The 288358-nt window shown below is 41.0% G+C and overlaps 1 protein-coding gene and 2 long non-coding RNA genes across 4 annotated transcripts; 1 reads left to right on the forward strand and 2 right to left on the reverse strand.

The window, feature by feature from the left end:
- Nucleotides 1–30321: 30321 nt before the first annotated feature.
- Nucleotides 30322–220326, reverse strand: LYST (lysosomal trafficking regulator). Of its 2 annotated transcripts, XM_036277375.1 has the most exons (52): nt 220241–220326; nt 215128–215332; nt 200290–200380; nt 195957–198033; nt 193066–194095; nt 191287–191448; nt 188923–189079; nt 186401–186627; nt 185862–185928; nt 182363–182472; nt 180246–180672; nt 177830–177974; nt 176401–176574; nt 172655–172815; nt 171674–171864; nt 160204–160449; nt 157811–157984; nt 156755–156904; nt 153911–154048; nt 148152–148350; nt 145746–145877; nt 142733–143357; nt 141389–141566; nt 139651–139820; nt 138181–138411; nt 135888–136054; nt 135169–135321; nt 129328–129519; nt 123199–123377; nt 117285–117491; nt 97788–97964; nt 97200–97276; nt 96870–97058; nt 93214–93359; nt 93030–93126; nt 91703–91764; nt 90255–90310; nt 87614–87766; nt 84314–84558; nt 76803–76869; nt 75369–75525; nt 71776–71916; nt 68260–68477; nt 61332–61562; nt 59285–59474; nt 57183–57319; nt 47845–47943; nt 41283–41422; nt 40697–40794; nt 33704–33860; nt 33237–33308; nt 30322–32355 (listed from the first exon to the last, which is right to left on the reverse strand). In XM_036277375.1, exons 1-52 carry the CDS (start codon nt 220285–220287, stop codon nt 32217–32219), a joined length of 11460 nt encoding a protein of 3819 aa, XP_036133268.1. In that variant the 5' UTR covers nt 220288–220326; the 3' UTR covers nt 30322–32216. The 2 variants fall into 2 exon arrangements, with proteins under 2 accessions (XP_036133268.1, XP_036133267.1); XM_036277374.1 differs by lacking the exons at nt 30322–32355; nt 33237–33308; nt 33704–33860; ... (8 more) ...; nt 75369–75525; nt 76803–76869 and having other exon boundaries at nt 84183–84558; nt 180246–180450; nt 180577–180672.
- On the forward strand, nt 76137–90186 carry LOC118640510. Its single transcript, XR_004961402.1, has 3 exons — nt 76137–76350; nt 76850–76950; nt 89916–90186. It is a non-coding gene; the product is annotated as an uncharacterized LOC118640510 (long non-coding RNA).
- Nucleotides 220327–236600: 16274 nt separating the features above from the next.
- LOC118640511 lies at nt 236601–239585 on the reverse strand. Its single transcript, XR_004961403.1, has 3 exons — nt 239460–239585; nt 237186–237400; nt 236601–236650 (listed from the first exon to the last, which is right to left on the reverse strand). It is a non-coding gene; the product is annotated as an uncharacterized LOC118640511 (long non-coding RNA).
- Between the last annotated feature and the right edge of the window lie 48773 nt (nt 239586–288358).

Below are 288358 nucleotides of genomic sequence, written 5' to 3' on the forward strand. Positions count from 1 at the left end.
CTTTTGTGGTTCCATGTATATTTTTTTGATTACTTGTTCTAATTTTGTGAAACATGTCATTGGTATTTTGATAGGAATTGCATTGAATCTATAGATTGCTTTGTGTAGCGTGGACATTTTAATGACGTTCCTTCTTCCTATCCATGAGCATGGTACATATTTCCATTTCTGGCTCTCTGCATTTAATTCTAACCCCTTCTAACAGCCTGTCATCTTTTTGCCCAAAAAAGATTATATCAAGTAAAAAGCCTCAGGGGGAACAAAACCAGTAAAACAGCTTAGCAAATTCAGAGAATATTAGTCCCTGTCACCTAACTTTTTTGAGATTAGGTGACAACTTAATGACTTGATATTGAAAAAAACACCACCCAGTAATGTAGTTCTCATTCTAGATTAGAAGAATTTATGACCAATGACTCAAAGACAGTGAGTTGTCTTCAAAAGGGGAAGGAAGGCTGACTCCGAGGGCTGTCGCTCCCTGACAGTCGATACTCTGCTCCCTAGTTAACAGGATTTCTCCACGGTGACTGTTCACGCTGCAGACAGCCCGCAGCCCGACTGATCTGCGTTGCTCAAGTGAGCCCTGCCCAGGGGAGAATGTTTCAGCAGCAGTGCAGAAAAAACAACAACCCCACATTAAATGAGCCTGGAAATAATCGGGATATTTTCCAGGAAAATCGATGCAGAGTCGGACACACAAGTTTTCCTTAATGTGTGGACAGCCCACTGATGATCCCAGCAAAGTCGTTTTGGGGGTGAACAGTGGCGGTGACGAATGGCAGGCCTGGGCTGCAGGCAAGCAAAGAGAAAGTCCCCCTCTCCCCAGCAGCCAAAGAAGGCACAGACCACAGCCTGTGCTGCTGGCCTGACCCGCGCCCGCGCCCCATGGGAGCACCGGAAATGACACAAGGACTCTTGCGCCATGTGGCTGGACCAGGGGACATCTCTGAGTAAGACAGTGTGCCAGGGCCACTGGCTGTGGCTATTTCTTCTTTTGACCAGATGTCAGCTAGCTGTTGTGAAGAGCACCTGAGGTGGGAACGTTGTGGGTGAAGAGGCACAAGACAAGGCTGTGACAAGCAAGAAAACGGAAAAATGGGCATGTGGTCGGCATGTACACAGTCTCTGTCAGTGGATGGGAAAGATGCACAGGCCAGCATCCACATCTGAAAGCAGGTGAAATAAAGCTCTGGTCCAAGGAAAGGCTCACCTGGGACTGGGGGGAGATTCAGAGGCTGAGGCCGGGCCTGTGATGGTGCACTTGGTCCCCCTGCTCACTAACTAGTCCCACTTTGGCAGGGAGGATGGCGGCCAACAGCCAGTCCCAGAACTGCCCTGTACACCTGCATGGGGAGCCCCAGCCTCCACTCACCACCCTGTGCAGGAGCAGGGCTGCTGGAGATCCTTCTGTGTGGCAGTGGTAGTGAACGCAGGGAACTAGAAGAGGAAGGGGTTCTGCAGGCCACGGTGCCCACGGGCTTAAAGCTACAGGTTCTAAAACTTAAGCACAGCAGAGCTTCTAGCATCTGTTGATTGAGAAAGGAGATAAAGAATTCAGCACACGTGCAAGCCAGCTGTTTACAGCCGCATGGCATCTACTCAGTGTGGACATGGTCCGAGTGTAGACTGGATTCCCAGACCTGGGGGAATTCTGGGCACCACTGTGAGGAAGCCGAGGGCTGGAAGGAGGGGTCACTTACTCTCCTTGAACAGCCAGCCGGTGGCTGAGAAGCAGTGTCACCACACTGCGAGGGACACTCCTCTGACCGCATTTCACTGGACAGCTGAGCCCAGACCAGGGTGGGGGAAACTGGCTCTCCGTGTGTACAGAGGAGACCCCGACGGACTGCTGCGCTTCCCCTCCGCGCTCCCCTGCGCCCTCTTCCCCTCCGCGCTCCCCTGCGCCCTCCCCGCTTCCCCTCCGCGCTCCCCTGCGCCCTCCCCGCTTCCCCTCCGCGCTCCCCTGCGCCCTCCCCGCTTCCCCTCCGCGCTCCCCTGCGCCCTCCCTGCTTCCCCTCCGGGCTCCCCTGCGCCCTCCCAGCTTCCCCTCCGCGCTCCCCTACACCCCCCTTCCCCTCCGCGCTCCCCTGCACCCCCCAGCTTCCCCTCCGCGCTCCCCTGCGCCCTCTTCCCCTCCGGGCTCCCCTGCGCCCTCCCAGCTTCCCCTCCGCGCTCCCCTACACCCCCTTCCCCTCCGCGCTCCCCTGCGCCCCCCAGCTTCCCCTCCGCGCTCCCCTGCACCCCCCTTCCCCTCCGCGCTCCCCTGCGCCCTTCTTGCTTCCCCTCCGCGCTCCGGTGCGCGAGCCCTCGCCCAGCCAGTGGGGCGCCACGCCGGTCCCACCTCCGCCTCGCCTCGGGGAACCAGGAGGATTAAAGCTGGCAGAGAAAGACAAAGGTATTCATCCTGCTCTCCTTGCACAGCAGGTTCTGAAAGCCTGCCTCAGGGACAAGTTTTGACATCAAAGCTTTTATCTGAGGAAGGCTCTCAGAAAGGGAACCCCCAAAGCACCTAGCAGAGAGCAGAGAAAGGCCAGGACGGACCCTCAAACCACTGAGGGTCCTCCACTGGACACCTGCCTGCACTCGGAACAGGGGTGTCTCGTCCAAACCATCTCATGTGACACTCTCATGTCAGAGGCCCAGGGGTCACAGGCATTCCTCTGCAGGGTGGGGTCCCCAACATGCTGCGAGGTGCTGGTGTGTGGGTACTCTGAGACCTGCTTCTGTACCGGGAGGGCCACCTCTGACCTGGAGTCTGGCGCTCTATTTCCTTGTAGGGGTGTTTGAGTCCATTTTTTTGTACCTTCAGAGACAAAATAATGCAGAAGAAAGCAGGGCAGTCAGTTTCCGCCCGCACTCTGCTGTGCCCTCAGCCAAACTGTCCTTTTCTGACCTTTGTCTCTCAGGAATGGAGATAAAGGCTCCTGTCGCCTACACTTCTGCGAAGATCAAGTGGACAGGGGCACCAACGCTCTGTCAACTACAAAATACTCATTAAATGTTGGCCTTTGCGCCTCTGAAAATCTCAGCACGACCTGTAAAACACTTGAAATACAAAATAAGGAAACGTATCTGGAGTAGTGGGTCCAGCTGATGTTTACTGTGCGTAATAAAAAACACACTTAAAATCCTGCCTCCGAATTCCTCTGACCACTCCTTTCAGGCAAAGGCTGAGAGTTGGCAGATGCTCCGTGTGAAAGAGCAAGGGAATTAGAAGGACTGTGAGGTAGGAACAGGTGTCCAAAGATAGGGGGTGGCAGGTGCAGACGGGGACTCTGCTTAGCCTGGGCCTCTCCTTCACTACGGGGGTGGGGGTGGGGGTGGGGGTGGGGTGGGGGGGATTTGAAAGGACCTACAATGGAGACAAGCAAAGAGCTCCATCTGCACCTGGCACCAGATGGAGTTGGGTGAGTGGGGCCTAGGGAGCCGACCTCTACCCTCAACCTCTGCCCTCTGGGGCACTTACAGTTGGACATGGACTTGAGCAGATTTGCAAAAAGAAGCAAAGGCAATCAGGCTGCAGGGCCCCCTCTGCTGCCTGCCTGCCTGTGGGGTTCATCTCCTGATGTTCCTGCAGCCCTGACTGCCTGCTTCTCAGTCCCAGCCAGGCTGGGGGGGGGGGGGGGTGAGATGGGCCAGCGCAGGACTGGGAGCCAGAAGGCTGGATTTTGAATCCTGGATCTGCTCCTCACTCACTATACAACGTTGGCCCAATTACCTAACCTCCCACTTTCTTCAACTGCAAAATGGGAAGAGAAATCATTGTATTAGTTTCCTATTCCTGCTGCAACAAATTGCCACAGACTCATTCCATAGACCGGTGTTTGGAGGACCGCAGCTACTGGGGGCTCTGGGGAGAACCTGGACTTTTCCAGCTTCTGGCGCCACCGTCATTGCCTGTGCCCCCGCCCCTCCCCCAGCCAGCAGCCCAGCATCTCATGGTTTCTCTGGCCCTCCTGTTCCCCTCTTCTAAGAACATTAGGCCCACCAGATAACCCAGGATAATCTCCCCATCTCCAAGTTCTTTTTTTTTTTTTTTTTATCCTCACCAGAGGACATTTTTCCATTTTTTTATTCAGATAGAGCAGGAGGGAGGGAGAGAGAAACATCGATGTGAAAAGGACACATCGAGTGGCTGCCACCCGCAGGACCCCAGCCAGGGCCCGGGACAAACTGCAGCCGAGGTACATGCCCTTAGCGGGAATCGAACCCGGGTCTTTGTCAACTGCAGGCCAACACTCTAACCACCGAGCCAAACTGGCCAGGGCTCCAAGTTCTGGAAGTAGTAGTCACCTCTGCAAACTCCTTTCTGCTCTGTAAGGTGACATATTCACAGGGTCTAGGGTGCGGTCATCTTTTATTGGGGTGGGGCATTATTTTTCCTACCACAGTAGTTGTTAAGGAGTAAAGAGCTCATGCACTCTAAGACACGGCCCGTGGGCTCTTACGATTCCTAACGCTGTGCTCAAGCGGAAAATCAGCCTGGAAAGCCCTCACCACGCACTGGCCCTGCCCCAGCCTCTTCTCTGGCCAAATCCTGGAGTTTCCGGAAGCCTTCCCTGAGCTGGGCGGGGTTCGGTGTCCGCTGTGCTCAGGTGGGACCTGTGTTGTCAGAATCATCTGCTTCCCTCACTAGGCCGTCCTTCCCCAGGAGCCCTGCCCGGCTCACAGCAGGCCGCAGCCTCCTCCGGAGGGGCGCAGGTTCGCCCAGACCGTGGAGCTGCTGCTACCTGGGCAGGGAGGTGAGGAGGGGAGTCTGGATTTGGGGTCACCAGCTCACCAGGCTGTCCTTTGGGATGCGTAGCTGGTTTCCCCACGGAGGAGGAAAGCCACGCTCGGCCCAGGAAGGAGACCGGGCCCCGCGGGATTCAGCGCCGGGTGTGGACAGTCACTGCCCCACGGCCCCCAGAGGGCAAGGAGTCCGGCGCAGGAGACCAGGCCAGGGACACCTCACAGTTTGGGGTTATCGGACACAAGGAAGGACACACCGAAATCGCCTGGCTCAGTGGGCTGTAGAACACAGATTCCCAGGCGCTAGCCCAGGCCTGCTGAATCAGAAGTCCGGGGCTGAGGCGAGAAGTGGTCATTGTGAAAATACCACCCAGTGATTCTGCCACGTGGCCAGGTTTGGGGGCACCGGGCCCACACTGCATTTCAGACAGACTGTGAAGCAAATAAATGGTTCACAAAACAGGTGTGCGAAATGGAAGGGCAGCTGGCAGAGCCCGTCACTCAGCACACTTCCAGGTCCTTCCCCAGGCCACACGCCAAGAACACAGTGGTCCCCTTACCTGCGGGAACACATTCCTAGACCCTCAGTGGAAGCCTGAAATCAGGGACATACCAAAGCCGCACCTTTGCACACACCTCTCACTTAAATGAAGGACTTTGCACACCACTGTCTGTGGTGTGTCCGAATTGCCAGCATCACTACTCTGTTGGGGACTTGGACACAAGCACTGCGGTCCGGCTGGCGAGGTGATCACCCAGACGGCTACTATGTGCCCATCAGGCAGGGAGCGACCACAGTGTAAAGGTGGGACCGAGGGATGGCTCATGTCATCATGCTACTCAGAACGGCTCACGATTTGTTTTTTGTTTTGTTTTTTTTATCCTCACCCGAGGACACCTTTCCATTTTTTTTTGTTCAGATAGAGTGGGAGGGAGAGAGAGGAAGAGAGAGAGAGAAACATCGATGGGAAAGGGACACATCGAGTGGCTGCGGCCGGGGACAAACTGCAACCGAGGCACACACCCTTAGCGGGAACCGAACCCGGGTCTCTCTGGACCGCAGGCTGACGCTCTAACCGCTGAGCCAAACCGGCCAGGGCAGAACGGCTCACAATTTGAAACATAAATTGCTAGCATCTGGAATTTTCCATTTTTAATACTTTTGGACCTCAGTTGGCCGTGAGTAATGGAAACTATGGAAAGCAAAACCGTGGGTGAGGAGACCCCTGTATACGAAACCATTCTTACCAAGCTGTCTCCTAACCCATCCAGGTCACAGGAGAGGGGACCAGCGCATGGCCTCTCTACTTTAGTTATTCCAGATCTTCAAGACATGGGGGTCTGTGACCCCACCTCCCAGGGCCCTCTGCGTCATGGGGAGCCTGGCCCCATGGGTTGCTGTGGCGCCCACAAAATGAGATCTCTGTGCTGTGTTATTTCGCTCAGCCTCATCCTCTGCCTGGAGTCAGGCTACCAAATGCTGCTCCTGGGAACCTGACCGCAGCTGTCCTGTGTGCGGGGGGTGGTGGCAGGGTCCTGAGGGGAACAGACACCCGGTCCTGCCAGGAGGGCAGCTGAGTAGAAACAACCTGCAGGCCCACCTGCTCCCCGTCTCTCCGCAGCCTCAGGAGTCAGGCAGCTCCCCAGTCTGGGTCGGCAGCGAGTCCTCCTGTGAGCGGCCGGAGTGGACCTGCACCCTCTCCCTGTATCTCTGTCTCCCTCCTGGTTTCAGTTTCTCTCAAGTACCAACTGGATTCATAAATGCTTATTTATTAATTGACTTATCTAAGTCACTTTTGACTTTCTGATTTCTTCTTTTTTTAAAATCCTCACCCAATGATACTTTTTCCATTGATTTTTAGATAGAGTGGAAGGAGGGAGGGAGGGAGGAAGAAACATGGATGTGAGAGAGACACACTGCTTAGTTGCCTCCTGCATGACCCCAACTGGGGCTGAGATGGAAGCTGCAACCCACGCATGTGCTGACCAGAATCGAACCCGCAACCCTTTGGTCCTTGGGCTGACACTAACCACTGAGCACATCGGCTAGGGCACATTCTGACTTTTGTTACTGGTCTGATTCCTCCAGGGAAATGTGAACCCGAGGAGGCAGGGTCTGCTGTCCCCCGCTGCCTGCGGGCTGAGGCCGAGTCCCCAGCGCTCAGGAGGAGCCGGGAGGAAGTGAGAGGAGAGGAAACCGGCCAGGGGCCCAGGGGCCATCACACAGCCAGGGCAGGGACGGCAGGGCAGGGAGGGCAGGAGTTGCCATGGTTACCATGAAGCAGGGTCCCGGGAGCTTGGGGGCAGGGAGAGGGGGACCCAGAGGTTTGGGAAGAACATAAAACAAAAAGTCCCCTTGCGGAAGGCAAATGACTGAGGCACCAAGGCAAGAGCCGCACCAGCCTAGATGGGCAAGTGTCGGGGACACAGAAACACAAACATGAGGCCGAATGGATGAGTCATCAAGCTGGTGGCGGCTCAGCAGCCTCACGGACTGTGGGGCAGGGAGTCCCCTTCTGAGGACCTCGACACATGACACTGCATTTGGAGGACTATGTATCTTACAGAATAATTTTTGGTTTGTCCCACAATTCATGTCTGCTCTTTGGAACCTCCCTACAGTGTTTACTACTCCTCAGGGTCCCCAGGAGATCAGTCACCTATGGCAGCACCAGCGACCTCCCTGTCTGTCTCTAGCCAGCCCTGCTCCAGGAGCTCCGCTCCCCTCCCCCCGCCCCCCCACTTCCGCGGCGGCCACACATGCTCTCCCGAACGCTCACTGAGCCAGGGCGTGTTACCTTGCTGTCTAGGCCCACACTGAGCACCCTGGGCCCCCAGACATTGCCCCCCCCTTCCCTCCCCTCCTAGTCAGACAGCGATGCTGAGCCAAGGGGAGGGCCAGAGGGTCTAGGGACCGGCTGCAGTCCACCCACGGCTAGGCCTGCCCTCCCCTCTCTCTGCTCTGACCCCCCACAGCACCCAGGGCCAAGGCGGCACCTGCCAAAGCCTGCACCTGCCTAACCGCAGCCTGGATCCCCCCTCACAGCACAAACTTCCACCTTCCCGCACGTCCACAGCCCTGAGCTCTGCACATGCTGGTCCCTCTGCTTGGAAGGCTTCTCATCTGTCTGGACTGAAAAATCCTACTCAACTCCCAGGGCCCCTGAACACATTGCCCCCAGCGCCAGGCCCTCCCCGAGCCCCCCCCCCCCCCCCCCACAGCATCCCACACGCGGCCACAGCGTCGCCGCGGCTCCCGGGTTCTGAGACGCACGGCTGTGTCTCACGCGTCTGGAAGGCGTCAGGGCCTCGGTGGCAGGTGCCCGTCGTGCGCCGTAGGCGGATGTCTCCGACACAAACGGCTCACGCGCACTTCTAGGACCTCTTGCTTTCAGCAGGACACGCGCAGAAAGGCCCTTCCGTGGCGTCCGGGGGTTAAGGGCGTCGTCAGCAGCAGTGATGCGCAGGAGAAGCAGAGAAAGGCCGGCCGCCCGGAGCGCTGAGGGCAGGGGGCTTGGGATGCACAGCCCATGACAACTAGAACTGCTGTTTAATAAAACTGTGCTGGGGTCCAGCCCGACGACGGACTCCTTTCAAACACTCTGCACGACAACTTCTAGCACAGGGAGAGGGCTGGAAAGACACCGGGGGTTCAGAGGAGGCGGCCTGTCAGACAGCACAGGGAGCCCGGGCGGCAGGGGCTGGCCCCCACGCAGGACGCACGGTGCTTGTGCCCAGCGTCTTCCCGACAGTCCCAAGAATGGGGGGCAGGACAGAACAGGCTCCCTGTGTGCAGACAGAGCAGCGCGGATGAGCCAGGCAGAGGCTGAGGACAGGGACAGGAGGTCCAGGCAGGCAGAGGCTGCAGTGACCTTGTCCCTGTTAGAGAAGCTCACCTAAGGAAGAGAGTAGTAGCCCTGGCCGGTTGGGCTCAGCAGTGGAGCGTCAGCCCGTGGACCAATGGGTCGTGGGTTCGATTCCGGCCAAGGGCATGTGCCTCTGTTTTGGTTCGTCCCCAGCCCTGGTTGGGTCATGACGGAGGCAGCCACTCGATGTGTCTCTCTCACGTCGATGTTTCTCTCTCTCCCGTCGATGTTTCTCTCTCTCCCTCCCACTCTGCCTGAAGATGGGTGGACAAACATCCTCGGGTGAGGATTAAAAAAAAAAAGAAGAGAGTAGTAAAGCTCATGAAGGCCAATGAACAGTCGTCACTCACTGTATTCCAGACAGAGGTCGGCTGTGGCGTGACTGTTCGTCCCGTGCTGTTTCCCTGGGGGGCCCACATGTCTGGACCTGCACTCTGCCTGGGCGCATCCAGACCCCCGCCGCCCTGAAGGGCCGAGGAGCCTGACGGCCTCTCCCTCCGCACCCTTGCTCCCGTCCAACGCTCCCTGGTATACTTGTGCCATCTGTCCCAACCAGGACGCCCCTGGTCCACCTGCCCCCACCCCCACCCCCGCACACAGCTGTGGGGGGTAAACAAGCAGCTACAGAGGTTGGAGCCCCTCGGTAATACGAGCAGTTATCTGGGGCACAGAGGAAACAGCATTGTCCCAGGACTGGGAACAGAAGCTAAACTGAAGGGGATCACTATGCTGCTGAGCACCCACAGGCCTTGGGCTCCCGCCCTCGCTGAGGGAAGGTCCTGCTGGGAGCTGCGGGGACAGGAGTCCACCGCCCACGACATGCCACTCGGCACAGAGGCAAGTCGGAGCTGAAGCAACGAAGAACAGCAGACACAGGAGGAGCTGTGGCCTCCCCGTCCCTTCGTGAAGGCGCCCCTCCCACCTCCCACTCCAGGAGGAGCGACAGACCCCACTAAAATCACCCTTGTCTGCCCTCAGTTCCCCCAGAGCTAGTTCCCTGCCCAGCGTCCTGCCCCCGGAGGCTCAAGCCCCCGTCTCGTCGCTCCCCCACAACCCCTGTCCCTTTGTCACAAAGGTGTCCAAGCCCGGAACCTCCCCCTCTCCCGTTTCTCTTCCTTCCTCGATGCTCCTGGGCCTGGACAAACACCGTCTCCCCTGTTCATATCTCCTGTCGTCGGCTCAGTTCTCAGGCTCAGACACTACACCTCCGAGGGCAGAGAAGAGGCTTTTCTCCTCGCCCACCGTTTCTGTCGAGGTACGCAGAGCAGGTGCCTGAGCGACAGGACAGACTGCCCCATGCCAGGCTGGACAGACACTGCAGGGGCCCGTTCTTGGGCTGGCCTGGACCCTCACACAGATGAAGAAAGAGGGGGTGTGGGTGTCATTGTGACAGTGTTCACAGACAAGGGGTCCTCAGCAGCAGAGATTCAGCCTCTAAGACACCTGGGCTGCCAGAACCTCCCAAGGAGAGTGGGTACTGGGGGAGAAAACAGCTCTTTCCAAGGCGTATTAATGATTTGATCTGGGCATAGAAAATCGGGCTCTGTTGCTTGACCTGGAAGGGGACCTCGCTGGAAGGGGAGCGGGCAGTGGGTGGTGGGCGAATGCAGGCCACCCCAGCCCGTGTTGCTGCCAGACCTCTGTCCCCTCCTTCAGGAGCCAGACCCTGGGAAGACAGAGTTCCAGCATGAGCCACCCCCACACTGTCTGCCATCCCTGTCTCTGCCCCTCCAACAGTGTCAGGACCTGACCACAGAGCCCGCTGGCCATCGTGGAGAACCACCTGCTGGGCCCAGGTGACCTTCAGCTCCCCTCCCCCAATTATTCTGCTGCCCCCCCCCATCAGAACCCCCCTGTTCTTTCCTTCCTGTTCTCTAATTTCATTTCTTCCACTTGGACCTTCATACCTGCACACTGTTTTATGTGTATGTTTTTTTTTATCCTCACCCGAGGACATTTTTTCATTTATCTTCAGATAGAATGGGAGGGAGAGAGGGAGGAAGAGAGAGACACACCGAGTGGCTGCCACCACACAACTCCAACCGGGGCCAGGGATGAACTGCAACCAAGGTACGTGCCCTTAGCGGGAACCAAACCCGGGACTCTCTGATGCTCTAACCGCTGAGCCAAACCGGCCAGGGCCCTGCACACTGTTTTGGTAAAAGTCTCTTGATTTGGCATATTTGTGTGGTGAGACACAGGAAGAAGTCGATACAGTTTAATCTGAGTGTGGGACGGTGGGAGCACATTTATTTTTCATGGTAACACCTGCTGTAGTTGTGAAGGTGTTTTAATAAGAGTTCTTAAAACAATGAACAATGTGTCCCTTCTCCCCATTGCTGTGGCCCTGCCTTCCTCCTTCGGTGGTGACAGACGGGTGACGGGGAGGGTGGAAGAGAAGCACCAGGGGACTCACAGGGACGACAGGAAAAGCAGAGGGTGCACGGAGGGGGGAGGGCTGCCTCCAGCTGTGCACGTGGCCATGAGGGAGTGAGGACTTGGGCCCATGGGTGCTAAAGCGTGTCCTCCACCTCCTCCATCTTCTTCTCAGCCTCACAGCACCAGCCCCACCGGAGAGCGCCACCCAGCGCCAGGGAGCATATCTGAGAGGGGAAGGAGCTGGCAAAGCCCCTGGCCGAGTCTCGCACGGTTCACTTTCCCCACGCTCACGGCTCTCACTTCCCTGTGCATATGCTCTTCCTTGGCTAATGAAAAAGTCACCATCGCCCTGGCCGGTTTGGCTCAGCGGGTAGAGCGTCGGCCCGCAGACCGAAGAGTCACAGGTTCAATTCCGGCCAAGTGCATGTACCTCGGTTGCAGTTTATCCTCGGCCCTGGTCAGGGTCCTGCGGGAGGCAGCCAGTTGATGTGTCTCTCTCACGTCAATGTTTCTCTCCCTCGTTCTCCCTCCCTCCTCCCCCCGTGTCTCCCTCCCTTCTACTTTATCTAAAGAGAAAGGGGAAAAAAATATACTCAGGTGAGGATTTAAAAAAAAAAAGCCACCACCACCCACCAAACACCCTCCCAGAACATTCCTGGACAGAAAGGACACCAGAGGTCACCTTGTTTCGCTAGAGAAACCTCTCCACAGGTACTAAGACCTCCTCCCTTCCTGGACACCTGGGACCACTGCACAGGCACCATACCTTACGCACATGCACACTCCCACCTGTGCCAGGACTGCCACCCCAGGACAGCCTGCTGCATGCCAGCTGCCACCTCCCCCACAAAGCCCCTGATGAAGTCCAGCTCCATGCTGAACTGATCAGCTCTTTAGGTCCCCACTGTTTTCTCTGCAGGCATTTTTTTCTTCAGCAGTATTTCTTGTCTCCATTTCCTTTCCCAAATGGAAATTTCATTTGCATTTGTTTTCATTTCTGATCATTGAAGATATCTGCTTTATTCTTCACATGGTCTTAATCAGTTAGTTAAGACTTTTCAGTAGTATTATGCTAACTTTTATATACTATAATTGACCTCCAGTTTTCCTTTTTCTGACACTCATTAAAAGACCTCGCTGGTTACTGTTGAAAGGATATTTTATAGTATTTTTGGTGTATTAAAGAAGTTAAGTTTCAGTTTCTGGTTTACAAAAACTGAAAAAATAATCTCTCTACCTGAATAAGAAGTCTCTTTATGCCTGAGTATGTCTGGAATGAATAAAAATACCAAATAAAAAAGGAAATCTGTAAGATTAGACAGTAGCATATGCTCAAAAGGTGTTCTGAGAACAAATCAGATGATATCTTAAAAACGCTATTTCAAGGTCTCATGAAGGAAAAGGGCAATCTACGGACTTGCATTGCATTTTAGGCATTCCCCCCTCTTCAAGTAGAACAAAAACGAGACAAGGCAAGACAAATGTGCTAGTGAGACATGGTTATAAATAAATAAGACTGATTTTTCTAGTAAACATCAGTCTTTTCTTAGCCATTTGGCCACCTTCCTCAATAAGCTGTAGGTGTGTGTGCATGTGCGACAGGTGGCATTACACACAATCACTCCTAAAGCCCCACCCTGTCCCCCAGACACAGCTGCCTGGTATGTGCTCTCCCAGGGACCAGGGGATGACAGTGCCTGAGTTCCCACCTGATATTCCACCATTTCCAAGAGAGCAAAGAGATTTGGGGGCACCAGGGACTGTCATTTTGGCTTTAAAAACTGTAAAATGAATATGTGAAAGCTTTTTCCTGTTTTGTTTTTTTCCCCACCATCGACAAAGGTGCTGGCCTAGCCAATCGTAGGACTAGTGGGAATGACCCTTCTGCTGTGCTGTTTCTCAGCTGGCTTCCTTTGGGCATTTTATTACAAGGAGGGTGAGGATTGGAGCCACGTGTGGGCGGAGGTGCAGCCGGGAAGGCCATTGTCCTGAATAGTCATTTCAGCCTGATAACCCACAGTGAGGCTACACCTTAAACCAGCAAAGCATCGCCACACTCCTGTGTTTACACCGACACGGGCTATTTATTAAGGGCTATTTCCACCTTTTCTTATGACAAATAAGTGAGCCAACCCCACACCTTGGAAATGATCCACCGTTTACAGGTGCAGGGTCTCCTGCCCAGGACTGAAAGGGCCTTTCCACTCATCACCTCTGCAGCCTCTGCAGGGAACAGGGCCAGATCCATGCAGGTGCCTCCTTCCTTGCAGCAAGCAAATGTCTGGAAAAGGAGGTCCCCAAAGAACCAAGAGGCCAACACAGAGTTCAGGTCCGCTCTCTGCCACTTTGAGGCATTTGCCACTGGATTCTCTGGCCCCACTGGAGGACGGAGGAGCAGATGGCGGGACTGACACGTTTTCATGGGAACAGCAGTGCAGCCTGGTAGGCCTTTGGCTGCGACCAGCCTTTTACAGCCCTGGAAGGGAACAGCAAGCCAGGAGAACCCGGGGTGGGGAGGGGGAACCAGGTGGCCTCCATCCACTTTACCACTTGATCAAACTGACGTTTTTGGACTCCTAAAACCCTAATCCAAGATACACAAAACAAGCAAATCCTAAACTAAGACGCCTTGTCCAGCCGCACCTCTGCCCTCCGGCTGCTGTTTCTAAGGCAATTAGAAAGTCGAACCACCGCCACCCAAAGCCACCGGGCGCGCGGCTAGAGCAGGGAATTTCAGCACCAGCCCCGGGGACAGATGCCACAGGGACGGGGGAACACCTCGCCTGGGCGTCCCCGGAACCACTTTGAGGCAGGTGCTAGGAATCAGAACTTTTGCTGGCGCTCACCAAAAGCATTTTCCCCAATAAAATGACCAGCTGGCCAGTCCGCCCCTTCCAGGACGGTCCTGTTCGACGGGGACGCCCCTGCCGAGAGGAACGCGGGTCCCCGGGAGCCTCGCCAGCGCAGCCGCGGACCCCCACGAGCGGTCCGTACGCACCTGAGTTCGGCGGAGGGTCCGGGTCGAGCAGCCGCGCACCTGCCGCCCACCTGTGCCGGCCGCGGCGGGGGGGCGCGAGCTTCGCCAGCGCGGCGGCTCCACGGGCACCGGCACCGCCCCCCAGCCCAGCCCAGCTCCGGGACGTTCCCACCGGCGCTCCCCCCTTTCGTGTCTGCCCTCCCGAGCCCACGAAGCCCGGGCTGCGCCGCCGGTCCCCACAGTCCCGCCGCCACTCACCGGGCGCCGCTCACGCGCGGGCTTTGTCTCCGGCGCGGCGCGCGCGGGGAGCCAGGCCTCGCGGCATCGTCCCCGTGGGCGCGGGGGGGGCCCGTCAGCAGCCCGCCGGCTCGGGGACCGGCGGCGGGGGCCCAGCCTGTGTCTGCGAGCAAGGGGCCTGCGGGGCGCCAGTACCTGTCGGCTCAGCCCTGCGCGCGGCTCCGGTGGCGCGACCCCGGCCCCGCCTCCTGCGTCCGCAGTGGTCGCGCCCGCTCCGCAGCGGGGTCTCCCCGGGCGCCCGGGAGGGGCAGGGAAATCCCGCCCGCCGTTGACGTCACTGGTGCGTCACCGGGGCTCCCTCACCGGGGTTCCCGCTCCCGCTCCGCGCCGCCCACCCGCGTCCCCCCCCAGTTCCCACCCCTCCCGGCGCCCCCAGTGCCGCGTCCAGCTCCCCGCCTCCCCTTCCCGTCCGGCTTCCGCACCCCGCCAGCCCCTCGCGTCCCCCCCAGTACCCACCCCTCCCGGCGCCCCCCGTGCCGCGTCCAGCTCCCCGCCTCCCCTTCCCGTCCGGCTTCCGCACCCCGCCAGCCCCTCGCGTCCCCCCCAGTACCCACCCCTCCCGGCGCCCCCCGTGCCGCGTCCAGCTCCCCGCCTCCCCTTCCCGTCCGGCTTCCGCACCCCGCCAGCCCCTCGCGTCCCCTGCCAGCTCAGCTCTCCGTCCAGGGCGGGGGGCGGCAGGGTGGAGGTGGGGTCCCGGTGCGCGCGGTTGGAGACCAGAGCCTGCCGCGGCCCCTTCTTTACCTGGGGGTTCGTTCCAGGGACACGCTGGGCTGGGCGCGGCAGTTCGCACCCATCACCCCGGAGTAGTACTATCCCCCGCCCGGCAGTAACGCCTGTGCTGATTGACACGTACCCCGAAGGCCCACGCCCCCGGGGCTTGGGACGCGAGGTGCGGGGCTTCCGAGCGGCCCGCAGGCAGGAGTGCAGGCCTGGTATTCTTGGGGACCAGAGGCGGTGCACACAGAGCTAGGTCTGTTTTTTATTCAGTCTGAGATATATCTCTGGGCTGTTGAAGACCTTGACTTTTACCTGATTATGATATGGTTGGGTTTAATTTATGTTTATTGGGGCGACATTGGTTAATAAAATTGTGTAGGTTTCAAGTGTACAGTTCTACAATATTATCTGTGTGTTGTATTGTGTGTTCACCACTCCAGGTCAAGTCTCCTTGCATCATCATTTATTTGTCTCCCCTTTACTCTCTTCTACTCCCCCGGCCCCTTTCCCTGTGGTAAGCACCATATTGTAGTCTATGAGTCCGTTTCTATTTTGTTTGTTAGCTTATTTTGTTCATTAGATTCCACATATAAGTGCAATCTTATGGTGCTTGTCCCCTGACTGGCTTATTTCAGTTAGCATAATGCGGTCCAGGTCCATCCATGCTGCTGCAAAAGGGTAAGATTTCCTTCCTTTTATGGCCAATTGAATGTACCACAGCTTTTTTATCCACACATCTACTGAAGGGCACTTGAGCTGTTTCCAAATCTTGGTTATTGCTTCGATGAACATAGGAGTGCATATATTCTTTCAAATTAGTGTTTCAGGTTTCTTCAGATGAATTGCCAGAAGTGGAATCACTGGGTCATAAAGCAGTTAGTTCCATTTTTAATTTTTTGAGGAAACTCCACACTGCTTTCCACAGTGGCTGCACCAACCTGCATTCCCACCAACAGTGCCCAAGGCTTCCCTTCTCTCCACATTCCTGCCAACACTTGTATGTTGATTTTTTTTTTTAAATTAGGGAAAGTGGTCCTCCACTGTGTTTTGTTTTTTGTTTTTTATTTATACTTTTTTATTAATTTATTTTTGTTACAGATGTTTCTCCCTTTTTCCCCATTGACACCCTCCTCTTCATCCCCCCACCCTCTTCCCTGCTTTGTTGTCTATGTCCATTGGTTATGTGTACATGCATATAAGTTCTGAGCTTTATCTCTTCCCTCTTCAGAGGGTTGTCAGTTTGTACCTTACTTCCATGTCTCTGGGTCTACCCTGTTCCTCAGACTGTTATGTTCATTATATTCCACAAATAAGTGAGATCATGTGATATTTGTCTTTCTCTGCTTGGCTTGTTTCACTTAGGATAATACCCTCCAGGTCCCTCCAGGTCATCTCAAAGGATAAGAGATCTTTATTTCTTACAGCTGCATAGTACTCCATTGTGTATATGTACCACAGCATTTTTATCCATTTGTCTACTGATGGACACTTGGGCTGTTTCCAGATCTTAGATATTGTAAATAGTGCTGCTATAAAAATGGGGGTACATATTTTCTTTCTGATTGGTGTTTCAGGCTTCTTAGGGTATATTCCTAAAAGTGGGATCACTGGGTCAAATGGCAGTTCAATTTGTAATTTTTTGAGGTAACACCATGGTGTTTTCCATAGTGGATGCACCAGTCTGCATTCCCACCAGCAGTGTACTAGAGTCCCCTTTTCTCCACACCCTCGCCAGCACTTGTTGTTTGATGATTTGTTGATGGCGGCCATTCTGACAGGTGTGAGGTGATACCTCATTGTTGTTTTAATTTGCATCTCTCTGATGATTAGTGATGTTGAGCATTTCTTCATATTTCTCTTGGCCATTTGTATGTCCTCTTTGGAGAGGTGTCTAGCTCCTCTGCCCATTTTTTTAAATTGGGTTCTTTGTCTTTCTTTTGTGGAGTTGTATGAGCACTCTATATAGTTTGGAAATTAACCCCTTATCTGATATATCATTGGCGATTGTGCTCTCCCATACAGTGGGTTCCCTTTCCATTTTGATGGTTGTTTCTTTTGCTGTGCAGAAGCTTTTTAGTTTGATGTAGTCCCATGTGTTCATTTTTTCCTTTGTTTCTGTTGCCTTAGGTGATGTATCAGTGAAAATTCTGCTGCATAAGATGTCCAAAATTTTTTTTTATCCTCACCTGAGGACATTTTTTTCCATTTTTTGTTCAGATAGAGTAGGAGGGAGAGAGGAAGAGAGAGAGAGATTGACGTGAAAGGGACACATCGAGTGACTGCCATCCACACGACCAACCAGGGCTGGGGACAAACTGCAACTGAGGTACGCGCCCTTAACAGGAACCAAACTTGGGTCTCTCTGGACTGCAGGACGATGCTCTAATCGCTGAGCCAAACCAGCCAGGGCCTGAAATTTTGTTGCCTACATTTTCTTCTAGGATTTTTATGGATTCACGGGTCACATTTAAGTCTTTTATCCATTTTGAGTTTATTTTTGTGTATGGTGTAAGTTGATGGCCTAGCTTCAGTTTTTTCTTTTTCTTTTTTCTTTTGCATGTAGCTGTCCAATTTTCCCAACATCATTTATTAAAGAGGCTGTGTTTACTCCATTGTATGCTCTTGCCTCCTTTGTCAAATATTAATTGAGCATAATGTCTTTGGTCAATTTCTGGGCTCTCTGTTCCGTTCCACTGGTCTATATGCCTGTTCTTGTGTCAGTACCAGGCTGTTTTGATTACAGTAGCTTTGTAGTATAACCTGTAGTATTGTGATCCCACTTACTTTGTCCTTTTTAAGATTGCTGTGGCTATTTGGGATCTTTTTTGGTTCCCTATGAACATTTGAAATATTTGTTCTAGTTCTGTGAAATATGTCATTGGTATTTTGATGGACATTTTAATGATGTTAATCTTCCAATCCATGAACAAGGTATGTGCTTCCACTTTTTTATATCTTCCTCTATTTCTTTTTTCAATGTCCTGTAGTTTTCTGCAAACAGGTCCTTTACTTCTTTGGTTAAGTTTATTCCTAGGTATCTTAATTTTTTTGCCGCAATGGTAAATTTTGTTTTTTTAGTTTCTCTTTCTGTGAGTTCATCATTGGTGTATTAGAATGCCATCAATTTCTTGACATTAATTTTGTATCCCGCTACTTTGCCAAATTTATTTATTAAGTCTAATAGATTTTTCATGGAGTCTTTAGGGTTTTCTGTGTATAATATCATGTCATTTACGAATAATGACAGTTTCACTTCCTCCTTTCCAATTTAAATCTCTTTTATTTTTTCTTCATGTCTGATGGCTGGGGCTAAGACTTTCAGTACTATGTTAAATGGCGATAGTGGGCATCCCTCTCTTGTTCCTGTTCTTAAGGGAAATGCTTTTAGTTTTTGCTCATTGAGTATGATGTTGGCTGTAGGTCTTTCATATATGACCTTTATTATGTCGAGATATGATCCCTCTATTCCCACATTGCTGAGTGTTATCAGAAATGGGTGCTGGATTTTGTTAAATGCTTTTTCAGTGTCTATTGGTATGATCATGTGGTTTTTATTCTTTATTTTGTTTCTGTGGTGTATCACATTTATTGATTTGAAAATATTGTACCAGCCTTGCATCCTTGGGATGAATCCCACTTGGTCATGGTGAATAATTTTTTTTATGTATTACTGGATCCGATTTGCTTGTATTTTGTTCAGGATTTTGGCATCTATTTTCATCAGAGATATTGGCCTGTAGTTTCCTTTCTTTGTAGTGTCTTTTTCTGGTTTTGGAATTAGAATTATGCTAGCCTCATAAAACAAGTTTGGAAGTCTTCCTTCTTCTTGAATTTTTTGAAGTAGTTTGAGGAGAATGGGTGTTAGTTCTTCTTTGAATGTTCGGTAAAACACCCCCGTGAAGCCATCCGGGCCTGAGCTTTTTTTTTTTTTTTTTAATTTTTAATTTTTTATCCTCACCCGAGGATATTTTTCCATTTTTTGTACAGATAGAGTGGGAGGGAGAGAGAGGAAGGGAGAGAGAGAGGGAAACATTGACGTGAAGGGACACATCGAGTGGCTGCCACCCACATGACCAACCAGGGCCGGGAACAAACTGCAACCGAAGTACGTGCCCTTAGCGGGAACCGAACCCGGGTCTCTCGGGACCGCAGGCCGACGCTGTAACCGCTGAGCCAAACTGGCCAGGGCTGGGCCTGAGCTTTTGTTTGCTGGGAGAGTCTTGATTACATGTTCAATTTCCTTAGTTGTTATTGGTCTGTTCAAATTTTGTATCTCTTCCTGGTCCAGTTTTGGGAGAGTATGTGTTTCTAGAAATTTGTCCATTTTGCTTAGATTGTCGAATTTGTTGCCATATAATTGTTCATAGTATTTGTTAACGATCCTTTGTATTTCTGTGGTGTCAGTTGTTACTTCTCCTCTTTTATTTCTGATTTTGTGTATTTGCGTTCTCTCTGTTTCTGGTCCATCAATCTTGTTTGTCTTTTCGAAAAACCAGCTCTTTGTTTCATTGATCCTTTGAATTATTTTTTTGGTCTCTATGTCATTTATTTCTGCTCTGATCTTTACTATTTCCTTCCTTCTACTAGCTCTGGGGTTTTCTTTTTGTTTGCTTCCTAATTCTTTAAGTTGTGAGGTTAGATAGTCTATTAGAGATTTTTCTTGTTTCTTGAGGTAGGCCTGTAGTGCTATGAACTTCCCTCTCAGAACTGTTTTTGCTGTGTCCCATGGATTTTGTGTTGTTGTATGTTCATTTTCATTGGTTTCCAGGAAGTTTTACATTTCTTCCTTGATCTCCTTGGTAACCCATTCATTGTTTAATAACATGCTATTTAGCCTCCATGTGTTCAAATGTCTTTGCATGTTCTTGTTGCAATTGATTTCTAGTTTCATGCCATGTGATCTGAGAAGATGCTTGATATGATTTCAGTCTTCTTGTAGAGACTTAGTTTGTGTACTAACATGTGGTTTATCTTTGAGAATGTCCCATGTGCACTTGAATAGAATGTGAATTTTGTAGTTTTGGGGTGTAATTCTCTGTAGATATCTATTAAATCCATTTGGTCTAGTACTTCATTTAAAGTCTCTGTTTCCTTGTTATTTTTTTGTCTAGAGGATCTATCCAGTGATGTCAGTGGGGTGTTGAAGTCCCCTGTTTTGATTGTATTGCTGTCGATTTCTTCTTTGAAGTCCTCCAGAAGATTTTACATATATTTTGGTGCTCCTATATTGGGGGCATATATGTTTACCAAGGTTATAGCTTCTTATTGGATTGATCCTTTCAATATTATGTAGTGGCCTTCTTTGTCTCTAGTTATGGCCTTCATTTTGAAATCTCTTATCAGATATGAGTATTGCTGCCTCAGCTTTTTTTTTTCCTTTCCGTTTGCTTGGAAGATTTTTTTTCCATCCCTTCACTTTCAACCTATGTGAGGCTTTTGTTGTGAGGCGGGTCTCTTGTAAACAACATATAGATGAGTCATGCTTTCTTATCCAATCAGCTACTCTGTGTCTTTTTATGGGAGCATTCGATCCATTTACATTTAAGGTGATTATTGATATGTACTTATTTATTGCCTTTTTTTTTTTTTTTTTTTTTTTATTATGGTTATATTTCTCTTTCTATTTCTTCTACTAATTACAGCAATCCTTTTAACATTTCTTGCAGTGCTGGTTTGGTGCTAATGTATTCCTTTAGCTTTTTTTTTTGTCTGGGAAGCTCTTTGTTTGACCTTCTATTTTGAATGATAGCCTTGCTGGGTAGAGTAGTCGTGGATTCAGATCCTTGTTTTTCATGATCTTGATTACTTCATGCCATTCCCTTCTGGCCTATAGTGTTTCTGTTGAGAAGTCAGCTGAAAGCCTTATGGGGGTTCCTTTGTAGGTAACTTGTTGCTTATCTCTTGCTGCCTTTAGGATTCTCTTTGTCTTTAATTTTTGGCATTTTAATTACTATGTGTCTTGGTGTGTGGGCCTGTTTGGGTTCTTCTTACTTGGGGCTCTCTGTGCTTCTTGAACTTGAATGCCTTCTTCCTTCACCAAATTAGGGAAGTTTTCTGTCACTATTTCTTCAAATATATTCTCTAACCCTTGCTCATTTTCTTCTTCTTCAGGGACTCCTATGATGCAAATATTATTACATTTCCAGTTGTCCCACAGTTCTCTTAAGCTGTCTTCCTGTTTTTTTTTTTATCCTCACCTGAGGACATTTTTGCAATTTTTGTACAGATAGAGTGGGAGGGAGAGAGAGAGAGAAACATCGACGTGAAAGGGACACATTGAGTGGCTGCCACCCACACGACCGACCAGGGCCGGGGACAAACTGCAACCGAAGTACGTGCCCTTAGCGGGAACCGAACCCGGGTCTGTCTGGACCGCAGGCCAATGCTCTAACCGCTGAGCCAAACCAGCTAGGGCTGTCTCCCTGTTTTTTAATTGTTTTTTTTTTCTTTTGGTTCTCTGATTGGTTGATTTTTTCTACTCTGTCTTCTAATTCACTGAGCCGATCCTCAGCTTCTTCTACTCTGCTGTTTAGTCCTTCCAATGTGTTCTTTATTTCTGCTATGTCATTCTTCATTTCTTCTTGGTGATTTTTAATTTCCAATTGGTTGATTTTGAATGTTTCTATGTCTTTACTCATGGTGCTCATGTCCTTACACATGCTGTTGAGCTTCCTCAAGATCATGACTGAATTCTAGCTCTGTTAACTTGCTTAACTGCGTTTCATTTATCTCATCTTTGGTAGAGTTCTCTTGTTCTTTCATTTAGGATTTGTTTCTTTGTTTCACCATTTGGGCTATCTCAGTGAGTTTTGGAGCCTGCCAAATTTTCCCTGTGGTTGTTGGTGTTCTACTGTTTGTGGCTCCCTCTGCTGGGTTTGGATGAGCCTGTGTGGGCCCACATTAAACACCACTGTCAAGTCTAACTTTCCTGGGTAGAGTTGCAAGCCCAGGAAAGGTTCAGTTATCCTCTAGCTTTTTGCCTGGAGGCTATCAGTAGCAGTTACTTGAAGAGCTGTGGTTCCTCAGTTGAATGAAAAACTCCCTTGTGTTCAGAGTAAGGGGATTTCCTGAGGGTGGGGCAGATGCTAGTTGTTAATTGATCTCAATTTGCATTTCAGTGGCCCACAGGGTGGGGTTGAATCTCCGAGGGAGGGTCTGCCGCCTCTCCCCAGAGCCCTGGAAATGAGTAAGATGGCCACAGTCCTGTGTGACCAAAACTCAGCAAAAGCTCTGAGCACCCTCCAAATCTCGAGTGTCCCCACATAGTTCCCATCTAGTCTGCCCTCCCTCTGCTGGACCCCAAAGTGAGTGGCTGTGGCTATTTTAGCTTCTGTCCCAACTCTGCACTGTGGAGCGGGCTTCGGAGTTTAACCCTGAAGGTGCTGCTCACAGCTAAAACCACTGCTGTCTGTGGGCTCCCAGTCCCCCTCTCTCACCTCTGCAATCCTACCAGGATCGATTCAGTGTCCCTGGTTATATGGTCCTCGCAAGCTGCTTTTCTGTTGCTTTTTTTCCGATGATTTGTCTTTATTTTAGTTGTAATTCCAGTTTGGTCCTGGAAGATGGTCTGTGTAGCTTCCATTTACTCTGCCACCATTTTGGAATTCTAATGTTATTTTAATAGGGATTGCATTGAATCTATAGATTGCTTTGGGTAGTGTGGACATATTAATGATGTTGATTATTCTAATCCATGAACATGGTATATACTTCCACTTGTTTGTATCTTCTATTTCTTTTTTCAATGTTCTATAGTTTTCTGAGTACAGGTCTTTTATCTCCTTGTTTAAATTTATTCCTGGATATCTTATTTTTATGTTGTTGCAATGATAAATGGAATTTTATCATTATTATTTTTTTAGTTTCTTTTTCTATGAGTTCATTATTGGTGTATAAAAATGCCATCAACAGCCAAAATGAGGAGACAAAGAAACAGGTCCCAAATGAAAGAACAGAACAAAACCCCAAGAAAAGAACTAAGCGAAATGGAGATAAGCAACCTAACAGATGCTGAGTTCAAAATACTGCTTATAAGGATGCTCAATGAACTCAGTGAGGGCCTCAAGAGCATAAAAAAGTACCAGTCAGAAGTGATCGCTGCACAGTTAGAAACGAAGGAGGCTTTAACTGAAATAAAGAATAATTTACATAGCTTCAATAATAGAGTACGTAAATCCAAGGAGCAAAACATCGATTTGGAATACAAGAACAGCAAAAAGAAAAAAGAATCCAAAAAAATGAGGATAGTGTAAGGAGCCTCTGGGACAACTTCAAGCGTGCCAACATTCGCATCTTGGGGGTGCCGGAAGGAGAAGAGAGAGAACAAGAAATCGAAAACCTGTTTGAAACAATAATGGCAGAAAACTTGCCTAACTTGGTGAAGGAAACAGACATACAAGTCCAGGAAGCACAGAGAGTCCCAAACAAGATGAACCCCAAGAGGCCCACACCAAGACACATCATCATCAAAATGCAAAAGGTTCAAGACAAAGAGAGAATCCTAAAAGCAGCAAGAGAAAGGCAGCTAGTTACCTACAAGGGAGTTCCCATTAGGCTGTCAGCTGATTTCTCAAAAGAAACTTTGCAGGCCAGAAGGGAGTGGCAAGAAATATTCAGAGTGATGAAAACCAAGAACCTACAACCAAAATTACTCTATCCTGCAAAGCTGTCATTTAGAATCGATGGACATATAAAAACTTTCCCAGACAAGAAAAAGTTAAAGGAGTTCATCACTACCAAACCGTTATTATATGAAATGATGAAGGGTCTTTTTAAAGAAAAAGATAAAATGTATGAACAAACAAAATGGCAATGAATACATATCTATCAACAATGGAATCTACAAACAAAATGAACAGGAAGAACAGGAACATTCTCATAGATACAGAGAACATTTTGTTGGTTGCCAGTTGGGAAAGGGGTTGGGGGAATGGATGAAAAAGGTGAAGGGATTAAGAAGCACAAATTCATTGCTAGACTGACAAACCTCAAAGGGAAAGGGGTTGGGGGGGTGGGAAGAAATAAACCAAAGAACTTATATGCATAACCAATGGACACGGACAATAGTTTGGGAAAAGGTGGGAGGGGGGCGGGAGTGGGGAGGAGGGGGTCAATGGGGGAAAAATGTGGAACATCTGTAATACATTTTACATCCAACAATAAAGATGTGGAAAAATAAAAATAAAAAAAATAAAAATAAATAAAAAAGATGGAAAAGAAAAAAAATAAATAAATAAAAATGCCATCAATTTCTGGCTGTTAATTTTGTATCCTGTTACTTTGCTGAATTCATTTTTTAAATCTAGTAGTTTTTTGGTGGAGTCTCTAGGGTTTTATATGTATAATATGTCATCTGTGAATAATGACAGTTTTACTTCTTCCATTCCTATTTGGACGCCTTTTTGTTCTTCTTGTCTTATTGCTGTGGCTAGGACTTCTGGTACTATGTTGAATAAGAGTGGTGAAAATGGAGATGCTTGTCTTATTCCTGTTCTTAAGGGATGCACTTTTAGATTTTGCCCATTGAGTACAATGTTGCCTGTAGGTTTGTCATATCTGTCCTTTTTATGTTGAGATATGATTCCTGTATTCTCACTTTGCTGAGAGGTTTTATAAAAAATGGGTGCTGGATATTGTCAATTCATTTTTTCTGTGTCTATTTATATGATCATGTGATTTCCACCCTTCATTTTGTTTATGTGACGTATCCCATTTATTGATTTGCAAATATTGTACCAGCCTTGCATCCCTGGACGAACTCCCACTTGGTCATGGTATATGATTTTCTTAATGTATTGCTGGATCCAATTTCCTAATATTTTGTAGCAGATTTTAGCATATGTTGGTATATAGTTGTTCACAGTGTTTTCTTACAATCCTTTGTATTTCTGTGATGTCAGTTGTTACTTCAGCTTTTTCATTTCTAGTTTCACTTATTTGGGTCTTTTCCCTTTGTTTCTTCAAGAGTCTGGCTAAAGGTTCATCAATCTTGTTTATCTTTTCAAAGGACAGGCTCTTCATTTTATTTATCTTTTTAAATTTTTTTAAGTCTCCATTTCATTTATTTCCACTCTGATATTTATTAATTCCTGTCTTTCTACTTATGCCAGGCTTTTCTTGTTGTTCTCTTTTTAGATTTTTTTTGTTTCTTGAGGTAGGCCTGCAATGCTGTGAACTTCTCTCTCAGGACCGCTTTTGCTGTATCCCATAGATTTTAGATTATTGTGTGTTCATTTTCATTTATTATTTCTTCTTTGATCTCATTGGCAATCCATTCATTGTTTATTAACATGCTATTTAGCCTCCATGTGTTTGAATGCTTTTGAGTGGTTTTATGATCGTTAATATCTAGTTTCATGCCACTGTGATTTGAGAAGATGCTTGATATAAATTCAATCTTCTTGAACTTATAAAGACTTATTTTGTGTCCTAACATGTGGTCTATATTTGAGAATGTTCCATTTGCACTTTCCATGAGAAGAATGTATATTCTGCAGCTTTGGAATAAAATATTCTGTAAATTTCGATTAAACCCACCTGATCTTGTGTATCATTTAAGGTGGCTGTTTCCTTGTTGATTTTTTTTGTTTGTTTGTTTTTTTGGTCTGGAAGATCTAGCCAGTGATGTCAGTGGGGTGTTAAAGTTCCCTACTGTGACTGTATTGCTGTCAGTCTCTCCCTTAAAGTCCACCAATATATTTTTAAAAATATATTCAGTTGCTCCTTTATGTTTACCAGGGTTATACCCTCTTGTTGGATTGTTCCTTTTAGTATTATGTAGTGACTTTCTTCGTCTTTTGTTATGGCCATTGTTTTGAAGTACATTTTGTCAGATATAAGTATTGTTACCCCAGCTTTATTTTCCCTTTCCATTTGCTTGAAATAGTTTTTTTTTTTTTAATTTCTTTACTTTTACTCTGTGTGTATCTTTCATTCTGAGTTAGGTCTCTTGTAGATAGCATATTTTGAGGTCTATTTTCTTATCCATTCAACTATTGTAGCTTTTGATTGGAGCATTTAAGCCATTTAAAGTGATTACTGAGCCTGGCTGGTGTGGCTCAGTGGTTGAGCACTGACCCATGTGCCAAGAGGTCGCTGGTTTGATTCCTGGTCAGGGCACATGCCCAGGTTGTGGGCCAAAATCCCAGTGGTGGGCATGCAGGAGGTGGCCAATCGATATTCTGTCTCATCGACATTTCTGGAATCTGCCCAGCCCTCAGCAGGGTGGAGCCACCAGGAATTGGGAGGGTGAGGCCATCAGGACCCCAGAGAGTGGGGCTAGTGGATCTTCTGTAAGAGTGAGGCACCAGTCTGGTTCATGGGAAAGTGGGGGAATGGCCCTCATCCCAAAGCCACACAACTCAGTCACTGACACCCCCTGAGTCTGCCCAGATCTGTACCTCTGGCCCAGGCAGCTGACCCCTAAGCAGGGCATGAACTCCACAGGGCGAGTGACAGGGAGTCTGGAGAGTGGGGCTATTGCCTTCCACCATGCTGATGCCACATGGAGGGGAGTGCTCCACCCAAGAAAGATGGTGTCTGCAGGATGGAAGAATGACTCAGCACAGGGATCCTGGCAGCTATCTCTTTAGCTTTCTTCCCAGAGGCAGAAACCCCAGTCGCTCCTCATGAGACTCTAGTCTGCTTTGCCATCTCTCGGCCAAAGCCCAGGGAGTGGCTGTGAATGAGATTTTGTACATTGGCCCTTTAAGAGAGCATCTGGGTTCTATCAGATTCCAGCCTTTCCCTGGTGAACAGAATCTCTATTGATTTTCACAGCCAGATGTTCTGTGGGTGCCTCTTCCTGGCTCTGTAGCTCTGGACTGGGGAGCCTGGCATGGGGTTGAGATCCCAGATTCTCAGGGGAACCAGCTGCAGCTGAGATATCCCTCTGAATCTCAGCCACCGCCTGTGGGAGCAGGGCCAGCTTTTTTTGTGTGTCTGCTGTTCTTACCAGTCTTGATGTGGCTTCTTCTGTAAATCCTTGGTTATAAGATTTCTGTGCAGCTGGTCTTCAGTTGGTTATTCAGGTTGATTGCTCTATAATTTAGTTGTAATTCTAATTTGATCCTTGGAGGAGGTGAGGGTACCTTCCACCTACTCTGCTGCTATCTTGGATCCCATGTTCATGATGTGGTTGGGTTTAAATCTGCACTTGCTGTTTGTCTTATTATTATTCATTCTTTTATTCCTGCCTCCTTTTGAACTAATTGAGAATACTTTAGTCCATTCTGTCTCAACTGCTGGTCCATATCCTCCCTCTTTCTCCTGTTCAAGGGTTTTATAATTTGCACCTTTAAGTTACCACAGCCTATCTTCAAATAACGTGATACCATTTTCTGTAAGATCTTTACAGCAGAAAGCTTCTATTCCCCTCTTCCACACTTTGTTATTTTCGTATTTTTCTTTTACATATATAATGAATGCCACAACACATTATTTTGCTTTAAGCTGTCAATTTTCTTTTGAAGAAATTTTGGATTTTTAAAAAGGTTATTTTTATTTTAAAATTTTTAATTTTATTGTGGTAACTACTTAATAACATTATATAAATTTCAGGTATACAACATTATAATTCAATATCTGCATAGTCTATTACATGCTTACCACCAAAAGTCTAATTTCTATCCATTACCATATATTTCATCTCTTTTACCAATTTTTCCCTCCATCCATCCCCCCCCCCCCCACTCTGGCAACCACCTTTCAGTTACCTGTATCCAGGATATTATTTGTGTTTTGTTAGTTCATTACTTTTTAAAAATATTCCACGAGTTAAATCATACAGTAGGTCTTTGTGCTTTTCTCTCTTATTTCACTTAGTATAATACTTTCAAGCTCCATCCATGTTGTCATAAATGGCAAAATTTACTCTTTTTATGGAACTGAGTTGTATTCCATTGTGTATACCTACCACATCTTCTTTATCCAATCATCTGTCTCTGGATACTTAGGTTATTTCCATATCTCAACCATTGTAACTAATATGGTAGTGAACATAGGGGTGCATATCTTTTCAAATTAGTGTTTTCATATTCCTCAGACAAATACCTGGAAAAGGAATTTCTGGATCACATGGTAGTTCTATCTTCATTTTTTAAGGAACCTACATACTGTTTTTCACAGTGGCTGCTCCAGTCTACAATCCCACCAACAGTGTCTGAGGGGATCCCCCTCTCCACATCCTCTCCAACACTTGCTATTTCCTGTCTCTTTGATAACAGCAACTCTAACAGGTGGGAGGCGATAACTCACTGTGGTTTTGATTTGTACTTCCTTAATAATCAGTGATGTTGAACATCTTTTCATATGCCTGTTGGCTATCTGCATGTCCTTTTTTAAAAAAAATATCTATGCAGATCCTCTGCCTAACCTCCCATCAAATTGTTTGTTGTTGTTGAGTTTTATGAGTTCTTTATATATTTTGGATATTAACTCCTTATAAATATCATTTGCAAATATCTTCTCCCATTCCGTTGGTTGTCTGTTGATGATTTACTTCACTGTGCAGAGATTTTCAGTTTGATGTCATCCCATTTGTTAATTTTTGTTGTTTCCCTTGCTTTTGGAGTCAAATTCATAAAAACACTACTGAGACCAATGTTCAGAAGCTTAGTGTCTGTGTTTTCATCTATGTATTTTAGTGTTTCAGGTCTTGTGTTCAAGTCTTTAACCCATTTTGAGTTAATTTTGTGGTTGGTGTCAAATAGTGGTCTAGTTTTATTCTTTTGCATGTGGCTTTCCAGTTTCCCCAGCACCATTTATTAAAGAGACTTTCCTTTCTCACATCTCTTTTTCTGTGTGCTTAAAAGATTTTCTCTTTATCACTGGTTTTCCGGTATGATTATGAGGTGACTTGGTGTGGTTTTCTTGATATCTATTCTGCTTGATAAGACCAGTTTAATTCACACTGGAAATGAACCAAACTTTGCTATAAAAAATCTTTTCTAAACTCATCTCTCATTAACTTTGTTCACGAGAAAAGAAATAAGCTCAGCACTTGAGCAAGTATATTGCAGCCCAGTCTCAAATGATCTGGTCATTTTGGCCTCAAAAGACACACTGTATTATTTAATTTCTCTCAAATAGCTGAGTTGCAACCCAGTGTCCCCAATGTCAGGATATATTTTTCTATTCAGGACATATGACACAATAAAATTATTGGCACTTCCTTCCCAACTCAGTGTACATTCAAATATACATATATATTGTATTGGCAAATGTAGCTCCCTCCCTCCCTCCCTCCCTCCCTCCCTCCCTCCCTCCCTCCCTTCATTGGTTTTAGAGAGAGAGGAAGGGAGAGGGAGAGACAGATAGAAACATCTATGAGAGAATATTGATTGGCCGCCTCCTGCGTGTCCCCCACTGGGGATCGGGCCCACAACCTGGGCATGTGTCCTGACCAGGAATTGAACTGGTGACCTCTTGGTGCATGGTCCGATGCTCAACCACTGAGCCACACCGGCCGGACTGTAGATGCTTTTTTTTTTAAATCCTCACCCGAGGGCATTTTTCGATATTTTGTTCAGATAGAGTGAGAGGGAGAGTGAGAGAGAGAAACATCCATGTGAAAGGGACACATTGAGTGGCTGCCACCTGCACGACCCAACCAGGGCCGGGGACAAACTGCAACTGAGATATGTGCCCTTAGCGGGAACCGAACCCAGGTCTCTCCAGACTGCAGGCCGATGCTCTAACCGCTGAGCCAAACCAGCCAGGGCTGTAGATGCTTTTTAATTGTGGCATTTACAATGGGATCCCCTTGATCTAAACTGAGTTCTTCCTGTTCTGTTGTGTCACAGAACCCTGTACTCCCCTTCACAGCCCACAGCCTTTGGGAGTGCAGGGGACACGTGTACCTTCAGCACACAGTAGGGGGCTCTGTACAGATCTGCTATGGGGTGGGGGGTCTTTTCTTTAAAATGAGTGTGTTTCATCATGGGGCTGACTAAAGTCCATTTAAGGGTAGTAAAGGCTGATATATAAAATTTCTCACAAAGACCAAAATTAAGAAATGAAAGTTATTGTCTCCTGGTGACACACATTTGTAGAAGAGCTAAAGGGAAAACCTATGTGGGTTATAAAAAAAGAGCCATCAATCTGTGATCTGGCCATATGTTTATTTTTTTAATTTTTTTTTTTATCCTCACCCGAGGACATTTTTCCATTTTTTGTTCAGGTAGAGTGGGAGGGAGAGAGAGGAACAGATATATAGAGAGAAACATCGATGTGAAAGGAACACACCGAGTGGCTGCCACCCGCACGAGGCCGGGGACAAACTGCAACCGAGGTACGTGCCCTTAGCGGGAACCGAACCCGGGTCTCAGGACCACAGGCTGACGCTCTAACCGCTGAGCCAAACTGGCCAGGGCCTGGCCATATGTTTAAACTGTATAAAGAATAAGTCTTCAAATCCGTTCCTGTGACTTTATTCCGTCGGAAGTGGCCATGCACACAGAGGAGGAGCTGCGGTCATCCCAGGAACGTCTCTGCGACATGCACGGCAGAGGCGCCTCAGACACGTACAGAGGAAGTTTCATGCTGAATAAATAATCCCCCCATATTCAATTGTATTTTTACATAAAAATATAATATTGCACTCTTAATAAGACCAGTTATTTTGCATATTTCCTCGAGATAACTGATGAAATTCAGCCTTAAAAAAAGAGACTGAGTAGCAACCCTATTCTAATGGGACTAATTTAAGGTTTTCAGTAGAAAAATGAATGCTAGACAATAGCTGCAATTTTTTTTTTAAACAAAGCAAATCACTTCAACGTGAACAGGAATAATGTCATGTCTGCACCTGTCTGGACCTCAGAACTCCCGGCAGTCTGTGCGCACAGGATCGGGCGCAGCCTGGCGCTGTGGTGACACTGGTGCGGCCTCAGGTCACCCGCGCACGTGGCCACTCGCGGCCTCCTGTATTGATCTTGACGCAGAGACTTGGGAATTATATTTTAAACAGTTTCTAAGCAGACTGTTTTAGAAAGTCTGGAAGTTACAAAAGTAGTTCTGTAAACACCATATGAGTCAAATTTTCATCACAAACACGCCAGTTATTTTCAGGCAGGAATACATATTTTTATCCCGTGTAACATTACTCAGATATTTTAGTGTCTCCAAAGCCAATCCAGCAGCACCCAAGTAGAAACACAGCCGTGATACATGGCAGAGAGACTGTTCCAAGAGTTTCAGGATTCTGTCCCTGCAGCGAGTGAGTTCGCTGTGGTGCAGTGAGATGTGTCTCCTGTTCCTCAGATTCTCAGGTACAGGTCAGTGGAACCAGAGCAGAAACTTTCCTACAGGAATCGTTCAGCCTCATGTTTAAGGTAAAGTAAGCCATCACCTTCTCTTCTGGGGAAGAAACCTCTTCCTGCACATTAAACGTCTCACCCCCAGTGGATTATTAATATCCGTGCAAACTCTCTGCACAGTGAAGGCTTTCTAATGCAAACTGTTAAGTTTTCAATACTCTATACATGGCAGATATGAAGAGACTTATTGTGTTAAACCTTAGTGACTCAGCTAAGGGTAGTCAATATCTAGTGTTATGGATTTTCAGTGGGACGTTTATGGAGACACAGAATGTGTCTGAAATCAGATACCCCTGTTCTTATTAGAGGCTGTCAAAACATTCTGGTTCTACTTTGAATTAAGAAGGCAACTGGCAGAAACTGCCTTTTAATATTGAGATTCATTAGTAGTCTGTTTTTAGTATTCAGATGTTCCATAAAATGTTTGGTGCAGAGGCACCTACCAAACAATTTACTTATTAAAGAAAGCAGTGATCAAATCCTGAATTCTTTATCCTTTTCTTTCCTTTTTCTGGGGGGTGGAGGGCAGTTGAAAGTTATCTCAGCATAAAATTTTAAATATAATTTTTAGAGTATTTTATAAACAATTAGCCAACCAATTTAAATTCTGTTGGCCCTCTTAGAATAATAGAAAAAGGAGCGACCCTAATCTTTTCTTTAGAATATTTTTGTAGGAAAAAACTTGAAGAATACGATTTTCATTTACTGTCCCAGGCTTCAGTCCTGTTGGTCAGGGCACGCGGTCACACCCTGCAGATGATCACTAACAGAACAAACCTTCTCAGGACCCGTGAGGCTGCAGAGTTCAGTGCAGATGAATAGACTTGATATTATTCGGAAGGGTTGTTTGGTCACCGTTTCTGCAGGTCACCCTCCGGCGATGGAGAAGTTATGGACAGAGTGTGGAGTCCGAGCGCTGGAGAGCCCAGTTCTTCATCCAGCCGCGTAGCTGCTGAGGAAGGAGCAGAACATGGGCTGCTTCAGGCGCTGCTGGTCCTTCCGACACCAGGCGATCACCGTCCCGTCGCTGTTCGCTGTGTACAGATGGTGGCCATCGCAGGAAAACGTGAGGCTGTGAAAAAGAAAAAACTCCGTTCGTACAGTGCGTCTCTTAAGATTGTATTAGCACACTGGTGATCACATAGGAGTCTGTGTCAAGCAGTTACGCTGTCTTCCCTGGAGCAGAGACAAGTTCAACAGCCACCTCCAGCCCGTAGTTTCCGGCTGTGACTCTCACACAGTTTAGTGGCTCTGCTGGCGTGTTTGCAAAGCTCCTTCTAACAAGGTGACACAGAGTGCCGTCAGGGCCCAGAGCTGGGCACATGCCATTCCTTCCTTCCATATTCTCTGGTTCCTTCTTGTTTAGCCTTTATTACTTAAACAATGAATACTTGGGTATAGGAAACTTTAAAAAATATAACAGTACTACATTTTCTCTTTATAGAAATAAATGATTATTTATGGAGATATTTTATTTCCCTGAGAGAAAAAAGGGTAAAGGTAAAAATATAACAATAAATTATTAATTTAGGGTCATTAAACTTTAAATTTAGTATATTGAAAAGAAATTTATTAATAGAGTAGAATTTGAATCACTTATGGAGGAGAGGAGGGCGGTGTGCTCATCAGCCCGTTAGGACCCTGCAGCCGTCCATCACCATCGCGGTGTTTTCCATAAGGAAGGAAAAAAATATCTCTTCCCAATGCGAGAGGCCTTCCTGGACCTACTTCAGCGTGCCAGCCTGTTAGACTCGGCTCCTGGCTCAGGTGACAAGCTCCAGGAAGACAAGGACTAGGCCTCCTTTGGCCACGGGGTCCTGGGCCACCTGGTGTCTGATAAATGTCGCCTGTTTATGAGACTCTCATCATGTATTCCCTTAGGTCTGTGTGCTTTATTCTCTAACAAAACACAGCCACAAAGTCTATTATGAAGAATGGGAGGGGAGGTCCTACCTGACAATGGGCTTATTGGATTTAGGAAACGTGATCTCCCGCACCGGCTTCAGGTCCCACGTGCTCCATAACCTAGAGGGAAAAGTCGCATCTGATTATGCAACTAAATTCCTTCACTGAGAAAACCCACCTATTTGTTAATTAATTAAAAACCATCTAAAAGGAAACACAATAAACTATTAACAGTAGTTATTTCTGGGAAGTTTGCAGGGGGGAGTATGGAGTAAAAACCTAACTGGGTATATTTTTGTATTGTTCATCTTTAACAGTTAACAAACAATATAAAATTTCAAAGCTGCACTAAAGCTATCTTTATTATTTAGAAATAAAACAGGAATAACGGAAGAACCTATATCTGAAGGTGGTTTTAAATTTCTGACGGTTAAACATTAATATGCCTAGATATTAAGACTTATTTTTGAAACTCCTCGTAGACGAGAGCAGACAGGGGACCGGGCGCATCTCACCTCACGATTCCGTTTTCCAGGCCCCCCGCGATCACATTGATGGACACCCCCTCAGGCTGGTTAGAGAAAGCGACGGAACAGATGATCTCTCTGCAGTGCACATGTCCCACGAGGTCCCCGTTCACTGTCCAGAGTCTCAGGTCGCTGCCTCCACCCGCTGAAACACCAAAACCACTGCCGGTCACCAGAGTGCAGCATCTCCCAGCCCAGCACTCTGGGGCCTGGAGGGTGCCCCTGGGGCCAAGCTTGTTTCAATGATGACATTTATAGGCAGCTCCTGAATGCAGAATGAACAAGTAAGTCACGTGAACACTGTAAGTCCCATGAAGCTTTGCATGATTATTCAGACAACAACCAGTAAAAGATAAATAAATCTGCAACAGACAGCAACAAGGCAATTGACCGTGAATCATGCTTCACCACGTGAACTACCAAATCTGAACCTAAAAGTGCCCAGGAAGCTAAACAGTCGTCAAGAGAAAATATCCTCTGAACTCACCTATTAAGAAGTGACTAACTTGTGTGACTTCTGAAGAAAAAAAGAGTCACAGTAAAAGTTACCAAAGTTAAAAACTAATTCTTAAAAAAGAATAAGAAATCTGCCTGGCTGGTGTGGCTCAGGGACTGAGAGGCCCAGGCTTGAGTCCCCGTCAGGGAACATGCCGGGTTGCAGGCTTGAGCCCCAGCAGGGGGTGTGCAGGAGGCAGCCGATCCATGTTTCTCTCTCACATCGATGTTTCTATCTCTCTCACCCTTCCCCTCTCTCTAAAAAAAAAATCACTGATAAAAAAAAAAAAAAGAAATCTAATGTCTAAGATAGAATGTTTTGTTGTTGTTGTTGTTAATACTTACCCAAGGATATTTTTCATATTGATTTTCAGAGAGTGGAAGGGAGTGGGGGGGGGGGGGGAGAGAGAGAGAGAGAGAAACACTGATGTGAGGGACACATCGATTGGTTGCCTCCCTCACGTACCTTGACTTGGGCTGGGGATTGAACCTGCAACCCAGGTAAGTGACCTTGACTGGGAATCAAACCCACAACACTTCATTGCACAGGCTGACGCTCTAACCACTAACACCAGCCAGAGCTAAGACTGAGTCTTATAAATCAATGTCTTATTAAACTAATGTTTTCTTTTCAAAGATGCCGACTAACCAAATTTTTTATAGTTTTCCAGGGGGTGGAGGAGGCAGTAATTGCTGGCCAGTCTCTGTGAACAGGCTAGTGGTCGGGGCCTCATGATGCTGTGTTTGCCTTCTTTGAAGAAATGTTCTCATGCTGATAGAGAGGGTAAGAGGCATGAACAAGTTTGGATGACACAGTGTTATTACACTTTATATTATATCTCCATTAGAACTAACAGGAAAGTAGAGAATTTTATGTCTCTCCTTTATTAAGGTAATGAAAATATATTTTATAGCGAAGAAACAAATATTGGAAACACTTCTTTATAGATATGCTGAACATGTTCAAATATCACAAACCAGAATATATAATGTGCTGCAGCAGTATTTACAAAAGCCAAAATGTGGAAACAACCCAATGTTTATCAACAAATACCCGGATAAACAAATGTGGTCGATCTGTGCGACGCAGTATCATCCGACCACGGAAAGTGATGGAGCTCTGACACTGGCCACCGCGTGGCGGACCTTGGAAATACTGTGCTAGGTAAGACAAGCCAGTATTATCCGACCACGGAAAGTGATGGAGCTCTGACACTGGCCACCGCGTGGCGGACCTTGGAAATACTGTGCTAGGTAAGACAAGCCAGTATTATCCGACCACGGAAAGTGATGGAGCTCTGACACCAGCCACCGCGTGGCGGACCTTGGAAATACTGTGCTAGGTAGGACAAGCCAGACATGGAAAGACAAACAGTGTATGATTCCACTGCCATAAAATATCTAGAACAGGCAAATTCGTAGAGACAGAAAGGAGAAGAAAGGTTATCAGAAGCTGTGGGGGAGGGGAGGGGAATGGGAATCACAGGGTTTCTGATTGAAATGATGAAAACGCTTTGATCCGTGCAGCACTGCACAGCATGATGTACCGATGCCACTGAATCGTGTGCTTCTGCATGGTGCAACTTCGATGTAACTATGTTTTAACACACACACACACACACACACGCACACACACAGATCTTAAAATGCCTGATGTTCCACTCAGACTTCCCATTGTAGAATATTGATTAGGAGAGATTATCTAAATAAAGTATCAAGATGTAGAAGATGATAAACTCATCTTTTCCATAAGTAGACTACATTTCACTCTCTCTTTTGAATTTAATACCTGATAAGAGATTTTTAAAGATTATAAAGTAATCCAACATGTACCAGTGAGGTTAGAGGGTTTACTGAAGCTACTGGACACACGTCCATAAAAACTGATGTAGGGCTTGGCCACTGTAATCCCCAGTTACTGCACGGTTCAGTCCTTCAGAATGAGTGTGCACATGGCCCTGGACGCTGAGCACAGTATGGAACTTAACAAGTGAAGAATTACCTAGCAGGTCACCCAAAAACATGGGCCACAAAATGAACTAACTACTCATTTGCTTAGGATTGCAAATATCAAAAATATCAAGGCCCTACCCAATACTGGATTGCTTTCAGGTATAATTTAGCATATCAACTAAAAGAAAGTTGGGCTTTCCTGGAAAGAACTTTATTCTTCTTATACATCATCACTGAAATTAAAATAAACTGGAGAACCATCCCCACCTGAATCTTAGACTGACATTAACTTCATTATACCAGTAAACACATGACCAGGCTATGAGCCCTCATTAAAAGGCATATATTTTGATCCAGTGATGTAATGATTTTAAAAAATACAGAAACCATCTAGAATAGTACTTGCATAGTTTAATAAATTTCACATCTTATCACTATAAAAACTACATCTCATAATAAGCACTAGGGAATTACGATCAGGAGGAATGAGCCACTGTAACTTCAGCCCCAAGACAGACATTTTTGAGAAGACAATATATGTGTGTGTGTACATGTAGGTATGTACACATGCATGTATACATATACACAATACAACATACACATGTATACCACACACATAACACACACACATTTGTAATTTATTTTTTTTAATCCTCACTCAAGGATATTTTTCTATTTATTTTCAGACAGAGTGGAAGGAGGAGAGAGAGAGAGAGAAACATTGATGCGAAAGAGCCACATCAACTCATTGCCTCCCGCACAACTCCGACCAGGGCCAGGGACCGAACCGCAACTGAGGTACGTGCCCTTGACCAGAATCGAACCCGAGACTCTTTGGTCTGTGAGCTGATGCTCTAACTGCTGAGCCAAACCAGCCAGGGCATATATTTATACTTTTGGTTTTAAACTTACTTGGATGGTACTCACTAAAGGGTCAAGACTTTTGGTAGACTAAATCTAGTAACTTGCTTCCCTTCTTGGACTATAAGAATAGGAGGATGAACTGTAGTCCAAGTCACCAAACATAAATTTGGCCTCTCTTTCAAAAAATTGTTATTTTATTATGTTCTGTATATACCAAATATTCTTCATGACTTCTTTCATATATGTATCAAAAACCCTTGAAAAAGTTGAGAAGGACTTTCCGTTCAAACTAGAGAACAAGGTCTAGCCATGACCACATTGTGTGCTGCCTGGGGACACCTGCAAGCCCGGTGTGTGCTGGTAACTGCAGCAGAAGTAATTTTGCTTCTTGTCCCATATGACTAGGTGATAGAACAGCACAGAAATAAATCACTACTGGCAGCAGGAAAGTAATTAACTTTACAAAATTCAGCTCCTTCAAAATCAGTCCCAACTTCCAAACGTTGCCAAAACAAGAAAGTAGAGACCTCTTTATAAATAATCATAATATTATTCTCCCAGATTCCCTCTTGATGTGATATACTGAAAGCTGCAAATGTACAAATCGAGGAAGAACAATTAGCAGAGTCATCAATCATCTGCCCACATTGTGCTACTGAAGTCAGCTGTTTGAAATCTTTCCCCTTGGCTATGCTGCTTAGGAAATAAACTGTTTTCGTGACATTATTTGATGACTGGGGCTATGATGGGAAGACTTCTAAAATCGTTAAGCATGACTAAAGACATTTCTTGAATATAAGAATAAATGAATATTTTGTAAAAACAAAACTCCAAAAGGTATCTGTGGTATAATTAAAAAAAGAATTGTTGCCCTGGCTGGTTTGGCTCAGTGGTTAGAGCGTCGGCCTGTGGACCAGAGAGTCCCAGGTTTGGTTCCCACTAAGGGCATGTACCTCAGTTGCAGTTTGTCCCTGGCCCCGGTTGGGGTTGTGTGGGTGGCAGCCAGTCGATGTGTCCCTTTCACATTGATGTTTGTCTCTCTCTCTTCCCCCCTCTCTCCCTCCCGCTCTATCTGAAGACAGATGCAAAAAATGTCCTCGGGTGAGGATAAAAAAAAATTGTTTTTTATCCCAGGCCCCTGGCACAGAGCTCCTAAAACCCTTGTAATTTACCATCTTTTATATGCTACCTGGGGGGAGGAGGGGTGCTTGACAGCTTCAGGAAGGGCTGGTCCCCAGAAAAAACAATCACGTGATTAGAGGGTTAGGACACAGCACTCCCACCTCCTGGGAGGGGACAGGGCCTGGAGACTGAGCTCAGTCACCAGGGCTGGTGATCTGTGAATGATGTGCACCTAGAGCAACCTCAGAAGAACCCTAAGCAGCAGGGCTCGGAGAGGTTCCGGCTGTGACACGCTCCCCTGCCAGGAGGCGCTGCACTCTGACTCCACGTGGACACATCGTCTGCCTCTCACTCCAGGTCCCTCTTCATCTGGCTGCTCAGTTCTGTCCTTTGTAATAGGCTGTGGTGGCAAGTACAGTGTTCTTGTGATTTCCTTGAGCCCTTCTAGAGCAGTGGTTCTCAACCCTCCTAATGCCACGACCTTTTAATATAGCTCCTCAGGTTGTCTGTGGACGCATCTGCATGTGGGCAGACCCGCCAGGGGACGGATACAGGAGCGGTGTCTTGGTTCCTAAGGCCATCGAAAATATGTGTTTTCCGATGGTGTTAGGCGACCCCTGTGAAAGGGTCATGACCCACAGGTTGAGAACTGCTGTTCTAGAGAATCACTGAACCTGGTGGGGGTGTCTTGGGAACGCCCCAGTTTGCTAACTTCAAGTAGTTGGTGTCCGAACTGAACTGCATTGTTGGACACGTAGTTTGTGTTGTAGAACTGAGAACTGTTTGGTATCTGGAAAGACACTGCACATTTGATGTAAATGCAAACAGCTTAGAGGACCGCCCACTATAGATGTGTCAAAGATGTTCTATATGAGTGGACAGAAAGAAATGATGTTTCAAAGGATGCTTTCAATTTTAAGATCCTAAAGAACAGAAATGCAAACAGAAAATTTATAAATTTTCCAATTGTTCTTTCCTATTCAATGCGTTGTTTTTAATATGTAAACATAAAAAACAAAAACCTGCCCTGGCTGGTGTGGCTCATTCAGTTGGTTGGCCATTGTCCAGTGTACTGAAAGGTTGCCAGTTTGATTCCAGGTCAAAGTACATGCCCAGGTTTCGGGTTCAATCCCTGGTAGGGGGCATGCAGGAGGCAACTGACAGATGTTGTTCTCACATCGATGTTCTCTCTCTCTCTCCCTCTTCCTCTTTCTCTAAAAATCAATTTTAAAAAATCTTTAAAACAACCCAAAAAACAAAAACTAAAACCCCAAATAAGAATTTTGATTAGGAGATATATCTTTCTCATATAAGTTTTTTGTTTTTGTTTTTATCTTCACCCAAGAACATTTTCCCATTTTTTGTTCAGATAGAGTGGGAGGGAGAGAGAGGAAGAGAGAAACATCGACGTGAAAGGGACACATCGAATGGCTGTCACCCACACGACCAACCAGGGCCGGGGACAAACTGCAACCAATGTACGCGCCCTTAGCGGGAACCGAACCTGGGTCTCTCTGGACTGCAGGCTGGTGCTCTAACCACTGAGCAAAACTGTCCAGGGCTTAAGGGATATTATACCTCCATTTATCATTCTACGGAACTGGAAGACATATATTCAAAATTGCCTTGGCTAGGTTTGCTAAGTGGTTAGAGCGTCAGCCCACAGACCAATGAGTCATGGGTTTGATTCTGGTCAAGGGCTCGTACCTTGGTTGTAGTTTGTCCTCAGCCCTGGTTGGGTTATATGGGAGGTAACTAGTTGATGTGTCTCTTGTTCCCTCTCTCTTTCTCTCTCCCTCCCTCGCTTCCTTCCACTTTGTCTGATGATAAATAGAAAAATATCCTCAGGTGAGAATTTTTAAAAAAAACTTGATCACCTGCTGATGCTTTTCACTTCAGGGGGAAAGTAGCAGTTAGTAGTTAAAAAGCAGAAGAAAAAACAAGGAAAAAAAAAAAAAACAAGAACAAAAAGCAAGAAAATCCAGATACTTTTATAACAATAATTTGCTTAACTTACATGTGCTCACATACAATCTTAGCTGTATCAGAAAAAGAGTTAAATTATGACAATACTAACTTTGCATTAGTTGATGCCTAAACTGACAACTCAATCTTGGACCTTATTGTACTTTATTTATTTTAATCCTCATCCAAGGATATTTTTCCATTGATTTTCAGATAGAGTGGGAGGATGGTAGGGAGGGAGGGAGGGAGAGAGAGAGAGAGAGAAACACTGATGTGAGAGACACACTGATTGGTTGCCTCCTGCAAGACCCCAACCAGGGCAGGGGATCGAACTGCAACTGAGGTTAATGCCCTTGACCAGGATGGAACTTGTGACTCTTTGGTCAACGGGCCATTGCTCTAACCACTAAGCAAAACTGGTGAGGGCAAACCTTATTGTACTTTAATACATATACATGCTATTAACAAAGTATCTAGGTCTGGAGGGGCCAGAGAATTGTATCCAGCAGTTCAAATGTGATATAACCAGCAGGCCAAATGCACTGTTAGCAATGGCTCTGCTTGATTTTGGGGCTAGCTCACCTGAATCACACACAGTGGCAATGTCACCTGTTGTTTCGCTGGCAGAGACGGCTGTGACAGGGCTTTTGTGTCCTGCCAGAGTTTGTACGTAGCACAACCTGAAAGACCAAAAACATGAATTTGCATATGATCACTAAATATAATCATATTCTCTTTAAAAAATATTTTTTTCTTCATTGATTTTTAGAGAGGAAGGGAGAGGGAGAAAGAGACAGAAACATCAATGAGAGAGAACATCGAATGTCTGCCTCCTGCATGCCCCCCACTGGGATTGGGCCCACAACCTGGGCATGTGCCCTGACCGGGAATTGAATGGGTGACCCCTTGGTGCATGGGTCGATGCTCAACCCGAGCCACACTGGCCGGGCTAATCATATTCTCTTATTTGTTTCCTCAGTATATGCACCTGTTATTCATAAGGCATTCCTAACTGTATTCTTAACTAATCTTTTGATTTCAATAAGATTATAAAGTTTGCATTTTATGTTGAAATTAGGATGCAGTGTAAAACCATTTGTGCATCTGGTTCCTACAGTGAGCAGTGGCATGTCAGACCCGCTGTGCCGGAGCTGCAGACCCACTGTACCTGTTCAAGTCCCAGATGATGCAGGTCCCGTCTCTGCTCACACTTATCAGGACACTGTATGGTTTGCAGACAAACAAGCTGGTGACCTCTTCTGTGTGCCCATAGAGATGTACCTGAGATTCCATCTCTATCTCTGAAGGCTGAAATTAAAAATTAAGTAAAGCATAAAATAAAAGCAATGACAAAAGGTATCCTAGTATTTATCTCAAAAATAAAAACATCTGAAGTGACTCAAATATTTGCAAACATTTCCTTTTTCTTTTTTTAAAAAAATATTTTTACTGATTTTTAGAGAGAGAGTAAGGCAGAGGGGGAGCGCGCGAGAGAAACATTGATGTGAGAGTAAAACATTGATTGGCTGCCTCCTGCACACCCCTCACTGGGGATGGGGAGGAAGCCTGCAACTGGGGCGTGTGCCCTGACTGAGGATCAAACCAGCAACCTTTTGGTGCACAGTACGAAGCCCAAGCAACTAAGCCACACTGGCCAGGGCAAATATTTCATTTTTCAAACGAATTCAATCAAATTATTTCTAAAGAATAAAAGTAAACAAAAAATTTTTTCATTACTGTAATTTCATCAATATGCTTTTTCTTTTTGTCTATTCTTGTTCAGTCTTTGTCCGAATACATATGTATTTTTATAGTTGTAACATTTGCCATATAAAAAAATTCTCTATCTTATATTTTACACATTCTCCAATAAGCATTTTCTATTTTTGACATTGTCTTCAAAATAATTTTTAAGTGTTATAATATTCTATGCAGTTAGTATACCATAACTTACATGAGCATCCTTTATTGACAGATATTTACAACTGTTTCTAATTTTATTTTTATTTATTTTGTTAAACCTTACCTGAGGATATTTTCCCATTGATTTTTAGATAGAGTGGGAGGGAAGGAGGGAGAGAGATAGAAACATTGATGTGCGACACACTGACTGGTTGCCTTCTGCACAATCCCAACTGGGGCTGGGGATCGAACCCACAACCCAGGTACATGTCCTTGACAGGGAATTGAACCCAAGACCCTTCAGTCTGCAGGCTGATGCTCCAACTGCTGAGCCAAACCAGCCAAGGCTAATTGTTTCTAATTTTAAAAAAATTATAGAAGTTATAATTAAATACTTCATGTATAAAAGTTTTATTTCTCTGTTAAATTATTTCTTCAGAATAAATTTCCAGAGTATTAATTTGATAGTTCTTGAGTGTTGCACCAATTCATGTCACCAATGGTGATGCCACTAATACCACCATTGCTTGTCAATGGTTATGGACTATTTTCTAAATCAAAGGCTGCAACCGATGTTCCAAGATCCATGCTGGCTCACAGACGTGATGTCCGCAACCGATGTTCCAAGATCCATGCTGGCTCACAGACTTGATGTCCGTACTGGCTTTCATAGGCCAGCTGTTTATTGTCATAAAGTAATTCAATGCTTCCACTTCAAAGAATATAGAAAACTAGAAATAAGTGTTATAAAAAGCTACATAATGACCACTCTGCTAACCCAATCCTAACATTTTATATGACTGTTCATTTTTAGATAAAGAAAGACTAGCCGTCACTTAATGCACTGTTCTGCATTCTCTGTCCTCTCCTGTTGGAAGTTACCACCACTCTGAGTTTTTTGTGTATTTGTTTCCCATGCATGTAGAACATGTGTTGTACTGTACGTTGCTATAACCATAACAATACATTGTACTGTCTGTCATGTTGATACTTTGTATGCGTATTATTCTTTAGGTGTCTTCCGCATCTGGCCTTTTTGCTCACCATCGTTTCTGAGCATATCTGTGCTGATGTATCAGTGCAGCTCATCTATTTTAACTGCTACATAGTCCAGTGTGCTAGTCACATAAAAATACATTTTTATACTCAAAGAATCAAATGAGGAGGCAATACCAGCTCACGTTCTTCCTTGGAACAACTGGTTGAGCTGTGTAGCAGTTGCTTCTGCTTATGAGGACAAGTGACCTTTAACTGAACACAGTCATAGTGATCAGATGAGCTTTTAATGGGCAGGAGTCCTGGGCCCCTCTGGCTCTCCTCTGACTGGGACCCTCCCTACAGGGCCAGGGGTCGCAGGGCCATGGGGATGTGCCCAGAACCCTTTTAGATGGAGCTTCAGGGTACCCTGGACCAGGGCATTTCCTGCCCAAAAGGCCCGAGTCCCTTCCTTCTCTGCTTGAGCTCTGAAGCACTGGACTTTGGACTCACCTCTCTCATTGTAAGTCTTAAAAAATTTTCCAAGGTTCAAATGGTAATCAAATTTGCTTTAAATTATATTTTTCGTATTATAACCATTTTTTCTTATCTGTAAATATGTGTGCCTTCTTTTGTGTATTTGCTACTACTTTAAATGATTATTTGTAGGAAGTCCCCTGTCTGTGGAACAGAATGCCACTATCTAGTTTCTGCTGGATGGTCGGGACCACCTTGGTCTGGGCACACCTCACCCAGGGTCCTGTACTGAGGCTCCTGGAATTCCAGGGAATTCCAGCTCAGGCTGAATTCCACGCAAGAGCTGGTCTCAGCGGACTCAGGCTTGTCCTCACTCTCAGGTGCTGTGGCCCTCCAGGGAGCAGCCTTTGGAAAAGGGCCTCCTTGGGGACACAGCAGCTCACTCGGTCCCTGGTGGTGTTTCTGTTCCTCTCACAAGAGGCTGTCAAGGACAGTGTCCTTTTCCAGGACTGACAAGTGCCTTCAAGGTAAAAGCTTCCACCTTCTTATTTACCCCACTAGCTTGAGAGTTCCTTACTGGCCTGTCAGCTATTTAAGACTTAAAACATTTAAAGAATATTTATATTTATTTATATATGTGTACAGATACACACATATGTATATACGTGTGTGTGTGTGTTTTTACTCTCTGACCATGAATATTTATGGGGTAACCACGGCATAGGGCCTCTACAGTGGTTTTTGGTAATTTCATAGATTTTTCACTTTAAAATGATAAGGAGAGTTAGTGTTACTAAACTCCCTGGTGGATCAGAAGATAATTTCTATGGGTAGAATATGAATCTTGCACTGGCTACTTCTTTTTAAAATTGTTCTCGAATGGTGTAACGCTACCTTGTATAAACTGTACATACATTCTTCTCTCACCTCCAGCTTAGACCACAGAAACACAGGTGATCACATACATGAAGATGACGAGGTCACACTATTTAATTAGTAAAAAGATACTCGAGAGCAACTGTTTTAAAATCAGTTGTCACTTTAGAAGACATTCTTCTCTAATATATGAAGGGCTCATAGCTAATGATTCCTGTAATGCGCCAGCTTGCTCATCACCACCTGGAATACGTCTCCAGCCTGCCCTGGGAGAGTCAACGCTCCAGCTGGTGTGCTGCATGAGCTCAGGAGGGTGCTTTGTAAGATCCCCTTGAAAACATCGTTACGTGACACTTACTTGGGTCAAATCCCACATGGCACGTGGGGAGTCTGTCTCTGTCCGTGTTAAAGCCAACATAAAAGGGGACAAAACACTCCGAAGCCCTGGCTTTCAGCAAGTTGGGAGAAAGGAGCAGTGAGCACAAGGGGCCTCCTCCTAACCTCACAGGCATAGGGTCACGACCGCAGCATTAGGGATATCAAGATGTTGAGATGGTCCCTGGGAAAATGCAACAATAACATCTGCGAAAACCCATGTTATGTCCCATGAAGTCCAACAATGACAAAAACCATACAGCTAAGGTGCATTTTTGGACAGGGTTAAATAGTAACTGTCAATCTTATGACTTTATTACTTAATACTATTGATACTCAGGAGAAAAAGAAAACTCTCATAAATAAGCTGAAAACCCCACTTTCAGGCAAATATATTACTGAGGAAAAGTAAGCATGAGACTTCACAAGCCTACAGTAACTTTAAAACTAAAAGAAGTGCCTGTCTTGTTTGTTCAAATTATAACTGGCGCCTTGACCTGCTGCAGCCAAAGCTCTGCTGTGCAGTCACTCTGATACTGACAACTTAGTCTTTTTTTAACTGTACTACACACTGTTTAGTGTACAACTAAAATTTTATATTATAGGAAGAATGGAAGTAGGAAAAACGAAGAACAAGGCTGTGTAAGTGCTGGGAAAAGCAGGCGGAAATTAGAAACAGAGAGGAAGCTAGTTTTAAGTTGGCGTCTGTGGCATGGGCAAGGGGTCCGAGTCCTGAAGCGGACAGCTGCCCTGCAGCTGTGATCAGAGTGCATTAATGAAAACAGGAAAGAAGGTGAGCTCAGAAGGGGAAAGGCGATGGCAGCAGGGAACAGCGGAGATGTTAGAAAATGAACATCTGTTTTAGGCCTTTGGAGTAAAAAGGAATAAAAAGGAGACACCCAACAGTGAAGACACTTCCCTGCCCAGATTCCTCAACATTCTTTTTTTTCACCTTTCTAGCTTTATTGAGATGTAATTTACATATAATGTTGTGTAAGTTTAAGGTATACAATGTGTTTATTTGATATACCTATATATTGCAAAAGGATTCTGACTATAGGGTTAGTTAACACCTTTCTCATGTTACATAATTACCATTTATTTATTTATTTTTATTTAATTAATTTATTTTTGTTACAGATGTTTCTCCTTTTCCCCCCATTGACACCCTCCTCTGGTTCCTGCTTCCCCCCAGCATTGTTGTCTATGTCCATTGGTTATGCTTATGCTAAGCAAAATAAGCCAGTCAGAGAAAGCAAGTATCACATGATCTCACTTATTTGTGGAATATAATGAACAAAACAGACCCAGAGCCACAGAAGTAGGGTTCAGACTGACAGACTTCAGGAGGGGTGGGAGGGAGGGGAGGGAGAAACCACAGGACTTAGGCACATAAGCGTTCTCTTCTTACGGCATAATGACCTGCCTCAGCCCACTCTTCCCGCCCTGCGCTGGCCGCCATCTCAGCATGTTATGTCCAAATGACAGGCAGAAGTCTCCGCCACCCCGACCACATGCCTTTGCGTCCATGTTGCTGGCTGCCTGTGTCTGAACTCCTTCCTCTTTCTCCTCTTAGTGAAATGATCCTTTAAGCTCCAGTTCAAGTGTAACTTTTCAGGCTCTTCCTAAAATGCCAACAGGACCATATCACTCCTGCTTAAAACACTGTAGTGGCTCTGTAGGCTTTGAGACAGAAACAATATTATGGTCTCATTTATACTTCAAGGATCATGGCAAAGAACCTTAACAAGGGTTCAAAAGGGAACAGACTTGTACAGAAAAAAGGAACCTAGTGTTACCTTATGCTAGGAATAAAGGTTTCACCTAGTAAAACATAATAATATAATGGAGAGAGAGCCCTGGCCAGTCTGGGTCAGCGGTTAGCACATCAGCCCGCAGACCAGAGAGTGCCGGGTTCGGTTCCCCCTAAGGGCACATACCTTGGTTGCAGTTTGTCCCCGGCCCCGGTTGGGGTCATGTGGGTGGCAGCCACTCAATGTGTTTCTCTTACATCAATCTTTCTCTCTCTTCCTCCCTCTCTCCCTCCTGCTCTGTCTGAAGATAAATGAAAACAAAACATGTCCTCAGGTGAGGATAAAAAATATATATATATATATATATATAATGGAGAAAATTGTAATGGAAAAAAAGAGCGCAGAGAAGGTTCTAAATCAGAACAGAATCACCGAGCTGCCACCTGAACCTGCCATGTACCCCACAGCGCACAGAGTTGATTCAGGAAAGGAACAGCAGTGAAAGTAGAAGCATCAAATCATGTCTCTTTTTTCTTCACTAGACTGTTTTAGAATTTAACTCTTAAATCCTGGAGATTCAATGAATGGCTAAAAAAATTCCTTCCAGTAAGTGGTAGACACCAAGATGGGTGACATGGGTTTTGCTGCTGTTAATTTACCCAGAGAGTACAGCAGAGTTCACCATGAGGGTCCGAAGCTTCAAATGTCACAGAATCTGGAGGTATACGCCTGAGCATTCAGGTTGACACCGAGAAAATGGCAAGTAAGCATCAGAATGTGGAAAAGCCAAAATTCAAAACAAATCATAACTCAAAATACTGTCTGTGACATCAGAAAATAAGACCTTCATAATTACTTTTAAAATTGTTTGTGATTCTGATAAGCCCAAAACAAAAAGAGTTAGACCTGAGACATTTTACATTTTAAGAGCTTATATGAAGAAAAGATTAAGCTATAAAAGATTAAAGTACAGCCCTGGCTGGTTTGGCTCAGCGATTAGAGTGTCGGCCTGCAGACAAGGGAGTCACAGGTTCGATTCCGGCCCAGGGCATGTACCTCGGTTGCAGTTCTTCCTGGCCCTGGTTGGGGTCATGCGGGTGGCAGCAAGTTGGTATGTCTCTCTCATGTCAATGTTTCTCTCTCTCTCCCTCCCACTCTGTCTCAAGATGAATGTAAAAAAAAAAAAAAAAAAATCCTTGAGTGAGGATTTAAAAAAAATAATAAAATAGGTGACTTTCTTTATTAAAAAAAAAATTAAAGTACAAAATTTTTATGTTGATTTTATATTAAGTGAGTTATGCTTCATAAAGGTTTTCTTCCCCTCACTGACTCAAGAATCCCAAACTCCCCACCAAGCAAGCAGGGACCCACCGTGCTGCCCGTCATCCTGTTTGCATAGGCTGTGATGACTCCACACCGGCTCCCAGTGAACAGCTGGCAGCTGTCGGGCACCCACGCACAACTGGTCACCTTTGGAAAAGGACAAATCACAGAAGATCATGTTTAAAAAGCATCAGAAATGCTTCTACTTTTCTGATGACTATTTAAAAAATGTATATTCATAAAATTTGAGGTAAACATTTTACTTGAAATGATTAGACGGTGCAAAGATCTAAAAAGAGAGTATTCTGTAACTTCAATCAGATGCCTAAAAGCTGTTTCCAAATTAAAATGTCTGTGCATCATTTATGACTTTACATTTTTCTGTATACACACACACATGCACGTGCACACACACATGGTCCTTTTGTTGTAGCTCACTGTCCTTAGAATCCAACTTGTCTTTAAGCTGCCCTAATTAACAACCTCAGAGACAGCAAGATGAACAATGGGGAATGTTATAGAGGGCTTTAGCCCCATAAAAATTAACTAGAGTTTGACCTTCACTGGGAATTTGAAAAGCAACATCCTTCAAGAAAAGGGAGGACAGAAACGGCCCCAAGGCCAGAGTGTCCTGCATACTCTGTAAAGAAACTGATAGGGAGAAACTGAAGCTCCCTTTACCCCATAAAACTGTTACTGTTCAACATGTGTGTATTGCACCTGACTGACCGCTGATATCTGTCTCGAATTTGTTAGTTTTTAAACTTTGGATAATGGAATGAATAGCAGGACAGATGTATGCTGACCCAGTTTACCCAGTTCCCTTTCGCCCCAGCTCCCTCCCCCCTCCGTTCCCTCCTGCTTATCGCTAACTGCCTCCGCTTCTGTACAAGCAGCTTGCTTGCTCTGCTAAACTCTTGAATGACCCCTGCCCTATATAAGCAACCCTCCCCCTGAGCTCGGGGCTGCAGTTCTCCTCTGTGTAGGTTGGCTGCAGTCCCTGCGCAGGTAATAAAACATCCCCAAAAACTGAAAAATGGAGTCTGAGTGTGGTCGATCTCCTGGGTTACAACATTTGGAGGCCCCAGCGAGATCAGCCGCGAGGTCCCCCTTTTCCGTGGGGTCGACCTCCTCAGACTACGCGGAGGGCTGCCTCCTCGCCCTCCGCACCTACATTCGTTCTGGCTTTGATTCGGCTAATTCGGACTAAGACTTCAGCCTCGAGGATCTGGGTAAGGGATTTCCCTTTCAGTAGCTCCGGAGCGTTCTGGGATTGTTGCGGGCGGGACGCCGCTGAACCGCACTTCCCCCTCAGGGTCGGGACGCCGACTCCTGACCTGGGAAACCCGGTGGGTTTCCATCTGTTCTGAAATTGGTACCAATCTGTTTTAATCTGGCACTTTCGGGTGCATCTGGCACTTTCGAGTGCATCTGGCACCTTCGGGTGCATCTGGCACTTTCGGGTGCGTCTGCAGGAGACCCGGTGGGTTTCCATCTGGCACTTTCGAGTGCATCTGGCACTTTCGGGTGCAGGAAACCCGGTGGGTTTCCATCTGGCACTTTCGGGTGCATCTGGCACCTTCGGGTGCATCTGGCACTTTCGGGTGCGTCTGCAGGAGACCCGGTGGGTTTCCATCTGGCACTTTCGAGTGCATCTGGCACCTTCGGGTGCATCTGGCACTTTCGGGTGCATCTGGCACTTTCGAGTGCATCTGGCACTTTCGGGTGCGTCTGCAGGAAACCCGGTGGGTTTCCATCTGGCACTTTCGAGTGCATCTGGCACCTTCGGGTGCATCTGGCACTTTCGAGTGCATCTGGCACCTTCGGGTGCATCTGGCACTTTCGAGTGCATCTGGCACTTTCGGGTGCGTCTGCAGGAAACCCGGTGGGTTTCCATCTGGCACTTTCGAGTGCATCTGGCACCTTCGGGTGCATCTGGCACTTTCGAGTGCATCTGGCACCTTCGGGTGCATCTGGCACTTTCGAGTGCATCTGGCACCTTCGGGTGCATCTGGCACTTTCGAGTGCATCTGGCACTTTCGGGTGCGTCTGCAGGAAACCCGGTGGGTTTCCATCTGGCACTTTCGAGTGCATCTGGCACCTTCGGGTGCGTCTGGCACTTTCGGGTGCGTCTGGCACTTTCGGGTGCATCTGGCACTTTCGGGTGCGTCTGGCACTTTCGGGTGCAGGAGACCCGGTGGGTTTCCATCTGGCACTTTCGGGTGCGTCTGTTCTGAAATTAGTATTTTGTGTTTTGACCGCGGTTGTCTGTCTGTCTGTGTTCCGTGTTCTCTGCTGCTCTAACTGTTTTGCTTTCCGTAGGATGAGACAGGACCGTCAACGCCCCGTACCCCCCTTGAATGCATTCTTGCTAACTTTTCTGACTTTTCCAGGAGATCCCAAGGCTACAGAACACCAGCCGATCCTGGGGTCCTCCAGACCCTCTGTGAGTTGGAGTGGCCAACATTCCGAGTTAATTAGCCATCCGAAGGGTCTTTTGACTTGAATCTTTTGTTTGCTGTGAGGTCCGTTATGTACGAGGTTCCCCACCCTGATCAAAGGTATACATTAATATTTGGATTAGAAATGTCAGTGTCCGGAGGTTCAAATGAAAGGAAAAAAGTTTTGTTAACAATGCCTCCGCCTGTCCTGAAGGACAGTTAACTCCTCCCAGCCCCCCCGAGGAAATTCTATCCCATCCTTCAGGACCCCCTTGAGGTATACTAAAATGTCAATTAAACTGAGTTTGCCTACTTTGGGTTCTTATTACAGAAAAGCTAAAAGATGAATTTAGATCTGTTAATGATCTATTGATTAAAAAAATGTCTATTGAAAATATGAATATATTTGCTAATCAGAGGAATGTTAATTACTTGTACTTGTTAAAAAAAAAAGAAATTATATAATTTTAATAAAGGAAAATATAAGATATAGAAATATATATATATTTAAAATTGTTCTAAAACTGGTTATTTCTGACTAGATAAAAAGGTTTATAAAAGTTAAAAGATTTGTTAAGAGAAATCTTAGAAAGAAATTATAAATAAAATAAATTAATATAGAATTTATTTGGTTCTTTTTCAGCCTGTTAAAAGGGGAAAACATTTTTTTTCCCAATATTTGCCTGGAAAGCAAAAGTTATATATATGTTATTGAAATGGTTTTATGTTATGTTAATCAAGTACTTGATTCCTTAAAGAGCCATTTTTAAATCATAAGAACTGAAGTTTCACTGACCTATGTTTATGTTTAACATTTGTCATTGTCACTTTAAATAAATAATTGAATACTATTTAATTATATATATAATATTATATAATCTTTTGGTCAAATATGTTTGACAACTTTCCAGGATTCGAATTTTAAGAAACTTTTTCTTGACCTGGAATTAGTTTTGAGTCATTCCAATAAGACCTGGAATTCCTCAAAGATTTATGTTCTCTCCTTATAAAAGGAAATCAAATCAGTGCAGATGGCTTAACACAGTCTGTTTCCTCACTGAAATATAAATAAGAGGACAACACATTCCAAATGCAAGAGCATACACACTACTAAGAGTGATTATTTGTTCACTTAGCAGATGCACAGATGCCTCTTATACGGGGGTCTCTACTAATGCTGTGGGTTATGCAAACAGTCCTCACTTTAAAGGGGCTTATAATATATTTTGTAAAGTCATGCTTGAATTATTTAAAGAAAGAGCATAATTGAGCCCCAGAGGCCTAAAGATCAGGCTCTTTTTAGTTTAACTAAAAAAGTTTTTTCTTTCATGGTACGATAATGTACTCACATATAAATAAATAAATAAATCTGAGCTATAGTTACTATAGCATGAATAAAATAATATCTCTAATGTACTTGGGTCTCCACCTGAGAAGGGCTTTATGAAAAGAAAAAATTAATTAATTATAAAAATAATAAAAATTAAAGATTTATGAATGATGAAAAATAAAAATTGACATAAAGGAAAAAAAGATGATGATTCTTTGCCGCTTTCCCCTGCCTTGTCGGCAGGGCAGGCTTCTCTCAGAGCCTCAGTTGCTGTGTCCCCTGTGTATAGGGGGACCCAATGTCTGAATAGATATAGATGTGTTCAGATATACTAGCTTCTTTATGATGAGGTCTGAATGCCTCTCTGCAAGGCTTAATAATATTCTCACGGGCAAACTGTTTAACCATTGAAATGCCAGCCCGGGCTGCTCGTCCACAGCGGGTTTGACGGCAACTAATTTCCAACAGGCTTCTCTGAACTTCAGGGATCCCAGGCATGGATACGAAATTCTCTTCGAGAGTTAAAAAACACTCTGCCCCATGTAAACAATGTTAAGACATTGCTCCCCTTTCCTGTGTCCTTTTGTAAACCTGGGGTCAGAGGAAATGTTCCCATTCCTCTGCCCACGGTAGGACCCAAATACTGTCGGGGGAAGGGCTTCCTTAGAACACTTTTCACCGTGTTCCCCCGTTAGGCCTATTGGCCCAATTGGCTGAATTAACAAAGGTAGTAATAGCAGCCTTAAGAGAAACAGGGCACATAGAATAGGGTCACCCTAGGAAGGGAAATATAAGGAAGGGTGAGGACCACAGGCCTAGGTCCCAATTAGGAATAGAAAAGACAAAGACAAAGTCATGTATAGAAAAACAAAATAAAATGCTGTACTTAATTTAGGAAAATGACAGGGCTAGGGCTCCTTCCAACTGAGCCCTCTGAAACCCAGAATAATACTAAATAATAGGGGATAAACTAGTTAGTTTCCTAATAGACACTGGTGCAGCAGACTCAGTCTTGACCGAGCCAATGGGGCCCTAACCTACCCCTGGACTTCAAAGAGGACTATAGACCTTGGGAAAATACTGTAACTCATTTGTTTCTGTTCCTGCCGGAGTGCCCATACCCCCTACTCGGACGTGATCTCCTCCAGAGATCATTTAATTGCTGGCCACAGCCACTCCAAGCCAGACCCCGCATCAAGTTCCACAAGACGTTGGCCATCAATCCTGCCAGCCTGCCTCCAGATGATGACCCGGAATAACCTCTGCAGGACGGCCTGGAGGCAATTGACACTGCAGACGGCCGCCCAGACCTCAGGGATGACCCACTGCCATCATCAGATGAGGTATTGCTCATAGACGGGAGCAACTATGTCCAGGAAGATATCAGGTATGCCGGGGCAACAGTAGTAACTCTGGACCATGTCATTAAGTAGGGGAACTTCAGCCCGATGGGCTGAACTCAGAGCCCTAATCCAGGCTCTCTGATGAGACAAGGGGAAACCATGCTGCAAATAAGGAAGATCAACATGTGGCCCTAAAACTAGTGGGGACCTCTCCAGATATCAGTTACCACACCAAACCCAAGTTCACCTCTGACTCCTACTTACACTGGGTCAGAAAATGACTTAACTGAGCAGAAACAAGTCATAAAGAAAATCAACAACTAATAGACACTGCCTGCTGGGAGATTGTTGGTCCCAGAGGCTCTAGGTCGAACTTTAGTCAACCAGCTGCACCAGCCTACCCTCTTAGGTTACACCAAGCTTACTGAACTCCTGGGATGCAGATAATGTCCAATAAGGTCACAGGGAAAAGGAAAAGATAGAAGAAAGCAGGAATATATAGGTCTAAATAGGGAGGAAAAGAAAAAGGCTAGGGGATATGCAGACAGCAGATAGATTGAGCAAGCTCTCAGGTTCATGTCAGGGGAGGGACTAGAAAAGTCGCAGAGAGTCTATGTAAGTTGAAGAAGGATTATGCAGAAAAATAAAAAGATAGGAAGAAGAAAGAGAGGGGCATACATATTACAGGAAGACAGGACAATAGAGGATTACTCAGGAAGGGAAGAAGATAAGACACTGAGAGGGGAGAACTTGCCCCTACTAATATTATAATAGTCTAGGATGCAATAAAGGGAGTAACAGGTTTAGGCTACTCCTAACCCTTAGATCAGACAATGACCCCGCCTTGATAGCAAAGATATCACAGGATATCTCTAAGGGATTAAATATAAATTAGAAGCTCCATTGTGCTTACTGCCCACAGAGTTCCAGGCAGGTAAAGCGCATGAACAGGACCTTAAAGGAAACCTTAACCAAATTTACTTTAGAAACCGGTGAAAACTGGACCACTCTGCTCCCCTCGCCCTCTTACAATTCTTACAGGCCCTGCAGTCTGCCCAGAAGGCCATCCATAAACACATCTGCGATGCCCTGCCTGTGCCCACCTCAGACTCTGTGCACCCTTTCCAGCCAGGGACTCGATGCAAATAAAAAATTCACCATCCAAGGACTAACTCTGGCCTGGAAGGGACCACACACTGTCATCCTGCCTTCACCAACGGCTATCAAGGTCAACGGCATCCCGGTCTAGCTGCATCATTCCTGGTTGAAGGCAGAAAAAGCAGAATGAACGGTGCAGACCTCTCCAGATCCCTTAAAATGAGACTCTTACGTTTATCGGGACTCTAATTTTTCTAATTATAACTGTACAGGGGAATCTTTATAGATCTAGACCCCAGTAGAACTGGGTACTTAGAAATAAAACATTTAAAAAAAAAATCTTTAAGAAATGTCAACCAGAAGAGGGTCTATATGCAGCCTTAGGTGAAACCTGCTATTTCTATGCCAACCATTCAGGTATAATCAGACAGAGCATCCAAATTCTAAGACAAAGAAACTAAGAGAAGGAGAACAGGTCTCCCATAATTAATATGAAAACTTATTTAATTAGTCACCATAGCTAACATCCCTGATTTCAGCTATAGCAGGGCCCCTACTGTTATTATTAATCGGAATAACTTGTAAACCCATCCAAATTTAATAGACTCCTAGCCTTCATCAGAGAGAGAGTCTAATCAGTAAAACTTAGGGTCTTAGCACAATCCAACTAGAGATTGTCTCCCCATGACAATTGTGGATCAATGGTTTGATCCACTATCAAGAAAAAGGGGGGAATGTTGTAGCTCACTGTCCTTAGAATCCAACTTGTCTTTAAGCTGCCCTAATTAACAACCTCAGAGACAGCAAGATGAACAATGGGGAATGTTATAGAGGGCTTTAGCCCCATAAAAATTAACTAGAGTTTGACCTTCACTGGGAATTTGAAAAGCAACATCCTTCAAGAAAAGGGAGGACAGAAACGGCCCCAAGGCCAGAGTGTCCTGCATACTCTGTAAAGAAACTGATAGGGAGAAACTGAAGCTCCCTTTACCCCATAAAACTGTTACTGTTCAACATGTGTGTATTGCACCTGACTGACCGCTGATATCTGTCTCGAATTTGTTAGTTTTTAAACTTTGGATAATGGAATGAATAGCAGGACAGATGTATGCTGACCCAGTTTACCCAGTTCCCTTTCGCCCCAGCTCCCTCCCCCCTCCGTTCCCTCCTGCTTATCGCTAACTGCCTCCGCTTCTGTACAAGCAGCTTGCTTGCTCTGCTAAACTCTTGAATGACCCCTGCCCTATATAAGCAACCCTCCCCCTGAGCTCGGGGCTGCAGTTCTCCTCTGTGTAGGTTGGCTGCAGTCCCTGCGCAGGTAATAAAACATCCCCAAAAACTGAAAAATGGAGTCTGAGTGTGGTCGATCTCCTGGGTTACAACACTTTGTTCCTCAGAAATGCAAACAAGATCCCCTATATCCAAATTGTGTGTATGTGCATGTGTGTTGTGTATGTGTGTGTGTTCTACATATTTATTTGATTTTCACTTTTATTTTCTTCTGTTATTGGTGGGGATATGGTACATATTAATGGAGGTATTGCTTCTAACAGTTCTAAAGATAGTTAAACAGGAGAAGGGAAGATAAAGGTGGAGACAGAAGTCTGGGATTATTCCTTTGGGGTTATAATCCCTTCAGTCTTAATCACTGAGGCCCTATTCAAAGTGAGAAGTCTTCCTCTGGTCACTAGATAACTCCAGTGGCAGGTCCCCAGCTGCTCTGCTCCCAGCTGCCCCTCCCTTCTCCCACCGCTGGCAAGACCCTCACACTTCATTGAGAAGACAGAGGTCATCAACCATAGACTGCATCCTCTTCCTGCGTGCCTCACATTTTCCCTGTGTACTCTCCTGATTCAGTGGAGGAAGCCCCCCTGCCCTCAGTGTTCCTCAGAACACTTGCCCTCTCTTAGAATCCCCCCTCCCCTTTATTAATTTGAGAGAGAGAGAGGAAGGGAGAGGGAGAGAGAGACAGAAACATCGATGAAAGAGAACACCGACTGGCTGCCTCCTGCATGCCCCCCACTGGGGGTTGGGCCCACAACCTGGGCATGTGTCCTGACCAAGAATCGAACTGACGACCTCTTAGTACATAGGTCGACGCTCAACCACTGAGCCACACCGGCCAGACTATCACACAGTATTTTACTAAGGGAGTCTGGACCATCCCGTTTTGCTAAAAGGACTAATGAGAATATTCTTTCATCTTTAATAATGTTTGTGTACAAACTTTATATGATAGAAATAATTTTGTAATGCTTAAATTCTTATTACAAATTTGAATAAACTTGTTTTTCACTGATCTATCGGTAAGCGAGATAACAAAAGGCGATGGCATTTTTTTTCAGGTATATTAAGGGCTAAGTAAACAAGTCACTGCTCTCCTTCTTTCACTGTCCCAGACTCTACAAAAGTAGCTCACTCCATTTCAGAGCGCTCAGGGAATGGAGGTAATTGTTAGACACATGAACAGGTAGTGGCTGTTTTGTAGACAATGGTCTGGAAACAATAAAAGAACTTCCCATGGAAAGGGTCAAAGAAAGAAGGTTCAACACACACACACACACACACACACACACACACACACACACTATAGTTCTATAGCTTACAAAGTAACTTTTACAAATGTTGGAAACATTTTTACAAAAGCTTTATGAGACCCAAGGGGGGAATACATCATCCCAGCTTTAAAGAGGAAGAAAGAAATGCAAGTTGGGGCAGATGAAGTTACTTGACAAAGGCAACACAGAACAAGGCCAGGACACTAACTCATATCACAGGGCTTCAGTTAGACCCAATGCTCCTTCTGCCGCATCCTGCTGCCCAAGTACCTGGTCCATTCAGGAAATCCAGGTACCGACAATGACATAGTGGCAGAAGGCCGGTGAACACTGAGAAGAAAGCAATGCTGATTTTGTTCAAACACTGTGCCATTGGCTGACGGCCTAGGTTATTATACTGTCTCAACGAGACATGGGGTTGAGAACTTTGAGGACACAGGCAGAAGAGCGGCTGTCAGGACATCTGTAAGCACTGCAGACAAGGCACATGCCCAGCATCACCAGCTTCTTGATTGGACGATTCACCAGATCTTAAAGATTGGCTGCTATCAGTCTGATTCCTATTTAAAACATTATATTTAATTATTATTACAAAGTAGTGTGTAAAAAAGTTTACCTGATACTGTTGTGAACTTTGTATAAAGTTTATTGGAGGCTCGCTTTGTTTACTCTTCAACCTTAAAATGTTGTCGGCATAGCCCCAGCTCAGGATGGCGGACCACTGGATGTCTGTGCTGTTCATGCTCCTCACGCCTCAGGAGAGGGAAGGGAGAGGGTCAGACTGCCGCCCCCACCCCAGGCAGGGGACGGCTGAGGTGTGCATCACAGAACAGTATTCCAAAGCGAAATCATTTTTATATCCAAAGATGAACCGATTGATGTTAGTTTTATTCCTTTAATATTAATGGGATTTTTTTCATTCATGCTAAAAATTTTTTTATGAGACATTAACAGTCAAGCTCACTCTATTCATGTTCTGCAACAATTTATCTTAGAAAATCCATATGAACCAGATGCTGTTTGGATAACTCCCCAGATAACCCTGTAGAGGCAGCGCTGCCCCGGGAAGGGACGGCAGCCCCGCCAACCACGAGGACCTGCAGTTAGCGAGGCTCTTCTCTCCTTCTTGCCATCTTTCTGCACAACTTAGTTTTGTATCCTTCGAGATAAAGATGTGGACATTTTCATGTACTACTCGTAATCCACGCCGAATGTAGCTACGGCAGCATGAGTGCTACAGCCGACACTGCCCCTGAGGCGGGCAGTGCTTCGGGGTCCTTAGGGGAGAGAACGTGCTTCCTCTACTCCAGTGCCCAGCAAAATGCCCAGCATAGAAAGGAATAAAACACACATTTGTACATGAATCAACAGTACACTGAAAATGTAATTCACAGATTTCTTTTTGCTTTGTTAAGTACAACACCAAATGTTGACATCAGTTCTGTAATAAAGGAAGTGGGAAACATTCATTACATGTAAGCTCCTCTAAGTATAAGCTTCAGGGAAAGGGACCACATCTATGGGTCTCAGGACCTCTTACCTTCTACCAGAATCGAGCATATTTAATACCTGTTCCCAGTTTCTCATTCCAGTAATACAAGATGTACCATCTTTTTCTTTCAAGAAAAATAAACTTCTCCTTTACCTGTTAGAACTGTGGATCGTAAATAGGAGTTTGCTAAAAAACTGCTTTTTCAGCACGCATAGGCTTGGACTCAAGCCCCAGAGATTCTGATGCAGCATGTTTCAAATGGGATCCAAACAAATATATTTTGAAAAAAACACCTCAGGCAATTCTGAGGCATATCATCACATATACAGAGTAAGTCTGAAAGAGCTGTGGCCCAGCTGGTCTAAACATTTCATTTAAGTGATGGATGTCCAGCAGGGGTCCCAGCACCCTCGTGTTGCAGGGCTATCTGCGGTGGAGGCTGTGGGCCCAGACAAGGTGATGCAAACACAACATTAAATGCTGAAGTGGGACTTCAGGCATCCAATCCAGTCCACGCACTGGCGTCCAGGCAAACCTGCATACAGCTGGTCTGAACGGATAAATGCCCTTTGCCATTCATAAGTGCCCAAAGCCCAAGCCTTGTAAGTAGGGTGCGTTCTCTTGCACTTAGTGAAGTGGCTAATTTGGAAGGGCTGAGGAATGACTTGAATGGCTAATGTCCCTAGTTTCCCAGAGTCTAGGTGACACTCAGGAATGTGAAGAGGACCTCCAGGGCACACACTTCCAAGTTGCTTTTAGTGCTGGTGCCTAGACAGTGAGAAAGGGTTGCTTTCCAGGTATATGTGTTTTTAAAACCCATTGTCAAGGCTCTCATGACTTCCTTCCTCTGTTTTGTTTATTTGACGGTGAAGACTGTATCTTCTGAGGACTAAATTTGCTAGTCAAGTGAAGTCTGTCTATTTCAGGGTTCCAGAGCCTCGAAGGGAACGTTTCCACCCAATCATCAGCGGGCAGTGTTCCCACCTTGCAGAACCATGTGTTCCTGTCCCCGTAAACTCCTCCTCTCACTCCCAGTGGCACTGCATTTCACTCCCACTTTTTAAATGTAGTATGTTTTAGTTCCTATTTTGTACTAAATAACCACAGATTTGAGCAGTTTTCACCAAGGACTCAGAAAACTTAAGCAATGAAACAAAGTAGCAGCATGCATGATCTGGGAACACAAATCTCATGAAAGATAGTGGATTGATTTTCATTTATTTTACCTTGTTCTTTGCTGTATGTCATCAGAAGACAGAAATTTTGGGACAAACCACAAATTGCTCTGGTGGGCAGAGCCTGGAGGGAACCCAGCCTTTCTCCGTGGGGCTGGCTGAAGCAGACCACAGGCACCGCAGCACTTGGGGAACCCACGTACTCCCCCCACTTCAAGCCTTTTATCCACGACAAAGGACTCTGAAACCAAAGAAGTAAAAAGTATGTTTTTTAAAAAAGGTGGTAAATATAGAATTACTTCTAATTTAAATTCTAAACAAAGTAAGAGAAAGCAACCTGATTATAAGCCTACTGTGGGTAAGAACTCGTTTATACTTTTTTACTTCCCCCATGATTAGCACACAGAAACGTGTGTTCCTTGTGGCCAGACAGTGATGAAGACCAAGCCCCATCCCTGTGGAGTTGCATTCTAGTGAGACAGGGCCGACATATATGTTGGGTGTTGAAAGTGCTGTGAAGAAAAACAGATGTGACGAGAGCTGAGGATGACGGGGCTGCTACTTCACATGTGGTGGTCAGGGAAGACTCTCTAAGGAGGTGACGTCTGAGCAGAGACCCAAATTAAAGTGAGGGAGCAAACTGAGGCTGTATCTGAGGACAGGTCATTCCCCGTAGAGGGGGCAGTCTGTGTGAAGGTCTTATGGTGGGAGTGAGGCATGTTGGGACCACATTCCCACTGCAAGCAAAAATATTGCTTGGAGCCTTTATATACACCAACTTAAAACAGGTAATCAGCAATATGTATACTAGTCAATTACATGGCATTTCTTTTCAGGGATGTACTAAATGATAGGTTGTAGCTTAAAAGAATAACCTTGGCAATGACAAGGACTAAAATTATTTGTAAGGCTTCAAAATCTTCTGAGTTAAACTGAAAAGTAAACACAAAACATAAACTACAGCTCTCAACTATGAAACACAATATTGGTGTTAGCAAAAGAGCATCATTTGTCCTGATATTTCAAATGTGAATTTTACTGTTGTGTTTGCATTTAACATGCAAATTAGATATATGTGAGCTTTGAGCATAACGAATTTACATTTAGTGCGCTTTTTGTGTTCTATATTTAGTATATATATATATATTTTTTTTATCCTCACCAGAGGACATTTCTGCATTTATCTTCAGATAGAGCGGGAAGGAGAGAGGGAGGAAGAAAGAGAGAAACATCGATGTGAGAGATACACATCAACTGGCTGCCATCCACACAACCCCATGGGGCTGGGGACAAACTGCAACCAAGGTATGTGCCCTTCACAGGAACTGAACCCGGGACTCTCTGGTCCGCTGGCCCATGCTCTAACTGTTGAGCCAAACCGGCTAGAGCTACATTTAGTGTATTTAAATGACATTAAGAAACGATGGTTAAAACAAAGTCTGTGGAAACCGTTTTAAAATAGATCACAGCTGAGATGCACTGCTGTTTTACTCTGAGGTCCTTTTCGACTTCTCTCTTTTCATTTTCTGCGATGCCCTTTGGCAAACCTCTGTGGCACTTTACATCCACGGCCTCCCATCTGATGCTGCTTTTATAATGAAGAATTTAGTGGAGGATTAGAATTTATTTTATTTTTAAGGTTTTCTTGCTTTATTTTTCTATTTCAAATAAAAATGATACCTACTTCCTATTTTAAGAATCAATACTTTTTATCAATACAATCTGGGAAGGCCAAAGAATATGTAAGGTTTCTGTTAACTGGAAACCAGAACCTTCACACAAACTGTCTCTAGTCCTGGACGGTGCCTCTCGTCTCTTTGCAAACTCCTGTCAATGTCACTGCCTTAGGAGGCTTTCCCTGGTGGTCACCCTCGGAGATACCTCTGACATGACCTCCCAGGAGCATTCTCTACACATCACTAACCCAGCATCTGCTGCACACAGAACATCGCCGGCAGCTGCGTGTGTTCACTGGCAGGCACACACCTCAGGCTGGGACCATGCTGTTCACTTGGGGACCCTAGAGCCTGTGTCAGGGCCTGACTTCTCAGGAGGTGAATCGATTTTGCTGAATTCTGTTGCACTCCAAATGACATACCGGATAGGTAATTTCCTTGACCTGCTCTCGGGTTTCTCTGAAAGCGAACTGCACCAACAGCCCCACGGCCGCAGGAAGCTCTCCTTCAAGGCTGAGCTTGGAACCAGGTCTGCTCACGTGGGCTGACTGAAACAGCTGACGAGGGGTCTGGCCGTAGGTTTTGATCATGGTTTCCAGAGCTCGTCTCTGAACTGGATCTTCAACTGCAGAGACATCCATTCCAAAATATGTCTGAAAGGTGAAGGATGAAAGAGAACCAGAGGTTTGTATAAAGTAAGATCAGCAAAAACACCAAAGGGGAAACAACAAATTTACTGTTTCAAATGGAAATGACTCTGAAATCCTTTTGATCAGGTTCATAATCATTAATGGCCTCGCTGAGATTAGAAATCGATGTTTCTCAGACATACAAGTCCAGGAAGCACAGAGAGTCCCAAACAAGAGGAACCCCAAGAGGCCCACTCCAAGACACATCATCATCAAAATGCAAAAGGTTCAAGACAAACAGAGAATCTTAAAAGCAGCAAGAGAAAGGCAGCTAGTTACCTACAAGGGAGTTCCCATAAGGCTGTCAGCTGATTTCTCAAAAGAAACTTTGCAGGCCAGAAGGGAGTGGCAAGAAATATTCAGAGTGATGGAAAGCAAGAACCTACAACCAAGATTACTCTATCCTGCAAAGCTGTCATTTAGAATCGATGGCCATATAAAGACTTTCCCAGACAAGAAAAAGTTAAAGGAGTTCATCACCACTAAACCGTTATTATATGAAATGATGAAGGGTCTTTTTGAAGAAAAAGATAAAATATATGAACAAACAAAATGGCAATGAATACATATCTATCAACAATGGAATCTACAAACAAAATGAACAAGCAGAACAGAAACATTGTCATAGATACAGAGAACATTTTGTTGGTTGCCAGTTGGGAGGGGGGTTGGGGGAATGGGTGAAAAAGGTGAAGGGATTAAGAAGTACAAATTGGTTGCTAAACTGACAAACCTCAAAGGGAAAGGGGCTGGGGGTGGGTGGGAAGAAATAAACCAAAGAACTTATATGCATAACCAGTGGACACAGACAATAGTGTGGGAAAAAGTGGGAGGGAGGCGGGAGTGGGGAGGAGGGAGTCAATGGGGGAAAAAATGTGGAACATCTGTAATACATTCTACATTCAACAATAAAGATTAAAAAAAAAGAAAAGAAATCAATGTTTCTGTTGGGGAGAGATAAACCAAAGAACTAATATGCATATATGCGTAACCAATGGACATATACAATAGTTTTGGGAAAGCAGGAAGAAGATGGAGTCAGAAGGAGGAGGTCAATGGGGGGAAAAAGTATCAATGTTTCTGAAGAGATGAGCGAAAATACTGAATCCTGATTGATGCTGATCAGGTATGTTTATAAACTGATCTTTACTTTAAGACCAGAGAATAGCATACAAGACTTCATGTCTAATACTAAATTATTGAAAAAGTCATTTGTCCTAAGTGATATATAGGGAAACGCAAAAATGAAACTAACAGACATTATTGGTAGGTTCAAGAGAGTGTTATTTAGGTTCTCACGAACATTGTAAGAGAATCTGAAACAGCAAAGTGCAAATTCCAAAGTCTTCAGTGTGGAGGGGTCAGAGCGCTTTCTCCGCAGTGCTGTCAGAAGGCGGCGGGCAGCGACCTCTTAACTTCCAAAGCTGGTGGGCAGCAGCTAGGGACAGGTCTGTCATGTGCTGTGCAAACCCACTTGTCCAACTTATCTTTAGCACTGAGTCAGTCATAGCAAGTTTCACTTACATATTTAGATAAAATGTTTCTATATGTACCGAAATGAAACCTCAAACATGCTTCAGAAATTAAATAAACTCCAGCACCCTTCCCTCCCAGTACTATTCCTAGTCAAATAATTGTTATAAACGCTTATCTGAGCAGGCTCATTCTTCATGGCCGCCTGACATAATACACTAAAAAATTCATATCATGATTGGAATCACCCTCTATACAGAACTCTTCTTTGTTGATCTTAAAACAGTGGTTCTTCATATTCTGTGGCATCAGTTGCTAAGTGCTCCCACAGATTAGTGAAGAATGAACGGATGCATTTCTAGCACACAGACTTACTCGGACTTGCTCCCTCTAAGCTCAGAGGGGAGGCAGCTTGAAAGGCACCAGAGATATACAGAAAGAACTGAGTTTGGCATCAGGAGAGAGCTGGAGAGGCAGCTTTCTCTCAGACAGATGTGATGGTAGAGGTCGTTGTTCCTTTGGTGAGCCCCTCCCCAAGGGGCCAGCAGACAGTGGCCATGGCCAGCCACTGTTATCTGGGACTCTAGCAACCTGGCTCACACTGTTTGCACCACCCTGGTGATTCCCTGAGGCCCCGCCCCACCCAACTTTGGGGCCCACCCAAGCTGTCTCCAAAGGCTTTACCATAGGATTGGCGTGTCTTGGATCCTGCTTCAGAGTTTCCTAAAATCTCTCAAACAAGCAGCATCTGGTCTCAGTGAGCCCCATACCTCTCGTTAAGTAGCCCCAGGCCTGGCACTAGAAGCAGCCAGCCTTGGTGCACAGTTTGGCTTTGCCTGGGCACCTCCAAGCCCAGCACAAGAAGCAGCCATCACTTTGTAGCTCATGCTGGGTGGCCCTGCAGAGAACACAGGCAGTGGCTGACCTTGCCCCAGCGCCAGCACACCCAGTGGACAGCTTCAGACCACATTGAACCACCACTCAACCACTCCCATAAGTGACACACTCAATGAATGGACTCAGTGGGTACCAGAGCCCTGATGAAGTTTTGCTCTGTGTGGTGGGCCCCTGCACAGCTGATCCTCCAAGGCAGTCAAAAGCCAGTGGTCAGTGGGCATAGCCAGACCTTTCAGCTGACCAGTCTGAGTAAATCCCTCCCACTGACATGCCAACAGCACTCAAGACTCAATTACAACAGAAGGGTGTACAGTCCACACAAAGGGTTCACCTCGAAGGCCCAGCTGGGGTGATCAGGGAGGCTGTGCCACTGGATCCTACAGGACACCTACAGCAATAGGCCACCCTACGAAGCCTAGGAGACATAGCAACTCTACCTAATGCATAGAAATAATCACAGGGAAGCCTTGGTCGGTTTGGCTCAGCGGTTAAAGCGTTGGCCTGAGGTCCAGAGAGACCCAGGTTCAGTTCCCACTAAGGGCGTGTACCTGGGTTGCAGTTTGTCCCCGGTCCTGGTTGGTCGTGAGGGTGGAAGCCACTCGATGTGTCTCTTTCACATCGATGTTTCTCTCTTTCTTTCTCTCTCTCTCTCTCTCTCTCTCTCTCTCTCTTCCTCTCTCTCCCTCCCATTCTATCTGAACAACAAATGGAAAAATGTCCTTGGGTGAGGATTAAAATCATCATCATCATCATCATCATCATCATCATCACAGGGAAGTAGCCAAAATGAGGAGACAAAGAAACATATTCCATATGAAAGAAAAGAACAAAACTCCAGGAAAAGAACTAAACAAAATGGAGATAAGCAATCAATCAAATGCAGAGTTCAAAACACTGGTTATAAGGTTGCTCAAGGAACTTAGTGAGAACATCAACAAAAAAATGACCAGTCAGAAATAAAGGATGCACTAACTGAAATAAAGAATAATTTACAGGGAAAGCCAAGAAGCAAACCATTGATTTGGAATATAAGGAAGCAAAAAACATCCATCAGAACAGCAAAAAGAAAAAAAATCCAAAAAAATGGGGTCAGTGTAAGGAGCCTCTGGGACAACTTCAAGCATGCCAACATTCACATCATAGGGGTGCCAGAAGGAGAAGAGAGAGAGCAAGAAATTGAAAACCTATTTGAAAAAATAATGACAGAAGACTTCCATAACTTGGCGAAAGAAACAGACATACAAGTCCAGGAAGCACAGAGAGTCCAAAACAAGATAAACCCCAACAGGTCTACACCAAGACACATCATCATCAAAATGTCAAAGGTTAAAGACGAAGAGAGAATCTTAAAAGCAGCAAGAGAAAAGCAGTTAGTTACCTACAAGGGAACTCCCATAAGACTGTCAGCTGATTTCTCAAAAGCAACTTTACAGGCCAGAAAGGAGTGGCAAGAGATATTCAAGGTGATGAAAAGCAATGACCTACAACCAAGATTACTCTATCATGCAAAGCTGTCATTTAGAATCAATGGACATATGAAGAGTTTCCCAGACAAGAAAAAGCTAAAGGAGTTCGTCACCACCAAATCAGTATTATATGAAATGTTGAAGGGTTTCCTTGAAGGAGAAGAACAAAAATATGAACAATAAAATGGCAGTTAATACATATCTACCAACAACTGAATCTACAAACAAAATGAGCAAGCAGAACAGAAACAGACTCATAGATACAGAGAACTTTCTGTTTGTTGCCAGATGAGTGGGGGCTGGAGGGATGGGTGAAAAAGATGAAGGAATTAAGAAGTACAAATTGGTTGTTAGACTGATGAACCTCAAAGGGAAGAGAGGAGGGAGGGCGGGATGAGGTAAATCAAAGAACTTCTATACATATATACTAGTCAATAGACACTAACAATAGTGTGGGGAAGGCAGGAGGGAGGTGAGATTGGAGAGAAGGTGGTCAATGGGAAAAACAAGGAGGGACATCTGTAATACATTCAACAATAAATATGAATTTTAAAAAAAAGGCATTTCTACCTCCTTTTAAAAGTTCAAATAAACTTGTACTTAATTATATGGCAGACATTATCCTATATGAATTTCCTTCCTTATTTATGAGGTTGGTATTATTGTTCACATTTTACAAATCTGTCCATTTAGGCACAGAGAAGTCGAGCTATTTGCCCAAGGTCACATAGCAAGTATCAGAGTAACAAAGTGAGGGTTTGAAGTCAATTCTGAATTCAGAGACTGTGCACTTAATCACTATACTGTTTTGCCCCATTAATTGAATATAATTCCCAGAACAATGGCATAAATTGTCCTTTTTAAAGTTCTAAAGTCCTAAAAAATTAGTGAAAAAAAACCTTAGGAAGATGAGAATTATGTGGTGTATTTCAGTGTGCAGATACTTTTGCTGTTGCTGTTAATCCTCACCCATTGCTTTTTTAGATAGAGAGGAAGGGAGGGGAGAGAGAGAGAGAAACATTGATGTGAGAGAGAGAGAGACAGGAATTGGTTGCCTCCTGCACAACCCCGACTGGGGTCAGGGATCAAACCTGCAACCCAGGCACATGCCCTTGACTGGAAATTGAACCCAAGACCCTTTGGTTCATGGGCCCATGCTCTAACCGCTGAGCCAAACCAGTCAGGGACCAGCATGCAGATACTCTGAATGTGAAGTTTATACTATAATTGAAAATATGGGACAGGATTATAGGCACAGAGTATACTGAGGTTAATGTCAAAATTCCTAATTGCTTTCAAAATAACATTTTAGATCAAATATGAATGAACTTCAAAAACTGCAATTAAAGCCTTGCCTTTATTTTATACTACTCTTAATTATAAAATTACAGTTCACCTATCAAGCTGTGCTAGTCCCAGACCTTTCAGAACTCACTGTTATAGCGTTTATCTTCTCTTAGGGTCATCAGGAAACCTCTTATTCTACAAGACCTCAGGTCTCTTAGGAATTTCATTTTCTATTACTTTAGAAGTATTTAAAATAAGTACTGAGCCAAATGGACTAAACAGTTTTAAAACCAATTCTGGCTTAGATAAGCCCAGACACAGAGTATGTTACTGAAGGCTCTAGGTGTGCAACTCAGCGGTATTTGTTATAGACACTGATGGATCTACACAGAAAACCACAATTAGAGAGGAAGTGCAAGATGCATCTAATTCCACCAGCTAATTGTAAAGTTAGGAAAACAGAGGCCAAATGGTGGATAAATCTGTGGTACTTGCGTTTGAGTGGCCAGTAGGCAGCGCCAGGAAACAGCTTTCTCCTTGGAGAGGCCTCATCTGGACTCCATTCCCCTCTCCCTGCTGGAGTCTTAGACACCTTTCCATTCCCCGAGTGAGCAAAAGAAATGTTTCCTGAATAGAAAAGCTTTTGGTAGCCTATGTGAAAGTGTAACAATTCTACTTCTAGGAATTTATTTTAAGGAAATAAAGATGTACAGAAAGAACCTCAGGAATATAAGTTTTAATAGCAAACAAATACTAACTGAATATTCAACATAAATTAGCATAGTTCCATACTTGGGAACAGTAAGTAGTATCAATGTAATATCATATCATATCATATGTTTTCAATGTTATATAAATGGAATTATATATAGAAAAAAGCCTAGAGGGTGGTTTTACTATTTATCTCTGTATGATATTAACATGGTTTTAAAATTTCTTCCTTTTGCAGTCTGTATCTTATACATTTTTCTAACAAGGCATAAATACTGTTTTTGTAGTAAGAAAAAATAATGTCATTTAAAACAGAATGTGTACATAGGGCAGTGTGCAGACAGGACTTCACAGGCCTGAGCTGCTCTCCTTGGAGAGGCCTGTTTGCAAAGTTGGCCCTTGACTGGGTCTGGGAACATGGATTTCAAAAAATACCCACCTTTCCCTAAGTGACAAGAGTGGCCCCCCCATGCCAAAACTGCACCCCTTGGGAGGAGAGTCCTGGAAGTCTGCCCCAGGCATCTTTTCTTTTGTCTGATTCTGCTTTGTATTTGTCGCTGTAATAAATCTTAGTTGTTAATCCAACTATTTGTTGAGTCCCTAAATCCTTATCCGACCTGAGGGTGGTCTTGGGAAACACCAACAGCCAGTATCTTATTCTTTTTTAAGGAGGAGAAATATAAAACCTGAAAAACCTTGGCCAACAGTATAGTGTTATTGCCAATTCTCTTTGATAACTTAGGTATTTTAAAGCAACCAGCGAACCTTTAAACATTCAGGTTCTACCTTATTGTATATAAATGCAGATTATCTTAAAAGTCTCTTACAGCAGGATGGAAGACATTGATGGCATGCACGGAAGCCTTCCCTTTTTGCTTGTACCCGAACACCAAGTCAATCCACTGACAGATGTTCTGGGACACGTGGTCAGACTCCAGAGCCTGTCGATGGATGAGGATAAAAAGACGAGGGTCGTTACGTGCCCACGGCGGGAGGTTGACATGATTAACCCGTTCACCGTTCTGACGCACACCAAAATCAAAGCCTAGAAAACAAGACTAGTATTAATGTTTATCCCCCAAAGCATGCTTCATTTGACCCACTGAGCAGGTCTTGAGCGTTCACAGAAGTATCTGTTGAACACTATAACCAGGAAAAGGAGCAGCAAAGAGGACATATGGGTCAGTTCTATTCTACTGACTTGGATCTTTCAACTCCATCTTTCTGTCACTTTATATCACATTGAAGAAAAAGCAGAAAAATCATTGTTCACTGATTCCAATATCCAGCAATCAAATCTCCAAATGCAGTAAGTGCTTAAATACATATTCAACTGTCACCTTGATTAAAACTAAACTAAGGCTTGTATAAGCATTTCTGAATTAGTGGTGCTAACAATATATTTAAGACTCCTTACACGTAGTAAACATTAGCATTGTGTAGTTTAAAAACCCAACTAATGCAAAGCATACACACTTCCAGAATGCACGTCTTAGTCTGCAAACCCTGGGGAAAGTCCACAGGTGTGCTCTGACTTCACTTCTACTAAGTATTCTGTGGACAGATGACAAAATCATCCAACACACCAAATAAGAGACTCTCCTGTGATGTCAAGGAGTGGTTATCTAACGGTCTCTTTACTCTCCTGGTAAAAAGTTTCAGAAGTGATCATTTTAAAAAACTGTCCTAAAAGAAACGCTACCTTTAAGCAGAAATGTTTGTGTGCTACCTTTTATGAATAGAACATCTGAACATCATAACAGAATAAAAATGAAAAAGGACTTCTTAAAAGCAAGTTGCACTCCATATAAAATTAAGTTGCTGTCTGCTTACTTGTTGATCTTGTAAGAGTTAGGAGGACCCTCACTAATTCTGGAAGTATTTTGAAATGCTATGATGTAAAATACAAACCACAGTGTATATAAAAAGGACACCGGTAGGGGTGGGATCGTGCTGCAGACAGTGGCCGCTGAGCACCTAGAACTCTATGTGGTCGCCTCCAGAGATGTAGCAGGATTTATTAGTTTAACCATGAGCATCTAAGGGCTGAGCTGGGAGGGGCTGAGCAGCAGGGCCTCTCTTTTTTTTCTTCAAATAGAGCAGGAGGGAGAGAGGGAGGAAGAGAGAGAAACATCGATGTGAGAGAGACACATGGAGTGGTTGCCACCCACATGACCCCAACTGGGGCCAAGGACAAACTGCAACAGAGGTAAGTGCCCTTAGAGGGAACCGAACCCGGGACTCTCTGGTCCACGGGCTGATGCTCTAACCGCTGAGCCAAACTGGCCAGGGCAGGACCTCTCTTTAAATTCACACCACTCTCAACTTTCAGGTGCTCTGGGGACACAGCACAGAGGTAGATACTCTTCCCCCAGAAATGATTGGAGGCACAATGACAGACCTATAGAAATGCTGTTGGAGTGACATGATATACATTTATAGCAAACTGTATTGTCTAAAAATGGCAATAACATTTGCTGTTTTGCACGCTTTCCAGAATCTTGCTACACTTACACCAAGTGGCAAAGTACACGCTCCTTCCTTTTGAATGTGGGCAGGCATTCTGAGTGCCCTAACACATCCAGTGCAGTGGAAATGATGCTGCGTGACCTCTATGGCTAGACTGGAAAAGGCCGTGTGGATTCTGCTCACCTCTCTCAGAAGCTCCCCTTTGGCACACGACTTGCCAAGTAGGCCATCTGAGGCCGCCATGCTGTGAGGAAGCCTTCACTAGTCCACGTGGAGAGACCACATGGAGAAGCAGTGGCGCTCCATGAGAGAGATGCCCGCTTGCCCCCCGCTGCTCTGCTCCCCTGGCTGTTCGAGCTCTGGTCAATCTGAATGCAACTGCATGAGAAACCCTGAGCCGAACCAGAAAACCACCTGGCTGAGCTGTTCCTGAGTTTCTCACCTGCAAAGACTGTGAGAGATAATAAATGTATTGTTGTTCTGAGCCATTAAGTGTTGGGGTTATTTGTCATGCAGCCATAGAAACTGGAACTTACGCATGAGAAATGATGGAGAGGACAGGCAGTAGGTTTAAGTAGGAGCCCCAGACTGAAAGCTACAGGCAGGACCCAAACTGCTGGTTTCACTGAGGCATTTGTCATGTGGGCAACACCAGGAAACAAGCCCCAGAGAATCAGAGTGTGGATTTATTAATAATTCTCCAAACAACTCCAGACAGGCCGGCAGGTATAGAATGAAATTCTTTAGTAATCTGCCCAACACTAACTTCTCTAAAGATATAATTCTCAATTTCATATATTCCTAAAGGTCACATAAAAATATGAAATTAAGTAATGTAGAAAACAACCCAAAAAACTCAACGGGTTAACTGACCTTCTATTAAAGAATAAGTAGGATTGGCCAAGATTGTTGGTCACTGGCCACACAAAATTTAATTTGATACTCCAGTGTTCCTTTTCATTATCAGATATTTCTGGTTATAGTGTTTTATTGATAACTCTTATCATTCCTCATAAAATTACTGAGATTTTGGTTAGTTTGCATTGTGTTCTCAATAAACTCATGACTCATTTTTTAAAAAATGAGCATACTATAACCTTTGTAATTAGAAAAAAAATAAAGCAATTTCTGGAACAAAACTAAAATGCATGTTTACAAATACTTTTTTTTTTTTTCATTTATCTTCAGATAGAGCGGGAGGAAGAGAGAGAGAGAAACATCGATGTGAGAGAGACACATCGAGTGGCTGCCACCCACACAACCCCAACAGGGGCCGGGGACAAACTGCAACCGAGGTACATGCCCTTAGCAGGAACCAAAGGCATGTGGTTCGTGGGCCGGCGCTCTAACTGCTGAGCCAAACCGGCCAGGGCTACAAATACTTTTAATAGTTTAAGGTTACAGTTTTACAGATATATTTGGTCCTATAAAATACTTAAAATCCTTATGCTCACTTGGAAATAAAATTACTTACTAAAGGTATTTCTCTTATTTATAGACTCAAATTTTAGGATTTAAAAGAGCTATTTTTGCCCTGGCCGGTTTGGCTCAGCGGTTAGAGCATCGGCCTGCGGTCCAGAGAGACCCGGGTTCGGTTCCCGCTAAGGGCACGTACTTCGGTTGCAGTTTGTCCCCGGCCCTGGTTGGTCGTGCGGGTGGCAGCCACTCGATGTGTCCCTTTCACGTCGATGTTTCTCTCTCTCTCTCTCTTCCTCTCTCCCTCCCACTCTATCTGTACAGAAAATGGAAAAATGTCCTCAGATGAGGATAAAAAAATAAATAAAAAAAATAAAAGAGCTACTTTTATTTTTGGGAAATTATAAAATAAGTACACACACTCATAAATATAAACTAGAAATGATTGACTGTTATACCTTCTCGGTTAACTAAAAACTCTGGAAGATAGAAAAACTCTGGGATAAGTTCTTTCACGTCGGTCATGGATTCAAAAGATGAGAGACGCCAGGTTGTGTTCATGGAATGGAAGGTTCTGTCTGGAATGTCAAAACTTTGATCTATAAAGAAATACAAATAATAATTAAGACACAAAGACCTGATTCCATTTGAAGATGTCATAATTTATTTTTGCTACTTCAAAAAGATTAAAATGATGTTCATTTTGTTTATCCATAGTTTAAAAGAGGCTATTTACTTATTATTGAAAATAACTATTTCTATATATAATTTGAGACCATATTATAATATTTAAAATCTGTATTGTTTTCATAATATATAAAACAAGATGAATTTCTAGCATTTGTTTAATTGATGACCGTCTACCCAAGTAGAATAAAATTCCCATAAAAGCAGGGACCTGGGGTATCACCCCACCTAGCACATACTAGGTGAACAGTAACAGTTTATTCATTGAATGAATGAATAATAAGGAAGTAAAATTAAAGTTCAAGTGGATAAAATAGCTTCTTCCCCATCAGGAAGCAAAATTATTCCTTACTTCTAATTGTTAAGACTAATTTTTCTTCTTTTTTGGGGAGAGGGGAACATTGCTTTTTAGATGTTCTAACTCACTCCTTTGCTCATTTTTCTGGTGCAGACTATTAATAATCAGGAACTGAATTTTGACCTGCCTTTCTATTATCAGCTATCAGACTCCCTGGCCGAGGGGCACGTGGAGAATAGGAAGTGCACCCAAGGCAGCCCCTGCAAACAGCAGTGTGGTCGCTTCTTAGGAATCATGTTCCATCTAAAGCTGCTCCAAACCTGCTGAAGTGTGAACACATTTTTCATTTGGAACTGTCAGGGACTAATCTCAGCATCCAGCAAGGCCGATATTAACAAAATGTGCTAATTTCTTCCCCAGGCCTGAGCCACCAGGCCGCTCTGCTGAGCACATTCCTATTTTACTTTCTTATCTAGTCTGTCGAATCAGTCAGCACTGCCTGGCCACTAAATAAAATCTTTGAAGAAATGAGGTTTACAGATATTTCCTTTTTCTTAGAAAGCAGGAGGGTCACTTAAAGAAATATTTACTAACTCAGGAAAAAAAGTTATCAACCTGAATGGATTGCAGAAAACTTAAAGGCAATTCTGCGAGGCTAGGGTGGAGTCCCAGCATTCAGGGTGGGCCTTACAGAACGCAGGGACTAGACACAAGACACTGAGGGTCTGTTCGGCTTTTTTAATTCTCTGTGGTTTCTTGCCTGGGCCAGTTTGGCTCAGCGGTTAGAACGTCGGCCTGCGTAACAAAGGGTCATGGGTTTGGGAGGCAACCAATCCACGCGTCTCTCTCACATCAGTGCTTTTCTCTCTCCCTCCCTCCCACTCTATCTAAAAAAGCAATGGAAAAACATCCTCGGGTGAGGATTAAAAAAAAATTCTCTGTAGTTTCTTGATTTAAAAATGTAAGACCACAAATTCCTATAATCTAGAACATGCATGCACTAAACTAGTGTTTTGTAACCAGTAACACTTTTGCCCCCCAGGGCACATTTGTTGTTTTGGTTCTCATGGTGGGTGGAGGCCAGGGATGCTGCTAAACATCCTACAATGCAGTTCCCACAGCAACAAATGATATAGCTCAAATAACTACAGTGCCAAGGTGAGAAACTGGACTAAACCAGAAGTCTAGAAATAAATTCAAAAGCCAACAAAAATCATTTTAAACCAATCAGCTGAAACAGAATGGGAACTCAGGTAGTCCCTGTGATTTTTTAAAAAACCACTTTTAAATACACAATAAAGAAAATCTAGCATAACAGCAACATGTATAAAAATAAGTAAGACATTTTTATTGCTTGGGAGTTCATATGACATGAAGAGAAATGGAGGGCATAATGGTTCTGTTATATATGGGAGTGGTCTTAACCATATCTGAAAAATTCTTTTCCTTTGACTACCACTTTTTTAAAAATATTTTTTTTTCTTTATTGATTTTAGAGAGGGGAAGGGAGAGGTAGAAACATCGATGAGAGAGAATATCGACTGGCTGCCTCCTGCGTGCGCCCCACCGGGGATCACAACCTGGGCATGTGCCCTGACTGGGAATCGAACCAATGACCTCTTCTTGGTGCATGGGTCGACGCTCAACCACTGAGCCACACCGGCCGGGCTGACTGCCACTTTTTAAAACGGGCATTCACAAATCAAAACATGTTCAGAAAGCTTAGAATAGTGACAGGCTTAGAAAACAGAGCCAAAAAAGATGGCTTGTTTTTAATTATTTTTGTAATTTAAGCACATTTTATTTTATTATATTCAATTTATTGGGATTACATTTAATAAAATTATTCAGGTTTCAAGTGTACAATTCTACAATACATCATCTATGTATTGGACTGTGTGTTCACCACCCCAAGTCAAGTCTCCTTCCATCACCATTTCCCCCTTTTACCTTTGTCTATACCCCCACTCCACTTCCCTCTGGCAATCACCATACTGTTGTCTGTGTCCATGAGTCCTTCTTCTGTTTTCTCTGCTCAGACACATAGATTCAGAGAACTGACTGATGCTGTCAGGGGGTGGGGGTTAGGGCTGGGTGAGAAGGGTGAAGGAATTAAACCTGGTTTTGAAGACTCTTTGCTAAGTACAGAACAGTCCTGTTTATTTGTGTGTCCCTAGCAGTAGCTGGGATAAAACCTTGAATATAGGAGCCTCTTGACTTGATGTCAAATTAACTAAGGATAATTAGTCTGGGAGGAGACAACACTGAGAAGCAGAAAAGGGTCAGGGCAACAATCTTCCAATATCTGAACAGCGGTGATGTGGAACATTTGTGCTGTGTACTTACAGAGGGACAGACATAAGAAAGCCCTTTTATAGACCAAGGAGAGTCATTCCTCCATGAAGGTGCATATGAGTAAAAATATATAAAGACGTAAATGAATGGGTAATGATTCTACAAAGGGCTGTGGGTGCCACAAAGACCAATTACCAACCTAACACCATGGTTCTCATTAGAAACTGACTGGCGAATGTGTCCCAGTTTGCACACAGATCAATTCACCTCTATCTAATCATCTTCAGGCCTGCACGTTGCCACTTAAAACACTGAGGAGAGGGTCACACTAGCTAGAAAGTTACTGTGGTGAAGGTGGCAGTGTGGGTCTCCTGTTATTAACTTAGGAGTTATTTATAATTACAAAAGCATATTCCCCTTTAGGGTTCGAAGATAACTGTGATCTGAAATAATTAAGTTGAACATCTTTAAAAAGTGGATTGCACACATTTTTAAAGGGTAAAGGGGGTCAATTTCATGGTATGTGAATTACATCTTAATTTTTAAAGTGAATTACATTTTATAAACTTAGACGTGTTTAATTTGAAGCTAAAATTTGAGACATTAGCAAGATTATTTGGCTGCTGCAGGTGTTTTGGAGAGAATTTTATGGAAGGAATAAATAGAATTCTTTGCCGTGGTTTGACTGGTCACGAGACAATCTCAGTAAGTCAGCCAAGTTTTGTCTCTGCTGAGCAACCAGCTTTTGAGTCAGTTCTGACACAACCTTACCTTGGTAGGCCAGGAACATCCTGGTGAAGGGTGGCATCCTGACCAGGAAGTGCAGCACCGTGCCGCTGTTGGAGTAGTGGGAGCCGTAGTGGTAGGGCTGCACGGGGGGCAGCGGGTCGTCCTCTCTGACCCCTTTGCGGTACTCTTCCTCCAAGTACTGACGGACACAGGGAACCCAGACAATTCATGGCAACACTAGAAAAGCCTCCCTGCTTGGCTTTACCATTCTTCCCTACCAGCCCTGTGTTGTTCTCCATGGCTGCCTTCCCCTTGTGTTTGGACCTCAGCCACCCTGACTGTATGAGGGTGTCCTCTTGGGTGCCCCTCTGATGCCTGAGCACCTGGAGGCATCTCTCAGTCTGTACCTCCCTCCCAGCTCCAGCCCCAGCTAAGGGCTCCTCCTATCTAAGCTGATCAAGCAGCTTCCACTACCAGGGACATCCGTGTCCTGACAGAAGGGTTCCAGGGGGAAGGTGTTCTTTAGGGCAGTGCTCCTTTAGCAATGGAAATGCAACGGAAATGGAAAAACTGTATCACAATATTGGAATTCTAGCTATAACATCTTATGGCTGTTTTTGCAGGGCAGTTACACAGAGATAAGAAATGTGGTGACTTTTCACAACTCCTATCTTCCCATCACAGAGTAGGAGGCCCAAACACATATTTAATATCTGTCACTATTCTCATCTCCCACAGCGCCTGCCTGGCTCTGATAACAAAGTCAGGTGACAGTGAATTTCTCGAGTCACTTCTTGATCCCCACAGTACCGCCCCATTTTCACTGCAGAGGATCAGCAAGCAGCGCCAGCTATGAGATGCTTGGAGGGAACTTTCTGGAACTGTGACATGATAATGTGGTGAATGTAAGAAAACTGCTTCAGCTGCTCCTATCTCGATGCTATTGTGAAGAATGCAACGTGTGACTAATGAGTTTACTTGAATTTCAAACAGAATTTCGTTAATATTAATTTCACAGAAATAGGTAATTCCTTTCTATTTAAAAATTTTAAAATCTGGTGAATTTCTATTAATAAAGCAATGCATGACTGACTGACAATGAATAACAAGGGATTATGGTGCATCGTAAGTACACTAATATTGTTATAGAAATAACCCTAGGGGATAGCATGATCCTGGAAATCTTTGTGACTTTTATAAGGAATGTAGTTACTTATATACTTCAATATAACAATGGGTTACTCGTTTCCAATTTATGCTCCTGTAAGTGTACTTCTTTTTCTGGGCAAAATGTTTTCAGAGAATCGAGACAGAGTAATATTTAAAATCATGTAATGATTTCTAGTTGCCTGCCAATCAAACTGCAAGGAAGTGAAAATCAGAAAAATCAATACTATAAATTTAAAATTTATAAACACAACTCTATAAAACAAAGCTCCAGTTTTCATTTATCAAAAACGAAAAAACTGACCCTACCTTATATGTGTCCACATACCGATCTTCCTTTTCTTTATACTGCACAGCTATGGGCTTGGAGAGATTTCTACAAAGGAAGAGATGATGGGAAACAGGAAGTATTCCGATGCTGTCAGGATTAAGCTGCCTAGATGTCTACATCTTCCAAGTAAATAAATGACCAACAGAATACTCAGCCCTTAGTTTAGTGCTTACACATGTTGCTTTGCAGCTAATGGTAACCATTCAAAGTTATAATTTCATAATCTGTTCGGGTAGACTTTTTTTTTTTTCCTCACTCGAGAACATTTTTTCATTTTTTGTTCAGATACAGTGCGAGGGAGGGAGAAACATCAAGTGGCGCCACCCACACGACCAACCAGGGCCGGGGACAAACTGCAACTGAGGCATGCTCCCTTAACAGGAACCAAACCCGGGTCTCTCTGGACCGCAGGCCGACGCTCTAACTGCTGAGCCAAACCAGCCAGGGCAGGGTAGACTTTTCTAAACAGACCCATGCAGTGTTAGGAATTCCTGACTTACGAGTACCTACTACAAGAACAGCACTGCCATCCCCCCTTTCCCTGCTTCGTCCTCTTCCTCCAGAACTGTGACGAATGCTGCCCATGGCAGCTGAGTCCTACCAAGCTCCGGGGGCTCCTGTCCCCATGGCCCAGACTCTATGCTCAGTTAGGCAGTGAAGAGTGAAGGATAGGAAACATGATCACAAGGAAATGTTACATAATTATTAGGTTAGTTAGTGAAAACTGAAGAAACTACACATGCTTAAAATGACCACGTTGAGATTTGGAGTGTGAGTACTGAACTAAATGCTCTGCTATCTAATTCACAACCCTGAGGACACCCCTTGTGCACACGAGTGGGCATCTGTGCTGCTGTGCACACTGCGTCAGGGAAGCACAAGCACTCAGGGAAGAGCCTCACTTGTAAGAGAAAGAGCAAGAGAAGTCCCTGAGGAAGGGAAGTTCCCACCCTGAGGAGCGGCTGGTCTGGGAACAGGATGGGGCCACCTGCAGCTTCAGCTTCTGGCACTATAATTACAGCAACATCAGATTTGCCCCAATTTCAGAAAGTCAAGCCAGTTCTGTTTAGCCAGATGTTGATAATCTATTTTTTTTGATAATTATTTCCTAGGGATTTGCAATTAGTTACAGTAAATGCACTAATTCTGTTTTTGAGACTTTTCTAATCCTAAAAACTTAATTAAAAAAGTAAAAAGTTTTATAAAAGAAATACAAATTCACATATCAAAATAGGAGAAATCATGTTCTAAATTGCATAAATAGGTTTCTCTCTTTTTAAAAAAAATCCTCATCTGAGGATATTTTTTCATTGATTTTTTTCTTCTTTTCTTTTCTTTTTAGCTAAAGGGGGAGAGAGGGAGAGAGAGAAAAACATTGATGTGAGAGAGACACACTGATTGGTTGCTTCCTACATGACCCCAACTGGGACTGGGGATTCAACCCTCAACAGAGGTAAGTGCCCTTGACTAGGAATCAAACCCAAGACTCTTTGGTCCACAGGCCAATGCTCTAACCACTGAGCCAAATCAGTCAGGGCATAAATAGATTTTTTTTAACACAACTAATACTTACTGTGCTGAAAATCAGAAATTACTGATCAGCAAATAGAATGAACCAAAAACCAGACACACTGCTATTACCCACAGGTACAACATTTTGGTATACACTCTTCGAGATGTTTTCCTGCTTATCTGTGTGCGTATATTCACTTTTTGAATAAAAAGAACAGCTTCCCCCACCTATAACGTACATTTCTATGATATACTTTTAAATGGCTGCAACACATAACAATTTACTCAAAACTAGAGTTGGGCATTTAGGTTTCAAAATATAGCTATTTTTAAACATGATGTGCCCAAGCATAGCTCAGTTGGTTAGAGCGTTGTCCTAATGCGCCAAGGTTTTGGATTCAATCCCCAGTCACAGCACATACAAGAATTAACCAATGAGTGTATAAATAAGTGACGCAACAAATATCTCTCTCTCCCCCACCTCCTTTTTTCTCTCTCTCTCAAAAATTAAACAATAAGAAAAAAATAAAACTGGCCCTGGCCAGTTTTGCTCAGTGCTTAGAGTATCAGTCTGTGGACCAAAGAGTCATGGGTTTGATTCCGGTCAGGGGCAAATACCGCGGTTGTGGTTTGGTCCCCGACCCTAGTTGGGGTTGTGCAGGGGACAACCAGTCGATGTGTCCCTCTAACATCAACGTTTCTCTCTCTCCCCCACTCCCTCCCACTCTGTCTGAAGATAAGTGGAATAAAACAAAGTAAAACAAGATGTGAGGCCTGTACTGATAGTTCAGTCTTTGGTTGCAGGGCCAGACCCGTGACCTGTGAGCCAGCGGACGGACTCCCTGCCTCACGAGGCTGACTCCCAGTGGCTACCCTTTGGGCAGAGAGCTCATCCTTAACCTTACGTACTTCCTGAGACAAAGTCCTAGAAATTAAATTGCAAAAACAGAGTGTGCACATTTGAAGAGTTCTTTATATTATCAAATTGCTTTCCAGAAAGATTATATCTATTTATATCAGTAGGGTATAATTTAAATGTCTATCAGCAGTATATAAAAATGTTCACAAGATAATGTACCATTTGCTTTTTTTATAACTTGACAAATACATTAAACTGAATCTGATTTCCTTTTTTTTTTTTTTAACCCTCACCCAAGGATATTTTTCCATTTTTGTTCAGATAGAGTGGGAGGGAGAGAGAGAGAGAGAAACATCGATGGGAGAGGGACACACTGAGTGATTGCCTCCTCCACGACCCCAAATAGGGCCAGGGACAAATCCCAACTGAGGTAGGTGCCCTTAACTGGAATTGAACCCGAGACTCATTGGTCCATGGGCTGATGCTCTAACCGCTGAGCCAAACTAGCTAGGGCACTGAATCTGATTTCTTAAAAACTGTCTGAACTACGCCTACTTTTCAACAGTGATAATTAAAATACCCTAATATATCAAGTAAAATATTTGCAGTCCATTTGTCTTCAAACCAAATAAGAGATTTTTAAAAAATTGAGGTAAAATTGATATACAACATTCTATTAGTTTCAGGTGTATAACATAATGATTTGACATTTGTATATATTGCAAAATGATCACCACAATAAGTTAACATCCAGCACCACACATAGTTATAGAATTTTTCTCTTGTGATGAGAACTTTTAAGATGTACTCGTTTAGCAACTTTCAAATATGTAATACCATACTATTAACTGTAGTCACTATGTTGTAAATTATATCCCCAAGACTTATTTTATAATTGTAAGTTTTAACCCTTTGACCCTTTCACCCGCCCCTCATTTCCTGCCTCTAGCAACTACCCATATATTCTATCTATGAGCTTATTTTTTTGTTTGTTTGTTTAGATTTCATATATAAGTGAAATTATATAGCATTTGTCTTTCTTTATCTGACATATTTCACTTAGCATAATGCCCTCTAGGTCCATCAATGTTGTCATAAATGGCAAGATGCCATTCTTTTTTGACTGAATAAGATTCCATTGTTTGGATATACCACATTTTCTTTGTTTTTAAATTCTCACCCAAGAATATTTTTTCCATTGACTCTTACAAAGAGTGGAAAGAAAGGAGGGAATAAGGAAGGGAAGGAGAGAGAGAGAAACGAAACATCAATGTGAGAGAGAGACGCAATGATTGGTTGCCTTCCACACGACCCCAAATGGGTCTGGGTATTGAACCCAAGACCCTTCAGTCCATGGGCCAATGTTAGAATTGCTGAGGCAAATCAGCTAGTGCTATACCACATATTCTTCATCCATCAATGGACACTTAGATTGTTTCCATATCTTGAAAACTGAACTAGGCCTAGATCGCTATTGTAAATAATGCTGCAGCCTGACCAATGTGGTTCAATGGTTGGGTGTCGACCCATGCACCAAGAGATCGCTGGTTTGATTACTGGTCAGGGCACATACCCAGGTTGTGGGCCCAATCCCGAATTGGGGGCATGCTGGAGGCGGCCAATCAATGTTCTCTCTCATGGATGTTTTTATGTCTCTCTCCCTCTCCCTTCCTCTCTCTCTCAAAATAAATTTAAAAAAATTTTTAAAAAATGCTGCAATGAGCCTTGGCCAGTTTGGCTTGGTGGTTAGTGTGGACCAGAGAGTCCTGGGTTCTGTTCCCGCTAAGGGTACGTACCTCGGTTGTAGTTTGTCCCCGCCCCAGATGAGGTTGTGTGGGTGGCAACCAGTCAATGTGTCTTTCTCACATCAATGTTCCTCTCTCTCTTCCCTCCTCTCTCCTTCCCGCTCTATCTGAAGATAAATGCAAAAAAAAAAAAAAAAAGTGCTGCAATGAACACAGGGGTGCATATATCTTTTCTAACTAGAGTTTTCATTTTCTTTTTATTAGTTTGTTTTTGGTACAGATGTTTCTCCTTTTTCCCCCATTGACACCCTCCTCTCCATCCCCCCACCCCATCCCTAGCTTTGTTGTCTACGTCCATTGGTTATGCATACATGCATATAAGTTCTGTGGTATATCTCCCCCCAACCCCATTTTCATGTTCTTTGGATAAATATCCAGAAGTGGAATTGCTGGATCCTACAGTTTTATTTTTAATTTTTTGAGGAATCTCCATATTGCTTTTCATTGTGGTTGCATCAATTTACAGTCCCACCAACAATGCACGAGGGTCCCCTTTTCTCCACATCCTCACAACACTTGTGATTTCTTGAGTCTTTTTGTTAATTACCAGAGAATATTTTTTAAACTAAATAAACAGAATATTCTCTCATCATGTAGGACTATTTGGTTATTTTAAAATGCAACTTGCCCTGGCCAGTTTGGCTCAGCGGTTAGAGCATCAGCCTGCAGACCAATGAGTCACGGGCATGATTCCGGTCAAGGGCACGTACCTCAGTTGTGGGTTGCGGTTTGTCCCCTGCCTGGTCAGGGTCGTGCAGGAAGCAACCAGTCGATGTGTCTTTTTAACATCAATGTTTCTCTCTCTCTCTCCCTTTCTTCTTTCCTCCCTCCCTTCCACTCTATCTGACGGTAAATAGAAAAAATATATATCCTTGGTGATATATATATATATTTTTTTTATCCTCATCCGAGGACATTTTTCCATTTTTTGTACAGACAGAGTGGGAGGAAGAGAGAGGAAGAGAGAGAGAGGGGAACATCGATGTGAAAGGGACACATCGAGTGGCTGCCACCCGCACGACCAACCAGGGCTGGGGACAAACTGCAACCAAGGTACATGCCCTTAGCAGGAACCGAACCCGGGTCTCTCCGGACCGCAGGTGGACACTCTAACCGCTGAGCCAAACCGGCCAGGGCGGTGATATTTTTTTTAAAAAAGCAACTCATTCAAGAAAGGCAGGATAAAAGCTTAATTATTTGCCCCAGCCAGTTTAGCTCAGTGGTTAGAGCATTGGCTTGTGAACCAGAGTCATGAGTTCAACTCTGCTCAAGGGCATGTACCTTGGTTGCAATTTGGTCCCCAGCCCTGACTGGGGTTGTGCAGGAGGCAACCAACCAATGTGTCTCTTTCACATCAGTGTTTTTTTTTTTTCCTCTCTCTGAAGATAAATCCTCAGGTGAGGACAAAAAAAAAAAGCTAATTCTTTTTCTTTAATTGCTAAATTTCAGAAGCAACAAACTAGTGTCCTAGTTATATCCAATAGCAACCAATGAGTTTAGTTTTGCTTTATTTTTTGGGCCTTTAAAAACATATCATGATTAACTTAAGTATTTTTTAAAATTTAAATTGTGTTTCAATCAGTTGTAGTCACTATTCTTTTTTATTTAATCCTCACCTGAGGACATTTTCCCATTTTTTGTTCATATAGAGTGGGAGGAAAAGAGAGGAAGAGAGAGACAAACATCGATGTGAAAGGGACACATTGAGTGGCTGCCTTCTGCACGACACAACCAGGGCTGGGGATAAACTGCAACCAAGGTACGTGCCTTTAGTGGGAACAGAACCTGGGTCTCTCTGGACCGTAGGCCGATGCTCTCTAACTGCTGACCCAAACCGGCCAGGGCATCACTATTCTTTTTGACGCTCAGATTGTCCTATCTCTGGCAGTGAAAGCCACTTCTAGTTGGTTCCTGAGTCCTTTATTTTTTTTTTAATTGCAGTAAAAACACACAACATACAATTTACCATCCTAACCGCCCTCTAGTACACAGTGTAGTAGTGATAACTATGCTCACATTGCTGTTTAGCAGGTCTCTAGAAGTTTTTCATCTTGTGAAACCAAAACTCTATACCCACTAAGCTACAACTCCCCACCCACCCTTACCATCTCTTAGCAACCACTACTCCACTCTCTGTCTCTACGAGTTTGACTACCCTAGACAACTCACGTAAGTGAATCACAGTATTTGACTCTTTGTGGTTGGCTTATTCTGTTTAATACAATGTCCCCAGTACAATCCAAAATTGTAGCATGTGACCAGCCTTCCCTCTGTCTTAGGCCAATTAATATTCCACTGTATGGGTCTACCACATTTTCCCATCCTTCATCCACGGATAATCACCTGGGCTGCCTACACCTCTTGCCTACTATGAACAATATTGTAATGGATGCTGGTGTGCAAATATGGCTTTTTGATAAGACTATATTAGTCACCTTGCTGACACAACAACATATCTCAGGCTCACCCTATATGGTTTCTTCTAATAAATGTGGAAGCAATGAGAGAATAGGAAATCACCATTTTATAACCTATAGGGATATAACTGACTCAAACAATAATTATCTATGAAAGAAACAAGTTCAATCAGAGCCTGAACCTACATGTCAACCTGAGCACCCTTGAACAGGGGGTCCTATGCCTTCCGACCCGAGGCAACATGAAGTCCACATCTCCACCTATCGGAATTCTTGCCAGAAAAAAAAAAGCTGAACCTGAATCTAAGCAAGTCTTTAGAATGAATTTCCAGACTCTAAGAAATACAGAGGCTAGAGGAAAAGCTAAATACTAACATGAAATGAGGGACATCCTACAAGATAAATGTCCTGTTGTTTTCAACATGTCATATTCAGAAGGCTGTTCTAGATGTTTGTCTGTAGAGACATTGCGACCAAAAGTGACAATGGTCACTGATTCAAGTAAATCAACTATAAAAAGACATCTTTGATATCATCAGGGGACATCTAAAAATGAACTGGATATTAGATGATACCATGAAATCACTGTTCATTTTCTTAGATAATGGCACCGAGGTTATGTAAGACAATATTCTATCTTTTTCCTAAGAGATATGTACAGAAGAACATAAGAGTGACATAACAAGATGTTTGTCATTTCTCTTAAATAAAAAGAAAAAAAAAAGATGATGCAAGTTTGGCAAATGTCTTCAAATTGTTGAGTTGGGTGATGGACATATGGTGATTCATTCCATTTTCATTCAATTTTGTGCATGTTTGAAAATTTCCATGATAAAAACTTTAATGAAATAAATACAGCATATTGACAAAGCCGAAAGGTGATGATATTTTGTTACCTGTAGACAGATGGATCACTGAGGTCGAGGGTCTCACTAATGTAGTCAGCCAGTATGAATGGGAACACCGGATACTGCATGAGATCATTGAACGATCGGCCGGCATGTTTGTTTAAGTGCGTCAAATATTCAAAATTAGTAATTTGCCCAGTATACCACAAGTTTGTCAGAGCAGTGATGTTGCCGTACTCCAGAAGGTTAGGAAGGTCACTGGTCAGTATACTGTGGTACACGTCATCACGCACCTACGGGGCAGGAGAAGGAAACAACCAGATTTAACTTTTAAGCTTTTTGACACTTTTCTCCAAAGAATCCATGATATTACAGGCATGTTACTAATCTTGTCCTCCAAGAAAATACTTTCTGTCCAGTAACATGAACTGGTAGAGAACTGAGACGCAAATGCAGGTTTCCCCAAAGCTTGGGCTCTTAACTGCTGTACTGTGCTTCCGGAGAAGCTGTTAATAAGAAACTAAGAAAAAGTCTGTATAGGAAAATCACTATTATATAGATCCTTAGAAAAAAAATGTCAATAAAGGAAAAAGAAGAGCCTTCATCTAAGCAGAAACAATGTGATCCAGTAGCAAGAGCGTGGTTTTCTGAATCAGACAGACCTAGTCTACTTTCCTGCTTAAACCTTCGGTGCCGCAGTCACCACATCTTAGTATTTACTTCATAAGATGAAATAAAATATCCTATGCAAAAGAGAATATTTGATTTTCACTACTGATTGAAAACTAATATATAAACTCTTTCTTTAGAGATTCACAAAAGTACTGTCACAGAAAAATGCTATTCTGATTTTTTTCTAAAGTAATTACATGATGATGATTAATCAATAAAAAATTAATAAATTTTCTAAAAAACAACTTTGAAATACCCATCTTAATGTGTGTGCGCTTCAGGCTTAGGAAGCAGAGACACAGATGTGGACTCAGAGATAGTTCTAAAAGTAAATGAGAAAAATGAGCTAAAGTTGTGGGATATGTTTAAGAGCCTAGCTTGAAGATCTGTTTCACAAAAAAATGTGAATCTAACAATACTAAACTGTATGCTTAAAAATAGCTAGGACTGTAAATTTTATGTTATCTATTTCTTTTTTACCATAATTAAAAAAAAAAAAAAAAAAAAGAATAGGTTCAAGGCAATAAAAAACTAAGCAAACCTGAAAACAAAACCAAGAGCAAAATTTAAACATGTAGTCTAAATCTGAAGGTTGCCCACTGCTGAAGCTAAGGTCGATGGAAGGGAATTTATGACAGTTTGCACACCAAACTTGGCAAGAAAAAGGAAGCATTCACTCATTTGACAAATGTTTACTGAGCACTGTATGCCAACATGTTCAAGGTGCTGAAGCTATAGCACTGAGCCAAACAACGTCCTTACATTCTTTGGGGAGACAATGTTGCACACTATTAAGTCCTACAGAGAAAAAAAGAGCAAAGTAAAGGAGCTAAAGAAGGGTTAGGGGCAGGGGTGAGACAGGGGTTGCTATTTTACTTAGAGTAGTCAGGGAAGGTCTCTCTGAGAAGGAGACATTTGGTCAAGAAACCTGATAAAAATAAGGGAGTAAGCCCTGTGGATTTTTAAGAGGAAATCATTCCAGACAGCATTGTAGGGAGTAGTAAGTGCAAAAGGCCCTGTAGTGTCATCAGTGTGCCTGCTATATTCAAGGAAAAGACAGTTAGCATGGATAAAAAAGAGAGAGTGAGCCCTGGCTGGTTTGGCTCAGCGGTTAGAGCGTCGGCCTGCGGTCCAGAGAAACCTGGGTTCGGTTCCCGCTAAGGGTACGTACGTCAGCTGCAGTTTGTCCCTGGCCCTGGCTGGTCGTGCGGGTGGCAGCCACTCGATGTGTCCCTTTCACATCGATGTTTCTCTCTCTCTCTCTTTCTCTCTGTTCCTCTCTCTCCCTCCCACTCTACCTAAACAAAAAATGAAAAAATATCCTTGGGTAAGGATAAAAAAAAAAAAAAAAAAAGAAAAGAAAAGAGTGAGGGATAGAAGGGCAGAAAGTAAGGTCAGAGAGTTAATGAGGTGCCAGATTACTGAAACCCTTGTTAGTCTATGAAAAAACTTTGGCTTTAACCAAGTGACACAGGGGTGATTAAAGGTCTTGAGCAGAGGAATAGCATGCTCCGACCTACCTTAGGTACGTGCTGAGAATGGGCTTAAAGAAGGGGGAGTATGGAAGCAGGGAGGCCAGTGAGGAGGCCAGTGTGATAGTTTAGGCAAGAGATAATGCGGGCTTGGACCAGGATGGCAGCAGTGGAAGTGGTCGGATTCTGGACGTAATTTGAAAACTGACTGATGGAGTAGATGTGGGGCATGAAGAATAGGAGCACTCTGGGACAGTCCCAAGGTTTTTGGCAATCAGAAAGATTGGAGTTGTCATTTATTGAGATGAGGAAACCTGCAGAGATTTGGGGGGAGATCAGAGGTTCACATTTATACATGTTAAATTTGAGAAGCTAATTAGCCTTCTGAGTGGAGATTCCAAGTATGAAGCTAGATATTTGTGCAGTGTTCAGGGGAGAGGTTTGGATAGAGAGATCAATTGTGAACTGCCTGACTACAGATAATATTCACGACTGTATGAGAAGAGAAGAGGCCTGAAGAACGTGCCCCGAGACACACAGAGGCAGCATCTGTGGGCAAGACTGAGTGGGTATGGCTGGTGAGGTAAAAGGGGAAAGAAGACAGTACTAACCCAGAAGCCCGGTGAAGAAGGTGCTTCTTTTTAAGAAAGAGACTAATCAGCTATGTCAAATATTGGTGATGGGTCCAGTCAACTGAGGGCCATGAACAAGAGAGCAGGGCCAGTAACATGAGGTCTAGGGAGCTGACCAGAGCTCCAGGTGGAGGGTGAGAAGGAAATGTGCCGGGAATACTTCTGCAGAGAACCAGAGGAGGACCTGGAGGTGGCAAGCACACACAGCTTTTTCCACAAGGTTTCTATACAGGAGAGCAGACAAATAGTAGCTGAAGGGATGTGGGGTCAAGAGAGGGTTTGTCAAAAGTGGAATCTACTATCAAGTTTCAGGTTGGTTATGCAGTCATTCATTCATTCACTTTTTACATATACAATCCCTTCGGGAAATCAGAATTTAATATTTTGGAGGACAAAAAATAATCCTAGTATAAGCAAAGGTTTGCTTTAATTGGGACTGAGAAGGCAATTTTTATTTGATTCCAGAAACAGTGGATGAGTTTCAATCCGTTAAAGCTTTGTTTGAGCAGTACAAGTAGTTACACTGGTGCCACGGCTGCGAAAAGCATCTCTGATACTCAAGACAAGCGCACCTTGGTGTTATCCAGTGCTAACAGCAGTGTCCTGCCATTGGTTAAGAAGATTTCCACAGCGTTGTCTCTCAGCTGCCACCAGCGCTTGTGAACTTCTTTGATTTCTTCATATGTCCAGGAAAATGATGCTGGTTCCAATTCTCCCTGAAGGCTCTGGGACAAAGAAAATAGACGAAAGTACTTGCTTTGCATGAAACAGTAATAATCATTTTAATTTTATATTTTTAAAAAGCATCAAAAAGCAACAAAAAAACTTCCTTTTGTGGCAAAATGGCAGATGAGAGTCTCTGAAAATCCTCCACTACTACATACTTCAAAATGCTGAATAAAACTTAGGAGTGTTTTTTAGTTAATAGACTTAATTTTTATTTTTTAATAGACTTTATTTTTCAGAGCAGTTTTAGGTTTAAGACAATTGAGCAGATAGCAAGATTTCCCATGTATCTTCTCTCCCCACTCAGTTTATTATTAACATCTCCTGTCAGTGTGGTGCATTTGTTACAAATGACCAGTCACTATTGATACATTATTCCTGACTAAAGTCCACAGTTTACATTAGGGTTCAGTCTTGGTGACGTACGTCCTATGGGTTTAGACAAATGCATAATGGCATGTGTCCATCATGACAGTACCATGGAGTATTTTCACTGTCCTAAAGATCCTTTGTGCTCCACCTGCTCCTCCCTCCTCCCCCTGAAATCTTGGCAACACTGATCACTTTATTCGCTCCACAGTTTTCCCTTTTCTAGAAGCTCACAGACTTGGAATCATACAAGATGTAGCCTGTTCAGAATGATTTCTTCTGCTAAGAAAATACTCTTTTAAAGAGATATGTGAGCTTGCAAGAAAGTAAGAAAACTGAGATTTCCAGGAGTCAAAAGTGAAGAGAAATTTGAAAAGCAGGAGGAAGTGACCCTTTGGCTGCTCTATGTATGTTTCACTATTGGATTGGGTCCCAACTAATTCTTAAAGTGTTTTAATGAAAATGTAGTATTCTCATACTTAAAACCAAATTCTTCCTGTTTAGCTCCAACATCCGACATACAGATAATTCAACAAGCGTTCACTGTGCATCTTACAGGGAGGTGCTCTACTAAGTGCTCTGCATGAACTAGATCCATGTAGATCAAAGGGCATGGATACTTGGACACACATCTATATGTGAGATACCAAGTGTCACATAAGTAAGAACCAATGTTACAAAAGTACAGAGGAAGGAAGGAGTCTTCAATCTATTAAAAGGAGAGGGTATTTTTAGGAGAGTTTTTTTATTTTTATTTTTATTTTTTATCCTCACCCGAGGACATTTTTCCATTTTTGTTCAGATAGAGTGGGAGGGGGGAGAGAGAGAGAGAGAGAGAGAAACATCGATGTGAAAGGGACACATCGAGTGGTCGCCACCCACACGACCCAATCAGGGCCGGGGACAAACTGCAACCGAGGTACGTGCCCTTAGCGGGAACCGAACCCGGGTCTCTCTAGACCGCAGGCCAACGCTCTAACCGCTGAGCCAAACCGGCCAGGGCTAGGAGAGTTTTAAAGGGGGAAAATGTTGATCCAGAAAAATGTTGGCTATATATCAACTAATAAATTCCTTGGTAGCTAAAAAGACTTCTTGAAAAATAACATAACTATACTTTTACTAACTGGTATAAATGCTGTGGTAATTGCTATTAAATCATGAAAAAATGCCTACTCATTTTGGGGGAGGGCTATATTCAATATTCTTATGAAAACTAATATGCTATTAGTTTTACAACTAAATTTTATATTCTCATTCATTAATTATTTTGAATGAAATGTGTATTCAATGGCCCTGGCCGGGTAGCTCAATTGGTTAGACGGTTGTCCCAATATGCCAAGGTTGCAGGTTCGATCCCCAGTGAGGGCACATATAAGCAGCAACCAATGAATGTATAAATAAGTGGAACAAATCAATGTTTTTCTCTCTCTTGCTCTCTCCGTTTCTCTCTCTCCAAAATCAATCAATAAAAGAATATGAATTCAACATTAAACCACATGTAATCTTATTTAGTATATCCTTAGGAATTTCTGGCTTTAGAACTTTTCAGAAACAAAAAGCCTTATTTATCCTATTACAAGGATTTCAAAACAACATTTTAATGACATACAAGCTAATTCAAATGAATAAAAAGTTTACTATATAAAAATGTGAATTAAGAGTCTTTTTGTTATTTTCTGAATATCAGTATTTCAAGAAGAATGAAAACTATGATTACTAATCCATGTGATTATTGGGATAACTTATTCAATTATGTAATATTTTTCTTTCTTTTTCAAGGCAAATGTACTGGATAGCAAACGGAGTGAATGGCAGGAGTAGTTCTTTATTGCTACTGAGGACAGTGATGAGGTACAATGGACATCACTGGAATGACAGGAGCAACTGGGAACTTGACTTGGAAACTAACTGCTGAGACACAGACCATGAGCCAGCAGAGATGGCATGGCCTTCTTTTTAGAAATGTCTTTTAAAAAATGTTTGAAATTCAGATAATTCTACACATAAAGTCAAAATAAATAAGCTCTAATACTTCTACCTGCTTTTTGGTGATACTGAATTTATACATTTTAGAAATTTGTGTAAATTTAATTAGTGCAAATTTAAGTTTCTACTCACCGAGTTTTCAACTGTATCAGAAGCATTATCTTCCACAAAATACATTCCACATTTACCTGCAGAATAAACTGTACATGAGTTTAACAATGCAGGTGCACTATTACCTTATATAGTTAAAAGTATGACCTTTGGAGTTAGTGGTCTGAATTTGAATGTCATCACCCAGAAACAGTTCCTGACACTCAATACCTAGTTTTGAACAGCATTGTGAGATCTTGGGCAAGTTGCTCAACCCCTTTGTGTCTTGGTTCCCTTATCAAAAGAAGAGGGTAGGAAAAGGACTTTATTTCACAGGGTTCCTGTGGGAATTAGATTATATATAAAATGCTTCTTAATAGTGCCTAGCACTAGTGCTAAAAATGTTGCCTGTTTATTATTGTCAGTACTCTTATATTACCTACATATTATCTTGCTGTATTTTGTCACACATTAACTGAAGTCAAGTTGTAAACCAAACTTTCTATCAAAACAGGAATTCTTAATAGTTAAACACTCAATAATGTAGAACTGCCTGAAAAGGTCCCCCAATTTTTCCTGCTTCATAGGCTGTTGTTAACACATGTCCCTACGTCATGTGACAGGGGTAGGAACTGTCTGGGCTCTGTACCGTGTGCTGGTCACCTCTGAGCACTGGCATGCTGGCTCAGAGAAGGGCGCTGTCTCCATGCTGTGACTGTGGGGCTCAGTCCTCAGCGAGCTCAGAGCTCTACACACTGGGCCCTGGGGGCATGGCTTCAGCTTGTAGCCGTGATGCTCACATTTGAGGACTCTTCGGAATGCAGATGGCTGGGACCCACCCCAGAGTTTCAGATGAGGTGGTCAGGGCTGGGGCCCAAGAAAGTGCATTTCTAAGAAGTCCCATGTGATGATGATGCTCCTGATTTGGGGACCACACTTTGAGGACAACTGGCCTACAGCATACAAGCTGGTTCTTTAAGGGAACAGAGACCAAGTGATGTAACTTAATTCTTTCATATCTTAAGGACAGCATTTCTCACCTAATGTAACTACATAGGTATCCATGCACTGACAATGTTGTCTTTCTCTCAGAAGTACAATAGAGAATACAAATTATAAATCGCAAGGTAGGTATATTTCTTACGCATAGGTATATCTGTTAAAACAGTAGGCATATAATTATACTAATAATTCTTCACTTTAAATTCAAAATTGATATATAATAAAAGAAATGATTAAATATAAAAACGTATACTCATGAAGAAAAGTCAACTTTATAAAAACTAAAATGCTATTCATACACTTTTCAGGGATAAGATAGTCATTTCTTCACATTCATGAGTCCAAACATTATGTTAAGGCAAAATAGCCTATGTGATATTAGAGAAAGTTTAACTCATTTAATGGCAGTGTGTCAAAACAATGCTTCAAATGCTCAATAACGAAACAAGGCAGGGTGAATACGAGTAAAACTTCAAAAAGTGTCTTACCTAATAACAATTCACCAGCTGTCTCTCTAGACGGGGCAACGCTGATGCATCTGCGATTCACTCTGTCAAGATATATTTAAAATTACTATGATTAAATATTTTGACCAATTTTAGAAAGTATAAGCTTTATTTTAGCTAGTAAAATATTTCAGGAAAGCAGGTGAATTTCAAGCACAAGATGTCTTGTCAAAACCCACATAAAAATATTATCTCATTCTATTTTTTTATCCTTACCCGAGGACATTTTTACATTTATCTTAAGATAGAGAGGGAGAGAGGGAGGAAGAGAGAGAGAGAAACATCAACGTGAGAGAGACACATCGATTGGTGCCACCCATATGACCCCAACCAGGGCCAGGGACGAACTTCAACAGAGGTATGTGCCCTTAGCGGGCCATACGCTCTGGTCCACGGGCCAACGCTCTAACTGCTGAGCCAAAAGGGCCAGGGCTCGTTCTTTAACATTCTAGTAGAGGAGAAAAATGACTAAGACTTTTAGAAAAGACTGATAATCCCTATACCCTGCATGCAGAATACAGGATTCAATTATTGAAAAGAGACTTGAATATTTTATATTTTCCAGTAATTAAGCAAACATTAGTTCATGCCTCTGATACTTCAAACACATAAAAGAAGCCTCGTTCCTAGGAAAAACAGAGGATTTAGAATCAGAAAAGTTCCTCTATTCTTTAGTCAAGTCACTTACGTTCTTTGAGTCTCAGTTTTTTATCTATAAAGTGGGCATGATAATAACTAATTACTACTCAGCAATACAAGATACCTTGGGTGTTACCATCTTCCTTGTGTAATAAGAGACAAGGAAACTGACACAGAGAGGTAAGTGGCTTACCCAAAATCAGAAAGCTAGAAAGATCAGGCCTGGAATCTGAATGGTTAATCACCACACTGACTCCCTGTTGATGCCACCAGCAAGCAGCACTGTCTATTCCACAGAGCTGCTGGGACAGTTAACTACAGAAACAAGTGTGCAAACAAGGGCCAGAGCACTGGGCAAAGTCCAAGGACTTCGTCAGGGTGCATGCCTGGGTTGGGGGCCTGATCCCCAGGGAGGGGCGTGCAGGAGGCAGCCAATTGATGTTTCTATCTCTCCCTACCTCTTCCTCCCTTTCTCTCTAAAATCAATAAAGAAAAAAAAGTCTTTTCCTTTTGCATCTGGCCATTCAACCTTGCCCTCTTTAGAGTCATATTTAGGACCTTTCCTAAAACCACAGCATTGTCTAAAATAAGTACTTAAGTACTACAACAGACTATAAAAATCCTTAACTCTTTTAACAAAAGAGAAAACATCTTATGGGTTCAAAGTTACCTTATAGACTCACTTGCAGCTTTGTCTTTTACAGTAGAAGAGAAAGAAGAATGAGTTTTGTCTTCAAAGAGGTAAGAGAGTGGTGGTTTGACCACATCTGTTGAGGAGAAGAGTACACATTATCTTACCTAACATCCACAGTTATCTGCTCTACTTATATGTTGAGTCAAAAAGCCACTATTACCTTCTGATTTCTGTCTATCCCTAAGCAGATACTTGTTTGGAATAGTTAAGTAACATCTCTGTAAACGCCTCCTCTCTCGGTTTGGCCCTTCTGTTGGATCCAACTGCCAGGAAGTTGGATAGTAGATGGGGTCATACCAGACTGCTCTGCAAGTCAAAAGAAAATAATGTCTTAAGTGGAAATCTGAAGTACTTGTAGCTTTTTAAAAAAAATCATTGCACAAATTGAATAAAAAAAAAAACTGATCTAGTCAATTAAAAGCCAAATTATTAAAAACAGAAAAAAAAACCTATTTATATAATTAGACTAGGGAATACAGATACATCGTACAAAAGAATAACATAAAAAAAATAAGTCTCCCAGTCTCCCAGTCTAAATACAAGACCAGTTTCCTGTATCTATTAAAATTTTTTAAATATACGGAAGACTACTATGGATGCTTTAGCAACATGTATGCTTCAGCAATACAGTGGGCTTATTGTGGTTAATTAAAGAAAAAAAATTAAATTTTCAAATTAATTTTTTATATATCCCATTTTGCCTAATATCTAATGTAACAAACAGAATTAGTTCATTTTTATAGTATAAATCACATGTCTTAAAATATTTTAAAAGAAATTAATATTTTAAATGAAAAAAAAGTAGGATACATTTTTAGAAATAAGTAAGAGAAAAAAAAAATCACCCTTAATCTGCTACCCTAAACATAGCAAAATACTGGTAGTGGTTATTTTCTTTCATTTTTAAAAAATAGCAGTTATACTTATTATATATACACATTTCTATATCCTACCTTCTTTTACTAAATACATTATAATCTTAATTATCAGTTTAAATGGCTGACTAATATTGCATTGAGTGGATGTATCATAATGTATTTAACTCTATTACTATTATTATATATTTGTTTCCAATTCATTCATGAGCATAAATAATGCAATAAACAAAAACCTTTATATTTACTTCCTTCCCACATTTTAAATATTTTCCTTAGGATAGAATCCCTTAAACAGGGTAAATGGAGCTAGAAATCAAATGTTTGTAGGGTTCCTAACATATACAAAATATACAAAAATCACCAAACTCTGGTCAAGGATTAAGACATGTTTTGCAGATATTAATACCTAAAAAAATTTTTGTACCATAAAAGGTAAAATATAGTATCTAAAGTTTTTATAAAACCAAATTAGCCTCTAGCAATATTGAATATTTTACCATTTGTTTATTAATTCTGTTTGTCTTATGTGAAGAGTGTATTCATGTCTTTTGCTCCTTCAGACTTTTGGGATCTTAATACTTTATTTTCAAATCTTTATGAATTTTTAAAATTATAAAAATATTACCTAATATTTTTGCTGAAAATAAATTTTCACATTTTGTTGTTCTTGTTATAATTGTCAATTACACTGGAAACAAAGTTCAAATACATTAATTTCTTCTTTGTAGTTTCTTCTGTTGTGTTTGATATTAAAAAGTTATCCCTCCATCAAAGAGTTGATAAATATCCTATTTTCTCCCACCTTATAAATTTTCTTCTACTTTATAAAATTTTCTTTTACTCTAACATTCTTTCATTCACCTGGAATTTGCTTTAGAGTATAATTCTTAGTGTGTTTTAACACCCCAAATACATACTAATCACTTATCTTATGGTCAACAGACACATGAAAAGATGCTTAACATCACTAATCATCAGGGAAATGCAAACCAAAACCACAATGAGATATCTATCACCTCACACCTGTCAGAATGGCTATTAACAGTAAGTCAACAACCACCAAGTATTGGCCCTGAGGATGAGGATAAAGGGAACCTTTGTGCACTGTTGGTGAGATTGTAAATTGGTGCATCCACTATGGAAAATAGTATGGAGGTTCCAAAAAAAATTAAACCAGAACTACCTTATGATCCAGCAATTCCACATCCGAAACACTAATCTGAAAAGATATATGAACCCCTATATTCACTGCAGTTATATATAACAGCCACCTATATGTCCATCGATAGATGAATAAAAAAAGATGTGGTATATATACAATAAAATATTACTCAGCCATTAGAGAAGATGAAACATTGCCATTTGCAACAACAGAGATGGACCTAGAGGGTATTATGCTAAATAAATAAAATAAGTCAGACAGAGAAAGACAAATACTGTATAATTTCACTTATATGTGGAATCTAAGAAACAAAACAGAATCAAACTCATAGATACACGGAACAAACTGATAGCTGCCATTTGAGAAGGGGGTTTGGAGGGATGAGACAAAAGATGAAAGGGACTAAGAAGTACAAAATGGCAGTTATAAAATACTTACAGGGATGAAAAGTACATCACAGGGAATACCGTCAATGATACTGTAATAATGACGTATAGTGCCAGGTGGGTACTAGACTTATGAAGATGATCACTTTGTAAGTTATATAAATGTCTAATCACTAGGTTGTACACTTAAAACCAATATCATATTGTATGTCAACCATAATTTAAAAAAGTAATCTAATCAGTTATCTTATCTAAATTTACAGAATAGTACTTTCATTTCCCTATTCATTATTTGTGAAGCTTCTTTTAAATTTTATTGTTAGTCTTAGCTAGAAAAAGATCTACTTCCCAACTATTCGGTTTCAGTGATTTTTCTATTTTTTTGTGAAGATTATGTTTTATTTTATTTTTATTTTTTATTTATTTATTATTATTATTTTTTTTTATCCTCACCCGAGGATATTTTTCCATTTTTTGTACAGATAGAATGGGAGGGAGAGAGAGGAAGGGAGAGAGAGAGAAACATCGACGTGAAGGGACACATCGAGTGGCTGCCACCCGCACGACCAACCAGGGCCGGGGACAAACTGCAACCGAAGTACGTACCCTTAGAGGGAACCGAACCCGGGTCTCTCCGGACCGCAGGCCGACGCTCTAACCGCTGAGCCAAACTGGCCAGGGCTTATTTTTATTTTTTTAAATCCTCACCTGAGGATATGTTTTTATTGATTTTAGACAGAGAGGAAGGGACAGAGACAGAGAAACATTGATGTGAGAGAGAAACATCAATTGTTTGCCTCCTGTATGTGCCTTGACTGGGAATCGAACCCACAACCGTTTGGTGTACAGGACGATGCTCCAACCAACTCAGCTACCTGGCCGGGGCACAAAGACAATATTTAATTTTTTTTTTTATTGATTTTAGAGAGAGAGGAAGGGGGAGAGAGAGAGACAGAAACATTGATGAGAGAGAACATGGATTGGCCGCCTCCTGCATGCCCCTCACTGGAGATCTGGCCCACAACCTGGGCATGTGCCCTGATTGGAAATTGAACAAGTGACTTCTTGGTTTGTGGGTCGACACTCAACCACTGATCCACATTGTCTGGGCACAAAGATCATATTTTAAAATTAAAGCCAATTATGTATAGATTTTATTGCCTGGAAGAGCTAGTGCCTCTCTCTACTTTTATTCTCCCCAAGAAATTAAAAAACAAAAACAAACTCTCATAGGATTATTCTTCAAGATGAAATAAATCACAAATGATTTAAAAAATGTAAACTAATGAAATAATGTTATAAATCTTTATTGTGGAATGAAATTAGTATTTAACATGGACATATAAAATATTTATGCAAGACGACCTGAACGCCCTCCCACTCTGCTTACCTATCATGGGTCAGCTGTTGACTAAGCTCCTGCCAGTGTCGGCTGGCGCTCAGATCTACTTTGTACATCCCTCTGATATGCTGGATCACCTTTTTTCTCTCAATTCCTTGGGAGAGAGACACTGCCTGGGTGATATCTGCAGCTATTTTAGATATATCCTTTGATTTTGAATCGAGACGCTGAAAAAGACTAAACAGACAAGGTGGTCCATAAGTTAAGCATATGTGGAACATGAAATGTGTATCAAAAGGTGATCCTTTAAAACTAAAAGTATATGTGAGATCTAATGGATTCCTAAAAGACATGATTTTACAACACATACAATCCTACCTTTGTTGATTATTTTTAACTGTTTTCTGCCAGGTAATTTTGTTCACACCTTCTTCAGTTTCATATTTCTTTTGTTCCTAAAAGATTTAAGTAATATTGTACTATATAAAACTTATTATTTATCATTTAACACTGGCACAGAACTCAATAAACTAATTATAAAACCAAGTTGACAAAGGAAAAATACTGTCCCGGGAGACCAGAATATTAAAATACATCAACCACTTTAAAAATGCTGTAATTTCCATTTCCATAGAGTTTGGGTCACAGGAATTAGGGTAGGATAGTTAACCAGAGCTGCCAAACCTGATGGGTTTGCATTGGTGCTTGCTTCCTTAATTTGCTTTTTCATAAAGAACCCATAACTCAAGGTTTGTTCTTCAACTTGTTTGTAACTAAAAATCTTTCCTTCCCTGAAAGCTACTGATAATGAATAACGATGACCACAGAAAAGCAATATACAGAAAAAAAAGTATTTCAAATTAATCATTAACGATACTCTATAATAAAAATCAAGGCTTCAATCTTTCTTTCATTATAGTCAATGGGATCTTCTAAGAAAGTTGTTTCTATGTTTCACTGACTTACCTCTTTGATGATTTGAAGAAGCTCTGGTTTTGTTGCTGCACTGGGAGGGATGCACTTATGGCCACATAACTTTAACGCATTCATAAGCAGTTCTGCTGTGTCTAGTTCTTCCTGAGTCAAGTCATCTTGGTGATTATGTATCAGCTCTGCCAAATACAAAACTAACTTGGCTCCATGCTTTAAAACAAAGTAACAATTTTTTTTTCAGTCATAAAGAATTTTTATTTCTTACCTTTAAATTATTTAACAGTAATTAAATTATATTGCTAGATTTATCTGGTTAGATCTGGTTTGAATCAATGAGCTAAAAAAAAAAAGACATTTTGAGGACAATAGAAAAAATGCAATTCTTTATTGGATATATGATGACATTAGGGAGTATGCTAATTTGTTAGGTATAAGTTATGGTTTTATAAGAAAATGTCTTTTGAAAAATGTCATGATTTCTATGCTTTACTTTAAAATGTTTCAGAAAAAAAAAATGATGCCCATATGATAAACATATTAACAATTGTTAAATCTATGTGATGGTAATATGGTATTCATTATATTATTCTATTTTTCATTGTAAAAGACAGGAAAGAAAGGGAGAGAAGGAGGCAGGGAGAAAAAGAAGGAAAAGCCAGCAAGCAGGCTTTGGGGGAAAGGATTCTGGAGAGGGTTAGCTAAAGAAATATAGGAAATAAGCTTGAGATAAGGGAAAATTATTCTTAGTATTTCTCACGGCAAAATTTAACTGGAAGGGGAACTTTCCTTTAAACCTTGAGATAAGGGAGTTATGCTTATTCTTTCCCCTTTTACTTCTGCTGAGTAGAATAGAAGTTGGTGAAAATTCTAGAACAAAAAGCTACATGGATGAGCTTATAAGCATTCACGACTCTGTAGGGAGAACTCCAAAACCACTGAGACCTCAGCACTTTTGAACTGAATGTCCAGAGAAAGGTTGGTTTAGGCCAGTCTTTTATGAACAGACCCTATAACTAAAATTAGAGTTTTGTAACTTAAGGCAACAACAACATCCTTCATAGCTTTGATGCACGAGTTTTTATGTGGCCCTTCCATCCTCTAGCAGTTACACCCAATTGTTGTGTGTACACTATGTGTCACTTAGACATTAATTCTGCCAACAGGTTAAATATGCATGATTTTACTTTTTAAGAATTTGCATTAATACAAATACCACTATGTTGGATTTATGACATTTTAAATTGTGAATAGTATTAAATGTCAACAAATGTATTTGGAAACTATCACATTTTGGGTGATATTTACATTAACATGCTGAATCACATCATGTTATTTCCTAAAAGCATAAGATGAACATATGCATGATGGAAATAGCAAAGCTCATTTTAATGCAACATTTTAAATGAGTCAGGAGACAGCTGCTACGGGACCAAAAGAGAAAATGAGCAGATGCTCTGTGAGTAAAAGGCCTTCAGGGTTGGCAAATAAAGAGAAATGGTAAATGACTGGAATAGTTTCATGTGTGTCTTAAAGGCAAGGTTCTTAAATATAACTCAAAATATATTTCTGTTTAGCACTGGCTGCTATGCTCAGTGGTTAGAGCATCAGCCTGTGCACTGAAGGGTTGCAGGTTCAATTCCTGGCTCTGGTCGGGGCACATATGACAGGCAACCAATCAATGTGTCTCTCTCATATTGATTTCTCTCTCTCCCCTCCCCCCTTCTGCTCTCTCTAAAACTATCCTCAGGTGAGGATTAACAACAAAAATAAATAAAAACATTTCCATTTAGTATTCAATAACATTCTAAAATCATCTTTAAAAACTATCAGAAATGTTTTTATTCACTCGGAATATCCACATAACAGATGATTTACTTAGATACTGAATTTGTTTCTAATATTTCATTTTAACATCCTCTGATCAATCATTTAATGACTGTAGTTCTGGGACTAGAAAAGACGTGACTGGGGGAGCAATGCAAAAAAAAAGTCTTTTTTTCAGCTCTCAAAAGACTAAGGAACCGAATCTATTAAACACAAATCCTGAGAAAATAATAGAATGCTAAAATGTGTAAAAATACAATTTTCTATTAAAGTTTCTAAGAAGAAAGTTCTGAGCGGACTAGATAAAGGGGGGAAGATTTCAAAGGTGGTACAAAGTGAGCTGGGTAAATGGATGAATGGATGGAAGGGCAGTTAGACAGGAGGAGAGGTGTTTCAGGGCATGGACACGTGACTAAAGCAGCGTGTCAGCAGGAGCACACAGCTGCAAAAAAGGTGTAGCACAGGTAAAATGCTCTTGGAAAGAGGAGGACTGTACACTGGAGTTAACTAGACTCAAGTTGTACCAAAAGACACCTGGGTTTTTTGTTTGTTAATCCTCACCCAAAGATATTTTTCCCATTATTTTTTTTTATTTTTTAGAGAGACAGGAAGGGAGGGAGGGAGTGGGGAGAGAAAGAGAGACATTGATGTGAGAAACACACATTGATTGGCTACCTCCTGAACGTGCCCAACCAAGGCTGGGGATTGAATCTGCAATCCAGGTATGTGTCCTTGACCAGGAATCAAACCTGTGACACTTTGGTCCATAGGCTGATGCTCTAACTACTGAGCAACACTGGCAAAGGTGAAACCTGGGGCTTTAAACGTCAGGCAGATTATAAATGGATTCAGCTTGTAGGCAGCTATAAAAAGGCACGAGCAGATCTCCACAAACTGCTGTGGAAGGAGCTTTAGGATATAGTGTTAGCTGAAGAAAGTAGTTTGGAAGAGTGTGTACAGTTTACTATCTCTTTGTTTTGAAAAGAGGAGGAGACCTGGCCACTTTGGCTCAGCGGTTAGAGCGTCAGTGGACCTGAGGGTCCCAGGTTCGGTTCCCGCTAAGGACATGCAACCTTGGTTGCAGTTTGAGCCTGGCCCTGGTTGGGGTCGTGTGGGTGGCAACCAGTTGATGTGTCTCTCTCACATTGATGTTTCTCTCTCTCTCTTCCTCCCTCTCTCTCTCCCACTCTATCTGAAAATAAATTCCAAAAAGAAAAAAGGAGGAGATAACATATGTGTATGTGTGTCTGTGTGCACACAGATTTGCTTACATGTCCAAAAGAAGTAAAAAACAAATAAAGATGGGTATCTACAGGAAAGGGAAGAAGGAGGGGAGGGTCTAGAGATAAAAGCAAGCAGCTCTCTGAATGTGCTATTTTCACAATTTTGATTTTGAATCCATGTACACATTTTACGTACTTAAAAATAAAAGCCCTGGCCAGTTTGGCTCAGCGGTTAGAGCGTCAGCCTGCGGTCCAGAGAGACCCGGGTTCGGTTCCCGCTAAGGGCACATACCTTGGTTGCAGTTTGTCCCCGGCCCTGGCTGGTCGTGCGGGTGGCAGCCACTCGATGTGTCCATTTCACATCGATGTTTCTCTCTCTCTCTCTCTCTTCCTCTTTCTCCCTCCCACTCTGTCTTAAAAAAAAAGTGGAAAAATGTCCTCGGGTGAGGATAAAAAAAAAAAAAGAAATTAAATAAACAAAATCCAATGAAATTTCTAAAAACAGAAAGCAAATAGGAAAAAAAACCCTTCTAACTAGATAGTTGAAATTGGTGGCATGACCAAGCAGAGAACATTACTTTAAGTGCTTTTACAATAACATAGTATATCCATAATACTATGCTAAGAACAAAATAACCACAAGAAATCTCAAACTGCATTCAGTGGGCCTATCCTTAGTGATAAGGTTGGTCATCTTATTTTGAAAATGTTACATATAGATATAGAAAGATAAAGCAAGTTAGTATTTAATATAATCAGAAATCAAGATTTTCAACCTTAATAAAAAGAAATACAAATATAAAATCCAAGAAAAAGTGAATTATCAGTATTAACTCATGACTTATTTTATCTTCTAAAAAGATTCATATTTCCTAGCTTTTCCCATTAAAAATGCTGAGAAGAAAGGATAACCTAATAGAAATAAATGTACCCAGTACCTGTATTTGTGGTCTCTAAGTACTATTATCTCATTAAAAGAAAATAGGAGCTTTTGGGGGGAAAGTTTGGTTCCAGGTTGGGAAGAAAATATATAGGATGAACCTGGAACATTCTTCTGTTCCAGAAAACAAGGAATTTAATCAAACTAACATGTTAAAAATTAAATGGCTGTGTTAAAAGAACACAAGGTGTTAATTTGAATGTCAAATAGAATAATAACCACAACAGTTTGAAACTAGTTATAAAATTTTTAAAAACTACCTGAGTTCATAATGATACCTCAAAAATAAAAACAAATACAAAAATTAAAGGTTGCTAGGGCACCAATTCCATTCTAAAAATTACTAAATTGGGGAAATAAGCAAGCATTTATCTTGCCTTTTCCACACAGACTATATTTTAATGTAGCCAAATAGTTGATAAGGGAATATTCCTTCCTATAGATGAATCAGAGCTGATAGATGCTGGTGGAACGAGAAACCTAAGAGAAATCACAATTTTGCAACTCCAAATGAAAAAGTGCATCTTGGCAACTATCCTCAATGGCTGCTAAAACTATTAGGTTAAAGACTGAGGGTGAACTTTATAATGGATGGATCAGGCTGATACCATCTTGAAAAGCAGGGAAACCAGATATGGTTGCCTTCTGACAGGATGTAACAGAAAAAAAGCACTCCTAGCAAAGCATTAAAAAAAAAAAGAAATAAATAAAATAAAATAAAACAGAACATATACAAAAATATGAAACCAAGACTGGAATCTAGTCAAGGCTCTAGATGTAGAGCCACAAGGATACAGTCAGTCAAATCCAGAATGTGGGAAACTCTACTGAATAAATGATCCAGTTTCATCAATAATTAAATGACATTAAAAAAAATGGTTGGAGAGAGATTCCCAAATGGTAGCGGAGTGAATGAAAGCTACACAGACCATCTCCCAGGACCAAACTGGAATTACAACTAAAATAAAGACAAATCATCTGGAAAAAAGCAACAAAAATGAGCTGGAGAGGACCCATATAACCAGTGACAGGAAAAAGGACACTGAATCAAGTCTGATAGGAACTGTAAAGGTACAAGAGGGAGGGCTGGGAGCCCACAGTCAGCAGCTATTTTAGCTGTGAGGAGCTCCCTCAGGGTTAAAATCCCAAGCCTGCTCCACAGTGCCGAGGGCCAGGACAGAGCACTAAATTAGCTACAGCCACTCACCTTGGGCTTTGGCAGAGGGAGCGTGGACTGGACTGCAACTGTCTGGAGACTTAGGAGGTTGGAGAGGTGAGATGGCAATGGAAGTTTTTTGCTGAATCAATCCCTCACAGGACAGCAGTCATCTTACTCAAAGTGCCCCTTCCCAGAGCCCCAGGAAAAAGCAACAGCCCCTCCCTCAGAAATTTAGCACCACCCAGCCAGGACAGAGAAGTGCAAATTGAGGCTCATTAACAGCCAACATTTGCCCCAAACTCTGTAGATCCTCTTACCCTGAACACCTGAGGGAGTTTTTCATTCAGTTGAGGGATACAACCCAAGTAACGGAGACTAATAGCCTCCGGGCAAAAAGCCAGAGGATAACTGAACCTCTTCTGGGCTTGCAAATCTACCCAGGAAAGTAAGACTTGACACTGGTGTTTAATGTGGGTCCTCCCATACTCATCCAAACCCAGTAGAGGGAGCCACAATCAACAGAATACCAACACCCACAGGGAAATTTGGCAGGCTCCAAAATCCACTGAGATAGCCAAAATGGTGAAACAAAGAAACAAGTCCCAAATGAAAGAACAAGAGCACTCTACAGAAGATGAGATAAATGAAATGCAGTTAAGCAAGTTATCAGAGGTAGAGTTCAGAGTGATGATAATGAGAGAGCTCAACAGCATGAGTAAAGATATGTAGACATTGAAAACCAACTAACTGGAAATGAAGGATGACATAGCATAAATAAAGAACACAAGCAGAGTAGAGGAAGCTGAGGACCAGATAAGTGAATTAGAAGACAGGCTAGAAAAAATCACCCAATTAGAAAACCAAACAGAAAAAACAATTAAAGAACAGGAAGACAACTTAAGAGAACTGTGAGACAACTGGAAACATAACAATGTCTACATCATAGGAGTTCCAGAAGAAGAAGAAGAAAATGAGCAAGGGTTAGAGAATATACTTGAAGAAATAGTGACTGAAAACTTCCCTAACTTGGTGAAGGAAGAAGGCATTCAAGTTCAAGAAGCACAGAGAGCCCCAAGTAAGAAGAACCCAAAAAGGCCCATACTAAGACACAGAATAATTAAAATCCCAAAAATTAAAGACAAAGAAAGAATCCTAAAGGCAGCAAGAGATAAGCAACAGATTACACACAAAGTCAGCTATCAGCTGACTTCTCAACAGAAAAATGAGAGGCCAGAAGGGAATGGCATGAAGTAATCAAGGTAATGAAAAACAAGGATCTAAATACAACACTACTCTATCCAGCAAGGCTATTATTCAAAATAGAAGGTGAAATAGAGAGCTTCTCAGACAAAAAAGGCTAAGGGAATATATTAGCACCAAACCAGCACTGCAAGAAATGCTAAAAGGACTGCTGTAATTAGTAGAAGAAATAGGAAGAAAAATATAACCACAATAAACAAAAAGGGCAAGAAATAAATACATATCAATAATCACCTTAAATGTAAATGGACTGAATGCTCCAATCAAAAGACACAGAGCAGCTGACTGGATAAGAAAGCATGACTCATATATATGTTGTTTCCAAGAGACCCACCTCACAACAAAAGACCCACATAGGTTGAAAGTGAAGGAATAAAAAAAAATCTTCCAAACAAACAGAAAGGGAAAAAAAACTGGGGTAGCAATGCTCATATCTGATAAAACAGTTTTCAAAATGAAGGTCATAACTAGAGACAAAGAAGGCCACTACATAATATTGAAAGGATCTATCAGCAGGATGATATAACCTTGGTAAACATATATGCACCCAACATAGGAACATCAAAATATATTTAAAAACTTCTGGAGGACTTCAAAGGAGAAATCAACAGCAATACAATCATAGCAGGGTACTTTAACACCCTGCTGACATTACTGGATAGATCCTCTAGACAAAAAATTAACAAGGTCGAGGAAAAAATGGCGGCGGAGTGAACGGAAGCTACACAGACCGTCTCCCAGAACCAAACTGGAATTACAACTATAACACAGACAAATTGACGGGAAAAAGCAACAGAAAAGCACCTTACGAGGACCATATAACGAGGGACACTGACTCCATCCCAGTAGGCTTGCGAAGGCGCGAGACGGGGGCTGGGAGCCCACGGTCAGCAGGCAGCGGCCTCAGCTGGGAGCAGCGCCCTTGGGTTACACTCCCAGGCAGCCACACAGCGCAGAGCCGGGACAGAGGCTGAAACAGCCACAGCCACTCACCTTGGGCTCCGGCAGAGGGAGGGCAGACTGAACTGGAACTGTGTGGGGACACTCGGGATCTGGAGGGCGCTCAGAGCTTTGGCTGAGTGCAGCCACTCAGGACGGTGGCCACATTGCTCCTTCCCAGGGCTCTGAGAGAGGCAGCGGCCCCTCCCTCGGAGATCCAACCCCACCCTGTGGGCCATTGAAGTGCTAATTAAGGCTCACTAACGACCAGCATCTGCTCCACCCTCGGGAAATCCCCTTGTGCTAAGCACCTGAGGGAGCTTTTCAATCAACTGACAACCCAAAACTCATCAAGTAACCTAGATTGCTAGCCTCCAGGCAAAAAGCTAGAGGATAACAGTACCTTTCCTGGGCTGGCAACTTTAACCAGGAAAGTAAGACATGACAGTGGTGTTCAACGTGGGTCCTCCCTCGCTCATCTAAACGCAGGAGAGGGAGCCACAAACAGCAGAACACCAACACCCACAGGGAAAACTTGACAGGCTCCAAAGCCCACAGTGATAGCCCAAATGGTGAAACACAGAAACAGAAGCCAAATGAAAGAGCAAGAGACCTTCACCGAAGATGAGATCAATGTGGAGCAATTAGGCATGTTAACAGAGCTAGAATTCAGAGCCATGATCTTGAGGAAGCTGAACAGCATGAGTAAGGACATAGAGACACTGAAAATAAGCCAATTGGAAATTAAAAACCAACAAGAAGAGATAAAAAATGATATATCAGAAATGAAAAACACATTGGAAGGTTTAAAAAGCAGAGTAGAGGAAGCTGAGGACTGGATCAGTGAATTAGAAGACAGGGTAGAAAAAATCAACCTATCAGAAAAACAAAAGGAAAAAACTATTAAAAAACAGGAAGACAGATTAAGAGAACTATGGGACAACTGGAAACGTAATAATATTCGCATCATAGGAGTCCCCGAAGAAGAAGAAAATGAGCAAGGGATAGAGAATATATTAAAAAAAATAGTGAGAGAAAACTTCCCTAATTTGGTGAAGGAAGAAGGCATTCAAGTTCAAGAAGCACAGAGAGTCCCAAGTAAGAAGAACCCAAACAGGCCCACACCAAGACACATAGTAATTAAAATGCCACAAAGTTAAGACAAAGAGAGAATCCTAAAAGCAGCAAGAGATAAGCAACAGGTTACCTACAAAGGGAACCCCATAAGGCTCTCAGCGGACTTCTCACAAGAAACACTACAGGCCAGAAGAGAATGGCATGAAGTAAACAAAATGTCATGAAAAACAAGAATCTGAATCCAAGACTACTCTACCCAGCAAGGCTACCATTCAAAACAGAAGATCAAATAACGAGCTTCCCAGACAAAAAAAGGCTAAGGGAATACATTAGCACCAAACCAGCACTGCAAGAAATGTTAAAAGGACTGCTGTAATTAGCAGTAGAAATGGGAAGAAAAATAGAACCACACTAAACAAAAATGGCAATAAATAAGTACATATCAATAATCACCTTAAATGTAAATGGATTGAATGCTCCCATAAAAAGACACAGAGTAGCTGATTGGATAAGAAAGCATGACTCATCTATATGTTGTTTACAAGAGACCCACCTCTCAACAAAAGTCTCACATAGGTTGAAAGTGAAGGGATGGAAAAAAATTTTCCAAGCAAATGGAAAGCAAAAAAAAAGCTGGGGTAGCAATTCTCATATCTGATAAAATAGATTTCAAAATGAAGACCACAACTAGAGACAAAGACGGCCACTACATAATATTGAAAGGATCTATCCAACAGGAAGATATAACCTTGATAAACATATATGCACCCAATATAGGAGCACCAAAATATATTAAAAATCTTCTGGAGGACTTCCAAGGAGAAATCGACAACAATACAATCATAGCAGGGGACTTCAACACCCCATTGACAGCACTGGATAGATCCTCTAGGCAAAAAATTAGCAAGGAAACAGAGACTCTAAATGAAGCACTAGACCAAATGGATTTAATAGATATCTACAGAGAATTACACCACAAAACTACAGAATACACATTCTTCTCAAGTGTACATGGGACATTCTCAAAGATAGACCACATGATAGGACACAAACTAAATCTCTACAAGTTCAAGAAGATTGAAGTCATATCAAGCATCTTCTCAGATCACAATGGCATGAAACTAGAAATCAATTGCAACAAGAACATGCAAAGACATTTCAACACATGGAGGCTAAATAGCATGTTATTAAACAATGAATGGGTCACCGAGGAGATCAAGGAAGAAATTAAAAACTTCCTGGAAACCAATGAAAATGAACACACAACAACACAAAATCTATGGGATGCAGCGAAAGCAGTTCTGAGAGGGAAGTTCATAGCACTACAGGCCTACCTCAAAAAACAAGAAAAATTTCTAACTGACTGTCTAACCTCACAACTTAAAGAATTAGAAAGCAAACAAAAAGAAAACCCCAGAGCAAGTAGAAGGAAGGAAATAGTAAAAATCAGAGCAGAAATAAATGACATAGAGACCAAAAAAACAATTCAAAGGATCAATGAAACAAAGAGCTGGTTTTCCGGAAAGATAAACAAGATTGATGGACCCTTAGCTAGACTCACCAAGAAACAAAGAGAGAGAACCCAAATACACAAAATCAGAAATGAAAGAGGAGAAGTAACAACCAACACCACGGAAATACAAAAGATCGTTAACAACTACTATGAACAACTATTTGGCAACAAATTCGACAATCTAAGCGACATGGACAAATTTCTAGAAACACACAGTCTCCCAAAACTATTCCCGGAAGAGATAGAAAACTTGAACAGACCAATAACAACTAAGGAAATTGAAGAGGTAATCAAGACTCTCCCAGCAAACAAAAGCCCAGGCCCAGATGGCCTCACGGGGGAGTTTTACGGAACATTCAAAAAAGAACTAACACCCATTCTCCTCAAACTATTTCAAAAAATTCAAGAAGAAGGAAGACTTCCAAACACGTTCTATGAGGCCAGCATAATTCTAATTCCAAAACCAGAAAAAACACTACAAAGAAAGAAAACTACAGGCCAATATCCCTGATGAACATAGACGTCAAAATCCTGAACAAAATATTAGCAAATCGGATCCAGAAATACATCAAAAAAATTATTCACCATGACCAAGTGGGATTCATTCCAGGGATGCAAGGCTGGTACAATATTCGCAAATCAATAAACGTGATACACCACATAAACAAAATGAAGAATAAAAACCACATGATCATATCAATAGATGCTGAAAAAGCATTCGACAAAATCCAGCATCCATTTCTGATAAAAACGCTCAGCAATGTAGGAATAGAGGGATCATATCTCGACATAATAAAGGCCATATATGAAAGACCTACAGCCAACATCATACTCAATGGACAGAAACTAAAAACATTTCCATTAAGAACAGGAACAAGACAGGGATGTCCACTTTCACCACTCTTATTTAACATTGTACTGGAAGTCTTAGCCACAGCAATCAGACATGAAGAAAAAATCAAAGGGATCCAAATTGGAAAGGAGGAAGTGAAACTGTCATTATTTGCAGATGACATGATATTATACATAGAAAACCCTAAAGACTCCATCAAAAATCTACTAGACTTAATAAATAAATTTGGCAAAGTAGCAGGATACAAAATTAACGTCAAGAAATCGACGGCATTCTTGTACACCAATGATGAATTCACAGAAAGAGAAACTGAAAAAACAATCCCATTTACCATCACGCCAAAAAAATTACGATACCTAGGAATAAACTTAACCAAAGAAGTAAAGGACCTATTTGCAGAAAACTACAGGTCATTGAAAAAAGAAATAGAGGAAGATATAAAAAAGTGGAAGCACATACCCTGTTCATGGATTGGAAGAATTAACATCATTAAAATGTCCATACTACCCAAAGCAATCTATAGATTCAATGCAATCCCCATCAAAATACCAACGACATATTTCATAGAACTAGAACAAATACTTTAAAAGTTCATATGGAACCAAAAAAGACCCCGAATAACCACAGCAATCTTGAAAAAGAAGAACAAAGTAGGTGGGATCACAATACCAGATATCAGGTTATACTACAAAGCGACTGTAACCAAAACAGCCTGGTACTGGCACAAGAACAGGCATATAGACCAGTGGAACAGAACTGAAAACCCAGAAATGGACCCAAGGCAATACGCTCAATTAATATTTGACAAAGGTGGCAAAAGCATACAGTGGAGTAAAGACAGCCTCTTCAATAAATGGTGTTGGGAAAATTGGACAGCTACATGCAAAAAAATGAAACTAGACCATCAACTTACACCATACACAAAAATAAACTCAAAATGGATAAAAGACTTAAATGTGACCTGTGAAACCATAAAAATTTTAGAAGAAAATGTAGGCAACAAAATTTCGGACATCATACGGAGCAGAGTTTTCACTGATACATCACCTAAGGCAACAGAAATAAAGGAGAAAATGAACACATGGAACTACATTAAACTAAAAAGCTTCTGCACAGCAAAAGAAACAATCATCAAAATGGAAAGGCAACACACTGTATGGGAGAACATCATTGCCAATGATATATCAGATAAGGGGTTAATTTCCAATATATATAGAGTGCTCCTACAACTCAACAAAAGGAAGACAAAGAACCCAATTTAAAAATGGGCAGAGGAGCTGAATAGACACCTCTCCAAACAGGACATACAAATGGCCAAAAGACATATGAAGAAATGCTCAACATCACTAATCATCAGAGAGATGCAAATTAAAACAACAATGAGGTATCACCTCACACCTGCCAGAATGGCCGCCATCAACAAATCATCAAACAACAAGTGTTGGCGAGGGTGTGGAGAAAAGGGGACTCTAATACACTGCTGGTGGGAATGCAGACTGGTGCAGCCGCTATGAAAAACAATATGGTGCTACCTCAAAAAATTAAAAATTGAACTTCCATTTGACCCAGTGATCCCACTGCTGGGAATATACCCTAAGAAGCCTGAAACACCAATCAGAAAGAATATATGTACCCCCATGTTCATAGCAGCACTATTTACAATAGCTAAGATCTGGAAACAGCCCAAGTGTCCACCAGTAGACAAATGGATAAAAAAGCTGTGGTACATATACACAATGGAGTGCTATGCAGCGGTAAGAAAGAAAGATCTCTTATCCTTTGAGACAACATGGAGGGACCTGGAAAGTATTATCCTAAGTGAAAGAAGCCAAGCAGAAAAAGACAAATACCACATGATCTCACTTATATACGGAATATAATGAACATAACAATCTGAGGAATACGGTAGACCCAGAAACATGGAAGTAGGGCACAGACTGACATCCCTCAGAAGAGGGGGTGGGGGGTGGGGGTGGGAAGAGATAAACCACAGAACTTATATGCATGTATGCATGACCAATGGACATGGACAACTAAGCCGGGGACGGGGCGGAGGTGGGGTGGGGTGGGGGGTGCCAATGGGGTAAAAAGATAAAATATCTGTAACAAAAAAATAAATAAATAATTCATAAAAAAAAATTAACAAGGAAACAGACTCTAAATGACGCACTAGACTAAAGGGATTTAGTAGATATCTACAGAGAATTATACCCCAAAACTGTAGAATTCACATTCTTCTCAAGTGCACATGGGACATTTTCAAAAACCAAATGTTAGGACACAGTCTAAGCCTACAAGTTCATGAAGACTGAAATCATATCAAGCATCTTCTCAGATCACAATGGCATGAAACTAGAAATCAACGACAAGTAAAACATGCAAAGACATTTGAACACATGGAGGCTAAATAGCATGTTATTAAACAATGAATGGGTTACCAAGGAGATCAAGGAAGAAATCAAAAACTTCCTGGAAACCGATGAAATGAACACACAACAACGCAAAATTTATTGGTGTAGCACAAGCAGTCCTGAGAGGGAAGTTCACAGCACTGCGGGTCTATTTCAAGAAACAAGAAAAATTTTAACCGACTATCTAACCTCACAACTTAAAAAACTAGAAAGCAAACAAACAAACAAACAAAACCCAGAGCAAGTAGGAGGAAAGAAATAGTAAAGATCAGAGCAGAAATAAACGACATAGAGACCAAAAAAACAATTCAAAAGATCAGTGAAACAAAGAGCTGGTTCTTTGAAAAGATAAACAAGATTGATGGACCCTTAGCTAGACTCACCAGGAACCAAAGAGAGAGTATCCAAAAATACAAAATCAGAAATGAAAGAGGAGATGTGACAACTGACACCAGAGAAATACAAAGGATCGCTAACATTTACTATGAACAATTATACGGCAACAAATTGTACAATCTAAGCGAAATGGACAAATTTCTAGAAACACATAGTCTCCCAAAAGTACACTGGGAAGAGAGAGAAAACTTGAACAGACCAATAACAACTAAGTAAATTGAAGATGTAATCAAGACTCTCCCAGCATACAAAAGCCCAGGCCTGGACGGCTTCATAGGAGAGTTTTACCAAACACTCAAAGAAGAACTAACACCCATTCTCCTCAAACTATTCCAAAAAATTCAAGAAGAAGAAAGACTTCTAAACTCGTTTTATGAGGCCAGGATAATTCTAATTCGAAAACCAGATAAAGGCAGTACAAAGAAAGAAAACTGCAGGCCAATATCCCTGATGAACACAGATGCCAAAATCCTTAACAAAATATTAGCTAATTGGATCCAGCAATAATTATTCACCATGACCAAGTGGGATTCATTCAAGGGATGCAAGGTTGGTACACTATTCACAAATCAATAAATGTGATACACCACATAAACAAAATAAAAGATAAAAACCATATGATCCTATCAATAGACACTGAAAAAGCATTTGACAAAATCCAGCACCCATTTCTGATAAAAATCCTCAGCACTGTGGGAATAGAGGGATCATATCTCGACATGACAATAAAGGCCATATATGAAAAACCTATAACCAACATCATACTCAATGGGCAAAAACTAAAAGTGTTTCCCTTAAGAACAGGAACAAGACAGGGATGTCCACTTTCGCCACTCTTATTTAACATAATCTAGAAGTCTGAGCCACAGCCATTAGACATGAAGAAAAAATAAAAGGGATCCAAATTGGAAAGGAGGAAGTGAAACTGTCATTATTTGCAGATGACATGATATTGCACATAGAAAACCCTAATGACTCCATCAAAAATCTACTAGATTTAATAAACAAATTTGACAAAATAGTGGGATACAAAATTAACATCAAGAAACTGATGGCATTCTTATACACCAATAAGAACTCACAGAAAGAGAAACTAAAAAACAACCCCATTTACCATTGTGGCAAAACGATTAAGATTCCTAGGAATAAACTTAACCAAAGACGTGAAGGACCTATTTGCAGAAAACTACAGGACATTGAAAAAAGAAATAGAGGAAGATATAAAAAAGTGGAAGCACATACCTTGTTCATGGATTGGAAGATTAACATCATTAAAATGTCCATACTACCCAAAGAAATCTATAGATTCAGTGCAATCCCCATTAAAATACGACATATTTCATAGAACTAGAACAAATACTTCAAATACTTTGGTTTATATGGAACCAAAAAAGACCCCGAATAGCTACAGCAATCTTGAAAAAGAAGGACATAGTAGGAGGGATCACAATATCAGGTTATACTACAAAGCCATTATAATCAAAACAGCCTGGTATTGGCACAAGAACAGGAATATAGATCAATAGAACAGAACAGAGAACCCAGAAATTGACCCAAGACAATATGCTCAATTAATATTTGACAAAGGTGGCAAGAGCATACAATGGAGTAACGACAGCCTCTTTAATAAGTGGTATTGGGAAAATTGTTCAGCTACATGCAAAAAAATGAAACTAGACCACCAAGTTATACCATACACAAAAATAAACTCAAAATGGATAAAAGTCTTAAATGTGACTCGTGAATCCATAAAAATCCTAAAAGAAAATGTAGGCAACAAAATTTCAGACATCATATACAGCAGAATTTTCACTGACACAACACCTAAGGGAAGAGAAACAAAGGAAAAAATTAATACATGGGACTACATCTAACTAAAAAGCTTCTGGACAGCAAAGGAAACAACCATCAAAATTGAAATGGAACCCACTATATGGGAGAGTATAATTGCCAACGATACATCAGATAAGGGGTTAATTTCCAAAATATATAGAGTGCTCATACAACTCAACAAATGGAAGACAAAGAATACAATTAAAAAATGGGCAGAGGAGGTAAATAGACACTTCTCCAAACAGGACATACAAATGGCCAAGAGACATATGAAAAAATGCTCAGTGTCACTAATTATCAGAGAGATAAAAATTAAAACAACAATACCTCACACCTCACACTTGTCAGAATGGCCGCCATCAACAAATCATCAAACAACAAGTGCTGGCGAGGGTGTGGAGAAAAAGGGACTCTAGTACAATGCTGGTAGGAATGCAGACTGGTGCAGCCACTATGGAAAACAATATGGTGTTACCTCAAAAAATTTTAAAAAATTGATCTGCCATTTGACCCGGTGATCCCACTTCTAGGAATATATCCTAAGAAGTCTGAAATACCAATCAGGAAGAATCTATGTACCTCTATGTTCATAGCAGCACTATGTACAATAGCTACGATCTGGAAACAGCCCAAGTGTCCATCAACAGATGAGTGGATGAAAAAGCTGTGGTACATATACACAGTGGAGCACTATGCAGCTGTAAGAGAGATCTCTTATCTTTTGAGATGACATGGAAGGATTTGGAGAGTATTATGCTAAGTGAAATAAGCCAATCAGGGAAAGACAAATACCAGCCCTGGCCAGTTTGGCTCAGCGGTTAGAGCGCCCGCCTGCGGTCCGGAGAGACCCGGGTTCGGTTCCCGCTAAGGGCATGTACCTCGGTTGCAGTTTGTCCCCGGCCCTGGTTGGTCATGCGGGTGGCAGCCACTCGATGTGTCCCTTTCACATCGATGTTTCTCTCTCTATCTCTCTTCCTCTCTCTCCCTCCCACTCTATCTGTAGAAAAAATGGAAAAATGTCCTCGGGTGAGGATAAAAAAAAACAAAAAAAAAAAGAAAGACAAATACCACACGATCTCACTTATTTGTGGAATATAATGAACAAAATAGGCTGATGAACAAAATATACCCAGAGACATAGAAAGAAATATAGCTCAGACTGACAAACCTTGGGGGGGGGGGGTTTCGGGGGGGGGGCAGGGCAGGGGAAATGGATGAGATAAACCAAAGAACTTATATGTGTAACAAATGGACATAGACAACAATGCAGGGGGTAGGGTGGGGTGGAGGGGGGAATGGGGAGGAGGGTATCTAGGGGAGAAAAAGGAGAAACATCTGTAACAAAAATGAATTAATAAAAATTGGAAAAAAAAAAAAAGGTGGGTCTTGGCCAGTGTGGCTCAGTTGGGCAACGTCCCGTGCACTGAAAGGTCGCAGGTTCGATTCCCGGTCAGAGCCCAGGTTGTGGGCTCTAACCATGGTACAGGATGTACAGGAGGCAGCCGATAGATGTGTTGCTCTCACATCAATGTTTTTCTTTCTCTCTAAAAATCAATAAAAATCTTTTAAAAAAAATGGCTGGGAGGTAATTGCCATAGATTAAACATATTTAGCACATACCAAATAAATGCAATGTATTGGCCTTGTTTGGATCCAGAATCAAGCAAACTATTAAAAAATTATAAGAAATATAGAAAACCTAAATGCTAACTAGGTATTAGAAGATAATAAAAATTATTAATATTACTAAGTGTGATAAATTTAAAAAGTCTTATTAGCTAGAGATACATATTGAAGTATTTACAGGTAAAATGATTTGATACTTGACATTTGTTTCAAAATTATACAAAGAAAAATTAAAGCTGGGTAATGGTCATGTTAGGTTCTTTTTATGATTTCTCCCAACTTTAAGGTATATTTGAAAGTTTCCATAATAAATTTAAAAAATCAGGTACAGTAATTTGGTCTTGAGTGCAGAGGTTATCGTAGTGATCTGAGCATAAGGGGTAGAAGTCTGAGCTAGGATGGGTGGGTGAACTAGAGAGAGAGAGAGAGGCGGCTAAATAAATGCCTGACCCTCGTGAGGAAATGTATTCAAGAGAGAAGAAATAGTCAACCCACCACCAGAGTCCCAATGTTTCAGGCTGAATCCATGATGGCACACGGACAGAAATGGAGTAGCAGAGGAGGCTAAATGGGGAACAAGGACTGTTAACTGGAGCTGGGTTTTGATGGAAGGCACCTGTGCTGACATTAAAAGAAGAAAAGACCTTTCAAATTCTGCAGGGAAGGAAACCAGGGGCCTGGATGTGACCCTGCCTTGGGAAGGGAAGACAACTCCCCTCATGAGCTTGAGACAATCTTGATATCGGAAGGAGCACCTAAAAGTGTTACTTCAAAGCTATAACCTTTTGGTTACTAATATGATACACCTGGGTTTTCCAGGTATTGACAGGAATACCCACCCTGTCTTATACATATTCTATTAGTTTATTTATATGGGTAAAATTTATATACAGTAAAGCATACAGATATTAAGAGTTCATTTCTATGAGTTTTGACTTCACAGACCACGTAACCACTACTTAAAATAAGATACAGTCCATTTTTATTACCCCAGAACATTTCATAATTCCCCTTTCCAACCAATTGCCCTTCTCGCTGCCTCCTCCTCCCAGATACAACTAATATCTGGTATTTTATCTTAATTTTGCCTATTCTTGGGCTTTATATGAACATGTTTGGCTGTCCCTCACCAATACAATGTTTTTGAGCTTCATCCATAACAGCAGGTGTATCAGTGGTCTGCTCCTTTTGTTGCTATATAAACTCTATTGCACAAAAAATCAGAATTTGTTTATATACTCTCTTGTTGACAGACATTTCGGTTTTTTTTTTTTTTTTTTGGCTCGTAGTGAAAAGGCTGGCATGCATATTTTTGAACAAGTCTTTTTATAGACATATGTTTTAATTTTTCTTTGGTAAATACCAAAAAATGGAATTTTAGGGTTACAGGTTAAGTGTATGATTAATTGTAGAAGAAACTGCTAAATAGCTCTATAAAATGGTCATACCATTTAAACTCTCCATCTATAACTCTTGAAATGATAGGATTATTATAGACTCTGAAATTTTTATTTATTTATTTATTTTTTATTTTCCCTATTTTTTTTTTTTTTTTTTTATCCTCACCCGAGGATATTTTTCCATTTTTTGTACAGATAGAGTGGGAGGGAGAGAGAGAGAGAAACATCGACGTGAAGGGACACATCGAGTGGCTGCCACCCGCACGACCAACCAGGGCCGGGGACAAACTGCAACCGAAGTACGTGCCCTTAGCGGAAACCGAACCCAGGTCTCTCCGGACCGCAGGCCGACGCTTTAACCGCTGAGCCAAACTGGCCAGGGCTAGACTCTGAAATTTTTAAAGGAATTTTGGTTCTGATCATTCCAAATGATTAACAAATGTTTTTTTTCTATTTTAACTTACTGTATTTTTAAAATTTCTTTTTCTTTACGTTTTTTTTTTTTAAGAGAGATAGGAAGAGAGAGGGAGAGAGCGATAGAAACATTGATGAGAGAGAACATTGATTGGCTGCCTCCTGCATGCCCCTCGCTGGGGATTTGGCCCACAACCTGGTCATGTGCCCTGACTGGGAATCGAACCGGTGACCTCTTGGTGCATGGGTCGACACGCAACCACTGAGCCACACTGGCTGGGCTTACTGTAAATATTTTTAAAAATATGTTATATATACTGTTGTTTGAACTATTCAGTATAGATGTTTCGTAAATAATATAATGCTTTAAAAAAGGCTCTAAATAGTTATAAAGAAAACACTTTAAGATTTAGTAACAAGCTACAAATGATCGTATAAGAACTTATATACAGACCTTAATTTAAGCACTGGAAAATAATGGGAAATAAACAGGTCAAATTGAGACTAGTATAGAGCATCTGCAGAAAGATCTCAGGTGACATTTGGTAAGAAAATAATATTTACAATGTTTGGCATGAAAATACAGTTTAATTTCAGTTCTTGTTTTGTACAATTTGATGTTTCACCAATAGTTTTTACATATGAAATGCTGAGATTCTTACTTGCAAGGATGGGCTAAGACAGTCTCGTAGTATTTCCTGATAATTTGGTTCATGAACTATTTCAAAAATTTGCTTTCTCTCTTGTGAAGGGTGGGCTGGTGACAAAATATGTGTGAGTAGTCTCCCCAGCTGCATTCGGAAGGTTTCCTTACAAGACCATACAATCTTCGTCCACTGCTGCTTGGAACCACTGGTTTTACTTGAACCCTTAAACCAAAACAGAAATGAATTAGGATCAGATCTTTTAAGTAATAATATAATAACCTCAACACAGCCCTAAAGATCATGGAACATGTTTTATTCTAGATTTTTAAAAGATAGTCTATAGTCTAAATGAGAAAGACACATACAGCCATACAAATAGGGTTTAAAAGATATGGACGTGCACCTTTGCTCAAATAGGCAAAAGGTGGAAACAATCCAAATGCCCACTGATGGGTGAACAAACAAACAAGATGTGGTCCATACACAGAGTGGAATGATACTCAGCCTTAAGAAGGAATGAAGTACTGATGCTTCAACATGGATGAACTAGAAAACATGATGTTAAGTGAAATACATCACACACAAAAGGGCAAATATTGCATGAAATACTGTATTATAATAACTTATATGAAGTATCTAGAAGTCAAATTCAGAGAGACAGAAAGAACAGTGATTATAGGGGCTGGTGGAGGGGGCAACGGAAATAGTGTTTAATCAGCACAGAGTTTCAGTTTGGAATAGTGAAAAGGTTCTGGAGATGGATGGTGGTGATGGTTGTACAACAGCGTGAATGTGCTTACCACCAATTAACTGTACCCTTAGAAATGGTTTAAATAATAAATTTTATGTTACACATATTTTACCACGATTTTAAAAAGAAGATAGATGAAGAAGCTAAAGTCTTAAACCACTTAAAAAGCTACCAAGGGCTTGAAAAATTTTAAACTAATAAATAAATACATAAATAAATAAAATAAAATAATATTAAAGAACAATAGTAGATAAAGCCACACTAATTTTGTAAAACAAAAAAGGATTCATAACAAAGACTTGAATTAGTACTAAAATATTGAGTACAATAGTCAAAAGTTAAGAACTGCATATAAATTGACCACTTGTATTCCCTAACAAATAACCAAAGAAGCTGGTTCAACTGTGGTCCCACTGAGGCTAACCCAATCCTGATCAAATCTCCTGCATTCTGTTTTAAAACTGAAATCAGTACATTTTACAGTTAACTCTGAGTTTTGGAAATTGCTCTCCAATTCCTCCTAGTCCTGAGGGCCCTGTGTGAATTGAATAATTCAGTTCTAAGTGGTACAGACACCAAAATCTAGTTTAGATTTAGAGACTGGCAGAGTCACGCTTTATGAGTTCTGCTGAAATTAGATTGGCCTTTGGTATCTATAGAGTGTACTGACCCATTTGGTCCCTATGGTCAGCTGTAAATGACTCACAGAAACACAAGTGAGTCAATGATAAATGGAGCCTGACGCTTGCTCATATTCTCTATAATTTCAAAGGACTTGAACACATTTAGGCCAAGATCTAAACTTCACAATAATTCATAATAATAATCATTCAAAAGTAAGTAGGTACCAATAAATTACTTTAAAAACGGGTTATTAATTAAAACTCTCATAGAACTTGTTAAAGCCCGACTCTTAAACTGCAATATTAGAAAATGGCTTTCAGGTCACAGACTTAAAACCAATGCTGCACAAAGTGAGTCCTTTTGTAATGGGTGACTCAGCAAATATTACTCCATTATTAAAAATTTAAGATGTCTGAGCTTTTAAAAACTCTGAGAAAGAGTAGAAATATGATCTCTCATCCTTTGAGACGATATGGTGGGACCTGGAGAGTATTATGCTAAGGGAAATAAGCCAATCAGAGAAAGACAAATATCACATGTTCTCACTTATTTGTGGAATATAATGAACAAAATAAGCTGATGAACAAAATAAACCCAGAGACACAGAAGCAGGGAACAGACTGACAAACCTCAGAGAAAGGGGTGAGATGGAAGGTGAGGGCAGGAAGAGGTAAACCAAAGAATTTATGTGCATATATGCATAACCGATGGACACAGACAACAATACTGTGAAGGGGTGGGTTGTAGGAGCAAGGAGCAGGGCTTCAATGGGGAAAAAAGAAGAAACATCTGTAACAAAAATAAACTAATTAATGAAAAAAAAGGTAGTGGATTCTATTTCTGGTCAGGGCATATAAAAAATAAATAAGTAAAAATAAAACCATAAAATACAGACATAAAACCTACTCCTGATTTGTTCTTCTTTCTCAAGATTGCTGGGGCTATTTGGGATCTTTTTGGTTCCATATAAAATTTTGGAGTATTTGTTCTACATCTGTGAAAAATGCTGTTGGTAGTTTAATAGGGATTGCATTGAATGTATAGATTCCTTTGGGTAGTATGGACATTTTAATGATATTAATTCTTCCTACCCATGAACATAGTATATGCTTCCACCTGTTTGTATCTTCCGTTATTTCTTTATTCGATTCTTATTTTTTTCTGAGTAAATGGAATTGTTATCTTAGTTTCTCTTTCTGATAGTTCATTATTGGTGTATAAAAATGTCCACCAAATAAAAACTGGCCCTGGCTGGTTTTGCTCAGTGGTTAGAGCATTGCCTGTGGACCAAAGATTCACGGGTTTGATTCTGGTCAAGGGCAGGTACCTACCTCAGTTGGGATTTGGTCCCTGGCCCTGGTCAGGGTCGTGTGGGAGGCAGCCAATCAATGTGTCCCTCTCACACTGACGTTTCTCTCTCTCTTCTCCTCCCTCCCTCCCACTCTTTCTGAAGATAAATGGAAAAATATCCTCAGGTGAGGATTTAAAAAAAAATGTCACCAATTTTTGCACATTAATTTTGTATCCTGCTACTTTGCCAAATTCCTTTATTAGATCTAGTAGTTTTTTGGTGGAATCTTTAGGGTTTTCTATGTATAATATCATGTCACCTGCAAATAATAACAATTAAAATTAGAGGTATCATAACGCCTTATATCAAGGCCATAGTAATCAAAACGGCCCGACACTGGCACAAGAAAAAGCATATAGATCAATGGAACAGAACAGAGAGCCCAGAAATCAATCTATGTTTATCTTTATGGTTAATTAATATTTGACAAAGGAGACAAGAACACACAATGAAGTAAAGACAGTCTCTTTGATAAATGGAGCCGAGAAAACTGGACAGGAATGTGCAAAAACATGAAACTAGACCACCAACTTACACCATACATAAGAATAAAATAAAAATGGATAAAACCGTAAAAATCCTAGAAGAAAACATAGGCAGTAAAATCTCAGACATCTCTTGTAGCAATATTTTTGCCTATACAGCTCCTAGGGCAAGGGAAACAAAGGAAAACAAAAAACAAATGGGGCTATGTCAAACTAAAAAGCTTCTGCACAGTAAAAGAAATCATCAAAAAAATGATAAAGGAACCCACTGTATGGGAGAACATATTCCCCAATGATACATCTGATAAGGGTTAATTTCTAAAATATATAAAGAACTCATACAACTCAACACCAGGAAGACAATCCAATTTAAAAATGAACAGATACTTCTCCAAAGAGGATATACAGATGGCCAATAGACATATAAAAAAATGCTCAAGGTCACTAATCTTCAGAAAAATGCAAATTAAAACCACAATGAACAGCCTGGTACTGGCACAAGAACAGGCATATAGACCAGTGGAACAGAAAAGAAAACCCAGAAATGGACCCAAGGCAATATGCTCAATTAATATTTGACAAAGGTGGCAAGAGCATACAGTGGAGTAAAGACAGCCTCTTCAATAAATGGTGGTGTGATCATCGGACAGCTACATGCAAAAAAATGAAACTAGACCATCAACTTATACCATACACAAGAATAAACTCAAAATGGATAAAAGACTTAAATATGACTCATGAATCCATAAAAATCCTAGAAGAAACTGTAGGCAACAAAATTTCAGACATCGTATGCAGCAGAATTTTCACTGATACATACCCAAGGCAACAGAAACAAAGGAGAAAATGAACACATGGGACTACCTCAACCTCAAAATTCTGCACAGCAAAAGATACAATCATCAAAATGGAAAGGCAACCCACTGTTTGGGAAAGCATAATTGCCAATGATATATCAGATAAGGGGTTAATTTCCAATATATATAGAGTGCTCATACAAGTCAACAAAAGGAAGACAAACAATCCAATTAAAAAATGGGCAGAGGAACTAAATAGACACCTCTCCAAACAGGACATACAAATGACTAAGAGAAATATGAAGAAATGCTCAACATCACTAATCATCAGAGAGATGTAAATTAAAACAACAACGAGGTATCACCTCACACCTGTCAGAATGGCAACCATCAACAAATCATCAGACAAGAAGTGTTGGCAAGGGTGTGGAGAAAAGGGGACTCTAATACACTGCTGGTGGGAATGCAGACTGGTGCAGCCACTATGGAAAACACTATGGTGTTACCTCAAAAATTAAAAATTGAACTTGCATTTGACCCAGTGATACCACTTCTAGGAATATACCCTAAGAAGCCTGAAACACCAATCAGAAAGAATATAGTACCCCTATGTTTATAACAGCACTATTTACAATAGCTAAGATCTGGAAACAGCCCAAATGTCCATCAGTAGACGAATGGATAAAAAAGCTGTGGTACATAGACACAATGGAGTACTATGCAGCTGTAAGAAAAAAAGATCTCTTATCCTTTGAGATGACATGGAGGGACCTGGAAAGTATCATCCTAAGCAAAACAAGCCAAACAGAGAAAGACAAGTATCATATGATCTCACTTATTTGTGGAATATAATGAACATAACAGTCTGAGGAATGGGGTAGTCCTAGAGATGTGGAAGTGGGATACAGACTGACAATCCCCAGAAGAGGGGGTGCTGGGGGAGAGATAAACTACAGAACTTATATGCATGTGTGCATGAATAATGGACATGGACAATAAGGCTGGGGGACAGGGTGGGGAGGGAGGAGGAGGGGGGAATCAGTGGGAGAAAAAGGAGAAACATGTGGAACAAAAATAAATTAATTAAATTAAAAAAAACCCCCACAATGAGATATCACATCACACCAGACAGAATGGCTACTATCAATAAATCAACAAACAAGTGCTGGCAAGAATGTGGACAAAAGGAACCACTGCTGGTAGGAATGCAGACTGGTGCAGCCACTGTGGAAAACAGTATGGAGTTTCCTAAAAAACTTAAAAATGGAACTGCTGTTTGACCCATTGATCCCACTCTGGGAATATATCCTCTAAGAATCCCAAATCACCAATCAGAAAGAATACAAGCACCCCTATGTTCATAGCAGCACTATTTATAGTAGCCAAGATCTGCAAACAGCCCAAATGTCCATCAGTAGATGAGTGGATAAAAAAGCTGTGGTACATTTACACAATGTAATACTATGCAGCCATAAAATAAGAAACTCTTACCTTTTGACAGCATGGATGGACCTGGAGATTATTATGCTAAGTGAAATATGCCAGTCAGAGAAAGACAAGTACCATATGATCTCACTTATATGTGGAATCTAATGAACAAAATAAACTGATAAACTAAATAGAACTAGAGGCATGGATACATGGAACAGACTGACAGCTGTCAGAGGGGAGGGATTGGGGGGACTAGATGAAAGAAGGTGAAGAGATTAGCCAAAGAACATATATGCATACCCACAGACACAGACAACGGTGAGGTGATGCCCTGAGGGAAGGGGGCTGCGGGAGGGGTGGAGGTGGGAAAAGGATAGGAAAATGGGGACATCTGTAATAGTGTCAACAATAAAAATAAAGTAAAAAAACACATACTAAAACCTCTATTCCTTTTATGTGAATGGACATTCCTTTTAATTAATTTACTTACAATAGATACTTTGAATCCTTCTACCAGGTACGTGAATATTTCTTTCTGAAATGGATTGAAAACGGAAATCTGTTCATGATGAATATTTTCTTCAGAAATTTCAGTTTGGGAAACTGAGGTCTTGTTTTGAGTGGCATTTTCTGGAGTACTCAAAATGTCAACAATGTCTGGACTAAACTCTAAATTTAAAGAAGAATAAAAAATTAGTCAAACCACTGATACCTATCATTACAAATGTAATTATGTTGGTAAAAATATTCTATGTAATTACTGATTCAGTTGACACAATATAAATGTGCAGATGTTATTAACTGTAGAATATACTAGAGAAAGTGATCTCACTTAAAACAGTATAGAAATTTAAACATATATAAGCCGTGTATTTCTAAATTAAAGATTTATTTTACTAATAAAGATGAAGATTAAACTACAAAATTATTGAAGCCATGAAGTTCTTGTATAAATCAAACATAAAGATCATGTGATGTTGATCTCACTTATTTGTGGAATATAATGAACAAAACAAACTGATGAACAAAATAGACCCAGAGACATAGAAGTAGGGTACAGACTGCCAAACCTCAGAACGGGTAGGGGGAGAGGGAAGAGATAAACCACAGAACTCATATGCATGTGTATGTAACCAATGGACATAGACAACAATGCTGGGGACAGGGCGGGGAGGAGGGATCAGGAGGAGGGTGTCAACTGGGGGAAAAGGAGAAACATCTGTAACAAAAATAAATTTAAAAAATTTTTTAAAAAGATCATGTGATATTTATTACATTAGGTGGATGTGCCGAGTTATTTCTCTCATGTGCTATCCCATTAAATGTTGTGTATGTGATAAAAATGGTTCAATTTCAGACTTTAGTCTCAGGATCAGTTCTCTCAAATACAAATCAGAGAAGTTTTTTTGTTTTATTTTTGTTAATCCTCATATCCAAGATTATTTTTTCCATTGATTTTTAGAGAGAGTGGAACGGAGCGGGGTGTTGGGTGGGGAGAGAAACATTGATGTGAGAGAGACACATGGATTGATTGCCTCCCACATGTCCCCTGACCGAGGCCAGAGATCGAACCTGCAAGCAGGTATGTGCCCTTGATCAGGAATCAAACTCAAGATCCTACAGTGAGAGGGCCAACACTCTCACCACTTAGCCACACCCGCTGGGCTAAATTAGAGAGAAAAAAAAAATCTTGGATGTATTGTTTTTCTAGTGATTAACAATTACTGTTGTCCCCCTGCCTTCTTGGAGTTATTTGAACATTTTTAGAATCCAATTTTGACTTATCTATATTGCTTTTGAGTGTATTTCTTTGCACAGCTTTTTAGTGGCTGCTCTAGATATTATATTTGATATATAAATAGATAAATCATTGGCCACTATAGAAATGCAAATTGAAACCACAATGCAGTATCACTATACATATCAGAACAGCTAAAATGAAAAACAATGACAATTCCAAACACTCCTAAGGATGTGAAAAAACAAACAAACAGACCACTCATACATTTATGGTAGAAATATAAAATTGTACAGTCACTCTGAAAAAGTTTGGCAGTTAACAAGAAGAAAACATACTACCACACAACCCAACAACTGTACTCTGGGCATTTATCCCAGGAAAATGAAGACTTATGTTCACACAGAAACCTGCACATAAGTGTTATAGCAGCTTTATTTGTAAATGCCCCAAACTGGAAACAACCCAGATGGTCTTTCAGCAGGTGCACAGCTGAACACATTGTGATACGTCTACACTACAAATACTACTCAGCAAAAACAAAAAGTGTTAACAACCAGGCCAACTCTCTAGAAAATGATGCTGAGTGAAAATACCCAAGGCTACATTCTGTATGATTCCGTTTACATAATATTTTTGAAATGATGAAAGTATAGGAATGAAGAACAGATTAGAGGTTGCCAGAGACTACAGAAGTGGGGTGGGAAGAAAGTGGGTATGACTATAAAAAGGCAACATAAGGGATCCTTGTGGTGATAGAAGTGTTCTGTTTCTTGACTCTTTCAATGTTAATATCCTGGTGCTGATGTTAGCAGTGTTTTGCATGATCCATTGGGGGGAAACTAGATAATGGGTACATGAGATGTCTGAAATATTTCTCAACAGCTACATTTGAATCTATGATTACAATTGTCCCTCCTTATCTGTGGTTTTGCTTCCCACAATTCCAGTTACCCATGGTCAACTGAGGTTTGAAAATATTAAATGGACAACTCCAGAAATAAACAATTCATAAGTTTTAAATTTCATGCTGTTCTGAGTAGTGTGCTGAAATCCCCCACTGTCCTGCCTGGGATGTGAATAATCCCTTTGTCCGGCGCATTGAAGCTGCAAATGCTCCCCGCCTGTTAGTTAGTAGCCATCATGATGATCAGACTGTGTGTCATGGTATCACTGTGCTCGTGTCCAAGTTGCCCTTATTTGACTTAATTATAGCCCCAAAGCTCAAGAGTAATGATACTGGCAACTTGCCTCTGCCAAGGAGAAGCTGGGAAGTGCTTCCTTTAAATGAAAAGATATGTATGAAAAAAAAAAGTATATATAGGGTTTCAGTACTATTCATGGTTACAGGCATCCACAGGAGGGGGGGGCGGTGTGAGAAAAATTAAAAAAGTCAATCAAGGCCTGCATTTAACACATTGAAAAATGGACCTTTATTCAAGACTATTGTTTCTTTTTTATTATTATTATTGTTGAAAGTATTATAGATGTCCCCCATTTTTCCCCCATTGACCCTCTCCTCCCTGCTCCTGCCCCCCCTCCTGCTTTCCCCAACCTACTGTCTGTGTCCATTGGTTGTGCATAGATACATGTAAGTTCATTGGTTTATCTCTTCCCACCCCTCCCACCTCCCTTCCCTCTGAGATTTGTCAGTCTGTTCCCTACTTCCGTGACTCTGGCTCTATTTTGTTTGTTTGTTTGTTTTTTTATCCTCACCCGAGGACGTTTTTCCATTTTTTGTACAGATAGAGTGGGAGGAAGAGAGAAGAAGAGATATATATAGAGAAACATCGATGTGAAAGGGACACATCGAGTGGCTGCCACCACACGACCAACCAGGGTCGGGGACAAACTGCAACCGAAGCACATGCCCTTAGCAGGAACCGAACCCGGGTCTCCCCAGACCACAGGCCAGCTCTGGCTCTATTTTGGTTGACAGCTTATTTTGTTCATGATGTTCCCTAAACAAGTGAGATCATGTGGTACTTGTCTTTCTCTAACTGGCTTATTTCGCTCAGCATAATCCTCTCCAAGACCCTCCATGTGGTCTCAAAGGTAAGAGGTCTTTTTTTCTTACAGCTGCATAGTATTCCATTGTGTATATGTACCACAGCTTTTTTATCCACTCATCTACTGATGGACACTTGGGTTGTTTCCAGATCTTAGCTGTTGTAAATAGCGTTGCTATGAACATAGGGGTGTATATATTCTTTCTGATTGGTGTTTCAAGCTTCTTAGGATATATTCCTAGAAGTGAAATAACTCGGTCAAATGGCAATTCCATTTTTAATTTTTTGAGGAAGCACCATATTGTTTTCCATAGTGGCTGCACCAGTCTGTGTTCCCACCAGCAGTGTTCTAGAGTCCCCTTTTCTCCACACCCTCGCCAGCACTTGTTTGAGGATTTGTTGATGGTCGCCATTCTGACAGGCGTGAGGTAATATCTCATAGTCGTTTTAATTTGCATCTCTCTGATGATTAGAGATGATGAGCATTTTTTCATATGTCTCCTCGCCATTTTTATGTCCTGTTTGGAGAAGTGTCTATTCAGGTCCTCTGCCCATTTTTTTTTTTTTATCCTCACCCGGGGACATTTTTCCATTTTTTGTTCAGACAGAGCGGGAGGGAGAGAGAGGAAGAGAGAAACATCAATGTGAAAGGGACACATTGAGTGGCTGCCACCCACACGACCCACCCAGGGCTGGAGACAAACTGCAACTGAGGCACGTGCCCTTAGCGGGGACTGAACCCGGGTCTCTCTGGACTGCAGGCCGATGCTCTAACCGCTGAGCCAAACCGGCCAGGGCTGCCCATTTTTTAAATTGGACTGTCTTCCTTTTCTTGAGTTGTATGAGTACTCTATATATTTTGGATATTAACCCCTTATCCGCTGTATCATTGGCAAATATGTTCTCCCAGAGAGTGGGTTCCCTTTTCATTTTGATGCTGGTTTCTTTTGCCATGCACAAGCTTTCTAGTTTGATGTAGTCCCATTTATTATTTTTTTCCTTTGTTTCTCTTGCCCCAAGCAATGTATCAGTGAAAATTCTGCTACGTGTGATGTCTGAGATTCTTCTGCTGACATTTTTTTCTAGGATTTTTATGGTCTCACAAGTTACTTTGAAGTCTTTTATCAATTTTGAGTTTATTCTTGTGTATTGTGTAAGTTGGTGGTCTAGTTTCATTTTATTGCATATAGCTGTCCAATTTTCCCAACACCATTTATTGAAGAGGCTGTCTTTTCTCTATTGTATGTTCTTGCCTCCTCTGTCAAATATTAATTGTACATACTGTATTAGGTCGATTTCTGGGTTCTCTGTTTTGTTCCATTGATCTATATGCCTGTTCTTGTGCCAGTACCAGGTTGTTTCGATTACGATGGCTTTGTAATATAACTTGCTATCTCGTATTGTGACCCCTTCCATTTTGTTTTTCTTTTTCAAGATTGCTGTGGCTATTTGGCATCTTTTTTGGTTCCATATATACTTTTGGAGTATTTTTCCTAGATCTGTAAAATATGCCATTGGTACTTTAATAGGGATTGCACTGAATCTGTAGATTTGCTTGGGTAGTATGGACATTTTAATGAAGCTGACTTTTCTAATCCATGAATGTGGTATATGTTTCCACTTTTTGATATCTTCCTCTATTTCTTTCTTCAATGTCCTGTAGTTTTCTGAGAACAGGTCTTTCAGCTCTTTGGTTAAGTTTATTCCTAGGTATTTTATTTATTTTTCTGTTGATATGGTAAATGAGATTTTGTTTTAGTTTCCCTTTCTGAGTGTTCATTATTGGTGTATAAGCATGCCATTGATTTCTGGATGTTAATTTTGTATCCTGCTACTGTGCCAAATTCATTTATTAAACCTAGTAGATTTTTGATGGAGTCTTTAGGGTTTTCTATGTATAATATCATGTCATCTGTGAATAATGACAGTTTCACTTCCTCCTTTCCAGTCTGGATGCCTTTTATTTTTTCTTCTTGTCTAATTGCTGTGGCTAAGACTTCCAGACTTCCAAGCTCTTTTTATGAGGCCAGCATAATCCTAATTCCAAAACCAGATAAAGACACTATAAAGAAAGAAAACTACAGGCCAAAATCCCTGATGAACATAGATGCCAAAATCCTCAACAAAATATTACCAAATCAGATCCAGCAATATATTAAAAAAATTATTCACCATGACCAAGTGGGATTTATCCCAGGGATGCAAGGCTGGTACAATATTAGCAAATCAATAAATGTCATACACCACACAAAGAAAATGAAAGATAAAAATCATATGATCATATCAATAGATGCTGAAAAAGCATTTGAAAAAATCCAGCACCCATTTTTTTTTATCCTCACCCGAGGACATTTTTCCATTTTTCATTCAGACAGAGTGGGAGAGAGAGAGAGGAAGAGAGAGAGAGAAACATCGATGTGAAAGGGACACATCGAGTGGCTGCCACCCACATGACCCAACCAGGGCAGGGGACAAACAGGAACCAAAGTACATGCCCTTAGCAGGAACCGAACCCGGGTCTCTCTGGACCACAGGCTGACGCTCTAACTGCTGAGCCACACCGGCCAGGGTCAGCACCCATTTCTGATAAAAACACTCTGCAAAGTGGGAATAGAGGGATCATGTCTCAGCACAACAAAGGCCATTTATGAAAAATCTACAGCCAACATCACACTCAATGGGCAAAATCTAAAAGCATTTTCCTTAAGAACAGAAACAAGACAGGGATGCCCACTTTTTCCACTCTTATTTAACAAGACTATTATTTCAAAACAATCCTTCTAATAGTATGGAAATCTATCCAGTTCCATCTTAAATTACTTCCCTTTTAGTTCAAGATTTGAGCAAGGACACATTTAATCCCCACTCCTACCTTGATAAATAATCCGATTAACAGCCAAAGTGGTGAGCTTCTGCAATCTCTGTGCAAGCTCTGTTTCGCTTGCCTGGACAGGGTTCTCCTGGCTCATTCTCCGTTGCATCATCATATGAAGTTCATCACTCGCCACTGAACGCATTTTCATCAGAAGGGAGTCAGTTTGAGCAAGGGGAAATTTCCGAGGACCTTCGAATATATAAATTAAAATATCAAATGCCAGAGTTATTAGTTATAACAAGATCAAGAAAACTATTTGTACCGCAACTTTTTGAATATCAGAACATGAAAAGAACCTTATTTAATACAAAGTTAATTTACACAAAGGAAAGAGAGTGATTAAGAGAAAATGATGTTTCTCTCTCTTTGAAGAAGTGCAACAGTACTATCATTTGGCAAAATTTGAGCTTCCTGAAAAACTCCAAGAATTAGAAGGGTACATATAAGTAGTTCAGAATGTTCTGACAAAGTATTTTCAAATACTGTTGCACTTCCTTGCATTCTAAAATAATCAATAGATTTTTAAAGCACATTATGTTTTAGTAAGAACATTACTATTTCTGGATAATTACCACTGCTAAATTTTATAGAATAGTTTTGAAAAGTGTATGCAGTGACATAGGAGAAATCAGTCAGATGAAGGTGAGGAGATCAGAAAGTACCACTCCAGAGATTTGCTATTGAACGATTTGCTGCATCATTTGGAATTCAATCCTACCAAAGCATTTCCTGAGAAATGTTTCCTCAGATTGAACAGGGAGGACTGGCACTGAGCACCATTACTGCACCTGCTCCGAGAGGTCCCACACAGGGAGTGGATCCAGGAGAAAATGGGGGGAAGGAGTCTTGACTGAACACACTGAAGGAGAAGGGCATCGGAAGTTGACCATAGGAACGAAAGTGGCGTCTTGGTAGGTGAGGAAGAATGGAACCCTTCATTGGAATTGAACCTTTGTTTTAGATTATGAAAACATATATCAATCTTCATAAATAGTCTCTATAAACATTACTTATATATGACTAAAATATGTTAATGACTCATCCTACAAGATATTGAGATATTTTAATAGCATTTTATATTGTTTACTATTTTAGGTAGTCAGTATTTTAAATCAGTCAATACATTTTGGTGAGTCACCTTTGAGACAAAAAAAAAAACCAACAACCTTGAAGCAAATAAAAAGAAAAATTCGTATCTGTGATATATTCAAGGATAACAGTGTCAGATTATGTCCTTAGTTTAAGCAGATTCTTCCTCATGTCCACTTCTCTGACAGTTTTCACTTGTATAAGCAGCTGGCAATGGTAATCCAGAGGCACAGCCATACACTGAACAAGAAAATGCAAGTCCTCAGCAGTGCTATGTACGTGACAAAGGGTGGTGGGGGTTCAGCTCTCATGCTGAGAAGCTACCTGAGCTACTGTGGCCCTCAGTGCACTTTTTTCTAAGCCTCAGTTTCCATATATGTAAGATGTGGGTTAGAAAGTAAAATAGAGCCTATCCCACAGGTAGACATTTGCCACTATCTGACACTATATTAAATATATTTGTTTACAGGCTTACTGACTATTTTCTCCAGTAAAATATAAGTTCCATGAGAGCAGATAAAATGATAACTGGTACATGGCTTATGTTCAATAAATATAGTTGATGGTTGTAAGAATGGATAAAATGAGTTGTTCTGTGGATTAAATAAAATAATGATCATAAAACACAATGCCTATCTCATACAAAGAATAAAAAATTATTAATAGTTGGTATTGTTATTAATGGTTGAAATAGAAAAGAAATTCATACAATATATATACATATATAATGTATATATACATATATATTTATTTATGACAGTTTAAATAAATGTGTAGCACTTTCAATAATACCCTAATGCTTATCTCCACATTCATGCATCAAAGAAGTATGTAGTTTTTCATAATGATAAGCAGTGAAAAAAATACATATAAAAAATGTACATCGCTACCCTGTTTATAACAGTAAAAACAAAAAAACACCACACTTTTGTTTATTGATAAAGGTTAGGAAAGATGATCATGGCAAATACATTCATTAAACATAGCCCTGGCCGGTTTGGCTCAGTGGTAGAGTGTCGGCCTGCAGGTTCGGTTCCCACTAAGGGCGCGTACCTTGGTTGCAGTTTGTCTCCGGCCCTGGTTGGTCGTGCGGGTGGCAGCCACTCGATGTGTCCCTTTCAGGTTGATGTTTCTCTCTCTCTCTCTCTCTCTCTCTCTCTCTCTCTCTCTCTCTCTCTCTCTCTCTTTTCTCTCCCTCCCACTCTATCTGAACAAAAAATGGAAAAATGTCCTCGGGTGAGGATAAAAAAAAAAGAATATTTGTATATTATTTCCATATATATCTATATAGAAAGATATCTGTGATACATTGATTAGAAATAGAGGTCAGTTTACAAACAGAAGGTGGAGTGTCATACCACTGGGGCAAAATTACACCTTCTCCTATATATCTCTATACCAAAAAGAACCACAGAGGCAGGAACCGGTGCCTTGTTCATCGGGTAGTAGGGAATGATGGGGCTGTTGGGCAGAAGAATGGTGCACGTAAGTCAGGCCTGTAATAAGATCATTCTGGCATTTAAATAGCATCTGACTCCTCTGAATGTGAGAACTGAACATGGAGATCTGATCGCTGAGGGAACTATGGTCCCAACCCACACATGTCCTTGTTCCCAGTCTGAGTAAATCTATTATCAAAGAACGTGTTGTGGCCCTAACAGAAGTTGAGCTGCTGGCTGTCTCCACCAGTCAAGTCCTGCTGGAGGTGCAAGGTGTGGCAGCGAGGCTGGAGGTGTCATTTGTCTTAGCAGTTTTCAAAAAATGCTTAAGGAGTCTGTTTAGAAAAAAGCTACCCCCTGCCCTGGCCGGTTTGGCTCAGCGGTTAGAGCGTCGGCCTGCGGTCCCGAGAGACCCGGGTTCGGTTCCCGCTAAGGGCACGTACCTCGGTTGCAGTTTGTCCCCGGCTCTGGTCAGTCGTGCGGGTGGCAGCCACTCGATGTGTCCCTTCACGTCGATGTTTCTCTCTCTCTCTGTTCCTCTCTCCCCCTCCTACTCTACCTGAACAAAAAATGGAAAAATGTCCTCGGGTGAGGATAAAAAAAAAAAAGAAAAGAAAAAAGCTACCCCCACACTAATAAGAGTGCTTGTTTTCAGTCTTTGCGGGAACAGACCATCACCTACAAGAGGGAGACAATGGCCATAGAAGTTCCCTAGTCACTTTGGTGCCAGGAACAAACTGACTTGGTGCTTTAGAGCCACACTGGCCAGGGCTATGGGGCTTTGTGTTTGAATCTTTCCTACCCACCGTGTGTGAAGCCAATATACTTTGGCAGTAACTTCCCACTAACAGTGAACAAACAGAAGTCTTTCCCAAATACATGTGTAAACCAACATGAAAAGAATTAAAAAGCAATGACTTAAACCACAAAAAGTGGCATTCTATGACTGGATTCAGACATATTTTAACTAAGGTCATATTTATAACAGGAAAAGTTCTTGGGAGGGATCTGAAGAGATAGAGCCTATAAATCTAACAGACCTGGTGTGAGTGGTGAGGTGGTGAAGGACACAGAGGGAAGCGTGTAGGTATTCTTATTCCAGCAGCCTCTGATTCTAGACCTTGGTGGGTCTGTGAAATGATGAGGCTGGACCTCATGACTTCTAAGGTCTTTTATTAAGTACTAAATTTGTAGGTCTGTAAGCTTCATGTGGTTTACTGCAACTGCACTGTCAGAGTGAAAAATATAAACCCAGGATAAGAGACTAGAGAAACCCTGGTTGGTGTGGATCGATGGTTAGAGCATTGGCCCACACACTGAAGGGCCATGGGTTTGATTCAATATACACTGAATAAAGTGTACATTTGAGTCAATGCGGGTCAAGTACCTGGGGTACGTACCTGGGTTGCAGGTTCGATATCCAGCCTCGGTCGGGGTGCATGTGGGAGGCCACACATCAATGTCTCTCTCTGGAATGATGTTTCTCTCTCTTTCTCTCTCCCTCCCCTTCTACCCTTTCTAAATATAAATGGAAAAAAAATCCTTGGGTGAGGATTAACAAAACAAAAAAAAGAGGCTAGAGAAGTCAGGAGAAAAAAGGATATCTTAGATGAAGGACTAAACATCCATTATCTAGTTTTAAATGGTTCAAACAAACACATGATAAATAATAACAAACTTGGAGGTAAGTAGGGCTTTGAGGCCAAGGTGATAAAAATGCCAGTATCTGAAGAGACAGAGTAAAGAGAAAACAGTCAGAGGGCTATGTGTTGGCCCAGGCCCAGAGTGATGGGAAACTCCCCCAGGGACCTAGGGTTAAAAGCAGAGAATGAGAGATATCCACATGGAAGAAAGCAGTAAAGGTACACTTTCCTGTACCAATAGAGGGTGAGCTCCATCTAAGCACTCGCTGACTCATAAGGAGTCCTGCAAAGGAAAGCTGCTCCAGAAGTCGCCGTTGTGCATGGAGAAAGCTGGCTTCACTGCCCGACCTGGTACAGATGGAATTCTACCGGGACAAGAGGCATGGCCGGAAGGCAGCTCCAGAGGAGGGCTGTTGAGATGTTTAATTAAGGTAGGCTGCAGAGGTCCATGGGGTGTTTACAAGTTTTGTTTATATAAGCTTTTATTCAGCATAATCTAAACATATTACTGCAAAACAATGTATATTTAATAGTTTTATCTACAGATGAGTTTTTCACATGGTTTTTAAATCTGGCAAAGCACTGAATACAGTGAAGGAGTGTAACACACGCAGAAGATCTGGACTGAAAAGTGCTTAAGACTGTAAGTACAAGTTCCCAAGTACTCTGAAGATACATGTGTGTACATATTTATCCAGTATACAAACATACATGTGTACATATGTGTGTGTGTGTACCATATAGATACAACGTGTGTGGGGGGTGTTTTATGTTGTCTTTCTGGATTAGCATATAAAGTTCATAGTGGATTTTGTGGAAAAATTAGGGAGTCTGACAGTATTAATACTTATTATTCGATGCTCTGTACTAATTTACAGCAAGTACTGATGTCAGGTGCAATCTAACCACACCTGAGCCACTATCACCTCCAGCCTGGACCACTGCCACCCCCGCCTCTCCCACTCTCCCCTAATCCACTCTCCACACAGGAGCCACAGTGATCTTTCCAAATGAAACTCTGAATATGTCATGCCACCTCCTTTAACACCTTTGGTGACTTCCCATTCGGAAGAAGTCCAAACTCTGTAGCATGGCTGCTGTGACCACATGCGCACGGGCCCATGCCATCAGGCAGCCTTATCCGCGTCTCTCTCGCCCAACACCACACTCCAGCAGCGGCTTTCTTTCACTTCCTGAGCAAGCCTTGCTTCCTTCTGCCTCAGCACCCTCACCTGAGCCGTCTACTCTGCCTGTGACACCCAATCTCTGACCCTCTCCCTTGCTAACTCCTTTCTGTCCTTTCTGTCCATTAAATCTCACCTCCTCAGACACTCCCCTACCTCCTGATGTAAATCCTTCCTACCCCGGACATTTCTCTGCTATTTGTAATCTCTGTAACAAGGGCAGATTCTGTATCTGTTTTTTAAATCAATGTATCTTCAACATTTAACACAGTGCTTAGCACATGGTAAGTGCTCAAAAGATAATAAAATGAGAACAGCACAGAGAAGGAGCAGTGAGTAGCTTCTTCTGGGAGGATAATTTTCTAAAACTTTATAGCTTAAAATTTTAAACTAATAGTATTTAAAAATGTGAATGGCATCAGAATATAGGAAAGCCTAGCTACCCACAATTCATAATTATTAAAATAATATTTCAATACTCACCAGCAATGCTCTTTCGCTTTTGAAGTATTGTATGATGGGGAGCAGAAGGTAACTGGAATGAATTTGTGAGGTCTTCTGAGTCATGGTTTGCAGTGGTCCTTATAAATTCCATAGCAGCCTGGAGAACTCGGAACTGCAGTGCGACAGCCATATCTAAAAACAGCAGGCACTAGAATGTTTTCAAGCTATGCGGCTGTCAATTTTTATTTTTATATTCATGCAGTATCTAAACTGTCAATAATGTTTTATTAGAATTAAAATTTTAAATCAACATGGGTTCTCGATGATAGTAAAGATTTAACTGTCTTTAAGAGCAATTTTAAAGCAAATTTCCAAATTGTCACAATAAAATACTAGCCCACAAATTTATTTCATTTTATATAATTGTTTTAAAGAACATGCTTTCTTAACATGTAAGATAAAAGTTTAACCAGAAATTCTCACATTTTTGTTTCATATTCACTTTAATATTTGCCATTAAAGAAAACTAAAGGGTGTTATTATTCAACATAGCGTTTTAATTCTACTTGGTAAGAAAAATCAGTGATTTCTTAATTTTTACCATTTAAAAAGGCTTCTTTTTAAAGCTGATAAATATCATCACAAAATTAAGTATAAACTTTCAGTAAAACAGTTTCAAAGAAGAAAGAGATTAGGTTCAAACAACATTTTTGGCTACTATACAACTCTCCCCAAACTCCATAAAAATTAAATCTTACTTTGTGTCCTCTTATTTCTGCTGTTTTGAAGATATCCAAGCAACACAATGAGGTCTTCAATAACTCTAAAATACTGTGAGCCTGAGGAACTGCAGGCATGAACTGTAACAGCTATGAGAAGTTGCTGTATATCACAAGCAAGCAGTTTGTATTCATTCAAAGGAATGCTAAAGAAAAAGAAAAATAATTTAAGGCTAAGATAACTGGTTGAAATTCTTGTTCTCCCAGCATGCATTCATTCAATACTTATTCATGCTTACTCTATGGCAGGTAATACACATTGCATGCTGGAAACAGATATGTGAAAACACACTTTGACTCCTGTCAAAAGTCGACTGTCTTGCAAAGAACCAGACGAGTAAAGAGATAACTATAAATAGTAAATGGTGATAAGTGTAACAACAGAAGTTAACACAGCTACTATGGGAACATATAGACAGATTTCTAACCCACACTAAAGGTGGAGATTCTATAGGTATGAATAGGACCATTCGGAGAAGGCTTCTCAGAGAAGTTGAATTTGGATACGATAATTAACCTCCCTGAATCTCACATATACAAATTATAGTTATTTTTAGGATTCAAAGAGAGAATAGATTTGAACACGTATTAATCACTTATAAATACCTAATACATATGAATTAGTTATTCTGTCCCTCAATTTTTAACATTGATAATCTACCTAAGCACACTTATCTCCATTTACTTTTCCAAATAAAATAAGTTAGAAATGGCAATTATTTTGGACCAATTAATAAAGTAGTATATTAGCAACATTCAGCAAGTACAATTTATTTATTTATTTACTTTCATTTTTTTTTATTGTTGTATTACAGATGTCCCCCTCTTTCCCCCACTGACCTCCTCCTTCTTGTTCCCACCCCACTCCTGCTTTCCCCAACCTAATGTCTGTGTCCACTGGTTGTGCATATCAATTTTTTTTTTTTTTTTAAACACGTTACTTTTAGAAGAAGCCTGCAGGCACTCTTTCTGAGTTCTACCAATTTCATGCTTTGTATTGTAATCAAGGCTAACTGTTTTGAGGAAATATAATTTGTATTTCTCATATGCCTAGCACACAGACCCTAAATAGAACAGGTGCCCAATAAAAATGGAACTGAGCTGAGTACAAGGAGTGTCTGTTGTACTCACAGAACCTACTTGGCCTAGAGCAGCAATTTCCAACCTTTTCCTCTCGGGCACACATAAACTGATTACTAAAATTTGTGGCACACCAAAAAAAATATTTTTTAGCTGATCTGACCATAAAAAAAAAATAGGTATAATTTTGATTCATTCACACCAGACAGCTATTGTTGTGTTGGTTGTTGCCATTTTTCTATTTGACAATCTAAGGGAAAAGAGGTCAATGCCCCTGACTAAAGAGTCAGGTATTGCATGTTTTAAAAATTCTTGCAGCACACTGGTCGAAAATCGCTGGCCTGACAAACACCAGGATATGCTCCACTTTCTCTGCAGAAATGTAGATAATATTTCATGCTTGAACATGCAATAAGATAATGCTTCTGGAGATTTATATTTTATAATTATGCTAATAAAATATCATACTGTACATCATACATGCAAATACCAGAGGCACGACATTCCAATAAAAATATAATCTCCTAGCATATTTCTTAAAGCTGTTAATCAATTTGGTGGACAGACACTTGCCAATATACTTTGGTGATGAGAGATTGATTTATGGTAGCAGACAATAGAAGAAGAATAGCATTCGAGTTCAAAACACAGGCTTCTGAAGTGAGAGACACAGTGTCAAGTTCTCTGCTACTTAATAGTTGTGTGATCTTCAAGTGACTCTCTCTTTCTTCTTCAATTTCCTATTCCTGATGGCATAATAATTTTTATAAGACTAAAGTGGAAGCTTGGTAAACATGCAGGGTGAGGCAAAGTAGGTTTACAGTTGTATGTGAAACACAGAGTTTATTCTTGTATTATTATTCATTAATTATAATATTACTTTTCCATATGAACAACTGTAAACCTATTTTTGCCCCACCCTGTATTTGAAGACAGTTAAATTTATTCAACTTGTCTTCAGGTTCTAGATACCTAAAAGGTCATATAAATATCTTCGTTTAACCAAACATTGTTGAAAATGATGGCAAATATGTCCCCTCCAAATTTAATATAACTTAATTTAGTCAGTATAGGAAAGAAGTTCTTTGAAAGCACTATGAAAAATCAGATGCTTTAATGTAACCTATTACTAAAGTTCTCTCTTTCCAAAGTATTTATCAGATGTAGCTTTAAATAACGGTTTAAAACTTACTTCTTTTCTAATCCGTTCAGGGCTGCTACTGTATTACACAACACGTAGAGAAGACCATTATCCAACAACATATCTGCTACCTTAGAACAAGAATTTAGTATTTGGAGGAGAAGTAGGAGAGCATTATGCAAGAGGGTGTTGTCATATAGAGAGGTCTCTATAAGTCCCAGAATAGGAATGACAGCCCACTTCTGAAAAAGTCCCACGTTTTTCACATCTTCCTGATCAAATCTATAATAAATAATACACAGTTAAGAGCATATTAGAAAAAATTAACCACAAAATAAGGAAAAATGATTACAATATGGGCCGTTTATTAGCTTTACTTTGAGGCTATAAAAAATAAATTCGAGGAGCGAGGATGTTCATCTTTTTTTAGATTATAGGCCCTTCCAAAAATAAGATAAAGGAGTTAGAAGTCTGTCTGAAGGTAAATACACAAATATACAGATGAAACATGTAAACAATTTCATGGTTTTAAGTGACTCACTTTAATTTGTCCATTGGCCCCTTAGGGGTCTATATAACAGGTGCAGAGAAAAAATAACAACAATAATAATAATTTTACATGGCATATGACAGACATGAGCTAGTAAACAAAGATCTAGCAAAAGGTCTTGATCTCTTGTCCCTGTACTATTTGCCTCTGTCATGGAGGGAGACTATCCAAGCATTTAGTGCCTCATTTTCCTTATCTGTCAAATAAAGGTGGTGATATCTGCCCTTTTTCTCAAGACTGTTGTGAGAATCAAATGAGATAATGCAGAATCACTCTGAAGGAGCCAAAAGCTGTATGGAAATTAAAAGTACTGCTGTCATGACCACATTAAATAAAGTCCTCAAGGTTTGAATTGGTCTACTTAATAATTACCAGGAGGCACTTAATAATAATAATAATAATAATAATAATAATAATGAGACACTCATTTTTCTCTATCATAGACAGAAATAACAGTTTAACTTTCCTACCAAACTGCTGGCTTAGAAGAAAACATTATTTTATTTTTGTGTTTATTTGCTAATCATTCAGTATTTTGCCAGGGTCAGAGCTCAGTAATCTGTGCACCAGGAATTCTAGGTGACTGACTGGCTCTTCTCCCAGACAAGCTGAAGGCTCCGAGGGGACAGAGGGGCTTCTTTATGGGCCACTCATGTAATTGTGAGAACACATGAAGCACCTTTTTGTTCAGTCACCATCTCATGTTAATACTAGATGTCTAATCTGAACTCTCGCTTTTTTTCATCTGATACAGCATGTACATTTCTAGTCTCTAGCTAGTGAATGAAATACAAAGGAAGAAGTTATATTAGAAAGACTATCACATGGAAAATAATAAATTGATTCACCTGGAAAATGACTTCTGGCAGATTTTTTCTAAAAGTGACCACATAATTTTAAAAGCCAGTTACTTAAATTTTACATTTAAGACAAAAGGTCCTCAATTATGGTGGAGGGAGGAATCCACTTACTCTTCATCAGGGCCAATATGTCGACCGAAGAACATTTCTGTGAAGCACTCTAACAGCTCCTGGGTTCCTCGATGAAGATACAGCTGGTTGGCTAGCAAGGAAAAGCCACGATTCTTCAAAAATTTATCTTTTTGTTCCTTAGATGCTCTATTAAAATATGCATCTAATAGCTAGGGGAAAAATTAAAACGATTTAGATAATGTATTAAAATTATATATAATGTATAGAAATCAGTTATTATACTTGTATTTGTAAGTTATTGTTTAATTTCATGTATAGAACATAGTAAGTTGAAAAATGCAACCTCCATAGCAAAACAAAATGAACTTTGTCTCTGACTATTACAGAAGGCTAATAATGACTCTATCTTGGAATCCTTAATACTTTTGTGATGGGAAAACTAGCTTTTTAGCTAAACATGACACTTAGTGGACTGGCAGCCTTAGTCAAATATTTGGAGAATATCTGCCTAATTCTGAAGGAAAAATAAATCAGTCAACACTGTTCTATGCTCTCTCTGCAAGTGTGTATGTGTAGCACTAGCTAGATCTGTTTCCAGACTTCTTGACAGATTATTCATCCTAAACACAGGCCTATTTTTCCACCCTTCCCTAGCATCTTAAACATAACATGTGTAAAACCAAATTAATTATTTTTCCCTCCAAACTCACTTCTTCCACGGTTCTGTTCTCAGAGCACAGTAGCATCATCTTCCTAGATTCAGGGCTAACCTTTGCTTATCTTGACTCCCCATGTGTAATTATAAAGGTACCGTTCCTCACTTCCAGCCAATGTCTCTCCAATCTGTCCGTCCTTTGAATTTCCATTTCCCTAGATCAGGAACTCATCATTTCTCCCCTGCACTACTGTGCTAGTCTTTCAGAGAACACTGCCACCTTTCCCCCCTGCAATGACTCCCTCACAGTGGTGACAGATTCTTTTTCCCAAAACACATATCTATTTACTGCTCTACTTGAAAAGCTTTTTAAGTTCACAGCATAATACAAAATACACCTTTTGCACAAATCTCTCCTTGGCTCCTCCCTCAGAACTAATTGCTTTTCATGTGCTCCCTCTCTTCTTTTGCTAATACTGCTACTGAAGTGCTCATCACAGAAGTCCTTACATTTTACTTACTTGGGTATATTTCTCTCTCCCTCACTGGACTATATGCTCCTTGAATGTATGGGCATATATTATTCCCCTTTATATCCCACATAGCAACTATGCTGGGTTTTTTGCACATGAAATGGAAGCTCAATAAATACTGGGTTGAATTGCAAGTGATTACACATTATATACCAGATTACACATTACATACACACAGACACCAGATGCCTACACTCATGGAGCTTATATTTCAGTGTGGAAGATTAAAAAAACCCACAAGTACACAAATAAATCAAGAAGGTGATTACAAGACAAAACTAGGGTGCATGATAGGATAAGCGAAGAGCAGGGCTGGAGGGAAACTATTAGAAGGTGATCAGGGAAGGCCTCTTTGAAAAGATGACATCTGAGTTAAAACCTGAAGTAAATGTCTAAATTCTGAGACTATGGAGGAGGGCTTAAAATTACATGATAATGCACATGGAAATATCAGTAAGAAGAAAGAAATTATAATTATTCCTAAGTTTAAAATAAAGCTTTAGGTTTACTTGAACATATATATTCAAATAATAAATCCCACATATATTTATTTCTCTGAATTAAAGCCACATCTAGTATTTGTCCTTACTTTAATAACTCCTTGCTGAATAGCAGGCGAGGGGTGGTTCATGAGGACTAACAGCACCTCTGCATGAATAAGCTTGTCCATCACGTCTTCAAGCATAACGTCAGGTAGGATGAGGAGAACTCCACTTAAGAGCTCATATAATCCACAGCATATAGGAATCAAACAATCTTCAGTTACACTAAAACAGACCCAAAAACTCTTACTAACACAGTATCAGGGAGGTAAGGACATGACTATTTCCTTAGGAACTGTGATGAGTACAGTCATGAGCCGCTTAATGACTGGGATACGTTCTGAGAAATACGTCATTAGGCAATTTCGTCCTAGTGCAATCACAGAATGCACTCACACACACCTGGATGGTATAACCTATCGCATACCTCAGCTAGAGGGTATACTGCCATCGTATATGTGGTCCCTTATGGACTGTATTGCATGACTATAGTAGTCATTTTAACATGTGAAACAAAAGTTCATAATATTAACATTTAAAAATGTTTCCTGCCCTGGCTGGTTTGGCTCAGCAGCTGGAGCGTTGGCCTGTGGACCGAAGAGTCCCGGGTTTGGTTCCTGGTAAGGGCATGTACCTTGGTTGCAGTTTGTTACTGCCGTTGGGGTAGTGTGGGTGGCAACCACTCAGTGTATCTTTCACATAGATGTTGCTCGCTCTTTCTTCCCCCTCTCTCCCTCCCGCTCTATCTGAAGATAAATGCAAAAAATATCCTTGGGTGAGGATAAAATAATAATAATAATAATAAAAAATAAAAATGTTTCCTGGTTTAACTGTGATTCACAAATTTGTCATCAGTTTTTGTCACTGGTATTTTTTAGGCATATAGTCTCCTAAACACTTCCATACCAGTGAAGTCCAATACTATAGTCACTAGCTACTTGTGCTATGCGAACCAATTTAAATTAGATAAAAAATTCAGCTACTCCTCTGCACTGGCCACACTTCAGGGGCTCCACAGGCACATGCAGCCAGTGTGTACTAGGTTGGACAGCACAGGTGAGACATTTCCATTGTTGCACACAGTTTCATTGGACCATGCTCCTTGAGGTGCTTCTGGAAACAATAGTAAATCTTATAATTTCCCTGAACTGAAGAGTTTTTTCTCTAATAACCATAAAGAATTAAATAAACCATAAGATTGTTTTCTTTGAGAGCTATTTATGGTTTAGCATTTGGTTAAATATGGAATTCAATATTACCTAGTATTATAATAAGGAGAAAGGTATCTTTGTTTGTCATTAATGTATGTTACATTGTAAGAAGCCATTTTAGAAGTCTTAAAAGAACAGTAAACATGTGGAAGGGGGAGGCATGCCAAAATATGTGAGTACCTGTGAACATCTGTAGTTCGGTAGTAGTTTGGCTCATAACCAGGAGAAAAGGCAAAGTTTTCCCAGTCCTCGGTGTTCCTGTCAACAAGACTTGGCCATTGGCGGATGGCTGCAGATCCATTCTGTGAAGGGAAAGCTAGCCCTAGGCTTGCAATGGTGCTGTGGCTTCGCTGGAATGAGGCCAGCCCCTTTAGGTAATCAGGGCGGCGTGGGCAGGATTCGTCCCCAGGGCTGTCACCATCTGCTCTGGGTTCTGCATCCAACTCTTTCTGATCTACTTTGACCACCAGAAACTCCAATGTTCCTCTGGGAACACCACTGACAGAAGCTTGTCCTGAAAGGACAGCTTCCATCTCAGAAATAGTTTTTGCAGATTCACAGCTACTGACGAATGCATCCTCTTCGCCTTTTCTCAGTGTCTCCGAACTCCCCGGAAGATTCCATTTCTCAGGTTGGGAAGCAACATGATCATCTGCAGTACTTTGTAACTTGTCAAGGCCACAGTCCGAACTTCCAGTCATCTTTTGTGGTGGCGTGAGAGAAGAAGTGGGAAGTGCTGGCAGGCTTCTAGAACGCCGCAGGTTGGCAGCCGTCGGCAGTAGAACACTACTGGAGGAACTGTTTCCTGGTAAGAGTAGACAGAAAGATACTACCTAAAAACCTGTTAAGTGGGACCATTTCCTTTCTGCACTATCAGTCATAACCATAGCAATAACCTGTTTACCCAGCAACCTTAAAGAATCTATATAGGTCAATGTTCCTAGTAACTAATGTTTAAAATTCTTGAGTGCTTGAATTATTAACTATTTTTAATTAAAATCTTCTAAAAATGTATGTCTTTTCCCATCTAGTTAACAAAATACAATATTAACTGAATGATTCAAAATCATTAGGAGTGGTGATTCTACTGTAGTGAAATTAGGTAAAACCTAATTTAACTGTAGTCACTGGGAAGCAGTGTGAGATAGTGGCAAAGTAGCTTTGCAGCTGTAACTGGATTCAAGTGATAGTTCTGTTAGGTAGGTAGGTCTTGAGTAAACCATTTAATTTTACAAATGCTGGTTTTTGAAAATGTAAAGTGAGGATTTGGAATTGTCTACTTTGAAGGTTGCTTTAAGGATGAAGTGAGATCATATTTGCGATGTGCCGATCACAATGGCTGGCACCAAACAGGTGCTTGCTAAACGGCAGTAATAGTCGTCTTGTTATTATTATTAGATTAAATGAACATAAGCCATTCTCCCCCCTTTCTGTAGTCACTTCTTACTGCCTCTAGTGAGAAGCAATGGTTTTTTCCCCCTTCTTGCTATAGCTCTCAATTTGCTGCTTCTAATATTCTTTGTAGGAGACCAGAAAAATCACTCATTCTAAGTGCATGAGATATAAGTGAATGCTATGGTGTGGTCAATGCACCAGTAGCTGGGGATCAGTGCCACTATATGACTGTTAGAAATGCACATTCTCAGGTTCTACCCTAGGTCTACTGAACCAGAATGTGGAGCAGGGATCTGCGTTTTAACAAGCTCTCCAGCTGATTTTTTTTGCATGCTAAAACCTAAGAAGCCCTCATACAGAATGAATAGCATTCAATGAACTGCTTTAGGGCACAGCCTTTGTGGTAATAAAACAGCTCCACAGCTCAGAAGTTTTTCCTAGTTATTTCTGGATTTGACTGGAGGGCTAAGGCTGCTAAAAGATTCTGTTCAAAAGAGCTGGAAAAAAAGGTTGCATTTGAAACTGTTTCAGAATGATGCATAATTATTCTTAAAAATAGACATTTGCTATAAAATAACATTAATTAAAACATAGTCTTAAAATAATATAATAAAAGGCCATAAAAATGTGCTAGAGAATAACTGAAATGCTTTGGGAGAGAAACAAAGCTGGAGATGAATGCCTATATATCTCATCCTACCTGTCCATATGTCCACTTCACCTGCAGTGATTGATAATTTGTATTGCAGCCCAAGACAAGACTGGGTGGGGCTGACAATAAAAGCACCACCACGGTGCCGAATAGGCCAGCAGTCAGGAAAGAAGTTGCACAGCCAGTCACAACCAACACACACGTACCATTTTTTTCTTTATAGCAGTAAGGATGAGGTAGTCTGTTAGGAGTAAATTAGGAAGGTAGCAGAAGGCTGTAAGCTTAAATATTTGAACGTACTTACTATGAAAACAGAACAGGGAATTAATTCTGGACATACAGAAAAATTACAGGGCAGCCAGCATTAAAAGGCTAGTGACAGTCGGAGACCCTTGCACTGGCAGTAATCCTAGCAATGACTTTGTCTAGCAGCTTTCAGCAGTGTGAGGATGGTTAGATTGAGGCAAGGTTAGGGCTTTTCAGGTCAAGAATGCCAAAAAGGCCAAGAAGACAAGGAAACAGAAGACAGTGTCAAGAAAACTATTGGTTAAAGGGATCTAGGCTGGATGAGGAAAACAGGAGAAAGGGAACATGGGAGGGTGATGAAGACAGAAGCCTGTCACTGGGGAGCGGGACACGAGTTTCTGAGGTGGGAGCGTTCCTGCTGCTGCTGAAGGCCAGGACAGATGCACTCACACTGGCAGACAAAGTTGAGGGAAAGGTTCCCAGGGTCAACGACGGTGAGACTGGAGTACTGGATGGCCATTCACATAGCAAGTGAAATTGTCCAGAATGCTGAGTTTAGGCAGGAAGGAGAAAGCAAGCAAGCAAAGCTCTGAATACAGTGGGGAAATAAGTGAGAAGCTCAAAGACAAATGACCATGACGAGGAACAGAGAGCTGGAGAACAAGATAGTACATTTTCTAAGTTCTCCCGAGCATCTCCTATTAGACTGAGTGAGAGTCACTGATACCAGAAAGGAGTGGAGTGGATTCCTTAAACATATTCGATACTTCTGAGTTTAACCTTCCATTTATTTAGTCTGAATATCAGTTTATACTGCAGTGCTGAAACACCGACACTACGTATCTACTACTACTCAGAACTAAATTGGGAAGGGTATGCTTTCATTCGCATGGTTTTTACCTTCAGGTAGTGAAGCGGTAAAACCAGACGGGCTGATTGTCATCAGACCAGGGCCGGGGACAGCCTTTCCACTGCTGCTGGAATGTCTCAGGTACATGATCGACTCTACTTTCTCCTGGAAGATCCTACCATCTAGAATTGAAATAGAATTTTAAAACAGTAAAAATTTTGAAAGGCATAAAACAAAAATTTAACTTTAAAAGCAAGTATTAAATATAAATTTTTACAAAAACACAAAAGATGTTCAAAGTGAAAAATATGGCATCCTTTATACTAGTGCACATTTGATCTGTGGGTACTGGCCAATTTCTTACTATAGATTTTTTGTGGACTATTATTATTTTCCTTGAATTCCTGCTGTACTTAGGTATTTCTATAGTTGAACAGCTAACTGTTCACGTTTTATGTTGATCTGATCTCTCTAAGGAGACTGTTCATCTTTTTATTCGTTGAGGAAAGGACTGTGTCTTATATTTAAATATATGCCCTTCAAGGTCCTAAATGATTCCAAAATTGATACGTATAGCTTAATCTTCTTTCTGAGCTTCCTATTTGTAAATTCAACAGCCCGAGTTCTTAAATGTATCACAAATGCAACACATCTAACCCTGAACCATCCTTCTGCTCTAAATCCACTCCTGCTTTGTTCTCTGGTCTGGCAGAAGCACCCATTTCCCACACAGAAACCTAGAGGCACCTTGATCATTACCTTTCCTTCACCCACATCCAGTCAGGCTCCAGGTTCTATGGACTTTATTTCCTGTTTCCTAAACTCTTCTCATCCCCTGCATAGTCCCATAATGCAGACTCTTGTCACCTCTGACCTGGGTTACTGTCACGGACTTCTACATGGTACTCGTGATGGACATATGGTCTCCCTTAAATCCTCATTGCTGCCAATATTCTATCAAGTGTCAACCCCTGCTTAAAACCTTCCAGTGGCTCTCTGCTGCCTCCTTACCACTCTGGACAAGCACCTTGGCTACAACAATCTCCACAATCTGTCCCCAGGCCCCTTCCAGTCTTTTTTCTTACATTATACTTTAGCAACACCTAGTTCTCACAGCTCCATCAAGCTGCTTGCTTTGCCTGTGAGGCCCTTCTCTTCAACTCCTGGTCAACCCTGAAGATCAGAGCAGGCGGTACCTAATCCAGGAAACATCCCCTCACTGTGCTCCATGTTACTAGAAAACAAAGTATTTGTATCACTGTGCTTTCCACACAATGTAATGATTTGTTTCTGTCTCTCTCCCCTCTTCTAGGCTGTAAGCTCCTTAAGAGAGGGAACAATATTTTACTCATCTTTGCAATTACACTGCTCTTAGAATCTTGATGGTACTTCAGTCACTAAATGTGTGCTGAACCCAACCCAATGTCATGCTGCCTAATTTCACTTGGATTTTTACTGCTGCTGCATCAGTTTATTCATTTATTACACTCCTTAAAATGGCTGTTTTACAGCCATTTTTCCTCTCTAAAGTTACGATCTAGCTTTTTTGTAGGTATGGTCTTTCTTTCTTACCTCATTACATTTTCCTAGTTCTTTTAAAAGTCTGATTAGTCCATCTGTTTCTATACTGATTATTTTCTCATCCCACTCCTTCAATATTATTACTGCCAATAGGTCTATCCTTAGTTTCCCTTTCCTTCTACCTCTCTCCACTTTTCTTCAGTGGTCTCATCTATTCTTGAGTTTCAACTCACTTCTATGTGGGTAGTTTCTCTTCCTGAATTTCTGCAGTAATTTACTTATACCATATCTCTGCTTAAAACACACAACAAAATCAAACCCTTCAATGACCCCTAACTAGAATGCTACAAGTTCAAATTCTTACATCCAAGGACTCAATTAATATGACCTTAGAGAAAAAAATAAATGACGGTCCCTAACTATTTTTATGGTATTATTTCTCACTACTCCTTTATAGATCTTCTATACCTAAGTAAAATTCATTATTCTTTATTTTTTCTTTCTATTTTTCCTCCCTTTATATCATTCTTTTCACCTGGAATGCTAATTTTCCAATCTACCTATCAAAATCTACCTAAATTCCTCAGTGTCAGAAACTTAGGCTATTAAATCTTCTCTTTCCACAGCTGTCGGATAAAACCTCTGAGATCTAGCCAGGTCTTCTGCTGTGTCTATTAGGTACTTACCCAGTTCTGCTTCCTACTGTAGTATGTGAGTTATACCTCCTCTCTCCTTTTCGCATTTAAGCTCTCTGAAGGCAGAGACCATGTCTGGTTTATTTCATAGCCCTCTGCCCTCTTCTAACCACAGTGTGTAATTAGGATAGTTTCTGTCACACAGAGGCCATTCAATGAATATTAAACAAATGTGGATGAAGTGGGAAGGAAAAACAAAAATGGAGACCACCAAGATCTAACAAAAATGATTATACTTACCTATGTGCAAAGAAAAGTAGAAGTTTGTGGAGTTGTGACAAACATAAGTATTAGTAGGAGGGTGAACTGCTAAAAGGAAATTGAAGATTATTGTCAATAATTCCAAATCTGGAGGAGATCCAAGGACTTCTGCTATAATTTTCACAAATGATCTACAAACCTCTAGGGGCATGGATGTAAACTGCCCCTCTTTGTGTTCCTGAAAAAAATAAAAATCAAACTCTCTTTAGATTTAAAGTGAACTGTCAACTTAAATAACATATTTCATTTAAGCAAGATATTCTTTTTAAGATAAAATTATGTTGGGTTACTGCTCTGGACTGACCATATTTACCATTATTTTCAGTTGCTATTTTTCAATTCAAGCAGTTCTGCTATTAAAAACTCATTAAAACCAATGGCAATTTAATTCTAGCCCATTTATCTTAACTAACTGAGGCAAAGTTGTACTCCAGCATTGCAGGGATTCAAGCTGCCTAGGTTTGCATTCCAGCCCCTCCGCTCACTAGCTGTGTGACTTTGGGCACAGTTACTAACTCCATGCCACACAGTATCATGTGAGAACGCTGTAATTCTAGTGTTAATTCAAAGGACTGCATCAAGAATAAATGGCATGAACTCTTGGAACAGTGCCTCACATGCAAATATTGCCACTATTGGTACTATTATCACTGCGATCACTACATCTGCTACTATGGGATTAGAGGGACAATTTTTGATAGCCAAACCAATGACATTCACACTGCATGCCCCAGGTGACAAAAGGCTTTCTCACAGCAGCTCTGAGAGGTTTTATCCCTCACTTCTAGAACATGCAGGCTCAAAGTGGTTACATATCCGACAACGTAAACTACACAGAAAACAGTGCGGCAACAACTCAGACTCAGACTACCACTGTCTCTCCACATTGTCACCTGCTGCCTGGAATAATGAGACCTGGCAGACTGCCAAGTCAGTACTAAGAGTAAAGATGGATCTAAATACATTATATTCATCCCCACTGGGGAGCAGCTGGCCTCTAAATGAAGGCTATGGGAGCTAGACTTCCCCATCTTCCCTCTTCCATGTTCAAATATATACATCTCAACACTCACTCTTCTTTACTTACTCTGTGTATTGCTAAGTCAGAAAATGTAAAACCTAGCTGGCAACTTTGAAACAGTTTAGTCTGACGACCTCAGATGGAAGAAGAGAACTGAGTCTGCAAATGAAGCACGAAACCCCTTTGCCAAGTCTCACAGTGACCAGTGCCATGCCAAGCTGAGAACACAGGTCTCCTGACTTCCAGTCCAGTGCTATTTCTGCTACGATCAGCTGCCCTTTTACTAAGTTGTGCTGCTCCATTGTCCCAAATCTCCTGGTTGCCACCTCAGTCATTAATTCCTAAGTCTATCCCAGCCCATATTTCTTCAATCTTGCCCTCCCCAGTGACATCTTACAGATAGTCACTGGTATCCTATTTCATTAAAGAAAAAAAAATCTCTGAACTTGACCTGTTGGGACCCTTTTGTTAATATTCTGTTTTTCTCTTTTGCTGCTGGACTTTTCAATCATCATTAACTCTCACCACCTCCAATGATTCTACTGCACACGCCTCCTAAAGGCCCCGACATCTGGCTCTTCTTCATGTTCTGAAATCCTACCAGGCACTCAGAACAGCCAAGTCAACAGCCCTTTACATCTACCTGTTCAGTGAACTTTCTAATATTTGGCATAGAGACTGCCTCTTTCTGGGCAGGTTCTCTCTTTGAGGACTCTTTCTCTCTTTTCCTATAGCTCCTTTGTCCTTCACACTCTGGAATGGATGCTTCCTGAGGTGCAGGATCCTCTCACGCTACTTATCTTCAGTCCTATCTATCTCCATGGCTTTGCTCTTTGCCAGTGCAGGCCAATCCCAACTTCCCTCTCTGATCCTCTCCGCACATCTCAGTGCCTGGGGGTCACTCACACTGAACGGCCATTGTAATGTCAAATGGAGAGGGTGTAAATGACAAAAATGGCAAGTTTCATTCTTCTTTCTTGGATAGTGCTATCATTCTCTTAGTCTCCCAGTGGGAAATTTTACATGATGTATTTGATTCTCCTACAGCTTCTACTTAAACAGAATCAATCTCCTTCATATTTGCTCCCTACTTATATACTCCTGTTCTCATCACCCAAGTTCAGATCTCCACACTACATTCATGAACTAATGAACTGCCTCACATCCGACATGCCACCAATGGGTTCCTCTTCCTTAAATACTCTGATATACCTTAAAGGCAACGACTACGTTCATTTCTTTATATACTTCCCATAACACTTAACATAACGCTATTCTTAAAAAATGTCAATTTGATAAATAGGCAACTTGAATGAAGAAGGGTGAAGAAATATACTTTTCAGGAAAAGGACTGGTACCTGGATTTTTCTACCATTTCAGAAATAATATAGAAGTGGGACTATATACTTAAATATTCAAATTTATACATTACTTTTCTGACATGGAAAGACTGAATAAGAATTTTACATTGTTATATAAACTCACTGAAAATTGGCAACAGATTTCAAAATGGATATACCAAGAATGGATATGACTTAGAGGACCACTGATGTGTAAATAATTCAGAAAATATTCAGTAAGCAAAGGGCTGGAGAGCCCTTTATCATATTCCAGAAGACAACAGTCTAGTTTACCACAGGGCCAACAAAGACAATAAAGTATTTTTGTGTTTTGTGCCTATCTGTGCCAGGTACTAGAGCCATAGTGTGATCAACAAAAACATTATCCCTGCCCTCAGGAGGTTTACAGAGAGAAATAAACTGTGATGTCAAAACTGACATAAAACTAACAGAGTGAGAGCAAGTAGAGAAAGGGGGAAGGGTATATTGTACTTGTTATTTAAAGAATGTGGAACAAAACTTTCGGTCAAGATGGCGGGTAGGTAAACGCAGTATCGCCTCCTCCCACAACCACATCAAAGTTACAACTAAACTAAAGAACAACCATCATTCAAAACTATATGAAATCAAGCTGAATGGAAGTCCTACAACTACAAAATTAAAGAAGTAGCCACATGGAGACTGGTAGGAGGGGCAGAGGCAGACAGGCTGGTCCCACACCCACGGGTGGCAGATAAAAATCAGGAGGACACCTCGGCTGGGAAGGTTATCCCTGAGAAGTGAGGGGGCCCTGTCCCACACCAGGTGCCCAACTCAGGGTTCCAGGACCAAGAAGAGAATCCCCATCACTTCTGGCTGGAAAACCAGCAGGAACTGAGGCTCAGGGAGGCTGAGGCTGCTGGAGCCCCAGGCAGCTCCTCTTAAAGGGCCTATGCACAAACTTACTCAGACTCCCAACCTGTAGCCTCCAGCATGGGGGAGGCAGTTTGAAAGGCACCAGAGACATAAGGGGAAGAACTGAGTTGTTTGGCATTAGAGCAAGGGCTGGAGAGGTAGCTTTCTCCTGGACAGACGTGCTGTCAGAGGCCTTTGTTCCATTGGTGAGCCCTTCCCCCACAGGGCAGGCAGACATCAGCCATATCTTGGACTCCAGCAACCTGGCTCACACTGTTGGCCCCACCCTGCTGATTCCCTGAGGCCCCGCCCCGCCCAACTTTCAGGCCCACCCAAACTGTTGCCAGTTGCTTTACTATAGGATTGGCCTGTCTTGGATCCTGCTTCAGGTTTTCCTAAATTCTTTCTAACAAGCAGCATCTGGTCTCAGCTAGCCCCATACCTCTCGTTAAGTAATACCTATATAGAAACAAACACAGGGAGGCAGCCAAAATGAGGAGACAAAGAAATAGGTCCCAAATGAAAGAACAGAACAAAACTTCAGGAAAAGAACAAAGCGAAATGGAGATAAGCAACCTAACAAATGAGAGTTCAAAATACTGCTTATGCCCTGGTCTGTTTGGCTCAGCGATTAGAGCATCGGCCCGTGGACCAGAGAGTCCCGGGTTCGGTTCCTGCTAGGTGCATGTACCTCAGTTGCAGTTTGTCCTCAGCCCCAGTTGGGGTCGTGTGGGTGGCAGCCACTTGATGTGTCTCTCTCACATATGTTTCTCTCTCTCTTCCTCCCTCTCGCCCTCCTGCTCTACCTAAAGGTAAATGCAAGAATGTCCTCGGGTGAGAATAAAACAACAACAACAACAAAACACTGCTTATAAGTATGCTCAATGAACTTAGAACTTCAATCAATAAACTTAGTGAAGGCCTCAAGAGCATAAAGAAGGACCAGTAAGAAATAAAGGATGCACAGTCAGACATGAAGGAGGCATTAACTGAAATAAAGAATAATTTACACAGATTCAATAGTAAAGTAGGTAAAGCCAAGAAACAAACCATTGATTTGGAATATAAGGAAGCAAAAACACCCAACCAGAACAGAAAAAAGAAAAAAGAATCCAAAAAAATGAGGATAGTATAAGGAGCCTCTGGGACAACTTCAAACGTACCAACATTTGCATCTTGGGGGTGCCAGAAGGAGAAGAGAGAGAAAAAGAAATGGAAAACCTATATGAGAAAATAATGACAGAAAACTTCTCTAACTTGGTGAAGAAAACAGACATACAAGTCCAGGAAGCACAGAGAGTCCCAAACAAGATGAACCCCAAGAGACCCACACCAAGACACATCATCATCAAAATGTAAAAGGTTCAAGACAAAGAGAGAATCTTAAAAGCAGCAAGAGAAAAGCAGTTAGTTACCTACAAGGGAGTTCCCATAAGCCTTTCAGCTGATTTCTCAAAAGAAACTGTGCAGGCCAAAAGGGAGTGGCAAGTAATATTCAGAGTGATGAAAAGCAACAACCTACAACCAAGATTACTCTATCCTGCAAAGCTGTCATTTAGAATTGATGGCCATATAAAGAGTTTCCCAGACAAGAAAAAGCTAAAAGAGTTCATCACCACCAAACCATTATTATATGAAATGTTGAAGGGTCTTCTTGAAGAAAAAGATAAAAAATATGAACAAACAAAATGGCAATAAATACATATCTATCGACAATTGAATCTACAAACAAAATGAACAAGCAGAACAGAAACATTCTCATAGATACAGAGAACATTCTGTTGGTTGCCAGATGGGAGGGAGGTTGGGGGAATGGGGGGAAAAGTTGAAGGGATTAAGAAGTACAAATTGGTTGTTAGACAAACCTCAAAGGGAAGGGAGGTGGGGGGTGGGTAGAAATAAACAAAAAAACTTATATGCATAACCAATGGACACAGACAACAGTGTGGGGAAAGGCAGGAAGGGGGTGGGAGTGGGGAGGAGGGGGTCAATAGGGGAAAAAAGAGGAACATCTGTAATACTTTCAACAATAAAGATAAGTTAAAAAAACAAAATAAAATAAAGAAAGTGGAACAAGGTTTAGTTAGCAATAATTGTGCCTCAGATAAACCTCATTGGCTATGATACCGCCACTGTGCAAAGCTCGGAATAAGTCAGACTTTCACTATTGTTGATGGTCAAGAGACAAATCTGTTCAATAATATAATATCATTATATCCCAACATAAAGAAACATCTCAGAAATTCAATAGTTGTTACTCCTTTGTAATTGAGTTAGGAACAATGACAGTGTGAAGATCAAACTATAACAGGCAGGGGTTGAAAAACGCCTGTACTATTTGTTGAAAGAAGGCATGAGGGAAAGTAGGTAAGTGGGAAAAGAGAAAAATTCCATTGACAAAAATTTGAGTCCATAATACTGAGTTATTAAACAGAAGTAACTGCAAAAAAGTATCTCCAAAAGTAAAGCTACATGAAAAGTACCTGCAAAACCTGACAAGTCAGTAGAAAGTGATGAACGACCCGTGCTTTCAATAACTGCTTGACATTCAACATCTGGTGCTGGTGGTCTGCTCGGATGAGCACTTCCAGAGCTGCTAGCAGAGTTTCCCAAACACCTGGCTGAGAAAGTGAACATACACACCGATTAACTCAGTTACTGAAGAACATGCTCTGTGCTTTCTAGAAGACAGGCACTATATCAGTTTACCACTGGGTAAAAATTTAGGGCCAAAGATGGTATCTGTCCAAAAAGCAAATCTTTATTCCTAGGCTATATTTTTTTTGTCGATACAGCATTCCTAAACACTCATATTGAATGCAGTATGGCATCAGGTGCTCTGGTGCATTAACCTTCCTGTGGCATTAAATGATGGATATATTTTCTAAAGGTGAACTATCTTAAAATTTATAATATAGAGAATCACATGTTTTCAATATAATTGCTGACAATTTATTTTCAAAAAGCATTATTAAAAATGTATAAACTTTCCCTGGCTGGTTTGGCTCAGCAGTTAGAGCATTGGCCTGCCGTCCAGAGAGACTTGGGGTTTGGTTTCCGCTAAGGGCACATACTTCAGTTGCAGTTTGTCCGCGGCCCTGGTTGGGTGGTGTGGTTGGCAGCCACTCAATGTGTCCCTTTCACATCGAAGTTTCTCTCTCTCTCTCCCTCCCACTCTATCTGAAAAAAATGTGCAAAAATGTCCTTAGGTGAGGATAAAAAGAATAAATAAATTAAATAAAAATGTATAAACTTCAATGCTGCCCTGGCCTGTTTGGCTCAGCGGTTAGAGCATCAGCCCACGGTCCAGAGAATCCTGGGTTCGGTTCCCACTAAGGGCACGTACCTCAATTTCAGTTTGTCCCCGGCCCCGAATGGGGTCATGTGGGTGGTAACCAGTAGATGTGTCTCTCTCACATATATGTTTTTCTCTCTCTTTTCCTCCCTCTCTCCTTCCTGCTCTATCTGAAGATAAATGCAAAAATGTCCTCAGGTGAGGATAAAAAATAAAAATAAAAAATAAACTTCAATGCTAATGTGTGTATACAGCATTTAATCAAATAATTTTAGAACAAACTGTACTAAATTGAGAAAAGTCACTGACAGTGTGAAAATTCTGCATTTTTAGATTACTTTACTTCTAAGCCCAAATAATAGAATTCTCTGCACAATTATAAATTGTGCATCTTCAAACAGTAGTTAGCATCCTTTTAAGGTGCCTTCAAATTCTTTGTCCACATGGACTCTATCTTAGATTATCCAGTACTGAAGCAGTAATATGTTCTGGTCTCCAGAAGAATGATCGAAGGAATATTTAAAGTACATAGCTCTCCATTCAGCAAAGGAAATAATCGACAGAATGAAAAGGCACCCTAGGAATGGGAGAAAATATCTGCAAACCCTGTATCAGGTAAGGGATTAATATCCGGAATATGTAAAGAACTCCTGAAGTCCAATAACCAGAAACATCAAATAATCCAATTCAAAAATGGCCAAAGGAGTTGAATGGACATCTTTACAAAGAAGATATACAAATGGCCAACAGATACATAAAAAGATGCTCATTATTACTAATAAGAAAAGTAAAAATCAAAACCATAATTGTCACCTCACACTCAAAAGAACGGTCACCAGCAAAAACAAAAAGTTACAATTGTTGCCGAGGATGTAGAGATATTGGAATTCTTGCACATTGTTGGTGGGATGGTAAAATGGTGCAGCTCTTACAGAAAATAGTATGGAGATTCCTCAGAAAATTAAAAATAGAACCACTATATGATTCGGCAATCCCACTTCTAGGTTTACATATTCAAAAAAATTGAAAGCAGGATCTTGAAGAGACATTTGCACACCTGTGTTCACTGCAGCATTATGCACAACAGCCAAGATGTAGAAGCAATCCAAGTATCCACTGGCAGATGAATGGATAGAGAAAACATGGTATAGCCCTGGCCGGTTTGGCTCAGTGGCTGGAGCATCAGCCCGAGGACCAATGAGTCTCGAGTTTGATTCCTGTCAAGGGCACGTGCCTTGGTTGCGGTTCGTCCCTGCTCCTGGTCAGGGTCCTGCGGAAGGCAACCAGTTGATGTGTCCCTCTCATGTCAATGTTTCTCTCTCTCTTCCTCTCCCTCCCTCCCACTCTATCTGAAGATAAATGGAAAAATATCCTTGGGTGAGGATTAAAAAGAAAGAAAGAAAGAAAACGTGGTATATACATACAATGGAACATTTTCCAGTCTTAAAAAGGGAAGAAATCTTATCATATGCTACAACAGTAGCTACAATAGATGAACAGTGAGGACATAATGCTAAGTGAGACAAGCCAGTCACAAAAGACAAATACTGAATGACTACTTAAATGAAGTATCTAACGTAATCAAACTCAAAGAAACAGAAAGTAGAGCAGTGGTTGCCAGGAACTAGGGGAAAGGAGAAATAGGGACTTATATTTCAATGAGCACAGTTTCAGCCAAGCAATATGAAAAGGTTCTAGAGATACTGTACAACACAGTGCATACAGTTAACACTATATTGTACACTTAAAACTTAAGAGGGTAAATTTATGTCATGTGTTTTTCACCACAAAAAATAAGTATATGTCGCCTGGCTGGTGTGCCTCAGTGGTTGAGCATCAACCCATGCACCAAGAGGTTGCCGGTTCGATCCCCAGTCAGGGCACATGCCTGTATTGTGGGCCTGGTCCCCACTTGGGGGTGTGCAGGAGGCGGCCAATCAATGTTCTCTCTGATTGATGTTTCTCTCTCTCTTTCCCTTTCCCTTCCTCTCTCTCTAAAATCAATAAAGAAAAAAAAAACAAAAAAGCATACCTCTGCTTTATTCCATATCTTCCAGTCAAGCAATAGCTCCTCGAGCAGTTTAACATCTTGGATTATAGCTTTAGACTCCACATCTAATTTAAACTCTCCATTCTCATTGAGATGAAGAATATCTTCCCCACAGCAACCTTCAAGAAGGGTCTATGGAAAATTAGCATAAACACAAGATGCATTAATAATCGATGCATCCGAAAATTCAACAGAAACTATAAGCTTTCAATCTTAAAAATCATAACATTAAATTCAAAGGAAAAATGGTGAATAATTCAGAATTTCACAAAGTATCTTTAATTTGTTTTACAAAACAATTCAAATAATTAGAAAAACACAAACTTCTAAATATTTGTACATGATTACTCAGTTTCAAACATGGGGCAAAATAAACCACATTCTGTTTTTATTTTTTAAATTCAATAAATCTGTTAGGCTACAAAATCTTTACCCCCAAATGGTCAGGATTCATGTCATAAATGTTTAGATCGTGAGTTTTAAGAATTGGGGGGCTGGGATACAGGAAGAGGCAGCATCTTTTGCATTAGTACTAGAACCTCAGAGAGAAATACTTCCACAGTGTTACTGCTTTTAGCCAGAAAGGTTTAAGTGTACGATGACAGCTGGATGGTAGTAAGAGCTAATATGGCTTTAAAACATGAGCTCTATAGCAACATGACCTCACGGAAATGCTTAGGACTAGGTGTCTGGAGAACCATGGGAGCCAAAGCAACAACAATGTCTCCAAGGGTCTCAATTCCATCGCCTGGAAGATGAGGGGCCAGCCTAGGAGATACCTCTGGGCTCACGCAGACCTAAAGTTCTACAAGTATTTTTTCTCTCTTACTCTTCTAAAATGTTTTAAATAATAAAATGCAATTATTTAAATGATGGAAAAACCAGAGGAGTACCTTAGTTTGATTAAATTTACACTACTGCAATTCCTTCATTTTCTTCAGAAATAACTGAAACACAACTCTATTGTTGGGAGACTTTAATGAAGAGAGAAGTATCACTGCACATGAAACTATGAGAATAAACTTTATGAGGACATACCTTCAAAATGTGAAAGCCAACAGTGCATTTTTGTTTGATCAACACCTGATGAATCATGGAAAGCCCATTACAATTTTCTAATTCATGTATTCTCTGTTGGTTGTATTTAATTAATGAGAGTATAACTCTCAGTGCTAATGCTTGAGTTTCTTCATAGCTACTAAGTTCCACAACCTAAAAAAAAAAAGGGGGATAGGTTTTTCTCTGGTTTGTTGAGAGTAAAAATTTAACATGTGATTATCTAGCATTATGTAATCAATCTATCAGTTTTCATTTGAAAGTTTATTTTTATTGCTCACACTGTATAATTATTTAAGAATTATAAATAAACAAAACTGAAAGATTAGCTCCATGCTCTTTAGTCTCTAAAATAATAAATAAATAAATGAACTACGATAACATTAACAACTTTAGAAGTCAGTAGCATTTTATTAGTTATCTGAAATGCTAGCAAAATGCTTCAAATTTTTGCTGAGTCAATCAACAAACTGGCTCTGGTTTGTGCTGTGACAGATAAAGAGGAGCACTGTCCAGTCAAAAGACACGTATGTACAGAAGCCATAGATTACACCTTGTCCATCAATTCAGGCAACACTTTCTCACAACAACTACATGTGAGAAACACACACCTTATTATGATAAAAGGCAAAGAAGAATGAGACACTGTGAGCACCTCAAGGGCACAGAATCTGCTGAGTCCACTCTGCCTGGCGCAGGGAAGCCTGCGTGAAGGGAAGACGGCCTGGAAAGAGCCCCGTTCTAGAAAGCAGGGCTCTGCGGGAGCAGGGCTGGGAGACAGTCAGGAGAAGGAAGGGTACAGGTCTAAAGTGGATGTTCACACTTCATCTAGGATGCAGCAGGTTGCTGATTTGGCTGAAGGGTGGAGACTAGGCTTAAAAGCTGGGCCATGCAGTAAGGAGTTTAAGGAGATTGACTCTCATTTTTGTAGGGGAGGAGGAAAGATACTGAACAGGGTCTCTAAGCTTTAAATGTGAAAACATACTTTAAAAGTCTTAAATATATATAAGATAAAAATTAACCTTTTTCTCTAAGGAGCTTGTCACTGAGTAGCAGTGATCATAACAAATTTATATTAAACTTGAGAAAGAAGAAAAACTAAGGGTATACATTTTGAAATTATACAAGCTAGAGAAGTAGATACCAAAATGTCCCTTATTGCAAAACTAATAAAAAATGGTTCCATTGTGGGGAACGCCCAGCCTACAGGGCCACATAAGGCCCTTGAGATCAATTCCAGTTAACATCACATGCCTAACCAAATTAGCCTGACCAAATACAGCAGGCTAATTTTTAAGTTGATAATTTTGTATGGCCCTCGAATGATGTTATAAATTCAAATGGCCCTTGGCAGAAAAATGGTTCCCCACCCCTGCAAGAAAGCCAGGTAGGGAGACTGTGAAAACTGGATGATGTTGCATAAGTTAGAATTAGGGACAAGATTCTGAACATGGAAGAGGCTCAGGGCTGCTTTAGATGAACAAGAACACGAGTGCCCAGGAAGCAGAGATGGTCCATGGCAAAGCGAGAGCGTCTGTGTCCCCTGCTCTGGATTCCAGCCATCCCTAGAACAGTCCATGCACACTTACTGACTCCCTAATTATGCCAGGAAAGATACTCCCCTGCCCTCAGATGACTAAATGAAACAGACAATTAAACAATGTATGCTAATATAGCACCCATAGCATGAGTTAAACTTTTTATATTTCTCCTTCTCTTTAAAAAAAACTTCAAACCCAAATAGATTAAGTACTTTTTTTGTTCTTATTTGTTGACCCTTGTTTGTTTTTTTTTTTTTTTTTCATATATCTGGAAGCTTCAAGAGAAAAACAAGTTTCACAAACCTTATTTTAAATACATGTCTTCTATATTGTCACTACAACATGCATTTTTTTTTCTCATAGGCAACTTTAATCTTATTTAACATTTAATTGTTCTAATTACATTTCTAGATTAAAAATTTCTAAAATAATCATGAATTAAAAGAAACTTTATCTGTGACAGAAAGCTTAACGACACCTTAAATATGTGATTTAAAAATATATATGTTTTTATTGATTTTAGGGAGAAAAGGAGAGGGAGAGAGAGAAAGAGAAACATTGATATGAGAGAGAAACATCGATGGGTTGCCTCCCATACAACCAGGGACTGAACCCGCAACCTGGGTATGTGCCCTGACTGGGAATCAAACTGGTGACCTTTCGGTGCCTGGGATGATGCTCAACCTACTGAGCTGCACCTGCCAGGACATGTGATCTTTTTAATCTTAAAAGTTAAATATAGTTGACGTATAGTTTTGTAATAAACAAGAAACCTAAAATTTATCAATAATAAAAAGTTCCTCTTTAGATAAAATTAAAATAAATGATTCTTACCCTAGCGAAGAGAAATACAAATATCCCAGTTCCCCCAATCTCATGTAGAATGCCTTGGATAGTTTTACACTCTATAGGTCGGAGATTCTTTAGATGATGAAGTTCCATTGAGATGCTCTGAACGTCCTTTGAGCTGAAAGGTCTTTGAGAGAGCTGGGCTTTCACTTGACCTTTAAGTCTAATAACTGGCTCATAGATGGTGTACTGAGCAGGACAGCATGTTGCATAAACAACCGAAAGGCTTTCCTGAAACACAAATATTTTCTCTAAGTAATGAAACAAAGTTTAAAAAGGTATCAACTAGCCAATAGATACTCCAAAGTAAAAAGACAACCAACAAGTCTTTTTCTTTGTTTTAAGAGACGGATATTACTCTAAACAAGGGTGAACAAGAGCAGCAAGGTGGCTCCCCACAGAGGAACAGATGCTGCATTTAACAGTTATCAACAGTACAGCAAGGCTGAGGGATCCAGCTTTGATCATTTTAGAATAAAAATGAAATTATACTTACTATTACCACTAACAACAGCTAAATCTTATACCATACCCACTGCATGCCAGACACTGTTCTATGAACATAAGTATTAACCAATCTTTACAACCCTATGAGATGGGAACTTGGGATCAATGTATTCAATTATTTTCCTTTCAATTTGCTCATGGGCTTGAATTTATAAGTGACTATACACACATGTAATATACAGATGATGTATTACAGAATTATAATATTATTAACCAATGTCACCCCAATACATTTAATAAAATAAAAAAACAAGTGACTCTAAAATCAGATAATGCTTTGTGTTAGAATAAAATTCCAGACTATCAGCCCACCAAACTAAAATTGAATAGAACTTTCAATATTTCTCGCATGCAGAGAGTAATTCTGATCATCTTCTGGCTTCCTGTCAAGCTTCTATTAACTACAGTCACAACCCCCCGCCCCATCCACAGGGGATGTACCCAGGACACCACCACCCTGAAACTAAGAACAGCACTGAACCCTATATACACCGTGTTTTTTCCTATACATACATTTCTATGATAGAGTTTAATTTATATATTAGGCACGGTAAAAGATTAATAACAATAATAAAATAGAACACATAACAACATACTGTAATAAATGCGTAAATGCTTTGGGGCCATTACTAAGTAAAATAAGGGTGACTTGAACACAAGCACTGTAACACTGTGACAGTTGATATGATCACCTAGGTGACTAACGGGCGGAGAACATCCACAGTAGAGATGCTGACAGAGGCAGGATTCACTCCCCAGGCAGCACAGAGCAGGACTACACAAGATTTCATCAGGATACTCAGAATGGGGTGCAATTTAAAACTTATGAATTATTTATTTTTGGAAATTTCCATTTAGTATTTTTGGACCGCAGCTGACTGTAGGTAACTAAAACTGCAAAAGTAAAACCACGGATTGGGGTGCGGTGACTGTACTTTAAAAATTCTGGTAAATAGAGGGAGGAAAAGTGGTGGCGGAGTGAATGGAAGCTACAAAGACTGTCTCCCAGAACCAAACTGGAATTACAAAAACTAAAGAAAAGTCATCTGGAATCACCAACTGAAGAGCAGCTGGAGAGAACCGGAATAACCAGGGACATAAAGAGGAGCCCACATGGAGACTGGTAGGAGGTGCGGGGGTGCAAGAGGGCTGGCTGGGCTCCCACAGGCAGCAGCTGAGGGTTATCTTAGCTGTGAGAAGTTCCCTCTGAGAAGTCAGAGGGTTAAACCCCAAGCCGGCTCCCCAGCAGAGTGGCAGAACAGGGCAAGGCGCCCACAGAACACCTGGCTGTGAAAAACACCAGAGCAGAGGTTCTGTCTGGCACGGAGAAGAATTGGGAACACCGGCACTTCCCTGAAAGACACTAAAGTACAGCCACAGCCACTCACCTTGGGCTCCAGCAGAGGGAGGGCAGATGGGACTGGAGCTGTGTGAGGAGAAGTGGGGGTTCATGGGCTAGGGAGAGTATTGGGAAGGAGGCCATCAGGAGCCCTATGCTGAGTCATTCCCTCATGCTGCAATTGCCATTTTTCTCAGTCTTTTCCAATTAGAGCAGCTTTAGCCTGGGGCTGGGTTCGGGGGAAGCAACTGCCCCACCCTTTGGCATTTAACCCTACCAGGCCAGGAGAAGCTCAACCTGAGTCTCATTAACTGCCAGAGACTATCAACCAGCCTGTAAACAGAGACGAGAGATGAGACAGAAGGCTTCAAGCCTTGGGCTTGGCTCTCAGTTGTTGGGTTTCGTGGCTCTGGACACTGGGCTGTGAAGGCTGAGGCCTGGCTGCCTGTTCTGAGCCATTAACCCATGCTGCAGGAACCATTCTTCTCAAGCAGAGATCTCCCATCAAAGCAGCTACAGCTCAGGGTGGGGGTGGGGAGGAGCAACTGCCCCTCCCATTAGAATTTAACCCGGTCCAGCAGGGAGGAGTCAGCGCCTAGCACAGAACTGCAACTTGAAGCTCATTAACTGTTAGAGACTACTGGCCAGCTTGCAGGAAAAAAACCCAAGTCTCTGGGTGCTCTGAATCCTGGGCCTGGCTTGTGGTCACTGGTCATTGAGTTTCAAGGCTCTGGGGTGGTAGAACTGTGAAGGCAGCTGGCTGGGTCCCTATGCTGAGTCATTAACACATGCTGCAGAAACCATTTTCTTCAGGCAGAGTTTTCCTCTCAAGGAGGCTTTAGCCCAGAGGGAAGCATTTGCCTCACTGGCTGAAAATCCTCTTACCCTGCCCACCTGGGGGATTTTTCATTCAGTGAGGGCTACACCTGAGACACATTAAGTGACTGAAACTAACAGTCAGCCTCCAGGCAAAGGCTCTGGGATACTTGAATCTTGGCCTGGTCTGCAACTCTACCAAGGAAAATAAGACCAGACATTGGTGTTCAGCATGGTCCCTTCCATACTCATCCAAACCCAGCAGAGGAAGCCATAATCTGCTAAACATTGATACCCACAGGGAAATTCTGGCAGGCTCTAAGCCCTGCTGAGACAGCCAAATGGTGAAACAAAGAAAGAAATTCCAAATGAAAGAACAAGAGAATTCTACAGAAGAAGGACTAAATGAAATGGAGATACCAAGTTATCAGAGGTAGAGTTCAGAGTAATGATTATGAGGAAACTCAACAACATGGGTAAAGATATAGAAACAATGAAAATCAACCAATTGGAAATAAAAAACAACCAAGAGGAAATGAAAAATGACACAGCAGAAATAAAGAACACATTAGAAGGAATAACCAGCAGATTAGAGAAAGTTGAGGATCAGATCAGCGAATTAGAATACAGGGTAGAAAAAAGTCACTCAATCAGAGAACCAAAAATAAAAAACAATTAAAAAACAGGAGGATAGTTTAAGAGAGCTGTGGGACAACATGAAACATAACAACATCCACATCACGGTAATACTAGAAGAAGAAGAAAGTGAGGAAGGGTTAGAGAATCTATTTGAAGAAAATGTGTCAGAAAACTTCCCTAACTTGGTGAAGAAAAAAGGCATACAAGTTCAGGAAGCACAGAGAGCCCCAAGCAAGAAGAACCCCAAAAGGCCCATGCCAAGATACATCATAATTAAAATGTCAAATATTAAAGACAAAGAGAGAATCTTAAAGGCAGCAAGAGGAAAGCCACAGATTATCTACAAAGGAGCCCCCATAAGGCTGTCAGTTGATTTCTCAACAGAAACACTACAGGCCAGAAGGGAATGGCATAAAATATTCAAGGTAATAAAAAACAAGGATCTGAATCCAAGACTACCTATCCAGCAAGGTTATCATTCAAAATAGAAGGTGAAATAAAGAGCTTCCCAGACAAAAAAAAAAAAAAAAAAAAAAAAAAAGGCTAAGAGAATACGTATATTAGCACCAAAGCAGCACTGTAAGAAACATTGGAAAGACTGCTGTAGCCCTAGCTGGTTTGGCTCATCAGTTAGAGCGTCAGTCTCGCAGACCAATGAGTCACAGGTTTGATTCCAGTCAAGGGCACATACCTTGGTTGTGGTTTGTCCCCAGCCCTGGTTGGGTCATGCAAGAGGCAACCAGTCGATGTAGCTCTATCACATCAATGTGTTTCTGTCTCTTTCTCTCTCCCTCCTTCTCACTCTGTCTGATGATAAATAGAAAAATATCCTCAGGTAAGGAATAAAAAAATAAAAAATAAGACTGTTGTAATAAGCAGAAGAAATAGAGAAACATGGGCATAATAAATAAAAATGGCAATAAATTAAGTGCATATCTATAATAACTTTAAATGTAAGTGGATTAAATGATCTGATCAAAAAAACAGAGTAGCTGAATGGATTAGAAAGCATGACCAATATATATGTTGTCTATAAGAAACCTACCTCACAACAAAAGATCACACAGGTTGAAAGTGAAGGGATGGAAAAAGTATTTCCAAGAAAATGGAATTGAAAAAAATGTTGGGGTGGCATACTATTATCTCATAAAATAGATGTCAAAATGAAGGCCATATAAGAGACAAAGAAGGCCACTACATAATATTAAAAGGATCGATCCAACAAGAGGATATAACCTTGGTAAACATATATGTACCCAATATAGGAGCATCAAAATATATTTAAAAACTTACGGACGACTTCAAGAGAGAAATTGACAGCAATACAATCATAGCAGGACCCTCAACTCCCCACCAACATCACTGGATAGACCCTCTAGACAAAAAGTTAACAAGGAAACAGAGACCCTAATGACACACTAGATCAAATGGATTTAATAGATATTTTCAGAGAATTACACCCCCAAACTACAAAACACACATTCTTCTTAAGTGCACATGGAACATTATCAAAGCTAGACCACATGTTAGGACATAAACTAAGTCTCTACAAGTACAAGAAGATTGAAATAATATCAAACATCTCAGATCACAATGGCATGAAACTAGAAATTACAATAAAAACACTCAAACACATTCAAACACATGGAAACTAAATAGCATGTTATTAAACAATGAATACGTTACCAAGGAGATCAAGGAAGAAATTAAAAACTTCCTGGAAATCAATGAAAATGAACACACGACAACACAAAATCTATGGGACGCAGCAAAAACAGTCCTGAGAGGGAAGTTCATAGCAATACAGGCCTACCTCAAGAAACAAGAAAATTTTCCAATAGACTGTCTAACAATATAACTTAAATAACTAGAAAGTAAACAAAAAGAAAAACCTGGAGCAAATAAAAGGAAAGAAATAATAAAGGCCAGAGCGGAAATAAATCACACAGAGACTAAAAAAAAAAACTCAAAAGATCAATGACACCAAGAGGTGGTTCTTTGAAAAGATAAACAAGATTGACAAACCTTTTGCCAGACTCACGAAGAAACAAAGAGAGAGAAGCCAAATAAACAAAATCAGAAGCAAAAGAGGAGAAGTAACAAGTGACACCACAGAAACACAAAGGATTGTTAGAAAATACTACGACCAGCCCGGTCAGTGTGGCTCAGTGGATTGAGCATCATCCCATGGACTGAGAGGTTCTGGTTTGATTCCTGGTCAGGGCACATGCCCAGGTCATGGGTTTGATCCCCATTAGGGGGCATGCAGAAGGCAGCCCACTGACGTTTCTCTTTCTCTTGGATGTTTTTATCTCTTTCTTCTCTCTCTAAAAAAAAATCAATAAAAATATATTTTTTTAAAAGAAAAAAAATACTATGAACAATTATAAGCCAACAAACTGGACAACCCAGGTAAAATGGACAAATTCCTAGAATCACACAGTCTCCCAAAACTGAACCAGGAAGAGTCAGAAAACTTGAAAAGACCAATAACAACTAAGGAAATTGAAGCTGTAATCAATAAACTCCCAGCAAACAAAAGCCAGGGTCTGGATGGCTTCATAGGGGAGTTTTACTGAACATTCAAAGAAGAACTAACACTGATTCTCCTCAAACTATTACAAAAAATTCAAGAAAAGGGAAGACTTCCAAGCTCTTTTTATGAGGCCAACATAATCCTAATTCCAAAACTAGATAAAGACCCTACAAGGAAAGAAAACTACAGGTCAATATCCCTTATTAACATGGATGCCAAAATCCTCAACAAAATATTAGGAAATCAGATCCAGCAATATATTAAAAAATAATTCACCATGATCAAGTGGGCTTCATCCCAGGGATGCCAGGCTGGTACAATGATCACAAATCAATAAATGTGATACAACATATAAACAAAATGAAAGATAAAAATCATATGATCATATCAATAGATGCTGAAAAAACATCTGACAAAATACAGCACCCATTTCTGATGAAAATGCTCAGCAAAGTGGGAACAGAAGGATCATGTCTCAACATAAGAAAGGCCATATGTGAAAAACCTACATCATATTCAGCTAACATCATATTCAATGGGCAAAAACTAAAAGCATTTCACACTGATGTTTCTCTCTTTCTCTCTCTCCCTCCCACTCTATCTGAACAAAATATTTAAAAATGTCCTTGGGTGAGGATTAAAAAAAGAAACCAGTATCAAAATGAAAAGGGAACTCACTTTCTGGGAGAACGTATTTGCCAATGATATATCAGAGAAAGCATTAATATCCAAAATATAGAGTACTCATACAACTCAACAAAATGAAGATAAACAATCCAATTAAAAAATGGGCGGTCCTGGCCAATTTGGCTCAGAGGTTAGAGCATGGGCCTGAGAACGAAAGGGTCACAGGTTCGATTCCCAGGGCATGTACTTGGGTTACAGGTTTGATTCTTGGACCCCGTCAGGGTCGTGTGGGAGGCAGCCAGTTGATGTGTCTCTCTCACATCTATGTTTTTCTCTCTCCCCTTCTCCCCTTCCACTCTGTCTGAAAATCAATAGAAAACTATTCTCGGGTGAGGATTAACAACAACAACAACAACAACAGAAAAAGTGGGCAGAAGACCTGAACAGACACTTCTCCAAACAGGACATAAAAATGGCAAGGAGACATATGAAAAAATGCCCAACACCACTTATCCTCAGAGAGAAGCAAATTAAAAAAACAATGAGGTACCACCTCACACCTGCCAGAATGGCTGCCATCAACATATCATCAAACAAGTGCTGGCGAGGGTGGGGAGAAAAGGGAACTCTAGTACACTGCTGGTGGGAATGCAGACTGGTGCAGCCACTATGGAAAACAATATGGTGTTTCCTCAAAAACTTAAAAATTGAACTGCCATTTGACCCAATGAAACCACTTCTAGGAATATACCCTAAGAAGCCTGAAACACCAATCAAAAAGTGTATATGCACCCCATGTTCATAGCAATGTTATTTACAATAGTTAAGATCTGGAAACACCCCAAGTGTCCATCAGTAGATGAGTTGGATAAAAAAGCTGTGCTACATTTACACAATGGAATACTATGCAGCTGTAAGAAAGAAAGATCTCTTACTTTTGAGACAACATGGAAGGATCTGGAGAGTATTATGCTAAGCAAAATAAATCAGTTAGAGAAAGACAAGTACCACATGATCTTACTTATTTAGGGAACATCATGAACAAAATAAGCTGTCCATCAGAACAGATCCAGAGACATGGAAGCAGGGAACAGAGCGACAAACTTCAAGGGGAAGGGGAGTGTGGGGGTTGGGAAAAGATAAACCAAATACTTATATGCATATATACACAACCAATGGACACAGACAATAGTTTGGGGAAAGCAGGAGGGGGATGGGAGCATAGAGGAGGGGATCAATGAGGGGAAAAGGGAGGGACATATGTAATACTTTCAACATAAAAAAAATAAAAATAATAGAATATAAAAGAAAAGTTCTGGCATTTTTTTTTTTTTTTTTTATCCTCACCCGAGGACGTTTTTCCATTTTTTGTACAGATAGAGTGGGAGGGAGAGAGAGGAAGAGAGAGAGAGAAACATCGACGTGAAAGGGACACATCGAGTGGCTGCCACCCGCACAACCAACCAGGGCCAGGGACAAACTGCAACCGAGGTACATGCTCTTAGCGGGAACCGAACCCGGGTCTCTCCGGACCGCAGGCCGATTCTCTAACCGCTGAGCCAAACCGGCCAGGGCAAGTTCTGGTATTTTAAAATGCAGAATACACTGGGAAGAGCTCAGGCTTAGGGAAACCACAAACTGCCCACCCAGTTTCTTCTTACAGAGGCTGAGGGAGCCCTCAGTGATTTAAGGGCAGTTCGATCAGACACCATTTAGCATATCTGCATACCAACTACACTGACCTGGATGTCTAATCTAGATGATTAGGCTGGTGAAGCAAACTTTTAACCCTGGATAGTTTTCCTCAGACCTGCCCGGATGCCTGTGTACCTGAACCAGTCCCACCTGACAACACCTTGCCAGGAGGTACCATCTCAGCCTGGCTGCTCACTCAGGACCTCAAACCCCAAATTACTGGATCAGGCCTAAAATACTTTCTAAAAAGTTTTCACATAAAATTCATAGAGTTTTAATTTGTGATAATTTATGTTGAATTTTACAACTTATATACCAATATTCTTTTCAGGCAAAATAAAAGGATTAAGAAAATTTGGGGAGTGTGTAAAAACAAATGGATTAACTAAAAACTAGAGAGTTACTTGTTCTTCTTGAACAACTTGTGTGAGCTCCTTGGTCTCATGTGTGGTCTGCAACCAGCTGCATCAGCATCACCTGGGAATTTGTTAAAAATGCAAATTCTTGGCCATACTTCAGACATCCTGACTCTGAAACTCTGGCCCAGCAATCCACATTTTAACAAGTCGTCTGGTGACTCTGAGGCACACTCAGGTTTGAGGCCTGCTTTCCTGAAGCTTGTTTTTTCAGTGGTAGGACAATTCTCTGCTGTATAACACGGCCCACGCAGAACACTGGGCACCCCTGGCCCCCAGCCAAAAATAGTGGACAGCCCAAATGCTCCCAAACCCATTTTTAAAATACTCCTTAGGGAGAAAAAGATCACATGTGTGATGTCAGACCTTTAGTTTCCATAGGGATCTACATCTACTTTGCACAGATATATATTTAACACCACCTAAGACTTAGAAATGTTTTATAAAATGTCTGTACTAGGAATTTCTTTTTTACTATGGTCAAATGTTAACAAAATTAAAATACAATTTATTTTTATTGTGAAATATACACCTCATTAACAACAACAACAAAATACATTCCAAAACAGTAGCCTCCTTCAGAAAGAAATCTCTCTGCCCTATCATTGCACCTCTCGTAAGAAGCAAGACAAGGAGGAACATAATGGGATGGCCACCTCTACCAGTTTGCAGATAATCTTCTAAGACCATAAAGGCTCAGTTTTCTAGCTTCTATAATAAAAACTATCCTTCACAAGCTCCTAAAGTATATATTATTATTGTTATTATTATTTTTTTTTGGTACATGCCCCTTGTGGGAACCGAACCCGGGACTCCCTAGTCCACAGGCTGATGCTCCAACTGCTGAGCCAAACCAGCCAGGAGTATATATTAACAGAATAAAATATTAAAATAATATATAAAAAGCAATCTGAAAGTCTCATATAAGCAAAGTTAGCAATATTTTGAAAGCAAAATTCCTAGTTGTTACTGATATTAAAGAATAAATGGGCAAAGGACCCAAACAGACACTTCTCCAAAGAGAACACACAAATGGCCAATAGAGCCCTGGCCAGTTTTCCTCAGTGGTTAGAGCATTGGACCATAGACCAATGAGTCACGGGTTTGATCCGGTCAAGGGCACGTACCTCGGTTGCGGTTCATCCCTGGCCCTGGTCGGGTAATGCAGGAGGCAACCGGTTGATGTGGCTCTTTCACATCGATGTTTCTCTTGGTCTCTCTCTCCCTCCCTCCCTCCCACTCTATCTGATGAATAACATCCTTTTTTTAAAATTTTATTTCTATCAATAAATAAACAAACAACAGGTGCTGGCGAGGGTGTGGAGAAAAGGGAACCCTAGTGTACTGCTAGTGGGAATGCAGACTGATGTAGCCACTATGGAAAACAGTATGGAGTTTCCTCAAAAAACAAAAATGGAACTGCTGTTTGACCCAGCGATCCCACTCTGAGCATAAGAATTCTGAAGCACCAATCACAAATAACATATGTACCCCTATGTTCACAGGGTTATTCACAATAGCCAAGATCTGGAAACAGCCCAAGTGCCTATCAGCAGACGAGTAGGTAAAAAAGATGTGGTACATTTACACAACGGATACTATGTGGCTATAAAAAAAAGGAGCTCTTACCCTTTGCAATAGCATGAATGGATCTGGAGATCATTATGCTAAGCAAAATAAGCAAATCAGAGAAAGACAAATACCATATGATCTCACTTATATGTGGAATTTAATGAACAAAATCAACTAATGAACAAAGTAGGACCAGAGGCATGGATAGGTGGAACAGACTGACAGATCTGAGAGGGGAGGACAGTGGGGGGTACTAGACGAGATTAGCCAAAGAACATATATGCATGTATGCATGGCCCATGGACACAGACAATGTGGTGAAGGCTGGGGAGGGTTGGGGGAGGGGGAAAAAGTGGGAAAATGGGGGAATATCTGTAATAGCATCAACAATAAAAAAAGAGAAAGAAGGAGGCCATGTAAATAGCGGGAGTAAGAATATTCCAGAATGTCCATCATCTGAAGAATGGATAAACGAAACATGGTACATCCATACAATGGAATATCATTCAACCATAAAAAGAATAAAGTATTAATTCATGCACAACATGGATGAGCATTGAAAATATTATTTTGACTGAAAGAAGTCAGTCACCGAAGATCACATATGGTATGACTTCATTTATATGAAATGTCCAGAATAAGCAAATCTAGAGACAGAAAGTAGATCAATGGTTGGTAGAGGCTGGAAGAAGGAGGAGATGGGGGAGAAAGATTGCTTGTGGTTATAGGGTTCCTTTTAAGCTGATGAAAATGCACTGAAGTGAGAGACCAGTGATGGTTGCACAATCCTGTAATTACACCAAAATCCATTAACTGTATACTTTAAAAGGGTGAATTTTATGTCATGTGAATTATATATCAATTTAAAGATGCTCAAAGGGCTACCCAAACTGAAAAAATAAGAATATTCTAAAATCTGAATATATGTAATTAAAATTAAATATAAAACCTGGCATTTATTATTAAGTATAGAAAAGAAATATAATGAGCAATATTTTTAAGCTAATGTGTTATATATTCACTGTATCATAAACATTTTTCTTAAATGATTAATACATATAAACTAAACTTAGTAAACAACTATATTTCTAGGGAAAAGGGATGAAAATTTGAAACCTGAAAACAAATTCTGAAGTCAACGTATTCTAATTTATTTTCCAGAAAACAAACAAACCCATATTCTGAAGAAAGAAAATGTTGAGAAACAAAAACAAAAAACATTAGAGGTTTTATTCATAGCTAGTTACATATTCAAGAAACATACATATGTACAGTTACTATAAAGTTAAACATAAAATGAAAACTTACGATTAAGAGACCAATGTCCACATCTTTTTTGGTCATAAAAAGTTCTCTGATTTGTTCACATTGCAAAATTTCTTTACTAATATACTTGGAGTAGTCAATCACAGGCTTGCCATATTTACACGGCATTATGGATGTGTGGTTGGGTCCACAAGCATATAGATAAAAGGCCTCTTGTGAACCAATCTTAGCTCCTGAATAGCAAAAACATAAAAACATAGTTTCTTATATAAAACATTCTAACCGGAATTTTCCACAAAAAGCAAAAAGCCAAGAATTTTTTATGCCAGATTATTGTTCATTATATCTTATAAAATTGATTAAAGCCTCAATTTCCAAGTCAATGGAAAAATAATTTATATAATTAGCTCTTGATAAGATAAAATCATAAAGTTTCTATTTGTTCCTTAAACTATAAAACAGGGGGTGTGGTGGGGTTTGTTTTGTTTTGTTTTTCAATGGAAAGTATACCTCGGTAAATTCCTTTTAAAAATGAAATGTGAATTGATATCTTTATTCCTTCCATCCACCCATCTATTCAATAAACACTGTTTGAATGCTACTATGTGTCAGGAGGTTTGATGATGTATTTTTTTAAGTCAAATATTTCTTTTTTCCTTAAATTTTGGTATTTTTATAGAATATACTGAAATTATAAAAGAGACAACCATTCTAAGTTTACCTGTCATGATACTGCATTTTCCAGGATAACAAAATAAAGTTGATTTAATATAAGCTTCATTTTGGGGGGTAGTGGGTAAGAAGTATATCGCTGCATTAAATGTATATGTCAATTATAAGAAACATTTAGATTATAAAAATGTTAAAGTATTTTACAAGCCATCTTGAAATCTAGGAAATACTGTACTTATTAAGTATGAGTAAAGAAACAGGGATTAATATTTTATCCAAGGTAATTTACTTAGTTTAATATTTTTTAACTGAAAGAAAAATTAAAAAATGCTTCAAAGGGGAAAAATATACCATTGAAGAGGAGTAAATTTCCCAGGTCCCATTTTCCAGCCAACTGCAAAAACTCCTCTTGGGATGATAAACAATGGCCAATCATGCAAAATGTTTTATTGCTATCAGATGACAAACTTGTTTTCCTTGGAAGCATAAAATCCAAAGTAACATCAGGTTTCCTACATTAAAAACAAAGTTAAATCAATTACTTTAGTGAAGACTAGGCACTAAGTATTTTTTAAGTATGAGTGTTAAATAATGGGAAATTCTTGAACAGTTTTCTTGGTTCGGTATCAAATAGTTGGTAATGGGAAGAAAGAGAATGAATTCTGTTGTCTTGGTCTAAGGTGCTGATGTCTGGAAGGCCCAGAAACTGGGGAACAGGATAAAGGTGCCTGAGGACCCAAATCAGGCCATGGGAAGTGACCTGACATCTACTAGAAGTTTTCTGTGCCATCTGACTTCCGCATACGCAGACACAACCCAACCATTTTCCCCTAATTTTACCAAGATGACTCCCATTTTGATAAACAATTCCTACAATCTCAGGTCCTCTATGAGGCCAAAGACTATTCAGAAAAAAATATATCACTTCTTAGGTTTTGCTCTGACGAAAATGCCAGCGCTTTTTTGAATTTTCTAATTTTTTTCAATGCTGAGTCATTACAGAGCTTTTGATTAGTCTTGTTTTTACAGGAATCCTTACAGGAAAAGGTCAAGTAAGGCTTTCTCATAGAAACACATGATGGGAGGACTTCATCATCTAGTTGAAACTGCAGAGTGCTAGGCTCTACCCCTAGTTTAGGAATGTTTTAAACTCCATCTGAAGATAATGAAGGTAATTTACAAAGGCAAAGTGTGGGATTAAGATAAAGACTTGGAATAAACTAATCTGGTTAGCTAATCTTAATGAGAAATTCTACTTTGGTGTATGTTTATTTAAAAACTTTTCCCTAAGGCTTTGTATTTCACATTTAACATAAATTTGACTATTTATAGGAATTATTTTTAATAAAAGAAATACATGGGATAACTTTTTAAAACTGAGGTTTAAATGACCCATTAGAAATAACTTCCATTAGGTGCATGACATGTCTCTTGAACCAAAGAGCTGTGACTGAAACACTACTGACACCTAGTGGCAATATAACAATATAATTTTTAAGGGTAAATAAACCTTAGTATATGATCAAAGAAAGATGAATTCAACAAATATTAAGTAACTACTATGTATTATATATTCCTATCAAATTTGTGTGCTGTTCGTTAAATATAAATTAATAGAAAATATTAATAAGTTGTTTTTCAGTGTCATTATAATTAAAATGGCCTCTTAAAATGTATTATTTGTAGAAATTATTCTATTAGATCTGAAAGTGATAAAGATAGTACTAAATTTCAATCAACAGAATAATACTTTTGTCTTTGGTCACTTGCTCATTATTCGATTAACAATGAAGTCATTAACTTGTATCAAATGGCAAAAATGTTCCTTCAAGGAAATGTAGAAATAAATGGGTGGGTAAAAATATAGTGGTATGTGGCCCTGGCTGGTGTGGGTCAATGGTTAGAGCATCGACCCATGCACCAGAGGGTCTCAGGTTTGATTCCCAGTCAAGGGCATGTCCCTGGGTTGCAGGTTCCATCTCCAGCCCTGGTCAGGGGGCATGTGGGAGGCAACCAATCGATCTCTCTCTTTCTTTCACTCTACTCTCTTTCTCTTTCCCACTCCCTCCCTCTCTTCCACTCTCTCTAAAAATCAATGGAAAAAATACCCTCGGGTGAGGATTAACAACAACAAAAATAGTGGTATGTGAATCAAGTGACTATGTTCACTAACCTCAGAAATGTCCACAGTGAACATCTAAGCTCTCACTCTGAACATATCTAATAATTAATTCATGATTCCTGTACCTGTCAGCTGGCCTGATTCAGAAAAATGCTGTAGGGGCAGCAAAACCTAGGGTTTAAACATGTGGGTGCTGTCTAGGGTCAGGTTGTAGGTTCAATTTTCAGCTGTACCCCTTACTGGTGCCATGACTTTGGGTCAGTGACTTTCCCTACTCTGGGTCTCAGGTGCCTCACATGTAGAAGAGGATAATATACCTACTTCACAGTGCTGATGGGAGGCCTACGGAGGTCATCGGGCACATCTGAGAGTTCAAGACAAGAGGAGAGAGTCTAAGAGAAAGAGGTACCCCAGCTCTAACCCATCTAAATCAAGGTTCTAGAAACAAACTTACTGGTTGGCTGCAGCTGCCATTCAGACTTAGGCAGTTGTGAAGACTGAGTTTCTCAAAAAAAATTTATTTGGAATACAGAAATTAAGCCTCAAAGACATGTTTTCATATATTTTAATGAATAAACAAAACGAAGCCCTTGATTGTTCCCTCCTGGGGCCGACACTGGACTGGCTGCACTCGGACGACCACACCCTTCTTCTGCCCTCCTCTAGTGCGGAGGCCTCTCCTTGTCTCCAGCAGCCTTTTCTCTGCCTGGATGCTCAGCCTCTCTCCTGCTCATGGCACCTCCATCTCCTCCTGAGTCAGCTTGAATAATTCGTTCCTGGAGAGGTCTTCCCTGATCCACCTCTCTGAAATCACAGACCTGACATTTTCTGTCTCGGGACCTGTTTGTTACCTTCACAGTATTTGCCACAATTTGTATGTTTTCATTTACAATTTCATTCACAATTTGTATGTTTTCTTGCTTATTGTCTGCTTCCTCATTATATTGTGAAGTCAAGAAGGCACTGGGTGTGGCTGTTCTGTTACCACTGCTCCCAGTCTAACATTGCACGTGCTTGGCACACACAGAAATATGTGCTAGATGAACACATGAATGAATGAATGAAAAGGGGTTAATCTGTGCTAAGGGTATATTATTTATTTCTGTAGTTTAATCCACTTGGAGGAATTTTTGAGAGAACTGGGAGATGATGTATATAAAGTACCTAGTAAAAGATCTGCAGCACAACTGGTATGCAGTGCTTTACCGTCCAGACTCCCCATCGTGACATTCAGGTAGCTTCACCACGCCCACTCGTTTTTCCTTCTCATTATTCAACTCAGACTGTTCCCTCCAGCCATCTCAACTCTCTCCCAGGCCACACTAATTTTCAGTTCTGTATTCCCTTTCATGGTATTTCATTCAATAAAATATTTCCCAGCTCTTACAAATCCAAATACCCTATAGCTTTCTCAGGGTTACATTTTACATTAAGATATTCCAGAAAATGTTTCTTATTAACTTGACCCATAATTCTCCTGGTCAGTAAAAATCCTGTAGTACTTACTACACCTCAATCTGTTACCTGGTATGTTTCTAGGTCGTTATCTTAATCTATCACTCAATTCATTGGTTTATATTTTTCTCTAGTCTTTCTAATTTCTTTTGAATCCCTGTTTTAATTTAGACATTAACCTTATTAGTCACTTAATTTAAATAATCCTTCTGAATTAATTTCATTATAAATAAGCTTGAAGGACCTTGATCTAATATAGATTCCACATAAATGTTTAAATGTCCCTATTCCTGTATTGTTTTCTCAAACCCAAATACTAATTTTCAACAATTACTTCAATGTGAAATTAATTTTGTATGGAAGTGATAAAAAGGAAAATATTCAACTCTGACCTAGGTTCCTATATTAATATATAGTAAATTTTATCTATAGTTTTCTATAATCTGTTTTAGAAGCTATAACAGCCTAACCTTAAAATTGTAACTGGGATTAATAAGTATTTACTAAAAATGTTTCATACCTCTGTCCAGAGACCCATATGGAGATTTCCCCATGAATATTCTTTTTCCCCTGGGGCTGCTGTAAGTAGGTGAGTACTAAATGTTGCCATTTGCTTGGGAGGAAAACATTCTCCAGTGATTCCGCCTGAGCTAGTAAAACAGCTTTCGCATCATCATTTGAATCCACGCACATGCTACACGGAGAGAAAAGGTACAGGCTGAAAACATGGAATTTCAGATCTCTGCATTCAACACATGCACAATAACTATAATTGTAGATATTTAAATGAGATTAAAAATCAGCTCTATTCTTAAACTAATGTGAAAAGTCAGAAGGTCTTTGTTTTATACCATAATCTGCTAGTTATTTTATTATATTATTACCTCAATTCATGAACTAAAATAGATTAGGATCATTTGTTAGTGTTAATAATTTAGGCAATAATTTTCAGAATTCAATTTGCAAAAAAAATATCATTACTCTTTATAGTCTTTGCCCTTTTAGAAATCCCAATGTAATATTTAGTTCATACAAAGATTAATACATGTTGCACATAAATATCTAAATGACAAGGATGTGCTGGAGGTCTAACCTACTTTGAGGAATTGCTGAGAGAATTGGGATGTATTGTATATACAGTACCTAGTAACCTTTATAACCTTTTCAAAGCATATATCCCTAAATAACATTGTTTACTTAGTTTTAAGTTTTATAAAAATAGTCCCATACTATTCATACTCACTCAACACAAATAAAAGATTTGTATCTAAACTAGTTAACAAAGGAGTCAGGAAAGAGGGACAAGATAGCAAGGAGATCTTAAACTTATTAGATAATGGCTATTAAATATATAATCTGCATGGAAAACAGCTGTCTGATATTAATAACATCTTAAGATCACTGCAATCTGACAGAATACTTCCATAGTTAGGACTTCAGTAAGGATTTGGTCTAAAATCTGATTGAGAATTAACATAATCTACTTAAGAGTTTAATTATAGATTGTTAGATAGAATACATTGTTTCAGAGTATTAACTGGTATTAATAACTGTTAGGATGTATCTCCTTTTTAAATAAGATTTTTGTTTTGCTGTAATGATCTTTATTAGCAGATGTCACACTTAAGTCTCTTTACATAAACTATTTATTTATTTATCCTCACCTGAGGATATTTTTGCATTTATCTTCAGATAGAGCAGGAGGGAGAGAGGGAGGAAGAGAGGAGAGAAACATCGACATGAGAGCGACACATCAATTTGTTGCCACCCACACAACTCCAACCGGGGCCAGGGATGAACAGCAATGGAGGTATGTGTCCTTAGCGGAAATCGAACCCAGGACTCTCTGGTCCACGGGCTGATGCTCTAACCGCCGAGCAAAACTGGCCAGGGCTACATAAACTATTTAAATACACGATCTACTCATTGGGGTTGGGGATAATCAATACCGAAAGATGAAAGTGCCAGTATGGGGATCAGCCCACACTTGGATCATCAGTGCTTTGGATCCCAGTGAAATCATGTGAATACAGCCTTCTTCTATGAGTCTTTCACCAGGATTTATGTACTCTGCACCTTCTGGCCTGTTGGTCTCTATAATAAAAAGATGTTAGAATGATCAGTAAAGCAGTTGATAAAAATTGAGCGGAAAAGTGAATTTAAAAGAATACAAAGCATGGTTGTTTATTTGTAGTAAATTATTTACCCAGAGTGTCTCAACCTGGCCTCTTCCAAACAGCAGCATTTCCAAAGTTTAGATATTAATTCCCAAAAAGCACCAGGAGTGAAAATAGTAACTCAGTGCATTAAAAGTTATTAAATGCTTTAAAATATTTTTTTAATATTTAATAAGTTTTAATGCTAATTGAAATTAGTCAGTCAGAGAAAGCAAATACCATATGATCTAATATATGGGATCTAATGAACAAAATAAACTGATGAACAAAACAGAAACAGAGGCATGGATACATGGACTAGACTCACAGCTGTCAGGGGGGAGGAAAGAGGGGAGGACTGAATCAAAGAAGGTGAAGAGATTAGCCAAAGAACATACATGCGTATCCCATAGACACAGACAACAGTGTGGTGATGGTCAGAAGGAAGGGGAGGGTCAGGGTCTGGGTGGAGGCAGGCAAAGGGTGTGTGTGGGGGTGGAAATGGGGACATCTATAATAGTGTCAACAATAAAAATAAAGAAAATAATATAAATAAAATGTATGATAACTGAGGACTAATTGCAGGAATTAATCGACCAACTGTGATGTCACCACAGTAAATTATTAAAATCTGTGCCATAATTCTTTTATGGATTGGATTGGGCCACTATGACACCAGGGACCTCAGCCCAAGGAGCATACACCACTGTCACAGGCCCTGTACTACCAAAAACCATTGTATAATTATTATGACAGCATGATTTTTAAAAGTTGATCATATTAAAATTCCTTTTAGAAAAATTGTGCTTGAATATATTCCATGATGGGTGATCTTTGAACGCAACTGCTAAGTGTTTCTGAAACTCTAAACAGTTTTTCTAAGACAGACTAAGGTAAATGCTCTAAGCTTTGGGCTGTATGTTTTTTTCATCCTGACTTACCTTTCTCACCACTTAAAACCCAGTACTGCCTGAACAGGTCTGATGAGCTGAATCATCAAGCCATCCATCTACCTTATGGCCATGACACATAAGTTTATGTTAAGCTATGTTAAGATGTACTGAAATACAAAATGCATGTCCAAAGGCTCAGACTTTTAGAGAAGATGAACAACACCAGTTATTTGTTTGCATATATATTTGTTGTCATTTTTCAGCACACATAACCACTAATTTTTAAGAATATGCCCCCTAGCAATGATAAGTCTTTTTAAAAAGAGTTCAATTCATTGATTATTGTTAAGACTATTGTCCAAGATATAAGATGTATAGAGAATTCATATGTGATGTGATATTTTAACAAGTTTCCATATCAAATCTGAACTTGTACTAATTAAAGACAAAAAAGAACGCAGCACGTACCCAGGAATTGTAGAGTAGGAGTATTACAAATATTTCTTTTTTTTAATCCTCACCCGAGGACATTTTTCCAATTTTTGTTCAGATAGAGTGGGAGGCAGAGAGAGAGAAACATCGACGTGAAAGAAACACATAGAATGGTTGCCACCCGCATGACCCAACCAGGGCCTGGGACAAACTGCAACCGAGGTACATGCCCTTAACGGGAACCGAACCCTTAGCGGGTCTCTCTGGACTGCAGGCTGATGCTCTAACTGCTGAGTCAAACTGGCCAGGGCACAAATATTTCTTAATTTAATGTTTACAACAATCTAATGAGGTAAATATTATCCCCATTTTGAGGATGACAAAACTGACGTGCTCAGCTGGTTTAGTGGCAAAGGAGGTGTTATCACTATAATATTGTCTTCTATCTTCAACATTTTAATGTTACCATTTTAAAATATTCTTTTTAAATGCTTATGTAAAATCATCTTTCTAAAATGTGTTCTAATACATATTTATTACAAAAAACTTCAAAAATTTCCCCAATACCCACTTTTCTCAGATCACTGTGCATATGTATTCATTTTATAAGAGACTGTTTACATTATGGTTACCCTCACTTAATGTAAATGGCTGATGCAGTCAAACATTCTGTGATAAGAACTGGGAGCAGGGCACGGAGGTAAGATACAGCTTGAGAAGCAGAGCCTGGACTAAGAGAGAGGAGAGGAGATGGGGCTGACCAGTGGCCTGGGCAGCAGCAGGATGGAAACGTGGCTAACATCGGAACCACCCGAATCCAGGAACAAGACCAGGAGAGAGGCAGAAAGTGGGGCTGGTGACCTCTGCAACAGTTGTCGTCGTACCTGTTCCATCAAAACTACTATCCCGAAAAATTAATGACTTCTTTCTTTTCCTGATCTTCTTTAGTTTTTCTGTGGAACTCTCAGCTTCAAGGACACACTCCATGTTGAACCACAGTGAAACGCTGAAGCCTTCTGCAAGGTGCGGCCAGCAGTTCTGTCCCAGCAGCGGCAGGTGCACTGGGGCTACGTGCCAAGAGGAGAGCAGCTGCTGGGGAAAACCGTCCCTGTCAGCCTCTTTCTTGCTCCAGGAAACCCGTGCTCGTCTCAATAATCCCATGGCCTTACTGTTGAGAATCCCAGGACACTTTTGTGATGAAACAGCACTGCTTACATTCGGAGTGTGCAGCAAAGGGAAGGTTAGATACTGTAAAGGGCTCATAGCAATATCGCTTTCAACAATTTTCAGAATACCCAGAAGAAGAATTTCCTAGAGAAAAAGAAAAACAAAAAAAACTTCATAGTCATGTTACAGGCACATAATACTCTTGAAATTCAGGTTATAAATGAACACATAAACACACCCATACACATACTGGCATTCCTATTTAAACACCTCCTGTCTACCATGTCACCATTTTCATTTTTTGTATAGTTTAGATAAAATATGAGAGACTTTATTTTTAAAATGTGTACTCTCTTGTGGTTAATTTGTATTAGATTTAGATGCTTTTATGGTACAAACCTAAAAGTTATGAGTTGGCCTTAAGTATTAGATATTAAACCCAATAATTATACCAGAAATCATTTCTACCAAAGAAAGATGTTTATTCCAAAGAAGACTATAGTTGCTTCTCTCAAATATTTTTAAATGAGGGCTAGAACCAGAGACCTTACAAAAATCTCCGGATTTCTGAGTAACATTTGCAGCATGACTGACTTAATAAAACTGAGTGCTCAATTACCTTCTAATTTATTTTACATGCCTTTCCCATAATCAAATAAAAATGTTTTCATCTGTGCTTGGTAAACTAAAATAAAGAGTTTAGGTTTTATTTATAATTACAAGTTTTCAGTTAAACTGAAATGTAAAATGGATAGAAAAGATAAGAGAGGAAATGAACATTTAATTAAAGTGAAAAGCAATGACAAAGGAGACAAGTTAAAAAACAGAAGATTAACCTTAAGTACAATTAAGTACAAAGCCCTACTCATGCACAGAATAACACCTGATGTTGGTTATGATGAGAAAGACTCTCATAAAGAGTAACAGGAACATTCCATAAACCAGTCGGTTCCCAACTGTCTACACAAGTGGTTTTTAAGCTCGAGCTCCACAGAGCTCCCTCAGGCTCCACAGGCTGGGGCTGGTTGAATGCTCCGGGCCCAGGAACATCAATCTTGCTTCAAAGGAAGTAGCTCCAAGGTTTTCTGATTTATCTGCTTATGCTTCTAGTCAATACTTCATTATAAACATGGATTCTTCAGCAAAGAACAGTCTAAAAGTCACTACACCCATGAAGAGAAGTGATAGAATACAGTGGAAGAGTGAATAATGCTTTTCTAAAAACAGATTAATTCTCAGAATGGTTATAATTACTCATAATTAAGTTCTTTTTGGTAATTAAAATTATTTAGCATTTCTTTTTTTTTTTTTTTTATCCTCACCCGAGGATATTGTTCCATTTTTTTTTTGTACAGATAGAGTGGGAGGGAGAGAGAGGAACAGAGAGAGAGAGAAACATCGACGTGAAGGGACACATCGAGTGGCTGCCACCCACACGACCAACCAGGGCCGGGGACAAACTGCAACCGAAGTACGTGCCCTTAGCAAGAACCGAATCCGGGTCTCTCCGGACCGCAGGCCGACGCTCTAACCGCTGAGCCAAACTGGCCAGGGCTATTTAGCATTTCTTAAGCACAAAAATTATGTGGGGGGGGGGGGGGGGGGGGTTGTGGTAAATGGACTATGATCCCACTGAAATGTCTGATTAGCCAAACAGAAGTGAAATGGTTAAAATATGTGTCAATAATAAAAGAATTGAAAATCACAAATAATTACACGAAGTTGACTGTATAATAATTACAACACCAAAAGAGAGAGCTTTGTGATTTTTAAATACTTTAAAAAATATTCTATTAAATATCAGTGGAAAAATGTTAAATTATAGCATACTTACTGTACAAGGAGATTTCTCCAGAAATATTCTCAAAAGAAGGGTTAGCTCTTCTGAACATGTTCTTGAACTCATCAAAGATACCAAAAGATCCACCAATACTCTCTGGCATGCTAAATTAAAGGAGATAGAGGAAAAAATTAAAGCCAAATACACAATTAAAGAAACAGAATAAACAATTTCACTACAAAAGATCAAATACTCTTGTCACATTTAAATGAATTATAAACAATCTGATAACAATACGATTAAATGCAAACCAACTAACCAACCAACAAAAAACAACAAAATTACTTTTCTTAATGATTGGTTAGCTCCAAGTCAGGTAAAGGTATTATTTTAAAAAGCATAAAAAGTTGAAAGGATTAAGCAAAAACAAACACAAAAACAAAACCCACACCAAAAAACAAAACTCATAGACACAGCCAACAGTATGGTGATCACGAGAGGGAAACGAGAGTGGGGGAAGGTAGAAGAGGATAATGGGGGATAAATAAATGGTGATGGAAGGAGACTTGACTTGGGGTGGTGAATACACAATACAATATACAGATGATGTATTATAGAATTGTATACCTAAAACTTATATAATTTTATTAACCAATGTCACCCCAATTAATTCAATTAAAAATTAATTTATTAATTTTCAAAAAGAAGCATATACAGTATTTGTTGACACTGTTCAGTACCATAAAATAGTCTTATCTTGAAAATGTTCACATTATATTTTTCACTTTCTAAATAGAAAATTAGATGACAAATAAAAATAGAAATATTAAAGATTATGAAAACAAATGTCACAAATAATTAGTTTGAACATTTTCTTTATTCTATCATGGGAATAAAATATAGATTCCAAGGGACTTGGAATCAGTTCCATTTATTTACCTTTAGCATAAAATATAATCAGTTATACACAAATTCATAGAACTTTATTCAAAGTATATTTGAATACATTATCTCGGCTGTTCTTCACCCCCTAGAAAGTCCTACAAATTAAACATTACCTCCATTTGAGACATGACAATAATAACCCTACTGAGCAGCCTGAGGACAGAGCCATGTAGGGCCACATATTCAGCAGAAGCACTAAACAAGTCCATACAACTGGAAGGAAACTTGCAACAAGACTCTAAGTAGCATGGACTTTACCCTGTAATTAACATGACTCCATTAAAGGTTTGAGAGTAAGAACAAAATATGATCAAAGTAAAAGGCATGTGCTTAAATTCTGTTTTCAGTTCAAAACTTACAGATTCCAGTTCAAAATGGAGGCATGCACACACACACACACACACACACACACACACACACACACACACACAGTATTTGCCTTTGTTTACCACTGGAAACTCACTGAACAAAAAGTGCAGAGTTACAAAAAGAAAGAAACTCATAACAACAACAACAACAAAAAAGTGGTGGAGGCAGTATGCACTTGGGAGCACATCAGGTGAGAGATTTAAATATATTTCTGGAAAATGGAAGAGTAAATAAAAGAGAAAGCTGCAGCCTAGAATCTCTTTGCATTACAAAGGGGCTTGGAGTGGAGAGCCAATCTGTCTAAAATCTAGAGAGCAAGTAACAATAGGGCTGCAACACAGAGATTAATGAAGGATCTGTCTGTGAACATCCACTCCTCTCCTTGCTTCTGAGTATGGAGAACAGATAGTTTAGCTTTTACCTTTACACCCCAAACCTGATAACTCTTCTCTAAAGAAACTGAATGAATTGCCAGGCAAAGCTGAGATGTACAGTAGGATGTTCCACAAGGGTTACCAGGTATAACTACAGTCTGGCCAAGTTGCTTATGAAATATCCAGAATAGCAAATCTATGACAGGAAATAGGTTGGTGATTGCCAAGGGCAGAGAGAGGTGTGAGGGGAAGGGCTATGAGGTAATAGGAAGTGACTGCTAAAGAGTATGGGGTTATTCTGGGTGATGAAACGTTCCAACATTGACTGTGATAATGGCACAACTCTATGAATACACTAAACAACACTGAATTGTATGCTTTGAATGGGTGAACAGTACATAACTTAGCTCAATAAAATCATTATTAAGAGATAATGGAATAGGCCTTGGCTGGTTAGGCTCAGCGGTTAGAGTGTTGGCCTACCAACCATAGGATCTTGGGTTTGATTCCTGGTTAAGAGCACACAACTGGGTTGCAGGTTCAATCCCTGACCCCAGTCGAGGTCATGCAGGAGGCAATCAATCGATGTGTCTCTCTCACATTGATGTTTCTTTCTCTCTCTACCTCCCCTCCCTCCCTTCCACTCCATCTAAAAGTCAATGGAAAAATATTCTTGGGTGAAGATTAACAAAAATAATGGAATAGAATTTCTCAGAGCTAAGCCGGAAATGTCTTCAGATCAAAAGAATCCACTAGGTGCCTAGTACAATAAATAAAAACATGGGGAGAGGGGAAGCTTCTCCTCAGAGTACAATCCCAATTAATAAATATTAGAGAAAATAGAAAGTCACTATTTGGCCCGGCTGGTGTGGCTCAATGGTTTAGCATCGACCCATGCACCAAGAGGTTGATGGTTCGATTCCCAGTCAGGGCACATGCCCAGGTTGTGGGCCTAATCCCCAGTGGGGGTCATGCAGGAGGCAGCCAATCGATATTCTCTCTCATTGATGTTTCCATCTCTCCTTCTCCCTTCCTCTCTCTCTCTACTATCAATAAAGAAAAAAAAAGTCACTATTTGGCAAACACCATAGTATTAACTATTTCAGTCAAGAATCATCAATGGATGTTAAAATCAATGGGTTAAAGTACGATGGGAAAAAAAGGGGGTATTTACACAGTCTCAAGTTATCTCCCCACAAGATATTTACTATTATAAAGAGAAAACAGAACTTTACAATGGAGAAATCTGGCAAGACACCACCTTAACCAAGTGATCAAAATCCACATCACCAATAATCAGACATAGATATCATGAACCTCTAGATATGATACACTGAGAAAGGCACAAATCACTTCTGGTATGTCTGCTAAAAATTCTTAACTTGAATTAATTATCAGGAAGCCTCCAACAAATTTAAATTAACATGTCCTGTATGTCAGCCTTAATTCTCCAACTAAAATATAAGTTTCTATCTATTATATAAAGTAGAATCATATTATCTCTTCACTAAGAATTTATCAACTGTCTGTGAAAGTGCAGAGTAGACAGTAGGACCCCACCAATCTCATAAAGCAGCAAGCTGTACAGTGTTCACACTGGGCCACGGTCCTCGTAAAGCCACCTCTGTGTACACGACTCCAAACAACTCAGTCACTTAGAATCTAGAATTTCTCTGTAAAACCAAGATACTTGTACTATGTCTACTGCATTGGGTGGGTCTGAGGAACAAAAGAGATGATGCATATAAAGCTACTTTTAAAATATTAGAGCACTATGCCAGTGAAGCCTTTTTATCAACTTTTCATCTCACATCACAACAAAATAGTTTCAAAACTACTGTTTAAAACTAACATTTTCAACGCACCTTGAAAATCAGAATCAGCCTGTGTTAAAATATTCAAGAACCCTCCTAAAAGATTTTTCACAGTTCCCTGAAGATTAAAAAAGAAAACATAAGTTAAATTTCTTACCTCATGAAAGCATGAAGCAACTGTGTAATAAAATCTACTGTACATACATATGTAAATATTTAAAATGACTAAAAAGAAGGCAATGCATAGGATTACATGCAATTTCAATACTGCTTTTGTTTCCTAATTTTCAAAAACAATGACCAAATATTAAAATTAAATGCAATTTAAAAAATATTACCCATTCTCAGAAATAAACTAAGATTCATTATTAGTTAGTCAATGACATCATTAATTTTTATGCTACTTTAGAGAACTGAGGAATTAGAAGACTTTTAGACTACTACTTGTTGCTAAGAAATACATCTAAGGTATTATAAAAGATAAGCAATCATCTCAATTTTCAGACAAGTTGGGTTATAAACAAGGAGGTGAGTAATTGGGGCATGAGTGAGATAAATACTGGTCTCATTTAACTAAATGCATCTTTTACCTGTTGCATGAGTAGAAAAATATTCTTTTCTTTCTGCCTGATGATTTTCAAAAAACTCTCAAATACATGGGCAAGCACATCAAGTTTGGCTTTACTAGTAGAAAGCAAATTCAATTCCAGCATGCAAATCTCAGGATACATTATTTCCCCCTGAGTGAGGTTTTCAAGTAAGTCACTTGGACTGCCTGGAGCAATGAAATCTTCGGCTTCAGGCGTTATGTCTACCCCTGAAAGGGGAAAAGAACATATTATTTTTGTTCCCTAAACACTGACTAAATATTTCAAATCTCATTCATCATTTGAAAGTTGTTGTGGCAAAAGTAGTATTTATAAGATGTCCACAAGACCTTTTACTACAACATAACTTTTGATTACGATAAATATCCTGATTAAGCAAGTCTTATGGATATTTTGAAGATAAATGAGTAGCCTTCTAAGTAATTCTGATCTTCAATAGAACTACAAATATTATCAACAGCAAGTTTTATAGACATATGATACAGACATAACACATCCCTCTGACACAATGAAGAAAAAATACTATACCAAATTTTGTGACCCCTAAACACCTAAATCACAGGGTACTTATTTGCCTACTCATATCTCTGTGGGTTGGAAAAACTGCATACTTTTTCTTCTTCATAAGTGAGAAATAGACAGTGTCTCACTAAACTATTACATTTTGGGAAATTTAACTTATATGTTCTTAAAGGAGACCACTGTGCTCTTAAACAGTGTTCATATAGTTAAGAATTTCATAAATCTCTACCAAGATCAGAATTCTTTAAATTAAAATCTAGATAGCAAACTTATAAAAAAGAGAAAATCTGTGATTATAAAACCATGACTGTACCCTGATAAAACCAACACTTACTTAACATTAAACCAATAGTTTTTCAAAAGCACCTGCTAGGGGGGGTCAAGGGAGGGGGATTGGAGGAAGCTGGTCAAAAGGTACCAACTTCCAGTTAGAAGATAAATAAGCACTAGGCATATAATGTAAAACATGGTGACTATAGTTAACACTGCTGTATGATACATAAGAAAGTTGTTAAGAGAGTAGATCTTGCCCGGGCTGGTTTGGTCCAGTGGTTAGAGCGTCAGCCCATGGACTGAAGAGTTGAAGGTTTGATTCCAGGTCAAGAGCATGTACCTGGGTTGCAGGTTCAATTCCTGGCCCTGGTAGGGGTCATGTGGGAGGCAACTAATCATTGTGTTTCTCTCGCATCGATGCTTCTCTCTCTCTCCCTCCCTCCTTTCCACTCTATCTAGAAATCAGTGGAAAAATATCCTCAGGTGAGGATTAACTAAAAGAAAAAAGAGAGTGAGAGCAGATCTTAAGAGGTCTCAACACAAGTAGAAATTTTTTTCTTTTTGTTGTAGCTATATGAGATGCTGGCTATTGACTAACCCCATGTGGTAACCATTTCACACTATGTAAATCAAACCATCAAGCTGTATATCTTAAACTTATATAGTAATGTATGTAAATTATATCTCAAAAACTGGAAAAAAAAATAGTTTAATGAATCAAGTAACCTGTATGTATATGTGTACACAGGGTTGGCAAATGTTGGTTTAGTTGTATTCAAAACAGTTTATTCTTGTATTATTATTGTATTATTTATTATTAACCTACTTTTCCCACCCCTACACATATATATATATAGTACACACACATATATTCTATCAATTTGTGTGTGTTTTTTAACTCTTTTAAGTAAAAACAAAACAAAACACCTGCTATGGGTCCATCAGGCCCTTTAAGTAGGACATCAGTGATTATTCCCATTTACTGGATGGCAAGAGAAAACAGACTTTGGGAAAGGTAAGCTACTGTAAACTTAGTGAAGACTCACAGTTGTGGGACAGTCAAAGGTTAGCCTATAAAAAGATGGAGCGTACCCAGAGTTGCTTGGCTCTGATCAATCCATTTTGTCCATTCCACCCAAGGTCTAACCTGAGACACAGGGCTGTGCAACGTGGTTCCACCCCAAGAACAAGCTGGGCAGTGGTGAAATAAGAAGAAATATATACTGCAAAATCCTTGAAAGTCACAAAAAGATGTCTGTATTCCTTATATTATTTATCTATTTATTTTAATAAAAGGCTGTGAAATGCTCTTCCTCTGTTTGTCTGGACAGAGCTTTTTTATTTAATGTAAACATAACATCCTCAGAGAGGCCTCCTCTCCTTATCCAGTCACTACCAAATCACCTGTTTCATTTCTTCATACTGTTTGCATCTGCTACTTATTGTATTTTCACTAGAATATGTGAAAGCAGGGACTTTCTATCCCCTCTATTCTTAGGCCAATGTCTGTGATAACAAAATCTACCTTGGTGTTTTCAATCGCAAACAAGAGTGCCTGAATTCATTGTGAAGGTGCAATAAAATGATGATGCAGTGCACTTCTTAAATTGTAAGGCAATACAAATTCTAAAGTAATATTATTATGAACCATTTTGTTAATTAATAACCTGACTTGCAAATCGAATCACAAGTACTTCCTTATATTTTACCGTCATCCCAAGTTTCACTGTCCTCAGGATTGCTTTCACTATCTGCTTCATAACCTTCTTCTTCAACCAAGAGTTTAAAGCTACAACACGGAGCATCCTCGGCTTCTTCTGAAAGCTCTCCAGGTTGGGTTGACAGTTCTTCTTCAGGCTGATGACTCTGTAAGATTGGTGCAAAAGACAAAACTTGTAACATTTGCTCATTTTTAATAATATAATATTTATTATGCAAATATCATCTTAAGAACAGCTTCAGTATTTTCTTTAAGAAAAAAATCTTATGAATCGATATTTACCACTATAAATTATGAAATTCACACAGAAAAATTTTCTAGAATCTCTCAAACAACTTGAATAAGACCTCAAAAATGGGTGAAAGGTGTCTCTAACAGATTAAGCTACAGATCATTTTGGTTTTACTGAAAAATAAATCTAACAAATTACATTCTAGTTATATAATGGAAATTAATGAAAACCACAATGAGGTGAAATTATACTTCTTACATCTTAATGCTAATAAATATATATTATTTTTACACATCTGTTCATGGGAAAAGATTTTTCTACAGGATTTTTATATGTGTTTTATAAATTAGATAACCAAAGAGGACAAAATTTTTTCAAAGGGATTAATTTAAAGATTTCAGAATGCAATTGTCTATATATACAAGCATCTCAGAAATCAAGAGTTCTAGCATTAACTTCCCGTGCAAAATATTCAGCATGAAATTTCCCTTTTCTTATAAAAATCTACAAATATCTTCACTTTGAAAACATTTTCTAATATTGTGTACAGTTAAAGATAGCAATGGGGAGTTAAGAAGACTGGTTGGTTGGGTACACGCATGGGAGTATGGCATACATGTGAATGTTATCTTATATGTACCTCACAGGGAAGAAAAGGTTGAGAACTATCCTAATCCCCTGGAAGGGTAGGTGGTAATACCAAAGACATTTCTCATCTTGCTTTTCTCACATCTCTGTGAGAAACCAAATCATAAACCACTGTTTTATACTATGTAAATGATAATTTTTTAACCTGTGTATTATGTTCCTCACTTAGTTGACTGAGACTGGTCTTGGTTTGTGTTAGAAGACAGTAATCATGTCTATATCATAGTATACAGCACATATTGGGGTAAAGTGTACTAACTTCCTATTCAATTTACTTTAACAATGAATGGGAACTGAGGTAAGAAACAGAGAAGGTAATAGTAACAATACAAACATATGGGACATGCTTTGATTGAAAGCAAACAAATGAGACAAAGTATCATGTTGCTTATATTGTTTCCATGACACATCAATTGATATTCTGTTAAACTCACCTTACTCCTATCTTTTCCACAGTCCTTTGCCTAGCATGCATCTGACATGGCCAATTAACTACAGGATTATTCTCTTGCTTAGATTTATGCAAACCTTCAGGTTATACTAGTTTCCCTACGAGATCTCAACTCCTTCCATCACTGTTCCTTGATAGCTCAAACTATATTGATTTATGCCTCAATACTTGTTGACTAGAGTTTTTCATTTGACTTGTACAACCAAAAAAAGAAAGAAAAAAAAACATTTTCCCTTAAATAAGTTCAGAATACTTTATCATTGCAACATTAATAAAACGTAGAATAAAGTAGGTATTTTAACATGTTCCAGTTAACCGACTGATTCAGTAATATGATGATGGCATTAGTAGCTATTTCATCAGTTTTTAAGTTTGAAAAACAGTAACATAAAATATTATGGCAGAAGACGATCAAAAGTCATATATATGGTTAGACTAAGGAATAAAAAGAAAAGTTACATAAACATGAAGGACAGGTGACAACTAATTAAAAGTAAAATAACCATGAAAGGGGAGGGAAATAAACTAACTATGAATCAGGATTTCAGGAAAAAATTAAAACAGTCCTTTTAGAAAAAATATCAACATGCACAACTAAAAACTATCATTGCTATTTTCTATGCAAGCACTAGTCATTTTTATGTGGAATTATTTAAAATTAAGGTGAGTACAGGATTCTGGAGATATGAGCTGCACCAGTATAGATTAGATACCCGAGTCATCAACATCCCTGAATTATCACTTAATAAACTATTAGTTACTGTATGTAAGACACCAAATCAAATAATACATTCTGACTTACTGAGAGTAATTCTCAGTAAAATTCCAAATTAGATGAAGAAAAGCATGTCATATCCCCTCCCGTTTTTATGAGATGGGGCACTGAGTGAATACTGTGCAGCCCAGATGATGGAATTCACCAAATCCTGGCCCTTATGTTCTAACCACATTCACCCATGAAGTCCCGCCCCACACTCTTCTGCTGGTCACACCCAGACAGCACAACTGCACGGTACTCTTACCTTCTCAGTCATAGCATCACTGTGTTCAAAATCTGCCGAGTGATGACCCAGTGCAACTCGCAGCAGGGCATCAAATAAAGGCTTTGCTAATTCTGTCTCGATCACCTTTGACCGGGAAAGATGGTCCCTCATTTCAAACAATATATTTTCCACAGACAAGTTCTAGGGTAAAATAAGAGACTAAGAATATTAATAAAATGCTTTAAGAAAAAAAATGAAACAATGACAGATATAAGTTAATATTAGTAAGTCAAAAGCCAGTCCATTTATCTAAGTTGACATGAAAATGAAATGCCTGTATGAATATTTACCCTTATATAAACACTGACTGTTACAATTAATAACATTTTTATTTACCAGATGCTTTATTTACCTCATTTGGTTTTGAATTCCAATGTATCATAAATTAATTAAATCACAAAAATGATTAGTTGAAACTTCAGAGTTTTGATTATCCATCTCTAGATTTTACAAATTCCTTAAGACTCTAAGAAGCACTTATATTCTCATCCTTTTATCTCCCTTTTTTACTCCTGTCCTTGAAGGGGACTCTGGCTGCCTGCCCATGTCCTGACATGAGGTGCTGAGACCATAGAGATGGATAAGAAGCTGATGTCTACCTGAAGGAATTTTCAATCCCATGTGAGACACAAACACAGACCAACAAGATATGATGATGACCACACTGGAGCCATAAACAAAGTTCCCTGAGAACAGAAAGAGGGAAGGTGCCCGAGACTTGTGAGAGGTGTCCCAGAGGAGGGGCTGTGAGAGGAGCGGGCACACCTGCAGAGGGAGAGGCGCCTCAGGTGGAGGGGCACAGAAGTACAGAGCAGGGGCCGAGCAGGGGCCGGCTCAGGGTGGCCGGCTGCACCTGGTGAGGCGTGGCAGAGAGTGAGGCTAAACAAGGAAGTGCCGGCAAGACTGTTGGGGGCTCTGTAGCTATGCTAAGGAGTGTGGGTTTTACTTGTGAGCAGTGTGGGAGCATCGAGATATTTAGACAGGAGGCAACATGGAGGCAACAGGAGAGCCTGCTGACTGACAGAACAGTGAGAGTTGGGCTAGTAAGGGAAGAATGGACCCGCCACATTCGAAGGTTCCTCAGGAGCAGGGCCTGAAACTAGGGGTTCCTTTTATGCTGAAAAATGCAGGCACGAGAAACATGTAAGAGTATGAAGGAAGCAGAAAGTGCCAGGGAAGAATCCAGGCAAAGATGTGGTTTCAGAACAAATGCCCAGCCTTGCCTCAGACCGGGGAAAGCTCTGGAGCCTGGACTGCCCACAGAGCTTGCCCCCCCACTAGAGACATATCCACTCATCATTGGCGACACCCCTCCCAGGCATCTCAGATGGGGTCTCTCTCCTTGGGAGACAGTGCAGGTGTGAGTCCTCAGCAACCCACACCTGCAGTGGATGGCAGATGGGGGCATCAGCCCAGTCAGGGGATCAGCGCCGGGCACCGAACAGCATCACACCAAGAACGTAAAGCATGAACTTTGAACACAACATCGTCATTACTCAGCTCCCATTTACTGCATATCTAACGCCTTCTGGGGCTGGTAACTGACACATGTGGGTTCTGCATTCCAAACCAAACTGTAAGCTTGAGGGCCAGCACTGGGTCCTGTGCTCCTGTGGCCTCCACAGCGCCTGGACTGTGGTACTGAGCACACAGGCACTTCTCAAAACTAAGAATCTTTAGAAAAACCACACACGTCTTATGCTAGAACTTTTAAAAAATACATATTACACAATAGCTGGACAAAGGACAAGTCATCACCTGATCAGGTAACTCCAGTTCCATCCTGTGCTGACTAGCTCTGGTGCTGTGAAGACAAATGGCCAGAAGGGCTTCCAGAAGCCGTATGCTCTGAAGTGAGGTCTCACTTTCTCGACTTGAAAGTCCCTCTGCTTCCTCAGGAGCAGCTCCAGCAGCTAAGATTTGGTCTTCATTTGTGGAAGAGATATGCCGTGACTCTAATTTATCTAAACTGTCAGCACTCTCCTTTAGACTACCTGGTTCTGATGGTGTGGGGGGACTTTTCACAGTCAAAGATAATGAATCCTCCTTCACAGTGATCTCAGATTGAGCAGTTCTCATGAAATCTTGGTTCTCATTCACATCTGTAGCTCCTTCCTTTCTTCCTTGCTCTTCTTCGTGACTTCTGAACAGTTTCTGTATGATCATGAATATTAATTTATGGCACACCCGAAAACCACCCAGCCTGGAAAGCTGTTTCTGGAAAGCTGGACTCAACATGTAGATCCAACGGCACATGGACCAAATGTCTGCTGCTTGGTGCATGCGATCGGGGGAAGGCAGGACAAGGCTCTCCAGAGGCAAGCAGGGCAACATGTGGTGCAAGGGCTCGCTGGCCGTGCTGTCATAGCCGGAAGTGTCTTCCGAATCATTGGCAGACTCCCCGTCAGAGTCGGCCTCTTTACTTACGCACAAGAATGCCACACAGAGGAAGAGGTTTATTGTGTTGATGTGAACATCCTGGTTAATGGACTTCCGTTTCTTTGGGTAGGCTTCTTTGAGGCTAGCATAAAACTTGCTGAGACTCTGAGGAGAATCTGAAAATGCCTGCTGGCTATGGAGAGAGGGACGTGCATTTACGGATGACAGCTCCTTCTGTTCAACGTCTATCCCATCAGTACCTGGAATCGATGGATCTTTCTGTTGCTTCCCAAGGCTGATTATCAAAGTTTCAAATGCTTTTAGGGAATGACCTCGAATACCATCTAAGTAATTTAATTCAATTATTTGACTTACTCCGTTACAACTTAAAAACAAATCTCTTATTACCCTATGAGAGAAAAAGAAACATATACGAGGTTTTACATATAGAAAGATCATTTATAAATAGGTTCATATACTATTTAAATGTGTAATTGCTGCATGTGGTATACACTAAGCAAAACTAGTTTAATTAGTCCATCATCTGGCTTAAGTTCTTAGATGTGACCAGAATCAAGTCATTTTCTAATGACTTTCATATCCTTCTTCAAACACTGCATATATGACTTCAGCATTTAAAAAGAACAAATTAGATGCATCCCAAGTTAAATGAAGCAATTCAGGGAAGACTATTTTTCTCCAAATAGCAGATTCTATATAAAGTCTAAGTGCCACAAGCACCACTACACTTCAGGTGGATATTCTGAAAGCAGGCAGGCATTTGTGTGTCTTTTTGTTCACCTACCTGCTGGCTCACTGGCGACTTTTTGCTTGTTTTAAATCTGCACCTCAGAAAAGGAAAGAACCCAACTACAGATCTGAAGAAGTTCAGCTCTGTCTCAGGTAAGATTCAGACATCTGGCATACTGGAATCTTGATAATAACTTTAATATAAATCAGCTCAGCAAAGACCCAGGTTGTCCACAAATAGGCCAATAAGTTACAAACTTTTAAATCAAAGTCAGTTCTGCCAAGCCGGTGTGGCTCAGAGATTGAGTGTCGACCCATACACCAAGAAGTCCCTGGTTAGATTCCCAATCAAGGCACATGCCCAGGCTGTAGGCCCAATCCCCAGTGGGGGGCATGCAGGAGGCAGCCAATCAATGTTCTCTCTCATCAGTGTTTCTATCTCTTTCTCCCTCTCCCTTCCTCTCTCTCTAAACAATCAAGAAAAAAAATTTAAATCAAAGTTATATCTATTGAAACAATGTCAGAATTTTAAAAAATGACTGCAAAGATGATGATACATAAGTTGTATTTTATTGTAAGTTTTAAAATGGTATATGTATTAATTTTGAAGTCTATGCTACCTATCAGAAGCAAGCTTTATTTATAAAATTATTTTTTAAGTACCAGACTTAACAATAACAAAATCTGAAAAACTCACTGGTGAAATTCGAAGTAATTTTAATTTTCTTCTTTTTTGCTTTTCTGTATTTTCTAATTTTTCTATATATATTGCTTAGGTAATAAATATAAAATATGACATTTAAAAAACAATAATCTTAATTCTACTGCCTCGATGAATAATTTATGTACATACACATTTTACACAGTGGTAAATAAGTTGGTGATATTTTGAATTTTGTATATCTTATCAATAAAATAATGTAAGTATATTTTCATGTCCCAAACATGATCTCTGTAACCATTATTTTTAATGGCTAATAATATTCCATCAAGTAAACAGAAAACAATTAGTTTAACCTTGCCCTGCCCTGCTGCTGGATATGTTTTGTGTCTATTTTCTCTCAGAAATATATTTAAAACTTTACTCTTTTTCACGAGGAAATTAAAATCAATGGCTCTGTCCTCTCCTCTATAACCACCCAGTACAAAAATAAATGTAAAAAAATCTGACACAGAATGGGAACATTTTTGTTGTTAAAACTACAATGAAATCCTATAAAAGAATAAAGGGTACAGCCCTAGCTGGTGTTCTCAGTGGTTAGAGCGCTGGTCAGCACTCTGAAGGGTTGCAGGTTCAATTCCCAGCCACAGTCAGGGAGCATGCGGAAGGCAGCCAATCAATGTATCTCTCTCAAATCATTGTTTCTTCCTCCCTCCCTCCCTCCCTTCCTCCCTTCCATTCCCTCTAAAAACCAATGGAAAAATATATCCTCAGATGAGGATTAACAACAAAAAGAATAAAGGGTACAGATATTCATAAACATACAATAAGGAAAATATCTACATACACACATACAAACCTTGATTTAAGCAGGGTGGGCAGCATTTTTAAATAAACCTGAAGCACTTCCTGAGGCAAACACTGATTTTGATGGCTATACACATGAGTCTGAGCCGAAGTAACACTGAAGTGCTGGCAATGATGGGCCAGTTCAACTCCTCTTTGGAGCACAGGATTAAATATGTAATTATACAATTTCCACTGAACAACTACATTGCCTTTCTGCATTAAATTGCAAATATGGTTTGCAATCTGGACACTATGTAATCTGTCCTCTTCAAAAACAAAATTCTGATATGCCTTTAAGGCATCCCATCTCCACCACAAGTCTTCAGACCCACTGCTAGGCAGGATCCCTTGGCATCTGTAAGGACTGGACAGGCCTGAGGAAGGCTCCTCGTAATGCGCGGTCCCCTGCAGTGTTTCTTCTAATTCAGCTAGTTGATCAGAGTCAATGGTACACACATTGCAAGCAGCTTTTTTGATTTTTTGTGGCACCTCAGCGCCTCCTAACTGATCCAAAATAAGTCTGTTAAGGATATTCAATATATGCTGCTGAAAATTTTTCAGTGCTGGCAATTGAAAAGCATGGAGCAAAGGAATGATGACAGACTTGGGGTCCATACAGCAGCATATCCCGACGTCCTGGACTCCTGCCAGGACCTGCACACACGTGCTGCTCAGGGAGGCCTGCTGCAGCAGGCGCAGACACTGGTGCGCACACACAGCCAGGCAGCAGCATCGCTCAGGGTAGCAGACAGCGCCATCCGCAGTCTCCTCGAATGGGTTTTTGGAAACCTGGTTTTTAAAAGCGGAAACCAGGAGACCTGAGAGATCTCTGTGGTGATGCATAAAGTGGGAATATTCACATCGTCTGTGCCTCTTCCTTGTACACATGGAATGATGAAGCTGCTCTGATTTCACTTTTTTGACAGTGCTCATTATTTTCATCACACTGTTTATCAGGGCTTTCAAATGTTCTGAGGCCTCAGTAGGAACACCATCTCTTAAAATCAGCCATTCCATTTGAAGAACTGCTGTTTCGAACAAATTGAATCCATGGTGCTGAATAAATTCTCGGACCAAGTCCATGGCCTGACTGAAGAAGAAGGGGTTTGAGGCTGCGCTCTGAAGGCAGCAGGTGAGGATCTGCAGCACTCCCTCCAGAAGCTCGGGTAAAAGCAGGGCTCTGTGCCGGTACTTCGAAAACACAAAACCTTCCTGAACCTCCTGGAGTGTCTTCTTTTGTCTTGGTGCAAAAGGGTCAGGCTGCTTTTCCAGGCAAGTTCTAATTTTTAAAGCTGCTCTGAGCAATTCAGTTAAATTTTTTTTAAGACTTTCTGGCATCATTTCTGCAGTACTAACATCTACTGACATAAGATGCAACACTGTTCGAAAAAGCATCCGTTGGATCAAGGCCACTGGTTCTTCAGTCCAACCTGCAGAAACCATTTGACTCCCCAAGTTGTCACTGAGATTACAGCAGTCCCCAAAGCCTGCGAGGAACTCAGTCAGTGTGGGCACTACACTGGCTGCTAGAGCAGAATTATGATTCAAGGTCATGTCAAACTTACAAACTTTCTCTAATAAAGATAGCAAAACATAACATAAGTCAAATGGAGAATTGTTCATGCGCCCAATAATAGACAAGGCAGCTGGCTCACTTAAAATGTCGGTGTTTGCCTCCTGTCTTGGTATTATCTCTTGGAAACTTTCCAAAGCCATGGTGTGAGGAGGAGTCTGTTCTTTGGCTGGCAAGCGCTCAGGCTGAGCTGTAAGTCTGTCTTCTTTAGGAGCCTGTGTTACAAAAGGCTGCAGTTGATGGGGCCGTCTGTGCTTGTTCACTGCTGTCCTTCTGTCGTCTGAATCGGCCTCTGAGTCGGAAGTGGAGAGCTGTGTCTTTCTTGCGTCTCGTACAGAATAGCGATGGGTGGTTTTACGCTGTCGTCTGCCTTTTTGAAAAATATTTACTTTTGCAGAAACCTGACCCGATGGAACACTTCCTTCTAAATATAATTTTTCCTGAGTAGATCTTTGTGAACTTGAGTTCTTTTCTTTGGTCAGGATTATATCAGCTGAGAATGGTAGATTAAAATCTAAGGACATGACAAAGGAAATTTTAGAATGCCTTAATATGTTTTTAGACTCAATTCATATTAGCATCCATTATCGAAGTTTAACTTCAGGTTTTTTTCTTTTTTAGTGGGTCTGATTTCCTTTAGCTTTTGTTATGTCTCTGGGTCACTTCCCCTCACACTTACCTTTCTCATGATAAGTACCAAGGTAGTATTAATTCAAAAGATACATATTTATTTGGAAATAGCAAAGGAGAACAGGATTAGAAAAATAAATCCAATTTCAAACCACATATTCTCATGTCAACAAAAGAGACTCTTTAGATTATTCAGCACTAGTGTTCATGCCATTTACAAACCTCCTCCAATAGTGCCATCAATTAAGATACAGTGGTATATTATATTCTCAAAAATAGTATTTAGGTTATAGACCTGACATAATTAAGAACTTTAAGATTTTCTAAAATTATTTCAAAAGCATAGAATAGATACCAAATACTCTCTAAGACTAAAGTTAAAAGATATTGTCACTCCAAATATTTCCTGACTGTGCCATGCACTGAACCAGGCCCAGTAGAGGCATCACTGCTTCACCCTCAGTGCCTAGAACGGAGGACTTGGCATGAGGTCAGCACTCAATACCTATTTCTTGGAAGAAATGAATGAATCCTCTTTAAAAATGAAAAGATCAGCCCAGCTGGAGTGGTTCAGTGGTTGAGTGTCAACCCATGCACCAAGAGGTTACCGGTTCGATTCCCAGTCAGGGCACATGCCCAGGTTGTGGGCCAAATTCCCAGTGGGGGGCATGCAGGAGGTGGCCTGTTTCTATCTCTCTCCCTCTCCCCTCCTCTCTCTCTAAAAATCAATAAAGAAAAAACAAATTTTTTTTAATGAAAAGGTCATAAAACTGGTCTCTTTCCTCTTTGCAAAAGCATGTAAAAGCATGTAATAAGATCTATATAAAAATATAGTTGCAATTTAAATTGAATAAATACAAATCTATAAATAAAAGATCTGTGACTCAGTTGGGGGGGATTAAAAGGAGCAAAAGTTCCCCCTGTGCAAAGATGCAGGTAGTGAAGACAATGTCCTGTGCAGAACACTGATCAAATATCTTAGGTGACTAACAACTTGTGAATTCTAAAAATTTGGAAGAAAACAAGACAAAAAGTTAGTGAATCAACAAAGAAACAGGATAACAATATTACAAGACTTTAGAAAAGTCCCTAACAAGAAAGCTCCATATCAAAAATGTATTAAAAATGCCACATGGCATTAAAATACAATACAGATGGATTTTTTTTTTTTTTTAATCTGAGAGATCCTTAAACAACTCACAATTCACATATCCCAGAAACGGTCAAGGGGGAAACTGTTAATCCCTTCGCTGAAACTAAACTAAATTTCATATACTTAATATGAGATATATATATATATAGGTAGATAGTAGATAATTTTTTTCAAAATTAGAAATTAAAAATATGTATTGACCTTAAGTAGAGTAAGTCTACCCAGATTTGAAACAAAATATTACTTCAAATTTATCCTTTGAAGACCACCTTAGAAAAGCTCAAGTGCAGAAGTCATTGACAGTGTATGGAAATAGAAATCAGTCTTTAAAAATAAGCAAAGGAACTTTAATTTCCTTCTTCAGACTTTTCACTATTCATTTCTCAGATGTTATCCTGTGTGCCTAGATTTACTCCTTTTGCTTCTGCTTCTTCACACACTTTCTAATTATCATTACATACCCCTAAAAAACACCATGATATTTTGCGTTATTAGAAGAAATAAAAATGTGTTTGCCTAAACAATTTTTCATATTAAGTATCAAACTAATATATACTGTTCTGAATTTGAACTGCATCAACCAATAAGGTAGGAATAACTTTTTTAAAATGTAAATATAACTTAAAATTTTTAAAATTTTATTTTTCAATTCCAGTTTACAGTCAATATTATTTTGTTTCAATTTCAGGTGTACAGCATAGTAGTTAGATGTCATATACTTTACAAAGTGATCCCTCCAATATTTCCAGTACCCATGGGGCACCATACCTAGTTATTACAATGTTATTGACTATATTCCTTACTGCACTTTACATTCCTGAGACTATTCTGTTACTACCAATTTGTACAGAAGTAACTTTTCAGTGGAACATTTTTTCCAGTAGAATTTTGATAACACAAGTGATATGATAAAGGTAGTACTCATTTGTGGTTTAAAAGAGAGAGGAAGAGAGTGTAAAGAAAGGAGGACAAAGAAAAGAGACATACCTGCTGCCTTCTCTTCGTGAACAGGTATCTTCCACACCAATGGAAGGAGCGACAGAAGAAGAGTCAGGAGCTCTTCTCTACACGTCAATGCCTGTATTAGAAAGAAAAGACTCCTTCATGTTCTGAGGTCAGGACACTCACTAATTCCTGATACCTTATCTTAAATTTAACCCAAAATCCTTTTTCTTGAAAGGTTACATTTGAGAAGCTAAGCACCAAATTAACCTATCTCAAATACAATTAAAGCTGTGATACTTTTCAATTTATAACCCTTTCCAATGACAGGAGAATGTAAGAGTGTCTGTCAGTATTTAACATGTTCTTGCTGATTTTTTCAAAACTAGCTGTCACAGCACCATGCACATTGCAAGAATTCCTCACCTGTGAGAAAACAAATTTGCCAGGTGAAATGAAAAGTTAAGTCCTATTAATTAGCAAACCAATAATATAAAGTTACTAGAAAAATATCTTCATGCAGTTAAATGTTAGAGTTAGAAAACACAACTTAAAAAAAAAGAAATAGACATTAATAGATAATACATAAAAGAAAGACTTATTAGTGAAGGAAATCCAATATTTATTGACAGCACACTCTGTCCCTAGCACTTACTGTCTTACCCTTTCTGGAGGAGATGGTCCCAGACCTGAAGAAGGTCCCTCATTTGGTCCATAAGATATATACACATGAACAGTTAAAGAACAGAAGGCCTGGAGCATGAGTAAGTACCCAGGTGTGGCACAAGTGTTCAGTTTAGGAGTGCATAGGCAGGAGTGATCATATCAGTCACAAGTGTGGACTGAAGTGTGGGCTGGAGCTACAGAGCTGGAGCTGGGACACGGTCAAGGAATTAATGACACACCAAGTTTAAATTCCTCACATCAGTGAGTGGGGAGGGGGTCAAGGTGATAGTTAGACTTGCATGTTAGAAAAACCACTCTAGCACTATACAGAGGACAGACTTGGGGTCGGGGCTGGTCAGTGTTAGAGGCAGGGAAACAATGCTGATGAGAGATGAGGACCTGAAGTGCTCTGACAATAAAACTGTACAGAAGACATATTTGAGAAGCTGTAGAGAGAACTGAAATGACTTGCAGTTGATTACCGATGGTTACAAGGGAGAGAAAAAAGATTTAAAAGAAACTCAAAGGTTTCTGGTTTAGGCCACTAGGTGACTGAAAATGTACTCACCAAGACAGGAAATTTAGGAGTGGTATTAGGTTGGGGGGAAATGATGGAGGTACTCTTTAGACACACTGAGTTTGAGATGCCTGTGGGATATACAGATAGACAGGGCTTCTTAGTAAACAGATGTGAAGATCTGGAGCTTAAGAAAAAGATGCCAAGTAAATAGAGAGTTGGGAGTCACTGGGGCAGAGTCAAGGATATATGGGAGATTTCCTAGGAGGGTACACAGGATGACAAAAGAAGAGTGACAAGAAGGAAGGTCTGAAGAACAACATTTAGGGAATGAAGGAGGCTGTGCTGAAGACAAGCCTGCAAACGAGACTGAGCAGTAGCTGCCCAAGGAGACGTGGAACAGACAGGTCAGGGAGAGAGCAGTTCAAGAAAGAGAAGAGTCCACTGGGTCAAGAGCTGTTCTTCAGTTGTGTAAGATGACGGCAACAGCCTTTCCATGGAGAGGTCACTGGTGACCTGAACAAGTGCAGTTTTAATGGAATGACTGGCTACAAGTCCAGGAGTCAGAGGGAATGATGAGACTATTCTTTCTCATGTCCTGGTTATGAAAAGGCTCAAAATTCTTCATAAGTAAAATCTACATTCCTTTTCAGGCTTAGGAGACCCTCTGTGACATGATTCCCAGTGACTTGTAGAGTTTCGGCTCCACCACCACACCCACCTCCTCCCACAGGTCCAGCTAGTAAGGGTCTCCTGCCCACGGCCTGTGGATCCTCACACACAATGCTCTCGCCATCCTCCTCTCGCCATCCTCCCGGCTGCCAAACTGACTCACCCTGGAGGTCTCAGTTCCTCTAACCGCCTGCCGCAGTGAAGTTCGGTTTCATGTCCCTGACTTACCTGCAGCACAGCGAGCAACTTGCTGAACTGCTTCTCAGCGTCCACTCCCTCTTTCACTCTAACGCATACTGACTGAGCCCCACTATGTGCCAGAACTGGATGCAGTGGTGAACAAGGAAGACAATGTTCACATCCTCACAAAGCTGACGTACTAGTAGGGGAGACACAAAATAATGGGTAGTAGTAAAACATTTTCAAATAGAAAGAAGAAAATAAAAACATAAAAAAGGGGAGGGATGACAGAGTGATGACAAGAGGGACATTTATAGCCTATTCAGGATGGGCCCTACAGCAGACACTTGAGAAGAAGGCATCCATGTAAAGCTCTGGAGGAAACGAGCCCTAGGAAGCATATAAAGCGTTGGGATGGGGAGAGCAGTGGAAAATGAGGCTGGAGGGTGTAGGTCAGGGAGGTGGAAGCGCCAGGCCTAATGCAGCCTTATGGCCATGCATCGGACTTTGCATTTGTCTCCAAATATGATTGGAAAGCTTCTCAAACCAGCCCCCCTCAGAGCACAGACCCCAGGGCGCAGGCCCTAGTCCTCAGCAATCATCCCCCTCTGCCACCAGCGCTTAGCACATAGTTGGATTTTTATACATGTCTGCATGAAAGACTTTAAATTCTGGATTTAAATTAAATTGTATCAAAGGGCCCCATTTCCAGGTTCTTCACTACAAAATTAACAAGTCTAAAGATGTCCCAATAACATTTCCATGCATAGCTGACTCAGTATGTACCTCAACATTTTTTAGAATGCCAGCAAAATGTGTATGGTCTTAAAATCCAATTTTGGGCTCGTCATTCCTGTAAAGCATTCCTGTAAAGTCCTCCTAATTGAGTCTTTCCCTTCAACAGATTAACTCGTGACATTCTAATGGAGCTTGAAGAAACCTCAAGGGTGTGTGAAGTGCTCCAGACATGCTGTCCTTATAATTGAGCCCTTGGTCCCCAACAGTACACTGGCAAATCATCACTGCTCTGTGAACAGGCACTGCTGACTCCTGGCTTCTGCATAATACCTGGTCTGAAACATTCTCACTCCTTCTCCCTTAGCTAAGGGCTTGCTGGCCCACTGCCTTCAAGGCCCAGCCACAGCCCCAGCCCCAGCAATACCCCTGTAAAGCATTTCTTCCTGCACCAACCCAAGATTACTGCTCCCCCCCCCCCCCCCCGCAGGACGTCACGATTGTTGCCCCCATTCCACCAAGTGGACTAGTTCTTGGAAACCAAACAAGTGAGAGGGAAACTAGTGTAGGTTTTTCATTTTTGCCATCTCTGCTGGAACCGCTGACCTGCGGACATCGTCACTTCCCTGCTGCCTGAAACAACAGTAGGGCACAATTTTTTTTTTCAATCCTCCCCCGAGGATATTTTTACATTTATCTTCAGACAGAGTGGGAGGAAGAGAGAGAGAGAGAAACATCGATGCGAAAGATACACACTGATTGGCTGCCATCCGCACAACCCCAACTGGGGCCAGGGACTAACTGCAACTGAGGCTCATACCCTTGGCCAGAATTGAACCTGGGACTCTTTGGTCCACAGGCCAACGCTCTAATCACTGAGCCAAACTGGCCAGGGCAGGGGCACAATTCTTTACTCAACATCAAACTGGCCAGGGCAGGGGCACAATTCTTTACTCAACATCAATCACAATCATTTTTTTTTTCTTTTTTTTAAATAGAGAGGAAGGGAGAGAGAGAAACATCGACGTGAAAGGGACACATCGAGTGGTTGCCACCTACACAACCCAACCGGGCCCGGGGCCAAACTGCAACTGAGGTACGTGCCCTTAGCAGGAACAAAACGCGGGTCTCTCTGGACCACAGGCCGACGCTCTAACTGCTGAGCCAAACCGGCCAGGGCCAATAACAATCATTTCTAACACAATTTACCATGGGGGTGCTCTCTAATCCTCGAGACCTATTACCTCTTTAGGTAGTGTATATTCCTAGAGGTATTAATCCTTTCCAGTCCTAAAGAAACCACATACATAATTGTATCCTTTTGCAAATCATAAAATATTTTCCTCTTATTTGTGGACACCCTGGCATATTAGAACTTACAGCCCTCTATTTCAAATCAAGTAGTCACTACGCAGAGGAGCGAATGGGTGCTACCTCTCACCATCCAGGTGGAAAGTTCTCAGTGTGCCGTATTAGGCAATATGTGCCATAACTCTCCTGGCCGTTCCTAGACTGCCCAAGCTCTAGAAAGCACACCACTCCTCATTTAGAGCTTGATGTTTCTCCTTGTGCGGGGAAAATGACATGCCTTTTAAAATTCTCCATAGCAATAATAACCAGAAAATATCGTCTCATTTAGCTGATAATTTTCAGTTCAATTCAAAAAAAATATTTTACATATCTATCAGGTTTTAGGCGCTGTCCTTTTGCAACTCTATGGTTTAGATAGACTGCATATTAATTGCCTATCCTAGCCATCCCAGAGGTGGTGGCATGATGGGAGAGAAAGGGCAAGTGAGTCGGGAGAAGGGCTAAGATCCCAAACCAGACCAGTATCTCTGAAGCTGCAAAGGCAGCGGGGCACCAGAGCAGTGGGGTTCAAGGACCTTAGGATGACATGCTAAGAAACCTGGATGGTATTCAGAATGTGATGGAAGATTGCATAAGTTATTTTAGTTGGTATTAATGGTATTTAAATCAGCATTTTGACATGCTAATTTAATGTTCCAGACATAAGGAGAAATAAATGTATTTATTATTTAAGTTCTTTATTTATTTATTTATTTATTTTTTTTATCCTCACCCGAGGACATTTTTCCATTTTTTGTACAGATAGAGTGGGAGGGAGAGAGAGGAAGAGAGAGAGAGAGAGAGAGAGAGAGAGAAACATTGATGTGAAAGGGACACATCGAGTGGCTGCCACCCGCACGACCAACCAGGGCCGGGGACAAACTGCAACCGAGGTACATGCCCTTAGTGGGAACTGAACCCGGGTCTCTACGGACCGCAGGCCAACGCTCTAACCGCTGAGCAAAACTGGCCAGGGCTAAGTTCTTTATTTCTTTAATCAGAATTTTATAATGATTTCTAATGTGTCTATACACACATACAGCAACGTGTCTTCATTAGTATTGTAAAGCAAATCTTTTTTCTTTTATTTTTTAGCTGTATAGCTATAGCTAATGAAAATAATATGGTTGTCTTATATTCTATAACTCTACTGAACAGTTTCCTGGGTGATCTCTGGATTTTTCTGTACACATCACTTTAAAAATGGTATTTTTATCTATCTACCATCCTCACATTTACCTGCCACTGCTTTCATAACCATTTTATTATTGCATGTTTTTAAAACATGATATCAAACAGAAATAGTAACAGTTTTCTTATATTGGTTCTGCTGTAGAGCTTTTTATTAAAATATTATTGGTTTTTACAACATTGGAAATATAGTAATAATAATGTAATAACTATGTATGGTGTCAGGTGGGTACTAGACTTATTAGGATGACTTAGTTAAGTTACATATTATATAAACTACTATGCCATACACCTGAAACTGATATAGTATTGAATGACAACTATAATTAAATTTTTTTTTAAAAAATAGCCTGCCTGGCCAGGCTCTGGCTGGTACAGCTCAGGGGTAAGAGTGTCGCCTGCGGACCAAAGAGTCCTGGGTTCAATTCCGGTCCAGGGCATGTACCTTGGTTGTGGTTTGTCCCCGGCCCCAGTTGGGGTTGTGGGTGGCAACCAATCAATGTGTCTCTCTCACATTGATGCTTCTCTCTCTATCTCTGCCTCCCTCTCTCTCTACAGCTCTATCTGAAGATTAATATAAAAATATCCTTGTGTGAGGATTAAAAGAAAGAAAAATAGCCTGGCTGGTGTGGCTTAGTGAATTGAGCATTGTCCCATGGCTCTGAGAGGTCCTGGTTTGATTCCTGGTTGGGCACATGCCTGGGTTTTGGGCTTAATCCCCAGTGGGGGTCATGCAGGAGGCAGCGATCGATGTTTCTTTCTCACATTGATGTTTGTATCTCTCTCTCCCTTTCTCTCTCTCTAAAAAAATCAATAAAAACATATTTAAAATAAAATGAAATAAAATTTTAAATAATATAAAATATATTATTGGTTTTAATACTCTATATATGAAACCCTCTATTCTTAATTTATTTTTAAAGCTTTTATTAAAAATAGATGAATTCTGTCAAATGTTTTGAGTTCTCAGGATAGTTACGTGTACTGTTTTTTCCACTCATGTCAAACATTATGTAATAGTTTTTCTTGAATTAGATCATGGGTTGCAAATGTTTTTTGTAAAGGGACAGATAGTAAATATTTCAGGCTTTGTGAGTCATATATGTTCTCTATCAAATATTCTTCTGTTTCTTTTAATGGCCCTTTAAAAATACAAAAACTATTCTTAGTCTGTGGGCTGTCCAAAAACATATCACCGGCAGCAGTATGTGGCCTGCAGGCCATGGTATGCCTCCTCCACTCCCAGCAAAAAATGGTTACCGTTAACTGGCTATAATACTCTTTGTTAGGATTCCATAAAGAGCCCTGGCCAGCCTGCGGTCCAGAGAGACCCAGGTTCGGTTCCTGCTAAGGGCACGTACCTTGGTTGCAGTTTGTCCCCGGCCCTGGTTGGGTCGTGTAAGTGGCAGCCATTAGATGTGTCCCTTTCGTCGATGTTTCTCTCTCTCTCTCTCTCTCTCTCTCTCTCTCTCCCTCCCACTCTATCTGAACAAAAAATGAAAATATGTCCTCGGGTGAGGATAAAAAAAATAAAATAAAATCATAAAGACTTGTCAGCGAGGCAGAAGTACTACTAAGAATCTTGCCCTGGCTGGTTTAGCTCAGTGGCTAGAGCATTGGCCCTTGGCCCAAAAGGTCGCTGGTTTGATTCCCAGTCAAGGTCATGTACCCCAGCCATGGTCAGGGTAGCGCGGGAGGCAACCAATTGATGTGTCTCTCTCACATCAATGTTTGTCTCTCTCTCTCTATCTCTTTCCCTCCTTCCCTTCCAGTCTATATAAAAATCAATAGAAAAATATCCTTGGGTGAGGATTAACAAAAACAAAAAAGAATCTTGAGGGTGTTGTTCAACACAGCCTTACATGCCCAAAGTAGAGAGACTTCTCTGCCTCAAAAACAATTACAGCTTTGGCCAGGTGGTTCAGGTGGTTGGAGCATCGCCCTGCACACCGAAAAGGTTTTGGGTTCGACTCCTCAGTCAGGGTGTGTGCAGGAGGCAACTGATTGATGTTTCTCTCTCGCTCGCTCCCTCTCTCCCTCTCTAAAATCAATAAACATATCCTCAGATGAGGATTTTTAAAAAAATTATAGATATGGCTTTGGGGCATGTAGTAAACTCCATTAAAATAAAAGCAAATCCACATTTTAAAATAAAGTTGTATTATTAATAGTAACAGCTTGGACTAAAAGGGGCAGAGACAGTCCAAAATTAATAGAGTGTGAAGAGGTATGCAAAGTATATACAATGACATTTTTTAGAGTAGTATTTATAACACACGGAAGGCATATATTAGTTCAGTTTTGGTATACTGTATTCTGTTGGTGATAAGTCATTGCAATATTCTATTTATTACATCATGATATAAAAGAAATCAGAAACTATTATAACCAAATATTACATGGAAACAAATAATTTTTATGTTGAAAGAGATCTTCAAGTCATCCAATTAGATGTACTTATGTTACTGATGAGGATATTGAGACCAGGAGCAATTAAATATTAACTAAAGTCATCCATCTACTTGATACTGGTGTCAAGATTAAAATCAAGGATAACTGTTATTTTTTAGGCTGGGCAAAGTTTCTTTCAAAAAACTTATAAAGGTCTGAGTATTAACTTCAACTATGCCACTGTTAACCGTTAAAAAGAACATTTATAGCCCTGGCCGGTTTGGCTCAGCGGTTAGAGCGTCCACCTGCGGTCCGGAGAGACCCGGGTTCGGTTCCCGCTAAGGGCATGTACCTTGGTTGCAGTTTGTCCCCGGCCCTGGTTGGTCGTGCGGGTGGCAGCCACTCGATGTGTCCCTTTCACATCGATGTTTCCCTCTCTCTCTCTTCCTCTCTCTCCCTCCCACTCTGTCTGTACAAAAAATGGAAAAATGTCCTCGGGTGAGGATAAAAAAAAAAAAAAAAAAAAAAAAAGAACATTTATATTTTTACTGTATATGCAGAGTATTTTTTCCTAAGAATAAACAGATTAGTATGTTTGTGTACAATAAATCATGACCAAATGGGGTTTAACACAGAAATACAAAGTTGGTTCAACATTTAGAAAGCATCAATGTAATTCACCCACATTAACAGATTAAAAAAGAAAAATAATGTGAGAGTCTCAACAGATGCAGAAAAGGCATTTGATAAATCCAACATGTATTCAGAATGAAAACTCTCAACAAACTGGGACTAGACGAGAACTTCCTCATTCTGATAAAAGGCATCTCAGAAAAACCTGGCACAGACACACATTCAGCGGTGAAATACTGAATGCTTCCCCCCAAAGTCAGACACTAGGAAGATGTCCACTCTCATCATTTTCATCTAGCTTTGTCCTGGAAGCCAGTGCAAAAGGCAGAATAATAAAATAAAAGGTATAGAAACTGGAAAAGAAGTAAAATTACTATCAGATGATACATGACTGTGTACACAGAAATTACTAAAGAATCAACTAAAACTTTTTCAAGATTAATAGAAATAAATGAATGTAGCACAGTTCAACGTACAAAAATCAAATGTTTTTTATTTTATTTTTTTTGTATATGCCCCTAGCGGGAACCAAACCTGGGACTCTGTGATCCGTAGGCCGACGATTCAGCCGCTGAGCCAAACCGGCCAGGGCTTAAATGTATTTTTAAGAGCAAGAAACAACAGGAAAATAAATTTAAATGCCATTTACAATAACACCAAAATTTAAAAATATATTTAGAATTTAACAAAAGATATGCAAGACCTCTACACTGAAAACCACAAAATATTGCAGAGAAATTAGAGAACACTCAAATAAATAGCTTTATACCATGCTCCTGGACTGAGAAAGTCAATATTGTTAAGTTGTCAATTCTCTCCAAATTGATTTCTGGATTTAATGCCATCACACCTGAAATCCTATCAGGCATTTTTGGAGATTAATGAACTGATTCTAAAATTTATATGAACGCTCTGGCCAGTTAGCTCAGTTGGTTAGAGTGTCATCTTGATATGCCAAGGCTGTGGGTTCAATCCCCAGTCAGGGCACATACAAGAATCAACCAATGAATGCAAAAATAAGGAGAACAACAAATCAATGATTCTCTCTCCCTTCTTCTCTCTCTAAAATAAAAAAATTAAATATTTTTTAAATTACAAAATAAAATTTATATGGAAATGCAAAGGACCTAGTCAAACATTCTTGAAAACGAAGAACAAATTGGAGAACTTACACCACCTAATTCCTAGACTTACTATAAAAGCTATAGTAACCAAGACAGTATGGGATTAGTCAAGGAATACATGACAGATACATAAACTCATAAATATGTGGTCAATTGATTTTCAACAAATGTGCCAAGGTTATTCAGCGGGGGAAAGAAAAGATTTCTAAGGAGAAATGTTGCTGGAACAACTGGTAGCTATATGGGGGGTGGTGGGTGGGGCAGAAAGAACGCATAACTCCTACCTCATACCATACATCAATATTAATTTAAAGTAGATCAGTGACCTAAGAGTGAAAGTAATAATTAAAACGTTCCTGGAAAAATAAAATAGAGAATACCTTTATAATTTGGGGATTGTAAGACAAAGATTTCTTAGATGAGATACAAAAAGCACTATTCCCAAAAGAAAAAAAAAAATGCTTTCCTAAAGACATTGTTAAGAAATAAAAAGCAAGTCACAAAGAACATATTTGTAATCCAACAAAGACTTTCATCCAAAATACATAAAGAACTAATATAATTGAATAAATAACCTAACTTTAAAAATGGGTACAACCCAGCCCCACCCCACCCCTGCATTCACCAAAGTGAATGAAAACAAATACTAACAATGGCAGTGCTGGGCTTAAGGCAGGAGTGATCACTTGAACTGTGAGGGGAACCTGAAACAGCTCCAGTGGACATGAGTGCGGTAACTCGCTCAGTCCTGAGAGTGAATACCTGGGGCCTGCGAGCCAGGAGCCTCCTGAGGCCCGAGGTTTCTATCTGCAACCTGTGCTGTCACTGCTCTCCAGAGGGCAGAACACTCAGCCAGGAGGTGCAGCTGGCAGGCCCCAGGCCTGGCCTCCATAATGAGAGCCCCGAGACATTCTTTGTGTCCCAGCTTTGCAGGTGAGGGTGACCGCTGACTAGTGAAAAAGGGGACCTAAGGTTCACGACTATCTTCTTACTGGTAGTACAGCTACCTGTGGAAACCTGAGATCCATTTACACAATGGAATACTGTGCGGCTGTAAAGGAGCTCTTACCCTTTGCGACCGCATGGATGGACCTGGAGATCATCATGTTAAGCAAAATAAGCCAGTTAGAGAAAGACAAATATCCATGGTTTCACTTATATGTGGAATCTAATGAACAAAATAAACTCACAAACAAAATAGAACCAGAGACGTGGATGCATGGAACAGACTGACAGATCTCAGAGGGGAGGGGGTGGAGGGGATTAACCAAAGAACATACATGTATATAGGCATAGCCCATGGACACAGACAATAGTGTGGGAAAGGCCTGGGGGGTGGGGAATGGGTGCAGGGGGGCAAAGGAGGGGGAAATGGGGAACATCTGTAATACTGTCAACAATAAAAAATGGGTACAACCCAACTTAAGAAAGAAGAGAAAGAAAAAGAGAGAAACAGAGAGAGTGGAAAAGAGAGACAGAGTGAGAAAGAGAAGGGGGGGAAGAAAGGAAGCCATGCATAACATAAGCACAGCAAGTTTATATTTAATTTTTTGCGTTAATGTATAAACATAGCTGTGTGACTCCCCATGGCATAATTCGTATTTTTCTGTAGTACAATAATCAGTGTTAATTTCATGTACTCGCTTTCTCTGAGAAATTATTTGTTTTTAAAATGAAAAGAAATGGGCACAAAACTTGAACATTTACAAGAGATGTGTAAATGGCCAATAAGTTCAATATAATTAGTTGTCAGAGAGATGCAAATTAAAACCACAGGGAGATGCTACTTTCAATTTACTTAGAATGTACTACCAAAAAGACTGGCAATATCAAATATTAGCGGTGATGTAAGTATTAGCCGATTAGAGAGGATGTAGAGAGGACATTAGAGAGCATGGGATTCCCACACATGGCTGGTGAGAATGAAGTGGTGCGACCACTTTGAAAACAGTCTGGCATTTTCTCACAGCTATTGTGTGCCTAGATATTTACCCAGGAAAAATGAAAGTATATTCACAGCAGCTTTATTCATAATAGCCAAATGGATATGACCCAAATGGTTAAACAGCAGGGGAATGTAAACAAACTGTGGTGCCTCCAGACGAGAAGACGCCGATCAGAAACAGAAAGCAGTGAGCTGCTGACTCACGCAAATGGGAGAATCTCTGTGACACAAGGGCACATGCTTTACATGAAGTTCCAGAACAAGCAAAACTACACTCAGATGCTAGAAATCAGAACATCAGTATCTTGCAGGGGGACAGGGGTGGGGCTAACTGAAAGGAGCCTGGCAAACTTTCTAAGGGGTTGGAAATGTCCCACACATTAATGTGGGTGGTGGCTACACAGGTGAATAGATTTGTTAAAACTCATCCAAATATACACTTAACATCTGTGCATTTACTACATGTAAATTAGATGTCAATAAAGTCTCTAATTCTTGCCCTGGCCAGTTTGGCTCAGCTGTTAGAGAGTTGGCCAGCGGTCCGGAGAGGCCCAGGTTCAGTTCCCGCTAGGGGCACGTACCTCAGCTGCAGTTTGTCCCTGCCCTGGTTGGGTCGTGCGGGTGGCAACCACTCGATGTGTCCCTTTCACATGGATGTCTCTCTCTCTTTCTCTCCCTCCCACTAAAAAAAAAAAAAAAGAAAAAAGTCTCTAATTCTTTATTTTAAATATCAATTGATAAAGCACAAGGATTGCAGCTTCAATCGTCCCTTTTCCAGAGGACCCAATAAGTGTTCCCTTCATGAGAAACAGATACAGGTTCCTCCTGAAATGTGCAGCCTGGAATCTAGCATTCAGATTCCACCTTAAATGATTAAATCTTGTGCAACTAAATTCCCCTTAAGGATCCAAATGATCCTTCTCCATTCCCTGGTTTAAACAATTAAATATTGATAAGCCCTATTTTTAATACGCTATTAATGTCACTCTACTTTTACTGTTCCTACTGTCATTGCTACAGAAATTCCAAAAAAACAAGTGATAGGGAAAAGAAGAAATTAAAAAATATCACCATAGGAATACATTATTCAATTATGACGTGAATGATTTCAGTCATTTAATAATATATTAAAAGTTATTTCATTGCCCAGCCGGTGTGGCTCAGTGGATTGAACATAGTCCTATGAACTCAGAGGTCCCAGTTTGATTCCCAGTCAGAGCACATGCCTGGGTTTCAGGCTCAATCCCCAGTGGAGAGCGTGCAGGAGGCAGTTGATTGATGTTTCTCTCTCACATCAATGTTTCTATGTCTCTCTCCCTTCCTCTCTAAAAAAATCAATGAAAACATTTTTTTTTTTAATCATGACTTAAAAGAGAAGGCAGAAAATGTATAGAGACAAAAAGTAGATTAGTGTTTATTTATTTAGGACTAAGGGGGATGGGGGAATAGGAGAGTGACAGCTAAAAGGCACAGGGGTTCTATTTGAGGTGATGAAAATGTTCTAAAATTGAATGTGAATTATATCTCATTAAGAAAAAGCCATCATGCCTGCCTGGTGTGGCTCAGTCTGTTGAGTGTCATTCTGTACAACAAAAGGTTGCCAGTTCGATTCCTGGTCAGGGCACATGCCTGGGTTTGGGTTCAATCCCTGGTCAGAGTGCATATGGAAAGCAACTGATCAATGCTTCTCTCACACATCAATGTTTCTCTCTCTCTTTCCCCTCTTCTTCTAAGCATGACTTTGGGTGAGGATTAAAAGAAAAAAAAGCCATTGAGGTTTTGATTGGGATTGCAATGAAATCTATAAATCAATTTGGAGAAAACAGTATCTTTACAATACTGATATTTCCAATACATGAAAATTACATAGTTCTGAATTTATTTGGGTCTCTTTTAGTTTCTCTCAACATTTGGTCCTGGGTATTTGATATTTATGATGTTATCTAAATGGTATCTTTTAAAAAGAGATAGAAGCCCTGGCCAGTTAGGCTCAAGTTAGAGAGTTAGCCCATGGACCAAAGGGTCTCGAGTTCAATTCCTGGTCAAGGGCATGTACCTGGGTTTCAGATTCAAACCCCAGTCCTGGTTGGGGTTGTGCGGGAGGCAACCAATCAATGTGTCTCTCTCACAGTGATATTTCTCCCTCTCTCTTCCGCTCTATCTAAACAAACAAACAAACAAAAAAATCAATGGAAAATATCCTCTGGTGAGAATTAACAAAAAATAAAGAAAAAATAAGAAGAGAAAGCAATGAATTGTTCTAATGTAGGATAAGATGGACTATGAGATGAATATCAAATCATCAAGCTTTCAAAATAAAGAATCACTACATGTGGTCTAACAAATAATTTTTACTAATTTTTAATTTATTTATAGAAAAGTCATGCAAATATATAAAACTTGAAGTACATTTAGTTACACAGTCAATAAATCACATTCTTGAAAAAGAATAAAATTACATAAACCTACAAATATTCTGGAATATTCCATGATAGGTGGGCACCACAGTGAACAGATACTCTCTTATGTTTGTTAGGTTCCTGAGCTTATAGTGAAAACAGAGGCGTTGTTTAATTTCAGTCTCTATATTTATCCAACATATGCATTTATTAGAAATATGCTGTCATATCAAAGAAATTTAACAATGGATAAGAGTACATCTAATGTCAGTAACATTTAAAGTGTTTAAAATGTCCATCATACTGGTGCTAGTTAGTTGAAATATTCCCTAACTACAATAATTAGTTCCCTGGAAGCAGACAATGGAGTTTTTCTTTCATAAAAGAAATTTTTGTTATCTACTAAAATTTAATAAAGATATAAATCACATTTGGGCTTCAAGTTAACCTTGTCTGAGTTACTTAATATTTCTGTGTCTCAGTTTTTCATCTACAAAAGGAGGTTGGATGAAACCATCTCTATAGTTCCAACTTGCTTTCAAATTGTGCTAATTCTATAATAAGGAATCAGCACAATACCACACGGTCATACAATACTTTAAGCAAACACAATGATGTAGTACATCTACACAAGCTAGAGGACTCAATAATAATTAGTTCAAACAAAAAATTCTCTACTTTTGGCCCACATTTAGTGAGCTCCCCAAATATAATTTACACTAAGCTTTTCAAAAACATATTTGATGTTTACTGAAAGTGCAAATTCATGTTTCTGAATTGTAATCTTATACTTTTATTAATAATCATAGTTATCGTGTACTGATATTAGGATAAAAATACAGTATATATGAAACCATTTTAGAAGGCCATTTCTAATTCTAAGAGTCTATATTTCAGACATTTTTTAAAGTATTCAAATAAACCTATATTTTTTAGTGGGATCATTTCTCTTTGTTGGAGTGATGTGAGAGACAGGACTTTATCTCAGAGACTCTCAGAAACTATGTAACCCAGAAATTATGTACCTAAAATTAACAATAATATATTGAAGGGAAAAATTACTTAATATGAAAAAGTTACCTGATCAATGATAGAATTTAGCTTGGTAAGTAAAAGAAATCCTCGGCCGTGGACAAGGTATTGTCCAAGGGTTGCCATGTGTGTCTCCTCCTCCTCTTCTTCTTCCTCCCTGGCCTCCACCCTCTGGACCACTGCATTGCAAAGCCGGTTGACATCGGTCAGAAATTCACGTGCTAAAGAGTTACTGTCGGTGCTCATGACAGAGCTATAAAATAAATATTACAAAAAAGATTAGAAAATAAAAAATTTACATTTAAAACTATGAGATTTTATTGTTGTTGTTTTTTTATTTGTTTTTGTTTGTTTGTTTTTAATCCTCACCTGAGGATATTTTTCTATTCATCTTCAGGTAGAGAAAGAGGGAGGAAGAGAGAGAGAAACATTGACGTGAGAGGGACAGACACATCGACTGGTTGCCTCCCACATGACCCCAACCAGGGCCAGGTACAAACCACAACTGAGGTATGTGCCCTTAACCAGAATTGAACTTATTGGTCCGCAGGCCAACGCTCTAACCATTGAACCAAACCGGCCAGGGCTTTATTGTTTGTTTTTATCTAAAGACTGACTTTAGCCCTGGCCGGTTTGGCTCAGCGGTTAGAGCGTCCGCCTGCGGTCCGGAGAGACCCGGGTTCGGTTCCCGCTAGGGGCATGTACCTTGGTTGCAGTTTGTCCCCGGCCCTGGTTGGTCATGCGGGTGGCAGCCACTCGATGTGTCCCTTTCACATCGATGTTTCCCTCTCTCTCTCTTCCTCTCTCTCCCTCCCACTCTGTCTGTACAAAGGATGGAAAAATGTCCTCGGGTGAGGATAAAAAAATAAATAAATAAATAAAGACTGACTTTAGCCCTGGCCAGTTTGGCTCAGCGGTCAGAACGCTGGCCTGGGGACCAGAGAGTCCCGGGTTCAATTCCCGCTAAGGACATGTACCTTGGTTGCAGTTTGTCCCCGGCCCTGGTTGGGGTCGTGTGGGTGGTAACCAGTCGATGTTTCTCTCTCTCTCTCTTCCTCCATCTCTCCCTCCCACTCTATCTGAACATAAATGCAAGAATGTCCTCAGATGAAGATAAAAAAAAAAAAGACTGACTTTAAATTACTGGGCACTGGTATTTAACCCTGTAATATTTTCAGACATGGTTCTGACCTAGTCAGGTACTCCTTAAATATTCATGCCAGGCAGAAATTAGTCCTAGGTGTGAAATGCTTAAGCTGAACCAAGTGTGGGTAAGTGAAAACACCTAAACGGAGAATACTAACTAATGAGTGACAACTGTGAACGTAAATTCCAACTTTCTGTCTTAAATAGGCTCACTGTGGAACAAAAATAATACCATTACTTATAAAATAGTCTTGCTTTACATGTTTTAAAAGATAAATAGATCTTTTAAAAATATAAACTTTTTTCACTTGATTAAACTGACAATCACTGACCCACTCTCCCCACACTCCATGCAGTTAAGGAGGGGAAAGGATTTATGGGCAGGTGAATAAAAACTAAAGAATTCTAGTAGTTGAAGTTATGCCACTTTTTATTTTATTTTTGTTTTTTATTCCTCACCCAAGGATACTTTTTCATTTATCATCAGATAGAGTGGCAGGGAGGGAGAGAGAGGGAGAGAGAGAGAGAGACAGAGAGAGAGAGACAGAGAGAGAGACAGAGAGAGAGAGAGAGAGAGAGAGAGAGATCGACGTGATAGAGCCTCCCACGCAACCTGACCAGGGCCAGGGACAAACCTCAACCAAGGTATGTGTCCTTGGCCGGAATTGAGCCCACAACTAATTGGTCTGCAGGCCGACACTCTAACGCTGAGTTAAACCGGCCAGGGGTGAAATTATGACACTTCACTTTATACCACACATTTGAATCAAATAAAGGAAATGTGGCATTTTAAGATTAGGGCCCTAGCCAATTTGGCTCAATGGTAGAGTGTTGGCCCACAGACCAATGAGTCGCGGTTTGATTCTGGCCAAGGGCACATACCTTGGTTGCGGGTTTGTCCCGGGCCCTGGTTTGGGTTGTGCTGGAGGCAATCAGTTGATGTGTCCCTCTCACGTCTATGTTTCCCTCTCTCTTCCTTTGTCTATCTCCCTCCCACTTTATCTGCAGATAAAAAGAAAAATTTTCTCAGGTGAGAATTAAAAAAAGAAAAACAGTAAGGTAAAGCAAAAGAGATGGGAAAACACAAATATAAAGAAAAAATGTATAAATACAAAGGAAAAATGATGAACAATAAAATCCCAAATAGTCTCATGTTGGGGCTACAAGTAATTTTGAGAGCTCCAGCATTATAAAACATTAAAAAAATTTTAACCTGAGAGATGGGTATCAGGAGTCTTTTCTTCACCTACTTTGAGGGAAGCTCTCTCCATGGTACCTGCTGAGAAGGCACTGGAACATGTGACCGTGCCTCAGCCAATGGGCACAGCCAGCCTCTGGGCCTGACTGACTGAAGCAAACATGCTGGCCACAGATGTGACCTCTACAGTGCAGCTTGCAAAGAGGCACTGGGCAGTCAGATTTTCTTTCTCTTTCATAGGAATTTGGATGGAGGTACAGAGTTAATGTGCGGAAAAGTCACACAGATATGGGCCCGTGGTGGTCGTGATGAGGCATTTAACGCTAAGAAAAGCCAACTGGGTAAAAGTGAACCAAATGAATGCAGAGTAGGTAAACAGGAAAGAGGAAAACCAAAAAAATTCCTAATATAACTTTGGTTCCTGTTCACTCTAGATCCTGAGGGCTTAATTCCTGGATTCCCATCAGGATTCTGGGCATTATTATAATAACAATCCCCTCTTTAGTATATCAAATATTATTTTTAATATTATTGGACTTTAGAAAAAGCAATAACCTCTATTATACACAATATTGGTTATAAGTTTTCATAAAGTAAAATTGTTCAATCCAACTTTATTACCTTATTTTACTTAATCTGTCACTGATTTTAACATGCATAATTATTTAGTGTACAACTAAAAAAAAGATACTGCCAATTAAACTATAACGCAATATTTCCGAATCCAAATTTCCCATGCAATATCACCTTCTGGGCCATCAAAAAAATCCGATGCACCACTTCCTAACAGTGCTACTATACTGTTCTTGGGATTTTCTGAGTGATGCTGATATCATTCTGTAAGCTGTGATTCTGGTGCATTCTTAGTCTTATCAGATGAAATCAGCGGAAGTTTCAGAAACCAGGAAACATTTCAAACTCATGTAGTACTGACAATGCATGCAACTCGACTGAAGCGCTGATGTGAACAGTTATGACCAAGTCCACTCATAAGTGGCAAGAACAACTCCTTCAAAAGTGCAGCCTACTGACAGTGCTTATAAGACACCATCTATTGCAAGGCACACTGAAACTTCAGAAATAGTAAAAATGTAAAAATTATAAAGTTGCGGTAATAATTAGGCCTATCTTCTAGGAATTAAGATCATGGAAATTAAGATAAATTTTTATAAATGACAATTCATGAGGAAATATTTTCAATCCCACTTCCTAAAAAAAAAAAAACCCATGTCGCCCAGCCGGTGTGGCTCAGTGGTTGAGCGTCGACCCATGCACCAAGAAGTCGCTGGTTCGATTCCTGGTCAGGGGACATGCCCAGGTTGTTGGCCAGATCCCCAGTGGGGGGCATGCAGGAGGCGGCCAATCGATATTCTCTCTCATCAATGTTTCTCTCTCTCTCCCCCCTCCCTTCCTCTCTCTCTAAAACCAATAAAGAAAAATAATTTAAAAAAAGAAAAGAAAAAGATGCCATGTCAATAAAAGGCATTATAAATTATGGAACATCGTATTCCTGATTTTATAATGTACATAAATATATATAGTTATACAAATAGGGTGTTATATATAAATGAACCATTACCTGCTTTAATTCATGTAGATATTTTAGAAATGTTACTTTTCAACAGATGCATGCATACAGCACATATATTTCATTATACAGATGTACACAACTAGGCAGCCAATTTCTCACTGTTGAATAGTTAGGTTATTTCTAGTTTTTTTTTATTATTATAAACAAAGCTGCAATGAACATCCATATACTACTTGCACATTTATCCTATTATTTCCTTGAAGTAGAAATTGCTGTTACTTCATATAACTGACTTTACACATTTCTTGTTAGGTTTATTTCAAAGTGTTTTATAATTTTCGCCATTATTCTGATGGGATTTTTGTTTTCCATTATATATTCAAACTAGGAGAGATAACCGGTATTTAGGAGGCACACAGGAAGTAGATTTATTTTGATATATCTAAGATACATCTAAGTTTCTTAATAAACTCTTTTATTGACTTTTTTGGAATTTCCAGATGTAAAAGCCTATCACCAACAAAACACAAAAATTCTGAATTCTCCTATCCAATACTCACATACTTTTTATTCTTCTAACTGCATTAGTTAGCACTTAACAGAACGACACTGGTAGGGGTGAGAGGGAGCACTTTTGCTTTGCACATTTTAAAGTATCCATTCTTTCCTATTTATCTAATAGGAATGCTGCATTAACTGAATGCCCTTCAACATTCTGAATTCCAACTTAAAAGATAATTGCACAGTATTTTTAAGATTAAAAAAAATATTTCAAATACCCCAAAAAGTACAAAGAACATATGAGGTTACAGCCTATATTCATATCCAAGAAGTATTAACACTATGCTACGTTCAGAGTCAGTTCATGTGCATGCATGTTCATGTGTACGTGTATGTATGTGTATAAAGAAATCAAACTTTACAATACAAGAAAGCTACATGCCATCCACACCTCTTTCATCCCTAGTTGGTGTTTATCATTTTCAAACATATTTTTATAATTTTTGACATGTTTACCGTCATAAAAATACTATTTTAACTATTTTAAAAATTTATATAAATGGTATGCTATATATATAACTTTGCTTTTCTCTCAACATTATGTTCATTCCTTTAAACCACTGTGTAAAATTTCATTGTATGAATAAACAACAATATACATATTCATCTCTTCTAAAGGAAAGTTTAGTTGATTTTACTTTGCAGCTTACTTAATGTCAAATAACTGTAGTTTCAAAACCTTAGACTGAACCAAGTAGATAATATTTACTTCGTTAAATACTTACCAGTCTTTCAACACTTCTGTAACATTTAGAGTATAATCTGAGCTCATGAACTAGATGAAACAAATATTCTTAGAATAAAGCTTCACCTACAAAAAAAAAAAAAAAGACATATCAATGGCAATAGTAACTTTAACAAAGTTCTGACATACAAATCAGTGGCCAGTCTTCATATCTGGTGTATGAAACAGCAATTACTGTTTAGAATCTCAAGAGCACACCAAAAACACCTAGAGCTTCAAGAAGGGAGTCTTAGAACATATTTGATCTGAACAAGGTAACTTGATCATAGCTCCCCAAACCTTCTCTCCCAGAACCTAACTTACAACCTCCAGGTAAATCACCAGTTAACTAATAAGGGAAGGAAATCAGACTAGTATCAGTCTTCTTAACACTGGAATCTAGAAGGCAGTGGAATATCACCTACATACTATGGACAGCCAAGTAAGTTACTCTTAGGTAAGAGTGAAAGATACTGGGGATACATAAGAACTCCAAGTATACCAAAGCCAATGAACAAACCACCACCAAATATATCCTTGTTGAATTTTTTAAATGAACTACTCTTTTGTGTATTATACAACGCTATTTATAAAATATTAAATGATACATTCCTATTGCTGGGATAGCAACAAGATACTTCTCTTTAGTTATGTTTTCCTCTTCTCCATAGTTTTTACCAGACAGAGGCATGAAAAGATTTCCTTATTACAGTTATAAGACAAACATGAAGGTTCATTTTGAACCGCACATTTTAAAAATCAGAATGATCTTTAAACTACTTCAAAATGCTCAAATCTAGAGAACTGTCTTGAATTCCTTTCAGCTAGGCAAACAGTTCTTTCTTCTTTTTCTTTTTTTTAATCCTCATCTGAGGACACTTTTTGCATTCATAGAGGGAGAGGGAGAGAGGGAGGAAGAGAGAGAAAGAGACATTGATGTGAGAGAGACACATCGACTGGTTGCCACCCACACAACGCCAACCAGGGCCGGGGACAAACTGCAACTGGCGTACATGCCCCCTTAGCGGGAACCGAACCTGGGTCTCTCCGGACCGTGGGCCGACGTTCTAACTGCTGAGCCAAACCGGCCAGGGCTCTTTTTCTTTTTTTAATCCTCACCCGAGGATATGTTTTTTTCATTAACTCCAGAAAAAAAGAAAGGGAGAGGGAGAGAGAGAAGAGGGGAAAAGAGAGGAAGAGAGGGTGAAAAGGAGAGAGAGAGAAATATCCATGCGAGAGAGACACATTGATTGGTTGCCTCCCATATGTGCTCTGACTGAGGATTGAACCCACAACCTGGGTATGTGCCCTGACCAGGAATGTGCCCTGACTAGGAATCAAACCTGAGACCCTTCAGTGCACGAGACAACGCTCCAACCACGCAGGCCAAGGCCCCAAGGATATTTTATGGGTTTTAGAGAGATGAGGGGTGCGGGGAGTGAGAAAGAGAGAAAAAAACATTGATCGTTTGCCTCCCTTAAGCACCCAGACTGGGGATAGAACCCACAACCGTTCTGATGTACCGGACGGTGCTCCAAATGAGTCACCTGGCTAGGGCAGCAGGGTTCTTATAACCCACACTAATCTATGCACTTGAGGATAATGTAGGCAGGAAACGGGACAGAGCTGGTGTTAGACTGCACAGGATTTAGTGTGAATTAAGAAAAAAACATCTCTTCCCAGGCTGGTGCAGCCCCACATTAGGCACACAGCTATCAAAACACAGGCCAGGTTTCAGTCCCACTCACCCACTTCATCCACTGCCAAGCACCAGTGGCCAGTGCATCAACTTGCTCAACCAAATGGAACAGCCCTAGGATGGAGCCTCAATACACATTCCATACCTGATCCTGCTGTCTCTTGAGCTAATCAAAATCATCCATACATTTTTAACTCTAAAATTATGGAAAGGAAAATAATCAGCCCAATTAAATTATGAGCACAGCCCGGCCAGTGTGGCTCAGTGGTTGAGCGTCAACCCATGCACCAAGAGGTCGCTGGTTCGATTCCTGGTCAGGGGACATGCTCAGGTTGTGGGCCGGATCCCCAGTGGGGGACATGCAAAAGGTGGCCATTTGATGTTATCTCTCATCAATGTTTCCATCTCTCTCTTCCTCTCCCCTCCTCTCTCTCTCTCTCTCTCTCTCTAGTATCAATAAAGGAAAACAAAAAAATTAAAATACATAAATAATAAATTATGAGCACAGAGGTGGTACTGTATTAGCTGCTCTGAAGACTAGTACCCTCTAGCTGTACAAGGAGCCAGGATGAGTCCAGCTAACTCGGCATGGCCATTAGAAGTAAAAGCCAACTGATTCTCTCTTATCAAGGGACAATTCTAGGCCAAGGGAGGGATTTCTCTAATGCTCTTAAACTAGAATGGCTTCTTTATCTCTGTATTTGGCAAAGCCCACTTTGGAAATTCATGGGGTTTCACTCTATCCAAGCTCATAATTCTGTCAGCACAATCAGCTGGGCCCTCCTTCACTAGGCCTCCACTCTTGACGCACAGCTAGCTGTTCTCATTTTTACCACCCTATAACACACTGGGTGTCCATAAAGTCTAGAAATGCAGGTTTTAAAAATAGATTGGAGATATCCTTAAGGTCATTACATATACTTGCCTCTAATGACATTTCCAAACTACATGGACACCCTATAGTTACCCCGTAGGTCACAAGTTCCTCAAGCCAGGGACCCTGTCTTATTACTTTTTGCACTTTATAGCTATAATGCCAAATTTTAAATTTATCAATATTACTATAATTTTCAACTTCCAATGCAACAATTGTTGTAATACCATAATGAATAAAACTTGCTAAAATTATTAAAATTTTTATATTCTTAAAATTTAGCATAACTGAAAGTCGTAACAAAATGCCTATAATCATATAAATGACCCTTTAAGAAAAATAACAGATTTCACTTTCTCTAATATAGTGATTGGTAAAGTTTAAAACACAAATGGCCAAAACAAAAAGCAAAAAACTGACAATGTATTCGCTACACCTCCTAGTCTGATGTCATCAAAAATTTCATCAGTATGCCATTCAATTCAACAAATATTTATTGAACATTCCCACATGCCAACTACTATTTTTGGCACTAGGTATGGAGTATAAACAAAATTCCTATCCTCATGAGTGTGGTGAGGTAGAAACAAAGAACACACACTGTGACATCAGGCAGCCTAAGTGCTATGGGACAAAGCAGAACCGAGTAAGTGCAGTGCTAGGGGTGCTACTTTAGATACGGTGCACAAGGAATGTCTGAAGAGGCAATATCTGAGCAAAAGGAAGGAAGGAAGGAACTGGGCCATGAGGGTATCTGGGCAAAGAGCATTCCAGGGCACTAAGATTAGTGTATGCTTTCTGCATCGGATGCTGAATGGGAGAGAAAAAAAGAAGTTAAAAATTATACCAAGTGAGAAAAGCCACTCACTCCTGCTTTCAGGGACTGAAGTGAGGTGTGGAAAGAGGAAACAGAAGTGTTCCCTCTAACAGTTTCTCTCTGCCCTCAGAGCCCCCCAGCCCCCCAAAAAGACGCCAAGGTGTTTTAGCCTGCGTGAAGAGCAGCCCTGCATACTGACAGGTAAGGTTGACAAAGAGCAGGACGAGGGGGAAAACAACATTATGTTTTAGCTATGTTCAGTTTGACAGGTCTCTTAGAAACCAAGTAAAGGATAGCAAGTAGACAGCTGGGTATACCAACTGGAGTTCAGGTGCGGAGGCTGTAACTGGTGAATCAATCTGGGAGTCATCAGCATACAGACGCATTTTAATGGACTAGATGGATGAGAGAGCCCAGAGCAGTGCTGTCCAACAGAACTTTCCGCACTGACAGGACTGTGGCTAGTGGTGGCCTAGAGAAATGTAAATGGGGCAGAGGGGAGGTTCTAGGACTGAGCCCTGGGGTTAGCATCCCTAAGTCAGAGAGAGGAGAAGGACCCAGCACATGAAACTGGGAAGCAGCAGCAAATGAGGAAGGAGAAAAATCAGGAGAGTGGTGCCACCCAGAAACTAGGTGAAGAAAGTCTGAAACAGGAAAGAGTGATCAACTGTGTCAAATATTGCTGAGAGATTCAGTAAGGTGAAGACTGGGAACTGACTACCAGATTTAGCAACATGGAAGTTACTAATACCTTGTCAAAGAGTGGTCTCAGTGAGGTGCAAAGAGTGGCAAGGAAATGAAGGTAAGGAGTTTAGACAGCTCTTTTAAGACATTCTGCTCTAAAGAATGGCAACAAAATGGGGACTTAGGATAGGAGAGAGTTTTATTTTTATTTTTTTAAAGAAAGATATTATAGTGTTTGTAAGCTGAAATATTATAGCATGTTTGTATAGCATCTTTGTCCAACAGAGAAAGTAAAATAGATGAAAAACTAGAATGAGAGGAGATAATTTCAGGAACAATGAGTAAGCAACATGAAGAGGAGCCATTGTACAAGTGGGAAGAACAGGGATGGTTCAGCTAATGAAATAAGGATGACAGAGCACATGAGCACAGATGCAGGAAGATTAGTGTATCTGGCAGTGGAAGGACCAAGATGGGGTTGCTTCTATTTCCTCAGTGAAATAAGCTGCAAGGTTATCAGCTGAGAATGAGCAGTGGGAGGAGGTGTTAAACTGACAGGTGGAACAGGGTCAGAAACAGCAGCCCATAGAGATTTCCTATAAGTCTGCCAATAAGTAACTAAGATGGAGTGCTGTTGTTCAATAACTACCCATATTACAGTCCACTTCTCCACCATGTCCCCAAGAATAAGATATAGGACAGATGTCAAAGACCTTATGGGAATCTAGATCTCTTTCAATGGCAGCATCCTCCTAATCTGCACATGTCTCTGTTAAAAGGTGAAGACTGTGCCTGGCTGGTGTGGCTCAGTGGATTGAGCGTAGTCCCATGGACTCAGAGGTCCCAGTTCGATTCCCAGTCAGGGCATATGCCAGGGTTTCCGGCTCGATCCCCAGTAGGGGGCGTACAGGAAGCAGCCAATTGATGTTTCGCTCTCAAATCGATGTTTCTCTCTCTCTCCAAAAAAATCAATAAAAACATTAAAAAAAAGGTGAAGACGGGGCCTAGACCAGACGGCCTCACAGGTGAATTTTACCAAACAATCAAAGAATGAACACCTATCCTTCTTAAATTATTCCAAAAAATTCAAGAGGAGGGAAGGCTTCCAAGCTCATTTTTACAAGGCCACTATTACACAGATTCCAAAGCCAAAGACGTTACAAAGAACATAGATAAAAAAGGCTGTAACTGGTGAATCAATCTGGGAGTCATCAGCATACAGACGCATTTTAATGGACTAGATGGATGAGAGAGCCCAGAGCAGTGCTGTCCAATAGAACTTTCCGCACTGACAGGACTGTGGCTAGTGGTGGCCTAGAGAAATGTAAATGGGGCAGAGGGGAGGTTCTAGGACTGAGCCCTGGGGTTAGCATCCCTAAGTCAGAGAGAGGAGAAGGACCCAGCACATGAAACTGGGAAGCAGCAGCAAATGAGGAAGGAGAAAAATCAGGAGAGTGATGAACATAGATAAAAAAATCCTCAAAATATTAGCAAACTAAATTCAACAATACATTAAAAAAAGATCATACACCATGATCAAGCTCACTAAAATCTATGGATTCTACGTTCTTTTTTTATAATTTTGAAACTTTATTCCTTGACAGCCTTCTAAAAGTTTTCAAAATTCACCGTAATTACTCAGAGATTACCAGTTCGGCAATGACATGAACACATTTCCTCAGAATCTGAGCCTGAGATGTGAACTCATGCAGAGCAGCCAGAGATTCTGGTCCAATCTCCTTCCCCAATCTGAGGTGTAAATTTTCTCCTATTCTTATTCTTATTCTTATTCTTATTTTTATGTCTACCCTTATTAGTCTCTGTGTAGATTATTCTTCATGTCAGTGACGACAGAAACGAAAAGATGCAGAGTTTTATTTACTCTTTGTATCTGATCATAGGGTCAGTTTGCTAATAAGAATCTATTAATTTGCTTATTGTTTTCACCTTCTACATATAAAATGTGAAGGGTCAGCCTACCTTTTTTTAAAACCTAAGCTCATTTTTCTTCTAGGGTTGTTATCCCCTTTCAAATTATATATAAATACATAATATAATGTGTGTATTATATTATACATATATAACATATGTGTGTATAATACATACACACATACACACACACACACACACATACATTTGCTTCATATCCTTCTTTCCCTCTTCAGCACATTATTTTAAAATCTGAGCTCATCTGGCCACTTTACCCCTGCTTTTCCTTCACATATTATTTCCAATTGTTCTGGAAAGGCTGTCTATGGTAACCTTACAACCACTCCCACTTCTAGAGACTGTATCCATGGCATCTTACCTATATTTTCTTTGGAATTTAGGAACTCTGTATTTCCAATTCCCTAAATTCTGGCTTTGCTCCATATTCCCTTTCCTGTTTATTATTTTTTCACTTAGCTATCATTTCCTAAACACCTACTTTGTGGCAGGCACTAAGAATACAAAATGTGAAAGTATCTCAATCTCTGCCCCCAAGAAGATTACCTTATGGTGGCAAAGGCAAACCAAGACACTGGGTATTGTGTACTGACCGGGGCACTGAACCCAATTTGGGTGGTCAGGGAAGCTTCATCGAGGAGGTCATCCTTGAGTAAAGTGGAACAGGAAAAGGGAGAAAAGGAGGGAAGAGAGGCATTACAAACTTCAAGAGAAGCTCAAGTCAAGTTCTGGAGAGAATTATAGCACGTTTGTTCTTAACACAAAATGAGAAGTATGAGAACAGGGATGGAGAGAGTAGTGACCAAGGATAAACAAAAAAATTTACTGGTGGGTTGAGAGCTGACTAGAAGCTGAAAATCATGAATTCTGGAGATATCATTTTCTTAGCTTTGAGACCCCCCAGCAGGATCTAAAAGTAGAAAATGCAGAATGCATCCCTGATCTAGACATGGGACTTTGATGGATGGAGGCAGCCAAGCAGAAGCAGAGGAGAATTGAGGGCACAGATGAAAGAACAAGCCAGATGGTAAAAAAAAAAAAAAATGGCGTATAGACTAGGTGGAAAAGAGGAAGAGGCCAGGCAAACGCTGATACACAAGGAGAAATACAGGCGATCAATCACTGTGAGGTTGAAGAACAGAAAATATGGAGAGGAAGAATATTAGAATTTTTAGATTTTAGAACAAGCAGTTCCAGATCATGCAAACATCCGGCGTGTGATCCTGTAGCAGGAGCCTGAAGTTAAGGTCACTGCAGTTAAGCAACCATGAGGCTAGTTTCTTGGACAATAGATCTTAGGCAACTCTAACATGAAAGCTCAATGACAACAGGGATTTTGTCTGTTGCATTGACCGCTGAATCCACAGTATCTAGAGCATGTGGCACAGAGAAGGCATTTTGATCATTTGTTGAATTTGTTGAATGAGAGACATGGCCTTTTGCTCAGAATTCCCATTATGTTTACTTATCTAATTAAGGCCTCACAGTGGGTCAAATCAGGCTCAGAGTATCAGCTCCCCTGATTATTTCTTTTGCTTTCTGAAATGAAATGGTCAATAAAATAAGTCAAAAGTAGCTGTGCTTTCATTGAGTGAGACTTCTCACAGACAGTTGACTTTGATACCTTAGCTCCTCTGTTCTTGTTCTGTTATTAAAGGTCACAGAATTAAGCTATCAGCCGCAGTCTTGTGGATTTTCACACATTTATCTGCTTGACATATACTACACCTGCCCCCTACACCAAGTCATTATTAATACATTCTTCTTTTTTATTTTAATCCTCACCCGAGGATATTTTTCTATTTATCAACAGATGGAAGGGGAGGGAAGGAGGAAGGGAAGAGGGAGAGAGAGAGAGAGAGACAGACATCAATGGAAGAGAGAGACATCAACTGGTTGCCTCCTCGAGGACCCAACCAAGGCCAGGGACAAACTGAAACCAAGGTACGTGCTCTTGACCGGAATCAAACCTGCAACTTATTGGTCTGCGGGCTGACACTCTAACTGCTGAGCCAAACCAGCCAGAGCTACATACATTCTTTAATACCTTGTCACTTCTGTGTTTTAGTCCGTGTTACCAATGACATTAAATTTACCACTGAAAATAAAATCTCAAACTCAACAACAGGACAAGGAGTGGTCCTAAGTAACCAAATTTCCTCCTCAAGAACTATCAGCCCTGTGGCCATAGTGATAAGAAGGGAAGAGTTCATTGTGCTACAGTTTCCCTTTTCACTACCTCATTTATTCATTCATTCAACCAATACTTGTTACTCATTAAATAAACATTTCAATAAATATTTACTAATCTGCTTATTTATTCTATTTTGCTAGTTTCTGCATCTGCTCCGAATAGTCAAATAGTCAGCATTGTGACAAGTGGTGAAAACCCAGGCAGCCATATAGAGCTGTAAGAAGTCTGGCTTCCTTTTTCATAAGATGTCTATCCCATAGAGCTACCATGTGGATCTTTGGGATTAACATCGGTAAATACACCATTTTAAATTCTCAGCACAGTTGAACACAGCACAGTAGAGAGAGCCACCTGCAGGAAGAGACAGATCACTGCAACCTTTCCTCAGATCAGACTGCCTGGCAATTCATGTGCTGTTTTGAGATGATGTAGTTTCTAAGTAAGCTCTGAAAATAAAAGCAGGGAATACCTGTATTTTTTGCCTTTTCCCTTCCTTGTGACTTCTACAGAAAAGAAATAATAGAAAAAAGGCAAGAAAAAGGGTTATAATGATGAACTTATTCTTTTTTTTAATATATATTTTTATTGGTTTTTTAGAAAGAGCAGAAGGGAGAGGAAGAGAGATAGAAACATCGATGAGAGAAAAACATTGATTGACTGCCTCCCGCATCCCCCCGACTGGGGATCAAGCCCACAACCCCGGTATGTGCCCTGACCCGGAATAGAACTGGCAACCTCTTTGGTGCATGGAACAATGCTCAACCAACTGAGCCATACCAGATGGGCTGAACCTATTCTTTTTTTCTTTTTCTTTTTTCCTCACCCAAGGACATCCTTCCATTTTTTGTACAGATAGAGTGGGAGGGAGAGAGAGAGAAACATCGATGTGAAGGGACACATCGAGGGACTGCCACCCGCAGGACCAACCAGGGCCGGGGACAAACTGCAACCGAAGTACATGCCCTTAGCGGGAACCAAACCCGGGTCTCTCCAGACCACAGGCCGACGCTCTAACCGCTGAGCCAAACTTGCCAGGGCTCTTTTTTTCTTTAATCCTCACCCAAGGACACCTTTGCATTTATCTTTAGACAGAGCGGGAGGGAGAGAGGGGGGAAGAGAGAAACACTGATGTGAGAGAGACACATCATGTGGTCACCACCCACACGACCCCAATGCAGGCCAGGGACAAACTGCAACTGAGGTACATGCCCGAACCCAGGACTCTCTGGTCTGTGGGCTGATGCTCTAACCGCTGAGCCAAATTGGTCAGGGCTGAACTTATTCTTATAGCCTGATTAGAAAGTAATACTTTTTTCTCATCAAACAGTAACATCAATTCCTGTTCTTCTCACCAAATGCCAAAAATCCTGATAAATTCTTCTTTAAAATAATACTATGTACTTGAAAAATTTAAATCACAATAGAATTAAAGAAATTATCATTGGAAAGAATATTTTTCAGAAACATATTATGTACCAAAAAGGAGATGGCTATAAATCACAGAATTATTGTGATGATTAAACAAAATAATGTACAGAATATTAAGTGCTCAATGAATTCTTCTGTATCCGAACCTGCCACAGTCTGAATCAGCCTTCTTGAAAACAAGGGTTGGTTGATATGGATTCTTTACTATACTAAATCCCATCTCTCCAGAGTTCAGTACATATTGATTATAGACTGATTAATGACTGTCCTAAAAATCTCTGCAACACCTGACTAAAAATGAAAAAAAAACCCTAGGAGAAAAAAATATTACTCTATTTATACCATTTCATAAATAATATCAATAAAGGAATAAACATAGATAAGTTAGAATCATACATTTTCACAATAGCAGAAACTTTACACATCATAGTCTCCAACTCCACATTCTACAGGTGACAAAACTGAAGCCCAGAGGTCCAAAATCCCATGGTTAGTTCCTATGACAGCTGTTTTTTGAGCTAATTAACTGAAACTAAAATAACCAAGTTTAGAAGACATGGCCATTCTTCTTCTGTCAGATCAATTGAAAATTATACCATAGGCAAACACAAAATACTATCACTAAATGTTATCCAGAATATTCACTCAAGTTCACCAGATTAAAATCTGTACACCTGGAAACAAGATTTAAAAATCTCTCTTTATAAACTATAATTACAACATAGAGCTGAAAACTTGGGTAGGATGGGGGAAGAGACTATAACCTGACCTTGTTCAGATTAAGAGACTTCTCTTTAAGGAATAAGCTGGTTAAGGCATGTCAGTTTTATTAAATTATACAATATTTAAGGAAGTGACTATTTGTTCATATAAGCTTCACCCTGTAAACTTCTGGTCATAATAGATGTGTTACGCATATCAGAATGATTCCCAACTACAGACTTAAAACAGAAAGTTCATCAGGATATTATTTACATACCATTTATATTTCAAATACTATAAGCATCTTTACAACCTATGCTGTAGTGGATAATTTGATAGTCTCTGAATAAAGAAAATTAAAATATATTTTAATGAGACTTGTTTTTATAAAATTCTTAGAATTTAAAATGTGAATTAGGGAAGGATAGGACTCCTTAACAAAGTTCTAAATTAAATAACTGAATCAGAGAATCCATAAAAAACACTTTAGCAATAAGGTTAATGGTTCCACAAACTGAAAACTTCCACAAGACAAATCACAACCCCATAATAACAGATAATTCACCACACTTGGGTGGGTGTTCAACTTTCATTGATTCCATTAACTTCAAAAGAAATTATAAGTGTTGCCCTGGCCGGTTTGGCTCAGCGGTTAGAGCATAGGTCTGTGGTCCAGAGAGACCCAGGTTCGGTTCCCGCTATGGGCATGTACCTTGGTTGCAGTTTGTTCCCGGCCCTGGTTGGTCGTGCGGGTGGCAGCCACTCGATGTGTCCCTTTCACGTCGATGTTTCTCTCTCTCTCCCTCTCCCCCCTACCCCCCACTCTATCTGAACAAAAAATGTCCTCGGGTGAGGATAAAAAAAAAAAAAAGAAATTATAAGTGTTGTTTAGAGCTCATGCCCTACTCACAAGTACTGACTTGATTTTCTGAATTTTGCATTAAAGAACTTCTGATTGTAAAAATCTCCCACATCCTTATGAAGTTTAGATTGTGGTCTCCTGCTCCTTAGATAACTGATGTGGTATCATGAAGGAAAAGTCAGAAGCCTGAGTAACAACCCATGGGGGCCCCATGGGAAAATGAATTCAGAGTTCCAACCAGAACTGCTAGCAACACATTTTGCCTCACTCTCCTCCAGTACCGTGCTTCCTGGTGAGGGAAGAAGGGATTCCCACACCTCCAAGCCATTAGTGGGTAGTAGCACACGAGGCAACAAGTAGACCAGTTAAGCCTCATGAGGCAGCCTCAGCACTTCCCCAGACCTTCTTCCCGGGTTCTCTCACAATGTCACAGTCAGGTACATTATAGTTTAAACAGCGTGGAGAAGAAGAGCGCTGTGGATATACACACCTCATAGAACGTTGTCAGTAGGGCAAATCAATGACATGCTAAATAACGTTCTCAGAAGTGAACCTTTGGAACACAACATTTATTTATAAGAAGTAACTGACATACTCAAAATAAAGTTTTTTTCAACTAACGTGGAGTAACACGCTGACTGCCAGTAAAGGAAGACTTCCAGGGAGTTTGCATTTTATGAATTATTTGAGAATAAGAATCTACTCTAGAATCAAACTCAGAGAGCAAAATGACCTTAGTACCTTTCTCAAAATTTTATAGATAAGAAGCCTAAGGTAGATGGAGATTCAGAGATTTCCCAAAAGTCATAAGACTTCACAGCTAGGTCTTCAGATTTCTACCTGATGTTTCTTCCTAATACTGCATGACATTTTTGAGAGACTCCTCACAGCCAAACCATGTCCTTCAGAAAGGCACTTGTCAGAGCACTTTAGTGACTAGGTCTGGCACTAAGTGCCGTTTATTAGGCAGTGATCCTGTCTCATTGTCCCATGCTGTTTCACCCCTCCAGGCAATATATTCTGCCACCCCAAACTTTTCAAGGTGTTCTATAGCTTCATATGTTTCCACATTTCTCATTTACATCAAGAAGTAAATAACCTGAAAAAATGTTCTGCTCCTCGCCCTGGCCGGTTTGGCTCAGCGGTCAGAGTGTCGACCTGTGGTCCAGAGAGACCTGGGTTCGGTTCCCGCTAAGGGCATATACCCCAGTTGTGGTTTGTCCCCAGCTCTGGTTGGGTCGTGCGGGAGGCAACCATTTGATGTGTCCTTTTCACATCAATGTTTCTCTCTCTCTCTCTCTCTTCCTCTGTCTCCCTCCCACTCTATCTGAACAACAACAACAAAAATCTGCTCCTCCTAGAAAGAACTATTTACATTTTAACAAGCAGTAACACTAAAACACTTTTAAGTTTCAACTGAAATTGCAACACAGAAGGGATAAAGGTTGGGTTGGACCTCGATGGTCCATATTAAAAATGTAGGACTATAATAATCCTTAACCAGTAAATGTGGGAGGAAACACTTGTATACTTATTCTGTATTATGTATTTAGGCTAAGTCAAAGTACAAAAATGTGTTGAATGAAATATTTTCAATTTATGTAGAATTGTGTAAGTCTGTTCAAATAAAGAAAATGCAATAAAATGAAAAGAGGCAGTGGTTTGGTTTGGGTTGGGGGGGGTGTAGAAATCTAAGAAAGCAATGGCCCCAGAAAAGTATACATACTTCTTTTTTCATATTTCAGGGAGATGACATACAACACTGCCTATTCCCCTCCCCCTTTCCCAAGCCCATGAAGTCTTGGTTAACACTGATTGCAGCTGCCTTGAAACCTGTGGTTGGCCCAGAGAGGCAAGGACATCCCAGCTCCTTGTGTGACAAAGCTGGCCAGGAAATAAAGGAAACACAGGCAGAGTGTAGCAAGGCAGAATTAGAAAGGAAATTCAGAGGAAGTCACACCAAAATGTATCAGACTTAAAGTCCTTCAATAAGCAGTTAATTTTTCCTAAAACAAACTTGGCAACCAGATATCCCAGAAGAACCTGTGTTTGATTCTGAGCACCTTAAAAGAATGAAAATTATGAGACTCTGTGGTTAAAAGCGAGCCTGCACTAAAAGGAATTATTAAGGCCCATTCAGTTGAATCATTTCCCCTTGCTTTACATCCCTCCTAAAAGAAATGTGCTTATAAATTTTATACTGAGTAGCTCATCCATTATCAAAATGGATCTCTGGATTTTTATAGAATACAGATGATGATGATGATGATACAGCTAACACCGACAATGACTGAGTACTACACATCAGGCACTCCTGTAAGCACTCTACTATAGTAGTTGGTTTAATCGTCATAACAATCTTGAAAGAACAACTATATCCCTATTCGTCACATGTTGGAAACTGATGAAGCACAGTGAGGTTAGCTAATTGCTCAGGGTCACAGAGCTACTAAGCATCAGAGGCAGGATTCAGACCCAGGCAATCTCTCTGTATTCTGTATACAATTTCTATTCTCCAAAGCAAACACTGCCTCCTCCCTTCAACAAACCAGCTCTTCTTTCCTCACTCCTATTTCAGTTAATGACTTCTACCCAATCACTCAGGAGAGAAACCAGAATAGTACTTCATCAGGGGCCTACTCAGTTTTTCCTCTTGACAGCTTGCTGGTTCACCTCTGCATCCGCTACTCGCTAACTCTGTGACTTTGGGGACTTGACTTTCTTACTCTAAACCTCAATAAATCTATAAAACCAAGTTATAAAGAACACTTAAAATTGTTGTAAATAATAAAATTAAATGAGCTAACTCATATACAATGCACAGCACACTGAGAAGAACAATCATTATCAGTCATTATGATCACCACCTAGAATGTGGTCCTTCCCCTCTAACCTCACGCCTAAGCATGCATCTCCCAGGCCTCTATCTCCTCTTTCACTCACAATACTAACAAACTCTTCCTTGGTCACTCTGCTTGGCCTATTTTTCATCCAATTCAAAATCTACAGCAGCTAAAATGTCACTCACATTCCTTAAAATCATAAATGACACCCCATTTCCTAGGAAATAAGATCCCAACTCCTTGTTATCATGCTATGCAATCCCCGCACCATCTAACCTTTCTAATCTCTCAATACATCTCATAACCCACCATACCGCCCAATCATCCCTCCTAAGGGTTTGAACACATTTTTAGAAGCATTAAAGACACCTTACAAGTATAGACAGCACTGGGTTCCTCTTATTCCTTTCTAATTCTTACAGACACAATGAAAATTAGCTTCCCTTTTGAAGAAAAAAATTTAGTTGAGGCAATCAATTATAGACAAATGTGTTTACTGTTATAAAACATTTCACATCAAAAAAGATAATAGTGAGATCATATTGAGATCCAACTGCTTAATTTATTGCTCTCTGGACATCCATGAAAATGGACAGATAGTAGAACTGAAGGGCATAGGAACTGGGAGTAACAGGGAACAGAAATAAGAAAGAAATATTTGCCCTGGCCGGTTTGGCTCAGCGGTTGGAGCGTCGGCCTGCGGACCAGAGAGTCCTGGGTTCGGTTCCCGCTAAGGGCACTTACCAAAAAAAAGAAAGAAATATTTATTAAACACTTTCTGAGCACATGCATTTCAAATTCAACCTACACTTAGTATTTTTTCTATCACATTGGGTATCATTACAACTTAGTTTCTATCACTATGGCCTAATGTAGACATGTGTAAAGAAAAAGGTTAAAGTAATAAACAAATTGCATATAGAAACCAAACACTATCATTTTCTCTGGGTAAAAGGCATCTTTTGGCTGAGATTGCTCTCTAAAATGCATTCACATGTTTAAGTGATTGCTGTTATAATAGAAAGAATACTAGCCCTGGCCGGTTTGGCTCAGCGGTTAGAGCGTCAGCTCACGGACAGGGGAGTCCTGGGTTCAATTCCCACTAAGGGCACATACCTCGGTTGCGGTTTGTCCATGGCCCTGGTTGGGGTTGTATGGGTGGCAACCAGTCGATGTGTCTCTCTCATATCGATGTCTCTCTCTCTCTCCCTTCGGCTCTATCTAAAGATAAGTGCAAAAATATCCTCGGGTGAGGATAAAAAAAAAAGAATAAAAGTCAGAGACTTGGTTTTCTGTTTTGCCTCAACCTCTAGCATCTTAGGCAAAGTGCTTGCTTAACCTTTCTGATCTCCATTCTTTTTACACATATATAAAAAAAACAAAAAAGGCCTGGCCGGTTTGGCTCAATGGTTAGAGAGTCGGCCTCTGGTCCAGAGAGACCTGGTTTCGGTTCCCGCTAAGGGCACGTACCTCAATTGCAGTCTGTCCCCGGCCCTGGATGGGTCAGGTGGGAGGCAGCCACTCCATGTGTCCCTTTCACATAGATGTTTCTCTCTCTCTCCCTCCCACTCTATCTGAACAAAAAATGGAAAAATTTCGAGTGAGGATAAAAAAACAAAAAAAACAAAAAACTAGATGAACTCTCAATATCTTTTAGGCTGTGAACTGTCATGATAGTACAACATCCAGAAAATAGTAATATAGTACAAGTAAGCGTCAAGATTAACTTCAGATTAAAATGAGACATTCTAAATATTTTCTTAAATTGTGCATAATCAGGTTTTATTGAACTACCTTACTAAAATTTGTTTAATGACAGAAAATAAATATATTTTAGTAGCGTGGAATGTGTGACTTTAGTTATATTCTCCAAAATATTTAAATAAGGTTAATGGAGAAAAAACTTCAAGAACAGATATCAGCATTACTGTCTTTGGAAGCATCATTAGGGGGAAATCCAGAAAATGATAAAGGATTTTCTAACTTTGATAAACTTCAAGTCATAACACATTAAAAGTCCAATAAAATTTAGACAAACAAATATGGAAAAGCAGTATACGAGCGACCTGAAGGACACAAGCAGCTGTCCTACACGTCACACCAGTAAAATCCCCTTTCACCATTGGCCAGGTTACAATGAATTGTGCACTTCAATGGATGAATATCCAGAAGCAATAAAAATGAATGCATTTTATGAACTGATAAACATGTTTTGTTGTCCTTTCAAATAAGCCACATTATAATAAAAGAGAAAAACATTCTTACCATTGTTTAATTTCACACTCATCCAAACTCAGTATAATAATTATGCTGGTGAAATAATAAGTATGCAATTATGACTATTATTCTCCATCTAAGAAACTAAGACAAGTGAATTACAGAACTAATCAGAATTTCATTGTAGCAAATCACATTTTGATCTGAGCAATTTTAAAAAGGAAAGAGAACAAATTCCTGTACCATTATTGTTCTTTGAAAGTTCATAACACTAAAATAAGCATATAGACTTAATTTCACTTATGATAAATAAATATAAATTATTAAACAGTGAATTCAGCCAAGAGTCAAATACTACCACAACAGGAAAGTTAAATAAACTTAACCAGAAAATATTTCCAACGTACAAAGACACAATTTACTTTGAAAAAGAAAGATGTACAAGAACAAATCCCTAGAAAAGAGCAAGCCCATTCCAACAACAATGTTGGGGGTGGAACATACATGGTTAAACCATTCCACAATACAGACTTAAAAGAGAAAAATTAGAACCTAGAGTTAGTCCACAACCTAGATGTCACTTACAAGTATTTCACCCAAATTAGGAATTCTATCTCTTCAATAAACACTTCCTATCCATTCGAGCTTCTGACAAATTGTAATTATGAAGTTATCTTACTTGATTTAAGAAGCATATTCTTCTCACTTTCTGAATAGACATTACCAGGACACACTGGTTGGACTTCCAGCTCCTCTCATTTTGTTTTTTTGGTTTTTGGTACATGTTCCTAGCGGGACTCTCTGGTCCGCAGGCCAACGCTCCAACCACTGAGCCAAAGCGGCCAGGGCTCCTCTCATTTTTTAAACCCTCATCAACACTGACTTCTCCACTGCCTAAATTAAAAAAAAAAAAAAGATTATATATATATAATATATAATATATATGTGTATGTATATCCTGTTGACACCTCCTCTTTCAAGATGACTCAGGTACTCTACACTGGAAGTAGTCTTCTCACCTCACAGCTCTGTGCAGTCTGCCTTCTGCCCACACTAATCCACTGAAACTACTCCGCCAAGATCAACAATAACCTTCTAACTGCCAAATCCCATCCAACAGACACGTGGACACGTTCTGGTCCTTATCTTATTTGACCTCTCTGAAGAGCATGAAGCATATGAGAGTATTAATCATTTATTAAATCACTCTGGACTTGGAAGATGCCAAATCTCTTGGTTTTCCTCCCTCCACCCTGGCCATTCCTCCTCAATCTCCTTGGCTGGATTCTTCTTCACCATCTCTTTCAAACTGGTGAGCCCCTGGATTCTCCCTTTCTCCTCACTTCCCTTTCTTTGTGTTTTCCTTTGAACATCTCATCCACTTCTAAGGTTTCAAGTTCCACCTATATAGGTCAATGCCTTCTAGCTCTTCATCCAGAGATTAACCCAGAATGTCCTTCAAATCTCCAGACCCATACAGAACAAGATATACCCAGGACATTTCAGGGCAGTAACATGGCACTAGAGAAAATAATCTGAGGCTGGTGAACTCCATTCATGCCCCTCTAATTTAGGGCTCAATTCATTCATTCTCAACATCACCTTTCCAAGGTGATAGCTCCTACGGTTACCTATCACTGAGATGACTAAATATCTCAATTTGCCCAGGACCGTCCTGGTTTATGACTAATGTCCCAGAGTAACTATTAATAACATTATTTTCATTTTCAAAATAACACCTGTTTGGTCAGTAAATTGTATAATCACTCTACCAGTCCTTTCTGATTTTTCCTGCATAATTAGATGAACCCCCCTCCCTCCCTGGATTTCTCACTCCCTACTTTTAAGAATCCTAGTTCTGTTGCTAAGAAACTTCCCTATATCCTCTACCTTCACACAGGAAGATCCTTTCATCTCTTCCTATTAAGAAATCACTAAACCCACATCCCAGGCCAGGAAAACAAGTCTATTATCCTGGTTTCCCAGACTGACTTATACATCATTATTTTCCTATTTTATCCACTTTTAAGACTATGTTATAGCTACATTTATAGTTGTCACCTAACTGATCTTTGAGTCATTCATCTCCATTTACTGAGACTTTGTCATACAACTCCCATCTTTCTCTCCACACAGGATCTGTTATTCTGGGGGCTTCTTTCTTACCCATAAGAACAATTAATCCCAACACACTGGCATTCAGAGCTCTTGGACTTCCTCTTCTTCAATAACCCTTACTTTGCAAAAGGCTAGCCTTTTGGGGCATACGGGTTTGGGGCTAGACTCAGGTACTTCCTAGTTGTGCCTTGGGGAAACTTGCTTAACCTCAATGAGACCCAGTTTCCTCATTTGTTAAGATGGAGATCCTAATATGTGCCTCCAGGATAGTTTTGAAAAATAAGTATGATAACCAATGCAAAGCATTTAGTATAGTGACTAGTATGCAGTATTCAATGAACAGTAGCTTTTATTAATATTACTGTTGTAATTAGCACTATTAATATTGGTTACCCACCACCATCATTGGTCATTCTTTGGCCCCTACATCACCTGCAGTAGTTCCATCTCCAGGATCTTAGATTTAGGACTGTCACATCACAAGTTCCTACTGTCCCAGATCTAGTACTCCTTTACTTCCACCGATCCTACAGCTTACTCATTGAGACTCTTCACCTTCTTCATTCTCCACATTTATCAGCCCATCTTGGCTCAACTTTATTCCTTAACCAAGCAGGATACCTAAGGTTCAGCCCGTCAGTTAGCAACTTCGCAACCACCCTCAACTCCTTAATTTCACACTACTCCCTACCCAAGTTCTCCAGCATACCTTCCCTCCAATATTAAAACAGCTATTTCCACCAAACTGACGTGAACTGATGAATTTCACATCTCCAAATCTACTCCCCTACCTGTATTTTCTAAATTAGGATCAATTAACAGCATCACCACTCACCCACTCAGACAATGGCGAATCCTCTTCTTTACCCCATACCTAAGTAAGTCTTTCCTAAAATCTCCCACATCTGTCCCAGAGCTCCTACTGCATAAGGATGCTGTAAGAGTTAAAGAAAATAATAAATGGGAGCACACTCTGTAAGATGTGAGGCACCATACAAAGATTATTTAATATTATTATATCTTTGGCAAAGTGAGCATGAGGCTAAACTTAATATGACTTGTTCTTAAAAACATAATTCTGGGTCTTAGTAATCAGTACTTTCTTTTCTAATCACAAATCACAAAGAATCTATTTGGCAATTTGTTCTACAATTTTTTTAAGAATCAGTCAATGTCAAGATATTCAATGTACAGTTTCTGGGCTTCATCTCCCCTAACCACATTTTTAAATGTAAAATATGCAATTCTTCGGGTTTATGCCAAAATTCTTCTATTTTCTTTACTTTTTAAAGATGAGTGGCAGCAGTTGGACAAACATTTCCAAGTACATGTAGTACTCTATCTTATTATTCATCTATTTCTTGTACTCACTGAAAGTGGCTAGAAGCTCTCCATTTTGAGTTTCAATTTCAAAGAATAATATTTGAATGAAACAATGACTAGCCTTTTGGGAAACTATTTAATTCCTTTCTTGTTTAATTAAGAGGATCAAGCACTAAGCATTACTCTTTCATATTATTAGATAAGATTTTCCTTTTTTTTTTCTTCGCAGCAGTTAGACCTGGAAAACATTCAAAATTTCTAAATGTATCAGGTCTCCTCAATTACTGTTAACCAAAGCCAAGAGAATTAAGCGGCACAAGGACAAACACTGGTGAGAACCAACAGCAAAAGTAGTACCAAAGAAAATACAGTGTTCCCATTGACTCTAAGATCAGTTTATAATTAGTTATTAATGTGACAGATTTTTATATACTTTCAGGATATTTGGGTTGAAAATCCATTTAAAAATATTAGCTTAACCTTGGCCAGGTAGCTCAGTTGGTTAGAGTCGTACTAATACACCAAACTTGCAGATTCGATCCCAGGTCATGGCACATACAAGAATCAACCAATGATGCATAAATAAGTGGAACATCATATCGATATTTCTCTGTCTCTCAAATCAATTAAAAAATATATTAGCTTATTACCTGGATTCGTTTTAATTTTTTTAAAAACTGTTCATATTGACTGGCGGGGGTGGGGTGGGGTGGGGGGGGTGGGACGGGACATCAATCCAGAGATCAAACCCACAACCCAGGTTTGCGCCCTGACCAGGAATAGAATCAGTGACCTTTAGGTGCATGGAAGTCACTCAACCAATGGCCAGGGCATTAATGGAATCTTTTTTTTGTTTTAATCCTCACCCCACAATATTCTTCTATTTATCTTTTTTTTTTAAATCCTCACCCAGGACATTTTTGCATTTACCTTCAGAAAGAACGGGATGGAGGAAGAGAGACAAAGAAACATCAATGTGACAGAAACACATTGAGTGGCTACCACCCACACGACCCCAACTGGGGCCGGGGACAAAATGCAGCTGAGGTTCGTGCCCTTAGTGGGACTCTCTGGTCCGCAGGCCGTAGCTCTAACTGCTGAGCCAAACCAGCCAAGGCAGTTTTTCTATTTATCTTCAGTTGGAGTGGGAGGGAGGGAAGGAGAGAGAGGGAGAGAAAGGAAGAAAGTGAGAAACACGAACATCCACGTGAGAGGGACACATCGACGTGAGAGGGACACATCGACTAGTTGCCTCCCACATGACCCTGACCAGGACCAGGACCGGGGGACTAAACGCAACCGAGGTACGTGGCCTTGGCCAGAATCGAACCCACGACTCATTGGTCCGTGGGCCGACACTCTACCGCTGAGCCAAACCAGCCAGGGCTGAATTCTAAATGTATAAGGCAGATCTTAAATTCTGAGTCTGATACATTTTGATATGAGTTTTATGGGTCAAATACTATTGCTCCAAATACTACATTTGATTTAAAAAAATGTCCATTTAACATGAGATGGCCCATTTAGTTAAAGCCATCTTTTTTTTTTTTTTTTTTTATATCTTTACCCAAGGACATTTTTCCATTTTTTGTTAAGATACAGTGGGAGGAAGAGAGAAGAAGAGAGAGAGAGAAACATCGATATGAAAGGGACACATCGAAGGGCTGCCACCCGCATGACCAACCAGGTCCAGGGACAAACTGCAACCGAGGTAGGTACCCTTAGCAGGAACTGAACCCGGGTCTCCCTGGACCGCAGGCCGATGCTCTAACCACTGAGCCAAACTGGCCAGGGCAGTTAAAGCCATCTTTAATGAAACAGAAGAATTAGGATAATCCCTGTATATTACTGATTTATTAGTAAAGTATTAAAACAGGCCATTTCCATTAGAATCTCACAAATGTCTAAGTGAAGTCATGTTTGATAACAAGATTTCTGAGGCTTAAAAAAATTTCTTGAACTTAAGTCAGGCATCTAAACATAATTCAGGAAAAAAATTAATCAGATGAAGTTATTCAAGTTAAATACAGCAACAAACTAGAAATTCTACACTACATGGCTTTCTCTACAACTGAACCTAACAAACAGATGCACTGAGTGCAAGCAAATAAAAACAAAACTACATTTGGTGAAATGAATGACTAGATTGTTACAAAAGAGCCAAAAAGAAAATGAGCATGAAAAAAAGTTGGCAGTTCATAAGTAAAATTATTAAGCCCCTGCTGTAGTCAAGGTAACGTAAAAAGTGTCTTCAATATAAAGTCAGGAGAGTCTAAAAAGTGTCTTCAATATAAAGTCAGGAGAGTCTAAAAAGTGTCTTCAATATAAAGTCAGGAGAGTCTAATTTTATTGTCTTCTAACCAACTCCTAACCTTCTCCCCACCAAACTAAACTGCTCTTCTCATAAACCTGACTTCGGGCATGTGTACTCTATCCTTCTACTTGCTCAGGATAAAATTTGGTATTCTTGAAGTTTCCTGTTGACTCTACGACCCTCAGAGTCAGAAATCAATCCAGAAATCAACCCAGAAATCAATCACTCCACCAACAGCATTCTGGTCCATGATGCATCATCTCTGGCCCAGATTATGGCAAGAATCCCAGAACCGATGTCCCTGCTTCTGCTCCTGCCTCACCCTTCCCTGCAACAAAGTCTATTCTCCATCCAACTATCAGAGTGACCCTTTCAAAGAGCAAGTCTGTTATATCCCTTCTCCATTCAAAGTGATGAGTCTCACTCAGAGTGGAACCCCAAGTCCTTACAAAGGCCTATAGGCCTTACACAATCTGATTTCCCATTCCCACTTAATCCCCGAATTCATTTCTACTACTCTTACATTGCTCACTCCACCAAGCCAAACCAGCCTCTCTGCTTTCCTCAAACATGCCCATACACTACTGCCTGGCAGCTTCTGCAAGTACCTTTCCCTCTGAACACTCTCTTCCCCTAGAGAGGTGAATGAGTTACCCTCTCACTTCCTTTCAGTCTTGTGCTTAATGTCATCTTTTCCAGGAAGTCTTCCCTGGCTACCTCTAATTAAAATTGCAACCCTCTCCTTATTCCTTATCCTCCCTCTTCCTTGCTTATTCTCTTCAATCCTTAACACCATTTGACACAGCACACATTTTATTTGTTTATTATCTGACATTCCCCCAGTAAAATGGAAGCTCCACGAAAGAGGGTTTTTAAAAATCTGTTTAGAAGAATGTGTGGCACACAGTAGGTGCTCAGTAAATTTTTTTTAAAAATCCTCACCCGAGGACATGTTTTCCATTTTTTGTTCAGATAGAGTGGGAGGGAGAGAGAGGAAAAGAGAGAGAGAAACATCGATGTGAAAGGGACACATAGAGTGGTTGCCACCCGCACGACCCAACCAGGGCCAGGGACAAACCGCAACCGAGGTACATGCCCTTAGTGGGAACCGAACCCGAGTCTCTCTGGACCTCAGGCTGACGCTCTAACTGCTGAACCAAACCGGCCAGGGCGATATTTACTAAATTCATATATAATTTTATAGTTTACAAATTGCTTTCATGTTAAATAAGTTATATAGTAACATTTTCTAATGCTCTCTTTTGTCCATATTCTCCAACCTTTGCAGTAGCAACATGGATGACAGCAAGATGCTGGCTACAAGCAAAGCTCTTTAAAACAGATACCCCGTGTTAATTAACTACATCTATAAGACGAACGCTCAGAGTCAGCATCTTTATTAGCATAAGGGTTCTGGGTGTGGAAGTTTAGAGTAAGTAACAGAGCAGAATAACCCAGTTCAGTTTGTCCTACCAATCTGTTCATTGAACCCTAGGGAAAATGCGAGTTTAATTCAACATTCAATGAAACATTGGTCCGAATTCAACACTAACGTATTCAACTCCCTCAAAATTTTCTCTCTGCTTAAAACAAACCTCGTAACCACCAAGAGCTGCCCCTGGGTGTGTGTCATGTGCAGAGCACACAGGGCATGTTTTGCCGCGTCTAAGCCGGTAAGAATCAGGCTGGGAGCGCTCCCCGCAGCGCGTGAGTTTGTGCCCTGCACTGCTGAGCAGCCCGCGGGCCTCCGCTCTGGGGCCGCGGCTTCCTGGGGTCGCCCCCACAGTTTAATCCCACAGGTGGCGAAGAGAAAGCGGTTTAACCCCAGCCGCGGCTGCAGGGATGCCCGGGTCCGGCGGCAGACGTCTCAGAGGACCCGCTGCAGGGCCCCTCGCCCGGGCAGAGTGTCAAAGGCCGAGCGGACCGGGCGCACGGGGGGATGACAGGTGGGCGACAGCCGCGGGGCCGGAGCGCCGGGCCGGCCGGGGCAGGGGTGCCGGGCACCGGATGGATCATCAGTCCAGTCCAGACAGCAGCGTGCTCGACCTCCGACCCCGCGCCGGGAAATAAAGTTAGTGTTGGTGGCCGCGCGGCTGTGGCCAAGCTCCAGCTGCAGCTCCAGGCTGCCAAAGGCCGCGGGGAGGCGTCCCGAGCCCCAAGCAGGAGAGGAAGCCCCCGCCGGGGCATCGGGCCGCGACCCCGGCCCGGCTGACAACCACCACCCCAACCGCCTTCCCTCCAGGCCGTGGGCAGGCTCCCGGACCCAGCCCTCCGCCGGCTTTGTCGGCTCCCGGTACCACTTTACCTCCTGTCTGGCCGCCGCCGCCGCCGCCGCCACCGCCGCCGCCGCCACCGCCGCCGCCGCGCGCTCCACCTCACAAGGCGAATCCCGAGTCCCCGCAGCCACTGCCACGAGCTCCCACCCCCGCCCCCTGAGGTAACCCAGGAAACCGGGAACACCGCCCCTCCCCCTCACCAGGGCCGGACCTGTCCGCCTGCGCGTGCGCGCTGGCTCCGCCCGCGCCCCGCCCCTCGCTGGTTGGGCAACTCCACCGTCGCAGGCGTAACGCGTGGAGGCGTTGAACCAATGGGGAAGGAAAAAGCACAGGCCGAGGCGCGGGGCGGGAGCCGGGGTGGGGCCGGGGGCCGGGGCGGGGCCGGGGGCCGGGGCGGGGCCGGGGGCCGGGGCGGGGCCGGGGGCCGGGGCGGGGCCGGGGGCCGGGGCGGCTGGCCCCTCGCCCTCCCTCTCCAAGGACTCTGCTAGAATGTTTGCGTCAGAGCCGGGGAAGGCGACACAGACTAAGTGGGTCCAGAGAATGGAGGGGCGAGGGTGGAAGAAATGTGGGAAGGGGTCAGGAGAGGGAGGAAGGGTCACTTGTAGGGGTTCCTGTGAGCTTTTAAGAAACGTGAAGAGGTGTACAAGCCACTGTGAAATTAGTTCAGCGCAAGGATGCATTTTTCGACTTAGCCTTCTTCCAACACGTTAGTGTGCAGCGCGCTGTCAACGTTCTGTGCCCGGAATAGCGGCGCCTGGGGAGCTGGGAGCCCGGTTCCACACAAGCATGTTTTGGCTGCATCACTGACACTGACTGCGGGGTCCAGCTCGCGCTGGCAATTTGATGTTTTTAGAGGACACCCCTCCTCACCACCCAGCCGCTGTGACAAGCCTTGTGAGGTGTGTGAGGTCCTGGGACAGAGCCATAACTCTGCGGTCTGAGGGTCAGGGGTTCGAGTTCTACCTAGCTATACAAACTATAAGTGCCTGGTCTACAGATTGACAGGAATTGCTTTAGAATCAATAACTCCAGTAATTTTGAGATCCTCTCCCCGTCCTTAAAAGCCCTTAGGAAGGAGGACCCAGCGTGCCAGCCTCTCCCCTCCGACTCCCTCCCCAGCCCAGGCATGTTACTTTACGCTCCTCTCCTAAGCTCCAAGGGTCCCCTTTTTTGCCTCTGTAACTAGTTTCCTGAGCCCATTCCTTCTACAGCTCACTTCTTCTACCTCTGTGACTTTCTAAATAAACTCTCTTGTTAAAAAAGAAAGAAATAGAAATAATTTGGGATATTATATCCTAAGACCATAACAAATGCAACTTTTAATATCTCCAATTCCTATCTGAATGATGAGCAAAGTGATAATTGCCCAGTGATGTGGTTTGAAGGCACTCTCTGGAAAAATCCCACACTTTGACATCTCCCACTGAACTCTGAAATTCAGCCATTAGAAGTTCATACCTTTGGGCACAAATTGGCCACTTCCTCTGGCAATCTTTAAAAATATCCTCAGGTGAGGATTTAAAAAACAAAAAACAAATATTCAGTCCTGGCTGGTGTGGCTCAGATGGTTGAAGTGTTGCCCCATGCACCAAAAGGTTGACTGGTTCCTGGTCAGGGCACATACATTAGTGGCAGGTTTGACCCCTGGATGAGGCACGTACAGGAGGCGGCCAATCGATGTTTCTCACATACATCAATGTTTCTCTCTCTCTTTCTCTTTCTCAAGTGAATAAATAAAATTTTTAAATGCAAATTCTCCAGGGATGGGCAACATCCTGAAGGGGAGAAAAATATGCCACCCCAAGATGTACCACTTTGGCATGTGGATTCTTTTGAGCTAAAGGCAATCAAGACCCAGCCGATTTAGAGAAAACATTGACCTCCTCTTTACCTGCCTAAAATTATTTTATTTAAAAAAATTTTTCTTTCATCTTAACCAGTTTGGCTCAGCAGTTAGAGCATCAGCCCGTGGGCCAAAGAGTCTCAGGTTCAATTCTGGCCAAGGGCACTTACCTCGGTTGCAGTTCGTTCCTGGCCCCAGTTGGGGTAGTGCAGGTGGCAGCAAATCAATGTGTCTCTCCCACATCGATGTTTCTCTCTCTTTCTCCCTCCATCCTTCCCACTTTATGTGAAGAAAAATGTAAAAATATCCTCAGGTGAGGATAAAAAAAAATGTTTCTTTCTTTATTGATTTTAGAGAGAGAGGAAGGGAGAGGGAGAGAGACAGAAACATCGATAAGAGAGAACATGGACTGGCCACCTCCTGACAGGGAATCAAACCGGCGACCATCTCCATGCTTAACCACTGAGCGACACTGGCCAGGCAATACCTAAAAGAATTTAGATAGGGAACCTGTGCCAGTAAGAGAGCTATTACCACTGATAAGATTTTTATCTGAAAGATATCTGATTACCAAATATCTGCTCTTATCTTCCTATCAATTGCCCTCCTCCCCTTTTGAAGCCCCAGGCCCCATTCCTTAGCTTGCCTGACTGCTTTGGGGATCATATTTTCATAAGATTCCAATACATACTAAATCAAATTTGTTTTTTCTCCTGTTAATCTGTCTTATGTCAATTTATTTATTTATTTAATTTTATTTTTTATCCTCACCCGAGGACATTTTTCCATTTTCCATTTTTTGTTCAGATAGAGTGGGAAGGAGATAGAGGAAGAGAGTGAGAGAGAAACATCGACGTGAAAGGGACACATCGAATGGCTGCCTCCCGCACGACCCAACCAGGGCTGGGGACAAACTGCAACTGAGGTATGTGCCCTAGCAGGAACCGAACCCAGGTCTCTCTGGACCAGAGGCTGGCACTCTAACTGCTGAGCCAAACCGGCCAGGGCTGTCTTATGTCAATTTAAATAGTAGACCAGCCAAAGGGAAGAAAAGAAAAAATTTCCACCCCTGCAATACAAAATCATTAACAAGTTAGTAAAAGATGTCTCAGGAAAATTGTCAGTTTAACAAATATAGTTGACTCTTGAACAAGTTGGGGTTAGGAGCCCCAACCCCCCACATAATCAAAACTCCTTATATAACTTTTGACTCCCCCAAAACTTAACTAAAGCAACCCTTGGTATCTGTAGGGAATTGGTTCCAGGACTGCTCTCCATAGATGTAAAAATTCACATATGCTCAAGTCCCTAATATAAAATGGTGTAGAACAATGCACACAGTGGGCTCTCAGCATCCTCGGATTCCCAGTTGTGGAGGGAAAATACTGTTTTCCATCTGCCATTTGTTGAATTTGCGGATGCAAAACCTGGGATGGGAAAGCCAACTGTATATTTATTGAAAAATTTGCGTGTATAAGTGGATCCACGCAGTTCAAACCTGTTGTTTAAGGGTCAGCTGTGTATCATGAGCACCTACTATGTGCTAGGTACTCAAAGAGGAAGGGAAGTTAAACTTTACCTATTTTACAGTTTTACCTAGAACGAAACCTGCTCTTACACATCAACTTTCGCCCACTAATTTCAAAATGACTCATTTTTTTTTAATAGACTAAAGAAGTCATAGAAATAAGTTTCTGGCTCTTGAATGGAAGATAATAGATGATCATGATTTCATTAAAGCCAAAGAAAATGAAACAGACTTTATGACAATGATACACAATTGGGCCTCAAAATATTATGTATTTGTAAAAGACACAAAGTAATGTCATTGGTGACTCTTCTTTTCTCTGATTATCTGAGTTATAAAGTATTTTAACCAAGCTACCATGGTATTGACTTTGTTTAAGAATAGCTTATAGCCCTGGCTGGTTTTGCTCAGTGGTTAGAGCATAGGCCCGCGGACCAGAGAGCCCCAGGTTCAGTTCCCACTAAGGGCACGTACCTCGGTTGCAGTTTGTCCCCAGCCCTGGTTGGGGTTGTGTGGGTGGCAACCAGTTGATGTGTCTCTCTCACATGGATGTTTCTCTCTCTCTCTCTTCCTCCCTCTCTCTCCCTCCCACTCTATCTGAAGATACAAAAATGTCCTCGGGTAAAAATATTTCAAAAGAACATTAAAAAAGTGTAATCATGTACATACAATAGAAGAAAGAATAGACTTCTGGTCAGGATGGTGGCGTAGGTAAATGCGGTATCGTGTCCTCCCACAACCACATCAAAGTTACAGCTAAACTACAGAACAACCATCATTCAGAACTGCCTGAAATCGAGCTGAATGGAAGTCCTATAACCATGAAATTAAAGAAGCAGCAGCCACATTGAGACTGGTAGAAGGTCGGAGGCTGACGGGCTGGTCCCACACCCACGTGTGGCGGATAAAAATCAGGATACTTCAGCTGGGAAGGCCCTCTCTGAGGACTGAGGGGTCCCCGTCCCACATCAGGTGCCCCGCTCAGGGTTCCAGTGCCAGGAAGGGAATCCCCATCACTTCTGGCTGGAAAAACCAGCGGGAACTGAGGCTCAGGGAGGCTGAGGCGGCTGGAGCCCCAGGCAGCTCCTTAAAGGGCCCACGCACGGACTTATCAGACTCACTTCTTCTAAGCTTGGAGGGGAGGCAGCTCGAGGGGCACCAGAGACATACAGGGAAGAACTGAGCTGCCTGGCATTGGAGCAAGGGCTGGAGAGGGGGCTTTCTCCAGGACAAACGTGCTGTCAGAGGCCTTTGTTCCTTTGGCGAGCCCTTTCCTGGGGTGCAGACAGCCGCCATATCTGGGACTCCAGCAACCTGGCTCACACTGGTAGCCCCGCCCTGGTGACTCCCTGAGGCCCCGCCCCACCCAACTTTCAGGCCCACCCAGCTGTTCCCAGTTGCTTAACCATAGGATTGGCCTGTCTTGGATCCTGCTTCAGGTTTTCCTAAATTCTTTCAAACAAGCAGCATCTGGTGTCAGCTAGCCCCATACCTCTCGTTAAGTAATACACAGAAACAAACACAGGGAGGCAGCCAAAATGAGGAGACAAAGAAACAGGTCCCAAATGAAAGAACAGAACAAAACCCCAAGAAAAGAACTAAGTGAAATGGATATAAGCAACCTAACAGGTTCTGAGTTCAAAATTCTGCTTATAATGATGCTTAATGAACTTAGTGAAAACCTCAGCAAATTAGTGAGGGCCCCAAGAGCATAAAAAAGGACCAGTCAGAAATGATGGATGCACAGTCAGAAATGAAGGAGGCACTAACCGAAATAAGAAATAATTTACACAGATTCAATAGTAGAGTAGGTAAAACCAAGAAGCAAACCATCGATTTGGAATATAAGGAAGCAAAAAATGCCCAATCAGAACAGCAAAAAGAAAAAAGGATCCAAAAAAATGAGGATAGTGTAAGGAGCCTCTGGGACAACTTCAAGCATGCCAACATTCGCATCGTCGGGGTGCCAGAAGGAGAAGAGAGAGAACAAGAAATCAAAAACCTATTTGAAACAATAATGGCAGAAAACTTCCCTAACTTGGTGAAGGAAACAGACATACAAGTCCAGGAAGCAGAGAGAGTCCCAAACAAGATAAATCCCAAGAGGCCCACACCAAGACATTATTATCATCAAAATGCAAAAGTTTCAAGACAAAGAGAGAATCTTAAAAGCAGCAAGAGAAAAGCAGTTAGTTATCTACAAGGGAGTTCCCATTACACTGTCAACTGATTTCTCAAAAGAAATTTTGCTGGCCAGAAGGGAATGACAAGAAATATTCAGGGTGATGAAAAGCAAGACCCTACAACCAAGATTACTTTATCCTGCAAAGCTGTCATTTAGAATCAATGGCCATATAAAGAGTTTCCCAGACAAGAAAAAGTTAAAGGAGTTCATCACCACCAAACTGTTATTATATGAAATGATGAAGGGTCTTTTTGAAGAAAAAGATAAAATATATGAACAAACAAAATGGCAATGAATACATATGTATTGACAATGGAATCTACAAACAAAATGAACAGGCAGAACAGAAACATTCTCATAGATACAGAGAACATTTTGTTAGTTGCCAGATGGAAGGTAGGTTGGGGGAATGGGTGAAAAAGGTGAAGGGATTAAAAAGAACAAATTGGTTGCTAGACTGACAAACCTCAAAGAGAAGGGGTTGGGGAGTGGGAAGAAATAAACCAAAGAACTTATATGCATAACCAATGGACACAGGCAACAGTGTGGGAAAAGGCAGGAGGGGGGCAAGAGTGGGGAGGTGGGGGTGAATGGGGGAAAAATGAGAAACATCTGTAATACATTCAACAATAAAGATTAAAAAAAAGATGAAAGAATTTAAAAAATAGGTATATATAGAAGGAAGTCCTACTTAAGTATATATCACACACTAGAAGACTTTGTAACTAGGAAATTCTCCAGATAATTTGACTTTAAAATTAGATTCTAAAATCAAGGTTTTAAAAGATACAGTTAATGTATATGTGCATAATTACACATTAATTATTCACCAAAATACGCTAAAATAATAATTTCATGACTACATGGATATGTAAATCATATCACATCATACTCTGCTCAAAAGCCTTCAATAGCCCTGGCTGGTTTGGCTCAGCAGTAAGAGCATCAGCCTGGATGAGGATTAACAAAAACAACAACAACAAAAACCTACAATATCTTCCATTTCACTCAGGTCAAAACCAAAGTCCTTACAATGGCCTACAGAGTGCTATACTATATGAATCCCATAACTCCATCCCTCCCTAAGCTCCCATTCCTGTAGACACACTGTCCTCTTTACTGTATACTAAACGTACTATATGCCTAACGCCTTTGCACTGGCTGTTCCCTCTGCCTGAAATGCTTTTTCTCTGGATTACTCTTGCCTTTGCTCAGATTTCACCTTCTCAATACTGCTCTTAAACCTACATGAGAGAGAACTCTGCCCTGGACCCCACACTTGAGTGTTCCTTGTATCACAAATGCCATCTATTATGGATGGAATTGCTCCCCACCCCCAATTCACATGTTGAAGCCCTAACCCCAATGTGACTTTATTTGAAGAGAGAGCCTTTAAGGAGGTAATTAAGGTTAAATGAGGTCATAAGGGTGGGGCCCTCATCCAGTAGGACTGGTGTCATCATAAGAAGGGGAAGAGACACCAGACCTTTCCATACCTACACAGAGGAAAGGCCATGTGAGGACACAGTGAGAAGGCAGCTGTCTGCGAGCCAGGAAGAGGGCTCTCACCAGAAACCAACCCTGCTGGCACCTTGATCTTGGACCTCCATATCTATAAGAAAATAAATGTCTATTGTTTAAACCACCTAATCTATAGTAGTTTGTTATGGCAGCCCCAGCAGACTAATACACCCCCCCCCCAAAATAATTCTATTAAAGAACACACAGGTTCTCTGTCACTTAGGATCTGATGCTAAAAGTTGGCATGATGTGATCCTAAACACAACCTCTTTCATTGCACCTATCAACTTCTAACATATTACTTAATTTACCCATTTATTATGTTTACTTTTATTGTCTGCCATATTTAGACAACCTTTGTTCCGGTTATGATGTACCTTGAGTGCCAGAACAGTACCTGGCACATAGTAAGCACTCAGTCAATATTTATTGAATAAATGGTTTAATTAAGAAAATTTTGTTTAAATTAAAATAAATATCCAAATGGTAAGTTAATCATAATTTTAGATGAAGTTTGACAACTTTACTGCCCACCTCATTGCAGTGAAGCAGAAATGGATTTGTAAAGAAATGGTATAGAGGACAAAGAGCTGTCATTTAAATAACAGAAACATAGTCAAAATTATATAGTTGATCCACATTTGACTACAGACCAAGTAATTGCTACATTATAAATTATGGATGTATAAATTTAGTTTGGGAGTGCTTTACTTTATTAGAAAGCCTATGAATCTTTAAAATTTTCCTTTTTTTAATAGGTACCTTGCAACCTTATTGAAGAGGCCAATTCATAATTCATGTCTCCATTAAGTTGTTTACCAACATCCACTCTTTATTGCAAAATTTATCAGGTTAGGTTTTAATAAGAATCTTTTATGTCATTTTCTTTACTAAATCACGAATAGCATTTTATTTTATTTATTTATGTTTTTTAAATTTTTTTCTTTATTGATATTAGTAGAGAGAGAGAAAGGGAGAGGGAGAGAGAAACATCAATGAGAGAACATCGATTGGCCGCCTCCTGCATGCCCCCCACTGGGGTTCGGGCCCACAACCTGGGCATGTGCCCTGACTGGGAATCGAACAGGCAACCTCATGGTGCATGAGTCAATGCTTAACCACTGAGCCACACCAGTCGGGCACAAATAGCATTTTAAATTCCTCAAAGTATATACACTTTGCTTTAAAAATTCATGTCATTGCATTAAAAATTTGTAACCATCAACAAATATTTTATGAGATGATCTTTTCAACAGCTAAAAAATTTTAAAAGAACCTAAATTCCCCTTCTTTGCTGTGGAAACCATGCAGAGCGTGTCTCCCTGTCTTACTTCAGAATGTAGGAAAGACTACTTGTGGGCAATTGTGTCATTAATTTTCATAAAAGCTTTTTTTTTTTTACTTTTTAAATTCTGGATTTTTTTTTCTGCTTAGAACAAAAAAATATATGCTATAATAATAATGTCAAGTGTTAACACAAATATACAATATAAAAAATGAAAACCTTCTGTGGTCTCAATCCAGAAATAACCCCTAGTAAGTGACATACATGCCCACAGGTGTTTTAGTGCAGCTATACATATTTCAGATGTTTCTTTGCTCAGGTTCCCATGAGTGAGTGAAGAGAGTTCTGGGGAAGCTCTACGGGTGTCTGGCCCTCAAGCTCATCTAAGATAAAACTCAGTTGCAGAGGGGAGGGGTGAGTGATGCAGACCAGGGTGTCTGGCATCCAAATTTGCTCCCCACCAGAGTCCTAGATATTTCTAAGTCCTGAGATTTAAAAGATATCTCAAAGATACCTGAGATTAAAAACTGAAAGTCTTCTTTTCACTGAAATGTCTGTAGGATCCCAATCCCAGACCTCAATACCCATGCAGCCACGTGGTCACACCAGAGAAAAGAGTGGTTCTTCACATTTAGAATGATTAGGCAAGTCCCTCCTCATTATTCTCCTTTTCAAACTAGTACTGGCTATTTCATTTCATTTTATAAGACATCTGTTTAGAATTTTGATTGGTAATTGTATCAAACTTATATGCACATTTGGAGAGATCTGATGTCTTTTAATATTGAGCCTTCCCATACAGAAGCATGTTTGCCCTTCTATTAATTTAGAGCTTCGTTTACTTTCTTCAGTACAATTTTACAGTGTTCTTCAAAAAAGGAGAGAGAGAGGCCCCATTTGCCATGTGGAGTGGCCTGCACCTGGCCAGCTGTGGGGGGAGGAGGCCGCTCCTTCCATCAGATGTCTGCCTGAGACTTGGAGTTCAGCGAAAACCCTTCTTCCTGCCCAGCTTGGGCTGACATTGGAGCAGTGCAGGAAACAGCTCTCCAGGGGAACATAAAATTCATTTTGTAAACAGGTGATTTATGGCCGACTTTGTCTTTCTAATGCCGCTATTCCAGGAGTGAAGTTCTGGGACAGTTGCTCACTTAGCATATAGTTGCCACCCACGGGTGCCATTTTACTGAGCATAAAATATATGCTGGGATCTGTTTGGAAGTCTAACAACATCTGCATGGTGAAGAGGTTTGAAAAGCAAAATAACATTGGGGGAAATGCAGACTCATGTTGGAAAATCAATCACTGAAATGTGAAGTGGAGAAGGTGGGGGTTTCCAGATTCTAGCACTCTGAGGAAACCAGTTTATCAGATGAGACATATTAAATCTCCTTTGTGACCTGCAGAGGACCTCAAATAAGCATAAAACTAAAATATGTGGGCCTATAACCTTCCGAATTTTTATCCATATTTTAAAAACTATGATGTCACTTCGCAGATGTTTAGTCAGCAAGGTCCCAAGGCACCAGCCCCGGAGCAGGTGGGCTCAGCCTTTAGCCAGGAGGGTGTCTCACCGAACTGCACTGCTTCCCTGGGCAAGGGGAAAGTGGCTTTGTGGCAAGTGACTGTCCCTGTGGGGAGACTCTGAGGCCAACATGCACACTGTCCCTTGACTCAGCTTCTCCTGAATTCTATGCATTTCTGGAACATTCTCCTCCTTCTATCCCATTCTCCATCTCCCCACCCTCAGACACTCTCCGTAAAAATCGGAGATCAGCAACCTAAAATAAAAATGATTATAGTGCTGCTTCTGCTATTGCTGCTCATACTGTACAAGTTTCATCTCCAGACATTAAAAGCACCAACCAGGAATTTGAGGTCACCAAATCAGAGTAATAGATGATCCAGGAATGTACCGTAAAGCACTGTCATAGGGCCACTCAGCCATCAGGATAACCTCTCCTGACTTTTTTCCTGTCCAACCTACAGCACCATTTCTGGAACTCAGCTGGTGGATAATTAGGTCTATTGGAGAGCAAGGGTTTCCTGATGGGGTGCAGACAACACCAAGTTCACTGGCAGCCAAACCTCTGCTAACGGTTGGAAACCTGGCCTTTAACCCTGTGCTTGCTATCCACCACACTCAACTCAGGCAGTCTGGAGAACTGAGTTCTTGACACATTGAAGGCAGCTATCAGGTGGGCATCCTCCCCACTATGGCCAATTCCTAGTAAAGAGAACTGGTATTAGAACATTCATCATGGAGAGAATGAACTTGCTAGTATGTGCACGTTTCCTGAAAGCGATAAATTCAAGTTAGAAATATAACAGATGTCTTTGAAAATACGACAGCTCCTTGGCCTCTGGGGACTGGTTTAGCCAAGAAGGAACATGTGGTGGGAAATGGTTGAGTGCCAACAATATTCACCCTCGTGCCACCTCTGTTTACTGGCTCCCTAACAGATGCTGAGAGTTTGCGTGAAGGACACCATTTAAAGGGGAAAATATTTTCCTTCAAATGGATAGTCTCTTGCTTTCACACCACACATTATATTCATCTTTTCCCTCTCTGATTGGAAATGCCATCTTTATTACATACTACATCCCTTTCTATTTTCCAGGCTATTTCTGAACTCTCTAAAATAAAGAAATACAGATCCATAAAGTGATAGCCCTGAAAAAGGATCTTAATTTTCAGAAGTTCTTCAGAAAAAGTGCTGTCTCATTTTTCCTTTGATTTAACTGCTATTAGATCTATGGCCCTGTGCCTTCTGTCTCGTACATACAAGTGATTGATGACATCACCTGAACCCTGTACGTGTTCCAAACATGTATTCTTTTTACTGGCCACTTCTTCAGTTTCAGGGGGTGAAGAGGAAGGGACCAAGGAGGGAGGATATATCCCGTTCAATGTTAATTTATCAGCTTACGTGAGAAGTCTTGCCTTACTCTGCTTTGCCTTCTGGAGAACCCACAGCACAGACACTCTGAAGCATGGAAGAAAAGAATGTGGATTGTAAGACCTGAAAGTAACTTTCCTGGTCAGTTCTTCTAATCAAGGAAGGTGTGTTGACTTATTACTCAGTAAAAGTGTCATAATTTGGCACCAAAATCTTATCAGTGACTATAAATACATCTTTGCTGCATGTAGTATGCACTATAGGCCAGAAGTAACCATGTGAAGTTGGCTAAATGGTTATTCTACCTACAGGTTTTCACAAAACCTCGCGTCGATATTGCCTGGATGGAATGCTCAGTGCTGTATAGAACTTGCCCATGTGTCTTTACCAGGAGTATTTTTATAATCAGGGCTTTCTTTCTCTGTGCCTATTCCTTAGTTATGGAAAACACTGTCTTCAACTGCCATGTTTTAAATTCCCACCAGCAGCTGTCCTATCACTCTTCAAAGGTCCCCAGAGTTCCACTTCTTACTCAAAGACATTTTTACCCAAATGGGAATGATCAAATGCTACTGCACTGCACCCTTTGAAGGATTCCATTTCACTTCCTTTGAGAGTGGACCATGTGCCCAACTTACTACCAATATTCCAAAGGTGGAAGCAACCCAGTGTCCAGAGACTACTGAATGGATAAACAACATGCGTTTTATCCATACAATGGAATATTATTCAACCTCGAAAAGGAAGTTCTGACATACGCTCCAAAATGCCAGGCTGTATGGGGCACAATATTATCACTATGATGATTAATATGAGCCTTTTGTTTTTGAAGTTACCAGAATGCTTTCATTTGCATTGCTGTTTTTATCATGAAGGTACAGGGACATCTGTGATGTTACTGATGGTAAAATTGGAGCCTAGAGAATTAAGTAACTTACTATAAGTAATGAGCAGGGCAGGGTGGAACTCAGGTGTCTTGACTCCAAATTCCCAAGCAGGTCTTAACAGAGTAAGCACTACAAAAACTACTAACTTGATTTCTTGACAGGATTTTCTTAGAAGCATTTTACTAGAGTCTAATTTTAGAATTCAAGCGTTATCAGCACTGTCATGCTTCCAATGGTTTGAAACTTCTGTGTGTGGAAACTATACTTTTGCTGCAAGGAAGAGTCAGATGTTCTTTGCAGGGTATTTGCTATTTTGTCTAAGATTACTCCCAGGGAATCTTAGCTACATGACTGTATGCACACTTAACATGCAAATTACATTTTATTAAAAAGAGTAGGAGTTAGAATTAGCATACAATCTAGCAATTCCTCTTCCAGGTATAGACCCAAAAGAACTGAAAGGAGGCTCTCTCCCCAGAAGGAAGTATGCAGGAGGCAGCCGATTAATGCTTCACTCTCACATGGATGTTTCTCTCTCTCCCTTCCTTTCTAAAAATCAATTAAAAATTCATAAAAAAAGAAAGCAGGGACTCAAACAAATGTATGTAACACTGATGTTCACAGAGCATTATTCACAATATTCCAAAGGTGGAAGCAACCCAGTGTCCACAGACTACTGAATGGATAAACAACGTGTGTTTTATCCATACAATGGAATATTATTCAGCCTCGAAAAGGAAGTTCTGACATACGCTCCAACATGAATGAACCTTGAGGACATTGTGCTAAATGAAACAAGCCAGTCACAAAAGGATATATGTTACATGATTCCACTTATATGAGGCACCTAGTAGTCAAATTCAGACAGAAAGTAGAAGAGTGGGTGCCAGGGGCTGGGGGAGGGGATAATTGTGTTAGTGTTTATGGGGACAGAGTTTTAATTGAGGATGATGAAAATGGATGGTGATGATACTTGCACAATAATGTGAATGTACTTAATGTAACAGAACTCTACACTTAAAATGGTTAAAGTGGAAAATTTTATGTGTATTTTGTCACACACATTCATTTAGAGAGAGAGAACAATTAACCCTGATCTGGAGGGACGGGGATGGGGAAGGCTTCTCGGAGGAGGAGGTGGCTTTGTCCTGAAAGATGAGGAGAGGTCTGGTAGGCAGGACAGCAGAAAATGGTATTCTGGGGGGAGGGAATAACATCAGAAAGTAAGAAAGCAATTACAAGGTCATATTCAAGGAACAGCAATAATCCCAGTGACTGGACACTTGCAAGTGATTAGGTGCTTACAGGTAAGTTGACAGGAGATAAAGCCAGAACAGCAGAGGGGGCAGATCCTGAAGTCGCCTGCAAGCTGTGTAAGAAGTCTGAGCTTTATTCTGCAGGTGATGGGAAGCCACGGGTCTCCTTTAAGCTTGGGACATGACCAAGCTTGCATTTTAGAAAGATAATTCTTGGCAATTATGTGAAGAATGGATTGGAAGGGAAAGAGACTACAGGCGGGGACACTGGTTGGGAGACTTTTCCAATTGCCCACAACAGCGATGATGAGGGCCCATGCTAAGAGGGTGTGAGAACCAGTGAGAGGTGGGGAGTGTGACAAGGCTCATGGAGAGGAGGGTAGCTCCCAGCCCACTGATGTGGCTCTGATGGAGTTGTCTTTTCATCCACTTCTAATCTCCTCCAGCCAAGCTGACATGCACACATGCTCTCCAGCTCTCCTGGCTGAGAGCTGTTGCTCAAGACCCCTCCAACCTTGACTCTGCTTGGGCTTGTTCTTTACCTCCCATTCTCTAAAGCCCTGGCCTCCACACCCTCCTCAGCACCCCCTAATTTGGCGGGCATTCTGGCTCCTCCTATCTTTCCCTTGAATCTCATCTATGGTTTTTCCCTTTGGTACAACTCCAGCCATGAAACTTCTCATCTGTCCCTTCACAATTCCTCTCTCCAATCCTTGCTCTGTGCTGACTGCCTCCTTCTGTCAGACCAGTCTCTAATCTCTAAGATAGGGCATAAGGAGGGACTCGAGATGTCCTTGACATAGGTCAGGAATAGAATAGAAGCTGGAGAGTTAGAGAAGACTGACAGTGAGGAGAACGAAGGAGAAGAGAAGAGAGGAGAGGAGGGGAGGGGAGGAGAGAGGAAATGAGAATATGAGTGCATCTGGGATATTCTGGGATTGGTGCACCTGTCTGATAACATCCCACATGAGCCCACCTGCACCTGTTTATTGAGCAAGTCCTTGTAATGACGCCATGCCCCCGACCAACAATCCCGGTTTACTGGCGTCCAAGAATCAGAGCTGGAATCTCTCCACTGAGGGACTTTGGCTTATCCTGCTCCAGAGTAGGACGCTCATTCTCCTTTCTGTCTGGTGTTCAGCCCCTCTGAGCAAGCAGCCTGCAGGACTCAGCTCCTGGGGGCCAGGGCTGCCAGTCTGTACCCAACCTGCTCACCAAAGCTGCCACACTCTTGTCTGGCACTGGGACGTCTCAGAAACACATTAACCTCCCGGCACAGTCATTACCTTCTTCAGGAGAGCACGGAAGTCTTCCCTCTGGTAGTCACTCTGGAGGCGTCTTCCCCGCACGGGAACCAGCAGCCACCTGCTCTGGTAGCTGCAGGGGAGCTGGCCTCCTCCATGCCCTGAAGCAAGCTGGGCCGCTTGTTTGCAGTTCACTTTTGGCTTCTGTTCAGCTGACTTAGGGCAGGATCATTGTCCCGGCATTAGAGAATATGCACAGTTGAGTCAAACAGCCTGAACCCCATTAGATGGCCAGGCAAATCCTGCTGCACCGTCTGATGTCGCCGGAGGAAGATGCAGGAGCAGATGGCGAAGGCAGTAGCTTCACGCACCACAAGAACCTCAGAACACACTTCCCTGCAGAAGAATGGATGAGCTGCCAGGAGGCGAGGAGCAGACACGGGCACAACGGCCTCTCACCAACCCCGAGTCGTCCTTGGAGATGGCTTGTTGGAAGCCCTATGCTGCTTTTTCATTGTGATGGGGCTTGGAAATCTCTGTGTTGCCAGGCAGGCTAGTGGCCTGCTCTCCCCCTGGCTCACTGGCAAGAGGCCATGCCTGGGTCACATGGGGAATTTGGCAAATCAAGTCCAATTCCTTTGCAGTGTGGCTGCAGTCGGGATTTCCAGTCAGTGATTTTGTGGTGACTCCTATGAGTCATAGTGCCCTGATTCTCCTGCAGAGGGGAGAAGCCAAGTTGGTCCCCGTAAGGATCATCAGTACTCTTGGTCTGAGAATTCTGCAGTCCTTGGAGGACAGAGAACTAAACACCAGAATGGGAGTTTGAGCCTAGCCACTGCCACTAACCATCTGGTTGCAAACTTCCCTCAAACTCCTAGTGCAGTTTTTTTTTCTTCCTTTGTGCTAACCTCTGCCTCTTTCCTTTTTTTATGCTTTTATTTATTTTTTAAATTTTTGATTAAACATTATTGTCATTTTTTCAATTCCATGCCTATTATATATATTTAACCCTCACACTAGGACATGTTTTTTTTAAATTAATTTGAGAGAGAGAGAAAGAGAGAGAGAGACAGAGAGAGAAACATCAATGTGAGAGAGAAACATCAATCAGTTGCCTCTCGAATGCACTCTGACCGGGGATGGAGCCCATAAGTGCTCTGACCAGGAATTGAACCCACCACCTCTTGGTGTATGGGACGACACTCCAACCAACAGAGCTACACTGGCCAGCACTGAATTAGTATTTTAATTAACAAATCTATTGTGCATATACATGTGTGCATGAAAACAATAAACTGTTACTTATATTTTTTATTTGAGTGAAATTGATACAACCTAAAATTAACCCTTTTATTTATTTTATTTTTCTTTATTGATTTTAGAGAGAGAGGAAAGGAGAAAAAGAGAGAGATAGAAACATCAATGAGAGAGAACATCGATTGGCCGCCTCCTGCATGTTCCCCACTGGAGATTGGACCCACTACCTGGACATGTGCCCTGACCGGGAATCGAACTGGCGACCTATTAGTACATGGGTCCACGCTCAACCACTGAGCCACACCAGCTGGGCTAAAATTAACCCTTTTAAAGTGTATGCTTCAGTGGCAAGGAATGCTGTGTAACCACCACCTCCATCTAATCCCAAAGTATTTTCAGTTGAGCGGTTAAGCCAAGCCCTGGGCTAGCACTTTGCAAACATTATTGTATTTGATCTCTACAACAATTCCAACAACTGGGTATTTTTATATTCCCAGTTTATAGTTAAGGGATCTGAGACTTGCACAGTGTCACACTGCTTCTACATGGTGGCACCAGCGCTAGAACCCAGGCCTGTTCAACATCAAGTTCCATGCTCCTAACTACTAACTGGCTGCTGTCCGTGTGTCTGAATGACCCATGTACATACAGGCCACACAGTAGGTATGCAATAAATGTTTGTTGACTGGCTATTATATATTGTATGTATCTGCTCAGAACTTTCCAGTTTATTGCTGTACCTAGAAATTGATGCTAATCATGTTATATTCTGGACACAGATTATAGTTAAAGAGAATCATATCATGGTAGAGCCTAGAACAATGGCTACTGAAGTGGATGCTTATAATAGATATTACCACATTGCTACGTTCTCAGTTTTCATGCCTGGTTGAACCCTGAAGCACGTGGCATAGTCTTTGTAATTAGTTCTGAAACTAAGAGTTGTAAATATATTCAAGTGTGTCATGTGCTGTGTATGTGTTAGGTCCTCAGAAAATATCTTTTCAACGGTCAGTGATTACAATCATTACCTGCAGCGCCTCCCCGTCTGGGTCACATCTGTGACTCCCCTGCCACACTCAGGGAAATGATGATAGTTAAGTAATTACTATCCTTGTGTCTTCGCTGGGTTAACCCAGTGACACACCCAACAGAGATGTCAGGGTCACAGGGACTGGGAGAAATTTCTTGATCTTTCCAACCTGAAAACTGGCTGAATGCCATAGATAATAAAGTCACTGTCAATGTATACCACGAGGGGAAAACAATCCTCTTTACTTTGAAGGGTTTGTTAGCTCTGTTTCACGTTGTAACACACAAGAAAGCCCTGAATATTTCCAATACCTGGGCAGACTTACCTCTCTAAGTGTTACCTGTATTTATCATGATACTTCCTGCCTCATTTCATTCTACCACTGTCTGAGCACCTACCACAGCGTGCTGTCCTGAATTAATATATCTTGGTTCATTATGAACTTAGAGACCCTTGTTAACAACTGGGAGGCAAATGACTCATTTGGAGGACAGAGTCCCTCTCACAGGTGGCTACCATTTAAGCATTCTTCTGATCACAGTGACATCAAGTGGTGTGAAAGGTGGACACAGATTCCAAAATACTTGTTTTACATCCTCAGTAGCAATGATCCTCTCAGAGGGCTTGATTTTGCCAGATAAACAGGTCAGTTAGGGCAACACAGTCAACTCAATTTTCTCTCAGATAGTTGCGACTCGGAAAGTCTGTGAGTTCTGTTACCCTGTTACTTTAACGCATTAAGTGGGACTCGAGTATATGAAAGAGTTAACTCCCTTACCATGTAGAATTACTTTCATTTGCTTAGAATGTATATCCTAGTTCTAAAAGGGCATGGCATAGCTTTCAAACTTAAACATAATAAAAACAAGGTAACTTAAGATTGAAAATTCAATAGGGACTCAATAAATGGGTGACTAGGACCAGTTACCTGAGATGAGCTGATTATTATAGTTGAGCTCTGAATTTGGACTAGATTCCTGGTAAGCAAAGCAAAAAAGGGACATAGTATGGATACTATAGGAGAGAACAAAAATTTTTATCTTTTATCTGATAAGTTGGCATTAAATTAATTGGCATTAAATTCAAGGAGGAATAAACCATTTGTTCCCTAAAGAGTTATTGTAGTCTTGAAAAAATATCAACAGGGGAACATGAGACTCATTAATTATTTACCGTTTCTGGGTTGCCTACTGTTATGTATCAGAGACGGCTGAATGCCATACTAACAGTCTGTCAGCAGTAACGGGGAGGGTGGCTGAAGAGAAGACTTCAAGTTCCTATTGCTCACAAGTTTCCACACATGTGCCTGCAGTTGGCCAGGAAAGACAGAGGGTTCCCACCCTGCTGGGGAGGCAAGTCAGCACCACTTTACAGGAGAGCTGAGAAACTCAGTTCACCTCCTTTCCAAGGGATCCTGTTAGGGATCCCTGGCATTATCATCCCTTCTCCGCACTCTCCCACTCCCTAGAATCCTTTCTTGCTATATAAAAAGGGGGGACTCCTTTGTCAGGTTCCTCAAAAAGTGAAACCTAGAACTGCCATATGATCCAGCGACTCTGAAAGCGGGACCCGGAGAGATATTCGCACACCCACTGTCCGAGCGGCACTGTTCACCGCAGCCAGAAGGGGAAAGCAACCCAGGTCCACGGGGGCTGCGTGGATAAACACAGTGTGGGATGTGCACACAATGGAATACTAATTAGCCTTAAGAAGGGAGCCCATTCTGGTGGACCTTAAAGCTATGTCATGGACACGCGCTGTGCAGCAGCCTGGGGTAGGCCCCACCTCTTGCGGGGATTCTGGGATTCCGGCCCCAGCTCCACGCCCTCGCCCTCCTCTCGCCCTGCGGGCAGGGGTTGCCATGGGTCTCTTCTTGCACCTGGACCTGTTGCCCCGACAATTGTCCCTTCGGATACCCAGAAGGATGCCCTGGGGTGCTGCATGGTCCAGGAGGAGGCATCTCCCTACTCTTTGGTCAACATTTGCCTGAATGTCCTCATTACTAACCTGGAGACATTGTGTTCTGAAAGATCTGATGGAACACTATGCCTTCCGGAGCATTGGAGTTTCCCTCAGGAAATAGCTGATCAATTCCTTGGGGTGATGACTTGGCAAGAGACAGAAAGAGAAAAAAAAACATCAATGGATTGCCTCCCGCACATGCCCTGACTGAGGACTGAACCTGAAACCTGGGCACTTACCCTGACCAGGGAATTGAACTGGTGACCATTTGGTGCACAGAATGACGCTCACCCAACTGAACAACACTGGCCAGGACCCACTTCCTGTTTGTTTCTCACAACAATCTGGTGGGAAATAGAGAAATTATTCCCATTTTATTTGTATGGAGGTTGAGTCTGAGTTTCTCTGGCATCCCTTAGTGGAAAATGTCTTGCTTTTAGGCTTGCCCTGCTATTGGCTTGGTTAAGTGAAGATAGAGGAGAACTGAGTCAAATTATCATTCGGCTATCTGCTCTGTAGATATGCTGAGATGCAGTTGCTGTAGTCTTGTCTCCCATTCTTTTGATTGTGAACATGAGCCTTTAAATAATTGTCCTTTATCTCCTATTATAGTGGGGTGTGAAAGGGTTAGTAATGTTTTAACAAAATTAAACTCCATGCTGACCAGTTATTCCTGCACGTAAACACCTGAGCAGTTTTCTAAAAACTCTGGGACTGACACCCAGAGGAACCATAAAGATAAGGGGTTAATGGTGGCCTTGGGCAACTTGGAGGGACCATAAAGAAGAAGGAGATTAATGATGGCCTAGACCTCTGCTGGAGCAGACTCCTCACCTCTGAGACAACTTGTATTAGACCCGACACCAATTACACTGTGCCAAGAGAATGTGGGGTTTATTTAATGTACTTTTCTTTAGTTTCTGTAGTTCGGGCCTATAAAAACCAGAGAACAAAGAGATTTCGAGGTTGGGCTCTTTTAAGGAGTCAGCCCCCCTGCACCCAGGCGCATGCAATAAGGCCATTTGGCTCTACACTGGCCTTGGTTGTGGATGTGACCTCCCGCTGGCTCAGACCTTTTAGGGTGTTCAAAGAGCTAGGTTTAATTTGCCATGTTACAGTTTTTCCTTAATGAAAAAAAAATTTTTAGTAACAAATTACTGGATGTAATTCATATACAATGTAATTCACTCAAAGTTTATAGTTCAGTGGTTATTTTTTAGTGTATTTACAGATTATGGAGCTATCATCAAAACTTTAGAACATTTTCATCAATTCAAAAACAAGCTCCTTACCCATACCCCCCTAACCCTAATTAACCTCTAATCTACTTTCTACCTCCATGGATTTGCCTATTCTGAATATTTAATATAAATGAAATCAATACCAATGACAAATTTCACAGAACTAGAACAAATAATCCAAAAGTTTATATGGAACCAAAAAAGACCCTGAATAGTCACAGCAATCTTGAGAAATTAGAACAAAGTCACTGTATACTAGATATTAGGTTATAATACAAAGCCACTGTAATCAAAACAGCCTGGTACTGGCACAAGAACGGGTATATATATCAATGGAACAGAACAGAGAACCCAGAAATCGACCCAACACAATATGCTCAATTAATATTTGACAAAGGTGGCAAAAGCATCCAGTGGAGTCAAGACAGCTTCTTCAATAAATGGTGTTGGGAAAATTGAACAGCCACTTGCAAAAAAATGAAGCTAGACCACCAACTTACACCATACACAAAAATAAACTCAAAATGGATAAAAGACTTAAATGTGACTCATGAATACATAAAAATCCTAAAAGAAAATGTAGGCAACAAAGTTTCAGACATCATATTCAGCAGAATTTTCACTGATACATCACCTAAGGCAAGAGAAGCAAAGGAGAAAATGAACATATGGGACTACATCAAACTCAAAAGCTTCTGCACAGCAAAAGAAACAACCATCAAAATGGAAAGGCAACCCACTATATGGAAGAGCATAATTGCCAATGATACATCAGATAAGGGGTTAATTTCCAAAATATATAGAGTACTCACAGAGCTCAACAAAAGGAAGACAAAGAACCCAATTAAAAAATGGGCAGAGGACCTAAAGAGACACCTCTCCAAACAGGACATACGAATGGCCAAGAGACATATGAAGAAATGCTCAACATCACTAATCATCAGAGAGATGCAAATTAAAGCAACAATGAGGTATCACCTCACACCTGCCAGAATGGCTGCCATCAACAAATCATCAAACAACAAGTGTTGGTGAGGGTGTGGAGAAAAGGGGATTCTAGTACACTGCTGGTGGGAATGCAGACTGGTGCAGCCAATATGGAAAACATTATGGTGTTACCTCAAAAAGTTAAAAATTGATCTGCCATTTGACCCAGTGATCTCACTTCTAGGAATGTATCCTAAGAAGCCTGAAACACCAATCAGAAAGAATATATGTACCCCTATGTTCATAGCAGCACTATTTACAATTGCTTAGATCTGGAAATAGCCCAAATGTCCATCAACAGATGAGTGGACAAAAAAGCTGTGGTACATATACACAATGGAACACTACGTAGCTGTAAGAAAGAAAGATCTATTATCTTTTGAGAAGACACGGAGGGCCCTGGAGAGTATTATCCTAAGCAAAACAAGCCAATCAGAGAAAGACAAACATCACATGATCTCACTTATTTGTGGAATATAATGAACAAAACAAACTGATGAACAAAATAGACCCAGAGACATATAAGTAGGGTACAGACTGACAAAGCTCAGAAGAGGGGGTGACAGGGGAGAGATAAACCATAGAACTTATATGCATGTATGTGTAACCAATAGACATAGACAACAATGCTGGGGATGGGGCAGGGGGGCGGATTGGGAGGAGGGTGTCAATGGGGCAAAAAGGAGAAACATCTATAACAAAAATAAATTAATAAAAAATTAAAAATATATATATAAATGAAATGGTGAAAAAAAAAGATATTATGTCACGTGAAATAAACCAGACACAAATAAACAAGTACTGATGATTCCATGTATATGAAGAACTGGAATAGGTAAATTCATACAGATGGAAAGTAGAATGGTTGTTTCTAGGGGCTGGGGGAATGGGGTATCAGATGGTGGTGGGAAATGGGGAGTTATTGTTTAAGGAGAACAGACTTTCTGTTTGGGATAAGGAAAAAGTTCTGGAGATGGACTGTGGTGATGATCCCATAACACTGAATATGTTTAATGTCACTGAAGTGTACACTTAAGATGATTAAATTAAAGAGGAAAAGGGGGCTTGGCACTATCCCAGCTGCTCTGGTGCGCTCCCTGGAGTTTTCTGCTCAGCCCTGGACACGAAAGTTTCTTCGTGGCCTCTACAACAAAGATGTTCTCCAAAGAACTGGACAGAGCTTCCTCTTTGCATCTTTTTTTTTAATTTTATTTTTTATCCTCACCCGAGGACACATTTTCATTCTTTGTTCAGATAGAGCAGGAGGGAGAGAGAGAGAGGGAAACATCGATGTGAAAGGGACACATCGAGTGGCTGCCACCCGCACGACCAACCAGGGCCGGGGACAAACTGCAACCGAGGTACATGCCCTTAGCGGGAACCGAACCCGGGTCTCTCCGGACCGCAGGCCGACGCTCTAACCGCTGAGCCAAACCGGCCAGGGCCCTCTTTGCATCGTGACCCACTCGTCCATGCCCCTGTGCTCTGAGCTGGGACCCTCCACGCTGTCTCCCCATCTTCCTGCCAAGGCTAAGCCTTGTCCTAGCTCCCTCACTCCCACACGTGCCCCCCTCTGGCCCCCAGCCCTCATCAGAGCTACTGGGGGAGTTGCCTAGCCATTCAACTTGCTTTCCTTCCCCCTTAATTTCTCCCTTCCTCAGACCAAAATCACAGAATCCTGTGCATGCCATGATGTTCTACAGTAACAAAGAATTACAATGTGATATGTTTTATAGCATATCACATATAACAATGTGAATTACAGTGTGATATGTTTTATAACATGAATGATTAACATATAAAGAAGATCATACTTTCCTGTTAAAATGGATCCAGAGAAGCTCAAAGGAGCTATTTCAAATAAAATTATCGTGAAATAATATATAGATGTTCTTCAATTTACAATAGGATCTGGTAAACCCATTGTAAGCTGAAAATATTATAAGTCAAAAATGCATTTCATACACCTAACCTGGTAAGGCATGGTTTAGCCTAGTCCACCTGAAATGTGCTCAGAACACAATAACCAAAAACGCTGGCACCCAGCACACTGCAGACTACCCACGTTGACCCTCTGATCGCGTGGCCAACGGGAGCTGCAGCTTGCCCCACTGACCAGCACCTGGAGAGAGCACGGCACCATGTATCACTAGCCCGGGAGGAAATCAGAATTCAAAATTCAAAGCTTACATTTTTCCCTCTATGCATATTGCTTTCACCCACAATAAAGGAAAAAAAAAAAAGTAAGTTTGGAACCACCTGTATATGTAATTAATAATAAGAGCTAGTATTTATTGAACACTATTCCAGTTACCGTACATGAATTAATACATTTAAGCCTCAGAGAAATCCTAAGAGGTGGGTACTGTGAGTATCCCTGTTTCTGAAATGAGAACATTTAGGCACAAAGAGATTAAGTAACCCCTCAGTAACTCCACTGGAGAGTGTGAGGGCCAGAATTTGAACCTGGACACCTGTTTCCAGAGCCTCCCTCATCATCGCTACATTATTCCGTCTCCTATATTAGCCAGAAGGTAACATAATGAACTTCTCGTGCTTGCCAGAAAGTCTAATCAAACCTTAAACTTGCCGTAATTACTTCAGACGTTTAAAAGATACAAAGCAGCGGGGACTGGATTCTGGAACAGAAAAAGGATATTGTTGAAAAAAATGTATAGAGTCTAATGTTTAGTTGCACCAATGTAAATTTCTTAGTTTTGATAAATGTACCACATGTAAGATGTTAACATTAGGAGAAACTGAGTGAAGGGCATGGACAATAAAAGGGGTTCTATGGAAAGTAACCTCATAGGGCGACTGGTCATGGTGGATAGTCACACACCTGGCCTATAACTTTAGCAAAAGGTTTAAGCCAGCCCTGTCCATTGTTCTTGTGCATATAGGTTAACACTTCTTTCTTGCTTGCTTTCTTCTCTCTCTCTCTCTCTCTCTCTCTCTCTCTCTCTCTCTCTCCTCCCCCCCCTCTTTCTTATAGAGAGAGAGGAAGGGAAAGGGAGACAGAAACATCAGTGACAGAGAACATCCATTGGCTGCCTCCTGCATGTCCCCTTCTGGGGGTCAGGCCCACAACCTGGGCATGTGCCCTGACTGGGAATTGAACTGGCAACCTCTTGGTGCATGGGTCGATGCTCAACCACTGAGCCACACCAGCCAGGCAGTTAACACATCTTTGAAACACCAGAAGTAATACCCCTTGAAGAGTGTATTAATTCTCCAGAGAGTATATAATCTTGCTAACTATCCTGTAATCTAATCTCTGCCTTGCTTTCTCCAATGTTCCTTAAAGTTCCCTCCTTAATTTTGCATAAAAGAAGCTGCAAACTTGTTATTCTCTGCAACATTTGAGATCTTGCTCCCTGGCATATGTTGTGATTTTGGCTCAGATAAACTCTTATAAAAATTCTCTACAGCTTTAGATGTTTCTTACATTAACAAGGGTATATTGGACTTCTCTGTACTATCTCTGTGATTTTTCTGTAAATCCAAAGTTAGTTAAAAACAACAACAATAATATTATGGACCTCATTGATACCTTTCTCTGTAGAACCTCCCCAGAGGTCATCCAAAATGTGGTGTTATCATTCAAAGAGCCTAACAAAACTGTTAGTAAATATACTAAAATGTTGGCCAAGAGCAGCACCTTTTGAAGAACAGGATATCTTAAAGTTTTTGGACGTCAGGGAGAGATCAAGAGTGAGATCTTCCTAGAGACCACACCCCTGCTTCAGGCAGCAGCATTGCTGGGAACCCCTCCCCTTGATGAACCCATTTTTTAAAAATTAATTAATTTATTTATTTTTGTTACAGATGTTTCTCCTTTCTCCCACACTAATACCCCCTCCCCCACGCTTTCCGCCCTGTCCCCAGCTTTGTTGTCCATTATTCATGCGTACATGCATATAAGTTCTGTGGTTCATCTCTCCCTGCCACCTCCTCTTCTGGGGATTGTCAGTCTGTAACCCACTTCCACGTCTCTGGGACTACCCCATTCCTCAGACTGTTATATTCATTATATTCCACAAATGAGATCATATAATACTTGTCTTTCTCTATTTGGCTTGTTTCACTTAGGATAATACTTTCCAGGTCCCTCCATGTCGTCTCGAAGGATAAGAGATCTTTCTTTCTTACTGCTGCATAGTGTTCCATTGTGTATATGAACCACAGTTTTTTTTATCCATTTGTCTACTGATGGGCATTTGGGCTGTTTCCAGATCTTAGCTATTGTAAATAGTGCTGCTATAAACATGGGGGTACATATATTCTTTCTGATTGGTGTTCCAGGCTTCTTAGGGTATATTCCTAGAAGGGGGATAACTGGGTCAAATGGAAGTTCAATTTTTAATTTTTTGAGGTAACACCATATTATTTTCTTTCTTTTTTTTTTATCCTCACCCGAGGACATTTTTCCATTTTTTGCACAGATAGAGTGGGAGGGAGAGAGAGGAAGAGAGAGAGAGAGAGAAACATCGACGTGAAAGAGACACATCGAGTGGCTGCCACCCGCAGGACCAACCAGGGCCGGGGACAAACTGCAACCGAGGTACATGCCCTTAGTGGGAACTGAACCCGGGTCTCTCCGGACTGCAGGCCGATGCTCTAACCGCTGAGCCAAACCGGCCAGAGCCACCATATTATTTTCCATGGCTGCAGCAGTCTGCATTCCCACCAGCAGTGTACTAGAGTCCCCTTTTCTCCACACCCTCGCCAACACTTGTTATTTGATTTGTTGATGGTGGCCATTCTGACAGGTGTGAGGTGATACCTCATTGTTGTTTTAATTTGCATCTCTCTGATGATTAGTGATGTTGAGCATTTCATCATATGTCTCTTAGCCATTTGTATGTCCTGTTTGGTGAGGTGTCCATTCAGCTCCTCTGCCCATTTTTTAATTGGGTTCTTTGTTTTCCTTTTGTTGAGTTGTATGAGTACTCCATATATTTTGGAAATTAACCCCTTATCTGATGTATCATTGGCAATGATGTTCTTCCATACAGTGGGTTTCCTTTCCATTTTGATGGTTGTTTCTTTTGCTGTGCAGAAGCATTTTAGTTTGATATAGTCCCATATGTTCTTTTTTTTCTTTGTTTCTGTTGCCTTAGGTGATGTATCAGTGAAAATTCTGCTGCATATGATGTCCAAAATTTTGTTGCCTACATTTTTTCTAGAATTTTTATGGATTCACAGGTCACATTTAAGTCTTTTATCCATTTTGAGTTTATTTTTGTGTATGGTGTAAGTTGATGGTCTAATTTCATTTTTTTGCATGTAGCTGTCCAATTTTCCCAACATCATTTATTAAAGAGGCTGTCTTTACTCCATTGTATACTCTTGCCACCTTTGTCAAGTATTAACTGAGCATAGTGTCTTGGGTCCATATCTGGGTTCTCTATTCTGTTCCACTGGTCTATATGCCTGTTTTTGTGCCAGTACCAGGCTGTTTTGATTACAGTTGCTTTGTAGACTAACCTGATATCTGGTATTGTGATCCCACCTACTTTGTCCTTCTTTTTCAAGATCACTGTGGCTATTCGGGGTCTTTTTTGGTTCCATATGAACTTTTGAAATATTTGTTCTAGTTCCGTGAAATATGTCGTTGGTATTTTTTTTTCCCCTCACCCGAGGATATTTTTCCATTTTTTGTACAGATAGAGTGGGAGGGAGAGAGAGAGAGAGAAACATCGACGTGAAGGGACACATCGAGTGGCTGCCACCCGCACGACCAACCAGGGTCGGGGACAAACTGCAACCTAAGTACGTGCCCTTAGCGGGAACCAAACCCGGGTCTCTCCGGACCGCAGGCCGACGCTCTAACCGCTGAGCCAAACTGGCCAGGGCTGTCGTTGGTATTTTGATCGGGATTGCATTGAATCTATAGATTGCTTTGGATAATATGGACATTTTAATGATGTTAATTCTTCCAATCAATGAACAAGGTATGTGCTTCTACTTTTTTATATTTTCCTCTTTCTTTTTGCAGTGTCCTGTCGTTTTCTACGAATAGGTCCTTTACTTCTTTGGTTAAGTTTATTCCTAGGTATCTTAATTTTTTTTTGCCGTGATGGATGAACCCATTTTCACCCTCACCAGCCATGCAGCCCACAGGTTTGTTTTCACCCTTGACCTCATCAAAGGTCATTATCACTGTAGGCCATTGTCACTCCCTTCCTGAGCCCCTCACTCAAACTTTCCCTGATGCTGTGCGCTGATTTCTCTGAAACTGAGGACAAGTGAAGACATCCAAGAGCGCCAGTCTCTGCTACAGCCCAGGTCCGAGTCTGAGGCTCAGCCGTTTCTGTAGGAGAGACAACGTTCATGCCACATGGCATGTTCTACGTGGTAGAATTCCCACTGAAAGCCCAGAAGGCTATCACTAGGCACTCAAGCTATGCGCCTAGAGGGCCACACGACCCTGAGGGTCCTGCCCTGGGACAGGGACGGTCCAGAGCTCTGGGACTCCTTGCATTGCTGCCAAGGTATTTCCCTTATGTCTTAAGGTCATTAGAAGGGCACTAGTTCCAAGAGCTCATTCATCTGTTTATTTAAAAAATCCCTCCCATGCCTATTTACAAAAAGGTAACCATGGCTGTAGTCGGTTTGGCTCAGTGGTTAGAGTGTCAGCACATGGACCAAAGGGTGGCAGGTTCAATTCCCGGTCAAGGGCATGTACCTGGGCTGTAAGTTCAATCCCGGCTCCAGTCGGGGTTGTGTGGGAGGCAACCCATCGATGTGTCTTTTTCACATCAATGTTTCTTTCTCTCCCTTTCCCTCCTTTCCATTCTATCTAAAAATCAATGGGAAAATATCCTCAGGTGAAGATTAACAACAACAACAAGTAACGGAGAAGGTAGAGATTCACAGAACTCTCAAAGAGGAGGCTTGGAAAGCCGGCCAGAGGCAGAGGGAAGGCCCGCTGCTGGTCGGGCTGCTGTGCGCGGCTGACCAGGAAGAGCTAAGCGTGCGGAAGTCCCCGGCCAAAGTCCCTGGGAAAATCCACAGGCGTATCAATGGTCCTTTGACCTGCAGGTTCTGTTCTGTTGACAGGAAGAACAGACCCTCTGGATTCCTGAAAGCCCACCAGGAGAGTGCAGAGCCCACTTCCAAAGCAATGGAGTCCCAGAGTCTCCTAAGTTCTCCCGAGCAGTCATGCGATGCTGGATACACCGGTGGAAAGACTGCAGGTGAGAACTGCTTGTTTGTGGTTTTGTCTAAAATTAACGAAAAAATAAGAATACCCACAGGAGGGGAGAAAGGAATGAGGAAGGGGAGGAGGAATTCAGTGTAAGCCCTTTTGCAATTTCATTCAGCTTTTAAGGGCTGACAACTGTAACCTGTAAGACGGATACTTATGTTGGTGCTTAGGTAAACATTTGAGGTGATATGGTCTTGTTTTTTCTACAAACTCACCTAATTTCTTTTGAAATTAGGCATATGCAGGATTGTGAAATTTGATAATACAGACATGTAGAATCACTATTGTTTTAAAGAATGATCATTATGGATCTTATAGTGACATATGATTGATGACATATAAAGCTAAGTCATGCAGTATGACTCTCTTGAAAACAATGCTCTCACAGCTTAATGAACAATCAGAACCACCACTGTTTATATTTCCAAGTGGAGAAAAGTTTCTCACATTTTGCAGTGATGTGTGGTCAGAGAGCCATGGGCTGCAAACCAGAGGCTAAGCTCTGCTCCAGGGTTGCTGGAGCCAGCTATCTGAGCGTGGGCTTCAATTTTTCCGTCTGTGAATGAGAAGTGAAAGTCCTGCTTATGATCACTAAGAGGCTGTAATCAATGTTATTCATAAAGCTGGAGAGGACAGTGACCATATACAAATATAAAACCAATTTGACAAATACATACATATATATAGATCTATACACATTTTACATATACATGATTAATAGTGTTAAATGAGAAATGTTGCTATCACAGATTATTAGCCAAAGAAATTCTCTTCAGAGACAAATAAATATTAAACTGGTTGAATATGTATGGGACATTCACCTTCTGAGTTAGAAGTCTGTGTACTGTATTCTCAATGGTGTTCAGGAAAGGACTTTAAACACCTTCCCCAGCTAACTGTCTCTGTCTACAGAGCCTGATGGTGAGCAAGTTATTCTTTTCATTTAGTCCACTGCCCCCTTTGCCCTTCGTCCCAGGAGGTGTGGCCAAAGGGCCTGGATTTAGATATGAACCTGTCCTGGCTTTGCCACCTGCTTCCATTTGGTGAGCAGGAGTCAGGTCAGTTACCCTGTGTGCCACAGGCCTTCTGTCCATTAAGTGAGGATAATAATAATACTCAGCGCTGGAATCCATGGAGAGTGCTTTTTAAGCTGACAAAAATGCTGGGGATTATCATAAATTGTAGCCATAGATAAAAACAACAACAAAAATTTCCAGATTTCTCATCTTCCAGAATAGCCACTCTTAACATGGTACGTCCTTGCAGAATTTATTTTCTCTCTATAGAAACACATATTTGACAAAACTGGAATCACTCTACATTTTTTGGTAAGCCAATTTTCTCATTGGGCAATATATTGTAATCTTTCTATGCCAATAAATAATCAGTTATTACCTACATAGTGCTGAGGTCTGTTTTATCAATGCCCTGTTTTACTATTACAAATACTGATGAACAGGACTTGTTCAGACGTCTTTGCCCAGGAGCTGGTTTATATTTTGAGATTCCCGAAACTGGAATGGGGACTCGAAGACACACATCTCGCAGGCACTGGGTTTGCTTCTAGAACGACGGCAGGAGCGCGCGTTCCGATCTGCAGCGGGTGAAATTTCCTGTTGATGGCCCATCTGGAAGTTCCGTGTCACTGAGCACAGGAGCACAGGAGAGGCCTGGCGTTCCGTTCTGACACTGGGATAGAACAGAGGTGGCTCCACCTTCCTGCTCAGAACCTGTTTCCTCAGCTATAAAATGGGGTAAATGGCAATGTTTTCCAAAGACAAGAGTTAGTCCCTAAGGCTAGTACCAAGCCCTCCTGACTCTTCTCCCTTCTCCTTCCCAAACTCCTCTCCAAGCTGCCTCCCCAGCAGCCCGAGGCTCCCAGCTCTTCCTCTGTACAGAGAACATCTAATTCCAAATCCTCCTGGCCAGAGTCACCTGCCCTGCCCTGCCCTGCCCTGCCCCCGCCTGCCTCCCCAGCTAATGCTGCCGGCCTGGCTTTCCCTCTCCACCTTCCGGAGCCTGCGTGCACAGGGCCCCAGGCCTGGCCCTAGGCGGCTCCTCCTCCACTCCTTCCTGTCCCTGGGAACTTGAGTTTAAAAACCACATCCTTAGGAGCAAGTCCCTGCCTTGGCTCTATTTTCTCTCTCAGCATCCTGCTGAGTCCCTTCGCAGTGCTCATTACTACTCATAATGACATATTTCTTTGCTTACTTTGGTATTTTCTGTCTCCCCATCTCCTGGGAAGCTCAATGGGGACAGAGACAATGCACCTTTCTGGTTCACTGCTATATCCCTGGAACTTCCTCTTGTAGATGCTCAATGAACGCTGGTTGAATGAATGAGTGAATAACCATTTCACTTTTCCTCTGGTTTGGTGGTTTGTAAACCCATAGCTGTGATATGGCAAAGGTACTGCCCAATCTTTGTGACCTGTCCCTCTGGGCAGCTCTTTTTTTGATCTGAGCCCCCCCAGGCCATTTCTGACCCCTGCCATCCCCCTTCCTTGAGTTCCTGGTTTCTGTCGTACCTTCTGCAGCTCTGAAATAAAATACCTGCTCTGTTGTACTGTGTTCAGTGTTTGAAGTGCCTCCCTCCACCTTAGAGAACCACATGTGACACTAGTCTAGTTCTTTGACTGTCTTAAGGAGTGAGAGCGTTTCAGTAAATATTGATTGATTCACTATTTATTCATTTGTGAATACCAAGTGGACTATATTAAGCATCCAGGATACAAAGATGAATAAAATACAGCATTTGCTAACCTGAATGAGCTCACAGTCTAGGGTGGGAAGCACATAATTGAAAGATCACGTAGCCAGAGCAATGACTTGCTACACAAAGGACAGTCTCTTAGGAGAAGAATATGGAACCGAGTTTGAGAGACAGGAAGATCTGGGCAGGCTTCCTGGAGAATATGTCAAAAACCTGAGCCACATAAAAGGGAGGAAGCACAGGGAACTGCATGAGCCCAGATATGGAACTGAAAAGCAACATTTTGTGGTCAGGAAAACAGCAGTTTGGCATTGCTAGAAAATAAAATGCACGTCTGAAAGTGCTGAAAAGTAAGTTAGAGAGGTGATCTGGGGCCTGAGCAGAGAGGGCCCTGGGAGTCATGGTTAGAAGCTTGGGCATTTAAGTAGAAGAGGTCACTGAAAGTTTTAATGGAGGTGGGGGATCTGAGAAGGGCACATTTGGTGGCAGAGAGACCAGTGAAATATAATAAGGCTCTTACCTGGGGCAGAAGTAACAGACAGAGAGAATCTGGGACAGCTTCAAGAACCTTTAAGAGGTAAAATTAGTAGGACTCGGTTACTGGTTAAGTGTGGGGCGGATTGGCTGAGGTTGCTGAGAGAGAGGAGAGTTAAGAGCTTGGGTGATGCAGTGAGGATGAAATTCCATCAACAAAGAGAATGCCTGGCAAGGAGGTTTGGTGAGCTGGAGAGGGCAAGGTGTGAGTCCTGGGACATAACACACAGCATGATGACTACAGTTAATAATACTGTATTGTATATTTAAAAGTTGCTCAGAGCCCTGGCCGGTTTGGCTCAGTGGTTGGTGCATTGGCCTGCGGACCAGAGAGTCCCGGGTTCATTTCCCGCTAGGTGCATGTACCAAAAATAAATTAATTAATTAAAAAAAAAAAAAAGTTGCTCAGAGAGTAGGTCTTAAAAATTCTCATCACAAGAAAAACAATGGAACTGTGTGGTGATGGCTGTTAACTAGACTCATTGCAGTGATCATCTCCCAATAGATACAAATATTGGATCACTTAGTTGTACCCTGAAAATGATATATGTTATATATCAATTATAGCTCAGTTAAAAAAAAATAAACACAGAACTTCTACCTTCTCTTTGAACAGAAATGGAGAGCAATAGAAATGTAGATACTATTTCCAAATAAATCTCCAAATAAGGTAAAAATGTAGACATTGTTCTTATCTATTAGTAGTAAGTTAAAATACAAAAAATTCATCTTAAAATGTTGTGGGACAAACATATGCTTTTATAGAACCAGCACTTTCAGAGGTGTAAGATGTATGTGTGTGTATAATGTAAATTTACATATAATAGAATTTAAATATAGACACAATTTACCTTAATAACTGAGGGGTTTTTTTGGTCCCCTTACGTGTTACATGGGAGGCTAGTGCCTCATTCACCTCAGCCTGGTCCCAGCCCTGAAAATGAAAACCCCTTGAAGAACCCCTGCATGCCACAGGACTGGAGGCATTAAGGCAAAGCACCTCACATAAAATCTGTTTGACCGATACTCAAAATTTCACCAACTCTAATTCACAACTTTATGATCATTATGGCTCTTTTTCTCCCTCTCACATGCACATATAAACTTTCATGCAAACACACATTCTCCCTCTGTGGTCCTTTATTAAAATGTCAATATTTCCAGTGTTACAGTCACAGCTAACTTTGTAGAATGCCCACGGTCTACACTATGTCATGTAACCCATGAAATACTCCTGTGTGGGAGGTGGTTTCAGTTCCACTTACGATGAGCAAACTGAGACCCAGAGGAGATAACGTGGATGCAGCTTCAAGGGCTGTCTCTGTCCCACTAAGGTGACTTAACCACCTGGAGCAAGTGGACCTCTGTCATACTTCATGTCACTGAATCACCAGGAGCCCCAGATTCCTCTTGAGTATGATTTGAACGCTAATTGCCCATACCTGCTAGTTCTACACACAGATTAAGTAAGATAACAGCCTAGAGTACTCACTCAGTTCAGTGCCTGGCACCTAGCAATTCAATAAATTCATGTCAATGTTGTGATGACGATGTGATGATGATGATGATGATGATGATGATGATGATGATGATGTAATTGGCTAAAGGTCCATAGCTACTCGGCAGTGATGTCATGCTGCTCCTGAACTCCCAGAATTCCTTCCACCATGGTTGGACCTCAACTCTAGGTAGGTGGGAGGATAAAGGTAAAGGGTATCTATTTACAGCTTCAGATTAAGTACAACAGACTTTGAACTACCACAGATACTATTTTCAAAATGTATCATTGACTTGAACTTTGCCATCAGCTGAGCTGCTCAGGGAGTGGCAGCAAGAGCAGCTCCCCGTCATCTGAGCCTCAGCCTCCCTCCTGCCTCAGCGTGGGGTTTGGGAAGCAGTGCCTCCCCACCCACTCTCCCCGCCACAGCCGTTTCACCTCTGCAGACTGCACCAACCCTGCTGCTCCCCACCGCCCTCTGCCCACCAATGTATGCTTTTTTCTCCCATTCAGTAGGTTTTCTTTCCATTTTGTTGATGGTTTCCTTTGCTGTGCAAAAATTTTTAGTTTGATATAGTGCTATTTGTTTGTTTATTCTTTTGTTTCCTTTGCTTGAGGAAATATATCAGAAAAAAATATTGTTAAGAGAAATATCAGGGATTTTACTGCCTATGTTTTTTTCTAGGATTTTTATGGTTTTGAGTCTTACATTTATTTAAGACTTTAATCCATGTTGAGTTTCTTCTTGTGTGGGGTGTAAGACAGTGGTCTAATTTCATTTTTTTTGTTTCTTTGTAGGTAATGAACTGCTTTTCTCTTGCTGCTTTTAAGATTCTCTCTTTGTCTTTAATCTTTGGCATTTTGATGATGATGATGTATCTTGGTGTGGACCTCTTTGGGTTCATCTTCTTTGGGACTCTCTGTGCTTCCTGGACTTGTATGTCTGTTTCCTCCCCCAAGTTAGGGAAGTTTTTTGTCATTATTTTTTCAAATAGGTTTTTAATTTCTTGCTCTCTCTCTCCTCCTTCTGGCACTCCTATGATGCAAATGTTGGCATGCTTGGGCTTGTCCCGGAGGCTCCTTACACTATCCTCATTTTTTGGGATTCTTTTTTCTTTTTGATGTTCTGATTGGGTGTTTTTTGCTTCCTTATATTCCAAATCGATAGTTTGCTTCTTGGCTTTACTTACTCTACTATTGAGTCCCTGTAAATTATTCTTTATTACAGTTAGTGCACCCTTTATTTCTGACTGGTTCTTTTTTATGTTGTTGATGCTCTCACTAAGTTCCTTGGAGTTCTCCTTAAGTTCCATGAATGTCTCACCAAGTTCCTTGAATGTCTCACTAAGTTTCTTGAGCATCCTTATAACTAGTGTTTTGAACTCTGTATCTGATTGATTGCTTATCTCCATTTTGTTTAGCTTTTTTCTTGGAGTTTTGTTCTTTTCTTTCATTTGGGACATGTTTTTTGTCTCCTTGTTTTGGCTGCTTCCCTGTGTTTGTTTCTACGTATTAGGAAGAGTTGCTGTGTCTCCTAAGCTTCATAGGATGGTGTATTGTGGTAGGTGTCCTGTAGGATCCAGTGGCACAGCCTCCCTGATCACCCCATCTGGGCCCTCAAGGTGTACCCCTAGAGTGGACTGTACACCTTTCTGTTGTAATTGAGTCTTGATTGCTGTTGGCACGTCAATGTGAGGGATTTACTCAGGCTGATCAGCTGCAAGGACTGGCTGTGCCCACTGACCACTGGCCTCTGACTACCTTGGAGGATCAGCTGTGCAGGGGCCCACCACACAGAGCAAGACTTACTTCTGTAGGGCTCTGGTACCCACTGAGTCCGCTCATTGAGTGTGTCACTTATGGAAGTGGTTGGGTGGTGATGTTTTGATGTGGTCTGAAGCTGTCCACTGGGTGTGCTGGCTCTGGGGCAAGGTCAGTGACTGCCTGTGTTCTACCTGGGGCCACCAGGCATAAACTACAAAGTGATCTGCCGATGGTTGCTTCTTGTGCTGGGCTTGGAGGTGCCCAGGCAAAACCAAGTTGTGAACCAAGGCTGGCTGCCTGGGGCCACTTACCGAGACGTATCGGGCTCACTGAGACCAGATGCTGCTTATTTGAGAGATTTTAGGAAACTCTGAAGCCGGATCCAAGACAGGCCAATCCTATGGTAAAGCCACTGGAAATAGCTTGGGTGGGCTCCAAAGTTGGGTGGGGAGGGGCCTCAGGGAATCACCAGGGCGGGGCAAACAGTGTGAGCCAGGTTGCTGGAGTCCTAAATATGGTGGCAGTCTGCTGGCCCTTGAGAGAAGGGCTCACCAAAGGAACAATGGCCTCCGCCAGCACATCTGTCTGGGAAAAAGCTGCCTCTCCAGAACCTTCTCCCAAGGCCAAACAGCTCAGTTCTTCCCTCTCTGTCTCTGGTGCCTTTCAAGCTGCCTCCCCTCCTTGCTTAGAGGGAGCAAGTCCGAGTAAGTCCATGCGCGGGCCCTTTAAGAGGAGCTGCCTGGGGTGCCAGAACCCTCAGCCTCCCTCAGCGTCAGTTCCCGCTGGTTTCACAGCCAGAAGTGATGGGGATTCTCTTCCTGGCACTGGAACCCTGAGCTGGGTGCCCGGTGTGGGACAGGGACCCCTCACTCTTCAGGGAGGAACTTCAAAGCTGAGATAGCCCTCCTGATGTTTATATGCCACATGTGGGTGTGGGACCAGCCCATCCTACCAGTCTCGATGTGGCTGCTTTTTAAATTTCATAGTTATAGGACTTCCATTCAGCTCAATGTCAGGTGGTTCTGAATAATGGTTGTTCTGTAGTTTAGTTGTAATTTTGATGTCTTTATTTATTTTTAGAGAGGAAGCAGGGAGAGAGAGAGAGACAGAGAGAGACAGAGAGAGACAGAGAGAGAGAAATACTGACGTGAGAGAGAAACATCGATTGGCTGCCTCTTCCTCGCTCCCTGATCAGGGATTGGACCTGCAACCTGGGTATGGACCCTGACTGGAAATTGAACCCATAACCTTCCAGTACATATAGGCTGATACTCCAACCAACTGAGGCACACCAGCCAGGCCTGGATATTTATTTTGTATTCTGCTACTTTACTGAATTAATTTTTCAGTTACAGTAGTTTGTGTGGAGTCTTTAAGGTTCTGTATATATGTCAATTGCAGATAATGACAGTTTTATTTCTTCCTTTCCAAATGGATGCCGTGTATTTCTTCTTCTTATCTGATAGCCGTGGCTGGGATTTCTAGTACTGTGTTGAATAAGAGTGGAGAAAGCAAACATTCCTGACTTGTTCCCAATCTTAAGGGAAACACTTTTAGTTTTTGCCCATTGAGTATGATGGTGGCTGTGGGTTTGTCACATATGGTCTTTATTACATTGAGATATGTTCCTTCTATTCCCATTTTGCTAATTTTTTTTTTTTTTAATCATAAATGGGTGCTAGGTTTTTTCAAATGATTTTTCTGCATTTATTGATATAACCATGTGATTTTTATCCTTCATTTTGTTTATGGGGTGTATCAAGTACATTGATTTGTGGATATTGTATTAACTTTGCATCCTTAGAATAAATCCCACTTGATCATGGTATATGATCTTTTTAATGTATTTCTGGATCCTGTTTACTAACATTTTGTTGAGAATTTAGCATCTATGTTGATCAGGGATATTGCCTTATAACTTTCTTTCTTTGTAGTGTCTTTATCTGGTTTTGGAATTAGGATAATATTGGCCTCGAAAATGAGTTTGAGAGTCTTTTCTCCTCGAGTTTTTTGGGATAATTTGAGGATAGGTGTTAGTCCTTCTTTGAATGTTTGGTAAAATTTACCTGTGAAGCCATCTGATTCAGGACTTTTGTTCGTTGGAAGTTTTTTTATTATTGTTTCAATTTCATTAGTTGCAATTGTCTATTCAGATTTTCTAATTCTTCCTGATTCAGTTTTTTGTTTTTTTAATTTTTTTAGAGAGAGAGGAAGGGAGAGAGAGATAGAAATACTGATGTGAAAGAGAAACATCGATTGGCTGCCTCCGGGACAGCCCCTACTGGGGATCACGCCCGCAACCCGGGCATGTGCCCTGACCGGGAATTGAACCAGGACCTCTCAGTCCATGGGATGATGCTCAAGCCACTCAACCACACCAGCTGGGCCTGATTCAGTTTTGGATGATTATATGTTTCTATAAATGTATCCATTTCATCCAGATTGTCAAATTTGTTGGCATATGGTTGTTCATAGCATTTTTTAAAAACAATATTTTGTATTTTTGTGTTATCAACTGTTACTTCTCATTCATTTCTGATTTTATTTATTTGGGTCTTCTCTTTTTCTTCTTCATGAGTCTGGTTAAAGGTATGCCAACTGTTTATCTTTTCAAAGAACCAGCTCTTGGTGTCACTGATCTTTTGTATCACTTTTTTTTTTTATCCTCACCCAAGGACATTTTTGCATTTATCTTCAGAAAGAGCGGGAGGGAGAAAGAGAAAGAGAAAAACATCGACCTGAGAGAGACACATCAACTGGCTGCCACCCACACAACCCCAACTGGGGCCTGGGATGAACTGCAGTTGAGGTACGTGCCGTTAGTGGGAACCGAACCTGGGACTCTCTGGTCCGCGGGCTGATGCTCTAACAGCTGAGCCAAACTGGCCAGGGCTGTATTGCTTTTTTTATGCTCTATTTCATTTATTTCGGCTCTGATCTTTATTATTTTCTTCTACTCACTTTTGCTTTGTTTGTTCTTTTTCTAGTTCCTTTAAGTGTAGGGTTAGATTGTTTATTTGAGACTTTTCTTGTTTCTTGAAATAAGCCTGTAATGCTATGAATTTCCCTTTTAGGACTGCTTTCACTGTGACCCATAGATTTTGAGTTATTGTTTTAATTTTAATTCACTTCAAGGTATCTTTTGATTTCTTTCTTGATCTCATTGTTAGTGACATGTATTTGCCCTTCTTGTCTATGTGTGTTTTTCTTTTTCTTTTTTTTTCTTCATGTGATTGATTTCTAGTTTCATACCATTGTGGTCGGAAAAGATGCTTGATATGGTTTCAGTCTTCTTAAATTTATTGAGACTTGTTTAGTGTCCTTCCATGTGGTCTATTCTAGAAAATGTTTTATGTGCACTTGAAAAGAATATATATTCTGCTTTTTTGTGGTGAAATGCTCTGAAGATGTCAATTAAATTAATCTGATCTACTATGTCATTTAAGGCCACTGCTGTCTTGTTGATTTTCTGTCAGAAAGATCTATCCATTTGTGTCAATGGGGTGTTAAAATCCCCTACTATGATTCTATTACTGTCAATCTTTCCCTTTATGTCCATCAAGATTTGCTTTATAACTTGAGCTACTCCTGTGTTGTGTGCATAAATATTTACAAGGGTTATAGCCTCTTGTTGGATTGCTTCCTTTATCATTATGCAGTGCCATTCTTCGTCTCTTATTATAGCCTTTGTTTTAAAGTCCATTTTGTCTAAGTACTGCTACCCCAGCTTTTTATAGATTTCTATTTGCATGAAATATCTTTCCCCATTCCTTTACATTTATTTATTTATTTATTTTAATTTCTTTTTGTTACAGATGTTTCTCCTTTTTGCCCCATTGACACCTCCTCCAAACCACCCCACCACCAACCCACCCATTCCCAGCATTGTTGTCTATGTCCATTGGTTACACATACATGCATATAAGTTCTGTGGTTTATCTCTTCCCTCCCCACCACCCGCTCTTCTGAGCTTTGTCAGTCTGCACCCTACTTATATGTCTCTGGGTCTATTTTGTTCATCAGTTTGTTTTGTTCATTATATTCCACAAATAAGTGAGATCATGTGATATTTGTCTTTCTCTGACTGGCTTGTTTCATTTAGGATAATACTCTCCAGGGCCCTATGTCTTGTCTCAAAGGATAATAGATCTTTCTTTCTTACAGCTGCATAGTACTCCATTGTGTATATGTACCACAGCTTTTTATCCATTTGTCTACTGATGGACACTTGGGCTGTTTCCAGATCTTAGTGATTGTAAATAGTGCTGCTATGAACATAGGGGTACATATATTCTTTCTGATTGGTGTTTCAGGCTTCTTGGGGTATATTCCTAGAAGGGAGATCACTGGGTCAAATGGAAGATCAATTTTTAACTTTTTGAGGTAACACCATATAGTTTTCCATAGTGGCTGCACCAGTCTGCATTTCCACCAGCAGTGCACTAGAGTCCCCTTTTCTCCACACCCTCGCCAGCACTTGTTGTTTGATGATTTGTTGATGGCAGCCATTCTGGCAGGTGTGAGGTGATACCTCATTGTTGTTTTAATTTGCATCTCTCTGATGATTAGTGTCGTTGAGCATTTTTCCACATGTCTCTTGGCCATGTGTATGTCCTGTTTGGAGAGGTGTCTCTTTAGGTCCTCTGCCCATTTTTTAATTGGGTTCTTTGTCTTTCTTTTGTTGAGTTCTATGAGTACTCTATATATTTTGGAAATTAAGCCCTTATCTGATGTATCGTTGGCAGTTATGCTCTCCCATATAGTGGGTTGCCTTTCCATTTTGATGGTTGTTTCTTTGGCTGTGCAGAAGCTTTTTAGTTTGATGTAGTCCCATGTGTTCATTTTTTCCTTTGCTTCTCTTGCCTTAATTATTGTATCAGTAAAAATTCTGCTGTGTGTGATGTCTGAAATTTCATTGCCTACATTTTCTTTTAGGATTTTTATGCATTTATGAGTCATATTTAAGTCTTTTTTCCATTTTGAGTTTATTCTTGTGTATGGTGTAAGTTGGGGGTCTAGCTTCATTTTTTTGCATGTGGCTGTCCAATTTTCCCAACACCATTTATTGAAGAAGCTGTGTTGATTCCACCTTTGTCGAATATTAATCAAGCATATTGTGTTGGGTCAATTTCTGGGTTCTCTGTTCTATTCCACTGATCTATATGCCTGTTCTTGTGCCAGTGCCAGGCTGTTTGATTACAAACATGCTTTGTAGTATAACCTGATATCCAGTATTGTGATCTCTCCTACTTTTTCTTTTTCAAGATTGCTGTGGCTATTCAGGGTCTTTTTTTGGTTCCACATAAACTTTTGGAGTATTCGTTCTAATTCTGTGAAATATGTCTTTGGTATTTTGATGGGGATTGCATTGAATCTAGAGATTGCTTTGGGTAGTATGGACCTTTTAATGATGCAAATTCTTCCATTCCATGAACAAGATACAGTCGGCCCTCCTTTATCACGGTTAATCAGTTCCAGACTCTACTGCGATAAATGAATTTCCATGAAGTAGGATTCTTTATTTATATACAGTCATCCCCCGCCCCTTTGCACTTTGACTTTTGTGACTTTGCTCTATTGCGGTTTTTTCTAATACAGTATAGTATTTGAAAAAATCACCATAGAGTGAAGCTGCGAAAGTCGAAGTGCAAAGGGGTGAGGGACGACTGTATATGCTTCCACTTTTTTTTATATCTTCCTGTATTTCTTTTTTCAATGACCTGTAGATTTTTGTGAAGAGGTTCTTTACTTCTTTAGTTAAGTTTATTCCTAGGTATCTTAATTTTTTTGCCGTGATGGTAAATGGGATTTTTTTTTTTTTTAATTTCTCTTTCTGTGAGTTCATTGTTGGTGTTTAAGAATGCCATTGATTTTTTGACATTAATTTTGTATCCCGCTACTTTGCCAAATTTATTTATTGAATCTAGTAGATGAAGTCTTTAGGTTTTCTATGTACAATATCATGTCAACTGCAAATAATGACAGTTTTACTTCCTCCTTTCCAATTTGAATCCCTTTTATTTTTTTTTCTTCATGTCTAAGAAAAAGTCTTCATGGCTAAGACTTCCAGTACTATGTTAAATAACAGTGGTGAAAGTGGACATCCCTGTCTTGTTTCTGTTCTTAAGGGAAATGCTTTTAGTTTTTGCCCATTGAGTATGATGTTGGCTGTAGGTTTTTCATATGGCCTTTATGCAATATATGATCCCTCAATTTCCACATTGCTGAGCATTTTTGATCAGAAATGGGTGCTGGATTTTGTTGAATGCTTTTTCAGCATCTGTTGAAAAGATCACATGGTTTTTTTCTTTCATTTTGTTTATGTGGTATATCACATTTATTGATTTGCAAATATTGTACCATCCTTGCATCCCTGGGATGAATCCCACTTGGTCATGATGAATAATTTTTTTGATGTATTGCTGGATCCAATTTGCTAATATTTTGTTAAGGATTTTTGGCATCTGTGTTCATCAGGGATATTGGCCTGTAGTTTTCTTTCTTTGTATTGTCTTTAGCCAGTTTTGGAATTAGGGTTATGCTGGCCTCATAAAATAAGTTTGGAAGCCTTCTGTCTTCTTGGATTTTTGGAATAGTTTGAGGAGAAAGGGTGTTAGGTCTTCTTTGAATGTTCAGTAAAACTTTCCCATGAAGCCATCTGGGCCTGGACTTTTGTTTGTTGGGAGTTTATTGATTACATCTTCAATTTCCTCAGTTGTTATTGTTCTGCTCAAGTTTTCTATCTCTTCCCCGTTCAGTTTTGGGAGACAGTGTTTCTAGAAATGTGTCCATTTTGCCTAGATTGTCCAATTTGTTGGCGTATAATTGTTCATAGTATGTTTTGATGATCCTTTGTATTTCTGTGGTGTCAGTTGTTACTACTCCTCTTTTGTTTCTGATTTTGTTTATTTGGGTTCTCTCTTTTTGTTTCTTGGTGAGTCTGGCTAAAGGTCCATCAATCTTGTTTATCTTTTCAAAGAACCAGCTCTTTGTTTCATTAATTTTTTGAATTTTTTTTTTTAGTCTCTATGTCATTTATTTCTGCTCTGACCTTCACTATTTCTTTCCTTCTACTTGCTCTGGGTTTTTCTTTTTGTTTACTTTCTAATTCTTTAAGTTGTAGGGTTAGAAAGTCAATTAGAAATTTTTCTTTTTTCTTGAGGTAGGCCTGTAGTGTTGTAAACTTCCCTCTCAGGACTGCTTTCATTGTGTTCCATAGATTTTGTGTTGTTGTGTGTTTGTTTTCATTGGTTTACAGAAGTTTTTAACTTCTTCCATGATCTCCTCAGTAACCCATTCATCATTTAATAACATGCTATTTAGCCTCTAAACAGTTTGACTGTTTTTGTTGTAATTGAATACTAGTTTCATGCCATTGTGATCTGAAAAGATGCTTGATACAATTTCAATCTTCTTGTGTTTGTAGAGACTTACTTTGTTTCCTAACATGTGTTCTGTCTTTGAGAATGTCCCGTGTGCACTTGAGAAGAATGTATATTCTGCAGCTCTAGGGTGAAATGTTCTGTAAATATCAATGAAGTCCAATTCATCTAGTTTGTCATTTAAGGACTCTATATCCTTGTTAATTTTTTGCCTATCCAGTGGTGTCAGTGGGGTGTTAAAGTCAAACAGTATGATTATATTGCTATTGATATCTCCCTTGAAGTTCTCCAGAAGTTTTAAAATATATTTTGGAGCTCCCATATTTGGTGCGTATATGTTTACCAATGTTATATCCTCTTGTCAGATTGATTCTTTTAATATTATGTAGTGACCTTCTTTGTCTCTTATTATGGCCCTCATTTTGAAGTCTATCTTGGATATGAGTATTGCTACACCAGCTTTTTTTTCATTTCTGTTTGCTTGGTAATTTTTTTTCCATCCCTTCACTTTCATCCTGTGTGAGTCTTTTGTTGTGGGGTGAGTTTCTTATAGACAGCATATCTATGGGTCATGCTTTCTTATCCAATCAGCTACCCTATGTCTTTTGATTGGAGCATTTAAGCCATTTACATTTAAGGTTATTATTGATAGATAGTTATTAGTTGCCATTTTAATTTTATGCCTGTGTCCTTCTCTCTCTCTCTCTCTCTCTGTTTCTTCTTCTTACAACAGTCCCTTCAGCAGTTCTTGCAGTGCTGGTTTGGTGGTGGTAAATTCCTTTAGTTTTTTTTTTTTTTTTATCCGTGAAGCTCTTTATTTCTCCTTCTATTTTGAATGATAGCCTTGCTTGATAGAGGAGTCTTGGATTCAGACCCTTGCCTTGCATTACTTTGCATACAGTGATACCTCGGTTCTCGAACATAATTCGTTCCAGGAGGACGGTCGAGAACCAAATTGTTCGAGAATCGAAGCAATGAAACCCAATAGGAAATAATGGAAACTGGATTAATTCGTTCCAAGCCCCGGAAAATGCCTATTTACTGGCCTAATTTGTATATAATATGTAGAAAAACATAAGTCTCAACAAGAAATAAAAGTGTACAGTATGTCTAAGGGTTAAATTCAGTGTAAAGCGTGACTCTCTCCACAAAGCTCACTGCACTCACACTGATGACGCGAGCAAGGCGCGCTGGGCCGAATGAACGCCATTCGGCTCAACTCGGCTCATCTCGGAAGTTCGAGTTCCAAATATTTGTTCGGATTCCAAGACAAAAGTTTCTCGAATCTCCTGGTCGAATACCGATTTGGTCGAAATCCGAGGCGTTCGAGAACTGAGGTATCACTGTACTTCATGCTACTCCCTTCTGGCCCGCAGCGTTTCTATTGAGAAATCAACTGACAGTCTAATGGGAGCTCCCTTGTAGGTAACTTTCTGTCTCTCTCTTGCTTCCTTTAAGATTCTTTCTTTGTCTTTAATGTTTTCCATTTTTATTATGCTGTGTCTAGCTGTGGGTCTTTTGGGGTTCATCTTGCTTGGGACTTTTTGTGTTTCCTGGACTTGTGTGACTTTTTCTCTCACCAGTTTAGGGAA

This window comes from Molossus molossus, unplaced genomic scaffold (assembly GCF_014108415.1).
Source record: "Molossus molossus isolate mMolMol1 unplaced genomic scaffold, mMolMol1.p scaffold_m16_p_23, whole genome shotgun sequence".
Classification (NCBI taxonomy): domain Eukaryota; kingdom Metazoa; phylum Chordata; class Mammalia; order Chiroptera; family Molossidae; genus Molossus; species Molossus molossus.

Excerpts from the sequence above, each read along its gene's own strand:
- LYST (XM_036277375.1), bottom strand. The coding sequence starts at position 220,287 with ATGAGCTCAGATTATACTCTAAATGTTACAGAAGTGTTGAAAGACTG. Across the intron at positions 180,673-182,362 it reads TGGAGAAATCTCCTTGTACA|GAAATTCTTCTTCTGGGTAT; the intron begins GTAAGTATGCTA and ends CTTTTTCTCTAG. Across the intron at positions 171,865-172,654 it reads AAATTTACTCCTCTTCAATG|GAGCTAAGATTGGTTCACAA; the intron begins GTATATTTTTCC and ends TTTGCTATTCAG.